Source organism: Aulonocara sp. 'chitande type north' Nkhata Bay, linkage group LG8 (assembly GCF_057382095.1).
Source record: "Aulonocara sp. 'chitande type north' Nkhata Bay isolate Kocher_YH1m ecotype deep benthic linkage group LG8, A_spYH_male_GT1.1, whole genome shotgun sequence".
NCBI lineage: Eukaryota > Metazoa > Chordata > Actinopteri > Cichliformes > Cichlidae > Aulonocara > Aulonocara sp. 'chitande type north' Nkhata Bay.
Genome location: NC_141351.1, coordinates 2428622 through 2713312, shown reverse-complemented (window position 1 = coordinate 2713312; position 284691 = coordinate 2428622). Strand labels below are relative to the sequence as shown.

General features: G+C 40.1%; 17 protein-coding genes, 2 long non-coding RNA genes and 3 other non-coding genes across 37 annotated transcripts; 10 read left to right on the top strand and 12 right to left on the bottom strand.

Moving 5' to 3' along the window:
* Positions 1-17253: 17253 nt before the first annotated feature.
* On the bottom strand, positions 17254-26935 carry LOC147322843 (uncharacterized). The gene is made up of 3 exons (XM_086302803.1): positions 20088-26935; positions 19767-19903; positions 17254-19680 (listed from the first exon to the last, which is right to left on the bottom strand). Exon 1 carries the CDS (start codon positions 26905-26907, stop codon positions 21331-21333), a length of 5577 nt encoding a protein of 1858 aa, XP_086158929.1. The 5' UTR covers positions 26908-26935; the 3' UTR covers positions 17254-19680; positions 19767-19903; positions 20088-21330.
* Positions 26936-29201: 2266 nt separating this feature from the next.
* Positions 29202-36331, bottom strand: LOC147322842 (uncharacterized). Its single transcript, XR_015130684.1, has 5 exons — positions 36292-36331; positions 34646-34677; positions 33656-33687; positions 32569-32595; positions 29202-29989 (listed from the first exon to the last, which is right to left on the bottom strand). It is a non-coding gene; the product is annotated as an uncharacterized LOC147322842 (long non-coding RNA).
* Positions 36332-70583: 34252 nt separating this feature from the next.
* On the bottom strand, positions 70584-72693 carry LOC147322841 (uncharacterized). The gene is made up of 4 exons (XM_086304711.1): positions 72546-72693; positions 72284-72334; positions 71704-71781; positions 70584-71407 (listed from the first exon to the last, which is right to left on the bottom strand). The coding sequence occupies exons 1-4, from the start codon at positions 72679-72681 to the stop codon at positions 70626-70628; spliced, it is 1047 nt and encodes a 348-aa protein (XP_086160837.1). The 5' UTR covers positions 72682-72693; the 3' UTR covers positions 70584-70625.
* A 5971-nt stretch (positions 72694-78664) lies between these two features.
* mrpl38 (mitochondrial ribosomal protein L38) lies at positions 78665-83637 on the bottom strand. Its single transcript, XM_086304710.1, has 9 exons — positions 83532-83637; positions 82247-82435; positions 82010-82141; positions 81724-81926; positions 81562-81634; positions 81373-81418; positions 79984-80142; positions 79045-79181; positions 78665-78897 (listed from the first exon to the last, which is right to left on the bottom strand). Exons 1-9 carry the CDS (start codon positions 83614-83616, stop codon positions 78761-78763), a joined length of 1161 nt encoding a protein of 386 aa, XP_086160836.1. The 5' UTR covers positions 83617-83637; the 3' UTR covers positions 78665-78760.
* A 329-nt stretch (positions 83638-83966) lies between these two features.
* trim65 (tripartite motif containing 65) lies at positions 83967-89527 on the top strand. 2 transcript variants are annotated; one of them, XM_086302801.1, is made up of 8 exons: positions 83967-84078; positions 84459-84910; positions 85038-85133; positions 85261-85491; positions 86420-86588; positions 86680-86769; positions 86870-87087; positions 87468-89527. In XM_086302801.1, exons 2-8 carry the CDS (start codon positions 84461-84463, stop codon positions 87774-87776), a joined length of 1563 nt encoding a protein of 520 aa, XP_086158927.1. In that variant the 5' UTR covers positions 83967-84078; positions 84459-84460; the 3' UTR covers positions 87777-89527. The 2 variants fall into 2 exon arrangements, with proteins under 2 accessions (XP_086158927.1, XP_086158926.1); XM_086302800.1 differs by having other exon boundaries at positions 84039-84112.
* Positions 89528-90398: 871 nt separating this feature from the next.
* wbp2 (WW domain binding protein 2) lies at positions 90399-97230 on the bottom strand. Its single transcript, XM_086302802.1, has 8 exons — positions 96968-97230; positions 95797-95905; positions 95446-95581; positions 95269-95361; positions 95035-95181; positions 94828-94950; positions 93689-93765; positions 90399-90846 (listed from the first exon to the last, which is right to left on the bottom strand). The coding sequence occupies exons 1-8, from the start codon at positions 97024-97026 to the stop codon at positions 90799-90801; spliced, it is 792 nt and encodes a 263-aa protein (XP_086158928.1). The 5' UTR covers positions 97027-97230; the 3' UTR covers positions 90399-90798.
* Positions 97231-98935: 1705 nt separating this feature from the next.
* Positions 98936-117067, top strand: unc13d (unc-13 homolog D (C. elegans)). The gene is made up of 35 exons (XM_086302792.1): positions 98936-99019; positions 100035-100225; positions 101073-101099; positions 103240-103293; positions 103407-103463; positions 103552-103659; positions 103753-103812; positions 104025-104091; positions 105354-105534; positions 105615-105659; positions 106153-106224; positions 106305-106374; positions 106463-106567; positions 106834-106926; positions 108193-108293; positions 108712-108829; positions 109110-109231; positions 109321-109411; positions 109501-109557; positions 109646-109743; positions 109840-109891; positions 109989-110119; positions 110541-110658; positions 110748-110900; positions 110989-111084; positions 111166-111372; positions 111455-111529; positions 111812-111891; positions 112009-112123; positions 112837-112908; positions 112997-113080; positions 113161-113281; positions 113370-113493; positions 113585-113805; positions 115090-117067. The coding sequence occupies exons 2-35, from the start codon at positions 100166-100168 to the stop codon at positions 115200-115202; spliced, it is 3348 nt and encodes a 1115-aa protein (XP_086158918.1). The 5' UTR covers positions 98936-99019; positions 100035-100165; the 3' UTR covers positions 115203-117067.
* On the bottom strand, positions 115224-125872 carry unk (unk zinc finger). Its single transcript, XM_086302793.1, has 15 exons — positions 125422-125872; positions 124701-124910; positions 123062-123238; positions 122835-122965; positions 121472-121607; positions 121242-121359; positions 121063-121147; positions 120675-120970; positions 120471-120536; positions 120188-120371; positions 120000-120101; positions 119704-119889; positions 119443-119624; positions 119047-119307; positions 115224-116723 (listed from the first exon to the last, which is right to left on the bottom strand). Exons 1-15 carry the CDS (start codon positions 125568-125570, stop codon positions 116568-116570), a joined length of 2439 nt encoding a protein of 812 aa, XP_086158919.1. The 5' UTR covers positions 125571-125872; the 3' UTR covers positions 115224-116567.
* Positions 125873-125931: 59 nt separating this feature from the next.
* Positions 125932-128372, top strand: LOC147322835 (histone H3.3A). Its single transcript, XM_086302799.1, has 4 exons — positions 125932-126071; positions 126806-126943; positions 127027-127180; positions 127269-128372. Exons 2-4 carry the CDS (start codon positions 126816-126818, stop codon positions 127395-127397), a joined length of 411 nt encoding a protein of 136 aa, XP_086158925.1. The 5' UTR covers positions 125932-126071; positions 126806-126815; the 3' UTR covers positions 127398-128372.
* On the bottom strand, positions 127497-133963 carry LOC147322834 (uncharacterized). Of its 2 annotated transcripts, none has more exons than XM_086302798.1 (16): positions 131926-133963; positions 131516-131623; positions 131354-131429; positions 131084-131240; positions 130916-130961; positions 130774-130832; positions 130662-130697; positions 130483-130535; positions 130267-130399; positions 129511-129725; positions 129370-129415; positions 129223-129288; positions 129091-129150; positions 128930-129012; positions 128600-128694; positions 127497-128512 (listed from the first exon to the last, which is right to left on the bottom strand). In XM_086302798.1, the coding sequence occupies exons 1-16, from the start codon at positions 131960-131962 to the stop codon at positions 128478-128480; spliced, it is 1305 nt and encodes a 434-aa protein (XP_086158924.1). In that variant the 5' UTR covers positions 131963-133963; the 3' UTR covers positions 127497-128477. The 2 variants fall into 2 exon arrangements, with proteins under 2 accessions (XP_086158924.1, XP_086158923.1); XM_086302797.1 differs by having other exon boundaries at positions 128930-129015; positions 131926-133961.
* Positions 132844-140575, top strand: LOC147322833 (butyrophilin subfamily 1 member A1). 2 transcript variants are annotated; one of them, XM_086302796.1, is made up of 10 exons: positions 132844-133002; positions 134479-134570; positions 134667-134765; positions 134847-134954; positions 135032-135190; positions 135365-135505; positions 135786-135837; positions 137947-137973; positions 139260-139286; positions 139366-140575. In XM_086302796.1, exons 2-10 carry the CDS (start codon positions 134508-134510, stop codon positions 139923-139925), a joined length of 1236 nt encoding a protein of 411 aa, XP_086158922.1. In that variant the 5' UTR covers positions 132844-133002; positions 134479-134507; the 3' UTR covers positions 139926-140575. The 2 variants fall into 2 exon arrangements, with proteins under 2 accessions (XP_086158922.1, XP_086158920.1); XM_086302794.1 differs by lacking the exon at positions 132844-133002 and having other exon boundaries at positions 134075-134570.
* A 400-nt stretch (positions 140576-140975) lies between these two features.
* Positions 140976-165445, bottom strand: itgb4 (integrin, beta 4). 4 transcript variants are annotated; one of them, XM_086302788.1, is made up of 43 exons: positions 165085-165445; positions 163171-163253; positions 162627-162709; positions 161997-162098; positions 161679-161883; positions 161508-161604; positions 161239-161410; positions 159744-160007; positions 159548-159637; positions 159339-159461; positions 158319-158486; positions 158157-158233; positions 157829-158037; positions 157256-157359; positions 157068-157163; positions 156838-156970; positions 156617-156742; positions 154220-154338; positions 154096-154129; positions 153810-154004; positions 153603-153706; positions 153468-153526; positions 153330-153353; positions 153075-153223; positions 152788-152967; positions 152541-152689; positions 151632-151839; positions 151211-151528; positions 150886-151058; positions 150354-150534; positions 149996-150133; positions 149728-149910; positions 149516-149644; positions 148697-148852; positions 146858-147022; positions 146614-146760; positions 146093-146227; positions 144885-145034; positions 144568-144756; positions 144302-144457; positions 144044-144208; positions 142307-142426; positions 140976-142217 (listed from the first exon to the last, which is right to left on the bottom strand). In XM_086302788.1, exons 2-43 carry the CDS (start codon positions 163244-163246, stop codon positions 142087-142089), a joined length of 5982 nt encoding a protein of 1993 aa, XP_086158914.1. In that variant the 5' UTR covers positions 163247-163253; positions 165085-165445; the 3' UTR covers positions 140976-142086. The 4 variants fall into 4 exon arrangements, with proteins under 4 accessions (XP_086158914.1, XP_086158915.1, XP_086158916.1 ...); XM_086302789.1 differs by lacking the exon at positions 146093-146227; XM_086302790.1 differs by lacking the exon at positions 148697-148852.
* Positions 165446-172832: 7387 nt separating this feature from the next.
* On the bottom strand, positions 172833-192190 carry sap30bp (SAP30 binding protein). Of its 2 annotated transcripts, none has more exons than XM_086302786.1 (10): positions 191967-192190; positions 190587-190696; positions 187597-187641; positions 183003-183042; positions 177681-177769; positions 175088-175179; positions 174860-174972; positions 174675-174784; positions 173964-174051; positions 172833-173570 (listed from the first exon to the last, which is right to left on the bottom strand). In XM_086302786.1, the coding sequence occupies exons 1-10, from the start codon at positions 192106-192108 to the stop codon at positions 173392-173394; spliced, it is 1008 nt and encodes a 335-aa protein (XP_086158912.1). In that variant the 5' UTR covers positions 192109-192190; the 3' UTR covers positions 172833-173391. The 2 variants fall into 2 exon arrangements, with proteins under 2 accessions (XP_086158912.1, XP_086158913.1); XM_086302787.1 differs by having other exon boundaries at positions 174726-174784; positions 191967-192183.
* Positions 192191-193096: 906 nt separating this feature from the next.
* LOC147322830 (uncharacterized) lies at positions 193097-199825 on the bottom strand. Of its 3 annotated transcripts, XR_015130682.1 has the most exons (5): positions 199401-199825; positions 199066-199145; positions 196819-197003; positions 193959-195105; positions 193097-193707 (listed from the first exon to the last, which is right to left on the bottom strand). It is a non-coding gene; the product is annotated as an uncharacterized LOC147322830 (long non-coding RNA). The 3 variants fall into 3 exon arrangements; XR_015130681.1 differs by lacking the exon at positions 199066-199145 and having other exon boundaries at positions 199401-199823; XR_015130683.1 differs by lacking the exon at positions 199066-199145 and having other exon boundaries at positions 196819-196938; positions 199401-199823.
* A 5908-nt stretch (positions 199826-205733) lies between these two features.
* On the top strand, positions 205734-220169 carry LOC147322829 (cerebellar degeneration-related protein 2-like). The gene is made up of 6 exons (XM_086302781.1): positions 205734-205976; positions 212836-212948; positions 214473-214621; positions 214708-214872; positions 214994-215201; positions 216085-220169. The coding sequence occupies exons 1-6, from the start codon at positions 205898-205900 to the stop codon at positions 216850-216852; spliced, it is 1482 nt and encodes a 493-aa protein (XP_086158907.1). The 5' UTR covers positions 205734-205897; the 3' UTR covers positions 216853-220169.
* A 1009-nt stretch (positions 220170-221178) lies between these two features.
* trnar-ucg (transfer RNA arginine (anticodon UCG)) lies at positions 221179-221251 on the top strand. Its single transcript has one exon. It is a non-coding gene; the product is annotated as a tRNA-Arg (tRNA).
* Positions 221252-221619: 368 nt separating this feature from the next.
* On the top strand, positions 221620-221691 carry trnam-cau (transfer RNA methionine (anticodon CAU)). Its single transcript has one exon. It is a non-coding gene; the product is annotated as a tRNA-Met (tRNA).
* A 37-nt stretch (positions 221692-221728) lies between these two features.
* On the bottom strand, positions 221729-223849 carry mrpl58 (mitochondrial ribosomal protein L58). Of its 2 annotated transcripts, none has more exons than XM_086302783.1 (6): positions 223088-223466; positions 222867-222891; positions 222710-222769; positions 222523-222605; positions 222184-222353; positions 221729-222105 (listed from the first exon to the last, which is right to left on the bottom strand). In XM_086302783.1, exons 1-6 carry the CDS (start codon positions 223247-223249, stop codon positions 222021-222023), a joined length of 585 nt encoding a protein of 194 aa, XP_086158909.1. In that variant the 5' UTR covers positions 223250-223466; the 3' UTR covers positions 221729-222020. The 2 variants fall into 2 exon arrangements, with proteins under 2 accessions (XP_086158909.1, XP_086158911.1); XM_086302785.1 differs by lacking the exon at positions 223088-223466 and adding an exon at positions 223633-223849 and having other exon boundaries at positions 221730-222105.
* trnaq-cug (transfer RNA glutamine (anticodon CUG)) lies at positions 223463-223534 on the bottom strand. The gene has a single exon. It is a non-coding gene; the product is annotated as a tRNA-Gln (tRNA).
* LOC147322824 (uncharacterized) lies at positions 223633-226069 on the top strand. The gene is made up of 3 exons (XM_086302782.1): positions 223633-223962; positions 225025-225113; positions 225212-226069. The coding sequence occupies exons 1-3, from the start codon at positions 223954-223956 to the stop codon at positions 225942-225944; spliced, it is 831 nt and encodes a 276-aa protein (XP_086158908.1). The 5' UTR covers positions 223633-223953; the 3' UTR covers positions 225945-226069.
* A 1272-nt stretch (positions 226070-227341) lies between these two features.
* Positions 227342-238346, top strand: daglb (diacylglycerol lipase, beta). Its single transcript, XM_086302780.1, has 15 exons — positions 227342-228037; positions 228139-228290; positions 229446-229620; positions 229726-229993; positions 230125-230247; positions 230334-230461; positions 230543-230669; positions 230768-230851; positions 231752-231829; positions 231915-231995; positions 233596-233723; positions 233962-234030; positions 236043-236115; positions 236210-236463; positions 237184-238346. The coding sequence occupies exons 1-15, from the start codon at positions 227943-227945 to the stop codon at positions 237377-237379; spliced, it is 2031 nt and encodes a 676-aa protein (XP_086158906.1). The 5' UTR covers positions 227342-227942; the 3' UTR covers positions 237380-238346.
* A 1769-nt stretch (positions 238347-240115) lies between these two features.
* On the top strand, positions 240116-278253 carry spag9b (sperm associated antigen 9b). 6 transcript variants are annotated; one of them, XM_086302778.1, is made up of 30 exons: positions 240116-240870; positions 251577-251697; positions 254043-254113; positions 255042-255139; positions 260481-260628; positions 263878-264316; positions 264425-264518; positions 264800-264924; positions 265300-265314; positions 265460-265517; positions 266719-266871; positions 266979-267036; positions 267168-267298; positions 267416-267472; positions 268908-269087; positions 270247-270376; positions 270470-270559; positions 270686-270847; positions 271054-271225; positions 271376-271576; positions 271669-271825; positions 272640-272768; positions 272876-272956; positions 273047-273114; positions 273198-273346; positions 273434-273605; positions 273685-273798; positions 273977-274153; positions 275230-275361; positions 275449-278253. In XM_086302778.1, the coding sequence occupies exons 1-30, from the start codon at positions 240571-240573 to the stop codon at positions 275550-275552; spliced, it is 4086 nt and encodes a 1361-aa protein (XP_086158904.1). In that variant the 5' UTR covers positions 240116-240570; the 3' UTR covers positions 275553-278253. The 6 variants fall into 6 exon arrangements, with proteins under 6 accessions (XP_086158904.1, XP_086158899.1, XP_086158898.1 ...); XM_086302773.1 differs by having other exon boundaries at positions 240117-240870; positions 267416-267469; positions 273974-274153; XM_086302772.1 differs by having other exon boundaries at positions 240117-240870; positions 273974-274153.
* Positions 278254-284691: the final 6438 nt, after the last annotated feature.

Sequence of the window (284691 nt, the reverse complement as noted above, 5' to 3'; positions counted from 1 at the left end):
CTCACAGAGGATTGGCTGCCTGGGGACCTGGCAGAAATATATAGAAATACTATGATTAAGCATAAATACTACATTTAGTAGAAATACTATGTTTTAGCACAAATACTATAAAAAGCAGAAATACTATAATTTAGCAGAAATACTATATTAAGCACAAATCCTATAAAAAGCAGAAATACTATATTAGGTACAAATCCTATAAAAAGCAGAAATACTATATTAGGCACAAATCCTATAAAAAGCAGAAATACTATATTAGGCACAAATAGTATAAAAAGCAGAAATACTATAATTTAGCAGAAATACTATGTTTGGCACAAATCCTATAAAAATAATAAATACTATAATTTAGCAGAAATACTATATTAGGCACAAATCTTATGAAAAGCAGAAATAGTATCATTTAGCAGAATAGTAATAACTTACAAAATTACAAATATGGAGGCATATTGAAACACAAATGCACAGAGGGACACACAAACACAGGCTCTAATCCAGTCAACCAGTCTAACTATATTCAATTTAAATCCTACAATGACATGCTGCCAAATAAGGGCAGGGTCCTCTCTCTCCCACTAAACACACACACACACACACACACACACACACACACAGACACACACACACACACACAGAGGGAGAGAGCTGCCGAATTTAAATCCACCAATCAGAGTGGCTGTTTACGTTTTCCCGCCAAAACAGGTGCATCTTTTTACACACGCAGGACAGAGAGGCACAGGATTATTGCAGCCTATTTCTCATAGTGAGGACTCCCCTCAAACAAATGACCATAATTTCCTAACCGTAGGGGCTAGAGCGGTCATTCTTACACCGTTTTGTTCAGAAGAGATGGGGGAATCTTCCAGTGTTAACAATTTATCATTAAAATATGAATTATTAAAGATATTAGACTTCTAATGCACCATAACTGAGCAGAGCGAAGCAAAAACTGCCTTGACTTGCCCTCAAACAACGCTTTCTAACTCTAAATCTATTTGGAGTATCGATATCATTCTTTCACCGTAAGAGACAGCAGGCTTTGGTGAACAGTCAGAGAAATTTTCAGGTCTCTGTGGAAATCCAACAAAAAGTTATGACGAGAGAAAAAAGTGGTTCATTTCCACAGTTTGAAATCTGAAGAAATCTGAGCGAAGGACAAATTTCCTACCCTCAAACAAGTCCAACTCATTTCAGAACGGTAATAGGTGAGAAAGAAATTCTTGAATTGTGAGCGTCAGGGGTGTCTGAAGATATTCGGGGACAAGCCTCATGTCTTAACTTTGCTTTGTTAAGGAGATATGACGATTCGAATATGCCTCTCATTACAGAAATCCAGCGGTGATTTTGAACAAGCTCTCCATTCACTTTATATGGAGAGTTTTCTGACATTGTGTTGGTCTGAGGAGATTTGCGAAAATTCTATAAATCCCACAACAATGATAGTGACATTTCCTGAAAGCCAGCAAAAATACCTACGTTTTGATGTATAATTTGTGGAAGTTGAGTGAAAATTGAGCAAGTAGCAAACAGTTGTTCGGACATGAAGAGAAGACTGCAAAACCTTCAGTGACACACTGGAAGCCAAGAGCATAGCAACCATAACAACGCATGTATTTTGTGAAAAATCACAATTTTGCAACTCAAAACTTTAAGAGGCATAAAAGTAAAACAGTAGAAGATTTGAAAAAGCTGAATCATACCTGAATAGCCCAATAATTTGTGAACATTTTAAAATTTGAATGGTTGTTCTAGGTGAAAATATGAGGAAGTAGTTAAGTTTCAAAAACAAGCAAAATTTAGCAGAATTGCAGAAGTTTCCCATTCATTTCAATGGGACAAATTAAAGGAAAAAAGCTTAATATTTTAAAAAGTATAATAGTTAAAAATAGCAAAAATCGTAGCAGGAATTAGCAAAAATAGCAGAATAGTTTAAAATTTGAACGGTGAAAATCGGCTGAAAATTGTGGAAGTAGTTTAACGGCGAAAAGTGTACGGAAGCAACTAGAACTAGAAAAATTTGCATTTCCTGCGAAAATGCAGTGTGGATGCTTTAAAGCTGAAGCTGTATGCAAAAAGTAGCTGAAAAAGCTGAAAAGTTGCAGAAATTGTAAAAACTTTGCAGAAGCAAAAGAAGTTTGCTAAAATGGAATAACTTAGCAGAACTGCAATATCTTAGAGGAAACATAATACTTGGCAGAGATACAATAGCATAGCAGAATTTAGCAGAAATATTGTAACTTACCAGAAACATGATAACTTCTCAAAAATACAAGAATTTAGGAGAAATAGTATAAGATAACAGAAAGAATATATTTAGCCAAAAATACTTAAACATTACAGAAACACTATGATTTAGAAAAATAGTACAACAGAGCAGAAATATTGTGATTTACCAGAGACACTGTGATGAACTATGAATATTGTAATTTTAAATTGAGACTATGTTTTAGCACAAATATTATAATTTGGCAGAAATACTATAATTTAGCAGAAATACTATATTAAGCACAAATCCTATAAAAAGCAGAAATGGTATGATTAAGCACAAATACTACATTTAGTAGAAATACTTTGTTTTAGCACAAATCCCATAAAAAGCAGAAATACTGCACTATGATTTAGTAGAAAAACTATAATTAATCAGAAATACTAAATTTAGCAGAAATACTATATTAAGCACAAATACTATGAAAAGCAGAAATAGTATGATTAAGCATAAATACTACATTTAGCAGAAATACTATATTAAGCACAAATCCTATAAAAGCAGAAATACTATATTAAGCACAAATCCTATAAAAAGCAGAAATGGTATGATTAAGCACAAATACTACATTTAGTAGAAATACTTTGTTTTAGCACAAATCCCATAAAAAGCAGAAATACTGCACTATGATTTAGTAGAAAAACTATAATTAATCAGAAATACTAAATTTAGCAGAAATACTATATTAAGCATAAATACTACATTTAGCAGAAATACTATATTAAGCACAAATCTTATAAAAGCAGAAATAGTATATTAAGCACAAATCTTATAAAATAGCAGAAATTGTATGATTTAGCACAATAGTAATAAGTTAAACAGAAAAATTGGAAAAGCAAAATGGACAGCTGAAAAAATGCTGAACTTGCTGAGGGTCCCTCAAATATACTTGTTAAATGACAAAAATCTGCAAAAAAATTTATTACAGCCACACAATCACAAATATGTACACATGAGGAAACACACATGCACAGAGAGACCCACACACAAGATCCAATTCAGTCAACCAGTCTAAATATATTGAATTTAAATCTTAGAATGAGATCATCCCATTAAAAGCCTTTCTCTCTCTCTCTCTCTCTCTCTCTGTCACACACACACACACACACACACACACACACACACACAGGGAGAGAGAAGTAAGTTTCTAGGTCAGCCTGGGAGCTGCTGAATTTGAATCCACCAATCAGAGAGCCTGTGTACTTTTTCCCGCCAAAACATGTGCCTCTTTTTACACACGCAGCACAGAGAGGCACAGGATTATTGCAGCCTATTTCTCATAGTGAGGACTCCCCTCAAACAAATGACCATAATTTCCAAACCGTAGGGGCTAGAGCGGTCATTCTTACACCGTTTTGTTCAGAAGAGATGGGGGAATCTTCCAGTGTTTACAATTTATCATTAAAATATGAATTATTAAAGATATTTGACTTCTAATGCACCATAACTGAGTAGAGCGAAGCAAAAACTGCCTTGACTTGCCCTCAAACAACGCTTTCTAACTCGAAATCTATTTGGAGTATCGATATCATTCTTTCACCGTAAGAGACAGCAGGCTTTGGTGAACAATCATGGAAATTTTCAGGTCTCTGTGGAAATCCAACAAAAAGTTATGACGAGAGAAAAAAGTGGTTCATTTCCACAGTTTGAAATCTGAAGAAATCTGAGCGAAGGACGAATTTCCTACCCTCAAACAAGTCCAACTCATTTCAGAACGGTAATAGGTGAGAAAGAAATTCTTGAATTGTGAGCGTCAGGGGTGTCTGAAGATATTCGGGGACAAGCCTCATGTCTTAACTTTGCTTCGTTAAGGAGATATGACGATTCGAATATGCCTCTCATTACAGAAATCCAGCGGTGATTTTGAACAAGCTCTCCATTCACTTTATATGGAGAGTTTTCTGACCTTGTGTTAGTCTGAGGAGATTTGCAAAAATTCTATAAATCCCACAACAATGATGGTGACATTTCCTGAAAGCCAGCAAAAATACCTACGTTTTGATGTATAATTTGTGGAAGTTGAGTGAAAATTGAGCAAGTAGCAGGAAGTTGTTCGGACATGAAGTGAAAATTGCAAAACCTTCAGTGGCACACTGGAAGCCAAGAGCATAGCAACCATAACAACACATGTATTTTGTGAAAAATCACAATTTTGCAACTCAAAACTTTAAGAGGCATAAAAGTAAAACAGTAAAAGATTTGAAAAAGCTGAATCATACCTGAATAGCCCAATAATTTGTGAACATTTTAAAGTTTGAATGGTTGTTCTAGGTGAAAATATGAGGAAGTAGTTAAGTTTCAAAAACAAGCAAATTTTAGCAGAATTGCTGAAGTTTCCCATTCATTTCAATGGGACAAATTAAAGGAAAAAAGTGGAATATTTTAAAAAGTATAATAGTTAAAAATAGCAAAAATCATAGCAGGAATTAGCAAAAATAGCTGAATAGTTTAAAATTTGAACGGTGAAAATCGGCTGAAAATTGTGGAAGTAGTTTAACGGCGAAAAGTGTACGGAAGCAACTAGAATAATAATAATAACTAGAAAAATTTGCATTTCCTGCGAAAATGCAGTGTGGATGCTTAAAGCTGAAGCTGTATGCAAAAAGTAGCTGAAAAAGGTGAAAAGTTGCAGAAATTGTAAAAACTTTGCAGAAGCAAAAGAAGTTTGCTAAAATGGAATAACTTAGCAGAACTGCAATATCTTAGAGGAAACATAATACTTGGCAGAAATACAATAGCATAGCAGAATTTAGCAGAAATATTGTAACTTACCAGAAACATGATAACTTCTCAAAAATACAAGAATTTAGGAGAAATAGTATAAGATAACAGAAAGAATATATTTAGCCAAAAATACTTAAACATTACAGAAACACTATGATTTAGAAAAATAGTACAACAGAGCAGAAATATTGTGATTTACCAGAGACACTGTGATGAACTATGAATATTGTAATTTTAAATTAAGACTATGTTTTAGCACAAATATTATAATTTGGCAGAAATACTATAATTTAGCAGAAATACTATATTAAGCACAAATCCTATAAAAAGCAGAAATGGTATGATTAAGCATAAATACTACATTTAGTAGAAATACTTTGTTTTAGCACAAATCCCATAAAAAGCAGAAATACTGTACTATGATTTAGTAGAAAGACTATAATTAATCAGAAATACTAAATTTAGCAGAAATACTATATTAAGCACAAATCCTATGAAAAGCAGAAATAGTATGATTAAGCATAAATACTACATTTAGCAGAAATACTATATTAAGCACAAATCTTATAAAAAGCAGAAATACTATATTAAGCACAAATCCTATAAAAGCAGAAATAGTATATTAAGCACAAATCTTATAAAATAGCAGAAATAGTGTGATTTAGCACAATAGTAATAACTTAAACAGAAAAATTGGAAAAGCAAAATGGACAGCTGAAAAAATGCTGAACATGCTGAGGTTCCCTCAAATATACTTGTTAAATGACAAAAATCAGCAAAAAAATTTATGACTGCCACACAATTACAAATATGTACACATGAGGAAACACACATGCACAGAGAGACACACACACAAGATCCAATTCAGTCAACCAGTCTAAATATATTGAATTTGAATCTTACAATGGGATCATCCCATTAAAAGGCTTTCTCTCTCTCTCTCTCTCTGTCACACACACACACAAACACACACACACAAACACACACACACACACACACACACACACACACACACACACAGGGAGAGAGAAGTAAGTTTCTAGGTCAGCCTGGGAGCTGGTGAATTTGAATCCACCAATCAGAGAGGCTGTGCACTTTTCCCCACCAAAACAGGTGCATCCGTTTACACACGCAGCAGCACAGAGAGACACAGGATTTTTGCAGTCTATTTCTCATAGTGACGACTCCCCTCAAACAAATGACCGTAATTTCCTAACCGTAGGGGCTAGAACGGTCATTCTTACACCGTTTTGTTCAGAAGAGATGGGGGAATCTTCAAGTGTTGACAATTTAATATTAAAATATGAATTTTTAGAGATATATGACATGGATGACTTGTTGACTTAGAAGCCACGAATTCCCCAATATGCAAATTTGAATGCCTGAGACCACATATGTGATTGGCTGGCTGGGAAGCCGTGCAGGCCCTGATTTGTGGATTTGAATTCCTCAGCCCTCAGATATGATTGGCTGGCTTAGAAGCCACGAAGGCCCCAATATGCAAATTTGAATGCCTCAGGACACTTATTTGATTGGCTGGGAAACTGTGCAGGCCCTGATTTGAAAATTTGAATGTCTCAGTCCTCACAGAGGATTGGCTGCCTGGGGACCTGGCAGAAATATATAGAAATACTATTATTAAGCATAAATACTACATTTAGTAGAAATACTATGTTTTAGCACAAATACTATAAAAAGAAGAAAAACTATAATTTAGCAGAAATACTATATTAAGCACAAATCCTATAAAAAGCAGAAATACTATAATTTAGAACAAATAGTATAAAAAGCAGAAATACTATAATTTAGCAGAAATACTATGTTAGGCACAAATCCTATAAAAAGCAGAAATACTATAATTTAGCAGAAATACTATATTAGGCATAAATCCTATGAAAAGCAGAAATAGTATGATTTAGCAGAAATACTGTATTTAGCACAAGTACCGAAAAGTACCAGAAATACTATGATTTAGCAGAATAGTAATAACTTATTGAAACACAAATGCACAGAGGGACACACAAACACAGGCTCTAATCCAGTCAACCAGTCTAACTATGTTCAATTTAAATCCTACAATGACATGCTGCCAAATAAGGGCAGGGTCCTCTCTCTCCCACTAAACACACACACACACACACACACACACACACACACACACACACACACACACACACACACACACACAGGGAGAGAGGACTAAGTTTCTAGGTCAGCCTGGGAGCTGCTGAATTTGAATCCACCAATCAGAGAGGCTGTTTACGTTTTCCCGCCAAAACAGGTGCATCTTTTTACACACGCAGCACAGAGACATAGACCTGCTTCTTTCAGTTTATTTCACATAGTGAGGATTCCCCTCAAACAAATGACCATAATTTCCTAACCGTAGGGGCTAGAGCGGTCATTCTTACACCGTTTTGTTCAGAAGAGATGGGGGAATCTTCAAGTGTTGACAATTTATCATTAAAATATGAATTTTTAGAGATATATGACATGGATGACTTGTTGACTTAGAAGCCACGAATTCCCCAATATGCAAATTTGAATACCTGGAGCCCACATACATGATTGGCTGGCTGGGAAGCTGTGCAGGCCCTGATTTGTGGATTTGAATTCCTCAGCCCTCAGATATGATTGGCTGGCTTAGAAGCCATGAAGGCCCCAAAATGCAAATTTGAATGCCTCAGGACACATATATGATTGGCTGGGAAGCCGTGCAGGCCCTGATTTGAAAATTTGAATTTCTCAGTCCTCACAGAGGATTGGCTGCCTGGGGACCTGGCAGAAATATATAGAAATACTATGATTAAGCATAAATACTACATTTAGTAGAAATACTATGTTTTAGCACAAATACTATAAAAAGCAGAAATACTATATTAGGCACAAATCCCATAAAAAGCAGAAATAGTATGATTAAGCATAAATACTACATTTAGTAGAAATACTATGTTTTAGCACAAATAGTATAAAAAGCAGAAATATTGTAATTTAGCAGAAATACTATATTAGGCACAAATCTTATAAAATAGCAGAAATAGTATTATTTAGCACAATAGTAATAAGTTAAACAGAAAAATTGGAAAAGCAAAATGGACAGCTGAAAAAATGCTGAACATGCTGAGGGTCCCTCAAATATACTTGTTAAATGAAAAAATCAGCAAAAAAATGCACAGGGAGAGAGAAGTAAGTTTCTAGGTCAGCCTGGGAGCTGCTGAATTTGAATCCACCAATCAGAGAGCCTGTGTACTTTTTCCCGCCAAAACATGTGCCTCTTTTTACACACGCAGCACAGAGAGGCACAGGATTATTGCAGCCTATTTCTCATAGTGAGGACTCCCCTCAAACAAATGACCATAATTTCCTAACCGTAGGGGCTAGAGCGGTCATTCTTACACCGTTTTGTTCAGAAGAGATGGGGGAATCTTCCAGTGTTTACAATTTATCATTAAAATATGAATTATTAAAGATATTTGACTTCTAATGCACCATAACTGAGTAGAGCGAAGCAAAAACTGCCTTGACTTGCCCTCAAACAACGCTTTCTAACTCTAAATCTATTTGGAGTATCGATATCATTCTTTCACCGTAAGAGACAGCAGGGTTTGGTGAACAATCATGGAAATTTTCAGGTCTCTGTGGAAATCCAACAAAAAGTTATGACGAGAGAAAAAAGTGGTTCATTTCCACAGTTTGAAATCTGAAGAAATCTGAGCGAAGGACAAATTTCCTACCCTCAAACAAGTCCAACTCATTTCAGAACGGTAATAGGTGAGAAAATAATTCTTGAATTGTGAGCGTCACGAGTGTCTGAAGATATACCGGGACAAGCCTCATGTCTTAACTTTGCTTCGTTAAGGAGATATGACGATTCGAATATGCCTCTCATTACAGAAATGCAGCGGTGATTTTGAACAAACTCTCCATTGACTTTATATGGAGAGTTTTCTGACCTTGTGTTAGTCTGAGGAGATTTGCCAAAATTCTATAAATCCCACAACAATGATGGTGACATTTTCTGAAAGCCAGCAAAAATACCTACGTTTTGATGTATAATTTGTGGAAGTTGAGTGAAAATTGAGCAAGTAGCAGGAAGTTGTTCGGACATGAAGTGAAAATTGCAAAACCTTCAGTGGCACACTGGAAGCCAAGAGCATAGCAACCATAACAACACATGTATTTTGTGAAAAATCACAATTTTGCAACTCAAAACTTTAAGAGGCATAAAAGTAAAACAGTAAAAGATTTGAAAAAGCTGAATCATACCTGAATAGCCCAATAATTTGTGAACATTTTAAAATTTGAATGGTTGTTCTAGGTGAAAGTATGAGGAAGTAGTTAAGTTTCAAAAACAAGCAAATTTTAGCAGAATTGCTGAAGTTTCCCATTCATTTCAATGGGACAAATTAAAGGAAAAAAGTGGAATATTTTAAAAAGTATAATAGTTAAAAATAGCAAAAGTCATAGCCGGAAAGAGCAAAAATAGCTGAATAGTTTAAAATTTGAACGGTGAAAATCGGCTGAAAATTGTGGAAGTAGTTCTACGGCGAAAAGTGTACGGAAGTCCTAAGAATAATAATAATAACTAGAAAAATTTGCATTTCCTGCGAAAATGCAGTGTGGATGCTTAAAGCTGAAGCTGTATGCAAAAAGTAGCTGAAAAAGCTGAAAAGTTGCAGAAATTGTAAAAACTTTGCAGAAGCAAAAGAAGTTTGCTAAAATGGAATAACTTAGCAGAACTGCAATATCTTAGAGGAAACATAATACTTGGCAGAAATACAATAGCATAGCAGAATTACCTTTATATTTAGCCAAAAATACTTAAACATTACAGAAACACTATGATTTAGAAAAATAGTACAACAGAGCAGAAATATTGTGATTTACCAGAGACACTGTGATGAACTATGAATATTGTAATTTTAAATTGAGACTATGTTTTAGCACAAATATTATAATTTGGCAGAAATACTATAATTTAGCAGAAATACCATATTAAGCACAAATCCTATAAAAAGCAGAAATGGTATGATTAAGCACAAATACTACATTTAGTAGAAATACTTTGTTTTAGCACAAATCCCATAAAAAGCAGAAATACTGTACTATGATTTAGTAGAAAAACTATAATTAATCAGAAATACTAAATTTAGCAGAAATACTATATTAAGCACAAATACTATGAAAAGCAGAAATAGTATGATTTAGCACAATAGTAATAAGTTAAACAGAAAAATTGGAAAAGCAAAATGGACAGCTGAAAAAATGCTGAACATGCTGAGGGTCCCTCAAATATACTTGTTAAATGAAAAAATCAGCAAAAAAATGCACAGGGAGAGAGAAGTAAGTTTCTAGGTCAGCCTGGGAGCTGCTGAATTTGAATCCACCAATCAGAGAGCCTGTGTACTTTTTCCCGCCAAAACAGGTGCATCTTTTTACACACGCAGCAGAGAGAGGCACAGGATTATTGCAGCCTATTTCTCATAGTGAGGACTCCCCTCAAACAAATGACCATAATTTCCAAACCGTAGGGGCTAGAGCGGTCATTCTTACACCGTTTTGTTCAGAAGAGATGGGGGAATCTTCCAGTGTTAACAATTTATCATTAAAATGTGAATTTTTAGAGATATACGACATGGATGACTTGTTGACTTAGAAGCCACGAATTCCCCCAATATGCAAATTTGAATGCCTGAGGCCACATATATGATTGGCTGCCTGGGAAGCCGTGCAGGCCCTGATTTGTGGATTTGAATTCCTCAGCCCTCAGATATGATTGGCTGGCTTAGAAGCCATGAAGGCCCCAATATGCAAATTTGAATGCCTCAGGACACATATATGATTGGCTGGGAAACCGTGCAGGCCCTGATTTGAAAATTTGAATGTCTAAGTCCTCACAGAGGATTGGCTGCCTGGGGACCTGGCAGAAATATATAGAAATACTATGATTAAGCATAAATACTACATTTAGTAGAAATACTATGTTTTAGCACAAATACTATAAAAAGCACAAATCCTATAAAAAGCAGAAATACTATATTAGGCACAAATCCTATAAAAAGCAGAAATAGTATGATTAAGCATAAATACTACATTTAGTAGAAATACTATGTTTTAGCACAAATAGTATAAAAAGCAGAAATATTATAATTTAGCACAAATAGTATAAAAAGCAGAAATATTATAATTTAGCACAAATAGTATAAAAAGCAGAAATATTATAATTTAGCACAAATAGTATAAAAAGCAGAAATACTACATTTAGTAGAAATACTATGTTTTAGCACAAATAGTATAAAAAGCAGAAATATTATAATTTAGCACAAATAGTATAAAAAGCAGAAATATTATAATTTAGCACAAATAGTATAAAAAGCAGAAATATTATAATTTAGCACAAATAGTATAAAAAGCAGAAATATTATAATTTAGCACAAATAGTATAAAAAGCAGAAATACTACATTTAGTAGAAATACTATGTTTTAGCACAAATAGTATAATAAAGCAGAAATACTATAATTTAGCAGAAATATTGTATTTAGCACAAGTACCAAAAAGTACCAGAAATACTATGATTTAGCAGAATAGCAATAACTTACAAAATTACAAATATGGAGGCATATTGAAACAGAAATGCAGAGAGGGACACACAAACACAGGCTCTAATCCAGTCAATCAGTCTAACTATATTCAATTTAAATCCTACAATGACATGCTGCCAAATAAGGGCAGGGTCCTCTCTCTCCCACTAAACACACACACACACACACACACACACACACACACACACACACACACACACACAGACAGACACAGAGGGAGAGAGCTGCCGAATTTAAATCCACCAATCAGAGTGGCTGTTTACGTTTTCCCGCCAAAAAAGGTGCATCTTTTTACACACGCAGCAGAGAGAGGCACAGGATTATTGCAGTCTATTTCTCATAGTGACGACTCCCCTCAAACAAATGACCATAATTTCCTAACCGTAGGGGCTAGAACGGTCATTCTTACACCGTTTTGTTCAGAAGACATGGGGGAATCTTCCAGTGTTTACAATTTATCATTAAAATATGAATTATTAAAGATATTTGACTTCTAATGCACCATAACTGAGTAGAGCGAAGCAAAAACTGCCTTGACTTGCCCTCAAACAACGCTTTGTAACTTGAAATCTATTTGGAGTATCGATATCATTCTTTCACCGTAAGAGACAGCAGGCTTTGGTGAACAGTCATGGAAATTTTCAGGTCTCTGTGGAAATCCAACAAAAAGTTATGACGAGAGAAAAAAGTGGTTCATTTCCAGACTTTGAAATCTGAAGAAATCTGAGCGAAGGACGAATTTCCTACCCTCAAACAAGTCCAACTCATTTCAGAACGGTAATAGTTGAGAAAGAAATTCTTGAATTGTGAGCGTCAGGAGTGTCTGAAGATATGCCGGGACAAGCCTCATGTCTTAACTTTGCTTCGTTAAGGAGATATGACGATTCGAATATGCCTCTCATTCCAGAAATGCAGCGGTGATTTTGAACAAACTCTCCATTGACTTTATATGGAGAGTTTTCTGACCTTGTGTTAGTCTGAGGAGATTTGCGAAAGTTCTATGAATACCACAACAATGATAGTGACATTTTCTGAAAGCCAGAAAAAATACCTACGTTTTGATGTATAATTTGTGGAAGTTGAGTGAATATTGAGCAAGTAGCAAACAGTTGTTCGGACATGAAGAGAAGACTGCAAAAGCTTCAGTGGCACACTGGAAGCCAAGAGCATAGCAACCATAACAACGCATGTATTTTGTGAAAAATCACAATTTTGCAACTCAAAACTTTAAGAGGCATAAAAGTAAAACAGTAAAAGATTTGAAAAAGCTGAATCATACCTGAATAGCCCAATAATTTGTGAACATTTTAAAATTTGAATGGTTGTTCTAGGTGAAAGTATGAGGAAGTAGTTAAGTTTCAAAAACAAGCAAATTTTAGCAGAATTGCTGAAGTTTCCCATTCATTTCAATGGGACAAATTAAAGGAAAAAAGTGGAATATTTTAAAAAGTATAATAGTTAAAAATAGCAAAAGTCATAGCCGGAAAGAGCAAAAATAGCTGAATAGTTTAAAATTTGAACGGTGAAAATCGGCTGAAAATTGTGGAAGTAGTTTAACGGCGAAAAGTGTACGGAAGTCCTAAGAATAATAATAATAATAATAATAATAAAGAATAAAGAGAAACAGGAACTCAATAGTGTGGATGCTTAAAGCATCCACACAATAATAAAGAATAAAGAGAAACAGGAACTCAATAGTGTGGATGCTTAAAGCATCCACACAACTAGAAAAATTTGCATTTCCTGCGAAAATGCAGTGTGGATGCTTAAAGCTGAAGCTGTATGCAAAAAGTAGCTGAAAAAGCTGAAAAGTTGCAGAAATTGTAAAAACTTTGCAGAAGCAAAAGAAGTTTGCTAAAATGGAATAACTTAGCAGAACTGCAATATCTTAGAGGAAACATAATACTTGGCAGAAATACAATAGCATAGCAGAATTTAGCAGAAATATTGTAACTTACCAGAAACATGATAACTTCTCAAAAATACAAGAATTTAGGAGAAATAGTATAAGATAACAGAAAGAATATATTTAGCCAAAAATACTTAAACATTACAGAAACACTATGATTTAGAAAAATAGTACAACAGAGCAGAAATATTGTGATTTACCAGAGACACTGTGATGAACTATGAATATTGTAATTTTAAATTGAGACTATGTTTTAGCACAAATATTATAATTTGGCAGAAATACTATAATTTAGCAGAAATACTATATTAAGCACAAATCCTATAAAAAGCAGAAATGGTATGATTAAGCACAAATACTACATTTAGTAGAAATACTTTGTTTTAGCACAAATCCCATAAAAAGCAGAAATACTGTACTATGATTTAGTAGAAAAACTATAATTAATCAGAAATACTAAATTTAGCAGAAATACTATATTAAGCACAAATACTATGAAAAGCAGAAATAGTATGATTAAGCATAAATACTACATTTAGCAGAAATACTATATTAAGCACAAATCCTATAAAAGCAGAAATAGTATATTAAGCACAAATCTTATAAAATAGCAGAAATAGTATGATTTAGCACAATAGTAATAAGTTAAACAGAAAAATTGGAAAAGCAAAATGGACAGCTGAAAAAATGCTGAACATGCTGAGGGTCCCTCAAATATACTTGTTAAATGACAAAAATCTGCAAAAAAATTTATTACAGCCACACAATCACAAATATGTACACATGAGGAAACACACATGCACAGAGAGACCCACACACAAGATCCAATTCAGTCAACCAGTCTAAATATATTGAATTTAAATCTTAGAATGAGATCATCCCATTAAAAGCCTTTCTCTCTCTCTCTCTCTCTCTCTCGCTCTCTCTCTGTCACACACACACACACACACACACACACACACACACACACACACACAGGGAGAGAGAAGTAAGTTTCTAGGTCAGCCTGGGAGCTGGTGAATTTGAATCCACCAATCAGAGAGGCTGTGCACTTTTCCCCACCAAAACAGGTGCATCTGTTTACACACGCAGCAGCACAGAGAGACACAGGATTTTTGCAGTCTATTTCTCATAGTGACGACTCCCCTCAAACAAATGACCGTAATTTCCTAACCGTAGGGGCTAGAACGGTCATTCTTACACCGTTTTGTTCAGAAGAGATGGGGGAATCTTCAAGTGTTGACAATTTAATATTAAAATATGAATTTTTAGAGATATATGACATGGATGACTTGTTGACTTAGAAGCCACGAATTCCCCAATATGCAAATTTGAATGCCTGAGACCACATATGTGATTGGCTGGCTGGGAAGCCGTGCAGGCCCTGATTTGTGGATTTGAATTCCTCAGCCCTCAGATATGATTGGCTGGCTTAGAAGCCACGAAGGCCCCAATATGCAAATTTGAATGCCTCAGGACACTTATTTGATTGGCTGGGAAACTGTGCAGGCCCTGATTTGAAAATTTGAATGTCTCAGTCCTCACAGAGGATTGGCTGCCTGGGGACCTGGCAGAAATATATAGAAATACTATGATTAAGCATAAATACTACATTTAGTAGAAATACTATGTTTTAGCACAAATACTATAAAAAGCAGAAATACTATAATTTAGCAGAAATACTATATTAAGCACAAATCCTATAAAAAGCAGAAATAGGATGATTAAGCATAAACACTACATTTAGTAGAAATACTATGTTTGAGCAAAAATCCTATAAAAAGCAGAAATACTATATTAGGCACAAATCCCATAAAAAGCAGAAATAGTATGATTAAGCATAAATACTACATTTAGTAGAAATACTATGTTTTAGCACAAATAGTATAAAAAGCAGAAATATTGTAATTTAGCAGAAATACTATATTAGGCACAAATCTTATAAAATAGCAGAAATAGTATTATTTAGCACAATAGTAATAAGTTAAACAGAAAAATTGGAAAAGCAAAATGGACAGCTGAAAAAATGCTGAACATGCTGAGGGTCCCTCAAATATACTTGTTAAATGAAAAAATCAGCAAAAAAATGCACAGGGAGAGAGAAGTAAGTTTCTAGGTCAGCCTGGGAGCTGCTGAATTTGAATCCACCAATCAGAGAGCCTGTGTACTTTTTCCCGCCAAAACATGTGCCTCTTTTTACACACGCAGCACAGAGAGGCACAGGATTATTGCAGCCTATTTCTCATAGTGAGGACTCCCCTCAAACAAATGACCATAATTTCCAAACCGTAGGGGCTAGAGCGGTCATTCTTACACCGTTTTGTTCAGAAGAGATGGGGGAATCTTCCAGTGTTTACAATTTATCATTAAAATATGAATTATTAAAGATATTTGACTTCTAATGCACCATAACTGAGTAGAGCGAAGCAAAAACTGCCTTGACTTGCCCTCAAACAACGCTTTCTAACTCGAAATCTATTTGGAGTATCGATATCATTCTTTCACCGTAAGAGACAGCAGGCTTTGGTGAACAATCATGGAAATTTTCAGGTCTCTGTGGAAATCCAACAAAAAGTTATGACGAGAGAAAAAAGTGGTTCATTTCCACAGTTTGAAATCTGAAGAAATCTGAGCGAAGGACGAATTTCCTACCCTCAAACAAGTCCAACTCATTTCAGAACGGTAATAGGTGAGAAAGAAATTCTTGAATTGTGAGCGTCAGGGGTGTCTGAAGATATTCGGGGACAAGCCTCATGTCTTAACTTTGCTTCGTTAAGGAGATATGACGATTCGAATATGCCTCTCATTACAGAAATCCAGCGGTGATTTTGAACAAGCTCTCCATTCACTTTATATGGAGAGTTTTCTGACCTTGTGTTAGTCTGAGGAGATTTGCAAAAATTCTATAAATCCCACAACAATGATGGTGACATTTTCTGAAAGCCAGCAAAAATACCTACGTTTTGATGTATAATTTGTGGAAGTTGAGTGAAAATTGAGCAAGTAGCAGGAAGTTGTTCGGACATGAAGTGAAAATTGCAAAACCTTCAGTGGCACACTGGAAGCCAAGAGCATAGCAACCATAACAACACATGTATTTTGTGAAAAATCACAATTTTGCAACTCAAAACTTTAAGAGGCATAAAAGTAAAACAGTAAAAGATTTGAAAAAGCTGAATCATACCTGAATAGCCCAATAATTTGTGAACATTTTAAAATTTGAATGGTTGTTCTAGGTGAAAATATGAGGAAGTAGTTAAGTTTCAAAAACAAGCAAATTTTAGCAGAATTGCTGAAGTTTCCCATTCATTTCAATGGGACAAATTAAAGGAAAAAAGCTTAATATTTTAAAAAGTATAATAGTTAAAAATAGCAAAAATCGTAGCAGGAATTAGCAAAAATAGCTGAATAGTTTAAAATTTGAACGGTGAAAATCGGCTGAAAATTGTGGAAGTAGTTTAACGGCGAAAAGTGTACGGAAGCAACTAGAATAATAATAATAATAACTAGAAAAATTTGCATTTCCTGCGAAAATGCAGTGTGGATGCTTAAAGCTGAAGCTGTATGCAAAAAGTAGCTGAAAAAGCTGAAAAGTTGCAGAAATTGTAAAAACTTTGCAGAAGCAAAGGAACTTTGCTAAAATGGAATAACTTAGCAGAACTGCAATCACTTAGAGGAAACTGTAAAGCTGAAGCTGTCTGCTGAAAATAGTTGAAAATAGCTGAAGAAGCTGAAGAAATCAAAGTCAGTGTTTAAAAAGTTGTTGAAATTTTAATAACTTTGCAGAAGAACATCAAGTTAGCAAAAATGTAATAACTTAGCAGAAATGCAATAACTTAGAAGAAACATAACAATTCAGCAGAAATGTTGTAGTTTACCAGAAGCTACAACTTAGCAGAAATGTAATAATTTATTAAAAAATTAATAACTTGGCAGAAATATTACAACTTACCAGAACTGCTATAATTTTGCAGAAATGTAATTATTAGGAAAAAAATGTATACAGATAACAGCTGAAAACGATGACGTAACCTCAAAGTTACTTGTTTAACTGTGAAAAATGACCAGAAACATTAGAAAAGAAAGAAAACCAATTCAATTCAATTTATATAGCAACAAATCACAACAAAAGTCGCCTTAAGGCGCTTCATAGATACAGAGAAAAACCCAACAATCATATGACATATGACCCCCTATGAGCAAGCACTTTGGCGACAGTGGGAAGGAAAAACTCCCTTTTAACAGGAAGAAACCTCCAGCAGAACCAGGCTCAGGGAGGGGCGGCCATCTGCTGCGACCGGTTGGGGTGAGAGAAGGAAGACAGGAATACCAGCCAGCAGATAAACTGATGTGAAACAAAACCAAGGTAAAATTGCAGAATTTACACAGTTGGTGAAAGGTAAAAATGGCAACAAAAAACCCCCAAACAAACAAACAAAAAAAACAAACAAACAACATTTAGTTAATAAGTGCACAAGATGATTCGATGATAAATATGGACAAAATACTGTCAAAATGAAGTCCACATTGTGATATATTTCAGGTGTGGAGAGTCACAGAGCTAAACAATCGATGTGCATATTTAAAGAATCAAATAAAGAACATTGTTGTGGAATAAATTACAGTGAATAATAATCACTGCCCTGCGTTAGAGAGTGACTTATGATGATGTATTAATTGGCTTAACTTTACCTCTAACAGCTTTTCACATAGTGCTGTGACCAGGGTGAAATCCATCATAAAGTAACTGTAAACAGTAGAACCATTAGCATGAATGTTATGGTTCTACTCTGATCAAAACTCAAGTCAGCTGTGTGACCTGATATAAAATGATAAAGAGGAACACATATAAATGACCTTTATGAACTTTTCAAAATGACTTTATATGTCTGACCCATTATCTATATATATTAGAGCAGATGTGGAAAACCACTGTTAGACCTACTCTATACTAACACAAACACAGTCAAAAATTCATTGCTAGTGTGACATGTGGTCCTTTTTGCCTTTGACCAATGATATGCTGGTTACTTGGACCAGTTTAGTATTTGCTGTCACAGAGGAATGTTAACCATAAATCCAAAAGACAAAACTGAAAAAATATGTTAATTGCAAACATGTTTTTGCTTAGTAAGAGGATTGAAATTACATGGAAACTGTCACCTTAAAGCCTCATTGTAAATATCATCACAAACAGATGTTTTCCACACGGTTAACAAAGCTCCACCACATCCAATCACTGCATATAAATCTAAAAGAAAACAACAACAAATAAAATGTAATTAACACAAGTGAAGTCTAAGGAGCTTGGAAAGAAAAGCGTCTGGACTTCTTTGAGTTCCTTGAAGACGTTTCACCTCTCATCCGAGAAGCTTCTTCAGTTCTAAGGGTCAATGGTGGAGAGTCCCAGATTTAAACCCAGTGGGAGTTTCCCCCCAAAGAGGGACAAAGAACCCCCTGATGATCCTCTACCTAATCACATGAGCCAAGGTGTGAAAGTGGGTGTGGGTCCCAATCAGCCAGGGTTTCGGGTGAGCTCATTGTGAAACCTGGCCCCACCCTATCATGTGATTTCCCGAGGTCAGGAAATCACCCACGCCCACTCCCAGGATGTGAGTGGACGTTACGGTGTCTGGGGAGGGAACTCAAAACTGGATTATAGATGGCAGACAGTTGGTGTCGTAAACCACCGCCTCTGTTTAAAGATGGTCGCTCACAGTGGACGTAAATGGCTTCTTTCACTCCTCCATCTGTCCAAAATGTGAACATTGGCATCCTCAAAGACTGACCTTTGTCCTTTAGATGCAGATGAACTGCTGAGTCTTGTCCCGTGGAGGTGGCTCTTCTATGTTGTGCCATGTGCTTGTGAAGTGGCTGTTTGGTCTCTCCGATGTAGAAGTCTGGGCATTCCTCGCTGCACTGTACAGCGTACACCACATTGTTAAGTTTGTGTTTAGGAGTTTTGTCTTTCAGGTGAACCAGTTTCTGTCTGAGTGTGTTACTGGGTCTGAAGTACACTGGGATGTCGTATTTGGAGAAAACTCTCCTGAGTTTTTCTGATACACCGGCTACATAGGGGATGACAATGTTGTTGTGTCTGTCTTTCTTATCCTCCCTCGCTGGTGTCTGATGTTCTTTTCTGTGAAGCTGGAATGCAGGCACACTGGACGAGCTTATTCTAAAAAATACAGAAAAAGGAACATTTTAGTTGTGTTAAGGCCTAAAAACTACAAATAAGTTATACAATGAACAATATTGAAATACCTTATAGGTGCTGCAGGCCATATAACCAGAATCCAGAGCAATCTCACACTCACATGATGGTGAGGAAAGACATGAGCTCTGCAGTGAGGTTTGAATGTCTCAGTTGGAACACTGAAGAACTCAGAAGACAGCAATACCTGCACAGAGAGACAGAGTAGAAAAAGCATAGATTTGTAATCCATAATGTGAATTAAAACTCAAAAAGTGTCAACAAGTATAATCATTTGAGTGTGGAATTATTTATGCAATAAACAGGATTTAAATTAATTAATTGAATTAAAAACACTGACATTTTTTTTTATCAAAGATAAAGAATCATACCGCTCTCTGCTCTGAGGATCACTGAGCATCTCTGACAGGAAATACAGTTTCCTCAGTATGAGTCATCATTGATGGTCTCAGAGGTGTGTAGTGTGGCAGCATGATGATGGTCTCCAGATCAGGCAGGAGGTCAGGTGATGGGTGTGTCATCTTCTCCATTGAAGACACACTGGTATGGCACTTCATAACACAGCAGTCTCCTTGTGGCATGTAGTTATCTGTGCAGTCCAGCACTGATGGATCAGGTTTGGCTCAGCAGTTCATGAAGATGGTGTCTGAAAAAATATATCTAACAAAACACGTGCTTATAACACCACCCACCCAGCTCAGCCCCCAAGTGTCTATATAATGCTGGTATGGGGTGTCGGTTACTAAGTCTAATTAGTGCATCAGAAAGCGGGGGCTACACCTAAAGCCCACACTTTTTGATGTCTTTGTTTATTAGCAGCTTTTTCCAGCTGCTCAGAGAATTCTGACTTGGCCTTTATCCACCCAAACCCAAACCCACCCGGATAAAGGCCAAGTCAAACTCACACACCATACCAGCATTACATAGACACTTGGGGGCTGATCTGGGTGGGTGGTGTTAAACTGTAGTCGGGAACTTTCAGAAAACTATCCATTTACTTCTAAATCAGTTTTTATACATATTCTGTAAGCTGTACTAATGTTTTTCTCTACATAATGTATCATTATAGACATCTCTGGTAGCCTAAAGATAGTTTATAACTTTTGACATTTTTTACCTGTAAAACATGATAAGCAAAAACTCATTCATCACAAAAACTTTTGATTCTACAAAAGCTACTATAATCAAGAAAATATAATTGTCTGTATTTATTCATGTGACCCATAATAAATACCTGCATTTATGTGGGATTTATTTATTTACTATTTCATATTTTCAAGCCCTTGGAGGGGAAGATCTCGTTTGTTGAGCTACATACGTCACAGTAAAAAGATTTAGTCATTTAAAACATGAGAATAAAAGAAATGATGTTGGTTTAATAAATGTTGCAGCACATTTCAGATCAGAGGTGCATGATAGCAGATGTTCTCTGCTCTGCATGAAGTTCAGCAATGATTTGGTGAAATGATTAATAACATTGCAATAAGAAAGGGTCTTCTTACAGACAGAGTAGGGAAGACAATTTTTTCAATGAAAAATATTTTTCATGCTCTACAATCAGTAAACTCTGTAACAAACATGATCTGTAATTGTTTCAAAACTCACCAGACGACTTCATGATTGGCTCGAGGACAGGACACAAAACACAGGGTTGTGGTAACTGTAATATGATCTCAGAACACCTGAATATAGACATTTCTGTGGCTGAGAAATAAAAATGAGGTCAAGCAGGGTGTTCTTGTCTGTAGTGCCAGAAGTGATCAGCTGTGAATACCCTCTCGACTGAAACTGCTCCAGAATCTGTTTTCTTCCACTCTGCAACTGGTTCTCATTAAAATCTCCACACACAATTATTGGGTGACAGTCCATTATTTCAAGTGAATCTAAAAGACTTACCAGGTTTTGCATGAATGGTGTCAAACTGTAGTCAGGGGGTCTGTACACAACAGCAATGAGTGCAGGGAATGGAGCCTGAACCTTCAACACTAAAAACTCAAGATCAGTGACATTATGCAGATACTGTTTTACCTGAACCTGAAAATGATTCCTCAAATACACAACAACTCCCCCACCACTTCTGCTGGCCATGTGAGGAAAGTTTGTGTAGGACACATGTCTGTTGCGTTTGAACATGGTGTAGCCATCCAAATGAAGACTGTCTGCAACAAAGGAGCCTTGAAGGTGAGACTCAGTGAGACACAAAACATCTGCTAAACACATTTCATGATGACTCTTGATGTCACTGATGTGAGATGGCAAACCCTCCGTATTGTGATGGATCAGTGTAAGAGTGTCAAGTCTGCTGGCTGTTTCTCTGACCTGAAGAAGAGGCATCATTTCCTCAACACTGGCTTGTCTCATGGTTTGGAGCGCTGCAGTTACCTCGGGATTGGCATAAATCTTTTTCTCATCCAAGTCCTGCAAATAGAGTCCACTGAGAGATGTCACCCTGCTGAGAGCAACGTAAGCCATACCTGGTTCAAAAATGTTCTTCATTGAAACTACAGCTGTCTGTGTTGTAAGACCCTGAGTTTTGTGAATTGTGCAAGCGAATGCTAGCTTTACAGGAAACTGTCTGCGTACTGCTCCTTTAAACTTCAGACTCTCCTCTGCTCTCTCAATGTAAACCAGATCATCAGAAGCTGCATTAGCACTGCGGTTGTGTCTCATAGGCTGCCGGTTGTCCATCCTGAGCCCCAGTTTAATTATGTGTCCATCATTTTCAGATCTCACCACCTTTACCAGTATACCAAAAGCACCGTTGACTAAACCGTTTAGTGTGTCCAAGTTTCTGGTCAGCATGACTCGAGCTCCTTCAGCAACATTCAGAGTGTCAGGTAAATCATTTCTCCCACCTGTAAATGGTTTGTCTCTTCGTTCCATTCTGCCTGTACATTTATCCTTCTGGAAATCGTCTGCATTGATGATTATGATGTTTGAATGAAGCTTCTTCAGGGTATCTGTGTTGTGGGATTCCACATTCTTGTTGGTGGCATAAATGTGTAAGACCTCAGTTGGACATTCTTCTGGTGCAGTCACAGCCTGTGACAACAAATCTCTGTCGCACTGAGAAAGCTCATCTGTCTTTTCTTTGACTCTAATCCTGTTCAGCATCTCTGCAAAGGCCACATCATCTTTCTGACGCATGATCTCGGTTAGAGTGATCATCTGAAAATGTTCCTGCCATAGGTCAATCTGTTCTGGATCGTAAACACAGAGAGGTTTAGACTGTCGCACTGGTGGCAGCTGGTAAAAATCTCCAACAGCTAAAACTGACATTCCACCAAAAGGTCTCTGAGTGCCTTTGATTTGTTTCAGTCTTGCATCCACATAAGCAAAAAGGGGTTTTGAAACCATTGAAATCTCATCAATAACAATAATTTCAGCATTCATCAGCTCAGATCTGACTTCATCCAGTTGGTTACCAAGTCCTTGAATGGGTGGTTTCAGACTCCTGGGTAGTTTCAGTAGAGAATGTAATGTAGAGCCATTGATAGAAAAAGCTGCTGTACCGGTAAATGAAGTCAGTAAAACAGTTGGATTTGATATGTCAGCTTCTTCTGCATTAGCAGGCAGTCTGCTCAGGATCTTTGATGCTTCAGAATGAATACACTTAATCAGATGTGACTTTCCAGTTCCTGCACCACCGTTGATATAGAAGAAAAATGGATCTGGGTTCAAACCACAAACTCGCTGAATACACCAGTCTCTTATGGCATAGAACACGCAGGCCTGCTTCTGGTTCAGATTCTGATACATTACACGTACCACGGCTGGATCTACTGCAGGTTGTTCTCTGATGGCTCTGATCTCTGTTACAGCATCAGACTGACGACTGTAGTCGGGGACATTCTCCTGTTCGTTCTCATCATCAGAATGTCTCTCAGGAAGATTCTCATCACATTGCAGCCTCACAACTTCAGATTCAGGAGCAAGATTACACCATTCATCAATCACAACATCCCTATTTTGTTCAAACTCTTCCAGTGCACTCTCAATATCCTCAGAGTTCTTCTCATACTTGTCTTTATTTCTTTTCACAACCCTTTTCACAGACTCACTGTGGTCTGAACATGGAAGTCGTACAAAACCTGAGTTGTAGAAGGACTGATAGGTTTGGAACCCTTGTGGTTTCAGTTCCTGCTCTGATCTGTGTGGAAGGTAAAGTCTCAACAGTCGACCATAATATTGCTCAGGATCTTTTTCCTGTGAACAGTGGTAATATCTGATTATAGCTGGTTTATCATTCTTTCGCCTTTGTACAAATCCAAGCTGGTTTAGAAGAGGAAGCACATCTTTTCCTTCATTTGGACCACTCACCAACCTGCACAAGGCAGCAAAATCAGCCAGCGACATTTCCTCATATTCTGGGGTCTCAGGTCTGCATTTGTATTTATCACTCAAACTTGTCATCCAAATATTACAACTGTCGTGTGTTGTGCTTTCCAGGAAGCTCATGGGCCGACTCATTTTTACTGGGTTATCATCCGTTGGTACAAATACAACACTGCGGGAACATTTTTTCATTTTTAGGCCACAGACTCGAGTCACACACTCCTGTGCGCTGATTTCTCTCTTTTTTGAGTAAGCCTGCATCACAGCTCTCATTTCATCACACTCATTGACGGTGTTCTTATCAGAGTTGTCAATAACTGTCTTCAGGTATTCAGAGAGGCCAGATTCTTTCTTTGTTATATATTTACAGAGGTATTCTATACATGAATAGGCATTCAAAATGAATGAGACATCTAAATTAGAGTTCCAGGCTTCAAGCAGGTCTGGGTTGTAATTGTTGATCCAACACTCATTTGGGTCACGTTTCAGAATCAGAGCTGTTTTCTTGTTTATGTCTTGGAGGCATTGTTCATACTCATTCATTGTCAAGTTGCATCGTGACAGAATCTGCTCTATGGTGAGGGAAGCAGCTTCAGGTTCCTTCAGTAGGTTCAACAAAGGTCTGAGTTTGGCTTTTGCAGCTTCAGTGTCTGAATCCTCATCCTGTCTCACAATCATTGTTCTTGTGGCTGGTGGTTTGGGAAACCCAAATCTACAACCAGAGTTCACACTCTTAAAGCATGTCTTTGTGTGGTTTTTGCTGTGCTTTTGTAGCTCAGTGACTTTTTTGTGCAGTTCAGGTTGTTTTTCTGGATCAGGGAGTTGAGCTGAGATGTATCTGTCAACAAAGTCACAGACAGTTTGGTCGTCATCCACATCTGCTTCTACCTTTTCTCGAATCCACAGCAACATGTGTATATGTGGACTACCTCTGTGCTGGAACTCAACTCTGTAAAAGTAATCAATGATCTCACCAAGGGGCTGTGCAGGAGAAAAAAGCAAATCTCTGAACAAAGCCTCAACACGTTTATCAAACATTCGCATGGTGGTTACTGGATTTGATCTTAGAATTTCACACTTTTCTGACCAGTCCAGGGCTTCAAAATCAACCTCTTCACCTTGCTGTCTCTTTATTGCTTGAATCACTTCAGGCCATCTCATCTCAGCAGCAGAGAAAGTGACAAAGAACTGAGGTGTTCCTATTTGGCGAACCATGCTGAATAGATCTCTGGTAGTTTTCTGCCAGTAAGCTGGAGTTCCTCTGAGTGGCTGCATAAATCTGATTGCATCTTTATTTCTTACCAGCTTCTCTACTTCTGTCTTACTTTGTAACATTCCTGATGTGATTTTGCGTCCATCTTTGGTCATAGTTTTACCTTTCCTTAGCTGTATTGTCATGCTGGAATTAGCCAAGTGTATTTCAGTGACAAACTGTGAGAAAAACAGGTAATTTGTGTCTTTAGCAAATCTTGCATCAATGTTGAAAAGCCTTGACTTGAAGTAAGCACTTGGTGTGAGTTTAAGACGTCTCTTTTCATCCAGTGTATTCTGACCAGTAGGAAACTGCACAGGAAATGCCATGGCTTCCAAATGAGGAGTTCTGAAGAAGCTAACAGGATTGTTTCTTTCTGCAGGAGCCACACAATATGTGTTATCAGTGAAACAGAGAATCTCTTCTGAAATGTCTACAGGCTGCAGACAACTTTCTAGAGCAAAACCTCCATTGTTCAAATCACTTTCTGGTTCATCTGGATTTTGTTCCTCTGGTTGTTCATCACAGGATTGCATATTAATATCTTGGTCACTTTGAGACTCACTTTCACACAAAAGGGCATCTTTTTCATAGTTGTCAATTTCCATTAAATCTGCTTCATTATAATCATCACTTGCCATGCTGGCTTCATCACTGCTGTCATCATCAGGTAACGTTGGATCACAAAGCAATGCATCATCTCTGATAATAATATCTGTGTACTGTGGATGAATTTGTTTCAGTTTACGCAGAGCTTGAATGAGTTTAGACCAGGTGACAGTCTGGAACAGCTGATGGCCTTTGTAGCACAGTCGTCTTTTCAGCTTTATCCTCATGATCTGTGATTGGCTTCTGATCCTCGGTAAAGAGTCAACTGTTTGTTGGACCTCAGATGGTACACACACCACATTACCACGTATGAGTCTCTGTCTCCCCTTTGGAAGAGGAATAATCTTAGCAAATGGTATGCATTTGGCAATCAGATGTCTCTCCAGAATGTTGAGATCACAAAGTTCATCTGGAATATCCTGCAGTTCTAAACCATTAACAGCAGCAAGCCTGGGCATGCATCCACTTTTGAGGGAACTGTGACATGTGTGACAGATATACTCTTTTTTTCTCTCAACAGGAAAGCTGCAGTGATCATGACATGCTTCATCACACACATGAACAAATTTACCAGTTAGGCACTGATGAGCTACAGTCTGGTGTTTTGAGTAATTTTCTCTTTTGCAGATTTTCACCTGATTAGGAAAAGAAGCTTTTAGACAAACAGTACAAACATAAGATGGTGCTGACTTAATGTTTGATCTGAAACGAGATATGGCCTCATTCATTAAAGTGTTCTCTGGATGACACTGTAAACTCTCAGCTGGTCGATGCATCTGGCGATATTTCCGTTTTATGTTCATTGCACATCTGATATTATGCATCTGTCTGAAAGAAAAACTGTTCCAATATTTTACTCTCATTCGTTCTCTCATATTGCCCTTGTGTTGTTGCTGAAATTGTTTTTCTTCTCCATACCGCTTTGTCATATAAGATCGTTTTTTCTGTTTAAAATCTTCGCTTTTTTTATATAGGTTATATACATATGACCTCATGTAAGCTTTATGTTTCTCTCTGAATACAGCACAAGTTCTGTATATTCTTCTTATACGCTCTTTCTGCTTATCTCTGAATATGGGAGACTCTCTATATGTTCTTGTTACACGTTCCTTCTGCTTTTCTCTGAATAGGGGATTGTCTTTATATGTCCTTATGACACATTCTCTTTTTCTCTCTCTAATTTTAGCACTTTCTCTATACATCTTTCTAAAATGTTCTCTCTGTTTCTCCTTATAGGTAGCATTTAATTTATACAGTTCATTTTTGTACATGCTCTTTTTCTGTCTGTGATCAGGATCATTACACTTCTTAGTTGAGTTTTTTTTCTTTGTCTTGAAGCTTTCATCAAACCTGTACATCTGCCTTTCTTTCGTCTTCTGATTTTCCTTTCTCTGTGGTAGCTTTTGTTGGGTCAATAATCTTCTCCTCATTTTTTGCCTTTCATGTTTACTATATTTCAGCAGTTTATCTGAGAGTTCCTGTGTTATCTTAGTTGAACTGGAGGCACTGTTTGAATCATTCTGAGGAACAGAATCTGATGTTACCTGAGTGTCTCTTACAGAAGATGCAGAGGTTTCTATTTCGAAATAATCAGAAGGACGATTGTTCAGCTCAGCAGCTGGCTCATTTGAATAATCCACTCTGGATGACATCACTTCAGTAGCTAAAGTGTCGGCCACAGTGTTCGGTGTCTGCTCAGTGGACTTTGGAGTTTCAAATTCAGGTTCATTTAAAGCTGGTGCTGGAACAGTTGTAGCTGTTTGTCTGTTTTCATCAGCATCTCTTTGGTCAGCAGCGTTTTCACTGTGAAACTCGATGGGCTGTAGCTCATAAGTGCAGCTTGGTGCGATGCTAAACATTCTGTACAAACGTTTGATCCTGTCAATCATGTCATTAAGACGTGTGAACTTCAACATAACTGCAGTTCCACCACTTACACTTAGCGACAATGGCATACCAGTAGACTTACGTGGGTGAGGGTCAAAATATGCATATTCACCTGAAGTCAGCCTGCTAACAGCGATGACTGTTCCTCCCATGACTAGCAAAGCATAGCGAAACTCTGAAGCCAAACGCTGTAGTCCCTGTTCAAGGCTCGGAAAGTGATCTGTACCATCAAATGTGCCGTAATGAGCAAACTGAGACATGTCGACTTGATACTCGTGTCTGCGGCTGGTAACAACTGAAGGAAGTTCATCGCAGGCTAGAAACACACTGTTCACAAACCTCAGTCTGGCATCTGAATAGACGGCATGGCCTTTGTCCAACACACGGTTTAGATCTGCTCTGGTAATAAATTCATCCTCGTGTAAGAATGACAGGAAAACCAAGCTGTTAGCCATGCATTGCTGATTCCGGTACTTTCCATACCTAGGAGAAGCCTGGCTTCGGGAAGCACAGACGCTACTCACTCGTGGACTTTCACTGTTTGTAACCTGTACATGAGACTGTACTGGAGCTTGTCCATCATGCTGTGTTTGTACAGTTAGCTGGGGTTCAGTCTGGATTACCTGCATAACTTCAGGCTCTGGGACAGACACTGAGGGAACACTTCTTTTTACCACATCTGCATAAGACACTGTGGCTGTCTCTCCATCATGCTGTGTTTGTACAGTTAGCTGGGGTTTAGTCTGGATTACCTGCATAACTTCAGGCTCTGGGACAGACACTGAGGGAACACTTCTCTTTACCACATCTGCATAAGACACTGTGGCTGTCTGAACACTGCTCTGCACTTCTGTGCTGGGAAAAGCTGAAACACACACCTTTACCTGCTCACTGCTCTGAGAAACATTCACCTGTTCTTTCTGCTTTTGCCATCTAAGCTTCAAGGACTGCGACCTTTGACTTTTTCTTGGCATTTTGCTGAAGTACAATCTGGAGCTTATATGTGGCTATACACAAATATAAACAAAACTGAACCTTGAAACACAGAAAAACTTATAACTCCTCAAGTTACTGTTAAATCTTAGAAATGTACTATTATACTATAAAATGTTTTTATGAATATATGAATAGATGTTAAAAAGCTGATTTGTACTCCAAACTCAAAATAAAGGAAATTCAAAGTTCTCTGGAAACAATTTGGTCCGTTTTATTGTACCTCTTTTAGAAACGGGGTTTCTTCAGCTGGATGTTCTGCAGCAGTCAGGAAACAGGAAGTCTGGGTCCTCAGGCACTTCTCGATGACAATACTGACTGAATACTTACACTGAGTGACAAAATGGGTTAGTCCTTAAATAATAATACTATAAACTTGCAGTCAAATGTTATAGCCAATGAAACAGACTAACAGACTGGATCTGATTTATTATTTATCTGAATGTATGTATTACAAAATAACCAGATTATCTTATTACAAATAAACTTATAAAAAGGTGATATTTTATACAATTGATCAAAGTAAGCCAAACTAGCAGTCCAAACTAAAGTCTAATGCGAAATTAAAATGACAAATGTAGGGCTGTGTAAGTAGTTTCTACTATAAGTTCTACTGTACTGTAATTCTACTACTGTATATTCAACTTGTAATTTAAAGCAAAATGACTGAATGTGAGAGAGCTTAATGACAGGAAAGAAAGAGCAGTGAGAGCAGAGATCTCTCAGAATTCTGTAACAGATAGATCAAGTTCTGGTAACTTGGATTTCTGAAAATTGGATTCTGAAAGGATTCTCAAAACTTGGATTCTCAAATTAGATAGAGCAGTAGAGATAGAGGGATACAAGATGGAATGGCTTTCAAATTAGATAGAGCGGTAGGGATAGAGGGATACAAGATAGAATGGCTTTCAAATTAGATAGAGCAGTAGGGATAGAGGGATACAAGATAGAATGGCTTTCAAATTAGATAGAGCAGTAGGGATAGAGGGATACAAGATAGAATGGCTTTCAAATTAGATAGAGCAGTAGGGATAGAGGGATACAAGATAGAATGGCTTTCAAATTAGATAGAGCAGTAGGGATAGAGGGATACAAGATAGAATGGCTTTCAAATTAGATAGAGTTGGGAGAGTGATAGGATAGACAGAATTGCTTATAATGATAGAGAGAGAGAGAGGATCTTCTGCAGCAGGTCACCTGTAAGACACAAAAGGCATGGAATTAGTCATATTTCCAACATGCTTGGATTTACCCTATTCTTCAGACTATATGGCACACCTAAAATCCTGTCATTATCTCAAAAACATACAATGTGCCTAGCGTATCGATTCTGGTTATGCTTACTGACCTCAAACGGGATTTCTGTGGTACACAGCGCTCAAAATTCTGTCAAATATTTTAGTAAGACTTCGTAAGCTACAAAGCTGCGCTGCTTGATGTATTGTCAGAGCATTATGGCTACCATAGTCAGGACCCTCGCAGAGTAATTCGTACGGTGCTTCAACATAACATTATGGTGTGTGTGTACAAGGACCTGGCACGTGCTAAGAGACATGCTTAAGAAGCAGATTTCAAACTGATCAACCCATGAAGAGTTTGATGGATTTGTGGATGAGGAATGAACTGAAAAAGTGAGTGTATTGTTCTGTATTTTATGTGTTACAACTGAACAGTGTTGAGAGTTGTTTGTGAATGACTTGAATAAAGTTTGACTTATCTGACTGTTTGTTTGGCTTAATCTGCCTTAAAAACAGGCTTGTTTATTGACATTATGCCTTATAATCTCAAAAATACAATACATGTAGGGCTTTAAATACTAAAGACTTCTACAGTAAATTATTGGACTGAACAGAATGACAATGTTTAACAAATGATGGTGGAACTGTTATAAGGACATTTTTACGTTCTATTAAAACAATAAACTAAGTCTATAAACTCAAACTAAGACGTGCTGCTACAGTAACTTACTGTAAATATTAAATGGTCCAACAAAACCAACACACTGAGGTTACAGCACAGTTTCAGGTCACTCTGTATGAATTTTGGCAAAATGAGAAATTTGGAGACAGCTAGTTTCTACACAGCAGTTTCTACATATTTCAGTCACATTTGGGGCATGTTTGATGCACAGCAATAAGCACTACACTAAATCTATAATAAACTTATCATAGCTGATATAAAGGCCTAATTAGCAAAATTTAGTATGATGATCATTTCTTTGTAGATCATTTCATGATAAAAAGAACAGAAGTGAGTGTTGTATCTGAGCTGTTGCATGTAAGATCTTTGCTGGACATTCCCACATTTCTTAAACAAACAAACATGACTTTCAGACAGTTCATCTTTTGTAAATTAGGCCAGGATTATTTTCAAAAAACAGCCTTGATAAAAATATCAGGCCACTATAAAATGTCTTATGTTTATGTTTTCATCCCACCTATACTTTGCAAGTCATTATGACAAATTACAAAAAGCAGTTTTTAGGCAGTGATTTAAGGGAAGAAGCTTTTGAAATCCACAATGCCCTACCACCAGTGGTCTCAAACTCTGGTCCTTAAGGCCTGGTGTCCAGAAACTTTTCTATGTGTCCCTGTTGCAACACACCTGAATAACATTAGTAGGTCATTAGCAAAACTCTACAGAACCTGACTGCATGCTGAGGTGGTAATTCAGGAATTTGATTCATGTTATAGCAGCTCATGAGTGAATGAACATGATGCAATGAAAGTACTTTTAGAAGTACATTTTTCCAAACACTTAAATTACTTACATTTGAGTAGTCTTAGGGGATGCCACTTCAGCACACAGTCAAATTCTATACTCTCACTAATGACCTACAAATGTTATTCAGGTGTTTTGTAACAGGGACACGTGGAAAAGCTTCAGGACACCAGCACTTGAAGAGTGGAGTTTGAGACCCCTGTCCTATGTGAATATTTAATTGTCCCTAAACTGCTAGTTGTGAGCTGCTCTAATGTGAAACAAACACATATAGTTCTGTAAAGGTTTACAAAGAGACTACTAAGGATCTGGAGACCTCAGAAAACAGAAACCCTCCCAGATGTTGTAGCTGAACATGCAAAAACAAGTTGCCTAATAATATCTCGATGATAACCAAGAGCTGTGCTGACTAACTGCACTAAACTGAATCATCTATAGTGAGAGAAAAACACCAGCATTAAAGTCAAACATGGTGCTGTTACTGTGATGTCCCAGAGTTCCTTTACTACTTCAGGACCTACATCAACTCATCAGGTCCTGGGCTTAAGTTTAATCACACTTAGGATCTGAAGCACACAAGCAAGTCCAATTGAATGAATGAAACAAAACACATGGTGTAAACTAATCAGTCTGGACTTTAATGAAATTAAGATACGTGGTATGACTTGAAAACCCTATATTGGGCCTTAATTAAGACTTTTTTCTTTTCTTTTTTTGCCTGTCCTGTTTGGATCTAATTATGACAATTCTGAAATTATAGTGGACCAAAATCAACCAGTGATGTAAACCAGTCATTACCAGTTACTGTAAATGCTTGATGGTAATTGTTGCTATCAGGGCATCCACAGCTGGGTATTAGAGACCAACATGTTTTTACATTAGACCAGGTTGTTCTGGTTCAAAAATGAAATCATCACTTTAAAACTGCTTTTTGTATTTATCCAGGTCATCCTTGTTAGATGATTTGAAACATGTGAAAAAAGCATAAACAAAATAAATCTGCAAGGAAGAAAGACCTTTCTCAGCACTGTACCGCAGACAAAACCTTTACTTACCAGACTTGCGACGATCAGATCAGTATCCTAGAGAAAGGAAACAACACATCAGATCACTGTTTAATGACTTACACTGTTGAACCTCTTCGCACACAATCCAATTTACTGTGACATGAAATAACTAGTAAAATCCTCAATTTCTTCAAGCCTTTATGAACTCACTGTAGTCTAAAGAGGACAAACTTCAGTTACAGAGTCTCACATGGTGATAACATGTGTAATAAAGGCATGCATACTACAGAAGTGCAAAAAAGAGGCACCAATATTTGTTGGTACAGATTATGGCTTTTTAGCTCCATCATTTTCTATCACAAGTCAGTGCTTAATAAAGTGTGAAAAAACCACAACTGTTAGAATCAACGGAAAACCTCATTAGGTTTTAGTTCTGATCTGAATATGTAAATCCTAAAATACATGTAAATTCTGACATGTTATAGTAACAACAGTGGCACACCATTTTTGCAATTACAAAAATTATAATAAAGAGTCCTTCCATTGTACCTGTTGGCAGGAATCTTTTTGTATTTTTCAATATTTCCCTTTTATATAAAATTTTAAACACATTGTATCAAGCAAATTATTAAGAAACTGATTTAAACTTATTGTATATAAATTACACACAGGCTTTAACATACACAACATTGCCTACTCACAACTCTGGTCCTCTGAGTTTTTTATTATTGCTTAAATGTTTAACCTACCACTTCTGTTCACTCAGGCAAAAATACTTCTATAGTGGTCTGACTTTAATGTAATACATAAGCAGAATATGAGTGAAGATATAAATCAACAACTGTGGTGCTCTGCTACGTAAATCCACAAACAAACGGAGAACACAAACAACTGTATAAAAACAGTTGTTTGTGTTCAAACATAAAAATCAGACACAAATGGCCTGTTAAACTTCAGGGACAGTCAGAGGTCATGTGTGGGGCCTTTGCTGCTACAAGGTATAAATTCTGACCATTTGATTTTGCCCATCAATAAATGGTAATGTCACAAAAACCAAACTACGTTAGGTAAGTTGCTAAACATGTTACACAGTGACAATGTCATATTACTGCAGTTACAATTGCTGCTTACTTACCAGCAAACGCAAAACCAAAGTTCTGTTTCACTCTGTAACAAAAGAACAAAAATACAGAATCAGACAACTAAAATCAGCATCAGAGTCAATACTGCATCACAATCTGTAGTGAAAAAAAAAATCTGTTAAATTCTTTGTTTACAACAGCTTTACTATAAACACCCCATCTTCTCTTTCTGCACCTTATTAAAGATTTCTGTCTTTATTAAGGTGATGTGTCGTTTTATCAATCTGCAATAAGCCACAGAAATTCCTCATTAACGTAAAGCTCTAATACTTTGGTGCTATTACATAACACATCAGATACCACAAGCAAGGATTTGCTCGCACTGCACACTTGATCAAATGATAACATCACAGTTTCAAAGCATGCAACAATCACAAATAATACTTGATACTATAAATGCTTGATGGTAGTTCTTCGTATCAGGGCTTCCACAGCTGGGTATTAGAGACCAGCATGTTCTCACATTAGAACAGATAGCTTTGGTTTGGTTTTCTCTGCTTCATACGTGAAATCATCACTTTAAAATGCTTTTTTGTATTTATTCATATCATCCCTGTTAGATGATTTGAAACATGTGACAAAAAAGCATGAACAAAATAAATCTGCAAGGAAAAAAAAAGACTTTTCCCAGCACTTTACCTCAGACAAAATGAACTCACTTTAGTCTAAAGAGGGCAACATTTAATTGCAGAGTCTCAAATGGCCTTAACATGTGTAATAAAAACAATAATTACTACAGAAATGCTTTGATAAGCCTTTAAAATTAAAATTAGACATAAATGGCCTATTAAACTTCAGGGACATTTTTAGGGACACTCAGAGATCTATTGGGGGGGCTTTACTGCTTATAAATCCTAAATGTGTTTTTGCCCATGAGCAAATGGCAAGATATCACAGAAAGCCAAACTATGGTATATAAATTGCTAAACATGTTACACAATCCCAATTTCATATTGCTTCAGTTACAATCACTGTTTACTTACCAGCAAAGGCAAAACCAAGCTTCTAGTTCACTCTGTGTAACAAAAGACAAAGAGCAAAAATACAGGATCAGAAAACTCAAATCAGCATCAATACTGCATCACTCTCTGTTGTCAAAAAGATTCACTAAACTTCTTTGTTTACTACAGCTGGAATACAAACAACAACTCTCCTCTGTTTTCTTTGGTCTACCTCTCATTTAAGATTGCAAAACACTCATACATGAAAAACTGCACGATGTATATTTTTAAGGCTTTAATATTTGAGGTGGTCTGCATTCAAATTCTACTTCCTAAAATATTATCAACTGCACATAGTATCATTAAATATGCTGTAGTTTTTAAATAAATATCTATGTACCATACTAATAATAATATACTGCCATATTTTATTTATGTGAAGGTGGGCTGTTGTTTATTTCATTAATTTTCCACAAAGTCAGAATTTAAACTGTGCTGCAGATTTAGGTTGGCACAAACAAGCCTTGTTAAACAGTTCTTAAAAATTAAAGTCTACAAATTAGGAGTTCTTATTATTCTTGGGCTATGTCCACATGTACACAGGTACTTTTGAAAATGGAGATTTTTCTATCCGTTTGCACCTTTCGTCCACACTTAAACGGCGTTTTCGGTCACTGAAAAACTAAAAACGCTTGCCAGGATATTTTTGAAAACTTTGTTTTTGCATTTATGTGTGGACAGGGAAACTGAGAAAACGCAGCGCCTTTTTTGACGTCACACTGTGCGCCACGTTATTGTTTCAGTGAAATGCATTTCTACAATACGGTTACTGTTAATTGTTCTCTCTGCAGTGTTTAAATGCTTACATATACACACACAGTTACTGTCCCCCGACACATATGACTCGGTTCTGCTTTTATGCCCCATCTTTGTTTGCTATTTCCCACCGAGGCTTCTAGACTTTTCTGATTGGCCAACATTTCTACACGGTTAGGAATATATCGCCACCTGTTGCTTTGGTATGTTCCTAGCAGAGTTTTCCTTCATTTCTGCATTTACGTGTGGACGGGATTGTTTTTTAAAACGAAAACGTAAAGTCCCAGTTTTCAAAAATACCCGTGTATGTGGGGACATAGCCTATGTTTAATCCCCAGTTTCTCCCCCCCTCCTTTCTCTTAATTAATCCACAAGACCTGCACACACGTGACTCTTTTTCTCCCGTGTTCGGTCAGAGGCGGTAAAATGGCTCCTTTGATCTTGCCGACAGCTGACACTGAATCTAAGATGGCGGTTTGTTTAAAACTTTACAGCATAAAGAATGAGGCTGTTTTAACCAACTGATTTGTGAAGAGAACTAACTGCACCTTATTTAACAGACTGAGAAACACGAACACACCAAATGTAATTAATAAAACAACACAATAACCGTGGTTTACCGTCAAATCTTCATTTCACACTGGGCTCATAAGAAGGCTAGTCGTTAGCATTGGGTTGTTAGCTTTAGCTCATCAAACACTGCTTTTACATACAAAAATGACAACTTTTCACTAAAAAGCAACCATTGTGTTACTTTAACATGAGTTATACCTCGGCTGGCTTTATAAATCACTAACAAGAACTTGTTAAATCGCGCAAACAGAGTATAGACATTTAGGAGAGGAGAGGAGAAGCAGAGGCGCAGCACTCACCCAGAGCGGACTCAACGAAGTGTTCAGAAAGGCGGATGTCCGGCAGTCAGGTAAAAGATGAGGCGTTCACGGGTCGTAGGAAATTCCAGTATTACACACAATGGGCATTGTAAACATAAAAAATGTAGGTAATTTTAAATATTTTATACAATATCTATTTGCTACAGAAAAAAACTAGCAGAACTTTAATTCTATAAGTTAAATAAATATTATTAGAAGGCTCTTCTCCTGAACACCAACACCAAATAGCTGGTGATAGAGTTCACCAGACCTAAAAAAAAACAAACAAAAAAGACAACCAGTCCAGGACAGTCTGCAAAGATGTTTTAAAGACAATATATTTATATATATATATATATAAACCTTATCCAGTAAGGATTCCCCTCAAACAAATGACCATAATTTCCTAACCGTAAGGGCTTGAACAGTCATTCTTAATTCTTACACCGTTTTGTTCAGAAGAGAAGAAATGTATAGAAATAGTATGATTAAGCATAAATACTACATTTAGCAGAAATACTATATTAAGCAGAAATCCTATAAAAAGCAGAAATACTATATTAAGCACAAATCTTATAAAATAGCAGAAATAGTATGATTTAGCACAATAGTAATAACTTAAACAGACAAAATGGAAAAGCAAAATGGACAGCTAAAAAATGCTGAACATGCTGAGGGTCCGTCAAATATACTTGTTAAATGAAAAAAATCAGCAAAAAAAAATATAATAGCCACACAATCACAAATATGTACACATAAGGAAACACACATGCACAGAGAGACACACACACAAGATCAAATTCAGTCAACCAGTCTAAATATATTGAATATGAATCTTACAATGAGATCATCCCATTAAAAGGCTTTCTCTCTCTCTCTGTCACACACACACACACACACACACACACACACACACACACACACGGAGAGAGAAGCAAGTTTTCAGTCAAGCAGCCTGTGAGCTGCTGAATTTGAATCCACCAATCAGAGAGGCTGTGTACTTTTTCCCAGCAAAACTGGTGCCTGCAGCACAGACACAGAGAGGCACAGGATCTTTGCAGTCTATTTCTCATAATGAGGACTCCCCTCAAACAAATGACCATAGTTTCCTAACCGTAAGGGCTAGAGCGGTCATTCTTACACCGTTTTGTTCAGAAAAGATGGGGGAATCTTCCAGTGTTGACAATTTATCATTAAAATAGGAATTATTGAAGATATTTGACTTGTAATAGACCATAACTGAATAGAAGTGAAGCAAAAACTGCTTTGACTTGTCCTCAGCTGGCTGGGAAGCCATGGAGGCCTCAATATGCAATTTGTATGTCTCTGATATGTAAATTTGAATATTACAGTTCTCACAGAGGATTGACTCCCTGGGGACCTGCCACAAATATATAGAAATACTATGATTACCCAGAAATACTACATTTAGATGAAATACTATGTTTTAGCACAAATACTCTGGTTTTGCACAAATATTATAACATAGCAGAAATACAATTCTATAGCAGAAATGCTATATTTATAAAGAAAAATATAATATAGTAGAAATAGTATGATTTAGCAGAAATACTACAATATGGCATAATAAAAATGATTTAGAACAAATACTATGATTGAGCAGAACTACTAAGATGTAGTAAAAGTACTTTGATTTAACAGAAATACAATTATGGAGGAGTAATACTTTAAAATGGGAGAAATATTGATACACACACACACACACACACACACACACACACACACACACACACACACACACACACACACACAGAGCTTAAAGGGAAGAGTATTTGTGCCATGGAGTGTTAACAAGAATGTGAGGTCCATATTAGAAAAGCTGGTAAAATCATAAAAGTTTGCAGAATTGTAATAAATGATGAATATGAATTACTGGTCTGTGACAGTGTATTAATTTGTAGGGAAAAAAAACATGTTGACCAAGGTGGAATCGAACCCACGATCTTTGACTTGCAGACCCGTGTCATTACCAACTGCGCCACTGGGAAAGGGAGGAGCCGATTTGAAAAACAGGCTCATAAGGAGTCAGAATTAGATCACGGTGAGAGGCGAAAAATGCCGTTTTTTGGAGTTACAAAACGTTGTGTAACTCAAAAACTAGGTGGACTAGAAGCATAATTCTTCTACTGGCTGAATCAGCGGACTTTGGTGTACTTTGACTGCTATTTACATTGCTCTATGTACATCTGTCACTGAGATATGACGAGAGAGGAAACGGAAGACCTCAGATATGATTGGCTGGCTGGGAGGCCATGCAGGCCCTGATCTGTGTATTTGAATGTCTGAGTCCTCACAGAGGATTGGCTGCCTGGGGACCTGGCAGAAATATATAGAAATACTATGATTAAGCATAAATACTACATTTAGTAGAAATACTATGTTTTAGCACAAATCCTATAAAAAGCAGAATTACTATAATTTAGCAGAAATACTATATTAAGCACAAATCCCATAAAAAGCAGAAATACTATATTAGGTACAAATCCTATAAAAAGCAGAAATACTATATTAGGTACAAATCCTATAAAAAGCAGAAATACTATATTAGGTACAAATCCTATAAAAAGCAGAAATACTATATTAGGTACAAATCCTATAAAAAGCAGAAATACTATGTTAGGCACAAATCCTATAAAAAGCAGAAATACTATATTAGGCACAAATAGTATAAAAAGCAGAAATACTATAATTTAGGAGAAATACTATGTTAGGCACAAATCCTATAAAAAGAATAAATACTATAATTTAGCAGAAATACTATATTAGGCACAAATCTTATGAAAAGCAGAAATAGTATGATTTAGCAGAAATACTGTATTTAGCACAAGTACCGAAAAGTACCAGAAATACTATGATTTAGCAGAATAGTAATAACTTAAACAGAAAAATTGGAAAAGCAAAATGGATAGCTGAAACAATGCTGAACATGCTGAAGGTCCCTCAACTATACTTGTTAAATGAAAAAAATCAGCAAAAAAATATATAACAGCCACACAATCACAAATATGTACACATAAGGAAACACACATGCACAGAGAGACACACACACAAGATCAAATTCAGTCACCCAGTCTAAATATATTGAATTTGAATCTTAGAATGAGATCATCCCATTAAAAGGCTCTCTCTCTCTCTCTCTCTCTCTCTCTCTCTCTCTCTCTCTCTCTCTCTCTCTGTCACACACACACACAGACACACAGGGAGAGAGAAGTAAGTTTCTAGGTCAGCCTGGGAGCTGCTGAATTTGAATCCACCAATCAGAGAGCCTGTGCACTTTTTCCCTCCAAAACAGGTGCTTCTATTTACACACGCAGCACAGAGAGACACAGGATTATTGCAGCCTATTTCTCATAGTGAGGACTCCCCACAATCAAATGACCATAATTTCCTAACCGTAGGGGCTAGAACGGTCATTCTTACACCGTTTTGTTCAGAAGAGATGGGGGAATCTTCCAGTGTTGACAATTTATCATTAAAATGTGAATTTTTAGAGATATACGACATGGATGACTTGTTGACTTAGAAGCCACGAATTCCCCCAATATGCAAATTTGAATGGCTGAGGCCACATATATGATTGGCTGCCTGGGAAGCCGTGCAGGCCCTGATTTGTGGATTTGAATTCCTCAGCCCTCAGATATGATTGGCTGGCTTAGAAGCCATGAAGGCCCCAATATGCAAATTTGAATGCCTCAGGACACATATATTATTGGCTGGGAAACCGTGCAGGCCCTGATTTGAAAATTTGAATGTCTAAGTCCTCACAGAGGATTGGCTGCCTGGGGACCTGGCAGAAATATATAGAAATACTATGATTAAGCATAAATACTACATTTAGTAGAAATACTATGTTTTAGCACAAATACTATAAAAAGCACAAATACTATAATTTAGTAGAAATACTATATTAAGCACAAATCCTATAAAAAGCAGAAATACTATATTAGGCACAAATCCTATAAAAAGCAGAAATAGTATGATTAAGCATAAATACTACATTTAGTAGAAATACTATGTTTTAGCACAAATAGTATAAAAAGCAGAAATATTATAATTTAGCACAAATAGTATAAAAAGCAGAAATGGTATGATTTAGCACAAATAGTATAAAAAGCAGAAATACTACATTTAGTAGAAATACTACGTTTTAGCACAAATAGTATAATAAAGCAGAAATAGTATAATTTAGCAGAAATACTGTATTTACCAGAAGTACCGAAAAGTACCAGAAATACTATGATTTAGCAGAATAGCAATAACTTACAAAATTACAAATATGGAGGCATATTGAAACAGAAATTCAGAGAGGGACACACAAACACAGGCTCTAATCCAGTCAACCAGTCTAACTATATTCAATTTAAATCCTACAATGACATGCTGCCAAATAAGGATAGGGTTCTCTCTCTCCCACTACACACACACACACACACACACACACACACACACACACACACACACACACACACACACACAGGGAGAGAGAAGTAAGTTTCTAGGTCAGCCTAGGAGGAGCTGAATTTGAATCCACCAATCAGAGAGCCTGTGCACTCTTTCCCGACAAAACAGGTGCATCTTTTTACACACGCAGCACAGAGAGGCACAGGATTTTTGCAGTCTATTTCTCATAGTGACGACTCCCCTCAAACAAATGACCATAATTTCCTAACCGTAGGGGCTAGAAGGGTCATTCTTACACCGTTTTGTTCAGAAGAGATGGGGGAATCTTCAAGTGTTGACAATTTATCATTAAAATATGAATTTTTAGAGATATATGACATGGATGACTTGTTGACTTAGAAGCCACGAATTCCCCAATATGCAAATTTGAATACCTGGAGCCCACATACATGATTGGCTGGCTGGGAAGCTGTGCAGGCCCTGATTTGTGGATTTGAATTCCTCAGCCCTCAGATATGATTGGCTGGCTTAGAAGCCATGAAGGCCCCAGTATGCAAATTTGAAAGCCTCAGAACACATATATGATTGGCTGGGAAACCGTGCAGGCCCTGATTTGAAAATTTGAATGTCTCAGTCCTCACAGAGGATTGGCTGCCTGGGGACCTGGCAGAAATATATAGAAATACTATGATTAAGCATAAATACTACATTTAGTAGAAATACTATGTTTTAGTACAAATACTATAAAAAGCAGAAATACTATAATTTAGCAGAAATACTATATTAAGCACAAATCCTATAAAAAGCAGAAATACTATATTAAGCACAAATCCTATAAAAAGCAGAAATACTATATTAGGCACAAATAGTATAAAAAGCAGAAATACTATAATTTAGCAGAAATACTATGTTAGGCACAAATCCTATAAAAAGAATAAATATTATAATTTAGCAGAAATACTATATTAGGCACAAATCTTATGAAAAGCAGAAATAGTATGATTTAGCAGAAATACTGTATTTAGCACAAGTACCGAAAAGTACCAGAAATACTATGATTTAGCAGAATAGTAATAACTTACAAAATTACAAATATGGAGGCATATTTAAACACAAATGCACAGAGGGACACACAAACACAGGCTCTAATCCAGTCAACCAGTCTAACTATATTCAATTTAAATCCTACAATGACATGCTGCCAAATAAGGGCAGGGTCCTCTCTCTCCCACTAAACACACACACACACACACACAGAGGGAGAGAGCTGCCGAATTTAAATCCACCAATCAGAGTGGCTGTTTACGTTTTCCCGCCAAAACAGGTGCATCTTTTTACACACGCAGGACAGAGAGGCACAGGATTATTGCAGCCTATTTCTCATAGTGAGGACTCCCCTCAAACAAATGACCATAATTTCCTAACCGTAGGGGCTAGAGCGGTCATTCTTACACTGTTTTGTTCAGAAGAGATGGGGGAATCTTCCAGTGTTAACAATTTATCATTAAAATGTGAATTTTTAGAGATATATGACATGGATGACTTGTTGACTTAGAAGCCACGAATTCCCCAATATGCAAATATGAATGCCTGAGACCACATATATGATTGGCTGGCTGGGAAGCCGTGCAGGCCCTGATTTGTGGATTTGAATTCCTCAGCCCTCAGATATGATTGGCTGGCTTAGAAGCCATGAAGGCCCCAATATGCAAATTTGAATGCCTCAGGACACATATATGATTGGCTGGGAAGCCGTGCAGGCCCTGATTTGAAAATTTGAATTTCTCAGTCCTCACAGAGGATTGGCTGCCTGGGGACCTGGCAGAAATATATAGAAATATTATCATTAAGCATAAATACTACATTTAGTAGAAATACTATGTTTTAGCACAAATACTATAAAAAGCAGAAATACTATAATTTAGCAGAAACACTATATTAAGCACAAATCCTATAAAAAGCAGAAATAGGATGATTAAGCATAAACACTACATTTAGTAGAAATACTATGTTTGAGCAAAAATCCTATAAAAAGCAGAAATACTATATTAGGCACAAATCCCATATAAAGCAGAAATAGTATGATTAAGCATAAATACTACATTTAGTAGAAATACTATGTTTTAGCACAAATAGTATAAAAAGCAGAAATATTGTAATTTAGCAGAAATACTATATTAGGCACAAATCTTATAAAATAGCAGAAATAGTATTATTTAGCACAATAGTAATAAGTTAAACAGAAAAATTGGAAAAGCAAAATGGACAGCTGAAAAAATGCTGAACATGCTGAGGGTCCCTCAAATATACTTGTTAAATGAAAAAATCAGCAAAAAAATGCACAGGGAGAGAGAAGTAAGTTTCTAGGTCAGCCTGGGAGCTGCTGAATTTGAATCCACCAATCAGAGAGGCTGTGTACTTTTTCCCGCCAAAACATGTGCCTCTTTTTACACACGCAGCACAGAGAGGCACAGGATTATTGCAGCCTATTTCTCATAGTGAGGACTCCCCTCAAACAAATGACCATAATTTCCAAACCGTAGGGGCTAGAGCGGTCATTCTTACACCGTTTTGTTCAGAAGAGATGGGGGAATCTTCCAGTGTTTACAATTTATCATTAAAATATGAATTATTAAAGATATTTGACTTGTAATGCACCATAACTGAGTAGAGCGAAGCAAAAACTGCCTTGACTTGCCCTCAAACAACGCTTTGTAACTCGAAATCTATTTGGAGTATCGATATCATTCTTTCACCGTAAGAGACAGCAGGCTTTGGTGAACAATCATGGAAATTTTCAGGTCTCTGTGGAAATCCAACAAAAAGTTATGACGAGAGAAAAAAGTGGTTCATTTCCACAGTTTGAAATCTGAAGAAATCTGAGCGAAGGACGAATTTCCTACCCTCAAACAAGTCCAACTCATTTCAGAACGGTAATAGGTGAGAAAGAAATTCTTGAATTGTGAGCGTCAGGGGTGTCTGAAGATATTCGGGGACAAGCCTCATGTCTTAACTTTGCTTCGTTAAGGAGATATGACGATTCGAATATGCCTCTCATTACAGAAATCCAGCGGTGATTTTGAACAAGCTCTCCATTCACTTTATATGGAGAGTTTTCTGACCTTGTGTTAGTCTGAGGAGATTTGCAAAAATTCTATAAATCCCACAACAATGATGGTGACATTTTCTGAAAGCCAGCAAAAATACCTACGTTTTGATGTATAATTTGTGGAAGTTGAGTGAAAATTGAGCAAGTAGCAGGAAGTTGTTCGGACATGAAGTGAAAATTGCAAAACCTTCAGTGGCACACTGGAAGCCAAGAGCATAGCAACCATAACAACACATGTATTTTGTGAAAAATCACAATTTTGCAACTCAAAACTTTAAGAGGCATAAAAGTAAAACAGTAGAAGATTTGAAAAAGCTGAATCATACCTGAATAGCCAAATAATTTGTGAACATTTTAAAATTTGAATGGTTGTTCTAGGTGAAAATATGAGGAAGTAGTTAAGTTTCAAAAACAGGCAAAATTTAGCAGAATTGCAGAAGTTTCCCATTCATTTCAATGGGACAAATTAAAGGAAAAAAGCTTAATATTTTAAAAAGTATAATAGTTAAAAATAGCAAAAATCGTAGCAGGAATTAGCAAAAATAGCTGAATAGTTTAAAGTTTGAACGGTGAAAATAGCACAAAAATTGTGGAAGTAGTTAAACGGCGAAAAGTGTACGGAAGCAACTAGAATAATAACTAGAAAAATTTGCATTTCCTGCGAAAATGCAGTGTGGATGCTTAAAGCTGAAGCTGTATGCAAAAAGTAGCTGAAAAAGCTGAAAAGTTGCAGAAATTGTAAAAACTTTGCAGAAGCAAAAGAAGTTTGCTAAAATGGAATAACTTAGCAGAACTGCAATATCTTAGAGGAAACATAATACTTGGCAGAAATACAATAGCATAGCAGAATTTAGCAGAAATATTGTAACTTACCAGAAACATGATAACTTCTCAAAAATACAAGAATTTAGGAGAAATAGTATAAGATAACAGAAAGAATATATTTAGCCAAAAATACTTAAACATTACAGAAACACTATGATTTAGAAAAATAGTACAACAGAGCAGAAATATTGTGATTTACCAGAGACACTGTGATGAACTATGAATATTGTAATTTTAAATTGAGACTATGTTTTAGCACAAATATTATAATTTGGCAGAAATACTATAATTTAGCAGAAATACTATATTAAGCACAAATCCTATAAAAAGCAGAAATACTGTACTATGATTTAGTAGAAAAACTATAATTAATCAGAAATACTAAATTTAGCAGAAATACTATATTAAGCACAAATCCTATAAAAGCAGAAATAGCATATTAAGCACAAATCTTATAAAATAGCAGAAATAGTATGATTTAGCACAATAGTAATAAGTTAAACAGAAAAATTGGAAAAGCAAAATGGACAGCTGAAAAAATGCTGAACATGCTGAGGGTCCCTCAAATATACTTGTTAAATGACAAAAATCTGCAAAGAAATTTATTACAGCCACACAATCACAAATATGTACACATGAGGAAACACACATGCACAGAGAGACCCACACACAAGATCCAATTCAGTCAACCAGTCTAAATATATTGAATTTAAATCTTAGAATGAGATCATCCCATTAAAAGCCTTTCTCTCTCTCTCTCTCTCTCTCTCTCTCTCTCTCTCTCTCTCTCTGTCACACACACACACACACACACACACACACACACACACACACACACACACACAGGGAGAGAGAAGTAAGTTTCTAGGTCAGCCTGGGAGCTGCTGAATTTGAATCCACCAATCAGAGAGCCTGTGTACTTTTTCCCGCCAAAACATGTGCCTCTTTTTACACACGCAGCACAGAGAGGCACAGGATTATTGCAGCCTATTTCTCATAGTGAGGACTCCCCTCAAACAAATGACCATAATTTCCAAACCGTAGGGGCTAGAACGGTCATTCTTACACCGTTTTGTTCAGAAGAGATGGGGGAATCTTCCAGTGTTAACAATTTATCATTAAAATGTGAATTTTTAGAGATATACGACATGGATGACTTGTTGACTTAGAAGCCACGAATTCCCCAATATGCAAATTTGAATGCCTGAGACCACATATGTGATTGGCTGGCTGGGAAGCCGTGCAGGCCCTGATTTGTGGGTTTGAATTCCTCAGCCCTCAGATATGATTGGCTGGCTTAGAAGCCACGAAGGCCCCAATATGCAAATTTGAATGCCTCAGGACACTTATTTGATTGGCTGGGAAACTGTGCAGGCCCTGATTTGAAAATTTGAATGTCTCAGTCCTCACAGAGGATTGGCTGCCTGGGGACCTGGCAGAAATATATAGAAATACTATTATTAAGCATAAATACTACATTTAGTAGAAATACTATGTTTTAGCACAAATATTATAAAAAGAAGAAAAACTATAATTTAGCAGAAATACTATATTAAGCACAAATCCTATAAAAAGCAGAAATACTATAATTTAGAACAAATAGTATAAAAAGCAGAAATACTATAATTTAGCAGAAATACTATGTTAAGCACAAATCCTATAAAAAGCAGAAATACTATAATTTAGCAGAAATACTATGTTAGGCACAAATCCTATAAAAAGCAGAAATACTATAATTTAGCAGAAATACTATATTAGGCATAAATCCTATGAAAAGCAGAAATACTATGATTTAGCAGAATAGTAATAACTTATTGAAACACAAATGCACAGAGGGACACACAAACACAGGCTCTAATCCAGTCAACCAGTCTAACTATGTTCAATTTAAATCCTACAATGACATGCTGTCAAATAAGGGCAGGGTCCTCTCTCTCCCACTAAACACACACACACACACACACACACACACACACACACACACACACACACACACACACACACACACACACAGGGAGAGAGGACTAAGTTTCTAGGTCAGCCTGGGAGCTGCTGAATTTGAATCCACCAATCAGAGAGGCTGTTTACGTTTTCCCGCCAAAAAAGGTGGATCTTTTTACACACGCAGCACAGAGACATAGACCTGCTTCTTTCAGTTTATTTCACATAGTGAGGATTCCCCTCAAACAAATGACCATAATTTCCTAACCATAGGGGCTAGAGCGGTCATTCTTACACCGTTTTGTTCAGAAGAGATGGGGGAATCTTCAAGTGTTGACAATTTATCATTAAAATATGAATTTTTAGAGATATATGACATGGATGACTTGTTGACTTAGAAGCCACGAATTCCCCAATATGCAAATTTAAATACCTGGAGCCCACATACATGATTGGCTGGCTGGGAAGCTGTGCAGGCCCTGATTTGTGGATTTGAATTCCTCAGCCCTCAGATATGATTGGCTGGCTTAGAAGCCATGAAGGCCCCAATATGCAAATTTGAATGCCTCAGGACACATATATGATTGGCTGGGAAGCCGTGCAGGCCCTGATTTGAAAATTTGAATTTCTCAGTCCTCACAGAGGATTGGCTGCCTGGGGACCTGGCAGATATATATAGAAATACTATGATTAAGCATAAATACTACATTTAGTAGAAATACTATGTTTTAGCACAAATACTATAAAAAGCAGAAATATTATAATTTAGCACAAATAGTATAAAAAGCAGAAATATTATAATTTAGCACAAATAGTATAAAAAGCAGAAATATTATAATTTAGCACAAATAGTATAAAAAGCAGAAATACTACATTTAGTAGAAATACTATGTTTTAGCACAAATAGTATAAAAAGCAGAAATATTATAATTTAGCACAAATAGTATAAAAAGCAGAAATATTATAATTTAGCACAAATAGTATAAAAAGCAGAAATACTACATTTAGTAGAAATACTATGTTTTAGCACAAATAGTATAAAAAGCAGAAATATTATAATTTAGCACAAATAGTATAAAAAGCAGAAATATTATAATTTAGCACAAATAGTATAAAAAGCAGAAATATTATAATTTAGCACAAATAGTATAAAAAGCAGAAATATTATAATTTAGCACAAATAGTATAAAAAGCAGAAATACTACATTTAGTAGAAATACTATGTTTTAGCACAAATAGTATAAAAAGCAGAAATATTATAATTTAGCACAAATAGTATAAAAAGCAGAAATATTATAATTTAGCACAAATAGTATAAAAAGCAGAAATACTACATTTAGTAGAAATACTATGTTTTAGCACAAATAGTATAATAAAGCAGAAATACTATAATTTAGCAGAAATACTGTATTTAGCACAAGTACCAAAAAGTACCAGAAATACTATGATTTAGCAGAATAGCAATAACTTACAAAATTACAAATATGGAGGCATATTGAAACAGAAATGCAGAGAGGGACACACAAACACAGGCTCTAATCCAGTCAATCAGTCTAACTATATTCAATTTAAATCCTACAATGACATGCTGCCAAATAAGGGCAGGGTCCTCTCTCTCCCACTAAACACACACACACACACACACACACACACACACACACACACACACACACAGACAGACACAGAGGGAGAGAGCTGCCGAATTTAAATCCACCAATCAGAGTGGCTGTTTACGTTTTCCCGCCAAAACAGGTGCATCTTTTTACACACGCAGCAGCACAGAGAGGCACAGGATTATTGCAGCCTATTTCTCATAGTGAGGACTCCCCTCAAACAAATGACCATAATTTCCTAACCGTAGGGGCTAGAGCGGTCATTCTTACACTGTTTGGTTCAGAAGAGATGGGGGAATCTTCCAGTGTTAACAATTTATCATTAAAATGTGAATTTTTAGAGATATATGACATGGATGACTTGTTGACTTAGAAGCCACGAATTCCCCAATATGCAAATATGAATGCCTGAGACCACATATATGATTGGCTGGCTGGGAAGCCGTGCAGGCCCTGATTTGTGGATTTGAATTCCTCAGCCCTCAGATATGATTGGCTGGCTTAGAAGCCATGAAGGCCCCAATATGCAAATTTGAATGCCTCAGGACACATATATGATTGGCTGGGAAGCCGTGCAGGCCCTGATTTGAAAATTTGAATTTCTCAGTCCTCACAGAGGATTGGCTGCCTGGGGACCTGGCAGAAATATATAGAAATACTATGATTAAGCATAAATACTACATTTAGTAGAAATACTATGTTTTAGCACAAATACTATAAAAAGCAGAAATACTATAATTTAGCAGAAATACTATATTAAGCACAAATCCTATAAAAAGCAGAAATAGGATGATTAAGCATAAACACTACATTTAGTAGAAATACTATGTTTGAGCAAAAATCCTATAAAAAGCAGAAATACTATATTAGGCACAAATCCCATAAAAAGCAGAAATAGTATGATTAAGCATAAATACTACATTTAGTAGAAATACTATGTTTTAGCACAAATAGTATAAAAAGCAGAAATATTGTAATTTAGCAGAAATACTATATTAGGCACAAATCTTATAAAATAGCAGAAATAGTATTATTTAGCACAATAGTAATAAGTTAAACAGAAAAATTGGAAAAGCAAAATGGACAGCTGAAAAAATGCTGAACATGCTGAGGGTCCCTCAAATATACTTGTTAAATGAAAAAATCAGCAAAAAAATGCACAGGGAGAGAGAAGTAAGTTTCTAGGTCAGCCTGGGAGCTGCTGAATTTGAATCCACCAATCAGAGAGCCTGTGTACTTTTTCCCGCCAAAACATGTGCCTCTTTTTACACACGCAGCACAGAGAGGCACAGGATTATTGCAGCCTATTTCTCATAGTGAGGACTCCCCTCAAACAAATGACCATAATTTCCAAACCGTAGGGGCTAGAACGGTCATTCTTACACCGTTTTGTTCAGAAGAGATGGGGGAATCTTCCAGTGTTAACAATTTATCATTAAAATGTGAATTTTTAGAGATATACGACATGGATGACTTGTTGACTTAGAAGCCACGAATTCCCCAATATGCAAATTTGAATGCCTGAGACCACATATGTGATTGGCTGGCTGGGAAGCCGTGCAGGCCCTGATTTGTGGGTTTGAATTCCTCAGCCCTCAGATATGATTGGCTGGCTTAGAAGCCACGAAGGCCCCAATATGCAAATTTGAATGCCTCAGGACACTTATTTGATTGGCTGGGAAACTGTGCAGGCCCTGATTTGAAAATTTGAATGTCTCAGTCCTCACAGAGGATTGGCTGCCTGGGGACCTGGCAGAAATATATAGAAATACTATGATTAAGCATAAATACTACATTTAGTAGAAATACTATGTTTTAGCACAAATACTATAAAAAGCAGAAATACTATAATTTAGCAGAAATACTATATTAAGCACAAATCCTATAAAAAGCAGAAATAGGATGATTAAGCATAAACACTACATTTAGTAGAAATACTATGTTTGAGCAAAAATCCTATAAAAAGCAGAAATACTATATTAGGCACAAATCCCATAAAAAGCAGAAATAGTATGATTAAGCATAAATACTACATTTAGTAGAAATACTATGTTTTAGCACAAATAGTATAAAAAGCAGAAATATTGTAATTTAGCAGAAATACTATATTAGGCACAAATCTTATAAAATAGCAGAAATAGTATTATTTAGCACAATAGTAATAAGTTAAACAGAAAAATTGGAAAAGCAAAATGGACAGCTGAAAAAATGCTGAACATGCTGAGGGTCCCTCAAATATACTTGTTAAATGAAAAAATCAGCAAAAAAATGCACAGGGAGAGAGAAGTAAGTTTCTAGGTCAGCCTGGGAGCTGCTGAATTTGAATCCACCAATCAGAGAGCCTGTGTACTTTTTCCCGCCAAAACATGTGCCTCTTTTTACACACGCAGCACAGAGAGGCACAGGATTATTGCAGCCTATTTCTCATAGTGAGGACTCCCCTCAAACAAATGACCATAATTTCCAAACCGTAGGGGCTAGAGCGGTCATTCTTACACCGTTTTGTTCAGAAGAGATGGGGGAATCTTCCAGTGTTTACAATTTATCATTAAAATATGAATTATTAAAGATATTTGACTTGTAATGCACCATAACTGAGTAGAGCGAAGCAAAAACTGCCTTGACTTGCCCTCAAACAACGCTTTCTAACTCGAAATCTATTTGGAGTATCGATATCATTCTTTCACCGTAAGAGACAGCAGGCTTTGGTGAACAATCATGGAAATTTTCAGGTCTCTGTGGAAATCCAACAAAAAGTTATGACGAGAGAAAAAAGTGGTTCATTTCCACAGTTTGAAATCTGAAGAAATCTGAGCGAAGGACGAATTTCCTACCCTCAAACAAGTCCAACTCATTTCAGAACGGTAATAGGTGAGAAAGAAATTCTTGAATTGTGAGCGTCAGGGGTGTCTGAAGATATTCGGGGACAAGCCTCATGTCTTAACTTTGCTTCGTTAAGGAGATATGACGATTCGAATATGCCTCTCATTACAGAAATCCAGCGGTGATTTTGAACAAGCTCTCCATTCACTTTATATGGAGAGTTTTCTGACCTTGTGTTAGTCTGAGGAGATTTGCAAAAATTCTATAAATCCCACAACAATGATGGTGACATTTTCTGAAAGCCAGCAAAAATACCTACGTTTTGATGTATAATTTGTGGAAGTTGAGTGAAAATTGAGCAAGTAGCAGGAAGTTGTTCGGACATGAAGTGAAAATTGCAAAACCTTCAGTGGCACACTGGAAGCCAAGAGCATAGCAACCATAACAACACATGTATTTTGTGAAAAATCACAATTTTGCAACTCAAAACTTTAAGAGGCATAAAAGTAAAACAGTAGAAGATTTGAAAAAGCTGAATCATACCTGAATAGCCAAATAATTTGTGAACATTTTAAAATTTGAATGGTTGTTCTAGGTGAAAATATGAGGAAGTAGTTAAGTTTCAAAAACAGGCAAAATTTAGCAGAATTGCAGAAGTTTCCCATTCATTTCAATGGGACAAATTAAAGGAAAAAAGCTTAATATTTTAAAAAGTATAATAGTTAAAAATAGCAAAAATCGTAGCAGGAATTAGCAAAAATAGCTGAATAGTTTAAAGTTTGAACGGTGAAAATAGCACAAAAATTGTGGAAGTAGTTAAACGGCGAAAAGTGTACGGAAACACCCGGAATAATAATAATAATAAAGAATAAAGAGAAACAGGAACTCAATAGTGTGGATGCTTAAAGCATCCACACAATAAAGAATAAAGAGAAACAGGAACTCAATAGTGTGGATGCTTAAAGCATCCACACAACTAGAAAAATTTGCATTTCCTGCGAAAATGCAGTGTGGATGCTTAAAGCTGAAGCTGTATGCAAAAAGTAGCTGAAAAAGCTGAAAAGTTGCAGAAATTGTAAAAACTTTGCAGAAGCAAAAGAAGTTTGCTAAAATGGAATAACTTAGCAGAACTGCAATATCTTAGAGGAAACATAATACTTGGCAGAAATACAATAGCATAGCAGAATTTAGCAGAAATATTGTAACTTACCAGAAACATGATAACTTCTCAAAAATACAAGAATTTAGGAGAAATAGTATAAGATAACAGAAAGATTATATTTAGCCAAAAATACTTAAACATTACAGAAACACTATGATTTAGAAAAATAGTACAACAGAGCAGAAATATTGTGATTTACCAGAGACACTGTGATGAACTATGAATATTGTAATTTTAAATTGAGACTATGTTTTAGCACAAATATTATAATTTGGCAGAAATACTATAATTTAGCAGAAATACTATATTAAGCACAAATCCTATAAAAAGCAGAAATGGTATGATTAAGCACAAATACTACATTTAGTAGAAATACTTTGTTTTAGCACAAATCCCATAAAAAGCAGAAATACTGTACTATGATTTAGTAGAAAAACTATAATTAATCAGAAATACTAAATTTAGCAGAAATACTATATTAAGCACAAATACTATAAAAAGCAGAAATAGTATGATTAAGCATAAATACTACATTTAGCAGAAATACTATATTAAGCACAAATCCTATAAAAGCAGAAATAGTATATTAAGCACAAATCTTATAAAATAGCAGAAATAGTATGATTTAGCACAATAGTAATAAGTTAAACAGAAAAATTGGAAAAGCAAAATGGACAGCTGAAAAAATGCTGAACATGCTGAGGGTCCCTCAAATAGACTTGTTAAATGACAAAAATCTGCAAAAAAATTTATTACAGCCACACAATCACAAATATGTACACATGAGGAAACACACATGCACAGAGAGACCCACACACAAGATCCAATTCAGTCAACCAGTCTAAATATATTGAATTTAAATCTTAGAATGAGATCATCCCATTAAAAGCCTTTCTCTCTCTCTCTCTCTCTCTCTCTCTCTGTCACACACACACACACACACACACACACACACACACACACACAGGGAGAGAGAAGTAAGTTTCTAGGTCAGCCTGGGAGCTGGTGAATTTGAATCCACCAAAACAGGTGCATCTGTTTACACACGCAGCAGCACAGAGAGACACAGGATTTTTGCAGTCTATTTCTCATAGTGACGACTCCCCTCAAACAAATGACCGTAATTTCCTAACCGTAGGGGCTAGAACGGTCATTCTTACACCGTTTTGTTCAGAAGAGATGGGGGAATCTTCAAGTGTTGACAATTTAATATTAAAATATGAATTTTTAGAGATATATGACATGGATGACTTGTTGACTTAGAAGCCACGAATTCCCCAATATGCAAATTTGAATGCCTGAGACCACATATGTGATTGGCTGGCTGGGAAGCCGTGCAGGCCCTGATTTGTGGATTTGAATTCCTCAGCCCTCAGATATGATTGGCTGGCTTAGAAGCCACGAAGGCCCCAATATGCAAATTTGAATGCCTCAGGACACTTATTTGATTGGCTGGGAAACTGTGCAGGCCCTGATTTGAAAATTTGAATGTCTCAGTCCTCACAGAGGATTGGCTGCCTGGGGACCTGGCAGAAATATATAGAAATACTATGATTAAGCATAAATACTACATTTAGTAGAAATACTATGTTTTAGCACAAATATTATAAAAAGAAGAAAAACTATAATTTAGTAGAAATACTATATTAAGCACAAATCCTATAAAAAGCAGAAATACTATAATTTAGAACAAATAGTATAAAAAGCAGAAATACTATAATTTAGCAGAAATACTATGTTAAGCACAAATCCTATAAAAAGCAGAAATACTATAATTTAGCAGAAATACTATGTTAGGCACAAATCCTATAAAAAGCAGAAATACTATAATTTAGCAGAAATACTATATTAGGCATAAATCCTATGAAAAGCAGAAATAGTATGATTTAGCAGAAATACTGTATTTAGCACAAGTACCGAAAAGTACCAGAAATACTATGATTTAGCAGAATAGTAATAACTTATTGAAACACAAATGCACAGAGGGACACACAAACACAGGCTCTAATCCAGTCAACCAGTCTACCTATATTCAATTTAAATCCTACAATGACATGCTGCCAAATAAGGGCAGGGTCCTCTCTCTCCCACTAAACACACACACACACACACACACACACACACACACACAGAGGGAGAGAGCTGCCGAATTTAAATCCACCAATCAGAGTGGCTGTTTACGTTTTCCCGCCAAAACAGGTGCATCTTTTTACACACGCAGCAGCACAGAGAGGCACAGGATTATTGCAGCCTATTTCTCATAGTGAGGACTCCCCTCAAACAAATGACCATAATTTCCTAACCGTAGGGGCTAGAGCGGTCATTCTTACACTGTTTTGTTCAGAAGAGATGGGGGAATCTTCCAGTGTTAACAATTTATCATTAAAATGTGAATTTTTAGAGATATATGACATGGATGACTTGTTGACTTAGAAGCAACGAATTCCCCAATATGCAAATATGAATGCCTGAGACCACATATATGATTGGCTGGCTGGGAAGCCGTGCAGGCCCTGATTTGTGGATTTGAATTCCTCAGCACTCAGATATGATTGGCCGGCTTAGAAGCCATGAAGGCCCCAATATGCAAATTTGAATGCCTCAGGACACATATATGATTGGCTGGGAAGCCGTGCAGGCCCTGATTTGAAAATTTTAATTTCTCAGTCCTCACAGAGGATTGGCTGCCTGGGGACCTGGCAGAAATATATAGAAATACTATGATTAAGCATAAATACTACATTTAGTAGAAATACTATGTTTTAGCACAAATACTATAAAAAGCAGAAATACTATAATTTAGCAGAAATACTATATTAAGCACAAATCCTATAAAAAGCAGAAATAGGATGATTAAGCATAAACACTACATTTAGTAGAAATACTATGTTTGAGCAAAAATCCTATAAAAAGCAGAAATACTATATTAGGCACAAATCCCATAAAAAGCAGAAATAGTATGATTAAGCATAAATACTACATTTAGTAGAAATACTATGTTTTAGCACAAATAGTATAGAAAGCAGAAATATTGTAATTTAGCAGAAATACTATATTAGGCACAAATCTTATAAAATAGCAGAAATAGTATTATTTAGCACAATAGTAATAAGTTAAACAGAAAAATTGGAAAAGCAAAATGGACAGCTGAAAAAATGCTGAACATGCTGAGGGTCCCTCAAATATACTTGTTAAATGAAAAAATCAGCAAAAAAATGCACAGGGAGAGAGAAGTAAGTTTCTAGGTCAGCCTGGGAGCTGCTGAATTTGAATCCACCAATCAGAGAGCCTGTGTACTTTTTCCCGCCAAAACATGTGCCTCTTTTTACACACGCAGCACAGAGAGGCACAGGATTATTGCAGCCTATTTCTCATAGTGAGGACTCCCCTCAAACAAATGACCATAATTTCCAAACCGTAGGGGCTAGAGCGGTCATTCTTACACCGTTTTGTTCAGAAGAGATGGGGGAATCTTCCAGTGTTTACAATTTATCATTAAAATATGAATTATTAAAGATATTTGACTTGTAATGCACCATAACTGAGTAGAGCGAAGCAAAAACTGCCTTGACTTGCCCTCAAACAACGCTTTCTAACTCGAAATCTATTTGGAGTATCGATATCATTCTTTCACCGTAAGAGACAGCAGGCTTTGGTGAACAATCATGGAAATTTTCAGGTCTCTGTGGAAATCCAACAAAAAGTTATGACGAGAGAAAAAAGTGGTTCATTTCCACAGTTTGAAATCTGAAGAAATCTGAGCGAAGGACGAATTTCCTACCCTCAAACAAGTCCAACTCATTTCAGAACGGTAATAGGTGAGAAAGAAATTCTTGAATTGTGAGCGTCAGGGGTGTCTGAAGATATTCGGGGACAAGCCTCATGTCTTAACTTTGCTTCGTTAAGGAGATATGACGATTCGAATATGCCTCTCATTACAGAAATCCAGCGGTGATTTTGAACAAGCTCTCCATTCACTTTATATGGAGAGTTTTCTGACCTTGTGTTAGTCTGAGGAGATTTGCAAAACTTCTATAAATCCCACAACAATGATGGTGACATTTTCTGAAAGCCAGCAAAAATACCTACGTTTTGATGTATAATTTGTGGAAGTTGAGTGAAAATTGAGCAAGTAGCAGGAAGTTGTTCGGACATGAAGTGAAAATTGCAAAACCTTCAGTGGCACACTGGAAGCCAAGAGCATAGCAACCATAACAACACATGTATTTTGTGAAAAATCACAATTTTGCAACTCAAAACTTTAAGAGGCATAAAAGTAAAACAGTAAAAGATTTGAAAAAGCTGAATCATACCTGAATAGCCCAATAATTTGTGAACATTTTAAAGTTTGAATGGTTGTTCTAGGTGAAAATATGAGGAAGTAGTTAAGTTTCAAAAACAAGCAAATTTTAGCAGAATTGCTGAAGTTTCCCATTCATTTCAATGGGACAAATTAAAGGAAAAAAGTGGAATATTTTAAAAAGTATAATAGTTAAAAATAGCAAAAATCATAGCAGGAATTAGCAAAAATAGCTGAATAGTTTAAAATTTGAACGGTGAAAATCGGCTGAAAATTGTGGAAGTAGTTTAACGGCGAAAAGTGTACGGAAGCAACTAGAATAATAATAATAACTAGAAAAATTTGCATTTCCTGCGAAAATGCAGTGTGGATGCTTAAAGCTGAAGCTGTATGCAAAAACTAGCTGAAAAAGCTGAAAAGTTGCAGAAATTGTAAAAACTTTGCAGAAGCAAAAGAAGTTTGCTAAAATGGAATAACTTAGCAGAACTGCAATATCTTAGAGGAAACATAATACTTGGCAGAAATACAATAGCATAGCAGAATTTAGCAGAAATATTGTAACTTACCAGAAACATGATAACTTCTCAAAAATACAAGAATTTAGGAGAAATAGTATAAGATAACAGAAAGAATATATTTAGCCAAAAATACTTAAACATTACAGAAACACTATGATTTAGAAAAATAGTACAACAGAGCAGAAATATTGTGATTTACCAGAGACACTGTGATGAACTATGAATATTGTAATTTTAAATTGAGACTATGTTTTAGCACAAATATTATAATTTGGCAGAAATACTATAATTTAGCAGAAATACTATATTAAGCACAAATCCTATAAAAAGCAGAAATGGTATGATTAAGCACAAATACTACATTTAGTAGAAATACTTTGTTTAAGCACAAATCCCATAAAAAGCAGAAATACTGTACTATGATTTAGTAGAAAAACTATAATTAATCAGAAATACTAAATTTAGCAGAAATACTATATTAAGCACAAATACTATGGAAAGCAGAAATAGTATGATTAAGCATAAATACTACATTTAGCAGAAATACTATATTAAGCACAAATCCTATAAAAGCAGAAATAGTATATTAAGCACAAATCTTATAAAATAGCAGAAATAGTATGATTTAGCACAATAGTAATAAGTTAAACAGAAAAATTGGAAAAGCAAAATGGACAGCTGAAGAAATGCTGAACATGCTGAGGGTCCCTCAAATATACTTGTTAAATGACAAAAATCTGCAAAAAATATTTATTACAGCCACACAATCACAAATATGTACACATGAGGAAACACACATGCACAGAGAGACCCACACACAAGATCCAATTCAGTCAACCAGTCTAAATATATTGAATTTAAATCTTAGAATGAGATCATCCCATTAAAAGCCTTTCTCTCTCTCTCTCTCTCTCTCTCTCTCTCTCTCTCTCTGTCACACACACACACACACACACACACACACACACACACACACACACACACACACACACACACACAGGGAGAGAGAAGTAAGCTTCTAGGTCAGCCTGGGAGCTGGTGAATTTGAATCCACCAATCAGAGAGGCTGTGCACTTTTCCCCACCAAAACAGGTGCATCTGTTTACACACGCAGCAGCACAGAGAGACACAGGATTTTTGCAGTCTATTTCTCATAGTGACGACTCCCCTCAAACAAATGACCATAATTTCCTAACCATAGGGGCTAGAACGGTCATTCTTACACCGTTTTGTTCAGAAGAGATGGGGGAATCTTCAAGTGTTGACAATTTATCATTAAAATATGAATTTTTAGAGATATATGACATGGATGACTTGTTGACTTAGAAGCCACGAATTCCCCAATATGCAAATTTGAATGCCTGAGACCACATATGTGATTGGCTGGCTGGGAAGCCGTGCAGGCCCTGATTTGTGGATTTGAATTCCTCAGCCCTCAGATATGATTGGCTGGCTTAGAAGCCACGAAGGCCCCAATATGCAAATTTGAATGCCTCAGGACACTTATTTGATTGGCTGGGAAACTGTGCAGGCCCTGATTTGAAAATTTGAATGTCTCAGTCCTCACAGAGGATTGGCTGCCTGGGGACCTGGCAGAAATATATAGAAATACTATTATTAAGCATAAATACTACATTTAGTAGAAATACTATGTTTTAGCACAAATATTATAAAAAGAAGAAAAACTATAATTTAGCAGAAATACTATATTAAGCACAAATCCTATGAAAAGCAGAAATAGTATGATTAAGCATAAATACTACATTTAGCACAAGTACCGAAAAGTACCAGAAATACTATGATTTAGCAGAATAGTAATAACTTATTGAAACACAAATGCACAGAGGGACACACAAACACAGGCTCTAATCCAGTCAACCAGTCTAACTATGTTCAATTTAAATCCTACAATGACATGCTGTCAAATAAGGGCAGGGTCCTCTCTCTCCCACTAAACACACACACACACACACACACACACACACACACACACACACACACACACACACACACAGGGAGAGAGGACTAAGTTTCTAGGTCAGCCTGGGAGCTGCTGAATTTGAATCCACCAATCAGAGAGGCTGTTTACGTTTTCCCGCCAAAACAGGTGCATCTTTTTACACACGCAGCACAGAGACATAGACCTGCTTCTTTCAGTTTATTTCACATAGTGAGGATTCCCCTCAAACAAATGACCATAATTTCCTAACCATAGGGGCTAGAGCGGTCATTCTTACACCGTTTTGTTCAGAAGAGATGGGGGAATCTTCAAGTGTTGACAATTTCTCATTAAAATATGAATTTTTAGAGATATATGACATGGATGACTTGTTGACTTAGAAGCCACGAATTCCCCAATATGCAAATTTGAATACCTGGAGCCCACATACATGATTGGCTGGCTGGGAAGCTGTGCAGGCCCTGATTTGTGGATTTGAATTCCTCAGCCCTCAGATATGATTGGCTGGCTTAGAAGCCATGAAGGCCCCAATATGCAAATTTGAATGCCTCAGGACACATATATGATTGGCTGGGAAGCCGTGCAGGCCCTGATTTGAAAATTTGAATTTCTCAGTCCTCACAGAGGATTGGCTGCCTGGGGACCTGGCAGAAATATATAGAAATACTATGATTAAGCATAAATACTACATTTAGTAGAAATACTATGTTTTAGCACAAATACTATAAAAAGCAGAAATACTATAATTTAGCAGAAAGACTATATTAAGCACAAATCCTATAAAAAGCAGAAATAGGATGATTAAGCATAAACACTACATTTAGTAGAAATACTATGTTTGAGCAAAAATCCTATAAAAAGCAGAAATACTATATTAGGCACAAATCCCATAAAAAGCAGAAATAGTATGATTAAGCATAAATACTACATTTAGTAGAAATACTATGTTTTAGCACAAATAGTATAAAAAGCAGAAATATTGTAATTTAGCAGAAATACTATATTAGGCACAAATCTTATAAAATAGCAGAAATAGTATTATTTAGCACAATAGTAATAAGTTAAACAGAAAAATTGGAAAAGCAAAATGGACAGCTGAAAAAATGCTGAACATGCTGAGGGTCCCTCAAATATACTTGTTAAATGAAAAAATCAGCAAAAAAAATGCACAGGGAGAGAGAAGTAAGTTTCTAGGTCAGCCTGGGAGCTGCTGAATTTGAATCCACCAATCAGAGAGCCTGTGTACTTTTTCCCGCCAAAACATGTGCCTCTTTTTACACACGCAGCACAGAGAGGCACAGGATTATTGCAGCCTATTTCTCATAGTGAGGACTCCCCTCAAACAAATGACCATAATTTCCAAACCGTAGGGGCTAGAGCGGTCATTCTTACACCGTTTTGTTCAGAAGAGATGGGGGAATCTTCCAGTGTTTACAATTTATCATTAAAATATGAATTATTAAAGATATTTGACTTGTAATGCACCATAACTGAGTAGAGCAAAGCAAAAACTGCCTTGACTTGCCCTCAAACAACGCTTTGTCACTCGAAATCTATTTGGAGTATCGATATCATTCTTTCACCGTAAGAGACAGCAGGCTTTGGTGAACAATCATGGAAATTTTCAGGTCTCTGTGGAAATCCAACAAAAAGTTATGACGAGAGAAAAAAGTGGTTCATTTCCACAGTTTGAAATCTGAAGAAATCTGAGCGAAGGACGAATTTCCTACCCTCAAACAAGTCCAACTCATTTCAGAACGGTAATAGGTGAGAAAGAAATTCTTGAATTGTGAGCGTCAGGGGTGTCTGAAGATATTCGGGGACAAGCCTCATGTCTTAACTTTGCTTCGTTAAGGAGATATGACGATTCGAATATGCCTCTCATTACAGAAATCCAGCGGTGATTTTGAACAAGCTCTCCATTCACTTTATATGGAGAGTTTTCTGACCTTGTGTTAGTCTGAGGAGATTTGCAAAAATTCTATAAATCCCACAACAATGATGGTGACATTTTCTGAAAGCCAGCAAAAATACCTACGTTTTGATGTATAATTTGTGGAAGTTGAGTGAAAATTGAGCAAGTAGCAGGAAGTTGTTCGGACATGAAGTGAAAATTGCAAAACCTTCAGTGGCACACTGGAAGCCAAGAGCATAGCAACCATAACAACACATGTATTTTGTGAAAAATCACAATTTTGCAGCTCAAAACTTTAAGAGGCATAAAAGTAAAACAGTAAAAGATTTGAAAAAGCTGAATCATACCTGAATAGCCCAATAATTTGTGAACATTTTAAAGTTTGAATGGTTGTTCTAGGTGAAAATATGAGGAAGTAGTTAAGTTTCAAAAACAAGCAAATTTTAGCAGAATTGCTGAAGTTTCCCATTCATTTCAATGGGACAAATTAAAGGAAAAAAGTGGAATATTTTAAAAAGTATAATAGTTAAAAATACCAAAAGATATAGCAGGAATTAGCAAAAATAGCTGAATAGTTTAAAGTTTGAACGGTGAAAATAGCACAAAAATTGTGGAAGTAGTTAAACGGCGAAAAGTGTACGGAAGTCCTAAGAATAATAATAATAAAGAATAAAGAGAAACAGGAACTCAATAGTGTGGATGCTTAAGCATCCACACAACTAGAAAAATTTGCATTTCCTGCGAAAATGCAGTGTGGATGCTTAAAGCTGAAGCTGTATGCAAAAAGTAGCTGAAAAAGCTGAAAAGTTGCAGAAATTGTAAAAACTTTGCAGAAGCAAAAGAAGTTTGCTAAAATGGAATAACTTAGCAGAACTGCAATATCTTAGAGGAAACATAATACTTGGCAGAAATACAATAGCATAGCAGAATTTAGCAGAAATATTGTAACTTACCAGAAACATGATAACTTCTCAAAAATACAAGAATTTAGGAGAAATAGTATAAGATAACAGAAAGAATATATTTAGCCAAAAATACTTAAACATTACAGAAACACTATGATTTAGAAAAATAGTACAACAGAGCAGAAATATTGTGATTTACCAGAGACACTGTGATGAACTATGAATATTGTAATTTTAAATTGAGACTATGTTTTAGCACAAATATTATAATTTGGCAGAAATACTATAATTTAGCAGAAATACTATATTAAGCACAAATCCTATAAAAAGCAGAAATACTGTACTATGATTTAGTAGAAAAACTATAATTAATCAGAAATACTAAATTTAGCAGAAATACTATATTAAGCACAAATCCTATAAAAGCAGAAATAGCATATTAAGCACAAATCTTATAAAATAGCAGAAATAGTATGATTTAGCACAATAGTAATAAGTTAAACAGAAAAATTGGAAAAGCAAAATGGACAGCTGAAAAAATGCTGAACATGCTGAGGGTCCCTCAAATATACTTGTTAAATGACAAAAATCTGCAAAGAAATTTATTACAGCCACACAATCACAAATATGTACACATGAGGAAACACACATGCACAGAGAGACCCACACACAAGATCCAATTCAGTCAACCAGTCTAAATATATTGAATTTAAATCTTAGAATGAGATCATCCCATTAAAAGCCTTTCTCTCTCTCTCTCTCTCTCTCTCTCTCTCTCTCTCTCTGTCACACACACACACACACACACACACACACACACACACACACACACACACACACACACACACAGGGAGAGAGAAGTAAGTTTCTAGGTCAGCCTGGGAGCTGCTGAATTTGAATCCACCAATCAGAGAGCCTGTGTACTTTTTCCCGCCAAAACATGTGCCTCTTTTTACACACGCAGCACAGAGAGGCACAGGATTATTGCAGCCTATTTCTCATAGTGAGGACTCCCCTCAAACAAATGACCATAATTTCCAAACCGTAGGGGCTAGAACGGTCATTCTTACACCGTTTTGTTCAGAAGAGATGGGGGAATCTTCCAGTGTTAACAATTTATCATTAAAATGTGAATTTTTAGAGATATACGACATGGATGACTTGTTGACTTAGAAGCCACGAATTCCCCAATATGCAAATTTGAATGCCTGAGACCACATATGTGATTGGCTGGCTGGGAAGCCGTGCAGGCCCTGATTTGTGGGTTTGAATTCCTCAGCCCTCAGATATGATTGGCTGGCTTAGAAGCCACGAAGGCCCCAATATGCAAATTTGAATGCCTCAGGACACTTATTTGATTGGCTGGGAAACTGTGCAGGCCCTGATTTGAAAATTTGAATGTCTCAGTCCTCACAGAGGATTGGCTGCCTGGGGACCTGGCAGAAATATATAGAAATACTATTATTAAGCATAAATACTACATTTAGTAGAAATACTATGTTTTAGCACAAATATTATAAAAAGAAGAAAAACTATAATTTAGCAGAAATACTATATTAAGCACAAATCCTATAAAAAGCAGAAATACTATAATTTAGAACAAATAGTATAAAAAGCAGAAATACTATAATTTAGCAGAAATACTATGTTAAGCACAAATCCTATAAAAAGCAGAAATACTATAATTTAGCAGAAATACTATGTTAGGCACAAATCCTATAAAAAGCAGAAATACTATAATTTAGCAGAAATACTATATTAGGCATAAATCCTATGAAAAGCAGAAATACTATGATTTAGCAGAATAGTAATAACTTATTGAAACACAAATGCACAGAGGGACACACAAACACAGGCTCTAATCCAGTCAACCAGTCTAACTATGTTCAATTTAAATCCTACAATGACATGCTGTCAAATAAGGGCAGGGTCCTCTCTCTCCCACTAAACACACACACACACACACACACACACACACACACACACACACACACACACACACACACACACACACACACACACAGGGAGAGAGGACTAAGTTTCTAGGTCAGCCTGGGAGCTGCTGAATTTGAATCCACCAATCAGAGAGGCTGTTTACGTTTTCCCGCCAAAAAAGGTGGATCTTTTTACACACGCAGCACAGAGACATAGACCTGCTTCTTTCAGTTTATTTCACATAGTGAGGATTCCCCTCAAACAAATGACCATAATTTCCTAACCATAGGGGCTAGAGCGGTCATTCTTACACCGTTTTGTTCAGAAGAGATGGGGGAATCTTCAAGTGTTGACAATTTATCATTAAAATATGAATTTTTAGAGATATATGACATGGATGACTTGTTGACTTAGAAGCCACGAATTCCCCAATATGCAAATTTAAATACCTGGAGCCCACATACATGATTGGCTGGCTGGGAAGCTGTGCAGGCCCTGATTTGTGGATTTGAATTCCTCAGCCCTCAGATATGATTGGCTGGCTTAGAAGCCATGAAGGCCCCAATATGCAAATTTGAATGCCTCAGGACACATATATGATTGGCTGGGAAGCCGTGCAGGCCCTGATTTGAAAATTTGAATTTCTCAGTCCTCACAGAGGATTGGCTGCCTGGGGACCTGGCAGATATATATAGAAATACTATGATTAAGCATAAATACTACATTTAGTAGAAATACTATGTTTTAGCACAAATACTATAAAAAGCAGAAATATTATAATTTAGCACAAATAGTATAAAAAGCAGAAATATTATAATTTAGCACAAATAGTATAAAAAGCAGAAATATTATAATTTAGCACAAATAGTATAAAAAGCAGAAATACTACATTTAGTAGAAATACTATGTTTTAGCACAAATAGTATAAAAAGCAGAAATATTATAATTTAGCACAAATAGTATAAAAAGCAGAAATATTATAATTTAGCACAAATAGTATAAAAAGCAGAAATACTACATTTAGTAGAAATACTATGTTTTAGCACAAATAGTATAAAAAGCAGAAATATTATAATTTAGCACAAATAGTATAAAAAGCAGAAATATTATAATTTAGCACAAATAGTATAAAAAGCAGAAATATTATAATTTAGCACAAATAGTATAAAAAGCAGAAATATTATAATTTAGCACAAATAGTATAAAAAGCAGAAATACTACATTTAGTAGAAATACTATGTTTTAGCACAAATAGTATAATAAAGCAGAAATACTATAATTTAGCAGAAATACTGTATTTAGCACAAGTACCAAAAAGTACCAGAAATACTATGATTTAGCAGAATAGCAATAACTTACAAAATTACAAATATGGAGGCATATTGAAACAGAAATGCAGAGAGGGACACACAAACACAGGCTCTAATCCAGTCAATCAGTCTAACTATATTCAATTTAAATCCTACAATGACATGCTGCCAAATAAGGGCAGGGTCCTCTCTCTCCCACTAAACACACACACACACACACACACACACACACACACACACACACACACACACACAGAGGGAGAGAGCTGCCGAATTTAAATCCACCAATCAGAGTGGCTGTTTACGTTTTCCCGCCAAAACAGGTGCATCTTTTTACACACGCAGCAGCACAGAGAGGCACAGGATTATTGCAGCCTATTTCTCATAGTGAGGACTCCCCTCAAACAAATGACCATAATTTCCTAACCGTAGGGGCTAGAGCGGTCATTCTTACACTGTTTGGTTCAGAAGAGATGGGGGAATCTTCCAGTGTTAACAATTTATCATTAAAATGTGAATTTTTAGAGATATATGACATGGATGACTTGTTGACTTAGAAGCCACGAATTCCCCAATATGCAAATATGAATGCCTGAGACCACATATATGATTGGCTGGCTGGGAAGCCGTGCAGGCCCTGATTTGTGGATTTGAATTCCTCAGCCCTCAGATATGATTGGCTGGCTTAGAAGCCATGAAGGCCCCAATATGCAAATTTGAATGCCTCAGGACACATATATGATTGGCTGGGAAGCCGTGCAGGCCCTGATTTGAAAATTTGAATTTCTCAGTCCTCACAGAGGATTGGCTGCCTGGGGACCTGGCAGAAATATATAGAAATACTATGATTAAGCATAAATACTACATTTAGTAGAAATACTATGTTTTAGCACAAATACTATAAAAAGCAGAAATACTATAATTTAGCAGAAATACTATATTAAGCACAAATCCTATAAAAAGCAGAAATAGGATGATTAAGCATAAACACTACATTTAGTAGAAATACTATGTTTGAGCAAAAATCCTATAAAAAGCAGAAATACTATATTAGGCACAAATCCCATAAAAAGCAGAAATAGTATGATTAAGCATAAATACTACATTTAGTAGAAATACTATGTTTTAGCACAAATAGTATAAAAAGCAGAAATATTGTAATTTAGCAGAAATACTATATTAGGCACAAATCTTATAAAATAGCAGAAATAGTATTATTTAGCACAATAGTAATAAGTTAAACAGAAAAATTGGAAAAGCAAAATGGACAGCTGAAAAAATGCTGAACATGCTGAGGGTCCCTCAAATATACTTGTTAAATGAAAAAATCAGCAAAAAAATGCACAGGGAGAGAGAAGTAAGTTTCTAGGTCAGCCTGGGAGCTGCTGAATTTGAATCCACCAATCAGAGAGCCTGTGTACTTTTTCCCGCCAAAACATGTGCCTCTTTTTACACACGCAGCACAGAGAGGCACAGGATTATTGCAGCCTATTTCTCATAGTGAGGACTCCCCTCAAACAAATGACCATAATTTCCAAACCGTAGGGGCTAGAACGGTCATTCTTACACCGTTTTGTTCAGAAGAGATGGGGGAATCTTCCAGTGTTAACAATTTATCATTAAAATGTGAATTTTTAGAGATATACGACATGGATGACTTGTTGACTTAGAAGCCACGAATTCCCCAATATGCAAATTTGAATGCCTGAGACCACATATGTGATTGGCTGGCTGGGAAGCCGTGCAGGCCCTGATTTGTGGGTTTGAATTCCTCAGCCCTCAGATATGATTGGCTGGCTTAGAAGCCACGAAGGCCCCAATATGCAAATTTGAATGCCTCAGGACACTTATTTGATTGGCTGGGAAACTGTGCAGGCCCTGATTTGAAAATTTGAATGTCTCAGTCCTCACAGAGGATTGGCTGCCTGGGGACCTGGCAGAAATATATAGAAATACTATGATTAAGCATAAATACTACATTTAGTAGAAATACTATGTTTTAGCACAAATACTATAAAAAGCAGAAATACTATAATTTAGCAGAAATACTATATTAAGCACAAATCCTATAAAAAGCAGAAATAGGATGATTAAGCATAAACACTACATTTAGTAGAAATACTATGTTTGAGCAAAAATCCTATAAAAAGCAGAAATACTATATTAGGCACAAATCCCATAAAAAGCAGAAATAGTATGATTAAGCATAAATACTACATTTAGTAGAAATACTATGTTTTAGCACAAATAGTATAAAAAGCAGAAATATTGTAATTTAGCAGAAATACTATATTAGGCACAAATCTTATAAAATAGCAGAAATAGTATTATTTAGCACAATAGTAATAAGTTAAACAGAAAAATTGGAAAAGCAAAATGGACAGCTGAAAAAATGCTGAACATGCTGAGGGTCCCTCAAATATACTTGTTAAATGAAAAAATCAGCAAAAAAATGCACAGGGAGAGAGAAGTAAGTTTCTAGGTCAGCCTGGGAGCTGCTGAATTTGAATCCACCAATCAGAGAGCCTGTGTACTTTTTCCCGCCAAAACATGTGCCTCTTTTTACACACGCAGCACAGAGAGGCACAGGATTATTGCAGCCTATTTCTCATAGTGAGGACTCCCCTCAAACAAATGACCATAATTTCCAAACCGTAGGGGCTAGAGCGGTCATTCTTACACCGTTTTGTTCAGAAGAGATGGGGGAATCTTCCAGTGTTTACAATTTATCATTAAAATATGAATTATTAAAGATATTTGACTTGTAATGCACCATAACTGAGTAGAGCGAAGCAAAAACTGCCTTGACTTGCCCTCAAACAACGCTTTCTAACTCGAAATCTATTTGGAGTATCGATATCATTCTTTCACCGTAAGAGACAGCAGGCTTTGGTGAACAATCATGGAAATTTTCAGGTCTCTGTGGAAATCCAACAAAAAGTTATGACGAGAGAAAAAAGTGGTTCATTTCCACAGTTTGAAATCTGAAGAAATCTGAGCGAAGGACGAATTTCCTACCCTCAAACAAGTCCAACTCATTTCAGAACGGTAATAGGTGAGAAAGAAATTCTTGAATTGTGAGCGTCAGGGGTGTCTGAAGATATTCGGGGACAAGCCTCATGTCTTAACTTTGCTTCGTTAAGGAGATATGACGATTCGAATATGCCTCTCATTACAGAAATCCAGCGGTGATTTTGAACAAGCTCTCCATTCACTTTATATGGAGAGTTTTCTGACCTTGTGTTAGTCTGAGGAGATTTGCAAAAATTCTATAAATCCCACAACAATGATGGTGACATTTTCTGAAAGCCAGCAAAAATACCTACGTTTTGATGTATAATTTGTGGAAGTTGAGTGAAAATTGAGCAAGTAGCAGGAAGTTGTTCGGACATGAAGTGAAAATTGCAAAACCTTCAGTGGCACACTGGAAGCCAAGAGCATAGCAACCATAACAACACATGTATTTTGTGAAAAATCACAATTTTGCAACTCAAAACTTTAAGAGGCATAAAAGTAAAACAGTAGAAGATTTGAAAAAGCTGAATCATACCTGAATAGCCAAATAATTTGTGAACATTTTAAAATTTGAATGGTTGTTCTAGGTGAAAATATGAGGAAGTAGTTAAGTTTCAAAAACAGGCAAAATTTAGCAGAATTGCAGAAGTTTCCCATTCATTTCAATGGGACAAATTAAAGGAAAAAAGCTTAATATTTTAAAAAGTATAATAGTTAAAAATAGCAAAAATCGTAGCAGGAATTAGCAAAAATAGCTGAATAGTTTAAAGTTTGAACGGTGAAAATAGCACAAAAATTGTGGAAGTAGTTAAACGGCGAAAAGTGTACGGAAACACCCGGAATAATAATAATAATAAAGAATAAAGAGAAACAGGAACTCAATAGTGTGGATGCTTAAAGCATCCACACAATAATAAAGAATAAAGAGAAACAGGAACTCAATAGTGTGGATGCTTAAGCATCCACACAATAATAATAAAGAATAAAGAGAAAATAGCTGAATAGTTTAAAATTTGAACGGTGAAAATCGGCTGAAAATTGTGGAAGTAGTTTAACGGCGAAAAGTGTACGGAAGCAACTAGAATAATAATAATAATAATAATAAAGAATAAAGAGAAACAGGAACTCAATAGTGTGGATGCTTAAGCATCCACACAATAAAGTATAAAGAATAAAGAGAAACAGGAACTCAATAGTGTGGATGCTTAAAGCATCCACACAATAATAAGAGTAATATTAAAACTAACTAGCTGCCGCCATTGTTGGAAACTGAGCTGGGCCGCGCTATGAATTCTGGGACACAGCTGCTTCTTCTTCTTCGGGGTTTAACGGCAGCTGGCATCCTTGTACATGCAGTGCTGCCATCTTCTGTTTCAGTCCGTTATTACACTCTTAAATCCTGCTACTTATTCCTGCGTCTTTTGGGATCTTACAAAGCTTCAAACGACGCGTCGACTATTAAATCAGTCGTCGACGATTTTGATAGTCGACGTAATCGTGACTAGTCGACAAATCGTGGCAGCCCTAGATGAGATCTTATGAAGTTTACTGGTTCTTTCATTTTGTGAAACTGTAACAATAAAGCATATGTGGAAATGTATATTACTCATCTGTACTGTTAACAACAACATGTGCCAATGACCTAACAATGCATTTGAGAAGCTAGCATGATGATTAGCACTGCTAATTAGCATATGAACTGGCGATCTCATTTACATATGAATAGCACATAGAAAACTTGTTAACTGTAGTCCATCACACATAAAGACAACACTTTGAGTGTCTCATTGCCTTTTACCATTAAATACTTAGACAATGCTTTAACAAACACCCAAAGAAGGACATGAATGTGGAGCAGCCATCTTGAACAGCATAGCAAGAAAACATGAACTTCATGTCCAACTCTTCTTCTACTGTCCCAAAATATCGACTTAAAGGGGCCACAGGGTGGCGCATTTACTAACATTTAAAACGTGAAATTAACTAAGCAGTAACATAACACTCCCCGCCTGGGATTATAACAATCCCACATTAAACTGTCAGTCACTAAACTTTTCGGGGGACAGCAGCAAAACCACTTCTGTTACAGGACGAGAGAAAGTCTTCTTATTGCCTGAGTGCGAAGTATTGGGGGAGGCAATTATTGAAGTTAACTCCGAAAGATCTATTGGTGAAAAAGAGTCTAACATCAATGGTACTAAAGTAGCTGTAGATAATATTACATCTGTGGGATGATTATTGGTAATTTTTTCTTTAATGATAAAAATGTTATTTGTGAAGTTCATGAAGTCATTACTGGTTAACGTTAAATGGATGGTTTGCTCAAAAGAGCTCTGACTTTCCCTCTGTTCTTGGCATTTTGGTAAACTAGCTTTTTGTTGGGCTTTTTTTTTTAAATTAAAAAAAATATAAAACCACCCAGAGCTTACCACCTACGCAAATTATACCAATAATTTAGTTGTCTAGGATTACTATGGAAATGACTAAAATGTTAGAAATAGGTAAAGTACCTTGATCAGTGGACAAATAAACACATAACTTGAAGTTAAGAGTTTTATTCAAGAGCAAAGCAGTTTTCTTGCTATTGTGTCAGGACTGTGGAATCAGTGTAAGATTCCAAAGCCAAAGTCAAGTCTTCCAGCACCAACTTCAGCTGCTTCACATTTAGTGAACTGGAGTCAGTCGGCAGGCCGCCCGCCGTGGCGTTGGAGTCAGTCGGCAGGCCGCCCGCCGTGGCGTTGGAGTCAGTCGGCAGGCCGCCCGCCGTGGCGTTGGAGTCAGTCGGCAGGCCGCCCGCCGTGGCGTTGGAGTCAGTCGGCAGGCCGCCCGCCGTGGCGTTGGAGTCAGTCGGCAGGCCGCCCGCCGTGGCGTTGGAGTCAGTCGGCAGGCCGCCCGCCGTGGCGTTGGAGTCAGTCGGCAGGCCGCCCGCCGTGGCGTTGGAGTCAGTCGGCAGGCCGCCCGCCGTGGCGTTGGAGTCAGTCGGCAGGCCGCCCGCCGTGGCGTTGGAGTCAGTCGGCAGGCCGCCCGCCGTGGCGTTGGAGTCAGTCGGCAGGCCGCCCGCCGTGGCGTTGGAGTCAGTCGGCAGGCCGCCCGCCGTGGCGTTGGAGTCAGTCGGCAGGCCGCCCGCCGTGGCGTTGGAGTCAGTCGGCAGGCCGCCCGCCGTGGCGTTGGAGTCAGTCGGCAGGCCGCCCGCCGTGGCGTTGGAGTCAGTCGGTTTGGAGAAACCTCCCTGGAAACCAACATTCTGACTGACTGCAGTTTTTCCCTTCACGGTTTTAACGTTGTTTGGCTTTTTCAAAGGCAATCCAGATTTCAAGTTTCCAACTGATGCTTCAGTATCCACTTCATTAGTTTCCTGTTGTACTGGAACAAAAATAAAAACAAAATTTAAACAAAACCACAGACACGATTAAGATTTAGTCAAATCCACACCGAGCAACTGGTCCCAGACTTTGTGCCCTACATGACTTTTTGGTCATATGCAAGGATACTGTTGCATAAATATCTACATCATGTCCATGAACAATGAAGAGATGAATATTTTTAAGTCAATTACAACACCACTGACCAAAGCCCTCATGCATGTGCCCCACACAAGTGTGCTGTCACATGCTTGTCAACTACTGGCAACAAACTACATAAAACTGGATCTTGCTTACCTTCATCAACATTTTGAGTCAATATTGACTGGAGCAGGGCAAGCGCTCTCTGTATTGAACCATCATTGGCTCCAAGACCTGTAAACACAACCTTCTTATTATACCAGAGGTTTTCACATTGAGGGAAAGTTTATACTACAACCTTCAGCTGGTTTCCAAAGTTAACAAATATCTTCCTCCGAGTCCACACATACAGACAGTAACAGGTACTTACATAAGTGTCTATTTGAATTATGACCCTGTGTTTTATACTTTTAATTTGAAAACATTACACATAATATAACCATTAAACTCAACTGCTGGCAACAACCCAGTTCTTGACAATTTAAGCATCCCCCCCCCTTCATTTTTCTTATTTAATAACTTCAAATCACATTGAGTAGTCTTGTCACAGGATACAAGACAAAAAAGAAAATGAATACACTTAGTACAACATGCCCTGATAAGCTTTTGAAAATTTTGTGTTCTATACATTTTTCACTCTTTCAGATGAATGACAGGCATTTTAATCACCAACCATCTTGAAATGAATTTTGTAACCGTGTGCCCTCAAGCATAAATTAGAAGCCAGGGACCTTACCTGTCTTTTCCCTCTGCAGCACTTTATTCTGTCTGTGATTCAATCCACTGACTGCAAAACAGGAGGAACATGATTTACAATTAGCACGTTTCTGTTCATTCTTTATGCCGTTTGATGCCAAAAGAGAACTTGCAATAGCTAAGTGATATTTCCGAATCTTTACACCAGAACCTTCTAGCAGTTCCAAGATCTTATCTTACAAAAATCTACTCCTAAGTTAATTAACATAAGTGTCAAACGAAGCAGAAAGAAGCTACAAAACCTCCAGCAAGCCAAACAGTCAGCAGACAAACGAGAATGGTCCGAACAGCTCCCATTGTTCCAGCAACCAAGCACAGATGGAAGTCACCTGTGAGGTTTAAAAAGGCCACTGTGCAGGCGTCACACCTGCAGCTCATCAGCTCCAATTATCTTGCTTTGGAAGAAAAAGAGGAGCAAAGACGCACTCCACACCAGTTGCTGGCAGTAATGCACCATTTTGCTGTTTGCAACTGCCAAGAAATATTTTTAAAGAAGAAGAGCCGATAAGAAAAGGCAAGAAACTTTGCAGTCTTTCAGCTCATGATAGATCGTACAGGGTTCAGTTTAACTATAAAGATTAATACAGAGCAATGTGGAAATGCCAAGATAAGGAAACTAGTGATGGTGAGATGAAGCCTCATGATGAACTGAAGCTTTCCATCCAATTGGTCGACTCATGGTTCGAAGCATTGTGATGATTCATTTGCTCTACTGCGCCATCAAGTGGACAATTCAAGTGAAGCGGGCTCTTTGATTATAATGATGTGTAAACCTTATGTACATCTGGATAATGACACAAACTAGTGTTTGGTGCTTCACTTTTTAATAAACTAAAAGACAGAAATCAGATTATAGGATGTGTAGTGTTGTTTATTTATATTTTGGTGTTTATCATTTGTGATATTTATTACTGTGTGCATACTTTATTAGGAGAGACAAAATTAAAAAAAAAACAAAACATCTCTTCCTTGCTGGTTCCATCGAAGAAGAAATGCACAAGTAACTATGTAGCACGTACGTAATCCAATTCCACAACACGGTGTGATGGGGAATCAGCTGTTTTCCTGCCCATGTTATTTCGAATCTGGCGCGAACCGGTGAACCAGTCCCTGAATCAGTCACGTGGTACGGACTGCCCGCGAGGCCTCGAACGTCACTGCCTACGTAATCAAAGCAAGCCTCGATACGCGCTTCAGAAAAACGCCCCCGCGATTACCCGACGCACGATTCGAAGCTTCGACACACAGGACACATCACTAAAGGAAACATCGGAACATCAATTATTGAAATTTATCTGAAGGGGATTAAAAATATGAAAACCACAAACTTTTGCAAATTTTCAAACATATGAGGGCATGTTGTACTTAAATATTTGTATTTTTTGTTCTGTTCTGATCAGACAGGCACGCAGAAGTTTTTAAACTGTAAGTGCAATCCATCTAAACTGGCAGTAAAGAGACATTTCACATAAGCAAACATGGGCAGCTATAATTGATAAGCATATGCAGGCAAATATGAGTCATAGCTATAATCAGATTCTACAAGCTTTTGTGCCCCACGCTCCCTCCCTTTTTTCCAATTCATTAAATATTCATTAGTACGTGAGGATCTGCCTAGCCCAGGAGCCATCGTCAATCTCCCATTGTTTGCTAGAAATGCTTAAAATGAAGATGTGGAGCTATGTGACATATTATATATGGTCTTTAACAAAGCAAACTATAAAGCAACACCAGTGCTGCTGAAATTTGCTTTATTTTTACAATCATGACATAAATATGACAAACATTGTCCACATAGTTGTTGACGTTTTCTCAAATATGCATGTGTTGCATAACCAGTACATTCCATAGTTGTGCTCTTTTCCATCTCTGTATCTTTCCAGGTAGCGTAGGGGCTGCCGGTATTTGACACGTTTCCTCATGTCTGCAGGGAGAAGATGCAGGAAAGCAAACCGTTAAACTCACATTTCCAGCTGTCACAAAAATCCTGGCCCAACTTAGATGAACGCGTTAGAGAGACGTGCAGGTTCCAGCATGTATTGTGTTGTTATGTGATGTGTCTTGTGTTGTGCACGGTATCTGTCACATACTGATCACACTGGCATTGGAAGAAGGCCAGACCCACAGGAGTCATGTTGTCCTGGTACTTTCCGTAGAAATCCACCGTCTTAAACGTGCGCTGCACCAGTGAATGGCTGTGTGGAGAGACGATACATGCTCAGTGCGTTTTTAGTTATCACACAGATTAACAGTTATGTGCCCACTCAATGCACGCTTTAATCCGGGAGGTGTTTAGAGTATTTGTGGTAAATCGACTTAAAGTCAACATGTCAAGACAATTGATTTTATTTGTTTAGTAATATTCACAGAAGAGAGAGGTTATATTTAGAGGTAAGGACTACTCTGCAAGATTTAATAAACTGAAAATGAAAAGCCGATCTGTAAAGTCCTTATTCGTAAATCAGATATTGGATCTGTATGATTCAAGGTTCACTTTGACAGCAAATTTTCATTTAATTATATTGATAGTCTACTATGACATTTAGTCATAATTTAGGTATCTCGATTCTTTTAGTTTAGTGTAGTTTTAGTGGACCAATTCACACTGATGTGAAGGTTTTTTTCATATTGTGAAATGTCCTGAAAAACAGGTTTCATGAATCTACTTGGCAATTTAATATAGGATAAACAGGTTAGCTTGCCCTGAAGTTACAGTAATGTATTTTGCTGGACGGGTACGATATACACATTTTAGAAGCCATCTGAAGTCTTGCATGGGTCCTCAAAATTGTTCCCAACTTTTCCTGTTGCTGTGTCAGGGCTGTGGATACAGTGGAGTTTCAAGTGCAAGTTGGCGCATTAAGCAACGTGTCAGTTTAATAATCTGAGGTTGATGCTCACCCAAGGCATGTTTCATTTAGTTTATAGATGCTTCCCTTAGGTTGTATCATTATATGATGACCCACATTAATGAGTTAAACTGGAGAAATCTCTTAAAGACATAAATGATCAGGTGATCTCTAATTTCCTGCTTCTTACTGAATGTATTACTCGGCCCTAAAAATATAACCTGATACTTAAACTGGATTGCATCGCCTTGGCCTTCAGCAGCACTATGAAGCCACGGAAAGTCTTGTTTTTTACCAGCATTTCCTAAAAATACAGGGAGTGCAGAATTATTAGACAAGTTGTATTTTTGAGGAATAATGTTATTATTGAACAACAACCATGTTCTCAATGAACCCAAAAAACTCATTAATATCAAAGCTGAATGTTTTTGGAAGTAGTTTTTAGTTTGTTTTTAGTTTTAGCTATTTTAGGGGGATATCTGTGTGTGCAGGTGACTATTACTGTGCATAATTATTAGGCAACTTAACAAAAAACAAATATATACCCATTTCAATGATTTATTTTTACCAGTGAAACCAATATAACATCTCCACATTCACAAATATACATTTCTGACATTCAAAAACAAAACAAAAACAAATCAGCGACCAATATAGCCACCTTTCTTTGCAAGGACACTCAAAAGCCTGCCATCCATGGATTCTGTCAGTGTTTTGATCTGTTCACCATCAACATTGCATGCAGCAGCAACCACAGCCTCCCAGACACTGTTCAGAGAGGTGTACTGTTTTCCCTCCTTGTAAATCTCACATTTGATGATGGACCACAGGTTCTCAATGGGGTTCAGATCAGGTGAACAAGGAGGCCATGTCATTAGTTTTTCTTCTTTTATACCCTTTCTTGCAGCCACGCTGTGGAGTACTTGGACGCGTGTGATGGAGCATTGTCCTGCATGAAAATCATGTTTTTCTTGAAGGATGCAGACTTCTTCCTGTACCACTGCTTGAAGAAGGTGTCTTCCAGAAACTGGCAGTAGGACTGGGAGTTGAGCTTGACTCCATCCTCAACCCGAAAAGGCCCCACAAGCTCATCTTTGATGATACCAGCCCAAACCAGTACTCCACCTCCACCTTGCTGGCGTCTGAGTCGGACTGGAGCTCTCTGCCCTTTACCAATCCAGCCACGGGCCCATCCATCTGGCCCATCAAGACTCACTCTCATTTCATCAGTCCATAAAACCTTAGAAAAACCAGTCTTGAGATATTTCTTGGCCCAGTCTTGACGTTTCAGCTTGTGTGTCTTGTTCAGTGGTGGTCGTCTTTCAGCCTTTCTTACCTTGGCCATGTCTCTGAGTATTGCACACCTTGTGCTTTTGGGCACTCCAGTGATGTTGCAGCTCTGAAATATGGCCAAACTGGTGGCAAGTGGCATCTTGGCAGCTGCACGCTTGACTTTTCTCAGTTCATGGGCAGTTATTTTGCGCCTTGGTTTTTCCACATGCTTCTTGCGACCCTGTTGACTATTTTGAATGAAACGCTTGATTGTTCGATGATCACGCTTCAGAAGCTTTGCAATTTTGAGACTGCTGCATCCCTCTGCAAGATATCTCACTATTTTTGACTTTTCTGAGCCCGTCAAGTCCTTCTTTTGACCCATTTTGCCAAAGGAAAGGACGTTGCCTAATAATTATGCACACCTGATATAGGGTGTTGATGTCATTAGACCACACCCCTTCTCATTACAGAGATGCACATCACCTAATATGCTTAATTGGTAGTAGGCTTTCGAGCCTATACAGCTTGGAGTAGGACAACATGCATGAAGAGGATGATGTGGACAAAATACTCATTTGCCTAATAATTCTGCACTCCCTGTATGTAGGACTGCTTTATACCTCATAGTACTGTATGAGGTAATAGAGCACTTTGCTCTCTGACTGCAGGTTTACTGATGTTTCCTGGGATAGTTAAAAATAGAATGGGAGGCAGAGCCCTCAGATTTCCCACCCCTCTTCTGTGGAATTATTTCCCAGTTTGGATTTGGGAGACAGACATTTTCTTTTATGATTAGGCTGAAGACTTTCCCTTTTGAAAAAGGTTACATTTAGGACTGACCAGGTGACCCTGAATCCTCCCCTAGTTACACTGCAGTAGGTGCTCAGAGTGTTTATTCTTAACTCAGCTCTTTTAACTTGCGTGTGTTTACTCCACTCTGCATTTGATGATTAGTTATTAATCTCTGTCTCTCTTCCACAGCATGTCTGTTGTCCTGTCTTCCTTCTCTCTCCCCAACCGGTCACAGCAGATGGCCCCGCCCCTCCCTGAGCCTGGTTCTGCTGGAGGTTCCTGTTAAAAGGGAGTTTTTCCTTCCCACTGTCACCAAAGTGCTTGCTCATAGGGGGTCATATGATTGTTGGGTTTTTCTCTGTATGTATTATTGTAGGGTCTACCTTACAATATAAAGCACCTTGAGGTGACTGTTGTTGTGATTTGACGCTGTATAAATAAAATTGAATTGAACTGAACTGAGTTAAACTCCATCCGGTCACAGCACTGCCACCACCAGCTCCTCTTTTTGTTTTCTCTTGCCTACCTTGACTTAGACATTATCATATTATACCACATATAATGTAATATCTGAAATAGCACAAAAAGAAATGAATAAATAAACAAATAAAAGATTCACATGAATAAGAGGAGCCTATAGAGATTCTATATAGCTGTTTGTGCAAAAGCAAAATGTCTTCAGCACCACCATGCATTCAGATCACAATTCTGATTGCAAAAGCTGCCAGAAAGGACCACATTTAAAAAAAAAGAAAGAAAAATAGATGTCTGGTTCTGCCCTCTGTCTATTATTGTAGAGTTTTTAAAGCATCTTGAGGCATCTGTTGTTGTCATCTGTTGCTATGTAAATAAAAATGGAATGAAATTAATGTGCAATCAATCAAAACTGGCATAAAACAGACACATGAGCAAAGATCCGCAGCTATTATTGCTAAGAATTTACAATCAAATATGAGTCATAGTTAAAATAAGGTTCCTGAAAAGTTCTGACTCATCAGTGTGGTCTCTGGGGATTTTAACTCAGCAGTGCCATCTGCTGACATTTCTTTGAATGCTTCAGTATACACAAAATTAGGGATAATTACTCAACATTAGAGCAACTGCAGCAATAAAAGTTTATAGTATCAAGTATGAATAAATGTATCTTTTTCTAGACGGGCTTTTAGACAAATTTTTGGTCTTTGACATGAATGTCTCGTGGGCTTAAAACTATAAAAATAAATAAATAAATAGTTGAGGCATAAAAATGTTACTTCTATCACATTTTGACTCCACATGTACCTGCTTCTTATTGAGCTGTTAAATGTTGCTGACTTATATTTGGTGTTGCTGGCTGGAAAAATCCCTGCCAGATTATCATTAATAAAATGCTGATAATTGATGTTTAGTGAGTATAAAATGTTTGTTTTTTGGCAAAGGTAAATAAAATGCAGCCCCAGTGCAGCTGAAAATTGCTTTATTTTTACAATCATGACATAAATATGGCAAACACAATTCCACATTGTTGTTGCTGTTTCCTCAAATGTGCATGTGTCTGATAATCAGTATATCCCATAGGTGTGCTCTTTCCCGTCTCTGTATCTGTCCAGGTAGCGTAGGGGCTGCCGGTGAGGGTATTTGACCTGTGGGGGGTGGTACACTGGAGGCCTGATGAACTCAAACACGGGCTCCCTCATGTCTGCAGGAGAAGATGCAGGAAAGCAGACTGTTAAACTCACATTACCAGCTGCCACACAAATCCTGGCCCAATTTAGATGAACACGTTAGAGGTGGGAAACAAGTTCCAGCATGTATTGTGTTGTCTTTTTCCCACACCGTGACTCACTTAGGGTGTTGTGAAAGGTATCTGTCACAGATTGATCCCACTGGCATTGGAAGAAGGCCAGACCCACAGGAGTCATGTTGTCCTGGTACTTTCTGTAGAAATCCACCGTTTTAAACATGCGCTGCACCAGTGATTGGCTGTGTGGAGAGACGATACATGCTCAGTGCGTTTTTAGGTATCACACAGGATTAACAGTTATGTCCCCACTCAATACATTTTTTAATCCAGGAGGTGTTTAGAGTATTTGTGCTAAATTGAGCTAAAGTCAACATGTCAAGACAATTGATTTTATTTATTAAGGTTTGTGGTATACTAGGAGCATCAGCCACTTGTCTGAAGCATATTTAATATGGCAGAGTTTTTTTTTCCAGCATTTGTGGTCTGCAATAACACGTCATAATTCAGGTCCTATATAGTGATTGTGCGATGCTAGTATTTTACAGAGAGATCTGTATCTCTATCTATCCATTCATCCACATGGTGGTTGCCCCACAGAAACACAAGTTTTGCTTTTAAATTTCCGTCCTCTGCTATGTGTCTGAGATCACCATGTTATCTATATGGTATCTCAACACTTAATGACATTTTAGAGTCAAGAGTAGAAAAACTCAATGTAGCAGAGTGTTTATAGCAACCAGCCTGAGAGTTTGGCTCACATGGGTTACTCGCGCATAAAATGACCTCTAAATTTGAATTGTGTTTAGTATATGTTGTAGTATATCCATCACTACAACCGCACATATATGCCAGGTTTGGGTGGTTCGGGAGGCAGTTGCTAATGCTACACTGAGATTAGTGTTATTCCTACCTACTGAGCACAGCACATTTCCTAGTCACAGGTATCTTGCTGTAACTTGCTGTTGGGATGGACTTTGTTATTGTTGTAACTCCATCCAAAAAGAATACATCATCCACCACTCTGATTAGTGTACTACTCACCATGGCGAGGGCCTGATGTTTTCCTGGAAGTTGATGGGCCCATCCTGCTTGAAGAGCACGTAAATATAGCGATGGAAGCCTGTTCCTCTGGCAGGGAAGGGTGGCAGGTAGTGACACAGCTCCTCACCAGCCTGGACTGCTGCGCCCGGTATGTTCCCCCTGCAGAGACATGGATCATTCGAGGAATCCATGAATAACTCGAAACGAGGTTTATTTAGCTTAGATTTAAACTTGAAGTGAGAAATCAATGACAGTAAGCCAACCAGCATAAAGTGAATGGACTGTAAGTTTTTTAGTGCTCATCCAGATGATCTGACCAATCAAAACATCTTACACTTCAAGTTAAGAGCAGAGAACAAAGCTCTGTTTTATTCCATTTCCTTTTTAGGGTTCGCCTTGCTGGGGAGCAAACAAATGCCCTATTTATTAGTTTGTCACCAGCTCCACCTTATGAGCCTCAGTCTGAGCACCACCTGTGTGTGACCTTTGGCACAGATTTTTTTTTTTTTTAAATCTCTGAAAGTCTACCGCAGCGATGGAACACAATTCTTTCAAAAGTCACTCCATCATTTGGTGTTTGGTTTCTGTTGGTAGAAAGCAGTTTCAAAATCTCTCACAGGTGTCACACCTTATTATTGAGTGTTCCTCAGTCCTGACAGAGACCACTCAAGTAAACACAGAAAGGTTTATTTGCAGGATAAAACTGATTACGCAGAACAAACACGTACCAATTTGACTGTGTCCTCAAGCAGACCAATACATGTGGAAAATACTAGTGTAAGAGGATGAAAACCCTGCTCCCACAGCAGAACACAGCCACCAGATTCTCTTGCTGAAGGGGTTGTGCAGGAGTTGTATCCTCAGTTGGCCACAAGATGTCTCTTTTTACACAGAAACTGTACTTACTACACTGATCAGAATCAGAATCATTTAATAATCAATATGGAAATTATGTACTTTGATTATAAACTAGTTTTGACATCTAAATCTTACTCCTGTGAGACAAAGCTCTGTAAATGCAGCAGTCTGCACCATGAAGCTCACACAGTTAAACAGTGCGCCCCAGGGTGGCTGTGGCTACAATGTAGCTGCCATCACCAGTGTGTGAATGTGTGTGTGAATGGGTGGATGACTGGATATGTAAAGCTCTTTGGGGTACATGGGGACTAGTAAAGCGCTATATAAATACAGGCCATTTACCATTTACCATATGTTTTGTGAAACTGGATGCTCAGATTTAGTGGGAAACCTTATACTTTGGAAAATTAGATCAGTAAATTGATCTTGTTGACTTAGGAATTATCTGATTGCACTTTTGAACCTCAGCATAAACACAACATGGTCAGCATATAGTTTTAAAGCTTATTTGACTGGTATGAGACTACTCACACAAGCCAGTGGATGTATTCTGCCTCGTTATCTTGAAGATGCTCATCTGAGGGGGGGAAAAAATTGTACTTAATTTGGACAGTCTGCAAAAGTAAAGAATCCTTCAGTTACTTGTGTGGATTCACTTTTAAACGTATTAAAAGACAGCCAGTCATTCTTAGGACTGTCCACTGATCATTTTGTATGTACCTGGACAGGTAAGCAGGAGGGTCCACAGGGAGCCCTCCTCTGCATTGAAGCTGATCTGTGGTGCCGTCGCTGCCTGGAGGACCACAAAGAACAGAAAGAACATGATGCAAGAAGATTTATAAAAGGTGTGGGGGGACATAGAATCAAAATCTCTTAACGTACCTCAGTGGGTGTCAGTTGATTCCCATAGTGCACATGAGTGCCGTTATCCTGGCTGTAGCAGACCTTGAGTGTAACCTGAGGTAGAAAATAAGCCATGGGGAAGAGATCTCTGAAGACCCCATAGTGGTCCGCAAGTCTTTTAACATGAAACGGCCCGGTTGTCTTCTCCCAAGTTTCCTGCACTTGATCCAGAGGGATCTTAACTGGTGGACAACAAGGAACCTGTTACCACAAGGTACCAAAACAGAGCGACAGGAGAATTCGTTAGAAACTGATGTAAGCTTACACGTGCGCAGACGAGACGCCCGCTCCAGCTCGACGTTCTTCTTGTTCTCCTTCATCACCTGCCTCTTCTTCTTTACTTCTTTGGTCCTGCAGGGTTGATAGTAGGGCAGTCCGATGTCCACTCGCTCTGCGCCTTCAAACACAACAGAATTCTTTCGTGCTATCTGGAGTTTTTACCATTAAAAAAATGACATTTACAAGACATCACATTGCCCCGATGTTCACTCCATCATCTCACCGTGCTCAGGGTCAGCGTTTTCCACGTAGCTCCTGTAAGTCTTCCACCATACGTCCTTGTTCCTCGCCTCCGCCGCTTGCCTGAAGTAACGATTGTAGCTGCGATACTTCTCTACCGACGCCAGGTTTTTAACATCAATCTCTTCATTTGGCATCGGGCCCAAAGGAGGAACCCGTTTGCAGAGGAATGCTGGAAACATCCCAAACAGTTAGACACATCGCTTTTGAAAATGCTACATCTTTAAATGGTAAAGTGATAGTGTACAATAGTGATCATAGATGGTGATTCACATTTACTTTTCCAGCTGCTGCGCTGTTCTATTTCACCTAATTTGTATTCATTCTGCACCAAAGTATGTTTCTGTGCCTTTTGATTGTCAAAGCTACTGATTTCCCAAATCTGAGTGGGGAGGTGGAAGAATCCATTACATTTTGATACCACGCGGATGACTTTGCCTACATCTGTGAAGTACACAGATGTAGGCATTGCATCCTCAGCGCCTTTCTACTTTGTAAGCAAGGCTACGTAAAAATTATGGGCCAAATGTGAGGAAATGTGGTGGAGAGAAAGAACAAGAGCATGCATTCAAATCCCCTTCTTTAAAATTGAAAACAATGCCTTTAGGGTCTTGGCAGAGGATCAGACAAATGTCATGAAAAGTGAGGATCAAGTTAATTAACTGGGCAGTGTAGTGCCTGTGGGCGAGTCAGACTTTGGAGGAAGAGCACCCCTCATTTCTCTTTGTGTTATTTATCAGCTTGTTGCTGGTTTTATAGCATGACTGAAAACTGCAAAACAAATGGAAATGTGCAGAGGACATTTTGCACTCCGAGTCAACTGTCAGCGAGTGATGAGTTCACTGTCTCGTACTTTACCTGTTTATTCTAAGGCAGATATCTTTGCACCTTTATAACTATGGCTGTGAGTATTTACTGATAACTATATTAGTCACTGGATAATGGCACAGCATACACTTTGCAGTTCAAAATTAAGAAGAAGAAAAAAACAGTAGCAGCTAATTTCCAGAAAATAATGTAACTGATGTATGAGCCGTTTAGCATTAAATGTGTTGACACTCTTACAACACCTCAGTTGTTTTCCTGATCAATGTTTAGCTTGACCAAATTTATTCGTCACATTTGTTTATGAGATTTCTACCATGTCTGTAAGGGGACAGCGTGCATCAGGGCTCTGCTGCAACTAATATAACCTACCGAAATATTTTCTATATTCAAGACGTTCAGGAAGTATTTTAAAAATTGCCAAATACAGATGGACTCCATACCTGTCGTGACAAATGCCCTCGCATTATTGACCCCTAAATCTGTCCCGGTCCGTAAAGCAGCAGCACATACTGTGCGCAGCGCCATCTTGGAATGACTTTCCCCGCCCCTACTTTTTTTTCTTTTTTTTAAACAGAATACGGTGGCCGAGAGGGAAAAAAGAAAAGAAGACACTTAAAACTGAATTATGCAGTCATATACATTATAACATTAAAATTTAATACATAAAAAAATTATGTATATTATGTAAAAAATTATGTAAGGATTTTTGAGGCGAATGTTTCAGTAAATATCTATTCTACATTAATTAAAGCAAAATAAAGCAAACGATTGACATAAATTAAGTAGTATTGCCCTCGCAACTTCACAGCGGAACAGTGTTACAGTTTGTCTCATAGCATACAAAATACAAAATATATGGGTCTTTTTTTAATTTCATTGGTTTCTCGAAAGCACGTGAAGGCGTCCCTTTTTGCGTCATACGTCATCCGGAACGCTTCATCTAGCGATATTCATACAGTGTTCTGCATGAATCTATCTGTTTACGTGGTAAGAATTATTTTTTTGGTACAGCATCTTGCTGGTGAGTGTGTAATGGTGCTCTGTTTTAAGATATCTTTTGACCATTTTAATATGTTGACGAGTATTTGTTTGTAACAGTCCGCGCTAACGTTGAATGACTTGAAAGCATGCTAACGCTGGCTAACATTAGCTTTTCCGTTCACTTGTGTGGTAGCTGACATTAGAATCTGGGACTGCTGCCTTCCTGCTCGCCTGTTATTTTTCCCTATAAATGTTAAGCCAGTTCATAAAGAATATTTTCCTGCCCAAAAATAAAATTGTTTTCTTTAAAAAAACGAAATGAAGTTGTTTGTCTCGAAAGGTGTCATATTATGGTTAACCTCAGCCTTTTTTGTTTCCCTCTACAGAGATGTCTGCCATGTCTTCAGAGATGGAGTCTCAGAATGCAAACCTAAACTGTTCCATTTGCCTGGAGTTCTTCCGGTATCCTGTAACCATCCCCTGCGGTCACACCTTCTGTAAAAGCTGCATCAGCAAGCACTGGGACATTAAGAGCCAGTCTGACATTGGCCCTCAGTGCCCCATCTGCAATGAGGAGTTCAAAATTAGACCTGTCTTGAGGCGTAATGTGTCCTTGTCGGTCCTGGCAGAGACTGCAAACAGCGCTGGCCCCTCATGTAGGGATGCTCTGGTGAGAGGAGGTGAAGGGGCCAGAGCCATGCTGCTGTGCGAGCGCCATAAAAAGCCTTTGGTTTATTACTGCAGGCAGGACAAAAGGTCTGTGTGCAACGAATGTGAAAAGTCAGAGTGCATGAACCACGAAAGGGTCATATTGGAGGAAGAAAGGGAAACTCAAGAGGTATACAAACACAAAGCCTCTGCAGATTTAAAACTGGGAGTGGATTATAGATGATGATTATCACATATTTGTATGACTGTGAAAGAATAAATGATTTTTTTCTTGACTTGATATGTTTTCATTACAGCTGCTGCTGGAAAGGAAGAATACAGACGTGGGGAAACTGCTTGAAGAGACGCAGAAAAGTATAAATGACTTGACTGAGAATATCAATCAAGCTAAGGTAAACTCTCACTTTAAGCCTTTGTAAATGCTTCGCAAAAGGAGGCTTTTAAGTATAAAAGAAATCGAAAGCGTGTGCCCAAATGAACCCAAGCAACTATTTTACACAGCATATTTTAAATTAACAGGTAACTCTTGAGCAGACGTCAGCCTGGGTGAACGCCAAGTTTTCTAACCTGATGAAAATCCTGTCCGAGAAGCAGGAGGCAACAGTGCTTTTTATTGAGGTGGAAAAGCAGGCAGCCCTCGTGGAGGCAGAGGCGCGGCTAACCGAACTCAGCGAGCAATCCCGCCTGCTCAGAGAGCGCCAAGACCAAATTGCGGCACTACATGACCTCCCTGATACTGACCTCATCAGGGTTTGTATCCCTTGCCTTTACACATTTGGGAAGGGGAGGATCTGGTTTTTTATTTTGGTTCATTTTATAGTCCCAGTAGTTTACAAAGGTAAGTATGTGCAGGTTGCTGTTTCATGTAACATGCACAAGTGGATGCGTAGAGCTTTCAGCAAGCTTCCTACTGCTGGATGGCTGCACAAGCATTTTTTTTAAATAACGAAATGTGGGCTTAATTAAACAACACGAGGCTGGTATCTGCTCAATCACAGAAAACCTCAGTGTTTCGCTTCTTTCGACTACAAAGTTTATCAGAGTTGCGGCTCAGGCCTTGTCACGCCTTTCCTATGAGCCACGTAAAAAGAACATTGAGTGTCACAAGAGACATCTTGGAAAATTAATGTTTACTTTATTTGTTATCTCATTAAGAACTTTCCACATAAGTTTATTTTGTCAGATTTTAGTTCCAGGCCAGTGAATGCAGCATGATACTTATTTTGTAAGTTATAGTCTCCCCTTTGCGCTCGATCTGTCTGGTTTGAAAGGCACTGAGAAAATATTCCAACTCTCAGCTTCACAGCAATGCTTTCCTGACCAGTGGGAAACATCACAATGGCGTCTTTTACATATCGACAGTGTGTGGGCCAGACAAGTAGAGGCATTATTTGAGCCAGCTAGGGCAATAATTACACCGTTTAACAGAAACGATGCCTGAAACCTATTAACCACAAATTCTAGGAGCACACTGTAGAGGATCCAGACACATGTCATAATGTAATGAATGGCAGGTGATTTTGAATTGTCATTAGAATTGAGTTTTTATTTCATTTAACAATTGCAGAAGCAGCTTAAACTCACTGTTTCAGCTGTAAGGTCAAACCAAAGTAATTAATCAGACATTGAAACTTTTGCCTATTCGTTAAAGCACTGCCTGAAACCCGCTTCTTCACAGGAATCATCGCACGTAGAAGTCCCGCGCTTCAAGGATATTTCCACAGATGTGACTTCGACCCTGCAGGATCGATTAAACGGCGTCACCGACATCCTCTCCCGAGTGTCTAAGCTGGTGTCTGAGGACCTGGAGAAAGCTGTGACCACCGCTGTGGGTCATGACAGAGAAGGTGACCTGTCACTAGGAAAGATGAAGCATGTTAGCTCGATCCGCCTTCAGACGGTCCTCATGTGTTCTCATGCATTGTCTTTGGTTTCCAGGTTCTCCTCAGGACAAGAGGCCAGTACTCGCTGTGGTTCCCAGCCCCGCTGCTCCGTGCCACCCTGTTGGGAAGGAGGGCCTCAGTGCTTGTGAGTTCTAAGAGACATTTTATAACTAAGGACCTCTAAAACTTTTCTAGATCACTGTTCCAGCTTTAATCTGCCTGATTCATTTTCTTCCTTCTTACAGACCGATGCTCTCTGACTTTTGACCCACGGACAGCCAATGGGCATCTAGTTCTTTCCCAGGAGAACCGCAGGGCTGAGCACTTGACATCAGGGCCACGCGCTGTCCCCGCTCATGAAGCCCGCTTTGATCACACCTGGCAGGTGCTGTGCTTTCAGGGATTCAAACACGGACAGCACTACTGGGAACTGGAGGTGTCCAAGCCTTGGGCCTACCTCGGGGTAAGGATATCATAATGCTGTGTAGGCTGTGGCTTTGTGACACATTGCTTTGTAGAGGGTCGCTAACGGGAACATTCTAGGTCCTGCCGAATAAATCGTTGATATGTATGTAGAGGTCATCAGAACTAATGATTCCATGCAGATTGTAGCTGCACGTATTCAGTCCACAACAGGTGGAAATCGGCATGTAACAAGCTCAGGAACCTAACTTGTGACCCACACATGTTACATGAACCTGCTCAATAGTAGATCCACTCTGTCTGATCAGTCGAGAATGTTTCAACAGATTTTCCTTATGTGTTATACAGGGATTCATTGTTCCCAGAGAAATGACCACAGGATGCTAATGTTTCACTTGTTCTGCGCATCTTCCTCCCCAGGTAACCTACGAGAGCATCCCCAGGAAGGAAAAGGGCAAGAGATGCATGGTGGGAATGAATGAACTGTCCTGGAGCCTGCAACTGGACGAGCACCAGCTCAGCGCCTGGCACAACGGCCGGCGGGAGACCATCCCCGGCAACTCCCATCACAGCCGCATCGGCATGCTGCTGGACTACGAGGCGGGTACGCTTACCTACTACGGAGCCGGCCAGACAAGGCTGCACGCCTTCCACTGTGCCTTCACCCAGGAGCTGTTTCCCGCCTGCTGGATAGGAGAGGGGGTCAGCATCACCCTCTGCTCTTCATGAGCGGACTTGTAGAAGAGGGGAACAAGTGGAATTCTAGGAATACTATGAATCATGGCCACAATCTGACTTGACATAAAGAACCCCCTCCCCCCCGCCTCCAAACAATCTAGGAGCTTCTTTTAAATTCACTTTTCTCTTCTGGGACGACTGCCTTCCTGCATTGTTTTTAGTAGAAGAACTGACTTACTGGGATTTTCTTTCCTCTAACATGTTTGCCATTTTGTTTTGCATTGTCACTTACCACAATGTTGCTAAGGAAACCGTTTATATGCATACGTAAGGGGCTTTTAAAACGATTTGCAGTTTTAGTTCACACTAATTCATTTTTTTTAACATGTGATAAATAATGTTCATGTGTCCTATTTCAGGTAGGAAAAAAACAGTTACATTTCAGTGGGTCACACTTTTGAGCTTTCATTACCTAAAGCTTAGAAACAAGTGTCTCCTCATGAGACACTGAACTCTGCATACATGCTGGATTATGTCTTTAATTAGGGCACACACCCTTGTTGAAACAAATGTTCTTTTTTCCAAAATAGCATTACAATATATGCTGTGTGATTAGTGAAAAGATACCTACTGAGGTGGAGGTGAATGCATCAGTAATACTGTGTTGTTTCTGTGCCAGCACAGGAGGACAACTTGAACACACGGTCTTACACATGTCAGATTTGAGTATTTTTGATTCTGCCCTAAAGAAATGCACTTCAGGCTACATGAGAAGTTTCCTATAGGTTGGCGAGGACCTGTTACACTCATTCCATTTGAAAAACATGAATTGACTCTAAGGGAAATTTATGATTCTTTTTAGCAAAGGTGAAATTCGATATTGTCCTGACTTTATTTTTAAAGTTCAATTAAAGCATCATATTAGTAGATTCACCTATTGTATCAATTTGAATATCTTCAGTGACTTCACTCGGAAGTTATCTCATTCATATTTTCAGGAAACTTGAGGTCGGGGTTACCAAGACACAAACCGACAGAAAAGCATAATGGGCCCACTTTTGTAGCTTTATGTTCATCACACAGAGTGAATTGTATCAGATGGAAACTGATGAATATCCGCCTGTGCCAGAGCATATGTCCACATACAAATGAAAACAGCAAATGTAAAGGGATGCTTGGGAAAAAAATTTCGAGGCTCAGATGTTTAGGGTAAATATTGTACTCATACATGTCCAAACCTCATTGTGTTTTCTGATAATATTCACATGTATGCTGAGCTCATTCTACGGAAGTATGTGAGCTACTGTAGGTGAAAGAAAAATGTTGCAGGCTGTAGCGCTACTACTGAGAACACAACTGAAAATCGAAGGCTGCGTTATCACGTTGCGATCTGATCTTGACTGCGCAAACAAATGGTGCCGACGGTTGACGGTGCTGAGCCGGAATCTGATGTATTGTGCTGGTGTGTGCATATTTTGGGGCAGATGATTTTTAGATTATGAGGGTTTACAAATCTTAGCTTAGCTGAGAACTTTTAGCACATTTAAAGTGGGTTACTGCTGTGGATTTGCACAAGTTTCCTGAAGACAAGGAACAGCTGAGGAAAAGCACATTTGGCTGTTTTGGCCTAATGATTGGGGGAAAACTTTCTGTCACTCTTCCTGCTGACTGTTGCATATGTTTGTCAGAACTGCTAATGCACTATACTGTGGACTATTAAAACTTATGATAGCAATACTCTGCTGAAATAAAGACAGACACTCTGAATTCTTTATTAAAATCCAGTCCAATGCATACATGCATCAGTTGAGCTCATGCCTTGTTTTCTTACTCGAGTTGTTAATTATTCAATAAATTAGTTTGAATTAAATACAGAGCTTTATTTTTATTTTACACACAGCCATGACGGAGCATACAGGAACCCGATGCATAGCATTCTAAAAGTGCAAAGAATCAGCCGCAGATGTGCCACAGATACAGTATATAGATTGGAGACCGCAGAGGAAGGAAGAATAGAAGATGAGATACTCAGATTGGACCTCAAACTGAAGAGTAATAATCACGACCACAGAAACAAGAGTTCACTGATGGTTCTGTTTGTGTATACAATGTTAAAAATGCAGTGAAGATGAAAGCAGGCTGATGGTGAGTCTGACCGTGCGTCTTCTCTAACGTCTGGAAGCGTAATAAAATAGGGAGTGACATCATTGGGTGACTGCTTTGCTCTTGCAACATTATAAAGATAATCCCTCCTGGCAGTCGGTCCCTCCAAAAGCCCAGCCGTCCTCTCCCCTGCTCTAATCCAGGATCAGGGATTGGCTGCTGTGGCTCAACGCCGCTCTAATCTTTGTGGTCCGCTCGTCGGCCAAAACGCGTCAAAGCAGGTAGGGCCACCCTGCGACCCGCTCGTTAAAAAAGCTAGTTCTTCTTTAGGTTAGTGTTCTTGATAAAATAATGTTATTTTTAAGTCTACATATTAAAAGCCTGTACACACAAATAATAGAAAAATAAAATACTGCGTTCATTTCGCCTCTGGACAGGTTAGCAAAGTATTTACTATCATTTATCTGAGTCTAGTTTTATAGACAGTCACAGGACATCATGAGCACAGCTGAAGTTAAGGTTGCTGCACGATTCTGGGGAGGCTTCCAAGGCAAGAAATACTAAAATAGCTCATCAGGTTACAAGGTTTTAATCAAAAAGCCCTCAAAACCACTCCAAACACTTTGGCCTGAACAATCTGTTCTTCCTCAGAAATTGCTACCAACACTTCTTCTTTGCTACTTTACATCACGTAAAGGTGCATTTGAAGAGAATGAAGCTGATTACAATATATGAGTCGTTACAAGGAATGCAGGCTGAGGCGGGAAAGCAATTGGATGACTTTAAGGTTAGATCAAAATGGAGATGAGCTGGAAGGAGATTAGGATGAAAAAAATTGATTATCTTGGGGGGGGGGGGGGGGAAAGAACATACTGGCCCTCCTACTGTCCGGTTAATGTAAGAGAAATAATGAGATCCAGCAGGATGGAAGATAGAGGACAAAGAGGAATGAGGGAGACATTAAGCAGGTCTATTGGTTCTTCTTGTCTTCTGGAGGAGAGTAGGGAGGAGGCTTGTCCTGGAAAGAGAGGAGAGTTTTGTTTTGAGCATGTGAAAGATGGTGCCATGTAAACAGAAGAGTAGGAACACACAGTGGTCTTGGATTACTGCCATTCACAGACTGAAGCTGTGGCAAACAACTGGCTTTTAACCCCATAAAACGTGGTTTTATCAGTGACTTCCACTTGCTGTAACACCTTAACCAGGTCATCCACTGATGTGGTTTCTGCATAGCTGCTAGCATCAGTGACTGTCTCACAGCAAAGTAGAGACAAAATAAATACAGGGAGTGCAGAATTATTAGGCAAGTTGTATTTTTGAGGAATAATTTTATTATTGAACAACAACCATGTTCTCAATGAACCCAAAAAACTCATTAATATCAAAGCTGAATGTTTTTGGAAGTAGTTTTTAGTTTTAGCTATTTTAGGGGGATATCTGTGTGTGCAGGTGACTATTACTGTGCATAATTATTAGGCAACTTAACAAAAAACAAATATATACCCATTTCAATTATTTATTTTTACCAGTGAAACCAATATAACATCTCCACATTCACAAATATACATTTCTGACATTCAAAAACAAAACAAAAACAAATCAGCGACCAATATAGCCACCTTTCTTTGCAAGGACACTCAAAAGCCTGCCATCCATGGATTCTGTCAGTGTTTTGATCTGTTCACCATCAACATTGCGTGCAGCAGCAACCACAGCCTCCCAGACACTGTTCAGAGAGGTGTACTGTTTTCCCTCCTTGTAAATCTCACATTTGATGATGGACCACAGGTTCTCAATGGGGTTCAGATCAGGTGAACAAGGTGGCCATGTCATTAGTTTTTCTTCTTTTATACCCTTTCTTGCCAGCCACGCTGTGGAGTACTTGGACGCGTGTGATGGAGCATTGTCCTGCATGAAAATCATGTTTTTCTTGAAGGATGCAGACTTCTTCCTGTACCACTGCTTGAAGAAGGTGTCTTCCAGAAACTGGCAGTAGGACTGGGAGTTGAGCTTGACTCCATCCTCCACCCGAAAAGGCCCCACAAGCTCATCTTTGATGATACCAGTCCAAACCAGTACTCCACCTCCACCTTGCTGGCGTCTGAGTCGGACTGGAGCTCTCTGCCCTTTACCAATCCAGCCACGGGCCCATCCATCTGGCCCATCAAGACTCACTCTCATTTCATCAGTCCATAAAACCTTAGAAAAACCAGTCTTGAGATATTTCTTGGCCCAGTCTTGACGTTTCAGCTTGTGTGTCTTGTTCAGTGGTGGTCGTCTTTCAGCCTTTCTTACCTTGGCCATGTCTCTGAGTATTGCACACCTTGTGCTCTTGGGCACTCCAGTGATGTTGCAGCTCTGAAATATGGCCAAACTGGTGGCAAGTGGCATCTTGGCAGCTGCATGCTTGACTTTTCTCAGTTCATGGGCAGTTATTTTGCGCCTTGGTTTTTCCACACGCTTCTTGCGACCCTGTTGACTATTTTGAATGAAACGCTTGATTGTTCGATGATCACGCTTCAGAAGCTTTGCAATTTTGAGACTGCTGCATCCCTCTGCAAGATATCTCACTATTTTTGACTTTTCTGAGCCTGTCAAGTCCTTCTTTTGACCCATTTTGCCAAAGGAAAGGACGTTGCCTAATAATTATGCACACCTGATATAGGGTGTTGATGTCATTAGACCACACCCCTTCTCATTACAGAGATGCACATCACCTAATATGCTTAATTGGTAGTAGGCTTTCGAGCCTATACAGCTTGGAGTAAGACAACATGCATGAAGAGGATGATGTGGACAAAATACTCATTTGCCTAATAATTCTGCACTCCCTGTAAAGACTGGCTGACCTTCTGCAGAATGATGCAGGTAGGGATGTTTCTGATGTTAATGGCTGATGGCCAATGCCTGTGCTGATTATTTTGCTTTTATTATGGTTTTTGTGTCAGGGGATAACACGAAATGTTACCCATGGAAAATATCTGACCTGATTTCTTTCCCACTGAAAAAAAATTTGATGTGATAATATATTGGTTATTCATCGTTAAATGGCATTTTAAGGCTGATATCTGTCAACTACATTGCTACATTTCAGTGTTGTACATTAACCGTAGCGCTGAAACAAATTACACATTTCTCCAAAGTGGTGAAGACGGCTGCATGAAGGGCATCTCCTCTCTGGAGCTGTTGTCCAGACAGTAGATTGCCCTTCTTGTTGCACGTTGAAGCTCTACTTGGAACCTTGTTAAGATCCAACCATGCAAAATATGATTTTCCAAGTGGTCTTAAACTTTGATCAGGACTGTAGCATCACACAGTTGGTGGAGATCTGCTGTCTGCGCATTAATGATATGAATCTCACATTCCACCACATCCCAAAACAAGGAATTTTCACCCACAGAACTGCTCACTGGATATTTTCTCTTTTTTGCTTCTTTCTCTGTAAACCTTAGAAATGGTTGTAAAGGAAAATCACAAATTCCCAACACCAAAATAAAATAAAATGACTTTTTTTCTACACTGGTAAATTAATCTGACTTGATGCCCCAGCTTAAATTTAGCAATACGTTTAAAAATCATGCAAATACACTGCGCTAAAATACACTCCTCTGTATACAAAAAGGCCAGCACTTTTCAAATTATACACCAAATGAGTTTATTTTGGATCTGCAGTCACTGTTAGTATAGCAATACTAGCAATGACTACAAACAGATGACAAATGGAAAGGAAATACAGCTCAATTCAAAGAGACATGGAAATTCAAACACTGTCTCACAGCCACTGAAAGAAAATCTTCGACAAGATTTACATTCTCATTTTAAAAAAAACTTGTAAAGCAGAAACATGAAGGGCAGCTCACCTGCGGCAGGTACACATGTGTAGGGGGCAGTGTGGCACAGCTGGCACTCGCTGCTGCTTCAGCGGCTTTGGCCTCCGCTGGGAAAGCGAGTGAGACAAAGGAGGGGTTCATTAATTAAACATGGGTCTTACTAATAACCCCCGGGACATATGAGATGAGAGGTGCTAAACGCGCTGCAGGTACGACGGCCTTTGCATTGAGAGAGAAAAAAAAAACGGCAGTTTAAAATCTCCATGACTTGCAGATAGCATTTTTCCAGCGCAAAGTGTTTTAAATATTTTGGAGATCTGACATTAGCTTATCTTTAACCTTAAATTCCTTAGTACAACATCTCTGTGATGCTGAATTAAGCTCATGTGATATCAGTGCAGTGCATTCATTGTTAGAAAGCAGGCAACATGTTGCCCTTCCTACTGCTTTATGTATCCAGGCCCAAACAACACAAAGTACTTCCAATAATGTACTGTATGCATCGCTTCAAATATCTTGAGAAAAAAAAAAACTATCCACACTTTCCAAACAAATTACTTTTCTTAGTTTTCAATTTAAAATTTACCTGTAATCATTCAATAAAGGAGAATATTTTTTAAAACAATCAAGGTCCACAATCTATATACCACTAAATATATACTAAAGACAAATGATTTTTTTACAGCAGATATTTCACTTGGTGTGGCAGGAAAAAGCAAAAATATAATGAAAGACATTTCATTAACATTATACTGGGTCTTGGTAAAGCTCTCCTTTTGTATATGTTCTGTACTCACATCTTGTTGCATGCTCAATCATCCAGGTAAGTAAATCTCCAAAAGTTGATTCTGTTCATCTGGACGTTGCGTTTTTCAGTAGGAGAAACATTTCTCCCACTGAAAAACGCAACGTCCAGATGAACAGAAACAATTTTTGAAGATTCTGTACTCACATATAATGTTTGTACATTTATGAAATGACAAAGGCATTCTATTCTTTTCTAACAAGACCTGTGTGAGCAGATCTGTTCCAACATGATATGTAAATGTTAAAGTATAAAATAGAGTGATGAACGCGTGCAGAAACTCAACATCCCTTTTTTCCTAATAGCATGATGTTTTTATTTAGGCTGTAGCTGAAGTCAGAGCTTCTCTACCGGAGATTTTCACCTGCTGCCGAGGAGGGGAGGTCTGGATCATGTGGTGGCTGCTGACCCAGAGGAGCAGAATAAGGAGGTGGAGGTATGTATGCTGCAGAGGCATCAAATGCTGGAGGAGTGGCGTAGAATCCATCTGGAGTCCGAGAACAGAGAGTTGCAGTTTAGTTTTCACTTTCACAAGATGTGGATCTAAGCTGACGACAATTCTGAAAAGCACCTGGAGGAGGAGGGTTAGGGTAGGAGTAGCCGGGTGGAGGTCCTGCTGGGTACATTCCATTAGCAGGTGGAGGTGGGTAAGCGTAGGCCCCATTAGCCATGTAGGGGCATCCACCAAAGCCAGCAGTTACAGGCTGACCTCTGGATGCTGAAAATGTGAGGCAATAAATCGATTAATAAGTCCATGAAATATCAGGAACTGTACTATTTCATGTGTTCTGCTTTGTTAACATACCCTGAGCTGCAACCTGCAACATGTACTGGCCAAACTCTATGGCTCCTCCAACAGCAAAGATGAGCTTGAAAGTAGCACTGCCCTCCCAACCGCCTCCAAGAGAGATTCAAGAGAGGGCTTAGAGACACAAGATGCTGCGTGTTCCATTACAGCATAACGGGGAAAAAGTACACCTACCTCCAGGCTCTGCATTGACTGTGCCCTTGATGTAATTGGCTCCCAGGACAGGCTGTTTGATCTCACAGCCCTTCATCAGGTAGAAAGGCATCATAAAAGACTGCAGCGCATCCCGCCCTTTAGCCAGGAAGATCACCTGGGATTAAAAGAAGAAACAGCATCATATTAGCAGCTAATATGATGCTGTTTCTAATAATTAGCTACTCCCAAACTAACCTTAAATGATAGTAATTAGAATGATGGAGTTCTGCTCTTCTGCTCTGCTAGTACGTGATGTGAATTGTGGCACCATTATGCCAGCACAAGGCTTCGGCTAAACAAAGAGGAAGACTTGGTGGTGTTGTCACTCACCCTGTATGGAGTCAGGTAGATGCTGCCCTTCTTGCTCTTTCTGAAGGCTTCGGGCAGCCTTTCCGTGTCACAAAAAACAAGCTCCACATTGTCATGGTTCATCAGCACACTAGATCCAAAAAGAGAAAGGAGACGCTGGAACCAGCTGATTGTAGGAACCAGAATTCTTTCCAACATTTTTTGTGTGCATCAAAAAGAAAATCTGTAATGTTTGTATAAGCATTTGACCTACTTTCATCTTAAAAGCTTAAAATGAGATCATTGGGTTATTGTGCAACCGTCCATTGCCTTTAGTACAAAGTACTATAGGCAGAGGATTAACATGCCATCTAGTGACAGAGCTTACTACAGGTTCCGGGTTAGCTCTAATGGGTTTATCATTACACTGCAGCATGTTCTAGAAGAAGCTGGCCATTATTTTTGACTCATGCTAATAAACAAAACAAATACTTTAGCACAGAGGCCAGGCCAGAGCGCAGACTGAAGGCTATGCAGCTATTGCATTGCAATATATGCTCAGCTATTACTGCAATGAGGCGAAATAACGTTTTATCCTCGATACATTAGACTTATTACAACATTTAAAAACCACTAAACATTTATGTAATCCTAGTCTGCGGTGATGATATAACAGACTGAAGGGCCATATTTCGGCTAAGAGTCCGGGACCCGGTTCTGTAAGATGCGACGCGAATATTAGATTAGAAAAAATGACGTTGAAATAATTAACATAGCCATGCTAGTCGTGAAGCATTCAGAGGTTTATTTTGCATCGATTAGGAGCAACTCTTCAATTCGCACTATATCATATAAAAGGCTCTTTGTAAAAAGAAAAAAAATGATACTGTAGTTAAAAATGAAAGCAAAATTATTATTTCACGGTGTTCGACAAAAGCTTTTACACATATGTTTGTTTAAAAAAAATAAGCTACCAAATGCTAAAAGTTAGAAATTCAGTGCAGCGTTTACTGTGTGGCAGGTGTGTCTGTGTATTAACCGAATAATAATGTTGCATTTGCAGTGCTACTGATATGTAAACTATCTCCATGACATGTCAGAGCCACATTATTTTTGAATGAGTCTGGTGTGACGCTCGTCCCAAAGAGCGGGTATAACTTATCCGTGGCTGGTTAACTGTAACGGCTAGCTAACAGCTGCTAACTGACGTTACCTTTCACTGTTGTTGATGATGACACCACCGGACTCCGAGTGATTCTGATTCAGAGTCATGTCGACGGCCCTCCAGATTGTCTGGAAAAGATTAGATACTGTTTTATTCAGTCAGAAAAACGTATCCAAAGGCCTCTCTGGATCCTCGGTGACTTCCCTCCGCGCGGATAACGGTTGTTGTGATACAGAGCCAGCTGAGGTTGCCGCACCTGCCCTTCCGCCATACGTGTGAAACGCCCACCGCGTGACGTCACGCCCCTTTAAAAAGTCGGTTTGCCCTAAGCCTTTCAAAACATTCAGTCTGATTTTAAATATTTCTTTAATAAATTTACGATCAAATGTCTATGACTGAATGACGTTTAAATGACCGACACGAGCTCTACAAGGTTCTACCAATTGCAATATAGCTTCTAATAATAGTAATAATGCTAGAAAATCATCATATACGTAAGACTTTTAATGTGGCTAACTACGCCTCTATAGTTAGTAGTACAGTTAGATGTAAATAATAATAATATCAATTAATTAAAAAAGAATGAAAGACTTCTTTACATCATGAGTCTGGCTGATGTACCAGTTAGCCTAAATAGAAATGTATTCTTACTTAATTAGTATTATTACCGTCAAGGCAGGGTCAGCCTTACCTATTTAAGGGACAGACAATTTATTTCAAGTGAGTCACAGGCATTGACAAACAGAAGTAAGTCAAAAATTCTATTTGTAGTACAAATATGGCACGATGATTTATATATCAAGTATTGAAATGCCTCTTACATTATGTAACAGAATGAGTCAGGAGAAGGTGAGTGGTCAGGTTAGTCAGAAGCACCCACATCCTTGTAAAAGATGCAACAAGTGGTGTGTGTTGGCTAACAATAGTTGACATCTATGTCTGACCCTCTAAATTCCATGCACAAAGCTATTATATGAGCCAGAAAAACAAGGAACAGATAATAGATTATACAAAGTTGTTAAATGAAACAGATGGGTCAAATGTCACTTTTCACTCCAATGTGCTAATACACGGGAGGTGATGTAACTACCCTTACTGTCAAAGTTTACTGCTATCACATGAAGCTCTAGGATGCCATCATGGAACATGTCATACCTGGATTGCAGCTCATATCACTTCAGTGCTACCATAGAGGTAAACTCTCAATGCCTACACAAGCAGCTGTGTGGAAACACCTGGCTGATGATTGAAATTTACTCTAAAATGATTGTATAAGAATTCTGAATAATTATAAGAACTCCATCACCTCAACATCAACATAAATTATTTGTTTAATTCAAATAATTTTCAACTAAAATTCCCAAATATTCATTAGCTGTGTTTTTTAATATGCTGCACACATGCTAATAGATTTGTATATTGCTTCTATATTATTAGTCTAATAAAAGCAAAAGTCCTTAAGAATTTTATTTGATTGAACATTTTATAAACCAAAGATTTTGAGATTTCATTGAAAAAAAGTCATCAGATGCACTGTAAAACTTGATATACTGTCACCTTAACCGGTGTGTAGAATGCAAAATTTAGCTAGTTAGCTATAAGCTAAACTTGCTTTTTTAATCTAGCTAATTTAAAAACGATGTAGCCAGTTGAAAATAGAGAATATATAATATAGTGAAAGCAATTACTGAAACAGTTTAAGAAAGGGTACCTTAAAGTAAAGACTGAGATATGGTTTTGTATAGAATGTGATGTCTTTGTGATTGATAGTGTTAGAAATAAGGTTTCTTTTTAACATTAGTTGCAATTGTACGCTCATAATAGAGTTGATACACTCTTCATTAGAATTATACAAGCTTTACTAATCTCAAGCTGTGAAGGGTTAACAAAGAGGCATGGAAGGAGTTGAGTGTTGAAAGTAAATTGCTTCACCTTTACACAACACAGTTTCAGATAGGACAGGCTGCTTGGCTTTGGGTGTCTGACAACAGGTGGTTCTAGTGGACAAGACATGGAGACTTTATTGTGACAGGACAAGATCCCTGAGTGGAGGACAATGACCGCTGCCATCCAGAAGGACTTCGAGAAGAACAAATCAGGGTATGTTGAGTCTAAACCGTGGCATCTCTCCATCAATAGCCAATCACAAATATTTCTTGTTTCCATGTGTCTAAGTATATACTTTGAATTAGGAATTGTGCTTCACTTCTCCGTGTGCAGACTGCCCGAATAGAGGTCCACAGCTATGCAAGCCAAATCTTTAACTGCCTGATAATAAAATACTGCAAATAGTGTCTCCTGAACTTCTCTCAATTAAAAAAAAAAACACCAACTCATTAGCCAGTCTAGCATTGCGTGCTATATAGACGTGTCTGGACAGGCACCACTCTGTATTTCTTAGGCAAATGCCATTTGAGCTGTAAATGCTAGTCTGTGAACACAGATCCCACTAAATGATCTCAGGACCTTGCCCCTTACTCAAGGAGTCTGATCAGAAATATGTAGACCAGACAGTGTCCAGCTCTCGCTATTTAATTTTCTGGTACCTCCTCAACATTCTTCAGATTGCATTAAATGTGCCCTCCTGGAGAAACTAGATTACCTGTGCAACCAAAATAGCCTGCAGATACTGTCTTATGCTACAAGTAGTGACAAGGACACTAGCAAGAAGCAAAACAAGAGAATAATATCACAGGTTTAGTCGGCTGTACCGTTTTTTGGAGCAGCGTATATGAACTCATAGTGGAGTAGTATAATGGAGTAAGTCAACATTCTAAATAAACACAGGTAAAACTAACCACACTCCACAGACAGGCTGCACTGTCTCATGTTACACGCAGTTTCATTATTTAATTCATCATCTGTCAAGTTATGGAAAATTTGCTCCCAGGACATAAATTTTATTTCATAACGCGAACAGTGAATGTAACCTTTAAAGCTTGATTTACAACAAATCTCATGTCCTGAGATGTAAAACACTGTGTGTGTGTGTTGATGTTTGTATATGCAAAGGTAACAGGGAGCCAGACCAGTATTTTGTATTCAAACAAAATGTAGGGCACTAGATGAAGAAAAAGTCATAAGTCACAGTCATTGACATTACCACCTTCTACAGGAAGTGATGACTTCCGGCTGCTGTGTGACAGTTCATCGAAACACACCAAAGCACTCAGCTTCCCTATATCGCGCACACTAGACTCAGCAGCTCACGAGGCAGGAGTCTGATGATCTTAGATTCGCATCAATATGTCAAGTCAAAGTGAGCCCACGAACAAAGGAGACAATCTACTGCAAACACCTGAACAGGTAAGGACTACAGTGCATTTCAATATGTTGGCATGATTGTAGGCTACACAATATTTATTTAAATTTGATTCTCCTTAAGTTATTAACTACTTATGTTACACGGTGATCGGGCCACAAGCAAACTGATGATCCCTTCAAATATTTCTGCTCTGGGTTTGAAAGATTTTCCTGGTTTGGTTTTCAGTGGCTTGTTATACTAGCAAAGCTTTTTTGCATTTTAGGGTAATTATATAAAAATTAAAAGAAAAAAAAAAACATAAAATGGCAGCTACAACAGTGTTGTTGCATCCGAAGTTGAGTCACTGTCTCCAAATGGCTATTTTGAGATGCTGTGACTATGATTCATTATTATTTTAGGGGGGGAAAACATCAGATCATGAAGAATTAAACATATTTTTCACAAAAGTGTTTTGCAATCATTTACTTTTGAAGGGTTTGCTACATTGGTACATAATGAAAATGCTGTACTCGTGTGCATGTGCGTTTGTTGAGGTTGGGTACGTGTGTATCTGCATAATTATTTTCAGACTATGTTTATAACGATTCCCTTTCAAGTGAATTTCCTGGATTGTTGGTTTGCTTTTGCTTCCAAGTCAGTTTCATTATCAGTGACAGAGGAAGTCTCTTGCATAGGCAGGCCTTATCAGAAACTTTAAAGAAGCACTCGCATTTCTTCAGACCAGCATTGATGTACTTTTTGCACAGGAAGAACTTGTAGCGAAGGCTGTAGTGACTTGAGATCACATTTAAATTCCTGTTAGTTTCAGTTTGATTCAACTGAAGTAGTTGCTTTTTTTTACATCCATTTAAATGTGCAACATAAGCACCTTTCCCTTGTTTTTTCCAGGAGCATGGCTTACCAAGACTCAAACAGGTAAAAAAAACACAAACAATTGGCTTGGCTGTGATGAACTAAACCAGTGTGTGTTTTTGTGTGTGTTCGGGGGGGGGGGGAATTTAACTAAACCAAACTAGCCAAACTGAAAGACCAGAGCCTAAAGACTCTGTATCACTGTTCTCAGCATGTTGACACTGTCATATTTATAGATAGTTAGATGTGTAATGGTTAGCAGGTTTATTGCTAATTACCACTCAAGGCTAAATAATGGAATGGATTTATATAGTTCCTTTCTAGTCTGACCACTGAAAGTGCTTAGACTACATTAAGTATACACTGCAACTACACAATTTACCTTTCTGTTATACATGATCACCATTTTTAGAAGTCATGTGATGCAAGATCTATTGATCAGTAAAAAGAACAATAACTTGTTGAGTTACTATTGAGATGTCTCTCTCGCTTTCTCAAAGCTTAGCTGCTGCTTTTGTTCCAAGAGGAAAAATAATCCCATCGCAAGTCATTATGCTACACTTGGTACAAAATGTACCCAAGTTTTTTACTAGTGGAGATTTCATCCTCTTGTGACAAAAACTGTTGTACTAAATTTTAAGTTAATCCCTCCGATAGCGGTCAAGAAATTTTATTGCAGATCAGCTTGGTTGCACTGGCTGAGAAAAAGTCAGATATCCCCCCCAGAATCATTACGATAAATCCTTTAAGAATAGCCATTTCGTTCTGCTTATCCAATGCGGGAAGGGTTGGAGCATATCCCAACTCCAAGAAGGAAAAGTCAAGGAACACATGGGACAGGTTGCAAGTTTATTGCAAACTTACAAACCAGAATTGCCAAAGAGAAATTAACCCACATATGTTTGGACTGGTGGAGGAAGCTCGAGTAGAGGCAACGTGAAGAATATGCACTTTTCACTTAACATCTGCAGACCTTGTGCAAGTCTGTCCTGTAGATATTGGGAGAAATTGCTAAATTACATTATGGTGATACTAGAGAATAAATCTGTAAAATTCATCTTTTGAGGACCATGAACATCTGTGCACAATTTCATTTCAATCCTTCCAGTCTTTGTCAGGACAGCACCTTCAAAAGTCCTCAAAGTCATTAGCAAATGTCCTCTGTGGACAATGTCAAAATGTACAAAATCTCAGGAATTTTTATAGGGAATTTGCTCAAAGAGCTGCCAATGTGACAAGTAGATATTGGACTATTTTACTGAATATGTTAAAGCCAGGAGGTCTCGTTATTAGAAGACTTTGAATGTGTGGACAATCCTTCCCATAGTTATTGTACTGGCTTTGGTACAGGAAAGTCCCCTCATGAACAGGGGAACAGTTACTAGGACATATCCTCTTCGAACAATGAATGTCACAAATGGTAAATGGCCTGCATTTGTATAGCGCTTTTCTAGTCCCTAAGGACCCCAAAGCGCTTCACACTACATTCAGTCATTCACCCATTCACCCTGGCGATGGCAAGCTACATTGTAGCCACAGCTGCCCTGGGGCGCACTGACAGAGGCGAGGCTGCCGGACACTGGACATCTTGTATAAGTCTGTGAATAGATGTTGGATTATTTTACTAAATAGGTTAACGCTTTGACACTGTGGTGGCACAATCGGTGTTACCCTCTGTACACAATGAATGTCTGTATAAAATTTAATCTAAATCTTTCCAACAGTTGTTGAGAACTGTGTTTCAGAATTCAACCTGGAGGTATTGCTAAAGAAAAAATCAAGTTGCAGACAAACCAGAACACGTCCTATAAGAAAAGTGAATGTCAAAATATGCAGAATCTTTGTGGTAATTAGTTAGTAGATACATTTGTATCTACATAGGATACTAAGAACTAAGGTATCTACATGAGGCAAAAAACAAAATAGAAATTTGGAAGCTTTGATATGTTGATTCTAAAGTAATATAGAGAAAGTTGCATTGTATGAGGATAATGAATGGATTTTATATGTGTGCATAATTTCATGTCAAGTCCTTCAAGTTGAATCTATATTTTTCACTGTACAGAAATGATGACGTTTTAGATCGTAGATACGATACCTTCACAAACTTGAAACTCACTGTGATCCATTGTAATCCATTGTATAGTTTTAAAATGTTCCTTTCATGTCTGCTTTTTGACGTTTTCTGTGTTTCCCTTTCCAGTTTTCACCTGTGCATACACGTAAACTGGGGTTGACAAGGAAATTGAGAGGGAGGGTAAGTCACCCTGCATGTGTTTTAAATGCTTAAATTTCAGGTTAAAATTATGCATGATTCCCATATTTATCAAACAGAATCATGGAAACATAGTTTTCCCGTGTCTCCTTTAGGATTTTAAAGAAGATGAAAATCCAGAAGAGAAAGCAAGGAGACACAAGGAGATGGAGGTATAATCACTTCCAGTGTATGACTATGTTCAGCACATAAAATGGCATTTTCAAACAACGTTCTCAATCTGATTATGTCTGTTAAAAGCTCAAGCCTCTGTATAAGGAGCTACTGTACACCATCGCACACAAAATGGGGAAACCGTCTTCAAATGAGATTTTCACAGATGACCAGCTTCGACGGTACATCCGAGAGGTAAAAACGTACACGCGTGTATAACGGCACTCATAACTTTCCAACTGCGTTGGTGTGCAACTAGATGATTGTTCAATCCATCCTATCTACCAGGCTTTCACTATGACAGAATCAGAGCACGACAGTCTGCTGGAGAAAGTACAGAGCACAGAGGTGAGAAAAGGAAGTCTGCATACTTGTTCCAATAAATGCGATGCTGAAGACCACCAACATCTATTAATAGTAGTCATAAGAATTCTATTTTCCACTGTCTTTACTGTGGCAGAAATGATGTCATCAGTATGTTTAATGCTGCAAACAATATTACATTAAACAGTTAATGCTGTTTAATGTTGTTTTATTATCTAACCCTCTTATCCATCCAGCCCCCAGTATATTGTCTGATGGCCACTGTCAAGGAAGCCAAGGGAATTCTGGGAAAAGACATCAGTGGTGAGTTCTTGCCTTTCCCGTACAGAGAGGGGGTTATCACTTTTCAGTGATGTGATGATTGAGACTCCTTTTAATGTGTTTCTTTTTTAGCCAGAGATTCTATATCGATGTTGATTTCAGCTAGGCTAGACTTGACCAGACTGCACATCATCTTACTATTTTTTGTTTGGGGGTTTTCTTTCTTTCTTTTCTTTCTTTATTTTTTTAAAACAAAGAAATAGAAATTATACTATGAAAGTTATTAATCAATCAAATTTACTGTGTGTGATCACCTAAAAAAGTCAAACACCGAAAGTGCCTAAAAAACACGATCATATACATTTAATGCAAAAGCAGACATAGCTTCCAAATGGTAATGGATGGATTGACATTAAAAAGTGCAACTTTGGGTATTTCAGATTTTCCCTTTTGAGCTGGAATGTTTTAGAAAAGCTGAACATTGTGCCTCTTTGCTGCCATCTTTCCAGTACTGTGGATTATAACTAAAAGCCCCAAAACTCATGATATAAAATGATGATTGATGTCTAAAAATGTGATTAAATACTAGCAACTTAATGCTGAAGAATTGTCGTGTTTCCATTGTCATTGTTACCTTTTTAGCATGTTAAATTAGCATTTAGCTTGTAAGCTACAATTGAAGTTTCTTACATGATGGTGGGGGGGATTGTTGTCTGCCATGTTCTTGATACAACCATGCTAGAGAAAAATGTGTATGACCTGATTGGTTAGCGGTAGTTCCTGGAGAATTCTGGTTAATTTCGTAAATAGACTGCTATTTATATAGTATCTTTTTCCTCAGTTAAGTCTCATCCAATGGGGTTCTGCATCTTACCCAAGGAAAACTTTGGGATGTGGACTGGAAGAATCAGGGATCGATTTGATTTATTTTGTAGACAACCCTAAACTGCCAGATGGTTATGCAGCAGTCTCCAGCCCTGTGTGACTGGGGTCTGATTCATTGTCGCCATGATTGTCACAAATCCGAAATGCCAGACTAGTTAATGTCGTATGGTTAGTGTTCCTCTGTTTGCAAATCCTGATAAGGTTAATAGTCTATAGTTTATAATGTGCATATTTTCTCAAAATGATTATCCTCAGAAAAAAAGAAGTGAAGATCTTGTGCCTTCCTTCTAAGAATCTTTAGTCATTCTCCTCTACCAAACGTGATTCATATTTGAATTTACTGAGTTTACATTTTTATGATTGGTTAATCTCTTTTTGGAGGTGACTTGAGTTAATCAAAAACTGTTTGTTTTGAACAGGTTTCAGTGATCCATACTGTTTGCTCACTATAATGGAGGATGAGGAGGAGAGTCGGACTCGCCAGTCCAGAGCCAAACCCCTTAAATCTGTCGTAAAGGATGCAGTATCACATGATAAAATCTACCAAACAGACATTAAAAAGCAAACTCTTAACCCCATCTGGAACCAAACGTTCATACTGTGAGTCACAATTCTTGATCATTTCTGCTGAAGTAGATTGAAACGCCCACATTACCTTCTACTGTTTCTCTTCCTTTCAGAGAATTTGGACATTTTGCAGGTGCCAGCTTCCACCTTGAGATGTGGTGAGAAAAACAGAAACCTTCACTTTGTTTGTTTTAAAGTTAATTAATTATGCTTTTCCTTATCTTCTGTCAAATATATGGAGTTACAATAATTAAATTAAATGTGGTCAAAGTCTCAAATGATGGGTGAACAAGAGATTGTGCTACAAGTGAGCCCAAAGCTCGGGCTTGAGACTACTGTCCTCTCATGCATACAGAGCTCTAGCTGTGAGAACAGATGCCCCACCCACCTGCTGTTCCTAACATTTGTTTGTGAGAGGCAGCCAATCAGAACAAAGTGTGCTTGAAGGGGGCAAGAATGAGCTAAAACTGTTTATTTCACAAAGACGGCTAGCTGAAAGGATTAATAAGGATTAGCTTGAACTGCCCATCATGCAAAGCTGCTCTAGTAGGGTGCAAAAACAATAATATGGCATTTGAGATGAGCATATTAGATTCCCTATAAAATGGTCTTTTCACTGCATTCCTTTGTGCTGTGCCTTTTCTGCTACAGGGACAAAGATGAAGAGGTGTCACTCACACAGAAACTAGAGGAGTTCACAACCAACCTAAATAATTTAAGAAGGTATTCTACTTTCTCTGTGACTTACACATAAAAAGTTGATTATGCAAAACAGCTAAGTGTTTCTACTCGTACCTGTTTAGGATGATCAAGGAGGCCAAAAAAGAAAAAGGAACAGACGACTTTTTGGGAAAAGTCGTTATAAAACTGAAGGTATTAAATGATCTTATTTTTGTATCGTCTGTTTTTGCTCAGCGCTCTCTTTCCAGTCTAGTAACCATTTTCTATCCTCACACTACAGGAGCTCCACTGTACTGAAGACAACTGGTACACTCTGGAGCCCAGAACAGAGACTTACCCTAATCGTGGCCAGTGCCACCTTAACCTCAAGTTCATCCACAAAGGGGTAAAAAGATGCCCTCTTTGCAGTGTCCGTGTAGTTTTACAGAGCGTAGTTTTACAGAGCGTCTCTGTTAGAATAAATGAAGAAATGTGCACTCATGAAACCTCTTTGATGTCTAAACTTACTCAAGAAAGAGGAAGTGGATTCAATAACAGTGAAGTTAATGACACAATACTCTAATAGGAGAGACTTGCGCTTCTTGCACAACAGAGAACATAGCATTTATATGTCTAACAGAAAATACTTTCTATGTGTTGTGTGACTGACAGAGAGATGGGACCCTGAGCGCCGGCCGAAGCGCTTACGTCAACTACTGTGGCATTCTGCAGCAGTTTGTCCAGGCTTACATCTCAAAGCAACAGGTTAGGCAAACATCCTCTCAGCTCTTCTCAAAATCCTTCATCAGTCTCTCATTTCTCTCTCTTCGTGCTGTCTTTTTCTTCTTTAAAGGGACAGTTCACCAGAAAATAAACGTAAAGATGTGTACTTTTGCTTAATTACGTAGTTAACCCTAACCACTTCCCCTCTAATGCTCAAAGCACGAAAAGTTAATTTGAAAAACTCAATAAGTTTCTTTTTCTGTCCATGAAGCATAATAGATAATAGAAACAAAGTTCACTCGAAAAGTTCACAAACCTTCTTATGACCGTTTCATGTAGGAACTTTTTCCTTTACACCCAACTGCATCGAGTGTGGAGCTAGCTAACATTACCCATCAGCCAAGGGGGGCACCATCAGTGCTCGCATCTTGTCACAAGAGCAAGCCTCAAATTCTTTTGTAAAGTATTACGGTTGGTGGTTGTTGGGAAGAAAATAGTGCTTGCATGAAACTTCTCACTATTTGTTTCTGGATTTCTGGAAAGACAGTGATGGTGACCTTTTTATTTATTTTGTTTTATTGGATTGGATTTAGCCATTCTGTTCAGAAGAAGACAACTAATTTTACAGCTGGGATCTCCAAAAGTCAGCAACTCACAACAAAGACTATTTAGAGGAATAAAGCTTACTGTAGTACCGGAAATGTCTGTCTGTCTGTCTGCAAACTACACATTCAAGAGTTGCTCAACCAAACTTGGCACCCTTCATCTAAGTCCACTTAGAGATATCAGATATGTTGATGCCATCATGATGTTATTATCCTTTCTGATGATGTCAATGAGCCTTTATCCACCAGCAACACCTTATAAAAGCGTTTTATCATTTTAAGAACATGACAAAAACGTCTGATTTACATCTGAAAAAAGCTGAATTACACATGTCATATCATGATGCTATCCCATTACTCGGAAACCACTTATCAGCAGAGTATTTATGCACCTATCACGCCTTAATAAAAGCGTCATATCATTTTAATTTGACAGGATCTCATTTATATCTACAAAAGTTGAATTATGCAGGATATGTCAGGATGCCATCACATTGCCTTTACAACCACCTTTTTAGCCCTTATGCACCTGCAACACCTTATAAAAGAATCATGACATTCATCTTTATATTTAAACAATTGCACGGATGGACAATCGAAACAATACTGCAGCACAGGCCTGTAGTAGTACTAAAAAATGTCTGGATTAGATTTTAGGGTGAACTCTCCCTTTAACCTTCTGATCTTGTTTTGTGTCTCTCAGAGTTCTGCCCCGTGGAAAGGGGAGTTGTGCGGCGAGGCCCAGACTCTGCTCGAACTGTACGCTACGCAGAACGACCTCTCACCTTTTCTTCAGGACCTGGCGTAAGCACCATATTTAACATGTTGTAAATTTCATATGAGAAGAAGATAAAACAAGCCCTGCGTTAGCTGAAGAGAATCATAAACTCTAGATCTATCAATCTATTGCTATATTTTTATCATTTATCAGCTTCCAGTGATATTGCATCAGAGGTATGATGGACATATTGTAAGTCAGTGTGATCCAAGTCAAAGAATCCCCACAAAATGTAACTGAAACCTAATTACATTCGTCATTTTGGGATTTTACCAATACACATCAGTTAAAGACAAAATTAGAAGACTGTGTGTCAAAAACAAATTCACTTTAAAAATGGTCTTTCGAGTACATTAGTGCGGCTGTTAACCTTAGTTACTGTTACTGCTGTGCCAGCTTTCAGTTGTGCTTCTGAATAAATGTGGATGTGTGTGCCCCTGACAGGAAATGGGTGGCGTACAGTAAGTTGTACCAGAGCTTAGAAGTGGACTCGTCTGTGCTGTTACAGCAGCTCACGAGTATAGAATACCACTGGCACCAGCAGGAGCTGCCCTACCAACAGGTATAAGTGCTCAACTCACTGTCACACAGCTGCATAATTCAGAAGCAAATGTGCTTTACTGTGAGAATTTCTGAAAAGAGGTGAAGAGCTTTAACAGCGCAGGGACCTGCATACTTTCACTGCTAATGCAACCTAACTATGTCACCTACTTTTACTCGTCATCTCGCTTTAATGATGATTTTTCTGTCCTGTGATAGTCATTAATAAAAAAGTTAAAAGAAGCCAGGAGCTGACTTTCAATGCCAGAAGTGTTGAGGAAGGTGTTGCACTCTGTTATCAGAAACAGGAACTTGGGGACTCTCTTCACGGCTTCCTACAGTACGGCCTGTGTCTGGTGGCCAAATACAGAGACATCTTCCCTCCAACACCCAGCGCTACTCCGAAACTACACAGACTGCTCAGGTACACGTGGTTATAAGTGTTTACAGACTCGGCGGCAGAGCTGTTGTAGCTGAGGATTTTGATTATGAAGTACTTGTGCTTTTTTTTAGGATATTAGTCCAGATCTGTAAGACACAGGCTTTTCAGAAATTAAATCCAGCTCAGTTTGACCTGCATGATGAGGTCACCGATGCTATGCAGGTCAGTCATCATACTTGGGAGATTATTGCCATCTTAATGTTTAGTACATCATATAACTGTAAGTACTCATCACATTACTTTTATATCAGAAAGGTACAGAGGACTGGTTCGTGATCAAAAAGGGTTTGCATCAGCCGATGACTAAGGTAAAGTCAAGCACATCATGAAAATCTTACCTGGCATCTCCATTTTATTGCACTACACTTACTATTTTTGCACTATGCTGTCACACAGGACCTCTCAGAGATTGGGAGCGCCCTCTCTAGGTTGATTGGGGAGGTGCAGGAAGACATAAAACACAACAAAGACGTTTGGAACAGAGTATTTGTGAGGTAAGAAGGCAATTAAATGTTATTTTTTACTTGGCTTACAGTAGCTTGAAATGAATGAAAACCTTCCCTGTTCTCATGATGTTTTTATCACAACAGTGCTGTGCAAGTTGATGTGTTCACTGTCACCTATAAGAGGTTTGACTCCCTGGTAAGTAGAAATGGAACAGTCCCTTCAAGCCCCGTCAACCTTCTTCTTAATGAATCTGGTCATTTCTCGCCACATTGTTCTCTCCTTTCCTCCACAGATTGCAAAAGAAATGAGGGAAACCTTGTCGTTAATGGAGGATCAGATGGAGCAGAAACTAGCCAACAGCCTGTTCCCAGTTTATCTGAGCTTGCAGGCCATCTACAAAGACAAAGCTTTCTTACAGAAAAGGTCAGAAATCATCACACTCAGTGATCTATCTTATATGGCAGCCCTTCACTTGTCCCATCGCTCCACATGTACCACCCTGTTTCTAAAACAGCTGCTGGAAAACCTCACAATTAGTCATATAAACTGTTTCCTTATCAAAAACCCTAAAGATTTTGTCAATTACATTGTGTTGGATACAAATTATTCCAATCACTGCCTTTTAATTGTATTAACATTACACGTGTGGGCCCAAATTTGCACAGAAACCGGGTTGTATTCATGTTTTTTAAAGTGGTGCTGACACTTCAGTTAAGCGTTCGATCCATTTTTTAATCTATTTATTTTTTGTTTGTTCAGCTGAAGTTTAAATTCCTTCTGTCAGTACTTTGGAGTTTAATGCAAGTAATGTAATAGGAGCTCAAGAGCTTGTTTGCCTTTTCAGGGGAGTGCTAGAGCTGTCAAACTTTCATGAGGGTTTCCGAGAGGCTCTGCCTTACTGGCTGAACCAGGCATTCAGCACCACTCAGGACAGGGTGGAGAGGGCTGTCCAGGTGGACCAGGTAAATGACAGAAGACTCTTATTGTAATGTAAATTTCTTCCACAAAGAAAAATGTCAATATATATTTTTAAACCCTTTCTTCTTCTCAGCTCCAACCACTGCAAACTGGTGTTGTACCAATAAAACACAGCTCCTCAGCAGTGGACCTGGTGGCGTGCATCCAGCCCATCTGCCAGCTGTGGGAACAGCTGTCCTGGCCTGACCCCGAGGAGGCTTTCATGCTCATGGTCAAAATCACCGAGGTGCATATATCAGATTATAAACTGGTTACATTACGTGATTGTTGGAAAGATTGTTGGTTGTATATCCCGGCTTTCTGTGTGTTTTCAGGATGTTTGTAAGATTGTGGTGAACTATTGTAAAATCCTAAAGGAGAGAGTCAGGGTGCTGTCTAAGAACTCTGACCACGGCTCTGCTATTAACATGGTAAGAAGAAGAAAACAACAAAAATAATCTATAGGAACAAATTAATGCTACAACCAGATTGTCCTCCTCCTCTCTGTGCAGTTGTGCGTGGTTGTGAATGACCTGGAGCACTTGCGGACTGTGTTGACCCGACTTCCCACGCAGCTGAACTGGGCAGGGCTTCGAGACAGGACTCACGATGTGATAGGAGAAAGCCAGTTCAAAAACACGCTGCCCTCACAGCTCCAGCAGGCCCAGAGCATCTTGGGCCGAGAGATCCGATCAGCTTTAGACACTCTTGGGAAGAAGGTATCGAAGACTAGAATGGAAAACTGGACAGTTTTTTAAAAAACGCTATATTTCACACATTTAAAATGAAATATCTCTTCAGTTAAACACAGACATTGAAACACACGTCAGAAACATGTCGACCAGACGGAGGATTCCTTCCAAATCCACAGAGGATGTGAGTCATGCCTGCTCTCTTCCAGTGTTTTGTCCAGTTTTCTCACCTCATCCCCAGTTGGTCACAGCAGACGGCTGCTCCTCCTCTGCCTAAGGTTTCTTCCTGTTAAAAGGGAGTTTTTCCTTCCCACAGTCACCAAGTGCTTGCTGATAGTGGGTCTGATTGTTTGGCTTTTCTCTTTAACTCACAACATAAATCACCTTGAGGGGACTGAATTGAATCAAGTCTATGTGAACTGAATTTCTGTGTTTGCCTAACATTTAGCCTCTTTTCTGTTCTTAGGCTGCAGCCCCTCTTATGCGCTACATAGAGCAGGAGCTGCAGTACATGAATGAAAACTTAGTTCAAGAGAACTTCAACAGGTACTGAGCCTAATGTCTGATAGCTCTGCTTGTGTTGTGTATTTTCCAGTAGTTTGTTTTCAGTGTCTCAAGAAAGTTTTCTAAAGAGTGTCAACTTATTTTATCTTCTATATCCAGTCTCCTGACTCCTCTGTGGAATAACTCAGTGAAAATCATCCACCAGGTGGCTAATCAGCATCAACTGCAAGAGGGGCTAATGGTGTTCTCCCAGAGGTTGCTATATACACTGCAGGTTGGTCCACAGCCACAGAAAACTGTCTGGCTGTCTTGTTATTTCTTTAAGCACTCTTCAGGAAAAGTTCTCCAATCTTCTTAACATTCCAAGCTCCTCTTTGAATGTTGGCTCCGTTCTTCTGTGATGTTGAGACTGTTATATCTCTCATGACCTCCTCTGTATATACTGATGAGAATTTATACCAAAAATATCGAATATCGATCCATCACTCAATAAGGCCTGTTGTCACTGATTTTCAGGAAGGTTCTTATGTAGTTTGGCATACCTCAGCATTTTTTCCTACCTTGAATATGGCATCTTAACAGCTACCCTTCCACTAAGAACATTTCTCATGAGGTTTTGGTGACGTGTATATTAACCAAGGCCTTCTAAAATGATCTCTCAGCTCCTGTAAGATCTTTGCTGGATTTTGTCCTCTTTCTTAAGGACGTGGCTTTGAGTACTGTTCATCTGCTATTCTTTATCATCCTTTTTGACTTAAATGGGGACCACTATTTACCAAATGAACATCATGTTGTTTCAGTTAGACTTTAAATTAGTAATTGAAACTCATCAGTAAGGTTACTGCAGTGTACCCAGGTTACAGATCAATGAAGCAGACGAGCTGTGACCGCTGGTCATTAGAACGACCATTTTGAGCGGACGTCATCAAAATAAAAAAACCCGTAAAAAGCGTAATAATTTATTTTTGCATTTCTTGAAAATGTCAGTGCCTTGAGCAGTGCTTCCACGCGGAGGGAAACGGACTTCCTCTGAATAAACTTCACTCTGATGAGTACAAGGTGAGTCTCTGCAGAAGAAGAAACTATTCATTTCACCGAAGAGTTTAAAACGATTTGACTTTATTATTTCACTCTTGTGTCTGTCGAGGCCCTCAAAAGCCACCTCACTCACCACTCCCTGAATAGCCAGCAGCTTGTGGAAAAGTACCTTGAAGGGAAAGTGTTTGAGCAGGTGAGTTTTGCAATAAACACTTATCACACAAATTTCTTTTGCAGCTCTTTTAGACTGTCACTGTCTCTGCTGATTTACAGAAAGCATACAGTGGGGAGAAATACGGCGCTGTCACCCTCCTAGCATCCTACAGAACATCAGACCAAAGACTCAGAATTGACGTGCTGAATGCAGTCAACCTCCTACCAATGGATTCTAATGGTGAGAACAGTTACAAACACATCCTGTTGATACAAACAGGCGCTCTAGATCCATGATAAGTATACAGTGACGTGTGCATTGACGGCAGGTCTCAGTGATCCATTCGTGCATCTGTGTCTGGAGCCTTACCACATCTTTCCCGAGGTAGAACCTCGCTGCACTCAGATCAAAAACTGCGATCTCAATCCCCTTTTTGACGAGGCATTTGAATTGTAAGTAGTTCACTCTCATACGTGAGCCTGTGTGGCTGTCTTCTTTCTACGTGTTTCATCTCATGTATCTGCCTCCCCTCCTCTGTCGTAGTCTGGTTTCACTGGAACAGTGTCAGGCCCACAGCGCTTGCCTGGTGATCACAGTCCTGGACCACGACACCTTGAGGTCAGACGACTTTGAAGGCGAGGCCTTTCTGTCCCTCAGATCAATACCGGGAGTCGCTAAAGAATCCAAAGGAGATGAACTCAGCTTACAGCCAAATAACGTTCCTGCTCAAATCCGCCTGCCTCTGATGCATCCTAAGCCTAACAGTACGTCAGTATGTTAAACTTACATCACAACAACAGATGCCTCAAGGCGCTTCATATTGTAAGTACTTGCCTATGCCAGAAGGTTTGGCATAGGCAGTCTCAAAAGCATGAACATGCCGTAGAACAGCCGTCCCAGCCTGTTTTGCACCACAGACCGACCTTTAAGGTGTCGCAGGTAAATACAACAAAATAAAACCAGTACTGGTACCAAAAAAAGAAGATTTGTTTCCTAACACGTGGGAAAAGACCAAGGGAAACCTAACAATAAAAACGATTAAAAAATAACGCTAAAAAACGATTAAAAACCCTGAAAACCGTAAATTTGACACTCTCGCGGCCCGGTACCAAACGACTCACGGACCTGGGCACCGCTGCCATAGAAGGTCTTTAACCTATCAGCAGGGACAGTATCTGCTCCTTCATGGAAGGAGGAACAGGATGAGCACTGCCAGAGCTACAAAATGATCTCCAGCAGGCCACTGGTGTGAATGTTGATGACAAACAGACTTATTGAGGTTGGCATGAAGTCACCACTGGCTTTTCATAGATGAGAGCAGGTTAACCCTGAGCACATGTGACGTCCGGAGATGTCGTGGAGAATGTCTAACATTGTTAAAGGTGACCAGTTTGGTGGTGAGTCAGTGATGGTTTGGGAAGGCATAGCCGTGGGTAGATACATAGACAAAGCAACAGCAACCCGCCTGCCATTAGGTATCAGGATGAAATCCTTGGCTCCATTATTAGACCCTACGCTGGTGCAGTAGGTCCTACGTTCCTCTTTGTGCACGGCTTCACAAGATAAGAGCATGCAGGCAGTTCCTCAAGGATGATGAAATTAATTGCACTGATTGGCCCGCACACTTGCCTGATCTAAGTCCAACACAGCACCCCTGGGACGTTATGCCGCCAGGTTGCGCCTCAAACTGTCGAGGAGCTCATTGATGCTCTGGTCCAGATCTGGGAGGAGATACCTCAGGACACCATCTGTCAGCTCATTAGGAGCATGCCCTAACTTCCGAGTATCATTTTAACTTGCTGCAATGAAATTTATACTAGCCTGCTATATCACTGTTTCACTTTGAAATCAGCCCTCTGTAGGTTTATAAGTTTCATTTCAATCTCACAATGTGGCATCCCTTTCCTCCCTAACCCATTAACCATATCACTATAGACATCACCATCACTTTTTTTCCATTGAGATCTGATGTGTTTTTAAAGTGTTCCTTAAATTGTAAATCATCAGTGGCACTCAAGCCTAACCCATGTTTGTGTGCATTTCTGTAGACAACAACATCCTGCAGTTACTGGAGTCCAGGAAAGGAGACCGGGAGGCGCAGGCTTTTGCAAAGAAGCGAAGACAGAGAGAGAAACAGTCACAGGAGGCCATTCAGTCATAATGAACACACAGAAACAAGCTGTTCCTCCAAAAATATACAATTTGTTTTAATGATCTGTACCAAAAACAATGAAAAAAATCCACTCAGAAGGAAACACTGGTGTTGCATGAGTTGTGTGTGGACCTTATGCTGAGCATGAGTTTACTGAAGACCATCACAGTGATCATGAACACTTTGAGCCTCACACAGCTTTACATACCTGTATGCTTCCTGATGCTTTGTCTAATCAGTGCAAGAGATAAGTATGACATCACTTAACTGTGTGTGTGTGTGTGTGTGTGTGTGTGTGTGTGTGTGTGTGTGTGTGTGTGTGTGTGTGTGTGTGTGTGTGTATATATATATTATATTATATAAGACTACATTTGACGCTGAAATGTCAAAGATTACTACAAATGCTAAAATATTGGCAGATAAACCTGTTGCGCGTTGATTTAAACACAGCAATGGGGCCGGTTTTAATAAAAATACTTATGTCTGAGTTAACATGAAAAAGTAAAAATTAAAAATATGTCTTTTCAAAGAGTACACAAGTTGACTATGTTTGCCTCGATTGTGTTAACATGCTTATTCTTCCAGTTTATGTAGAAGAATATTAGACCTGAGTGCTTTAAACAGAGGCCATCTGTTGTAAATTCAAACAAATATTCCTACTATTGTTTTTATATTTCTGTTAACAATGACCAGCAAATAATTTTAGCTAAAGACAGGGAGAAAAAAATGCAGTAAAATCTATAAATGTGATATCAGTAGACTGGGATATCTTCTTTTTGACTGTAACAATATAGACTCATTGCTAGATGAAACTAACCATGCCCTTTAAGTGTTTTCATTCAGACCTCTTGATTTTTGTTAGGATGGCTCAAAAATATTAAACAATAAATAAAAAAATAAAGTCAAATAAACTGCTGACCTGTTGCACATGGATGGAAAACACTCTGTTTAGAGTAAAAAAAAAACATAATTGAGAACTATTTGTGTAAATGTTTCATAGCTAGGGTTACACAAGAAATGACAGCAGGTCTTAAAGTGATTTTCACAACTCAGGGGCAGGTGGAAAGAACAGTGTTGCTGGTCAAAAGCATCATCTAGTTTAAAAAAAAAAGAAAGAAAAGAAATTGTTCCACTGGAAACATCATTCAAAGTTCCACATTAAGAGCTTTTACTTAGTGACTACAGCTCACCAAGCTGGCAATTTGTGAGTAAATCTCATCTTAGAAGTACACAACTAGGTCAGTGCTTGATTTGTTACCAAATAACAAAATGACCTCTGGGTAATTCTGAACTGTTGACACAATTCGAGGCTGGTGTCTGTGGAATCAGGACTGACTGGTCTGGAATCTGTGGTGGTCCCACTGAATTGTGAGGTCAAGAGAGCTGCTGTTCCAGGCTCTGTTCAGGGCACAGTGGGCAATCTGTAGAGGTGGAGCAGCCCTCACACTGTAGTCCATGGCCACAGGGCAGCGACACCGAGCCCTGCTCTCCACACGTCACGCAGCACTGTCTCTGTTTCCTGTACACCACCTTAATAAACACAAGAGGGACATGTTAACATCTCTTAAACTGGACAAAGACATTAATACATGGTTATGTTCATATACAGTGTTAGTGAATCATCAGGTTACTGGGTGTTTGTCAGTATTAGTCATACATACATGTAAGTTACTGTCACACGTGTCAGCCACTGCAGTACCTTACAGATATGTCGTTTTACAAGTCTTGTTGTAGTAAAATGCCTTTTATCTATAGTAATTTGTATCAGTATGAATAAAGTTAAAGACAATCTATCGTTCTTTCCTTTATTTTCTGCCATATATGGATGGCTACAATAGTGGAAACTCAGGTTAAATACAGGTAAAGGTTCAAATAATGAAGCCAGCACATATAAAACAAGTTCTATAAACAAAAGCTCATGTTTAAAACCTAAATCTCTGTATCAGACACTTATTTTTTGCTCTTGGCTCTGTAGGATGTCACACAGAGACAAGATCTCTCTAATATGGTCATGTCCAGAATTGTTTCTGAGGAGCAGCCAATCAGAAAAAAGTGGGCTTAAAGGGAAGCAAATCGAGGTTGAGCCTTACTTTCAACTATGATCATACAGTTTACTCTCACAGAGCCTAAAAACACAGAGCTGAAAGTTAGTATAATAGACCAAAAACATTTTTTTTGTCTAATTTTGAAGTTGTGGGATTTGGTTTCTCCATTGCCATACAGGACACCGGCCTGTGATGGGAACATCAGGGCATGCTCCAATCTGTTTTAGAGTGCTCTGACTTTCCAGAGGGCTTTATTTCTCCCCCCCTTATAAGTGAGATCAACATAATTACTTTGATGGGCTGCCTAATCTTGAAGAATCTGTCTCAACTTATTGAATTGGCCATAACTAGGAATGAGTCAATTCAGATCTTAGGTTATTTACGTCACCACAGCCACACCCTATTGCTGAAAGTATTCACTCACTCATTCAAATAACTGAATTCAGGTGTTAAAATCCCTTTCATGGCCACAGGTGTATAAAATCAAGCACCTGGGCATGCAGACGGCTTCTATAAACATTTGTGAATGAATCAATTCAGAAGCGGCTCAGCCACAAAGTAGCAGTCCACATAAAATCACAGAGTGGGGTCAGCTGAGGTGCATAGTGCACATTGGTGTAAAGCACCTCAGCATCCACCACTGGACTCTAGAGCAGTGAGGGCGTGCTCTCTGGAGTGATTAATCGTGCTTCTCTATCTGGTAATCTAATGGGTGAGTATCCAAGGAGAACAGTACTTGTCTGACTGCACTGTGCCAAGTGTAAAGTTTGGTGGAGGGGGGATTATGGGTAATGTTTCAGGAGTTGGACTCAGCCAGTGAAAGGAACTCTTAAAGCTTAGTATACCAAGACTTTCATGGTCCTAACTTTGTGGGAACAGTTTGGGGATGGCCCCTTCCTGTTCCAACACGACTGCTCCAGTTCATAAAACAAAGCCCCCAAAGACATGGATGAGAGAGTTTGGTGTGGAAGAACTAGACTAGTCCTGACCTCAACCTTTGACCTTTGGGATTAATTATACTGGAGACTGGAGCTGTTATAGCTGCAAAGAGTGGGACAATATAACATATGGTGAAGAATGTTTGAGTTCCAGAACGTTTTCAGTTTTGATGCTACCTTCAAAAAAAAAATGAACATTTCCCTCTTGTTTGTGTGACTTTTTTTTTCTAAAACCCGGTTGCTCGTTTTCTGGTTGTGGGTGGCACTGTCCCGTTTTCATGTTTCATGCTAAAAAAAACAATTTCAACACAATTTCAGAATTATATTAACGCTGCTTTCCTCGTGTAGCCAAGATTTCTAATTAAAGTCTAAGTGTGTGATGGAAGTTGATAGAAAATTAGGTTAATAAAAAACATGAGATCACTAATTAAACTACTGCACTTCTGTTGCTAAGAAGACAAACTGGAGGAATGTGGTGTGACTGTAACCCTCACTGTGCTTCGTACCATTTCAGATACTAAACAATGACCCTTCATCTACCATCTTTGAGATAGGCTGGCCAGCTTTGTGTGTTAGCCTTCTTACATGTGCTATCAGATATGAAATATCACATAACTGGGACATTTTATTTTTTTCTTTTAAGCCAGTATCAGTATCAAAACATTGATACTACTTTTTTTGACTGGTAAGATAATTTCTGAGGATTTCTGAGTAAGCTACTGCCTACTTACTTAATTAACTAAACATCTAAACTCCTTAATGTTCTATGTGGCCAAAAAGTGTTGGTTAGCTAGAACACTAGAGTGGATGCTATTCGACTTCAAAACAAGCAGTGTGAGGCTAACAGGTCGTGGAGGTTGTGGGTATTACCTGTTCCACAGCATGTAAGCAGGTACAAAGCTGAGCCTGTAAACTGAGGACCGACTCCAACGGCAGCCGGTGTAGTAGCTGGAGTTGGTGCAGTGACAGATGAGGATTATCTCCGCTCCTTAAGCTCTCCAGCGCCTCCTGCAGGAGAGTAGCTTGTCTCTGCGCCTCCTCCTCAGCCTGCCTGGCTCTTTCTGCTTCCATGGCTAACCGCGTTGCATGGGCACGTGACTCCTCTGCATCCGCTTTCAGTGCTGCAAACGACTGCGAGAGAAAGCAGGCGGAACAAATGACGTGCGGTCCAGATTGGGATTTGTTTCTTCTATTTCTGCAGGTCACGGCACACAAACTGCTGCTTCAGGGACACGCTTGCATTTGCATGCCCCACTACCTACCTACCTGAGCTGTGTGCCTCCAGCTGTGACCCCACTGCTTCAGTGTCCTGTGAGCTTCCTCCAGCTCCTGTTTGAGCCTGGAGGTCTCTGCACAAGGAGCAGAGGGCAGTAGGGTAGGAGGTGTACCAGGAGACCCCTGGCCTGATGGGAAGTGCTCCCAGATATTAGTACTCATACCATTCAGACCTACAAAGAAACAATTAAATATAAGCAAAATCATGTTCTGTATGAGACTATTTGATCATTTAAACAAAAATCTACAGACCTAAAGAGCTATGAGATGGTCCCAGGAAGCTGCTCTCTGATTGGCCAGGTTGGGACAGATGAGTAGAGAAGAATGGTGAAGCATGCGGCCTGACTGGGGGAGATGGTGAAGGTGAGCTAAAAGCAGCGGAGCTGCTAAAAGAGCCTGGGATGTTCACTGGGGCAGAACTCTGAAGCTGGCTACCTCCTGTAGGCCAAGAGAAAAAGAAATGATTTTTACATACATGTACATAATGTTTGATGTCAGACAGATATTTGCATGTCGATAATTCTGTGTGTGTTCATGCTTTCAAATACCGAGCATGACTCCCACACTGGGCAGAGCAGAGCTGCTCTCCAAGCTTCTCTCCAACGCCGACACACCAAAGTCATTCAGGTCGAGATCATCCAGGGCTGATTCTGTAACACATAAAACACCACAACTTACATATCTACTGTCACAACTGCGAGATATGTGGATTTTCTTTTTTTTCACTTTTACTTACCAACAACTGATTCCACCGTTTCACTAGTCGGGTAAAAGGGCAAGGCATTAGCATTCATTCCAGAGGATATGCTGGATCCTGGGGGTCCAAGCGGAGCAGGGCTAGGTGGTGTGGCTGCCAGACTAGAGGGGATACTGGAGGACAGACTCAAAGGGCTGCCAACTGGCAAAAACACCTGAAGGTCCTTGTGAAGAAAGAAAAAGAAAAGGTTTTGTTACTTTAACAAATAAATAAGCAAGAAATACATTTCAAAATGTTTGATCGTATTAGAAAACAAGAAAACCTGTTTGTTCTGAGTTGATGCTAGTTCTCTGTGCCGCTGCTCTAGAGCAAAACCCCTTTGTTTGGCCTGAAAAATAGTGACCTTAAATAAGCAGGACAAATATTTTGCAGTAATGTCGTCATTCTAGAGATTATATTTCTTCAGTATATCTTAATAGGAACTCATACGACCACGTTCCCTTTTTCTTATGCGTGTCCTTCTTACCTGATCTTCCCTCTCAAAGCCAGGTGCCCTGCCGTACCCTCCCTCTCCCGCCCACGGAGACTGAGGTTCTGCAGATCCACTCAAGTCCTCACACAGAGACAAAACGCTACCAAGAAAGCCCCGCTCTGCTACACATGAGCCTGCAGAAGGAGAGAAGGGGTCCGACATAGAGCAAGACCCCATGCTGTGACAACCGGGACTGGCAGAAACCTCCTGGACAGGAATAGGGTCTGGAGGCCTAGGGGGTGGAGGGGAGCTGGGGTTGGGGAATGATGGTTCCTCTGGAACAAAGGGCTCTGGAGGAGGAAGAAAAACAAAAATTACAAGTTGACTCATCAGGCGCCTTGGGTTTCTGAGACATGATCACAGGTGTTTTGTGGGGATTTACTTTCAACATGAGCAAAGGCACAGAAGGGCCCTCTGGGACAGCTGCCACACTGCTGCATGTCATTGCACTTGGTGGATTTATAGATCTGTAACCAAAAAAAGAAAAAAAAAAAGACACTGCTTCACATCTTGGGTGATTTCCAGTCAAGTTCTATAAAATTTCCTCTAAAGGAGACAAACCTCTGGGTGGAACTGTTGTTCTGTTCTCGTGTGGCAGTACTGACATGACTCAGCTCCCTCACATTTACTGGGATCTCCCCACTCTTCACTTTGCTTCACCGCAGGACATGGCAACGCTCTGCGGTGGTAAGAAACAAACAATTTGCTTTAACAACTGAGCCCCAATTGAGCAACAACAATAGCCTCATGTTTTAAATGCCTTCTTTCTTTAGCACAATGAAACACAGCACCTGTATTTGTGCTTGTGTGGGCTGCGTCTCCTGTCTTTGCTGTTGTGATAATACGGACAGGCATAACCTTGACGACACAGGCGAGGTGGTTTCTTACAGAGCTCCGTCTTGTAATGGGACAGCACGTAGTCATTATCTGAGGAGACACAGAGGAGAGAGGAAAGACACAGTGAGGCAGGCAGACTGTAAGGGCAGATCAAGGGAAATTAGGTAAAAATATTTGACCTTACAGCAACTGGAAATCTATATAAACAGACAATCTCAAAATACAGCCCAATATGGATGGTGATTGGACCTGAAAAGATTCAAGACTTGTTCAAACTTGTACATTATCACAACCTTTGAAAAACTGATATATACATTTAATTAAAGCAAAAAACATGTTTTTAAATAACATTTAAGAGGTTTTGTAAAAACACAACCTAATTTACTTCACACCTGTAAGCACTGTTTAACAAACGGCATCATATCAGATTTCTAAAAGGATACAACAGAGTTTTGGAAACTGAAATCTCTGCAGAGGATTAGAAATCAGTTTGTGCTGTAACTCAGACTAACACATTAGAATAGGTTCATGCAAACATGCATAACTCCAACCAAGTTGAATTGTTGCAAAAACGCTATAGCAAACATATGTTAATAAATGTACGCAAGCTAAGGTAATCCTGTATTACTGTGTTTGTCAGTGTAGGAAGACTAACAATTTTTCATGTTCTTATTAGAAAAGAAATGTAGAGATCCAGCTCCTAGTAGTCCAGTTATTTGTAACTGTTAGTCTGTCTGCTTATCAATCTTGCTTATCGGTTCCACTTGCACTGATGCTACAATCAGCTGATTTCAGTTCATGTGTTGGAGGAAAATAGTGGCAGTCTACAGCATGGATATTTGCATTATGCTGCTAACACAACTTCAGCTCTTTGCAACCATCTGCACAGACAGCATGCTAACGCTAAGCTAGCTAAGAACCCACAGTGACGTTAAAGCAGAGTGAGTGCTGACCCCAGCCCACCAGCCAGACCCTAAGCTTCAACAAGTAAACTGATGAGCAGTCAGGCTACAGCCTCTGTTTCTACGTCTTCATGTTTCTAGAATCACTGTGGTGATCGCTTTAAGACTCCATGTCCTGGTTTTCATCTTTGCTTTGTGTTCTATTAAGAGAGTTTTTGTGTACTACTAAGAAACGATCTACAGCTACTAGCTACATCCCCACACACCAACGCAATCCATATCCTAATGACTACACACATATGATCTTTCTCTTAGTACTTAGGTAGGAACACAAAGCCGATAGTACATAGCAAAGATTGAGCAGTGAGCTGTTTTTCTGCCTGAATTCCTCCTGAAGTGGTGTTCCAGATGTTACCTTGCCAGCGTGGCTCCTCACTCAAGATCTTCTCTATGAGGGCTGTACTCGCTGCCTGTCCCGACTGCCCATCTCCTCCACCTCCGTCTGTGGTCCCTGAGCCTCCTTGAGACTCCATCACCTGCATTTCCCTGTGTAGCACGTAATGAGAAAAAAAACTTTGTCAACACACAGCCACACACATAGAAACTACTTCAAAGATCGCTTCCATGTTTTATTTGGTGTACCTGATGTCATAAACGGGGCTGCGTAGGTCATGTGATCCGTGAGCAAATGCACAGTGGGAGCCGTTCTTGCTGCAGTGGCCTTTTGCATCAGTTTCATGGATACACGATCCAGTTTTATAGTAGCGGAGATGGTACCTGCGCTCTGTGTCACCTGCTGTTCGATGCAGAAATGGGCACCTGGAATGTAGAAAAATAAAATTCAAAAATGTTAAATTATTTATTTAAAGGCATGCAAATCATGCATACATTTCAATGTTTTTTTTTAAATTATGAACTGTTTTGTATGGATAGTATTTAAAAAAAAAAAGGTAAAGAAAAACACACTTCATAATTCTTTGTTTGTGGCAACTGCTGATGTAAATAGGACTGTGAGATGTTTTAAGCACACAACATTTAAAGGACACTTTTGTATTCTGATTTGAAGCTCAAATCACAAAATATATACCCTTTGCACCTTTATCCATAGGTGCCAACCAGGACTGTACTGGTAATCAGACATGACATGTAAATATAATTTTTTATGTTTTTTGTGTCCATATGCACACAGCATACAGGTCAGCTTGATGGGCCGCTGTGCACTCTAACACTACCCTACAAGCACTGACAGCAGCCCATTGGTTCATTTGTATTAGAATTTGGATTGCCCCATCACTGGCTCGCCCCTACCTTCCCTGTGCAGTCATGCACCTTGTAGAATAGAGTTTAGTGTGGAAGAAGTGGTTGATAAAGATGGCTAAACAAAAGGTAAAGCATGGAACTGAAAAGCTGAGAGAGAAAAAGAAAGAGAAACAAGAAATAAATGCAACAAAATGTGCCAAAGTAAGCAATATGTTAGCAGCTGCACCGTCAGTAGTACCAGCAAAAACTAGTAAGAAGTCGCAGTCACAAACAGTTGCTGCTGCAAGCTTTGGAGAAGTGCAGGAGGAGGGACATCAGTCCCAAAAAGAGACTTATGAAGAGACAGAAGAAGGGGTCCGTGGTAGGAAAATAGATGGAGGGACATAATTAATTAAATAAATGGGCTACTTTGACCATAACTAACCACAACTAAGATGCCATTATATGGTGGGCTGCCTGAACCAAAAATGTCACAGAACAGGAATCATGTTGCATCCTTTAGATCTCCATTTTCTTTGTTAATATTAAAATAGGTCATTGTGAGGATTGTACAGCACATTTCACTGGAGGGAGACCCTCAGAGTGACAGTACAGGTGCTAAAGCATCTACTAGACATACATCCATACAGTTTTGGCCCATTTGTGTTCCGAATTACCACTTTGATGCTTTTAATGGAGATAATAAAGGTCTATTGACATTCAGAGACCTACACAATTGCACAATACGCTTCATAAAGAACTTGAATTTGACATTCTCCTGCCAGATTAAACTTGAAAGGGCTGCTAAAACAACAACAAACCTGAAAATGTGGACATTTAGTTAAATACTATGTCTTTCTGTTTAAATTAACCTTACAGAGACTATACATACCACTAATATAGACCTTCCCAGACATGGTGTGGCCAGTTATGCCATTCAAAAACAAAACTTCCCCCTTACACAAATCCCTATTTTTGTTTCTGTTGTAAGTATAATCAAGGCAAGTATCTTGTGCTAAACTGAAGCCTTTGTTACACTCACTCATCTCCGTCGGGGCAGGTGCCTGTTCCCTCATCATATTTGGTACAGTAAACATCTGGGCTGTAGTTGAAGGTTCCGTCCCGTCTGCGTATTGGCCTGCGGCGTCGCTGGTTCAGGAAGTGCCAGTGGAAACAGGAAAAAGGACGGTGCTGTGTACATTTATGTTGCACGAACAGGGGACACTGCTCCGTTCTAAACTCCTTCAGATATCTGGGAAAGAGGTGAGCAGCCAAAGAGACTGAAATATGTTGTTGTACGGTGTCACCATATTTTGAAGTGGCCTACACAAATAGGAATATATTGATATCATTGAGTTTTTCACGAAGATAATCTCATAAAAATAATTACTGTTTTAGCGCAACACAGTCTCGGCAGCAGTGAGCAAAATTCCTCACGGAGATTTTTTTTTTTAATATATATATATACTTTCACAACACAAAGACTTAATGAATGCTGCCGTGACACACACACAACAAAGCACTTAAACGATGCTCCACCGCACAGCCTGTAAGAAATGGCTACTGTTAATGTCCAACGTTAGGCCTCTTTATGGAGACCTACAGCGCTAAATAAGCACATTATTTGCTTTGTCCATTTTACGCAGGTTTACTATTCATGGAGTTTCCTTAAATACATTTTAACAGTTGTTTTCTGTGTTTAAGTGCACGTGAGGTTGTGTACACTTGTGTACACAAGCTAATCCCGCTAACTAGCTACGTACGTGTAATGTTGAGGTTTCTCGGGCTGCACGTTCAACACGGTTGCAGGAGATGTTGACCCCCCTGCAGGCGAAGACGAAGAGGACGAAGAGTGTCCTCCGGCACTCGTCGCTACCGAAGATGACGGGGGCTGTGGATACGTTTTAGACATTGTACCCTTCTAAACCCTAACAACAAGAAGCTTGTTTTTAGCTTACTGGCTAGCTATTCTCATTAGCTTCGAAATCCGCATTCTGTGGCGATGTGAGCCTGCGCAGGGCAAGAGGAAGTAATAGCAAAGGGACAACTAATAACACGGAACTATGGGATTTGAAGTTCAGTTATAACGTGACTAAAGCTGTGATTCAAAACTAAAGTGAAAGTCATAAAACACTCAAGATATTAACTGTCACATTGTCACAGAGTTATGGCATTTGCACAAATGTGAAACTGAAGAAAATAAGGAATCGAGGTCACGTTTATTTTTTTATTTGCTTGCTTCCATTGGCTGTACCTTATATCCATTGACCCAATCAGTGTGTAGCGTTTTACAAGTATGACGTCACGACAAAGTATTAATAGTCGGCCTCGTTGCCCTCTATCATAGAAAACGCTTTCGGAGGTTCCGGTGTTGTCTTCGTGATTAGTTTCACGCTCAACTAAAGTCGAAAAGGTAACGTGAGTATTTCTTCTTGCTAATAATACGTCTAATGATTGTATTGTCTTTGCTGTGACATGTGTTGTGATTTTTGTTTTAGGGTTTAAGTGTCGGCTTGCTAACGATAGCCTTAGCTAAAAACAGAACAATGGAGTGTCTTGCGGTTCGTCGTTTAATATCACCATTGACTCGATAAAGTGAAGTTACAACTCACAAACGATGCTAAAATTGTTTAAATGTTACGTGAAATTTGAGCGTGATATCTTTACGAAATGGCTAACAGCTTATATAACCGTTTGTGCTAACATTTGTAGAGTTGAGTTAAAGCAATGTTGTTTGAGGTACAACGAGAAACTGAAAATGGCGAAGTCGAAAACCAGAAACTGGCTGGGCTGTTTTGGGCTCCCACTGTTTTGACGCCATTGTTTGCGGCTACCTTGGGCCGTTAAAAGATTTTTAATCGTTCATGTCAGTATGTTAATAAACGCGTTAAGCGAAACGTGTTAAAGGACATAATCACTAGTTCGCTTTAGTGGAAACTGTTACATAAGCTGCGGTGGCGTATAAAAGTAGCGCTGCTTATGTTGGTGTTGGCCGCCTTGGGGGGGAGGGGGAACCGACGGTGCTAGCCATGTAGGCTAGGCTAACACGCTAGCTTGACTAATTGGTGTCGTACCCGTTTCTGCCGAGCTGCGTTATTGATGTAGCAGTTTCTGACCTGGACTTTTGTTTTTCGTTTATCCTAAAAGCTAGTACAACATGGCCCGTACCAAGCAGACTGCTCGTAAATCTACTGGAGGAAAAGCGCCAAGGAAGCAGCTTGCGACCAAGGCCGCCAGGAAGAGTGCGCCATCCACGGGAGGCGTGAAGAAACCCCATCGTTACAGGTGTGTGGCACTCTGGTTGCCCCTAACAGAAATAAAGATTTCCTGGCCTACAGTGTTGAATATCTGCTCGATTCATCCGCTAGGCCCGGAACTGTGGCTCTGAGGGAGATCCGTCGCTACCAGAAGTCCACTGAGTTGTTGATCCGCAAACTTCCCTTTCAGCGCCTGGTGAGGGAAATTGCTCAGGATTTCAAGACTGACCTGCGCTTCCAGAGTGCTGCTATTGGCGCTCTTCAGGTAAGTGAAACATTTACATTTGACCTGCAGAGTAATAGCACTGTAACGAGAAGCTTATTTAAATTTCTTTTTCTCTCTCCTTAAACAGGAGGCCAGTGAGGCCTACCTTGTGGGTCTGTTTGAGGACACAAACCTGTGCGCAATCCATGCCAAGCGTGTCACCATCATGCCCAAAGACATCCAGCTGGCACGTAGGATAAGGGGAGAGAGGGCCTAAGTGGCTAATGACTCCATTGTCATGACAAATGATCCTATTTATCATACTTAACCATTTTGTGGACTTTTATTTTCTTGGCTTTTTTTTTTTTTTAAACAGTTGTTTTTTTTTACTTGACACAAATCAATCATTCCGCAAGTGCGAGCCCCTTGCAGACATACAATTGTCTATCATTAGATATGGGCTAGGTTTGCTCTAATGTCTAAGCTTCATTAATGCAAGCAATGGTTGAGAGCAAGCTATCATGCATATAATTGTCCTCTGAGCAAAAGGGTTGTTGCCACAAATGCAGTATGAACTATCAGCATTGACAAAAGTGTAGCTACTGTTTGAAACAATAAGTTCTCCATTGTCACAAAGGGGCGAAGCCCAACTATATCCTCCTATAGCCAATTGCTCTGCATCCTACTTCTATTCAGTTGGAGCGCATCACTAGGAATTCTCATTGTACCTTGCTGTGGTGAGATTGGGTCGCGGCATTCTTCTCGGCAGCTGAGCAAATCACAAAGATGCACAAGCAGTTGTACTCTTGTGCGCCCATCTGATCACAAAGTTCACTTTGAGAATGAGACTTACATGTCACTACACAAACTTGTGCTCACTCAAAGTACCATCAATGGAGACAGAGTTTGTCTGAAGGGGGCTTCAGATTATCCATTGTGGGTCATATCATAAGATGTAACATCACTTGACTTTAAACTTGTGGGTGCCGGGGTCCATCTTCCATGGGGGGCAGGATTTTTAATCCATTTACCACAAAATGCCAGCGTGTCATGCTCAGTAAGGCCTAGTGTCGGGGTGTTGGCTACCTCAGTTGATTCTCTATACTTGGTAACAAAGAGCATGGCAAACCCCTGCATATATCGATGGCTTTTTAACATGTTTTTTCCAACATAAAATCTTGGCAGCTACATTTAATACTATTTATGAAATGTTGTCACATGTCTTTCTATTAAAGGTCTTTATGAGTAGTAAGAGGTGTCCTTTTGTTTTGTTTTTTTACTATACAGACAGTGAAGAGGTCTATATGGTCAATACACATCTTTTATTTACAACACAAAGTTGGTCACAGCTGGTTTGTCATACAAACCATTCCGTATGCTTGAACCCAGTGGCTGTAGGTGGGGGAAAATACAAGTGTTTAGTGTTTGAGTGACACGCCTGTAAGCACATGACTGCGTCTGAGAGCCGTGATGCCTCACCAATCCTGCAGACGATGTCTTCGCACTCCTTGATGCTGCTGGCTCGTAGTACCACACAGCAAAAGCCTGTGGACTGAGGGGTTTCTGGGGAGTCTCTGTGAACACAGCCAATCATGTGCTTAGATGACATGGGGGCCCAGCCAATGACTAGGCTTGTATATTGCATCATGACATCCTGTCGTAGGAGGAGTGCGATCTAAACTACAAGCAGCCTAGTTTAACAGGAATGTGTGGAAAAGCCTTTAATAATAAAATAGCTTAGATTATGGTATTTTGCCAGGATGTACTGCAATATCAGTGAAGGGCTTTCATATAAAATGTGATACTTACGCCACACAGAAGGCAAATGCTGTGTAGTCTGGCTGTGCATATCTCCCTACACATGAAATCTCGGGATAATGGTGCTCAAACAACTCCTGATGAGAGAAATGAAGACAAAACTTTAGGAGAATTAAAGTACAGGCAAATCTTTGTGAGAGAGATCTACTTACCAATTTACTGTTTCTGTCTGTGCACGTCAAATGTGTTTCCTTCAAATCTAAAAGCACTTCCTGCAGGGAAAATTAAATGGGTTATGCATATATAAGTGCTTTGCAGAAAATTGGGGAAACAGCTTTCATTACCTTGCTAGGTAGGTTTTTCTGCAACACCTGTGGGATTGCATGCTGGAGCACCTCCTTTCCTCCAAACTGAGAGAGGCAGACAAATGACAGTTACAGGAGGTGTGTGCAGAATGTTTGAAAATGCTGTAAAAACAAATTGTCATTTACCATTCCAATGTTTGCCTTTCCCAAGAATTGCACTATGTAAACAATCCTGTGGAACAGAGGTTGTTCAGAATGTATTTCTCAAATGTCACATCATGACGGCAGCTTGAATACAGATCGCAGCGATGGCGTGTTAACACTTGCCTTCCCTCTTTGAGACACTGTGATGGAGGAGGCTTCTGGTCTCTGCTTGCTGTCTCCTGGGAGGGAGCAGGACCCAGCTGCAGGGTGGGGTTCTCTGTCCTCAGGGCCCGCAGGAATTTGATAAGGGGTCTATACACTGTTCCGTCGTGGGCCCTCCATCTTATAACACGGATGGACAAAGGGCAGCCTTTAAACCGAGACAGAACTGCACCGGCCTGGGAGTGCAAGTAAAAAAGGTCTGGTAAAGAAGTGTATATATATGCAGCACCTTTGCATCCCGCCTGGCAGCTCAAGCTTAAATATCTACATCTATCTATATTTATCTATCAATACTCTCTTGCTGCTATCCTGTCAAAAATCCCTCCCCGACATTCATCTCTACCCACTCCACCCTGCCTGCACTGTCTTCTTCACCTCCCTTGTGCACTATTTTTCCATCTGTCTCCCTCTCATCACATGTATGTATTCCATTTTGCTCCCACCAACTTTCATTCCTTTATAGTGCGTACCTCCATCTTTCCAGACTCTCACTATAGGTCACAATGTCATCATCTGCAAAACATAATTCACGGAGACTGCCCCACCTGGATCTAAGGCATTTATCAAAATATAGATGATCCACAAACACGAAATATCCACGGATATTGCATGATATATTTAACATGAATTCGTTTTGCTGGATAATTGTGTCATGAAAATGCAATATCACAACAGCCCTAATGCAGTACGGCACTGTATATCTGAGGGATTTCTCACATGTCCACTTTTAGAATTCCTCAGCGAGGTCCCATTGATCTCATCGAGGATGTCACCAGCACCGATGAACTTGTCGACGTCAGCCTGACTGCCGGGAATCAGGTCAAGAACAAAGACGCGCCCGCTGAGATACCTAAGAAGCAGATCCATAGATGTTTTTTTACTAGCCCACGTGCTCAGTGTAATGGAAATATTTGTAGACTGGAACATACTAACCTCAGAACCAACCCTACCTCCCGGCAGGGCACAACTTCGTATATCTCACACACCTAAAAACAAACAGCCAGCAGTCAGTCTTTCACCTCCTTAAGATTGTAGTTTTTTTTTCCTTCTATGGATTTATATAATATCCAAAGACAAATAACATAATAACAGTGTTACTGTGATGCTCTTACCGGCAGGAGCCAGCTCTCATCCAGAAAACTGCAATTCTGTATACAAGAAAAGAAAATTCTTATTAGATTGGAGTTCAAAGTGATTGGAAAAAATCACAGTAGCAGCTCTGACCTCCATGTCCAGTTTGAAGTCCATGTGTGAGAGCACCAGCAGCAGCGACATGAAAGGTTCTGGAAGAGGAAGAACAGCAGCTCTTAAGATTTTGTTGTTGACAAGAACTTCCTCAGTTTTGTTCAAGCTGCTGTAACCTCACCCACAAATTCCTCATTCCTGAGAATTGATAAATCTGGGCTGTACCACTGAAGGAAAGAGAAACAATGTTAATCACAACTATGCAAGTCTGTTAGAGAAACACACTTTCTAAAATCCCATTTTTGTGTGCTCAACACTGGGGAACAATGCATCTGTCCATGTATCAGACCTCCAGGAGTCTGGCAGTGTGCAGCAGGTGTGTGAAGAACTGCGGCAGGACCTTGCGGCTGAGGGCCAGCCTGAGCAGGTAGCGCCCTCGGCCCTGAGCTGAGAGCAGCTTCCTGCAAACTCTGGTCTGCTCAACTGCCAAGGACAGAGCAGACAGACTGCACGGGAGAAGACAGACAGAGAGGTGACGGGCATTAATGAGTGAAGCTGTCACTAAAAAAAACAACAAAAAAAACTTCCCCATCTGCTAAACTAAGCAGGATGTAGTTACCTGCCACAGGCATCTTGATGGGGTAGCTGTTCGAAGCAGTGCCAGTAATCTCTGTGCACCAGACTAAGAACGGGCTCTGGAGAGAAATGAAACACACCCTGAGTGAATACTGCAGAAGTCTCCTTCAAAATGAATTCAGCTACACAAAATAATGATACTGACGCTGGAGTCCCTTCCTGAGGACCAGCTCCAGCAGCTCACAGCAGGAGGCGAGGTGAGGGTTGGAATCTGTCACCGTCTCTCCATCTGACTGCAGGTTCAGGACACACACTGAGTGGGAAGGGGAAAAAACACGCAACACACATTGAATCTGTTGTCATCAGCATGACATAACTGCATTTTTGCAAGCCATGTGATCATCGCCATTTCACTCATCAACACTAAAACAGAGACTGTGTTGATGATAAAAAACGTAGCGGAAGCTTTTTTGGCGTAAAAATAGCGCGCTGCAGGGTCAGAAATTAAACCCAATTCTAGTTGTACGTTTTATTATGAGTACGTCACGATCAGCTGCTTACTGAAATTGTGATCCAATGGCATCGTACCATCACTCATCTATTATTGATGCTTACCTTTGAGGGAGCCAAGGAGAGGGTCTTTGGGTGCCATGTTGATCGTCCAGCTGTGATCAGAGCCTGTCCTTGATAAGAGACGCGCCGCTTCTATCCTCCTGTCATTTAAGCACGCTCTGGGGACGCGCGCTGTGTACACACTTCCGTGAAGCTAACATATCGAGAAACACCTTCCAGTTCCACTGTACCTGCCCGAGACCGTGAGCGAGGACGGGCGATGTGTTGCTGTCATTAAGTTATTATTTTAAATAAATAGCGAAGGAATATTGAACCTGCAAACACAAGCGCCTGAAATAATAACCACGTACACCTGCGCACTGACTGACAGTAAACCTGTCGTGCTGCCTTCAGAGACCCCGCCTTGTTGACCAAACAAACTGTAGGTTCGTGTTTACAACCATTCACTTCAGTAGCTAATATTTATATTTTCAAACGTGACAGAAGCTATACAGGCTACGGGAATATAAAGGAAGAAAAGAAAACAGACAAACGGAATCTTAGTCGTTAATTTAAGATTTTTATGGACACGATAATAAAGACCCAGCGAGTTTATATAGTCAAGGTCCTTCTAGAAGCGAAGCTCACCATTTGGCAGATAAGTATTAGTTATTTGGTCGGTGATCTTGCAGCCTTAGTACTTTGCGTCTCTCGCCTATAATATCTCCGTTGGTAAACAAAGGCGTGTGTTCGAGTCCACCTCAGGCTGTTTGCTGTCGCAGTGCTCTTTCTAGACTATTTAACGCTGACTTACTTAAATTGGAATAAATAAATAAAATGTATTTTCGGGCTAAAAAAAAAGTAAATTAATCTTTAAATAGAAAAAACTCTGCGACGCTTCCGTTTCTGTAAAGCTAGTTGGCGGCCTCTAGCGGCCCGCCTTTGGAACTGCCGCTCAGTGGAGGCGGTGGTTGATAAGAGCACGCGCGCTGTCTCTCGTGCCGCAGTTGTGGATGGGTGAAGGAAGCGGTGAGGCTGTGGAGGATGGCGGAGCACTAAAAAATTAAACCGAGTTTCGCGAAAGCATCACAGAAAAGCCGCGTAGAGTTTTCTTCCTGAAGGGAATTTATCCGTTACAAGGTGAGGTGTTATTTATTTCCCTCTAGAGCGAGGTGATAAAAAAAACAACTGGTAAACTGGTTGCATTTTGCCAGTGCACAGGGCCTAATTACATGGAATAATGTGTGCGCTTGCTTTGATTATGTCCTTTTTTGTAAACATCGCTTCATGTGCAAGAGGCCTCATTTTTTAACCTTACAACACTGGCATTTTGAAATTCTGTTCTATTTATTATTAAGAATAATATTTTACAAATTGGGAACAAATAATTAAATTCGGTGTGTATGGATACACTGTTGTACGGTAACGTGAGCCTGTTGTTGTGCAGTGTATTTGTTCTGATGCCAACTTGCATGCAGTGATTTGTCACTCACTCCCAATATAGAAAGTCACTACCTGCGTTTGTACAGCACCGATAATCCCGGATTTCCTCTAATCCTGCAGCTCCTCTGTCACCTACACGCTCAGCCTCCGCTGCCAGAAATAAACCCACCATCCAAACATGAGTCAGTTACAGACAAGCAACGCTTTGACATCTGCTGCCCTCATATATAGTGAAAGAGAGATTAATAAATACTACAAATCAAGATGCATTAGTGTGGTTGGTGTTGGTATCAGACATGCGCAAACTCATGATGGTGTAAATAAATGTTTAAAAATTATAGAAGGGAGTTGATTGGAAGTTATAGTTGAATAACACTGTATAACTGATTCCAACCCCCTTTCCATAAAACCGTTTCTAACAGTTCAGGGATGCGGGTGGAAGAAATTCATATGCATACTCAATAGGCAGAAAGCAGGCATACCTATGAATGTCAGAATTTACTCTCTAAAAGGTCAACTCAGTCCTGAGTTTGTGCTCCTCAGTGTTTGTTGCCTCCTTTTTTCTTTTCTTTTTCTTTTTTTTTGTAGCTCTCCTGCTGCCTCTACATCACAGCAAGAACAGCAAATCCCCTCTGCTTGTCAGACTGACTGCTGATTCAACAGCAAACTGGTCCAAGGACCCCCCACCCCTCCTCCTCCTCCACCCCCACCATGGCTCCACAGTGTTTTTATTAAAAGCGCTCTGCTGTGCTCACGTCTCCATGGGAATAAATTCCCACTTTCAGGATGCATCGATCCACACGCATGCAGGAAATCCTGTTACTGTGCAATATTTTTTTTAATGTTGCTACATCTCTGTTTTCCACCCACTGTGTGGTCTCATGGATATATATATATCTATGCGGAGTGAGTGGGCTGAGCGAGTGGGCTCAACACCTAATGATAGCTCGGTGGGGATCTTAATGAGCTCTCTGTGGACTCTGAGTGCAGAGCTGTGATAAAAGTTCTGCAGTGAGTGCTCCTCTCTCCGCCACCTCACCTTTTTGCCACCTTCTCGCGCGTTAGCCATTTCTGCACCCTCATCGATTTGTGTGGGCGACGGAGTGCAGTCAGCTCCAGCTCTTGACAGAATGAGTGCCAGCGTGCTAAAGCTTTTTTATTATCATACCACAGGGCATCGGCCCCGCACTCCAGCTGCCAGCATGATGAAAGAGTGCCTGCAGTTCCTCATCGAGCCAGCCAAAAAGCTCAAGATCCGACTCAAGGTATACAAATCCTCCCACAGTAATTGCTGCGGGGGCTAAATGTTCTGGAAGTCATGATGTTCTTTTCCCTTTTAATTTTCTGTTTCTTTGCTCCAGGAGTCTCGCAAAAAAGTGAAGCTTGAGAAGAAGGAGCCTCTGGTGGAAAGTCAGTTGTTTATTATGGAGCTGGCCCGGGAACTCAACAGAATCTGCCAGGTAAGCTCTTCTCCTCTCTCCCTTTTTGCTCTTTATTACTTAGAGTCTTCTGCATTTATTCGCATTGCCTTTGTACCTCAGAGATCAAATATCCTGTGTCACATCTGGACCGGAGAGGACATCTGGACAGCCAGCGTGTGCCGGGAGTTCATCGTGGAATGGGCTGCTGTGCTGGAGAAAAGAGTGCAGGTACGAGATAGCAGCCATTTACAGAAATAAATTGTGTTTTTTATGGATGTTCTTAAAAGTCTCTATTCTTTATTCAGCCAAGGACAATCACATCAGACTACCAGTATGAGAAGTCTGAGAAGAAGGACTGGAAGGGACACCTTCTTTGCATGCTTGAGGGAGGCGGCGAGTACGACATGGGCCCCCATAAACGGGTCATCATGGATTGGACCCGGAATATTAAAGGCAGACCTCAGGTGACTTTCTTACGGGACATGGATGGTTATTAAAGTCTGACCCAGTTCCGTCGTTGCATCTGATAAAGATGATTAGGCTTAATCGTGCCCTTGACAATGATCTCATGATAATCGGACTGTGCTTGAGCTCTGGCCATAAATTCGAAGCAACTGTTTCTAAACCTCTTTTTTCAGCCCACTGTGTGGCCAGGTGAGCCTGTGCTCATGATGCTGGATGACCTGGAGTTCCAGTGGAAGAGGGGCCGTCTGCCCAACCTGTTCCCGGCCATGGAGCTCGTCATGCTGGCCGTGCTGAACGCCGACAGCCCCATAAAGGTCTTGATATCTGTCGCTAAGTGATCGTCATTAAATGTTTTTGTACTCTGTGGTGTAATTTATGGGATAAGAAGCATGCTAACTTAGGTGATTCGAAACATGAACGACACTTGCATGACATTCTCACATTCGATATCTGGGCTAAGTGTGTCAAGCATGCTGCATATAGGCTGCACGACAATCATGCTAATCTGTTTATCTCTTTGTTCAGCTCACCTTGTCCTGAATGTGTCCACTGTCTACCTTGACATACTCTGTATGTGTGTGCGTGTCTTTGTAGGTGGATGTGACAAAGCAGTGGCTGGTGAAGAAGCAGAAAAGTCAGAACATTGGTGAGTGGATCTCATCCAGTTTAACAATATGAAACAAAACATCCTGATCTTGCAAAGTGGTCATGAGTCAGAAACCAACATTTGTACAATACCTGTTGCTGCTTCGACCAAAAACTTGTTCTGCACATGTGAAAAAAGGGATTCTCCCCATCCTTGCCAATGAAAATAAAGTAGGGAATAAAATGACAATACATTTGGTTTAATTAATTAAATTATGAAGAATGGGGTCTTTATCTTTTTTATATGTTATTCTGGTGGTATTGTAAAAGTATACCACTACTGAGTCAAGCAGAAAGTGAACAAGTAGATAAATATGCTTGACAAATGTTAGATAAATCTGTTTTTGTTTTGTTCGTCTGAAAGAAAAAAAATATTGGGATATTTTTAGCCTCGTGCACTAGCTCAGGCTCAACCCTCTCATCCCAGTGGATGAGAGGGTTACTTCCTCCTGTCCTTGGGCCAGTAAACAGGTCCTGGTTGCCTTTTGCCCTTATTTACTCAGTGACATTTCAGAGTACCTAGTCTTCTTAGTGTGTCTGAGTGCCCCACCTGGAATCTCCGTTGTGCTACTAATGTTCACATGGGCATGGACAGTGAGACTTGGAGGAGCATGACTGGGAGGAACCGCCTGTTCTCTGTTATGTTCTCTGGACAAATCACAGTTTGTCCATAACAAACACCGTGTTCACAAGTGCAGGTGACACTCAAACAAACCTGGTCGCAGGTCAGTGATTGATGCTTGGTTCTCCTGCGGGACTCCAGAGGCAGCTGTCATGTAGTGGCACGCCAAGCAGAGTGTGGCTCTGGCAGCAGTTCGAGCAAACTCTCAGGTGTGGGAGGAGTCCGGCGAGGCCATGGAACAAGATTTTTGGTTGGCCTTGAAGCGATTCCGCTCTGCTCACACCGCTGCAGTTGAGGAATACTTTGAGGGTCTCCTCAGTCACACTGACATGCCTTCTGTAGAAGAAGCAGAGTCTGGGTAGGACTCAGCGTTATAGCCTCAAAGCTATATCACAAAGTTTCCAGAACATTTGTGATACCGACATTTCTGACAATACAGAAAAAATACTGAATGTTTCTTTGATGCTTGCAGCTTTGCGGCATTTATAAATATTAATAACTGAAGAACAGTTTCCAATGAGCTACTGTCACTTATGACACACTACCTAATTAGAAGTGTGAGTCTGCTGAAACACGGTGCAGCAGCAGCAGCATTGTATCCAGTTTCCTCAGTTTATCCAGTTTTTGTCTGAAGCGGTGAAAGAAGTCATCGGAGGCTGACAGATATTATCAGTGTCTATATTATATATCACAGCCCAAGACCTCAGTAATTATTTTCCTAATAAATTTATGGGCTTAGTCACTTACTTCACATTTTAAAACAAGAAGTTCATCAAATAAATAAAGAATATTCTAGCTTTGCAGTAATTCTACCATTAGTCTAATGGTCAGTTTAAAGCTTAGACCAGTGTGAAGGTGTTCAGACCTGTTTATCACTAGTACACATTTATTATCATGGTGAGACATAAATCCTTGAGAGGTTCCAACAGGAAAGGGCCACCTGCCGTGTGACCCCATGTGAATAAAGGAGCAGCTGAAAGTGGCTTTTGTTAAATTACATATTAGCTCATAGGATTAGCATTTTTCCATGATGAGGCAGTCTTACTTTTCATAGGCTCAGTTGCCCGGGTTACAACCAGCTAAAACTGATGACCTTTTTATCTTTCTCTATGTAATTAAAATAATGCGAAAATAACATTTGATGATCATAGTTTGACTAACCCTGACTTCAGAGCTAAGGCCAAAATAAAACGTAGCCGACTAGGCTGAAGTGAGGCGCAGCTATAAAGCCTCACAGACGACTGAGTGGGTGACATACAAAATGTTGGTGTCAGCACAAAAACCACTTGGCAAAATCAGGATGTGAAACGAGTCACTCGGTGATGTGGCTGTTGTGTGTGGTAACAGAATACACTCCACTGAATATTTAATTAGAATTAATCTATAAAAATGTGATTGGAAGCATGTTAGGAAACAAGCTGGTAGGAGGGTTTGAGTTGTGAGTGGAACACTTGTCTGTCTTTAATCAGTCTTTGTTTGTTCTTTCAGACGCTGTGCGCTACATTCCACACGGCGGTAAGTCCAGAAGCTCACTGTAATGAATAAATGAATGACCCCTTTAATGTCTCTGTATAGGATTATATGATCTGAAATCTATAGTATGTAACGATAAACTTTAAACTCGATTATTAGCAAATGCAGTCTTTTTTTAATGGTTCGCCACTGGATTATGCACTTTTACTATATGTCAGTACAGTCTGACTGTTGGCTGGTGACTGTGGAGGCCTTTGAGTACAGTGAAGCTATGCTCAAGACACAGATTTGAGATGATTTGAGCGTTTTGACATGGAGGCAGTCGTCTGAAGATGGGTATAGGGTAGTCATAGAGGAAGCCACCCATCCTCAGGTTGACAGGCTGCTTAGTTGGCACAAAGTGGCCCAAAGCGTGACAAGAAAACATTACACCACCAGTAACAACCTGAACTGTTGATACAAGGCAGGATTGATCCATCCTTTATGTTGCTTAACTCAAATTTGGAGACTTATCAGACCAGGCAACATTTTCCCTTTCTTCTATTTTACAATTTTGAGCAGTCTGTGTGAACTGTAGCCTCAGCTCTTTCTGAAATCCTCAGACACATAACATTAACTGAAAAAATGTTTATGCCAAATGTCATAAATTAGATCCAAAACTCTAGCTTATGTTCAGCAGGATTTTTTTCCTACAACCACCTTGGAGCACCTGTATCATAGAATATATATTAGTTTAAAAACTGCACCATTTTAATGTAAATATGGCACAGAATAACAGAAACAAATAATGAGAATAATAATGGTAAACCTAACAAAGTGCTGTGACAAGAAAGAGTTTTCCTTTTACCTCCATGTTGATATTGGGCTCATTTTGTAGCTGTTATTCTTCTTTTTGTCAAAAGAAATTGCACATATAGTCATATTTGAACACTCATGCATACATTGGACTTTTCATGCTCTGTATAATAGTTCACACTGAACAACTTTAAGCCGTGGACTAGTTTTCAAAATGTTTCCAGTGGGCACACAGAAGGCTGTGGATCACAGCGGCTGTGAGGGGAGTGGGCGTAAAATTCATTTGGTTGCATTTTTTTTGTACAAAGCATTAATGTGTTTTTCAGCTCTTGAAATTACATGTAGTTATATTTATACTTATAAAGTAATACTTCACAAGTACTTCAGCCCCCTTTGTACTTCAGGGCTTTGAGTACAGTGGGGTGGATGTAAGTTGCTTGTGTGTTATCGTGTGAAGGTAAATTTTGCATGCCTTCTTTAAACTACTGTACAAAACAATGAGCTAACGGAGTTTCTCTTCTTTTTCTTTGCAGTGTGGAACTGGATTTGTGATGCAGCAGGTATGAAAATCTCTTTTCTGTTTTTCACCTTACTGTGACATCATTTTGCAGTTTGTAATCCCGCCCTTTTATTCCACAGAGGACGTCACCCTGGACTCCGAATCGGCCCACTCAGGCCTGCTCATCTCAGATGATGAAAAACGAATGCGGTGCGGCCTGGAGCGCCGCGACATCCCACGATGCCCCCGACGCTTCGATGGCTGGTGGTGTGCTGTGGGCCAGGAGGGCTACGCCTCTGGACGCCACTACTGGGAGGTGGAGGTGGGCGAGCGGGACTGGCGGCTGGGAGTGGCCAAAGCCTCGGCCGTGAGGCAGGGCTTCCGCTCGCTGAACACAGATACGGGATACCTGACCCTCCGTCTGGAGAGAGGCACAGATTTGAAAGCCCTGACGGTGCCCGCTACACCTTTACCTCAAAGCCTGGTGCCCAGGAAAGTCGGCATTTATCTGGACTATGAGCAGGGCCAGCTGTCCTTCTACGACGTGGAGAAGCGCTCCCACCTGTACACCTATACCGAGAAGTTCACAGAGGAACTGTACCCTGTTTTTGGGACTGTGGAGGTGGTCAAAGACCTGGTGATCAGGCCTGCTGATGCAAAACAGCGGTGCCTGTGCCCGGGGCCCTGCCTCTGGAACTGAAACGGATCAGTCCTAATCCTCGGCAGCTCACAGAGCTCACGCTTTTATTCTACTGATTTAGAATCGCGTGGCTGTTTCTGGACTAAAAGTCTTTCTGTGAGGTGCTTCGTCAAATCCCAAACAGGAACTGCTCTTCTTTCGACATGTCCATCTGCTAAACACTTTCCTGTTACTCTGCCTTCATAGAAACATACAGTATCTGATTCTTTATATTTTAAAAATGAGCATTTAAAGAATGAACAACGTTTTTCCCCATGGGTTTAAACTCCTCTCAAACTTCATTGGATAAAGTTGGGGATCAGTTTAAACCTGTAATGTTACATCCATTCTTTTTTTTTTTTACATTTTTTTTAATTGTTGATGACAAATAAACATTAAAAAGTTACAGCATGAGCGCACTGTGAATGATGATACTTTTAGCTTCAGTGCAGTGAAACAGTGCCGCTGACGAGGCAGATATTTGCAGAGCGGGCTGACGCATGCCTCTAGTTGAATTATAGATTATTTGATTCTTTGTCTCAAGCTTCCTGCAAACATTTTTCAGGCATGAGCTTCTTTTTGCAGCTGTGTTTTTGTTTATTTGTGCTATATAAGACATGGCAATGCTTTCCTCTCTCTAGCTCAATAAATCTTACTATTAATTCCAGAAATCTCTGAAAGTCTGTTGTCTCTTCTTTGCTCGTGCGAACAGCAGTGGATCTGATCTGCTTCAGACTTGGTGGGTGTGCTGCTATGAATGCAAGCAAGTCTAGTGCTGATTTTGACCTAATTTGGATGAAGGGTTCTCAAATTTTGACTATAAGTTCTTCCCTGTTACCCACTGTTTCCTCTAGAGCAGGGATGGGGGTACTCAAGGCGTTCAAGGGCCAGTGTCCTGCAGATTTTAGACACGTCACCTCGTCTTGAAGTTCTCCAGAGGCCTGGTAATGAATTAAGCATTTGATTCAGGTTGACCCAGGGTGAGATCTAAACCTGCAGGAGTTGCATTTGTATTATTTTTGGTTCACTTATTTTTGCACAAGTTTGCACAAACCATCAGCCAGCACAAAATCCTTTCAAATCTTTATTATGTGCAATAAAATAGTTGAAAAATAAAATAATAAAAGTTCAACTGTTAAAAAGTAAGAGATACATAATTGATCGAAAGAACAGGAAAACTACTGAAAATGTTTTTTGGTGAGACGTTTATCCACTTATCCATTTTCCTACCAAGGAGCTTCCCTCAAAAATGTTTCACAAAAGCATTTTCAAAGAAAATATAAAGCCAAACATAGTAGCACTTGCAGTAGAAGCAAATACAATCTTTCTGTCTTTACACACATTTGTACGGGGGCCTGAAGATGCAAAATACAAAATAAAGCAAAAAACAACAGGCAACAGGCAGTATGGATAGTTAAAAATCCTTATCACTCTTAAATGCAACAAATACTATTTTACTGTTTATAGGGAGCACCTTGCTTTCTTACAAATGCAGATTTCCTCATGCCTCTATGCTCAGGCCTAATTCTTGATTTCAGGGTTTGAATGGTAAATATCCTTTGTGAAAATATTCCCTAATAACTGCAATATCTTCCGCTGTTTCAAGGGCTAGGACTCCTTCCATTTAAAAAATGGTGTCCCAAAATTTTTAGGCAAAGTGAAATGGTTTTATTTTCTTGTTATTTTTTTGTGTGTGCATCTGTTTTGTAACTCAGGACGACCGTACACATATCTTACTGTCAAAAACTTCTTAAAATGCTAAACACACGGGGAGAAGAAAAACTTTAAGCATGAAAAATACCAACTTAATTCAAATGTATGAGATACAAAAACATGTTACATCCTGTATATTTTTGATCATGTGCCTGCAGTAGAGAATCAGGCTTTTTCCTCGTTAGCAGGAAATGTGCAACACAAAGTGAGTTCATAGACCTAGCTTGATATTTGATACGTATGGATATGTTAAAACAAACTGAACTTATAGAAGAAAATGACGGCAGATTGTAACATACACGAGTTCTTATGTGGAATGTAATTTTGGTTGCAAAGTGAAAGCTACACCCCCTCGCACATATACAAAAACACTCTCAGCACTGTGAAGTCGACTCTTTTTAAAAGAGATTCTCAAATATGATTTCTCATTATGTCGAACACTTGGATGCCAGTTTGTCAAACGCGCCCTTTAAGATTCATAAAACATCTTCTTTGTGACAGTAGTTGCTCCCATGACGCCCCTCTGAACCACCTCCTTGGTGATCTGACGAGTCACCATGCCGCTAGTCTCTGTGTGCTGCGTAGTCATCATCATCCCATCTGTTGGACAGACAGTGGTACATAACAGTCAGTGAACACATCCTATTTTAAAAAGAAGAGAAATGAAGCTTAGTTTATTATTTTTGTACCTGAGAAGAAGGGGTCGTCGAGCACGGTGTGGGAGATGTTAGTTCGTGTGCTGACTTCCGTTGGCATGTGGAAAACCTCCCGCCGTGTCATCGACTGGCTGCTGTGCTGGGACAAAGCACCTACAGGCAAGGAAGGACAAAAACAGATGGATGAGAAGTCTGTTATCTCCAAGAAGGAGTGACAGAAATGCGTTGAGCAATACATTATCATATAAGCTTAAGCTAATTTGCAATGCTTCATCCTACATTACTTTTAAAGGTATTTTAACCAAACCTTCACCACCAGGGGGCAGCATTCTACAAGTGGTGTTGAAATGTAGCTGAAATGTGCGCTGTTGTTTAATTTCTGAAATATTAGGAGGTGTTATGCTTTGGCTGGCTGCCTTTATGAACAAAAATGTTATCTTAATGGCTTGCCTGGTTAAATAAAGGTTATAATAATTAACAGCACCATCTTGTGGTATAAAGTGATATTACACAAAAGCAAAGCCCAACTCTAGGATCAACCTAGCTGATATCTCCTCAACATAAGACATATAACTTTTTTTGAAATACAGGTATTTACACTGTGTAAAAATTCATAAAACCCAGGAGCACACGCAAACCTCAAACCCCAGAAAATGTAGACAAAAAAATGTAAATGGCGCCCAAACAGTAGTACAAAGAAGAGCATGTCTCACGCCTCTTTAAAAACTGTTTCAGCTTATATTTTAAAATAACCCAAATCAGGATCTACTTTTAGTTCCTCAAATAAGGACATCCACATGTTGATCGCCAAACAGGAAATGCTGATCAAATCTGACAGTTACCGCTGCTCTGCTCTGAAGAGACCGTCAGTGACTTTGAACAGCTACCAAAATAACGCTGCAACTTCAAGGTGAGCGACTAAAGCCAAAAAGAATGAACACCTCAGAAAGTTATCTAGGCAATCTGACTCTACAATGTCCTCTAGCTAACCATCGAGCACAACAAGATGTGCAACTAGCCAACTGCTTCCTGTGTGGACGCCCTGTAACTCATTCCCCCATAAAGACGACATTTGGTGACCTCAACGGTACCTTTAATGATGGGAGTTTTTTTTGTAAAGCCTTCCAGTGGGCTGGATCGCGTTCCTCTTTTGGGTGTCATGTAAGGTTCCCTATCTGTAAGCGGAACCCTGAGGTCAACAAGCACCTGTCAATCTTCAGATTTAACTCAATAACTTCTATTGTGCAAAGCAGCACAACAAAAGCTTGCATTCTTAATGTTGAATCTAAGTTTTTAACATTTAAAAATGCATATTAACTCATGGAAATGATAATTTCTGTCAATTTATGCTAAAAGTAAGAATCGCTGGACAAATTTCTATTAATTCTTGATGGATTACAGAGACCTCTGCACCTTTGCTGCGCCACAGTCATGCCAATATTTCTCCTTGACTGAGAGGATCATAAATTACCCCAGAGGTTCCCAGAAGATGGATCTTTTTTGGTACCAGCTTTAAAATTCATCGAGCATATTCCTGTTACATAACTCCAAAATGTTTGCTCTTGCATAGCCTCAGTCTAAAATGTCAACTCTGGACAGAAGCTGCCCTGCACTCCAATACAGACAAAGAGACTGACATTTACGCTCATCCCTCCGAGGGGATCAGCTTTTTGTCTATTTCAGCTTCTAGCAACAACCGCTGGGAGTTTTTTTGTTGTATTTTTAAAATTAATATCAGACGCCAATCTGTCAGTACGGGCTTTATCTTACTTCCATCCTGAGATTCAATGGTGATGATGCCCTCCCTCTCCGGACCGAAGCCCTGTGTGGTTCGAGCCTGGACCTTAAACTTGTAGGGCACGTTCTCAGTCAGGTTGGGAACGGTCAGACTGGTTTCAGCGCCATCGCTGTTCACCTGGAAGGAACGCATATCACCTGCAGGAAACAGGAAACAGAGGTCAAACCAAATTCGCACAATTTAAAATGTAACAGCTTTACTGCAAGTGACCTTTGTGCAGAAAGCCTCACCTCCGCCATGCAGCTGTTCGCAGGTGACTACATATCCCAGGATCTCTCCGTTGGGCTTGCGTGGTTTCTCCCAGCTGAGCTGCAGCGAATCAGGACTCAGAGCTGTGAACACCAGAGGTCCTGGAGCGCTGGGAGTGCTAAGAGTGAAAGGCGAACCTGGAGGAAGAAGTGACAAGCGACAGCATGAGGAAGGAGAAATATTAGATCGAGTGCCTTTGTTAAGATAAGCAGACGTTGTTTTTGTGGACTGATAAGTGAATGAGCACCTGGCACAGGGCTGAGGGGGCTCTTGGGGTCGACAGCAGACTCGATGGTGATGACGCCCTCTCTTTCCGGACCCCAGCCCTCCTGGCTCTGAGCCTTCACCTTAAACAGGTAGGAGTGATTTGGCAGCAGGTCCTGGATGATCACCGAGTTCTCTGCCGGGTTTGTCACGTTGATACGCTTCATCTCACCTACAGGGAGCAGAGCGTGGTCAGCATCACCATCGGAGAAGATGTCAACTGCCTCCATAAACAGGAAGTGAATACACGCACATCCTGTTCTCGCTCTTCCACATTAACGTTGTGCTCCTTGCACTTACCTCCGTTGAGGAGCTGGTAGAGGACGCAGTATGCGAGGATGTCTTTCTCACAGTGGGGCTCCTGCCAGCTGACTTTGAGGGCCGTTGGTCCCAGTGCAGAAAACACCAGTCTGCTCGGGGTGTCTGGAATGCCGGGGGCGAGTCGTGCATCTGAGAGATAACACACAAAAACATGAGCATCCTAACAGATGTGTGGTGCGTCTTCAGATCAGAGAGGGGACAGATTAGATTTAAATGACTTTTCTAATTTCACAAAGCCGTTTATCTCCATTACTCTGAGTGCTTTGCAGCGATGGAACTGATTTTAAGACTGTCACAGATTATATATTGCATTATACATTACAGCTCTTGCGTAGTCCTAATAGCACTGCGATTAAAGGCAGCAGGATAAACTGTATTTAACATCAAATTCCCTCACAGACCTTTTATGACATACGAGTTTTGGTGGTTTTGGCTACAAGAAAAATATAATAAACCCAATATTCATCTCCACCAACTCCTGAAACTAATTCAAGCACCAAATCACAACAACAGTCGCCTCAATGTGCTTTATATTGTAAGGTAGACCCTATAATAATACATACAGAGAAAAACCCAACAGTCATATGACCCCTTATGAGCAAGCACTTTGGCAAAAGTGGGAAGGAAAAACTCCCTTTTAACAGGAAGAAACATCCAGCAGAACCAGGCTCAGGGAGGGGCGGGGCCATCTGCTGTGACAGGTTGGGGTGGGAGAAAGTCTAGCTGTTAAGCAAATGAATAAATTCAATAAAAAGCAAAACTGTAATGTGTTTGACTATTAGCATCCCTGCTAGGTCTGAAAAAAGTGATGCCAAGGCACAATTCTTTCTAACGGCCAGCAGGAGGCGACTACTCTGATTGCAACAAGGAGTCAGTTTGTATGAAAATCTAAGGTCTCGATTCCCTTTGTCGGTGAGGCTGGTGATTGAATTTATGATATCAATTGCTAGCATCAAGTCTGTTTTATGAGTGTGTTCCCCTTGAAATAATGATGTGATGTGTATACATGAATGAAATATTGTGTTAATCTAAAACAAAAGGGATTTCTAGTTGTTAGAACATCGGATCTCAGAGCGAGGCAAAGTTCCACACGTTTAAAGAAGCAGCGAAGACTGCAGAGGGGTGCTTTATGCATCACACCCAGCAAACCCTTCCAGTGCTTCCATGCTTGTATGCTGCAGACTTACCATGGAGAACCCTGTCCAGACTATACAAGGCTTCATTGACGTCTGAAGACTGATTCCTGGCCCTCGAGCCCTGAGACAGGCTGTAGCTGAAGTGACTCTGAGAGCTGCTCTGCATCCCAGTGTAGCCGAACCCACCTGATGGCGCATTGAGCAGGGGAAAGGAGGGAGGGGTAGAGGGGAGCAGGACACCAGGAGGTAAAGAAAATGATGGAAGCAAAACAGAAGGGGGAGGAAAAGCGCATAAGGAGGGAAGAAAAAAGAAGTAGAATAGAAACGAGGGGAGGGAGGGAGAAACAGCGATAGTCAGCTTAGCTCCTGCAAAGTCTGCTGTGCAGCCAACAGCCCCAACCCTGCTAACAGATGTCCAAACCAATGGGCTCATGCTCTTGCATAGTTTACCTGCCACGGCATCTTTACTGTTGCACTCCAAAAAAATAGAAAAGCGTCTCTCGTGGCCAGAAGAACAGAAATAATTCATTCTCAATTTCTCTAAATTAATTCAAACCTCTGTGAAAACTTACCAAGATCTGGGAATTTGCTTGACAGGTCCCCCATGACGATAGAATCACGGATATTTTCTTCCATGTAGCCTCGGTTCTCCGAACGCTTCCTCAGGATAACGTCAGAGGTGTGGACACCTCCGATCAAATCCTGTCTGCGAGAGCCTCCTGCATGGAAGGAGAGACAGATGAAGGATAAAGACATGCGGCGTTATGAAGTTTTACTTTACTTTTTCTCAGCGCTGCTCCCACCCTCCCATCATACCTGGCCCAGACAAGTAGGTGGTGGTTGTTTCCGTGGTATAGGAGCCGCCCGCCCCTCTGTAGTTTGAGCTCAGAGTGGACATGGGGGAGGACGATGCTGACAGGTTACGTGTTCCTGACCCTCCGGGGAAAAGGAAATTCTGTTCCCACTTCCCGTTCATATAATCTGTGATGCACGACAGCGAGAGCCGGGGTTGTTAATAACACAGTACACAATCTGCAACATTTAAAGCGTTCATTCACTCTCAGTGCCACTGATGGGAAGCAGCCTCAGCCAGAACGCAGAGAGTAAAGCAGCAACAGTTTCAGTCCCGCTTATGTGCAATAGGGCAGTGAACACTACAACCGCACTTTTTCATTCAATCAAGCTGAAATCACTTCTTTTTTATTGCTAGAAGACTGTATTTTTCTCCAAGTAAATCACATGTTATGCTTACTTGTATTGCAGCAGGTCATAGAGTCATATTTTAAAGGACGCTCACCTTAAACATGGCCAAAGTAACAAATAATGTCACAGTATGTACAAATAATCGATGTGAGCCAAACTCGGAGACGGCGCAGATTTCCTTATATGGTCATTGTATTGCAACACCAGCGAGTATCCAGGTGTACAACAACTTGGGGAAGCCAGGTAAGGAAGGGCCAGTCAGAAAATTTTTTTTACAGCATAGAAATTTTACTGATTTTGTTTAAGCTGGTTAGTAAAAATAAAAACATAAAAATCACAGAAATAAAACAGCAAAATAGAACTCGGGTTAAAGGCTAGGAAGCTAACACACACTACCAAACACAGTTATTATATAATCTCGGCATGTTGGTACACATAACTTCTTAGTGTTACAACACTCCCCTTAGGCTTGGGGTGATCGTGGCTCAAGAGTTGGGAGTTCGCCTTGTAATCGGAAGGTTGCCGGTTCGAGCCCCGGCTCGGACAGTCTCGGTCGTTGTGTCCTTGGGCAAGACACTTCACCCGTTGCCTACTGGGGGTGGTCAGAGGGCCCGGTGGCGCCAGTGTCCGGCAGCCTCGCCTCTGTCAGTGCGCCCCAGGGTGGCTGTGGCTACAATGTAGCTGCCATCACCAGTGTGTGAATGTGTGTGTGAATGGGTGGATGACTGGATATGTAAAGCGCTTTGGGGTCCTTAGGGACTAGTAAAGCGCTATATAAATACAGGCCATTTACCATTTAGGCTGATAAGAAATATTATTAGTCTTAAAGTTTAGCCATTCCAAATTAATGTAGTTAATATTGAGATATTTCATTGACCTGTGAAACTAAAGTACTTTCTCTATAAGCAAGTAGAGAAGTGAGCATGTCTTCATCTACAGAAGCAAAACTGTAAATGCTGTTGCTTAATGTGCAGAAAACATATCAAATACTGGCAGCCTCCCCAATGTGAATAACCGAGCCGCGTATGTAAAAGCACATTCGAAAATAAAAGGAAAAAGAGCTGCGAGAAAAGTGCTCTGCAGAGATGAAACTGTATTTTAATTAATAAACCCCCCAAAAAGCCTGTTTATTCTGTGCTTCTGCACACTAACTAAGCTTGTAATACAGCTTTATACCACAGGCAAGCTGCCTCCAGATCACAACCTCCCCAGTGGGACACAAAGAGAATAGACCCGATCATCAACTGGAGGTGCAGCAGTTGATGCCAGTGCTCGTCTCTGGGCAGGATAGATGGGGCAGGTGCCGACTAAGGACAAGTGGTAACATTTGAGTATGAGTTAAACCACGAAAGCAGAGAGAAACGTTGTTGCCTTGCTGGGAGCATGACTGGCCGTGCGTAACAGCTGGCATGCCGGCTGCCTATCTGCGGGGTCGGATGGAGTGTTCTTCACCTGGCAGGGGTGTTTTGGTGTAGCTGGGGTTGGGGGTCTCATCTGAGCTCGTCTCTGTGTCTGTGCTGAGCCGACTGGGGATGACATCCACTCGCCTTTTCCACGACACCTTACGGAGATCCAGGTTGGACCCCACCAACTTGACATATTTCCAGCCTTGATTTGGTGGTTACAGTGGAGAAGCAAGCAGGCCAAGGGTGGGTTTGTTTGTTTTGCTATAGAGTACTTTACAAGACAAACTGCATGCATGTACTGTAGATGTGATTATATATCGCTTAAGTGCAAACTGTCTTGGAAGTGAGTAGCAACTTTAGCACTACTGGAGAAAAATGAGAGCAACACAATGGCTGCAAAAAGCAGGAGAGTGACAGCAGACTGAAGACATTTTGGTTTGTGATCACAGAGACATCTACTGCATATTTCTGCGGATGCAGTGGAAGCAGACTTTTGCTGCTGCTTGACTGGGGCGCTGCCTGTAGGAAAAGGCCGCCAGATGGAAGTGGTATCAAAAAAGCATGACAGAGCCTTGAGAATAACACAGAGTCTCAGAGCTCTGGTGGGTCTTTTTTATGTTTTCAGACGTTTTATACTAAAAACCTGAAAAAATTAGAAAGAACCCAAAAAAGGAAAAGTATGTATGTTCCTTCTCTTTCAGAAGGGCCAGCATATTTTGCATAAAGAACACGTTGCCTAACACACGATGCCTCGGAGCATCAAGAGTATGAATTGAAATCACTGGATCCACGTTACAGTCACAGCTCGTTCTCTGACACTATCAGCTCTCAAGAGGAGGTTGTGCTTTTGGCTCTGGATACCCACCGTCACCAGACACACTGGGTGTCTTGGAGCCTACAGGTGACTTCAGCACCTCGTTGCTGTACATCAGGTAGCCGTCATACTCATCTCCCGCCTCGGCATCCACAATGGGGACATCTGGAATGATGGGAACTGGGGGCAGAAAGAAAAAGAAAGGGGTAAATGATTTTTCATGGAGGCTGAGCGCTCTGGGGAGGTCTTTGTCACCGACTTACTGGACAGCGGTCTGGCTGGCTGCGATGCCAAGTTGATGGTTGCATCTCTGAAGGGACCCCAGCCCACGCTGTTCTTGGCACGGACCTTGTACTGATAGGTTTGTGCGTTCTGGAGGTTCTCGATCAACAGCATTCGCTTTTTAGGATTGTCGATCTTCACTTTCTTAGCTGGTCCTACTGGCTCTGCGAGAAGCAACAGGATAGAATCAAACTTTGGCGCTCCCAGCGCATGTGGAGAACTTTTGTGTTTTACGAGCGGGTCTCTTACTCATATCGTCATCGATGGGCGTGTAGATGACCTCGTAAGCCGTAATGTTGCCGTTGGTCTCTGCAGGCTCTGCCCAGCTGAGCTGAGTGACAGTTGGACTGATGACATTGAAGGCCAAACGACCAGGTTCTCCGGGCACTACGGGAAAATGCCACAGCAGCCACTTGTGAGTTTAAATTTAGCCTTGAGACAGGTTGTTCCAAACAAACTAGCTCTAACGTGGGGGGTAAATTGTATCGTAACATGATTGCATTGAACCACGGCATCCTTATTAGCTATAAGCTGGAGGAATCTGGGCTTTAATGTTAAAAAAAAGAAGTTGCATTTAACAGAAATTGACTGGGTTTACAGTAATTACCATCCTCCAGTGTTTGACAGGTGACGACGTCAGTATCGTAGCCATCTCCCACTGAATTGTAGGCACACACTCGCATCTCATAGTCACAGTAGGGATACAGGTTGGTCAAGTCAGCATGTGGAGTCTTCACATCTAAGACCTGGGCATCTTTCTCTGGATCACCATAGATCCAATACTTGACCTAAAAGAAAACACTGACTTGATAAATATTCCAAAAATCTTCTTGATGGGATTCAGCTCTTAAACTAAAGCCCTCTACACACCAAGCGCGTTGCGAAAAAATGAAATAAAATCCTGAATTTTTTTGAACTTGACTGAAAGTCGTGCGTGATTTGCAGAAAATCTGTCCTAAAAAAAAGCTGCCAAATGCAGTGATGTGGTTGGTGAGACCTGTTTTTTTCGTGCATAACAATCAGAAAAATCAAGCGTGATTTAAAGAAATTTGTTCGCTTCTGCAGTGTGAATGGCCGATTAGGAGTCAGTGAGTTTGATAAATATTGTTTCAAGGCCTTATCAGCGATATTTCGCGTACCTTGTACCCCATGGGGTTACCAGGTGGAGGTTCCCAGTTGAGGCGGATGCTTCTGGGTCCAGTTGCTACAGCCTTAGGGTTTTCTGGGGAGAGGAGGTGACCACCAGGTGAGGCAGCTTTCCTGTTTATGAAGCCCTTCTGTGCCATCTGTGCTATTTCAGGAGATCTTGGAACTGTGGGGATTGGAAGGAATTACCAGATAAACAAACTTGCAGTAATTTTGTTTCACAATGATTGAAACTTCTCAAATGCCATTTCAGTAAATCTTTGGATGAATGTGTTTGTGGAACTAACAGTTCACTCAACATCACCTCAACACACTTACCTCCATCTGTGACATTGACAACGGTGGTCTTCTTGTCTCCAATAGAAGCGTTGGTACTTGGGTCAAATAGCTCAAGCTGGAAGGTCTCAGGCTGGATGGGTCCGGGGTAGGCTTTTGGATCAATCACAATGTTCTTTTCTGTCTCTCCGGGAGAAAACTTCAGAGGGCCAGATAACTCAAAGCGCTGGGCCTTCTTGGTGCGCCATTTCACTGTGGCAGGGGTCTCGGGGCTGCGAGTGCGGACCACTGGAATGGTGTAGGTTGGATCTGTTGTGGTGAAGTTCTGGGTGGCCTTCTTGAACGCCATCACACTGGGTTCTGTGTGATAAAGAGCGATAATGTGGGAAAGAGGAGCAACTTTAGTGATCAATTCTTCTCTTAGAATCAAGGCTGTGATCAGAACACTTGTGCATCCATTTACCTGGCAGGTCTGCGATGGTAACAGTGGTTCTCGGGTAGCGTCCCAGCTTGGCACCCTGCCTTGGATTACTGAGGTCCATGACAAACTGTTTGACCTGTTTGTCTTCTAGTAGACCATCTTTCTCACTCAGCTCCAGGAGACGAACAGGAACTATCTTCTGAGTCTCACCTGGACCATAGGTCAGGTCTCCTTCTACAGTCAAGTAGTCCTGAAATACATTATGGAGGAACCGTTTGGTAATGTGGAAAACCCACTGACCTATACCACACACGCTGACTGTGATTAGAAGTTGGCACAAGCCTGTAAAGGCTCTAAAGTAGGGGTCTCCAACTCTAGTCCTCGAGAGCTGCTGTCCTGCAGCTTTTAGTGTCAGCTACTCCAGCAAGCTGAATCAAATGCGCGAATTACCTCAAGTGTGGCAAAGCCGTTCATTTGATTCAGGTGTGTTGGAACAAGGATGCATCTAAAAGCTGCAGGACAGTAGCTCTCGAGGGCTGGAGTTGGAGACCCCTGCTTTCTAAATCTGGCTGAAAATAATACATTTAGTGTTTTGGTCACGTCCTTGGATTTTTAGAGGTAATCGTGACCATATTTGGATGATGGTTAACAAGCTGCATCCACCTTTGGTATATAAATAAAAATAAAATAAAATCTTTTTGAATTTAAAGTCCCAACAGCATCCAAATGGATGAGTTATAAAACACTCACCCAGTGTACAATTGTTATTAACAAGTTGTAGAGATGATACAGTTTTCGGACTGTAAACGTGTTAATGTCTTAACATGGACGTCTGTGAGTGCTTACTCACTTTTCGGAGACACCTTAATGTGGCCATGTTGGCTTCATTTTTCAGTCCCATCCATATCATACATAAAAAGCCGCACATGCTACCAGTACGCAGCAGCTCACCTTCTTATCCTTGGCAGTGAGGTCTCGTGAGCGGTATGCGACTTGTGTGCGTCCGTCCTCAATGATCTCTCTGCTGACTGGGATGTTGGCCACTCCATCCTTCCTGCTGTAGGTGTAAGACGGCTGGAGGAATGAAAAGACACTGGTGGCTGGTGGAGGAACAGAGGAAAGAATCAGTTTATACGATCAAACATCATACACTGTTCAAACCACAGGGCCTCTCGAACTTTAACTCAACATTCCTCACCGTGCTCTTTGATGATGGTGATGTTAACCAAACGTTTTCCAATCTCTGCAATCCCCAAAGGCACATCTACAGCCTCCACCAGCAGTTGTTTCTTGTCATCGTCTTCATCTTTGACAAAGAGCGGCACATGGACGTCTACTGATTCCACACCTTCTTGGAACTCTATGGCTCCAGCAGCCTCTGCAGAAGAAGAGCAGATTTATGGCAGGCAGTAATAAGAGTATAGCTTGGCTTTGCTGCAAACAAAAGATCCATTTTAACCATTTGGGCATGCAAATAACACACACCTCTATCTGTAGCTACTGTGTAGTAGCCCGGCACCACTTTCAGGTCGTGGAAGTTTCCAGACTGGACGTTCTTTTCAGTAAGTTTGACGATATCTGGGTAGCTGCTGCGAGGAGCAGACAAGACGGTGTCCATGATGGTGTAGTCCTGCCTAAAGAGCACAGCAGGGCCAGAGAAGTTAGACATGAATCACCTTAGGTTCCCTAAGAAGACAAAACCTGTACCGTTTTCTTGCATTATTACAATATTAATGATACCTTTTTCCAGCATTTCTCTGTGTTCTGCAAGGGCAAAGAAAAAGCAACAATTACTGAGAAAATCAACCATTTGTTTCTAGCTTTGATGACAAAAAAGCACACATATTTTGGTGTTACTGGACATTTAGTCCATCTTACCTGAAGGAGGTCTTCTGCACCTTCTGCGCCCCAGGAATTTGCTTGTACAACTCATTTAGCTAAATGGAAAAACAAACAGCTAAGTGAAACTGTTCCTACACTGATACATGCCCACAAACAATCCAAAAGACTCACATTATCTGCAACTTCCTTGCGGAGCTGGTCACCCTCTCTGGAATCGGGGTGTGTCAGGCTCTCAGAGAAGAGCCTGTTCAGTCGAAGTGAGATCGGGAATGGGACTACAAAAGTTGAAAAGAAAGAAAAAATGTGTGTAAAAGTTTTTTTTACTCCAAAACTCCATTTGACTTTTTCTTCAATTTTTCTGCTTTTGAAAGAACTCACTGGTCTCTTTAGGGTTTGGCTTTATTAGAGCCTGGGGGTGATTGGGTCCACGGTGGACATTGTCTGTAACCTTCCAGCGAACCACATCAGTACCTTTGGGTGGACCGGTCCTCACCATCGGTGTGTCAAGATGATCTGAGGTAAGCAGAGACTGACGGAGCAAATATTCATCTTCTTTGAATCCAACTATGCGGCCTGAAAATAGAATTCAACATGAGGTCGCTCACCTTCAACACAAACCCCTGCTGGAAATGATGAATAATATACAACATGATAAACATCTTACCTCTCCTACAGCAAGGCAGCAGAGCCAGACAGCTCTGTGTTGAGAAAAGACAGAAACCATTACCTCCCCTGTGACTTATATAAAAAATTAATTATTTACAGTTCCAAATGTGAGTGTTTATTACCTGAAAGCAGGCCTTGCAGCAGGCGCAATACTTCCAGCAGCAAAGCAGCAGAAGAGCCAACAGCAACAAGAGGAACAGGATGAGGGGAAGCAACCACAAGAGGCTCCCAGGGGGGCAGTCTGAAGAGTCGTCAGGAGAAATTGATAAAGTTAGAAACAAAATCACAGAAAGCACAGCTGCTAGAGCTGCAGCTTTGTTGTTCTAAAGTCTGTGTGATATCATTAAATCTTTTGTTGAAAACAGTTATGGATATCGGTTTATGAGCAGTCACAGAATACTGCTGAAAATCTTTATTTCTTAACATCAAGACTGGATTACAAAGTGTGGAGTGAAGCCATCTACTCCAGGGCTCAGAGCTCATTCGCCGTAACATACTGGAGGAAGTTCTATCCAACTGCTAACTGTGATTAACCCTCTTTTTTTTAAGAAAGGACCTTATCTGGCTCGCTGCATTGGTGGGGCCATAGTGACTGCAATCCAGGAGAGGTAAAACAGGAGTTGCTTCCTCTGAAGGTTGTACATGGTTTTCACTTTGAGACAGGGTTAAGAGCTTGGGCAATTGGGACACGCTCAGTGCCAAAGCCACTACTTCGCTACATCAAAAGGTGCTAGTTGTCATTCAGGTAACTCACTAGCTTGCCTACTGGGGGTTTCAGGAAGGAGGCCTTTGGGGCAGATCCGGGACACTCTGGAGTTTGCGTCCCGGAGCCTCGGTGTTTTACCAGAAGAGCTGGCGGTGTGTATGAGGTTCATTTTTTCAAGCCTGATAAGATTCACTGCACTTCTTAGTGTCGTTAAATACGTTTGCCTAAATAAAGAGCGCATAAAGTTAAAGAACAATTAATCCTAAGGTTATTATTAGGTTGAAGTTATTAGGCGACCGTGGCTCAGGGGGTTGGGAATCGCATCTGTAACTGGAAGGGCACCGGTTCGATTCCTGGGCTCTCTGTCCTGGTCGTTGTGTCCCTGGGCAAGACACTTTACCCTACTTGCCTACTGGTGTTGGCCAGAGGGGCCGATGGCGCGATATGGCAGCCTCGCTTCTGTCAGTCTGCCCCAGGGCAGCTGTGGCTACAACTGTAGCTGCCTCCACCAGTGTGTGAATGTGACAGTGAATGAATAGTGGCATTGTAAAGCGCTTTGGGTGCCTTGAAAAGTGCTATATAAATCCAATCCATTATTATTTACTATTAATAAGATTACAACACACGACCAGTGTTGGTCAAGTTACTTGAAAAAAGTAATCAGTTACTAATTACTGATTACTTTCCCAAAAAAGTAATCCCGTTACTTTACTGATTACTTATTTTCAAAAGTAATTAATTACTTAGTTACTTAGTTACTTTTTAAAAACACAATTTACAACCTGAAGAGGTGATAAAGCGATAGATCTTTCAGCCCAATTCTACTTTTTCTACATAATCCATCATACAAAATGTAATCAAATGGAAAAGTCTCTTTTTAAAATTTGTTTTATCAGTTTTAATCTTTTAATTTTATGCATCAAGTAAAAATTTAATTATATGCACCATTCTCTGACTTGAATAAATTCGTTTAACATTTAAACCTATTTTCTGCACATTCCAGCTCATAAAATAAAATATTTTTTGTGTTTACACTCACTCTTTCAAATAGATGAAAGTAAAACACAGCAGAAAATAAATAAAGTCAAAGACTCAGCGGTCCTGTTGCTCTATTTTCACCTAAAAAGCAGGCGTAGGGTAGGCGGAGGGTTACCCTGGTGCAGGTGTGCCGCGGTCAGTGGAAGAATCCGCGAGTTTCTCTGTGAGGTTCCCATTACGTCGTAGCTACTCGGTGCTTGCTCGGAAGTTTAGGGTTTTTTTCTCTGTAAAAAGAAGTTTTCTTCCCACGCGAGGGGAAACTAATGTTTTTGTCACTTTTTATGGAATCAAACTCAAAGTAAGGTCAGTACTTCCACGCTTTAAACGCTGCACGCTCATACTCTCTCCCACAATCGATATATGATCCATTGTTGATCTGCACACAGCTGTTGTCGCTAACGGCGCACTCGCTTACGTCACTGTCGTGAGACATTCTCGCAAAAAAATCACGGTTTTAGTAACGCAGTAACGCAGCGTTCCTACGGGAAAGTAACGGTAATCTAATTACCGTTTTTGCAATAGTAATCCCTTACTTTACTCGTTACTTGAAAAAAGTAATCCGATTACAGTACAGTACACACCATCTCTGCACACGACACACTACACCTGCAGTTAATTTTCTCCAAGCTACTCTTATCACACTCATGACAAGAACTTTGAAATTAAAGAAATTTGTGTGATCATGTAGGATTCCTCCACATTCAGCAATCACATATTATAACACATAAGCTGTTGTCACAAGAGCACAGAGCAGATGTAAAATACAAACACTCACCCTTCTTCTTGAGCACCTGAACCTCCAAATCTGTCTTTTCTGAATCTTTCGCGTTGTCAACGGTGTAGTGGTACGTGCAGTCATCGTCCTCATCACGGAAACTGCATGACTCATACACTTCCTCCTCTGAAAACGCAAATCATGATCATTAAGCGTGTGTTATTACTGCTAAAAGTGTCCTAGCTGATAATCATTGTTTAAGTTAATTTGTAGGTTTTTACTTTTTTTCAGTTCGTCCACCATGATGACTTTGAACAGACACTTGTCACACTTCTCTGTTTCCTTCATCTCTCCCGTCTTCCAGGCCTGACACTGGACACAACTCCTCGTGCCCTCACACACACCTAGCTGAGCCTAGAAAAGTTACGAACACACGAAGAGAAACTCAAGCAAGACCACTCAGATGTTAACTGAGCCTAAAAAGTATTTACATATCTACTTATCCACCCACCTGGAAATTTGGCTCACAGGTTGAAGTCAACTCCATCCCAGAGTCTGAACATTCACACCGGCCGCATACACATTTACCTCGACCACCGCAGATAACCTGGCACACACAAGGACACAGTCATGCGCTTCTTATATTTAAAGATACATGATAATTCAATTTAATTAACAAATATAAATGGCTCTGCTCACCCCTTTGCTGTCCAGACAGGTCTGGCTGCTCGTGGGACACTCGCAAGCATTTCCTGTCCAGCCCTCAGTGCACGCACACTGACCCTTAACGCAAGAGCCACGGTCTGATGAGAGAGGAAAGAATGAGATGTAACATTTTTGTACATTTAGAGAGTTTTGGAAGTAACACTGCTGGAAAATAAGATCGCTATTATCAATATTATCAAGGTGACAAAGCTAACAAACCCAGCAAACAAACACAATTACAATTTACTTGAGTCTTTATCTGCTAAATGTCCCTTTGACTTCTGACTGAAAAAATAAGCTAACATGAAAGTGTCAAAAATCTGCAGTTCCCCTAGTGGCCACTTGAGGCTGTCTAAAAATGTTCAAGAAGTCTGTGTTTCAGCATTAATGAGTGAATTTCCAGTATTTTATTAGCCTGCTGCCTAGCACTAATTAGTAGCGCCAAGCCGATAATTTCTAGGGTAAAATACACAAAATGACAAAGTCATATGGTGACATCACCGTGACTACATCCATTATTCTTAGTTTGCAGTGGCAAGAGTCACAAAACATCACAGTCTGGCGTACCATTGCAGAGGAAACCTGCATGCCTTTGGCACTGGGTCTTGTCATACTCGCAGTAGGGTCCTTCAAACTGATTTGGGTTGTAGCATATGCAGGTTCCACACTCCTGACATTCTCCGCGTCCGGAACAAGGTTCATCTGTTTCCTTTGCTTTGCACTGGTTGATGTCTGCAGCTGAACCACTCCCTGAACAATTACAGAAAGGACCCACCCTGGAGAGGAGACGTGACAGCAAACTATATTAAACCAAAAAGTCTGAAATCATTTTCATATGTGCCATCCTGGTAAGTTTTTTTAAATTATTTCTATAGAATGAATAATTAAGTCTCACCAGCCACCATGGCATCGACATTTCCCACACACCAGGTCTCCTTTTCCATTGCATCGAGGTGCATTACGAATGGGTGACTGGAGGAGAGTTAAAGATAGTCTTTTAAAGATGATCTGCCATAAAGAAATGTGACTTTAACTAGGCTTTTTGTGTGCTTCTAACCTTCTCACAGTCACAGGTTGGACACAAAATTGTGGCATCAACCATGACCCCGGTGCTAAAGGTGGTCGGTTTGACTCTCATTACTCCCTTGTTTTCATTCGGGTCCATTTTGCAGACGTGGTTTTCATCAATCATCCGTTGAGCTTTGAGCTGCATCACGAATTTGCCCTAGAAATCACACAAACACACACACACAAAATCATGTCACCAAATCCATTTAGGTAGTTCCTCCTGTTCCTGCTTCCTGTGGTTGGCTAAAAAAGTAAATCAATCCCCACAGACTGTCATGTGAAAATATCAGACTTTACAGTATTAAAATGCATTTTTTACAAGCTGATTCAAAACTGTTTTGGCCTGGTTTCCTTTTATAACTCTGATTTGGATCTGGTTACATCAGTTTCATCATTCATTACTTATTAGGTTAATTGGTGACTGGCCGTGGCATGAACATGAGCATGTTTGGTTGTCTCTCTCTTGCTTTCCTGTTAAAGACTGGTGATGTATAGCTAAGTTGGATAAGCAGGAAAATAGATCTATGGATGTTTAACAGGGCAAAAATGTGTACAAAACAGTAGTTTTCTGCCAGGGCAAGCAAAACCTAACGATTTGTAAATGATTTGTACAGTGTATCCTTTTCCACTGTAACACAAATTTTCTCTTAGTAACCACTTTGGCCAAAATGTCTGGGGCTCATTGTCTCTGCTTGCCTTTCTGTAAAAGTCACCACATGCCACTAGTGAAAAATAATTATTTACCATTTGGCAACAGAGTAAAATGGTTATTACGTTTGATAGAATAGCCTCACGTTGATTTTATGACTCTTTTGTTGTTTGCTTTATCATGCAGTTAACTGTAGTGAGTCTTAATTATGTAGATCAGTTTTTTTTACAGTAAAATAGGGAGTGCGGTGTTACATCATTTAAATTCTGAAAATCCCAGTTGTTGCCAACAAAAATAATAATCTATTACACAAATACATTTATTAGTAAAATAATTGTTTATATCTTTTTTGGCACATACAATTTTTCCTGGCTGGAAATTAAATTCCCCGTATTTTGCAATCTGTCCACTTTCTTTCAAGAACTTCGCCTCGAAAGCCTTGGGCCTGTCCTCTGCACGGATGCTCATCTTAGCTCGGATATTCTGAAAAGACACACAGTATAAAAACCTATCAGCATGCAGAGATTGACTGAACAGAGTACAAAGTGCTAGCAACCGTGAGCTGTTACCGTAAAGGCAGTCTCCATGACTTCAAGGATATTGGATGAGTCTTCTTGCAGCAGACCAACCTCAGCAATGGGAAAATACTCTTCGAGTTTCTGCACACAATACAAAAAAATGTCATGGCATAAAAAAGGAGTTATCTATTTATCACAGACTTTCGGTATGACTTAAGTGAAATATGAAGATCTAAAGCCCACCAACCTGGTAGTGCGTGTAGGAGTGGTCAGTGACAGCAAAGATTGGGATAATGTTGTTTTTTCCCAGGAGACGGACCAGCGTTGGTATTGATGGGTAATCCTGTTTTGTAGCCTCTGTGTAAGAACCCTGCTCATTGAGATGGCATTGCTCATCATTGCGTGGCAAGACGCCTGCTAGCACATTAGCGCCATCAGCTTCATAGTGGAAGGCTGACTCCGTGGAAAAGACCAGGAGATGTGTGCTGCCTTGTCGCCAGCCAATTTTATCCTAGAATAACAAAATACAATGTAGCGCAAAAGATATGTGGTAAATAAATTACAAGGGCATTTAGGGAAAACGTGCATGTTCAACCTTTGCTGGTCAGAAGCCTTTCTTTCCAAATATTCCTCAAACAGTAACTCCTCATTTTCTGCCCACTTGGAAACAGAAGAAACTAAACTGTAATGGAAATAGCATCTATTTGACAGGAAAGAGATATTGTGTTTATAAGCTACTTGGTAAAATTACCACCAGGGTTTTCAAAATATGGCCTGAAGGACCTAAATAACCTTTTGTACATGAAAAACTAGTGTTCGTTTCATTACGTCACACTTCGGTTCATATTATGATAAAGGAATGGAGCATTGTAGACATTGTTTTTCTTTTTTTAACTGCTGGGAAAAATATGTTTACAAAAAATTATAAACTGGCACAAAAGTATAGTTATATGTGAGAATACTGAGAGTTAGTGTGAATGACACAGTGATGTGGTTCTCTTAGTTTCATCAGGTGGTGATCTCCAGCACTGGAACAGTTGAGAGCTGAGCTGGAATGAGAATGAACACCTTCATGTCTGAGGCTATAGTTCTGAGCAGGAAGAGGGTGAAGTGCCCGCTCCAGGTTGCTGCCCCAAGCGGAGGAGTTTCAGTATCTCAGGGTCTTGCTCACAAACGAGGAGAGAGGGAAAAGAGAGGGATTGACAGACCAACTTGTATCACATCTGCAGTGATGTGATGTACAGGTCCGTCGTAGTGAAGAGAGCAGAGAGTCAAAGTGAAGCTGTCAGTCTATGAACCTACCCTCAGCTGTGATTACAAGCCCTGGGAAGTAACTAGAAGAATACAATTGTGGATACAAACAGTAGAAATTAGCTTTCTCTGACAGGTGGCTTTGCCTCTTCCTGAGGAAGAAAGGAGCTAGTTGGGCATCTGACAAAGATGCCTCCTGTTTGAGGTGTTCTGGGCATTTCCTACCAGGAGAGGTAGAACAGGAGTAGGTCCTGGGGTAGATCCAGCACACAGTGGAGAGATTACATCTCTCTGCTGTCCTGGGAATGCCTGTGTTTCGGTTGATGAGCTGGAGGAGGTGATTGTTCAACGGACTGGGCTTTTCTACTTAAGCTGCTGCCCCTGCGACCTGGCCCAGACAAGCGGCAGAAAACGGACCCGGTGACAGTCTTAGACCTGTGAATTTAACACAAATGTAGGCGTAGCAACACTGGTTTAGTATTTTTATTTACCCCGCACACTGCAGCCTGCAATATGGCATCGAAGCCTCCCTCTGGGGCATCCAGGTTGCCAGAAATTCTCTCCTTCTGAAGTTTCTCGGTGAATTCACTTACGTTGCTTGTCAATTTAATGACATTTTTGAAAGCAAACGGAGGGTCGCTGTTGGGCCATGGCTGTTTAAGTCTGACAAAGAGGATGGAAAAAAGACAAAGAGGAAATTATGTTTTGACTATGTTAATGCACGTACAGACTGTGCTCAACTTTCTTCATTTTTTCTTACTTGATGGGCCTCATGTCAGTCTGGGGCTCTATCACTTTGTCCACAAACTCTCCAAATCCAATAGTGTAGTCACTCGACAGCTTCCCCACCAGCAAAGCTACAGGAAATACATTCCCAGTCAGTATAACATCGACACTCATCAGGACACATCGCCTTTGCAAGGATGCTCACCCAACTGATTCCCCATTTTTTTCAAGTTGTCCAAATCGTCCGCCATGGAATTTGAAAAGTCCATAAGAATATAAAGATCCAGGGGGCCTTTCTCTGGGGCAAACACCTGCACCGTCATGTTTTTCTCCTCCCCTGGCAGGAAGGTCATCATGGTACTCTGTGGTGACACCTGAGACTTCTCAAGATTGACGTTGATTGATTCGTTCTGCGCAGAAGGAGAGATAGAAGAAGAACATGTGAAAGTTGAAATCTAGAAATTCTTTTGACTGAAAACAATTAATCTGAGGCCAAACTGGTGGAAGAGTGATCAGGACTTACCTTTAGTATCTCCTGGCTGCTTTTAACTGTAATGATGCTTGCAGCCTGGCAGCCATGGACAATTATGTTCTTATGCAGGTCACAGCGAGGGCCATTATAGGTCTGAGTGAGAAGGAAGATTGATTTGTGAAGACTGCTTTCCTGCAGAATCTTCATTTGACCACTTAGGTAAGATGATTGGAAAGGGAATACATTCAGTCTATAGACCAGGGACGTGACACTCATTATACAGAACATACACAACAGACTTAAGTGGGTCGGACCAGTGAAACTACATGATAAATGTGTAAAATCACAGAAAAGGTTTTTGCAGTTCATTGCCCAAACTGTCCTGTAATTATAAAACATAAAGTTTTCATTAATTCACAGAAAATATCCTTTGTTCTGTGAATTTACTTCAAGAAAAAAAAAAACCAGACACTTCTTTAGTGTATAGTTGAAAAACAGGAATTTTTCTGTCATTAAAATGTCATTGTTTATGTATTAGTTGTTGACTACAACCTAATAGATAAACTTCACTACTTCACATAAGGCAACAGTGTCACCTGAAATTCAAAATGCTAAGAATGAGAACATTGAGAATGAATCGTCTTTCTGCTCTTTCGTATTTCTGCAGTTTTTTACTCTCACCTCTTCAGAGCAGTAAGCGCAGCCGACCCCGGCTTGCAGACATTCTGAGCAGGAGCTGGCCCTGGAGGCAAAGCAGTAGTTCTCTGTTGGAGCAGAAAGAAAATGAAACGCTCTCAGAAGGAATCACAGAGAGGAAACGCAGTGAGAACCGAACCTGTGAACAGCAGCTCAACTGACACCAAGCACATCTTCAAATCTCTCATTTTGGTCCTGTATTCCATAAAAGTTGGCTAAACCAGCAGGTTTAATAGAGCTTTTATAAAATTAAGGTCAAATCCAACTTCTTCATTCGTAAAAAAAAAAAAATAATACGGCAGTTATAGCTTTCAGTAATCAATTTGTAATTTAGTCGACATAATGAAATGAGTACAAATCTGGTGAAAAATCTGCAAATGAGCACAAGACAGTTTGCAGATAGCACAGGTTCTGTCAATCTACACCTCAGTAGCTTCAAACAAACAGCACTGAGAAATATTTCACAATAAATGTTCTCAATAAATAAATGTGTGTCTAGTTGAGGTAACATGTATCTGGTCTTTCTCACCTTCAGCATAGGAGCAGGTCAACAGGACCGCTACAAGCGCGATCCCTACCGAGAGATGTAACGTCCATCTCCCCATCTCCTTCCTGCAAGAGAAACAGAACAAATTTGAAAAAAATCAAATGTAGAAGAATTCTCAAATCCACTTTTAGGGAAAGAAAAGAAAAAAAGAAGGTCAGAGAATCTACTTCCCTCTGGTGTAATTTGAACCACCTGCACTCTCGGGGCCAGACAGAGAGACCAGGCCCAGACGCTCCCCTTACCTTCACTTCAGTTTGGGAAAACAGCAGCTTCCAAAGACAAACACTAGACCCTATTAAAATACATTCACTGATTTCTACTCTTTAAAACACTGGACACTTTTTAGGAGTGTTAGCAAAGAGAGAATATGTTAGTACAGCCATTTACAATAAATAAATCGTCATCTCTAATTCAAACTGTTAACTGACTTCTCTAGAAGAAACTTCAGCAGAAGAAAAAGCTGCTTCTGAGGTCGATCGTGGCCAATACTGGGGACCGTACATCTTGCACTACACACATTCAATACAGCTCCACTGTAACGGTGTAGGTGGAAATCTCAGATACAGATCAATAAAGAAAAAAAGGTTCCCAGCAAACTTTATCTTTGCAGCAGAGTGATGGATCGAATCCTGACATGAAAGGGCGGATGCAGGGTGGGACCTGGAAATATTCGCAGCAGCACGCTGTGCAGACTCTTCACAACAAAACCACTTTATAATTTCATTCTGGAATCTTGGATGGAAGCTGCAAAAAACACTCCACCGAACATGGCACTGAACAAAGGGCGCTGTGTGGCATGAAAGGTCTCTGTAATTGCTGCAGTGGGCATATGCGATTTGAGTGCACACGCAGAAAAAAAAGGAAGAAAAGAAGGAGATTCGCGCCACGAAGATTTACAACCCTGAAAAGGAATTTCTCCTTCGGGCGAGAGAATGACCTGTGCGAGTTAAAAACACAGCCTGAAAAACACATGGGAAAGCCAACCTGGCAACTCGGTGTGAACTTGAGCTGGCTGCAGGTGTGTGCGTGAGCAATAAAGAGCTGGGCCTGAAACACAGAACAAACCAGCTCTTATCCCCAAACTTAATCATGAGTCGTCGAATATGAGCTAAAAAAAGTGCAACTTTGCATTTTGCTCCCGCTCAGGCGAAATCAAAGGCACGCAGGCATTTATGACACTGACACTGACACAAATTACAGCTTTGAGGGGACAGAAAACAGAGCAGAGTCATTCGTGCTGTTTTTTGTTTTTTTCTTTGCTCAGAAGGAGTCTGTGGGGCATTAAGCTGGGCTTGTTTCTGCACAGACAACAACATGCCCGCCAGGTGAACATACCACCGCTGGGTGCGGGTCCGACCTCGTCTTGACATCATCAGTGAAAGGGCAGGAGGGTCTTTTGTAACGTGTTTGAAGGGTGACACCTGAAACCCGCCCTGCTATCTGCAAATTCCTCCCATAAAACCACAAACAGCACAACACAAGCAGCAACACAACAGGCAGCAAAAGAAGAAGGATTACTCTCCCCATAGCTGATCCACTTCACCTGTGCTACACTGCAGTCTGGGTTTTGATGTGAGCAATCATGCAGAACGAGAAGCCAAATTCACAAACACACACAAAGAAAAAAGAAAATAACAAGTAAACTTAAAGCAACTTTGTTTAAACCTCAGTCATCGGTCTTGCATGCAATTCTAAAACCATGTGGCCTGATATAAAGTTATATAACGCACGTTTCACAGCCAGACACTTCGCTCAAAAGTCATGCAAACACCAACAGGTAGAGTAGCCAGTCGATTTCTCGAAGCTCTGCGATTATCGTTTAAAGAGGACGCTGAAAACAATGGAGCCATCAGGCAATTTACAACCGCACACAAAGAGATTACTGATCAAACAAACCTGTTACTGTGTTCTCGCCCAGTCCAGGTCCAAAGGTGCAGCAATAAATAAGAAAACTATTTCCCCGTTTTTTTTCTCTGCTTTGTTTGACCCAGGAGTTTGGTGAAGAGTTTTTGTATCCACCTGTTAGCAGAAAAAGGAAAAAAAAAACCCAAAAACTTCAAATCCTTGTGACCAAGTTGAAAGTTCCCCTTACAAACAGAAACGGACGCACTTCCAGCTTCTACTCTCTTCTGTTTCTTTGTTCCTGTACAGTCCGCTCTGGTCAAATATTGACTTATTTGCCCTCAAACTGCGCTCACTCAAGTGAGTGTGTGTGTGTCTCAGAGTGTATGTGGGAGAGATATGAGACTCAGTGAGAGCAGCTGACTGAATATACTGCGAGGGCTGTGACTTGATCCCTCCTTTTGCTCCTGCATGCTCACACACACACACACACACACACACACACACACACACACACACACACACACACACACACACACACACTCTTTCCTATCCAGGTGAGTAGTTCTAACAGATAGAGTTAACTCCCTTCCGCCGCCTCCATCTTCCCCACCCTGTTAAGTTAAAAGGTCCACACCTCTGTGCGTCAGCCCCCCCTCCCGCCCGTTGCATTCCACCCCAGCGGGAGTTCACCTGTGTGGGCTTGACACTCTGCAGTCAGTCCCCTCCTTCAGCAGCCTCCTCCCATGCTCTTGGGAGTGGCACACAGAGCAGCTCTGCCTGCAGGCTACGGGAAACAGTTCTGTGATTTGTGTTTACACAACCGTGTACTCATACTTGCAGGGCACATTTTCTTCTTGTACTTACATCTTCCAGTGTTTCATATTAATGTACTGATTGCCACACTTCACAGTCCTCACTGTGTTTCCTTTTTTTGGTGTAGGTACATTTTAAACTGAAGGTAAAGAAAATTTCACAGTTTCAATGTTTAAATATATTCAAGTGTCATTCTCACAATTTGTTGGAACATCTTTCCAACCGAACAGCAAGAAGAAGTATATTAATGCCTGATGGGGCGGCTCGTAAGAGCTCCGTGTTCCAACTCTGCACGACATCGCATTTTGTTCAAACTCATGTATGGAGGTTCTAAAGTGCGAAACAAAACATTTTTTTAAAAAAGGGAACATTTTCAGTTTGATCTGTTTTCTTTTTTTCTTTTCTCTTTTAGGGGGTCACGCTTTTGAATTTTATTTATTTTTTTCATGTTTGGATTTTGCAGCTCAGGACTCCTGCAGTGACATTTGCCCAGCACGACAATGGTCAGTAAAAGAAGCATATATTTATTAGGGGTGCAACAATACTCGTATCGATATTGAACCGTTCGATACAGTGCTTTCGGTTCGGTACGCATATGTATCGAACAAAACAAAAAAATTTATTTATTTTATCAACTTTTCTTCTGACGATGCTGTCTGTGTTGAGCGCTCAGTGGATCTGCGTTCGACTACTCCGCCTAGGCTGCACTGTCGAGTGCAGATCCACTGAGCGCAGCACAAGCTAGCAAGACAGAAGCTAAGCTCGTTGCAACATGGCAACTGCCTCAACGCTACCCGAAATTGAACCTCCCCCACCCTCATTCAGATCTGGCCTTTGGAACTATCTTGTTTTTCATGTGAAGCATGACCCTGATGGTAAGCGCGTCATGGACAAAAGTAAAACAGTGTGATGGATGTGCCACGCAATGCTCAATTGATGGGAACTAGTGCGTTAGCGCAGTTAGCTTGTTAAGGTGTTGGCGCCGTCCAGCCCCACGCACGGGGCGATCCGCGGTAACTTGTTAACGGAGATTTGCCGCGTTATGATGTTAACGTCATTTTAACAAGATTAACGCTGACAGCACTAGTGGGAACACAATGAATATGACTGCACATTTACATCATCCTAGTGCAAAGACAAGTGGAAGCAGACAAAAACAACAAGCACGCATGCTACAAACTTTACCCGAGTCATTTAGACAGCCGTTAGCACATGATTCTCCTTATGGGGACCTGATATGTTTAATATGCTGCTGAGAATATAGCCCAGAAGAAGCGGATAGTATAGCTTTTATTTTGGAAAGAGCCATTTCTCTGTAATAAACTCTCTTTTCCAAAGATGAGTGATTCCTCGATCAGATAGATTTATTTTTATTATTTTGTTGTTTCAACAACATTAAATTTAAAAACTGTACTTTTGAGTTAAAATATATATTTATAATTTTAATAAATGACAAATTAAAAAGGCATGAACATTTTTTTGTATCGAAAAAATATCGAATCGTGACACCAAAGTATCGAACCGAACCGAACCGTGAATTTTGTGTATCGTTGCACCCCTAATATTTATTATTGGTTGGGTTAGCAACATCAGGACCAGTTGGCCAAAGTCCCAAATTGAAATTGTGTTTCTTTTGACTTGATGGCTGTGAAGGCCATCCAAGCACACAACTCATTCTCATGTTGAAGAAACCAGTTTGAGATGAGTTCAAAATTCAATTTTATTTATACAGCGCCAAATCACAATAACAGCCGCCTCAATGCACTTTATATTGTAAGGTAGAGCCTACAATAATACACACAGAGAAAAACCCAGCAATCATATGACCCCCTATGAGCAAGCACTTTGGCGACAGTGGGAAGGAAAAACTCCCTTTTAACAGGAAGAAACATCTGGCAGAACCAGGCTCAGGGAGGGGCGGGGCCATCTGGCTGGTTCCTTTGGTTACTCTCACTTTCATATCAACTTCAAGATGTCTCCACTGACCTCCGGCATCAACAAGGCATTTTTTGACCTAACAGCTATGCCACGTTCAAAGTCACTCGGGTTCTATAGCGTAGGGGGCGGCCCAAAAGCAATTCGCCTGCCACCAGGCCTTGTGATGTTTATCCAGCCCTGCCTATGAGTGAGAATCATTTCCATTTTAACACTATATTGCTGCAGTGTTGAGTGATCTTCACAGGAAAGCACTTGTGCTGCTGTGTGCTCGCTTGTGTTCCGGTTGAGTTCTATGAGAACCCACATATTAGATGTCTGTTTTGGACTTTAAAACACTTCAACTATTATCTTTTACTTGCCTACATTCCTTCAAAACCCATGCCCCTCAGGCTTTTTTGTTTAGATGTCAGGATTCTCATTAATCATTGGACTGTTTTGTTGTTAAACGTTCTCAGTAAACCCCCGCTCTGCCCTTTTACTGTAACTAACCCTTTAATCTTTGCTTCAGTCTAAGTTTTTGCTCTTTAATAAATTTCTTGCATTGCATGAAGTTTGCAAAAGGAAGTAGCAGAAATTCCAGTAAGGGGCAGAGTCCAATTGAGCAATTTTATGTGTATTTATCTGGAAAGCCTTTTCCTCTGCTGTCCAGCAGACCACACATCAGGTGTTAAAGGTTATTCACAATCACTTACTGTCTCCGCATCACATCTTATCCAACGCGTGGACCAGATCTGGGATTTAAGGACTCAAACTTAAATGTGAAAACATCTCTTTTCCCTTTCACAACATGAGCAGCCTGAATGGGGACATACACTCCTAGCAACCAGATCTGGTTTGAGACAATGGCTGACTCTCCAGGGGAACAAAACTTGTTAGAAACAACTCTTCTTATTCAACACTTTTTGTATTTTGGCTAATGCTGAAGGAGAGATGCCAATCTAAACAGCCCTTTCAGATGTTGAACGAGTTAAGGGGAAGGTGTGGCACACCTGCTGTATCGTTTGTACAATCAAGCAAGGGATCATGTGAAAGAAGCTTTGTGCTAATTATACATGTACATACATGGTTATACATATACCAGTCAGTTACCATGATTCACCCTCAGTGGGAACTAAAGGTAAAATTGATAATAAACCGTTCAAGGACCACAAATACACTGCTGGTTCCTGCATATGCAGACATGCTGATTATGAGTTTAGACATTACTTACTGTTTACACGATGCTCCTGTCGTGAATCGGACTCATCTGCAGAATTGATGGAGCTGGTTTTCTCCCTACCGCAGGCAGCTGGAAAGAAAGGGGTAAAGTTTTGGATTCAGACAAGAAGCCCAACAAGAATGTCCCCATTTCCCAGCTCCCCTCTCCACGTTTCAGTCTGAGTCACTGGCCCACTCTTTGCCAATTTACATGACAAAAACTGCGCTTGTTGGATCACTGAGTTCATTCACCACTTATAATGGCGTCTCCCCGTTCTTCTTCTTCCCACTAATAAATCTGCTACTACGCACACATTTCACACACAGCTTTGCAACCATGTATGCTACAAAACAATCATGCTACCAATTAATAACTTTGGTAAAACTGTGCGTTGAAGTGTAGCAACAAAAATTTCCTCATGTCAAATATCTCTATAAAAGCACAAATAACTACCCTTTACATTGTAATAGAAAGCTGTGTTAATGAGGTTGACATGTAGTAACGCAGACTATGTGAATAATTACCTCAATAAAAACACAGCTACTCTGTCATTTTAGGGGTAAAATGCTATATGCTAACAGAAAAAGTAACACTTGTTTTAATTAGGTTTAGCTAGTATTAGGGAGTATTAGGACCACATTAAGAAAATAAACTGTAATGTTCACATTTTGACTTTTTTTTTTCTCAAAATAATATTAATACTTTTTTACTTTATTGCCAAAATGGTAGATATTTTTTTCTTAATGTAGCCGTGTACTCCTTTGTAGCTAGCTGTTAATTAGGGTTAGGGGGAAAAATGGAGTTTTATTAAATAGTGGCTCAGGGGGGTTTTTTTTAAATCAGGTTTAGCTACATTAACACAAGTTTTAAAATGTATTAACATAAGGGTTTTTGTGTACACATTTTTGAGTCATATCGTGATGACAGTGGATAAATGGGGTAAAGTTGTAACCTGCTCAGCACAAGCTGTACATTGGGTGTGTCTGGCGGGCTCACCTCCAAAGTGTGCCCTCTCTTGTTCCTTTTGAATTATAACCCAAGGGGAAAAGGTTTAAAAAGAAAAAACAAAATAGAAATGAATAATCAACCTTACTAAGGTTTTAATTGTGTATGAAGGTTTATAAAAACACCTAAACATAAAAACAAATATACTGCTACAGTGGGGCAAAAAAGTATTTAGTCAGCCACCGATTGTGCAAGTTCCTCCACTTAAAATGATGACAGAGGTCAGTAATGTGCACCAGAGGTACACTTCAACTGTGAGAGACAGAATGTGAAAAAAAAAAATCCATGAATCCACATGGTAGGATTTGTAAATTAGTAAAATTAGTAAAATAAAAATAAGTATTTGGTCAATAACAAAAATACAACTCAATACTTTGGCTCAAAATCTCACGATACATGGCCCCATTCATTCTGTCCTTAACACGGATCAGTCGTCCTGTCCCCTTGGCAGAAAAACAGCCCCATAGCATGATGTTTCCACCCCCATGCTTCACAGTAGGTATGGTGTTCTTGGGATGCAACTCAGTATTCTTCTTCCTCCAAACACGACGAGTTGAGTTTATACCAAAAAGTTCTACTTTGGTTTCATCTGACCACATGACATTCTCCCAATCCTCTGCTGTATCATCCATGTGCTCTCTGGCAAACTTCAGACGGGCCTGGACATGCACTGGCTTCAGCAGCGGAACACGTCTGGCACTGCGGGATTTGATTCCCTGCCGTTGTAGTGTGTTACTGATGGTGACCTTTGTTACTTTGGTCCCAGCTCTCTGCAGGTCATTCACCAGGTCCCCCCGTGTGGTTCTGGGATCTTTGCTCACCGTTCTCATGATCATTTTGACCCCACGGGATGAGATCTTGCGTGGAGCCCCAGATCGAGGGAGATTATCAGTGGTCTTGTATGTCTTCCATTTTCTGATGATTGCTCCCACAGTTGATTTTTTCACACCAAGCTGCTTGCCTATTGTAGATTCACTCTTCCCAGTCTGGTGCAGGTCTGCAATACTTTTCCTGGTGTCCTTCGAAAGCTCTTTGGTCTTGGCCATGGCGGAGTTTGGAGTCTGACTGTTTGAGGCTGTGGACAGGTGTCTTTTATACAGATGATGAGTTCAAACAGGTGCCATTCATACAGGTAACGAGTGGGGGACAGAAAAGCGTCTTACAGAAGATGTTACAGGTCTGTGAGAGCCAGAGATTTTCCTTGTTTGAGGTGACCAAATACTTATTTTCCACCCTAATTTACGAATAAATTCTTTACAAATCCTACCATGTGGATTCATGGATTTCTTTTTCACATTCTGTCTCTCACAGTTGACGTGTACCTCTGGTGCAAATTACTGACCTCTGTCATCATTTTAGGTGGGGGAACTAAATACTTTTTTGCCCCACTGTATATACATGCCCATTTTCATATGTATATTTTAACTTCTAGATGGCTGAATTAATGTGACAGTTTTCAGGAAAAAGGGGCCTTTAACTTTTCACTGTCCAAATTCTACCAGTGTTATCAGGGTTTGAGCAGTTGGATGACTGTTTGAATATTAAATGTATCAAGAGTCTGGTGGTGTAAACTGTAAAAGCTGAAGTAAAGCCCATGAAGCAAATAGCATAACGCTGAGTCAATGGAGAGATCTAAGACTGCAACTTCCAGCTATTAAATGCTCAGGGAGGACTTGCCAGGTGCTCCCAGGAACCTGCAAGGCATGACTATGGGACAAACAGAGCACTACAGGGCAGGCCCCGCCAAAGCACAGGGCTCAAGTTATAAGCTTTCAAGTCAGATAACATCAGCCAAATGTGATAAAACAACTATCCAATCAGCTCCAGTCTGGCTCTAATTGTATTTCCTCTATCCTAAATCACTGAAGCTTGGAGAAATCACAGTTGTGCCACCAGCAGTCTTCAGCCATTCATTTGCATTCCAGGCTCTGCAAAAACATGTTGAGATGCAATAAGAACACGAACATGCAACTCTACCAAATGCATGACTTCTATAGAGGCTTGTGGCCAAATGTGGGTATGATTCAACTGAATGTCATAAATGAGTCAGTGCTAAACCATAATCTGCACCTTAAACCTCCCTCAGGAGTCGCACCGACAGCTCAGATTCAGAACGCAGAGTCTTCTCCAGCCTCTAATACCAAAGGTTTAATGAGTGAGAGCCAATTTAGGAAGTCAGCTTGTGATTGAGGACAAAGTATAAAGTTAATCGCAAAGCTGTGCACGGTATATTTACATCAGTCTAATTGCAGGCCATCATGGATGATTATACGACAACATCATGACTGGGATCGCAGGGTGAGGTTCTGATAAACAACCGGAAAACAAGGAAGACATTTACTTTTGCATATTTCAGATATTTAGTTAGGCAAGTTAAAGGACTGCACCCACCTTCCAAGTATGAAAGGTTATGAAAAACTATGTGCAGCTTTTAAAAATAACTCAATGGGACGTGCTGCTGCTTTAAAATTCAGAGCCTGCTGATTCTTGCCAGCTTTAACCCACTACAGTACCTCATAATCACATAAATGTCTTGACACTCCCCTTTCTAGAGAAGTCAGATGAGGAGTGTGAGGTTAGAGTGAGCATAACCTCACCTGGAACGCAGATGCTTCGCCCTGAAAGATAGAAACTGTTTGAATGTGTTGGCGGCATCTGCACGAAAGCCAGAGAGAGTCTTCAGTCCAGATTCAGGCCAATGTGTGCAGTCAATAAGAGCTTGTTCCTGGATAACCACGGAGCGTCCTTTCAAAGCACAAAGACGTAACGCTCTCCTAGAAGCAGCCATATGTGAAATGACAGAGGACTGAGTGATCACAGTTTGCGCAAATGACGAGAAACCAAGTGAAAAGGCAACATCTCATCCATTTATTCACCTTCTTATCAATACATACGTACAAGAGTAAAAAACAAAACAAAAAAACAAACATCTCAGCTCAGAGTCATTCACTGTGCTACAGAAGAACGATTACAATCGAGTGCTACAGCAGGCATGAAAATACTGTACCACAACTATGTATAGAAAAATAAACTTCAGACATTTTAACTACATCTGTTCTGTGAGGGACCCTTTTACAGTTTCAACAATTTCCTGTCTTAAATAAACAAATGTTGCCATCAAATAAAGAAAAAGAAAAAAGCACAATGACATAGTCGCTTGTTTAGAAAGATCTGCATGCATCAGATTTACAGAGGAGTATTGTCCCCGCGGTCAGTTTGGCTTTGTGATGCCATAACTGCAGATACAATCCCAGAGATAGAAGGCAGTTTTTAGTCTTTGTGAGTCCACGAGGAGCAGAAAGAATTTGTGGGCTGGTTCTGAAAATGTGTCCATCACTTTTCACACATATAACGGCTGCAGCACAATACAGGCCGTCGGTCACGCTGCAGCCCGTTCATCATCCTCACTGCTTTGCTTTCTTTAAGATGGTACCCACTGCGGAGATGACGGTGGTCTTGGTACCGCTTGCTGTTGTTGTCACAGAGACGACGGCGGGCAGCGTGGCTGTGGTTGTGATGAGGGTGGGCTGGGCCAGGGTCACAGGGAGTGCAGAGTCCCACTTACTTTTCCTCTTCTGGGCATCTGTGACATAGTAAACACAGGGGAGGAGTCAGTAAGAGCAGGTCTGTGTTTTCTGGATTAACCGATTGGCAGGATGCATCATTCATCTCATTTTTGTGACCGCCTGCTAGCAACAAAGCGTTTAAAAATGATATTAATTTTAAAATTGTTTATTTGCTACTGTGTCTGTTATCTGTAACAATGGCTTACCAAACAAAAAAAGCCTGAAAAAGCACAAAGAAAAAGAAGAGCCAGCTTCTTGGAAGCAAAATAGAAACAAATAAGAAGTGGCTTAAGATTTTTGGACTGTACCTCACTAACCCAATAGCCTCATTTGTTCGTGTACACCTGAGGTCCAATCTGATCACACTACTACTGGAGCAGCTGAAGCTAGCAGATGTTGCAGTGCTTTACCTGTGGATGTAGTTGTGGTGTTGCTGGTGGTGGAGGCTGCTGTGCTGGAGGGGTTGGTGCCCTTCTTAGTCCCCGTGACAAACTCAATCTGGAAAAAAACAACAACACACACACACACATATATTAAAACACTGGTTTAAATTGTTTGATTTATTATTGTTTAAAAAAACAACTTGACCGCAGTCACTGAAAAGCTCAACTTAAGAATCTACAGCAGAGGTTACAATAATATGTAAGCGAAGCATTTTGCACAACTACAAATACTGTGAACAGCTCTGATGTCTCTTAGCTTGAATACTGTAGCTACATAACAGTGAGTTCATTTCACATCAGGCAGAATAGCTGCTGTGCTCTACATGTTCATTCAAGTCCAGCTCAGTGCAACAGCAGGAATGATGCTGCTGATGGCAGCAGGTATCACTATGTTTTTAAACAACATTGTCCTTGGAAACTCCCATCACCCCCAGCATTTAGCTGTCTGAAATGATGCCCAGCATAAAGTCAAAAGAATTCATAGCAAAGAAAGACATACTGGGGGGGTGGGGGGAGCAGTTGGTTTTTATGTAGCAACCCAGAATGGGTGAAGCCGACAAGTACATCTGCCCTGGGCTGGGCCCGAGCTGCTGTTACGAGAGCTCAACTTGGCAACATTGATTTCTGTGTGTCAGATGGAGGTAAAGTAGAAATGAAGTACAGCTGGTGGAGACTTGCCCCTGATGCAGACTGACAGAGTAATCCACTCTTCTTTGTCGTTAGGCTCACCTTGGTCCGTTCCTTCTTGGCTTTCTCCAGTTTGTCCATCTCCACCTTCTGAGCTTTGGCTGGAGGATTAAAAGCAATTATGAGCGCTGATATGAAATCACAAAGAACAAGTAAGCGAAAATAAAAAGACTTACCGAGAGCTTCATAGTAAGAGTCTTCCGACCAGGCATGAGGATCGAACATATCTTTTGGGTAGTTGGTTCCCAGTTCATCTATGGCGCAGAACTGAATGAGCTTCTCGTAAATACTGAAAACAAAGAGGAGCTTCATAAGAGTCAAACAGTACATCTGCTGTCACGTGTAGCTGACAGCCCATGTGTGCGTTTGACGGTGTGGGTGCATTCTCCAGCTGAGCTGCATACCTTGGGTTTCTAAATTCCTTCTTTTGCTGGATATGGGCGTTTGTGTCAAAATCTCCATGGAGCTTCCTCTCATACAGCTTGTGAATCTTCTCCTGTTACAAAACAAACAAACTGGTGAAGGAAGAGAACACACACACACACGCCGCTGTTACAATTCACTTCACTTGTGTCACAATGCAGTGTCACTTAGGAAATAAACAACATGTTTATACCAGGAATGGAGTTACTGTAGATGAGTTTCCTGAATTTGCGGAGAAATATTTCACATCCACGTTCAACTAAACCACATAGAGCTGGCACATGTACCCAGATCCACAGTGATGCATGAGGTCTTAATATAGAAAAAGAAGAAATAAGAGGATAGTGCTCTTGTTCATCCATAGAGGTATCTCTATCATCACTACATGTCTAGGTCCACTGTTACTGTGTTAACAGCAACAAAACGAATTCCTGTGCTTCTAATATTAGTGTTTTCTAAAAAGCCATCCCTATTGGCTGGATAATTTGATGTAAACAACTACAAAAAATTATTTTTGAAGACGCACTTTCTGACCTTCCTCAAGTAAACTCTTTAAATGTGCACAATAAATCCCCGACTTAATTAAAATATCTTGTGTGGATTCTTGAGATTAACAAGCACACTAATATTAAACATATCTGGACTATAATGAATTATATTTACTTTCAAGGTTCAATAAGCATCCCTCTGCCACATGTAAAACCACAAATAGGATGTCAATAAACAGTGAAATAAACAAGGTTAATGGCTGAAGGCAAGCAGCGAGCATGTCGCGAATAGATCAGCACCAAAATATGCAGTTTGTTCCAGGATGAGTCCATCCCTATAAACTCCCACAGAAAATGCAAAAACAAACATGCTCACAGCATTGTCACTATGAACACTCTGCACCCTTAAAGTAACTGTATGCCCCACTTAAATTGTAATTACAAGTTATGCATTTGTTAGAGAGCAACCCTTAGGTGTTGTACCACTTTGGTTGGACAAATGACATTAGAAGCTTCATTTATACTTCTGCACTGATGCATGTAGATCCTATGAGATAACCTATACAAGTATAGCTGACAACTGTCAGCATTTAAGCACTCACTGGCAGTGATGTTATTTCTCTTTTTATTAAAGAAGTAGCCAAAAATGCACAAGAGGAAACTGTGAGTGACACTTGCTGCAGACTGTCTACACCATGTTGTCACATTTTAACTTTTAAACTACAAAAGAAAACACATCTTTACAAGTCTTCCAATTTGACACACTCTCTATAACAGGTACAATAGTCAAATATCTACTTTACACTGATGTAAAGCCCCAACAAACCTACTGGTGACTGATAAAACTATTGGAGCTGTTGCAAGTGTTTTTTTGTTGTTGTTTTTTTATTAGGCTAACACATGATAGTGATTCTGCTGCTCTGCTTTGGACCAGTCTGGACACTTCCTGCCTCTCCCTCAGAAGGTTTCACTTGAATTTCCAGCAGCAAAATTTTGTCAAATGCAGACTTATAAAAAATAAAAACAGATATTGTGGTCAGCTTTTCCTAAAACACAAATCTTTTCCAGAGATATCCGAGTTTCAGACTGAGCTCAGTGAGTTGGCAGCCAGTGGATCGCTCTAATCTGCTCTAATCTCAAGGTCGCGGTATGATTGCAAAAGGCATTTGGAAACAGTTCACAAAGTGGCTACATTCCAGCGCTGGTGAATTGACAGGAAAAACAGAATATTTGCAAAATCCAATTAAGCCATACTGTGAGAGTACATGTGCTGCAGCTCCTCTGAGCCCAGAGGGCAGGGATATCCAGGCTGTTATGGTGAAGGTGAATCATTAGTTGTTCGTCTGATAGGTGGGGGAGTGTCAGCCCAGAGGGGATACTGCTGAGCTGTTCACTTACTAAGTCAGCTGTATGTCCTGACCTGCCTTTGCTCCTCAGAAGACAAACCTAACTGACTGAAGCTGGAAGCGCCGAAAATGCAAAGCAACGAAAAGAAATCAGCGGCGGTGATGCTGAGCAGACTGAGGATGACACTGTGTGCCGGTTTAATTACAGGGGTGCGCCTCAGGATTTATGTCGCCACCAGAATGTATTTCTAACCCGAGAGGGAACAAGTGAAAGCTAAATGAGTCGCTTGGCGTCAACAGGAGGTTATTTTCAGTGCATAAATATCCCATATGTTTCGTGTGTGGATGAGGCAGCTTCGAACCTTTAGCGTTTCAAGTCTTGGTTTCTAAATCTGATCTTATGCCAAGGCTGTGAGCGCAGACTGTTTTCTCTCCCCATGGAACCAATTTCTTCTTTTTTAAGCTAATGACAAGTTCTTTTAGGAGGATGAATTTACTACCTGGAAAGTAGTTATCCAGCACATAAACAAGTCTACAAAACCCCAGATTATTCAATCAAGCCCTTATAAAACCCCAAACCCCAGCTTTAACCACACCCTCCCCCCCCAATCTGATTAGCAGGCATAACTGTGGCCTAAGTGGTGTTACTCAAGCTGCTTGCATGATACAACAGCATTAAAGCGTGTGCTGCAAGTGAAATGTATGTGGTTAAGAGAACGTTTAGCAGTGGTGTTGGGTACCTGTAGATGGCTGGAGCAGCGTCCGGGGGGTTCGGAGGGGATCTTGATCTCGTCAGGTGACATGTTTCTCACCTTTTCTGAAAACAGAGCTGGAAGGAAAGAAAAATAAACATAAGCCTAATGTGCTTTCACCTCTGTGGCTTTTCCCTGCGTGTCTTTACATGCAGGATTAGCTACGTTAGACGGCTAAAATGTAGAAGTACATCCACCAAATGAGAAATTGGAGAGGTGGTGGTGGAATACGGACATGAATTGGAGAAGAAACTCGATTAATGTGCGTCAAAGTATTACTGGAGAATTCCTGAGCACCCTTGTGTTCATCTTACTCCTAAGTGTGTGCCAGTAAGTTTTACAGGGCAGTGTGGTATGAAGAGAGCATGTCCCAGGCAGGGAGTGGCTGCTGTTGGGGCTTGTATAGAGAAGGCAGACTCCTTTCGTCTCCTTTGTTTTGCTCGACTTGTCTCCCTCTGCTCTCTCTGACTGCAGGCCAGGCATTCTTCTGTGTCACTAACTCTTAATCACACAGACACAGTCATTTAGAGCTGTCAGTACTTCGGTGAGTAGATGCTGCAAGTGTGCATGTATGTGCAGATGGAGGAACTCGTGTCTGCTGAAGCTCTATGAAGAACACTGACAAGTAAGAACCTGACTGGACATGAAAAGACCAAAAAGAACGTGCTTACTGTGTCTTGTTTCACACTTTAGCTTACAGAGCAGAGCAAAATCCCATCATCACATACGCACAACCCAATTACTTTTATTCTTATATTTAATGTTTTTATTCAATTCAAAAGAAAACATCCCACCCAGCTTTCAATCAGGGAACATAAGGGAAAAAAATCCCGTTAGACCCAAAGTCATTTATCAGAGTATATATTCAAATTCCTGACACAAGACCAAAAACCAAACCTGAGCTCCCCTTCAGGTGTTACAGGATTAAAAATAGACAATTCTCTTAGCAAGCCATCATTTAAAATGGACTTAGGCAAAGTGGAAAACCTGTGTTTGGAAATAATGGAGACTGCATCATCTTGGCTCTATGTGAGCAGAAACATTACTGCAACACAGTTAAGCAACATGTGCCAGAGCTGAACTCTGCTCGTGTGCAGACACGATGCTAATCATTTTCTATCTTCATCAGCCTGCTGATCATGATCATATGGGTCCACAGAGGCGCACATGTCTATACTGTTTTGGTGCACCGATTGCCCGCATGTCAGAAGACTAAGAGGCGGAGCACCTCTCTTTCCCTTTTGTTGGATAACTGATATGGTTATAGTTAACCTCCCCCGTTGGAGTAAAGGAGGGGCAGGGCGTTCCCTCTGTTGGCTAGACACAAAAGTAAAGCTGAGCATGCATGTGCATAGGTTCATACGCATGCCTAAGATGTGAACTAGTTTAGAGATATATAGAGATATACAGAGATATTCAGTTACGTGAACATGAACTGGTCTTGTGTAAATAGTCTGTGGCACTAAACCTCAGTTATTAGAGACAGAAAACTTCTGTAGCACCAAACAATAAAAACCTGACAAGGCAAGTCCGATGACTCAGAGGCATTAGGTGGTAGCTTGGTATTTTATAAAACTCTCTCTACACAAAGACTTGCAAACACTGTCTAACAGTGCTGCTGCAACAAGGTTTAACAGTGTGGAAGCCTGCTAATCCACTTAAAACAACCTGAGATTTACTTCACAATTTTGTGCCCTTGTACAAACTCTAAACACTAAAGTGCGTCGGATGGTAGTAGCAGTGTGAGTGCGAATAAATCACAGCCTGTGTAATAAATACAAAAATAAATAAATCCCTGCTAATTATTCAGCTCAGCATGGGAAGGAATATTCTCAAACAACAGGAAGAATCTGAGAGTAATAAACAGACAGAGAAAAGATTATATTCTGTTTCTAAATCACCATCTGTCTTCCTAAAAACAGACAGAAAGTCAAAGTCTGTGCCCTGGGGTTTTTTTCTGGGAAAGGCAGACAATGTCCGTCCCTTCAGTAAACAGACAAAGAGCCATCTTCAGCTTGCTGACAGAAGGCTTTTAGCCAGATGCTCTGTGACATTTACTGACAGACAAGACGGAGGAGCCGAGCTCCACTGCAGGAATGCCAAGGGTCCGGGCTCAGGCTATGAGTCACACTGACACTACAGTACACTCGTGGCAATAGCAACTGCTTTGAAAGCTTTAAAATCGCGCTAGTGCATCTCCTTTTCCTCTGGGACTTGTTTTTATGCCTGAGCCAGGCTAGAAGTTTGGAAGAGGTGACGGTAGCGGGAAATTATTTGTGAGCAGAGGCCATTCCTCTCGTGGAGAGTGATGGCAGATATTACACAGTGAGATGTGCTGACACCTTTTAAAATGATTTTCATCCATTTTATAAACAAATATGTTACACAACTCTTCTCACACTCGTTTTCTGCGAGACATTCTTTCAAAATAAAACATTTAATCCATGAGAAATCACATAATTTTAATTGTAATTATGAGTTGTCTACCCTCGTGGCAATGCATTACCACATGTCGAATGGGTGTCGCACTGCCTAATCTGTGCCATCATCCGCATCCAGCTGGGGGCTGCATTAACCAACAGCAGAGAGAGACGGTCAGTGCCAGAGGTTTACAGTCTAAGAGGTTGGTGTATAAAACGCCACTCCCTGTATCACTCATATCCTGCCTGATTTGATGTTTCCTTACACACCTGTACAGATCAGTCATTACTCACTAACCACTGCCAGGTCCTTGTTAGTCCTTCATTTATTAGTCAGTGGACAAAGAGGCTTGAATAAGTCAACTAGGTCTAGGTAGTGATTCATACACCTACTGTACCAACACCCAGCTGGCATTGCTAAAAAATCTGATTCTTTCACATATTTTTGAAAGAAATTCAACAAATGTATTATTATCCTTTTAAGCAAATAATTACAGCCATGTCTGAGGCACTCAGCTTTGAGTGCTATTAGGTTCTACAAAGGATAAGTCAGAATATATACTGTACTTTTTCCAAAAGGTGTAATTTTCTACAACAATTGTTTTGTTTTTTTTTTTAAATATATTTTTTACACCTGACTAAAAAAGGCAAACTGTGGATTTCCCGGGGATTACATTCAGCTAAAGAATCACAGGTTTTCTGCAAAGATATCAAGCTCTAACGTAAATCGAATGCAATTTAGACCTCCTGGATGATCGTAGCAGCCATCTATATATCATCACATCTTTTTAAATTCATTTCAGGTGGGCTTCATTAAGGATAAAACTAAACTATTAAAGATTACAACTTTAACCAGGCAATAACCATCTCAGCTCTATGTGGCTAACCAGCAAAGCAACAAGGCTGTTGTTGGAAAACCATCTTTATAATCACTCAGTCACTGGATATTGGACAGTTTTAACATAAACTGTATATGAAATACAGTTCATGTTAAAACTGTATTTCTCTACAAAGTTTGGCTAATGTACTGGAGTATAATTATAGCCATCCACATTTCACTGCAATGAATGCCTCCTGGTCTTGTCTGCATCTTTACATTCATTCATTCATCTTTACAGTCAGTTACATAGTTACGAGTTCAAAGGTGGCCGCTGATGTCGCTGCAAAGTCTCAGAGCCATCTTGGATACAACTTTTGTTTTTTTCAATAGGAAGAGGGCCATGTGACACATCAAACTTATTGGTACTGTCACAAGAAAAACAATGGTGTGCTTGGTTTCAATGTAACTTTATTCTTTCATGAGTTATTTACAAGTTTCTCTTTGTTCACAGCCATTAACATGTCGAACCCATCACTTTTGTTGTTCCAACAGTCTTGGAGGGATCCATCCAATGTGGGTTAGTGTCAGACCAATAGTGGTGGTTTTGTTTGTTAACTTCACCATTCACATAAAAGTTTGCCTCATCACTGAACAAGATCTTCTGCATGAACTGAGGGTCCTGTTCCAATTTTTGTTTTGCCCATTCTGCAAATTCTGTGCGCCGATCTGGGTCATCCTCGTTGAGATGCTGCAGTAGCTGGAGTTTCTAAGGGTGCCATTTGTGAGTAGCTAATATCCGCCGAAGGGATGTTCGACTAATGCCAGTCTCCAGTGACATGTGGCGAGTGCTACGCTGTGGGCTCTTGCTGAATGAAGCTAGGACAGCCACTGATGTTTCTTCATTAGTGACAGTTTTCTTGCGTCCACATTTTGGCAAATCCAACACTGAACCAGTTTCACGAAACTTAGCGAGCAGTTTGCTAACTGTAGCATGGGAGATGGGTGGTCTCGTAGGGTGTCTTGCATTGAAATCTGCTGCAATGACCCGGTTACTGCGTTCACCAGATATCAACACAATTTCGATCCGCTCCTCACGTGTTAACCTCTTCGACATGTTAATGGCTGTGAACAAAGAGAAACTTGTAAATAACTCATGAAAGAATAAAGTTACGTTGAAACCAAGCACACCATTGTTTTTTCTTGTGACAGTACCAATAAGTTAGATGTGTCACATGGCCCTCTTCCTATTGAAAAAACAAAAGTTGTATCCAAGATGGCCAACTTCTAAATGGCCACCATGGTCACCACCCATCTTGAGGAGCTTTCCCCCTCACATATACTAATGTGCCACAAACAGGACTTTAATATCACCAACCATTCCCATGTTATTACGGTGTATCCATATAAATGGCCCACCCTGTATATACAGTGGAACCCTGACTTACGAATACCCCGTTTCACGAAAAATTCAAGTTACGAAGGCACTGAACGGCAATATTTCTGCCCGTGTTACGGCAAAATGCCCGAGTAACGAAACCGCTGGCTCTGATTGGCTCAGCCAAGCCTACAATGCCCACAATGCCTTCCGAATCATGTGACAACCCCTTGGCTTCCGTACTTGCGCTTCGCTGTTCCACTTGAACGACGCATTGTGGTTCTAGTTAGCAATTAGCCTATCAATCAGCATCGCCTCACTCAAAACGTGCAATGGGTGCTTCGACTTACGAAAATTTGCGACTTACGAAAGACCCTTGGGAAGAAATTAATTTTTAAGTCGGGTTCCACTAAAATTAAAAAAAAAAAAAAAAAAAAAAAAAAAAAAAAAAATATATATATATATATATATATATATATATATAAATTTTTTTTTTTTTTTTTTAAATATTAAATCAAGTCCATTTTAAGAGCTTGTGGACAACAGTGGGGAATATATCACAGGCTTGGGCTAATACTTCTGTGTAGGGTCAGTTTATTGTTCAAAGTTAAAGATTGAGCACAAGGATTACTTTAATCCTTTAATTGCCGCTCTATATTCTGCGTGAGCACGTGCGAGTTCATGCGTATACTCACCAACTAGCTCCTTGGGGTCCTTTTTTTCTGCTTCTGAGATCTAGAAATCACAAGAAAAGGGGTGAGAGTGGGAGGGCAGAAAAATGAAAAAACAGGGGACATTTAGGCCTCTTTTTATCATTAGTGCTCGATGGTGGGAAATAAACGCAGCATCAGTCATAGATATTATGAGACCATGATTCCTGCTAGGGTTTAGTTGGTGAGATGAATGATCTAATCAAAGGTGTTAGATAATTAGATAACTCTTTATTGTCATTGCACAGTCATACATAGTACAATGGTACAATGAAATTGGAAAACTGTACAGGTGAAAAAGAGAGAGCTAAAGACAAAAGCTCATTCTCTGTATACCTGAAACCTAAAAATCACAGAACCCAGAAGCAGACTTCACACACTACAGAGCAGTTTCTTAGCAGTAACAGAAGCCTGAACTGTAAATCTTAGAGAAGATTCCAGAGAACGACTTGGCTCAGCAGGAGGAGGAGTCTTGTACAGCCCTTAAAATATGCCGCCTATTGTGCCAGCATTCTGGGCATAACACAGGTTCAGCACAAAAGAACAGCGCTGTTATTCACAGGAATCATGCCGTCACCTAGCAACTGCACGGGCACATCAAAGAACTGTCCTGAAGTGGGCCAAATCACAAGGTGGTGGTGGAGGAGGGAGGACGGCAGAAAGACATGTAAATACAGCAAAGAACCCCAGCAAAAAAAAATTAGACTATTTGATACAGAGCTTAAAATTAAACGAATTAATTTAAAAAACAAACAAACAAACAAACAAAAAAAACACTCATCACTTCACTGATCCTCCAGTTGGCACGGCTTCCCCTTTTAGCTCGCCCTCACAGTAAGGTCACAGTAAGCAGCTTTTGAGGACTTTTGTACAGAGAATATAAATTTAGCCGTCTCACAAGGCCACACCAAAAATATTACCACCCTTTCAGATCAACAACAGGCCCTTCTAATTTCAGCTAACTGTGCACATCGTCAAGCCATCTGTCTAGCATGAGTAAACACGGACTTGTAACCACACATATACCAAAAGATTATTCACTGGAGGGACGCTGATCACGTATCTACTCATTTAAGTTTTAATTACTGGAAACAGTGTAATAAAGGCCAATGCTACATTATTATAATAACAGAATATGGTGTTGAATACACCATAAGGGGGTTACTTCTAACTCTACATTTTCTTCTTTCTTGATGGGATTTCTGTGAGACAGCTGTATGAAATATCAGCTGTTAGCGTTTTGTATACATCCAGCAAACTGGGAAAAAACGATTTAAGACTGACCGGATTGCTTTAATTGTATCAGCTGTATAAACAAAGCGATATGCTTCCTCGTTAAAAGGAGCACTCCACTGAACATGAGGTTCAGTCTGTTTCTCACCAGGAACAGTTCTGTGTGTGGAAGATCCACAGAAAATGGTATCCAAGTGGATTTGAACTCAGGCCTCTGCAGCAGCAGCATTTTAGCATGTGGGCTGCCCTCTTATAACAGACTCATTCAGCACTGCTACAATAGCAGGAATATTATTACTATTATTATTATTATTACTACTATTTTGTTTCCCCTCTCCTTTGGGCTGCTCCCTTGAGAAGATGAAACAGTGGATCATCTGCCTCCATCTCATCCTATTACCAGCATCCTTTTTGTGTCACATAACTTTCTTTCACTACATTCATGAATGATCTCTGTGGTTCTTTTTTCAGCGTCACTGTGTCCAAACCACACAGCTCACCATCTCAAACCTTCCCCTTTACTCTTGCTGTTATTCTTCTGTCCAAAATATTCCTCTTCTCTTGAGAGTGTACCTCCAGCTCTCTTAAACCTGCTCATCTGTCATCTTTCTTGCTCATACATGTCGTGCACCACCCTCACTTCCCTTCCACTTTTACATGCAGTATCACAGTTTCTCTCTTCAAACACCACCATTTAGACCTACAAAGACAGTGAGGCTCCTTCTGATCTGTACTCTTAACACTCTCAGAAGGAAACATTGCATCTGCAGTGCAAAAAAGCCATAATGCTGCTGACTGATTGTCACGTCTCTCCTTAATCTAGCTTCAACAACTCCTGGTATGGTTCATTATCTTCAGAGCGTTTTTCTGGGCCAACCTCTTTTCGACCCTTCGTATCTGGCCTCACCTCCTCCTTGCTAATCCTCTGCACACCTTGATTCACTAACTGTCCTCCATCTGCTCTCTCATTTTTTTCATTCATGAGATCCTCAAAGTACTCTTTTCACCTTCTCAATACACTCTCTTCTTTTGTTTATGACATTTCCATCGGTATCCTTGATCACCCTAACCTGCTGCACATCCTTTCCAGCCAAGTGCTTTTCTCCTTCCTTAGTGTTCAAGCTCCAGGATCATTAGCCTCGAAGGAACACTTAACACCTTAGTGCTACTTGTTAGCATGTTAAACTGGGAAAAACGAAACACTGGAGAGAATTGCCTGGATTTATAAAACCACATAGATTTTGGGTAACAGAATGAGAATTATAGTCGAGATAGTGGTTAAAAAATGTGTAAATGAAATAAATTGGTCACACCACATAAAAACAAAACTGACTTTTTCACCAGATGGTACTAGAAGGTGAGGATCCCAAAATTCAGAGCACTACTCTCAGATATGTTGGACAATAATATCTCTAAATATTTCAGAGCTCTGTCACTTATGACATTTAGTTTGTCTAATTTTTTTTTTTAAATTAACATATCCTCCAGCAAGCTTAAAAATTATGAGCAAGATTATAGAACAATCCATTTTACTGAAAATTAAAACTTCCAGGCAATTATTAAATAAGCATTACTGGAAACATAACAGATCCCCTCTTCTCAATATCTCAGTTGGTCACCAACTAACAGAAACAGTGCTTTGAAATTAAGCGATAGGGACTCTGATGCACGCTCTTCAAGGAAACGATCTCCTGTAGTAGGGGGCTCTGCTGCACAGCTATCACAGATCTAAAAAGAACTATCAACTTTATCGACAATACAAAGGCTTCACACTACAGATTATCCCCTTTATCTCCATTCCAGCAGACAGTTCCCCATGCCCGAATGTGTAAACTCAATGTTTTCTTAAGATCTCAGACTAGATCACAGTACAATCTAAAACATTAAAGGAGAACTTGGATATATCCAACCACAGTTCTTATCGAGCACAACAGTCTTTGTGGTTAAATGAGGCACTGCGCACTCTCAATTAAGACACGTATCACACCAACACCTAACAGCTGCCATTCACAGATAAGCCAACTGCAAACGACAATAAGTTTGAGGACAAAGTGAAAGCTAATATAAACATTCACTCTCTTTTTGGGTTTCTAAATCTAAACCCAAATATTAGCCTGTTGACCTAACATCTGCTTATGCAAACTACACTGCTGCTAGATTTCACCGCAGAATTTCTAGCAAAACCAAAATGAGTAGTATCCTATTGCTTTATAACAATATCTTAGTGATGGTAACAAAAGCAAGAAAACACATCGAGGCTTTAAACTCTCTCTCCCAACGTAGCCAAAATTACACGACAACCTCTGTTTTTAATGCAACTGCTCACAAAAGGTATTTGCAGCAGGTTTAAATAACACTACTAAACACATGGGCACGTTTCCAAAGTAGTTGGGATGCTTTGTAAAATAAAAACTGTCCTTTGCACACAGACATTCTCCAGATTATAGGAATATACTTTAAATGATCAGATATTCATTGTAATCTCTCTGAAGGTTTATTCCATTTAAATCAAACTGGTTTTCTTCTGCCTTACCTCAGTTCACTTGTGCAGATGTGAACATGGTAATCACGCTAGTAAAACAAATCGACTGCACTGAGACCCTTTGGAGGAGGTGGTCTCAGTCTTCATTTATGGTGTGAATAGGATTCTTATGTTCTATAGTGAATAAAATACGGGTTAACGAGAGCTGCAAATTGTTTTTTTAATTTTCATTTTGCACCACATCCCAACAGAAGAAAGTGAAGTATTTCCCTACAAAGTACACAGAATATGTTTCATTAACTTTCCTGGAAATGTTTCTCTTCCATGGCAATAAAGCTCTACATGTTGATACACGCAGCACTGAGAAACCACATCATGAACCACAGTTATCATTACCATACTGCAATGTCCTTTCATTGCCATCACTTCATGATGTGGCATAACCAACAGGCAAAACTCACAAAATCCCCTCAGACAGCCATCACAGAAATGTTGTAAATCAAAGCCTCAGTCAAGCTATACATCCTCTGCCAAACAGTGCAGCAGGAAGCTGGCACACCGTCTGGCTCATACAGTTTGAAAACACATACAAAGGGTGTGGTTAGTATGGTGTGAAGGTCCAAGTAGTGTGCTTTACAGAATCAACACGGCTGGTTCGCCTCTTCACTTTAAGCCACACATGAAGATGCATCAGTGACTCATAGCGTACTTCAAATCCATGAACCCACAGCACCATCTAGTGAATATGCTCTATCGCTGCATGTTGTGGCCGCCATCGCTGTGCTTCAGGTTAGTCACAAAACAGAATGACAAACTAATCAGGCTTAATCACTAAATCTAATCAATCCCACAGTGTTCAAATACCTCAAAGTCATCTGCGTCCCTCCCCTCGTCAGATTCGTCCACTTCCTATAAAAACAAAAATGCAGAAGGTTAACACTGTAAGGGGCAAAAAGGAAAAGAGACCATAATGGGGAGCCGAGCAGCAGGACCAACAGCCAGCACTGGGCTGAAAACCTATTAGTCAACTATTTCATCTACAAGTGGGCCTTAAATAAAGCATTTCTGGGAGGTTGTAAGGCTGACTGTGATTTCTAGCAACTTAAGCAAGGCTCGCAAAATTTCAAAATCTCTGGTAGCTCTTTGAGCCGGCACTCTTCAGTTTTTGGTAGCCCAAAATAAATTTAGGTAGCCCGAATAAAAAAAAGAGAGCAATTTTTTATGTTTTGTTTCCGTTACAATATTATACATTAAAGTATAATATTGTAACAGAAACAAAAATTAATCAAAAAATTGTTAAAATACAAATCACAACATTGTATAAAAATTACAATCATCAACTCAAATACTTGGTTCTCATTGAACAGAAATTTCTATGAACTTGTAAGAACTGTGTAGGACATGAATCAGTCTGTGTCAGATCCTGAATATGACATTTCCACTGGAGTCACAGGTCAGAGGTAAGTGGAACCAAGATCGAGGCCATTTGCTTTTTGAAGTTTGCAAAGACTGCTAAATTTTGCCAGTGGTAGTTCACTCTTTGCAACATAGCACGCTGTTCTAAACAGATTTTTCAGGACTTCTTCTTGTGCTTGGTTTATTTTTAGTATGTTTTTGCAATTGGTGTTTGTTCCGGGAAAGATACTGCAGACTGAGCAATAATGCATTTCTTGCATTTCTCATGGGTTCTGATGGGGTCTTTCTTAAAATTACTGGTCCCAGTAACAAAGGCGCTTGTCGACTCAGAAATCGAATGAAACTCACAACACACCTGGCAGAACATCATGTTATTTAGCTCGTCATATTCCAACAGAAATTCTTTTGTCCATGAAACCAAAAAAGCTGCGCTTTTTTTGTCTCATTGTCTGATTTGTCATAACTTTTCCGTTTTGTGGTCGGCTTTTCTTTGGCTGTCCCTTCTTCACCCTGACCTGTCTTATTTGGCTGAGCAGAACTAAAACACCAGCGTAAATCCTGCTGCTTTTACACACGTACTTACATAACGGTCAGCGATTCTCTGCGCAATCAACCTCTCACATGTTTAAGCTTGCTGCGAGAGATTTCACTTGTCATGTCTGAATAGTAAGCTAATCACCGATAAGACGACGTCAGAGGAATTGGTGCGCAATTAATCGTCACTCACCAATCAGTGCTGAAGCTCTCTATACACCATTCACGCGGTCGCAAAGTGAAAGCAAAAAACAAGCGCAAATTCAAACGCGACTTCAATGTGTCACATATTGACAGTGGCTCACCGTTGCCAATGACATAATTGCTCAGCTACATTTTCGAAAGAATGCAAAAGCATCGACATATATTTTTCCTTCCTATGATAGCCCGACAGGCAGGGCAGAGATAGATTTTGGTAGCCTGACTGGAAAAATTTTGCAAGCCCTGTTAAGAGTGTGATACATGTGTGCCCAAAGAACACTTCAAAAATTTACAGTTTCATTTAAAGTTTGATGCAAATTAAAACATTTGCAAAGGTGGCTACAGCAATAGTATGGAGGGGAAAAAAAGTAAAGCACTAATACCCGCTCTCATAATAATGCTTGTATACATGCTTGGCTCTGTATGGCTGCTCTGCACCCGCTCTCAGCCTAACAACATTGTCTATATTGTGACTTTGGTGAGCTAATGTAATCTGCACAAAGATGCCAGAGAAAACAAACAGCATTGTAATGGAGCACTTTAAGAATAAGCTCTAAAACTAACAAGTAACTAAAGCATAATTTATTGTCCCAAAAATGTGCCAGTCTGCGTTCTGGTTTGCTTTTGGACAGAGCACAGACGGAAGTTTTCACCCATCACAAACTTGCCACCGCAAAATCCCAAATACACGTCACTGGATGTGAATGTTGATTGGTTGACAAGTGAATAGGGAGGGGTGTGACAGCAGAGATTACCGGGAATAGGAGAAGCGTGGAAAAATCTAAGATTGTAAAAACAGTAAAAGTACAGACAGCGCCTGCAGTGGACACTTCATTGATTTTAAACACTGTTAATCTTCAGCTCTTTGTACATTAAAAGTTCGGTCTTTTCTGAAGCTTGCTGACAGACCAACAACAGGACAAGATAGCTCAAAGATCAGTTGTATTACAAGTTTCTTTTTTTAACCCTGGCTCCATCTGACCACAAACATTCTCTGCAGGCAGACAGGCTGTCAGTGACCACCCACAGATTGGATTCGTGCAATCCCAGGTCAAGCATAAAGCAAGCATGGATAAGACTACATATGTGGCATTCAACATCAAACAAAGGAGGAACCATGGTTTGTCTTAACCAACCGTTAGCCTTTTGATGTTGAAGATTTTGTCATTGATTAGTGGTCTTTGATCAATGGTCATGAGAATTTGCATCTTAATGATCAATGAACTGATCTCCCAGTCCACTGCTCCTTCGGGCGTGCTAGTTTCAGTCATTATGCAAATGTACTGAAACCTGCAGTCAGCCAAGACTGAAGAAGTCACTTGGATAAGTGACGAAACGTTTCTCCCACTGAAAACGCTACATCCAGATAAACAGAATCAACTTTTGGGGGATGTTGAAGATTGCACTTATGCTTATAAGAAATCAAATAATGTGAACGTAAAACTAAAGAAAAGAGGGAAAAAAAGTACTTTGGTGATGCTGATTTTGTAGTGGGGAGATCCTGATTATGATGCAGATCCAACCAAGCAATCAGCCTTCCAAACCCCTCTGTACTCAGTGAAGATTCAATGTCTCAAAACACACCACATACTCCGAGAGCACACAACACGTGAACTATTTTTCTGTCAGCTAAAGACATCAGTGGAATGGAACTGATTGATGAGTAAAAATAAAATCTAGAAAGCTCAGAATTCAAAACTGACCGAGTTGTTTTCTCTGCTGTCTTCATCTGCAGACTCTTTTTCTTCTGGGCCCACAGTTTGGTTCAGGTCATCCTCATCATAGCGATATACAAGGCTTCCTACACGCCCCCCTATTGATGCGAGATGGGGGGGGGGGGGGTGTCACAAAGACACAGAAGTAAAAGAAATCAATTAGGCAGCAAAATCATTCTTTTATTTCACACATAACTAATTTTGAGTGATATCATTCTAACTATTGAAACCTCAAAGTAAGCCAACCTATGAGACAACAGGAAATAGAAAGAAAGAGTTCGTCCTCAGTTTTAAATTGTCTGTTCTAGCCCTCATTGCCTAGACTAAAGCTTAGCAACACTGGGACCTCACTAATGGTCACTATACTCTGAAAACTTTACCGACTCCCTAAATTGGCACTTACTCATGAATCCCTGCTCTGAAAGCTTCTGTGCCAACTAACAACCACATGTCATATTTCTCTCGCTCTCAAGAAATTTACTTTAAGCTTTAAAATTAGAAGAGCTCAGTGGACAAAAAGGTCCCCTTATACTGATGTATATTTTATCAATGGGTTATTAATGTAAAGCGGTTTTACTACTGGTGTAGTTGCTTCCAGTGGAGTACATTACGCACATCCATCTGTAGCTAATGACTACTTAATTTGAGATTAATCTGATAATTATTCTGTCCATTAACAAATTGAAATATGGGTTAGTAAAATTAGGATTACAATGATCTTATGTCACAAGTCATAATCCAGCAATCCAATAAAAAAAAAATCAAATGATCAATTTTGATGTTTGAAGAGCGTAGATCGATTGTTTGTTTACATCATTCAACACAAGCAGAACTGTATTACTGCATGCAGAAGACACATCGTCCACATTCAGAAGCACATCTCTGTGTAGTGACAGTTCTTATGATTTAAACAGGCAAAGGGACGGCAGTAAAAACTCCGGACCTGTGACAGCATCAAGTACGCTGGTGTTCCAATTGTACAAATCGCGAATCCGTGTTCGTGCTCTCGGCAAGTCCGGACTCGCGTACTTGAGAATTGAGTAAGGGCCTATCTCACCAGTGAACAAGGTTATCTCGGAGTCAAGAACACAACCCGGTATCCTGACACAAAACGCACCCTCCTCCGTTAACTAAAGACGCATGTTAATTTCCGTTTGGCAACAGTTTCTCTCAATAAAAAAACACCATCCAGCGAAATATGCGCATATTATGTTTTACGAACAAAACAACATGAACATGAAGATCGTCTAACTAGCTACATGCTAACGTTAGCTCCTACATGAAGTTCCGCAGTAAGGCTGGCGGACCTACAGCAAAGTATTTCATAGTCGTTAAACGTATGAAAGGAAGTTAAATACTTTTATATACCTGATTCTTCTTGTTCAGGGTCAGAGTCGGGCTCCGAATCATCTCCATAGACCGCTAAAGACGACAGCAGCGTACTCTTTTTACCGCTCGCCATTTCTGTGTAGTATCGCATAAACGGTGGGTCGCAGAATATTGACGTCATCAAAACGGTAACACACCGAAGGAACTGGTCTGCCACTGGGAAATGTAGTCATTTTGTTGGCCAGCGTTCATTCTTCTTCTTCTTCTTCAGTCAAGTTTAACGGCAGCTTGCATCCAAAACTGTTGCATTACTGCCATCTCCTGGCTGTTAACCGTCCGTCACTCCTGAATCCTCAGATCCTCTTGATGAGACCAGTACTTCTCAAAAAACCACCACTTTCCCTTCACCATGACTTAACTTATTAACCACTTGTTCAAATGTAAGTTCCCTTCCACCACTCATTTCACCCCACATCACCCTCCTGTGACTTACATACTTCCTACAACTAAGGAGTACATGCTCAACCGTCTCCATATCAGTGCACCCATCACACAACCCAGTCGGATGTTTCCCTATCCGAAAAAGAGTACCATTTAAAAAGCAGTGGCCCGTTCGTATTCGACTGATAACAACCTCCTCACGTCTCTGCAATCCGCTACTCCTCTTAGCTTCTATTGTGTTTTGCACCCTATATAAATGTCTCCCTTTTGTTTCATTATCCCATGCCATTTGCCATAAGTTCCGACTTTCTGCCCAAACTACACTTTTCCCTTCAGATTTTCACAATGGTAACTGTACATCTATGTCCAGCGTTCATTCTATTGTTGTACCAGGTATTTCTAGGTATTGTTTCACTTACAGGTATTGATTCTTTAAGTTCACTTTGCATTTTATTTTGAAGGTTAGTTTCTCACAGGGCTGTGTTTTTACTTCCCTCCACTGTTCTTTTACCTTCCTTCCTTAATACCTGGATTGAATTCATGTGTGTCTTATTATCCGTCAACCTGGTTCATGTGTAATCACACTGAAATCACATCGAAACAGTCAGTTTTTACTGTGTGAGCCTAAAAAGTTCACTAGATAAACATATGAATTTACACAAACATTTGTGTATCTTGACAGAATGGTTGTGGATCATTTCAAATCACAAATGCTAGTCAAACTTGGAATAAATTAGAAGAAAAAGTTTAATAGTTATTAGTGTAATAGGGTTATGATATTAGTGGCTATTTTTCTTACAACTGCAATATTTAAATATTTTCTTCTTGTAGTGAAAAGTACTTTGAGCGCTCAGAGTAGAAAATGCAGTCCATTCACCATTTTACAATTCTTACAATCAGCTGCTTGGCAACGACGCGTTACAAAGTGGAACAATGGTTTGGCGTCTGTGATGTGGTCAGGCCATTTTTGCAGATACTGAAAAAATATATGGGCATTTTAATTTCATTCAAATTTTGGTTGAAGAAACCTTTAAAAAAAGAGTCCTATACTATGTAGCAAAGAAATTCAAAAGTGGAAAAGTGTACATTTTCTCTTTTATCTGAACACACTTAAATGACTCTGTCCTTTGAATTCTTCTGCCTTCTCTTTGTCTTCTCGTCTCCTGAGCTGCAGCAGCATCCATACAGCAGAGCAAAGATGACCAGAGAGAGAATTACCAGGACAAACACTCCAATGACGGCAATACCACCCAGTGCCCACGGCTCCTGATGCATACGATGAAGGAACCACTCCACCCAGTCCTCAGGTGACCCTGTGGGTTTCTGCTGGTCTAGTACACTGTATAGAGAATGATCAACCAGATGAAAACCAGGTAAACCTGCCCTGATATTTACCAACTCACACAATCTTATTAATACCATTATTTGGCACTAAGAGCTGAAAGAAGCACATTATCTGCCAACTAAAAAAGCTATTTCACACTCCAAATATCTAAGCAACAGATATGTTATATTTTTATTGGCACGGCCCATTAATCTGCAGGTGTTAAGGCCTTTCGTCACCGAGCATATTCATTTTCAGAAACTCACCTCTCCACCGCCATGTCCTGCCAAGTGAACGGCTCACTGAGTCTTAACAGAACGTGAAAACACAGCAGAGTATGACAACAGAAAACTTCGACTCTTTAGCTGCTTTTCTGATCCACAAGCCGAACTAGAAAGGATTTTTTAAATAGTCCAAAATAACAGTTTACTTTCACTTCGAGTGCAGGAGTGGTGTTCTGAATATGCAAACATAGCACAGTTCCTGTTTGCATTTCCAGGTGACTGCCATTTCAAAGTAAAAGCAACAGCTCATGGTTAATGTTTAAACTCACAATGGCAAAGAGGAATTCTGCTGATAAGGAATGTGCACGATGGAGCAACGAGTCACTGATGACATTTTGATCCTCGCTCTTATAGACTGTGGTGACTACATTAGGTATAAGAACAAAGAAATGTTTATTTAATTAAAGTATTTAACATCTGATACATTTACAAAAGCAAGAAGAAGCAAAAACACATAAAAGTGGCGTCTCAGAAACACTTTCCTGTATGTCACACTACTATTTTACAATATAACGGGAATACATTTAAAACTGTGGCATCAAACAATGAATAGTTCACATTTTCCATTGGCACGATTTGCTTCACTGAGCCAGCAGGGGGCGCTTTGTTTTTGAACAAAGCTATGTTTCTGCTGAACTTCGTGCCCAGAGCACACATACATGTTGGAATGTACACTGTCCGTGTTGTTTCCCACATTCCTCCTGAATGTGAACATCATCGCAAACCACATTTGTAATAACTGAGTCACTGTGACATTTCAGGACATATCAGCTTTGTTGTTGTGTCTCTTTGCCAATGAAACTCTGCCACACAGTGTTACATTGTTCTGGTTTATAATGAATCTTGATGAGTTGTTCCTTTCAGCTGCATTGCAGTGGTGTGGCTCTCTGGATGATAATCGAGTACTGGAAATATCATGGCACCAACTTCCCATCCTTGCCTGTTTTTGATACCCACTTAATTCTTCCAGAGAAGCGCGAAGAAGGATGGAGATGATGTTTCTAGGTGTGTTCTGTCCTGTCTCTTCCTCAGATGTTGTGCAAGGGTTGAACTCTTGAGGGCTGGTGCTTTGGCTTCGTAAAACAACAGCAGTGGATGCACGAGAGTAATATCATGAAGAGAACCGTGGCTGTGAGGAGAAAAACAAGACAGGAGGGAGAAAAACAAAACAAAACAGAGTCACGGGGTGGGGTCAGCACAAGCTGGGAGACAATTTTGAGTCTAGAAATTTTCTACACAATTACTGGGTCCTATACTGTGAAGCAAGAACAGCATACTCAGGCAAGCTCAGTGTACCTGGGCACATGAAGGAGGTTATCAACTCCACAAGTCAACCCACAGTTTATCAATCTAGCTACAAGCATGTTCTTTTAAAGTGGATAAGTCTACTGGCAGCAGAGTGACTGATTTTTACAGAAGAACATAAAACTATATTATTAAATGCAAGCACAAAACACAGCTGCTGCAGGCAAACCAGCGTGGATGTGTGTGTTATTAAAAAAGCACTGTTGTGTGCTTTAAGTGGTCAGTAAGACTTGAAAAGACCTACTGTATGGAATAACTGACTGCTGATTTTACACCTAATGGTTTCTTATCTCCAACCGTGCATATGGCCCACCTTTTATGTAAACTGCCTTCATATTACTGAATAACCCACGATTAACCCTAAAATTATCTGGATAAATCCAAAACCTAGTGATATAGATGTCAGGGTCGTTTTGAGTTTTCTCTAGCTTTGTACTCTTATTTATCTTTATGACTCTGTATTCTTTAGTGTTGACATTTAGCTTCCTATTATTCGTTCCTTTGATTCCTGAGTGCCTTTAGTTCAGTGCTCCTGCTCTGAAGGTTCATTCTGTGTTTGTGCTTTTGTGATGGAACTGTGTGTGAGCTCCATAGCCCTCTGCTTATGGTGTTATCTTTACTCTCCGTGTGCTTACAAGTTTCCTGTTCTTCTTTGCCATTAGTCCCCTGTCTGCTTTAGTTGATGATAGGTTTGTTAATCCCCTTCTGTAATCCCATTTTGCTCCTTCTATCTTGTCCATGTGTTTATCATCTGTCTCTGTGTCAAATTGGTAATCTCCATAATCACGAGGTGTGTTTTTATCGTCTCCTTCTGTTGTTTGTTGCGTTCTCCCCTTGTGGCAGTGTGTTCTCTGCGTGTGTGTTTCCTCCAAGTCAATTCCCTGTTCACCTTACGTGTTGTTTTTTTCCCTGTATGGACACGGTTCAGCATTAAAAGCTGTTTCTGAGTTCAAGTCTCGTCTCCTGAGTCCTGCATTGAGGTCGACTTCAACAGTGCCAAACTGTGACAACAGGCCTCTGGTTTAGATGGCCATGTATGATAAAGTTACATGTAAACTCCCCACCTGCCACATAGAACATTTAAGTACCTTTTATTTTACTGGCTTATTTGTGAGGCCTGCAGCTAGACTGCTTTGGTTTACTTTTACTAGTAATGGCGAAATGTCTAAGCATAGCTACATCGCTGCCAACCCACTGCTGAAATGCTCCTGATGTCATCCATGTTAGCAACAATGAGCTTTCAGCCATGGACCCCTATGATTGGATCGACTTGTCTTGCATTACACCGGCCACTGACTTCACTTCTTTACTTTATATCCACTCCACACTCCAATATCAAGAGGGAGGTGGAAATGAAATAACTACTCAGCATTTATCATACACGGGTGAAGTTCAAACCAGAGGATTTACATAATGAATAAATAAATGATTTTTTGTAATTCCACTTACATATTCAATTCAATTCAATACTTTATTGTCCCACTAATTTCGCCTTGTGTGGCATATTTTGAATGATGGATCAGTGCTTAAAACTCACCAATAAAGAGGAGGAGGACGGCAAAGGCTCCCACTTCCACTGGAGTTGCTTCTGGGAGAGCCTGTAGTTTGGTCCACACCCTGCGAAAAATATCTTGCAGCTGCTGGTCCATGCTGACTTCTGGGTGCAGGAGTTGAAAAAATGATATGAATGATTTTCCAAAAGAAAAAGGCCTCAGTAGAGCTCTAAATGTAGAAATGAAAAAAAAAAAAGAAGAAGTTCAGCTCCACCCTGGACTGCTCCGATTTTACTCTTCCACCCTGCAATTACACCTCAAGCCTGATTTTTTTTTTAATTCTTTCAATCTCTAAATCCTCTATGCTTTCCAAGTACTCACTCATTATATATCAGCACCACTAATTAGTCTACTGTATGTGTAGTGAGATTTGGCAGACCACATGTCTAGGCTATACGTGTTTGTGAACAGACTGTGTGCGAGGCTTGTGTCAGGCCTGGTGCGTTTGTATCCACAGACAGGAGAAACCTTCCTGCGTGTGCAGTTTAATTATAAACAAGGCTAACTATTTCAGGCCTGGCATTTCAAAACTGAGGCCTGTCATCAGCACTGGAGCAGCTGTGTGTGGGAGAAGCTGCAGAGGCGATAAGGGCACAGGAACACGACAGGACACTGAAGACAAATTCTGAATGGACTAAAAAAACCTGCCGACTAACCTGTGTGGAACCAAGTCTGTACTGATTGAGTCCAGTCTCTTTAACACAGTGCCAAAACACGTCACATAGTAATTTCAAAGCCCTGGATTTTCATATAATGTTAAAATAGTTGTTAAATAAATAAATTGTGATAAATCTAGAAACAAAAGGCGTTCTTCCGGCTTTATCCATTTTTGTTGTAAAGCTAGCATTTTTTAATGTAAAAAAGCAAAACAGTTAAAAAAAAAAGATTTACATTTACTTTTTGATTGGCCAAACTCTCTAATTTAGTTGTTTTGATTAAGTTTACGAAATTATTTTTTACTTTTTTTTTTTGTCTTTGTCTTAACCCTCACCCATATTTAAGAGACTTGCATTGAGTAAGTTTAGCTAATGCTAGTTTTTTCGCCTACCAAGCTAATGTAATGCTATATATATATAATGCTAACTAGCAGTTAACTGATCTTGCTGAAGCGCAGCAGGACTGGTGTATAAAACTGACACTGGTTACACTGGGACACTCTCCAAGTAAAAACATTTAAAACACTGTTTTTGATTTAGTTGAACAGTTAATATCCAGCTATTAAATATAACATTAAAAGTACGATACCCAAGACGCCCTGCTGTTTGTTGCTAGGCAACATAGTCACAAAAATGTTTAAAAAAAAGTTTTTCATGGATTACTGGATTTATCAATTTATCTATTTTACCATTTGACTATTTTATGTATGGATGCAATGTTTTGTATATCCGTGTTGTTTCTTTTAGTTTCAACTGTTTGCTCTGATGCTTTTCTGTCTTTGTGTTGTGTATTACACCATATATCTTGGTGTATGTTCATTTCCAAGGATGACTAATTAACTACTGATTTAGAATGGTCTTTCAGTAACTGTACAACCACATAGTGGTGTACACAGTGATTTTAGATATATTTAATATACTAATATCCCCTTTTTTCATTGGCATAAACAAATTCAGTACCTATGCAGATTTAACATGTCATTTTCAACCATTTCATATATTAGACACTGCACTTATATCATTAATATACTAAATAATGAATTTTTGATCCAATGCAGAACCCTGTGGAACACCACATCTACCATCAAAACTGATGACGGTGATCTGCAAACTGTACATATTAAAGCTTAAAGCATATTAAAGCCTTACTTGTTGTTTATTAGTGATGCATACACACATATGCTGTACTGTACTAATCTATTAAATCTGTTTAGTTTAATGTGTGCGTAACTCTAAGTAAAACTATGTGATTATTCAGAATTTCTACCGACTCTTATTCTTTATCAGATCAGGAAGTACTATAGTTTTTTCTTCTTTTTTTTTTTTGTGGTTGTCATACTTGACATGTTCTGTTGCTTTAGTCATGAAACATCAGTCTGCAGTTCATAACGGATTTCCTGTTATATTTGTTTTTGACAGTCAGTTCCACATGACAGAGTGTGCTTTTAACACTTAATACCCCCAAACACTGCATTATTTCATCATAAGTGCCTAAATACAGATACTTTTACCCTGGGCGAATATATGTGTATATTCTTTTTGTTTATAGCAGCTCCTCCAGCTGATTCCAAGCACCTGCTGGAGTGAGGCTGAAGAATGTGAGGCCTCTGCTGCTGACCCTCTTCACACTGCAACCTCTTGTCTTTGTCCTTCCGCTGCGCTCACATTATGTTTGGCAAGGCGCAAACGAGAGTAAAACATGTAACAGAAATCAAAGAAATCACCTTCTTTGGGCTTCATGTAGACAAGTTTGCTTATTTAGTACCTGTTTTCTTTACTTTACAGCACTTAAGCATTTCCATTTGAGAATGACAAGTACAGTAAGTGTGGCCTTCAAATGTTAGTCTGTATAAACTTGGCATAAAGCACAGTAAAAGCTGACATGTGCAAAGACAAGAAAAAGCTCTTACCTCTTTAGCAAATGTGTGCCACTACTTCCACTTGGTAACTCTTCTCTGACAGCAGAGCCAAAGGCAGAAGTAAACAGTCCCCAGAACGTTTCACTGACTTTTACTCCTGCTTGTTTTCTCCCTCCCCCTCTTCTTTCTCTCTTCTCATAAGTTAGTTTGTGGTGCCTGCAGGTCTTCTGCTCTTCATCTAATTAGCCTGCTTCAGTTCAGACTGAGAGAGAGAGAGAGCAGCACTGGATGTTTGGACGTAATATGACTCTTTGAGCAGATCAGCAGCCGTTTCTTTTTTATGACCACAACTGTTCCTCCTGTGAGAGTGTTCACTTTCTCCTGCTTTTCTCAGAGAGTTTGCGTACCTCCTCACTCTTTCCCCTCCCTTCTCCCTCCTCCAACTAGTTTCCAAATCAACTCTTTCCCTGCTTTCGCTGTGTCTCTCTCCCCCTCACCCTCTATCCTGTCTGTACATCTGAACACTCATTCACTGTTTTTTCCTCCTCCTCCTCCCTCTCTGTCTCTCTGTCGCTACAGACCAGCTGTGCCAAGGCCTCTTTTTTGTCTTCAGTCACCCTGGAGACGAGGCTGCTTCTAAAAGAAGCAGGGGGTGGTGTGTGTGTTTGTGTGTGTGGTGTGTGTGTCCATCCTTCTTGTGTCCTGCCATCTTAGCTATTACCAGCGTGTTTTTCTTTGTTTTTTGTTTTGCGTTTGCTGTTGATTCACTTAAGTGAAAAAAAGAGAAAACTCATGACTTGAGGTGCGGCTGATATCCGCCCTGGGAGTTTCTCCCGGATCAGAGGTGGGGTGTTCTTCACTGGAAGGTCTCTCTGAAAGAAGGAACAATCAGGCCATTTCTTCTGTTTTTCTGTTTATTTTCTGACCAGTCCGCCTGGCTAGGATGTGTTCTCTAGTTTGTTTAGAGAAACAAACTGGTTGTGGAGCTTTGGTGAATGTCGTTACAGGGAATTGCATTAGAGGATATGTGGACATTCCAAGTTACGCTTATTCATCCATAAATGACCGTTAGTCATTTCCTAAAAGTTTACCAGAACGCAGCGCAGAGTTCCTGAAACTGAAGACTGTTAATTTGCCTCGAACGTCAAGCCTCAGATAATGCATCTTGATCAGATCGCTGCTTTTGTTTCACAAAGCACAGAGGGATATACTGCATATGAAAAACAGTGCATGAACCACAGATTGCATCTAATGCGTTTTGTATTTTTCATAGAACTTACACTTAGTTAAAGTCGGCCTTGGGGCATTTGCTAATAGGATTTGTTGCAGATTAAAGCCTTTCCATCAAAGTCTTATGGCAGTGCAATTAGAAGGATTATTGTTGTGGTCTTTAGGAATAGTGTGATTGAAGATTTCTCTTAGGACATCAACTATATCCATTAAAATACTTAAATTACCTGGTTTATTTGATATTTTTTAATGATCATTTTGTTTGAATGCCTCGAGTTCATCATTGTAAAGTACTTTAAGGAACAATTTTGACTTCATATTTGAGGTACTTTTTGAAGTATACGCAGTATTGATACCATTTTAATTCCTCCCTTGCCATGAGGGTGCCACATGTTTCATTTGGAGTTTTACACCGGATAAGCTTCTTGATGCAACCCCAAAGGAGATTTGTATCTGCAGCTGGAATTGGACCTACAGCACTGGAGTTTAAATTACTTAAAAATCGGCTTGATGTGATTTTCGCATCAAGCACAGGTGAAGCTGTGTTTCTGGTTTTTCCTTTGGAACAGGAGACTAATGTTGCCTTTCAGCTGTCTTTTGGTAAGGGGTCAGCTACACATTCCACTATGCTCTGAAGCTGCTAACTTTGCATGCTGAAATGCTTAAATTCCAACTGTTTGTTTATCTCTTTCACTGTTACTGTAAATAAGTTACAACAGCTTTAAATGCTGTATGATAAATGTGACACATCTAAATATTTATTTTTTTATTTTTTTATTCAGTATCTCCCTCCTGGCTGTGAGTAACTCATTCAGTTAAAGGACTCTTTAATATAATCATCTCCTTTACAGATACTGTGGAAGATTGATTGTGGGGATGTCATTAATACTGATTTAAAAGGTTAGTGGCTTCGGGTCAGATAGCTCAGTGTGTAACAATAGGGTGATTTTCATTGACCCCTGTGTAGGATGTGGGGAGGTTTGTGAATAAAGGCCTCTGGCTGAATCAGTCTCCTTTCAGGCTTTGTTTTGGTCAAGCACAGCAAGTAATGTGATCGTATTTTAACCTTGTGACCCCGACGCTGTCAGACTCATAGTGTACTCAACACTCTTGCTTCATGAACTTTGGTGTCCTGTATAAGGAAAGAATAGCAGCTCAAATTCTTTTGATTGGATTATAAGATTAGTTAATTGATGAAGGATTAATAGTTGTGAACGTGAGTGCCTTGCCACAGGCTAGCAACCTGTCCAGGGTGCATCCTGCCTCTCACCCTTTGGTCTCACCCCCCACCCTCTAAATTCCTGCTACCTTGATAAAGATAAGCAGAAGAGAATGAATGGATTAAGAATTAATTCTGGATTTCTGCACCACTTCACACTAAACAGTGTTGGAACAGCCTGTCTTAATGTAATCAGTGATTAAAGGCTAAACATTAACATTTGCATTTAGTTTTTAGGCTTGAGTGGTTCTGAGACCTGGCTGGCTCAGCGTTTGTGTCATTTAAACCGAGCCTTTTCTGCATCACTCCTAAACATTGTGCTGACATCATATGTTTAGTACACCAGGGATTCGCTCTTGTTTCCATTAAATCAAACATTCACTGACACAAGGTAGCTTGTTATCCTGTTCCTGGAATCTTTGGGTTTATTAGTTCAAAACTGGACATCACTGTCAGTACTGAACGTCATGCGGTGAAAGGAAACGCATGGATTGGACCGTACAGGTGAGGAAGGCTGGTAAAAATCACCGACTGTGGTCATACTTTTTTAGAATAACAATTTAAAGCACGCATGGAAAAATGCATTCATGCACAGATTTATTTATACGAACATCACTCTTGCCAGTCTAATTCAGAGAACTGCAGGGCGATGTTAAGAAGCACATAAAACCTCAAACTTGTCCTCAATTTCCAACAATTCACTGTTCGAATATAAAACTATCTTTGGTCATCTTGTTTTTTGTTTGCTGCAGTTATTAAACCTACATTTGGTAATGATTAGGCACTAGGTGTTTCTCTTTTTTTGTGCTGTGCTTTGTTCTGCAGGAGATAATTGGAGTGTAATTAGCTGAACGTGCTACCTGGGCTCATTAAAGCTCTCTTCCTCTTCTCGCTCCGTGTCTCCCAGACTCAGACTAGCTCAACAACAGCATGTGTTTTTGGTTTTATCCTGCATTCCTCATACTCTGCCACTCCTCAGTGCATGCTTTACACTGCTGACTGATACACACATATTCCTTTAGTTTATGTTTCGTGTAAATAAATGGTCTTTTTCTAAATTACCACCTCGTCCTGTCTTCGTCTTCTAGTTGGGCTGTGACATCAGGAACAGCATGTATTGAATGTTTCAAAAGAAAGGCAAACTAAAAACTTCCCTGTACTACTGCATATTTCCTCAGCTTTGTTTAGTCTGGGTTTTTTAGTATATAACTACTTGTATTAGTTTTTAGCATGCATAAGACCACACCAGTCATCAGTAGTGCTTCAGAGATTAATGCAATGCAGCTACTTGGGGACAAAAATAGGAAACCAATTGGTAAAAAGCTTTGAAGCCACTTCTATTTCAAATTCATTCAGTTAATTCTGACTGATCTAGTATTGTGGAACCAAGGTATGCATGTGTATGTTGTCAGTTTTAGTCTAAAACCAGCTTTTTCAGTTTAATAGTTTCTGTTTTTTTTATTTTTTTTTATCTCTTGGATTGCATTAACTCCAACTCCTTCCCCTTTTTCTGCTCAAACTTTTGTTATGACTTGCCTAAAGTTTTTTTGCAGTGTGTGTTAGTCGATCGATCATAACACACTAAACATTTTTTAAAGAGACTCGTGTAGAAGGCACAATAGGGCTGTGCTGCAGTTTTTAGTTGTGTGGTTTTGTGCCACACAATAGATTTTTGTGCATGTCTGGTAAAGGAAGAGAAGGCTTGTGGGTGAGAAGAAGTGTGAGATGAGTGAACATGTGAAAATGTTGTGCGACTGAATGGAAAAATAAATCATTTGGTGTGAGCAGCAGAGTTGTGATAGTCTTAATCACTTTATAAATCATGCAAAACCGGCCATGATGCCTTTTTTTGTTGTTCACCAACTGCTCAAAAAGCTTGTCCATTAACTCCATAGTCGGGCTGATAATACATATGTATGTATGGGGGTAAATAACACACTGCTTTCAGCACACAAAACATCTATTTGAATTGCAAAACTGGTTATTTTCCCTCTGTTTTCATCCAACACAAAGCTGCTCAGAATTCAGAGCAGAGGTCTGTTTTAAATCAAAACTGTTGTGTGTAGCCAGAGTTTGGCAGCTCTTCATAAATGTGTGCAATAAAGAGATTCAACTGTGGAGGATGATGACTCCTCTGTGAATGTTACACATTGTCATAGTGCAACAGTCACCAAAGGGGCTAGAGGTCAAATCTAACCCTCGTGTACCCAGAAAATGTCCCATTTTAGTCACCTCAACAACAGCTCGTATAGATAGCCCAAGTATTCGTGTATGCATGAGAACTGCTTGCCCAGCTGAGTTACTTAGTCACATTCCTCAGAGGACCCTCCAGCTCACAGCAGGCTGTCACAGTGTCAGAAAGCGTGAAAATGGCTCCTCTGACTGGGAGACCAGACCCAGTCTGGCGTCCATCTGTAGCTCCAGTGTCACGTCAGGGCTGTAGATGTCACTGTTATACAAATACACACGTGGGTGAGTTATGTCAGTGGATTTGAAGCGCTTGAGTGAATTGACGTCAATGAAAGCGCATGCTATACATTTGACATATCATCATTAAAAATGACCAACATGTAAATCCCAATCCTGTTTCATTAGTGTTACAGCTTTAATCAGTGAAAATGGACAAGCTCAAAGGTGCAGAGGAGTCCATATAGGTCTCTCTTACAAATGAAGGAATCTCTGTATGTCAGACCATGCATTCTTCATTTGTCTTTACAACCATTACACCTGGCCGGCAGGAGAGTCACTGTGGATACAAGAGAGTGAAGTCTCTTGGTGTGTTTGGGGCAATGTTGGTCTAGTTTTGGGGCTCCTCTTCCTGTTTCTCAGTCTCTAATGGCTAAGAAATAAATAATGTGCCATCCATTTTACCGGACATGATCATCAGGCTCTTATCACACCAAATGCAAAGTTGTCCCTCCCTTGAATGGTCCTCAGTAGGTCTTAGTTGGGTAGATTCAACCTCTAATAAACAACAGTGCATGACATGCTATTCCATTATTTATTTAACCAAAGCTGTGTGTGAAAAGGTGAGCACACCTCATGATTCAATAGCTTGAAAATCCATCTTTAGCAGTAATATAAAGGAATCGTTTTCTATATGACTTTTTCAGTCTCTGTCCTGATATACAAAACATTACAAAGTAAACGGTCTTGTGTTGCTGTTTCCCCCCCACAGGACTGTAAGAAAGATCCAGGATGTTGTTATGACAAGCATGAAACACCAGCTCGCCCTCTAGTGGTGCAGATAGCATGCAACATATATAGTGCAACACAGTGAGATGACTTTTAATGATATTGCCTGTGAGATGAGATGAGACACAAAATTCCTCACTTAAGTCAAAATTTCACAGTTTTACATTCTAGATGATTTTTTACAATTTATTTTTATTCCATTTCATTTTACGGCCACAGCAATGCAGAAAAACCAAGACGTACTGCTGAAATAGCACTTTTTTTCATATATTAAGACATCTCAGGGATTAAATGTGTAGTTAAACTTCTTTACACAGAAATTGGGCTGTATGTGGCCCACAATGTAAAATTCCCTTCTCTAAAACGAACAAGTAGACCCAAATCACGTCAACAAATGACTAGGTGTAGGGTAAACATTTTTCCTTTAATTTGTCACCCCGCAGTAGTTGCGCTTGCAGTTAATGAGCTTAAATTATGGACGGCATGTCTTGACCTGTCTTTTGACATCAATGTAGAGGGCGCACTTGAACAAAAGCTGGACGAGTGGAGATAATCGGGTGTTACGAGCGGTACGTGAAGGCGTCGTGAGCATGCTGGCGCTAACAGCGGCAAAGGAAGTGCCGTTATTCTCTGCCACGTCTGTAGGCTCCTGAAGCGGCGCAGCCTGCAGAGGCGGCAGGTCAGAGCACCGGGATGAGCCGGTGCGTGGTGGTGGTGGTGGGGGGGATGAGAGGGGGGCAGTGGGAGTGACCGAGGAAACGCGGAGGAGAGGAAGGAAAGAGGAAACACGTCGAGGCACAACACAGCGCTGAAAAGAGCTCCGGCTTCTAGGAGCCACCGCTGTCTTCTGGAGGATCCTTTCCTGCAGGACGTCTATTGTCCGGACAGAGCCGCGGGGAAACCCATGCTAAGCTCAGGGAGAATGGAGGAATTCATAACCGAAGAGGAAGAGCCATGGTACGACCAGCAGGACCTGGAGCAGGGTAAGACAAGTCACCATCCTATCCTGCCTGCCCGCAGCATCCCTTGTTTCTGTCAGCTTCTGGCACCGGCCGCTCAGCCGGCCTCTTCGAACAAAGACTCTGTTGTCGTGAGATACGACAGAGAAGTCATTTGGAGCCGTTTGCTTGCTCTGCTTCAGCGCGATCAATAAAAACAGCGAAGGAGTTCCCAAGGAGCGCGCTTCTTTGACAACAATGCTTTGAAAGCATGCCAAGCAGGGCCTTTGCATGGCTGGAAGTAGTCAGCATCAATGTGATGCACCCGTGTCAGGGTCCACCATGAAAGTCCTAATCGAACTAAAGCGCATATTTTTAGGCACCGATGTTGCAATTCTGGGTCGATGTGTTTAAAATATTTTTCCACCTGTTTTGTATTGATTTATTAAATGCTTTGTGTGAGGGATCCCCATTCTAAAATATAGCTGAGCCATTCAATTTTTTAACCTCTGCATCACAATTATTTTTATTATATTTTGACATCAGGAATGTCCTCTATGTTGCGGTTATCAGTAGAGTTTGAGAGGAAATATCGATACAGTATAGTTAAAAACAAGGAAAACCAAATATCAATATTTTATTACAGAAATTCAAATACTTTGGGACATGCACCACCACCCTGAGGTAACCCAACACTAGAAACACTTAGCTTGAGAAAATTAGCTCCTAATTTGGAGCAAGTTAATAGATGGCGACTAAATGGCTGCAGAGAGCAGGACCCGTTTGATTGCAAGGTATTTGAAACCTTTCTGCAAACAGTTGCAGTCTGACTCGGACTGACTGCAATCGTTCTCAGTGAGGTTGTCAAAGGCTGATTTCTGTCTAATTAAAAATGCAGACAGATTGCCAACATGTTGCCATCAGTCTGCATGAGTCTTAGTCAATGAGTACAACTCAGCAGGCTGCCAGCTGGTTGTATTCTGTTATATTCCTCAAGAACAGGAAGGTTACTGAGCAGAAATGTAATAGTTAGATTGCTGTTCATGTAGATGGAAACAGCTATGTGATTTTTCAATGATTTACCACTGTTAATGGCTGTATTATCAGCTAGCATGCAATTGCTAACCATTAAACTACAAACTGATGCCAGACTGATAGCAGACTAACTGCATGTTATGGTGACATTTATGGCAGGTTTTTGTGACAGTGTTGAGATGGTTATCTGATGTGAGATAGCTTTATCTTACTGGATAAAAAAATGTATTGACAAAGTTTAATTTTAAGGACAAAAAAATCGAAATATTTTCATATGGCGAATAAGGGGCTATGATAATATCATATCGTGGGATGTCTAGTGATGGCCAGCTCTAGTTACCAGTGACTAGTGATGATAAAATAAGATAAAAAAAAAAAGAGATAAAAAAACATTTTTCTGTAAAATAAATAAATGAAAAAAAAAAAAAAAAAGAATTGCAGTTTGCCAACATTATTCTGATTGAACTAGCTTTTGTGAAGGAAAAATCTCAATAACCTTCCAGTTCAAAGCTTTCTAATTAACTCGTGTCTTTCCATTAACACCATAACCTCCGCCCAGTAACAACACAAGGGACTCGACTGTCAGTGTTGCTATATTTAAAGAACACCTAATGTCCTCATTTCCAGCTCTAAATTTTTATTTTATTCCTTGGTGAAGTCCCTGAAATTATTGTTGCTGTTTAGTTTGGCCAACTCTCTCCTGATTGGCTGCCCATTGTAAACATAAAGTCTGAACTGCTGGTGGGTGGAGCTGTGTGCCTCGGATGACCATATTAGGAATATCCTCTGTTACTGACATCATACAGTGCCAAGAGGAGAAAACACTGGTGCATTTAGCATCCAATCTGAAGCTTGTACATACACTGACTTTATTATTTGAAATATTTGCCATGTTTAATATGAGGATTTCCTATTATAACACTGTATATATGACAAAAAATTAGTAAAGCCCGACGAGCTGAAGATACAATAAACATTTACTAAGCCTTTCAAATCGATTTCAGTGTTCATACAAATTGCAGCTGATGTTGTAGCAGATGGATCCTGTATCAGCTGGTCTACATCTGAATGACGGCAGCTTTTTATATTCCATTTCCAGGGAGCTTTTAAATGTCGGTGACTCAGGAAATTACATTTTGAATGAAGTCACACAGTCTATTTATTGATGAATGGAACATCTGCAGATATTCATGAGCCAGTTTGAAACCAGTCTGAACCTGATCATTCAGGGACTTGTATAATTATGTTTTTAGGACTTATCCACAGCTGTGAGTCTTCACATTCTCTGTACCACTTAGCTCATTTCCTGTCGTGTATAATCTCTCAATCACCTGCTCCCTGCTCATCTAATTATAATGCTAAGCTACATTTCCCCTGCCTAAGGCTAAATGGTGCTGATGCTGTGATTTTACCTGACTAGAAACACCAATGGACGCACAAACAAACACACTTACCATCATGATGTCATCGATTGATAAGCTAACTTGTTTCCTGTGCACCAAGTGTCACACATTAAGGAAACCGAGGGTTAAAACGGGTCTTTAATTGGCTTTATTTTGGGAGATGGTGAGGAAGAAGAGAGTGAAATTAGAAGAAAGACGAGGCAAATCAGAGCGACAGTGTGAGAGCGGAAAGTCAAAATGGCTGGAGCCAGAGAAACGAGCTGTGTCTCAGAGAGATCTGAGTTTGATGGAGCAGAGAGGATGTCAGTCCTCTCTGAACAGTGCTGGGCTACAAAGTGCTGACTGCCCCAGTTCATCTTCAGTCGTGTGGCATTTCTAGGTGCATCGAGTCCTTTGGATAGGCACACCACTCTCATCGTATTACCTTGTTGTCATGCAGGAATCACTGTAAGTTGATGTTCTTTGGGATGATTTTCCCCACAGAAGTGTTGGCTAAAATGTGGATAAATGAGGATTTCTTTCTGCACCAGAGACCTGCCCAGAGTGTACCCCGCTCCTTACCTGGTAGCTGGGTGGGAGAGTGGGTGGATGAAATTAGGATATTTTTCTTTTTAGTAGTTTTTAATAAGAATTGCTAAAAGAGTTTAAAACTGTGTAATAGTAGTCTTTGCCTGTTTTTGCCATTACCGTCTTTGACCAAGGATCACTGTCAGTTCATATGGTAACCTTCTCAGCCACAATGTAGGCCTGCCTTCAAGCCAACCCTGCTTTATCACATTTGTTTACTTTTTTAGCTGAGCTGCAAAAAAGCTTCCTCATCCTTTTAGGGTTTCTCACATGAGCTCACACGCAGATTGCTCAAGAGCTATACTGACCATGATACAGTCATATCATGGAAAAAAATGTATATTTTCAGACTGTTTGGCAGTCGTTCCTGGAGGTTGCTGGCTTGTGTGTGCATGTTTAGACGTCTTTTTCAGGACAGAACATTGCTGTGCTACTATACTTGTGAGGACCAACAGTCCCAAAATGCCTGTTCCCATGATTTTGAAGTCATTTTTGAGCCTAAAAATGTTGTTTTAGTGTCAGGTTTCTTATTAGGTTATGGTTAGGTTTAGGCTGAGGGTTAGGGATTCATTTTTGATGGTTAGGGTAAGTGGCTAAGGAAAGCATTATCTCAGCTAGATGTCCTCACTAAGATATGAAAATGAGTGTGTATGTGTCTATATTGGCGGTGAAGCTAAGAGAAGTGGCTGAACCTGTTTTCATCTTATAATCCGATGTTTATGAGAGGTGCATATTTTAAAATATGATAGTTGCATCATGGGGCTGTATTTGAGCGAGTGGTGTTGGGGATGAAAATCAATGGCATTGTGAAAAAGTACAGTCAGCTTTTGAACCACTATAAAATGGCATCATTTCTCAGCATGACAAAAACTCTAGTAAAAGCATACTTGGATGGAAAAAACACACCTGAGTCTTGCCTGGACCTCAGCATTACTGAAGCGTTGTGGGATTATCTTGACAGAGATTTAATTTCCCCAACTCTTTATCCAACTGGAGAAATAAACATGATTCATATTTAAGTGACTTTCATAATGAGCAGTATATACTGGTTGAATAGATTAAATAGAGAAAAGAACAAAAAGTGCTATATGAGTGAAAAGAACAAAAAAAATGAAGGGTAACATTAAGTGAAAACAAACTGAAAGTCTGAGTGTGTGTTTGGATGTGGCAGGTGTTAAACTAGGCCTGTAACTGTACAAACTACTCATGATGTCACGTCTCAGCTTTCGACTCTTAAAGGAGGAGAAAGCAGGAAGGATGCAGACGTGTAATTGGGATGCTTCTTTGTTGCTTCTTTGTTTGGGTTTATTGTGTGTTAGCCTGAGCCTCTCCTGGCCGATGACCAAGAAACTAATAAGTGGCTCTACCAGCTGAGACTGGGGGGGGGGGCTGTTTGCTTGCATACATCTGATGAGAGAGCTCTCTAAGCACTCCTGTTACATCATAACTGTTTACATCACTCAGGAGTAGAGAGCAATATCCCAGGATGTTTTTATAAATTGCTACTTTGCCATGTAGTATGCATCATTGCAGTCAGTATTACAGCCCGGATAAGCACTATGGTGTAATTCTTCTGTCTGGTGAATGTTTCTAGTGCATTTTCTGTTACAAATTTAGTCTGAAACACTAGAAAAGAGGAACCAGAAGTCTTATTTTCCACATTCCAGTGAGTCGTGGGTGATACACACCTAACCAAAAATCAGCCTGTGGAAGACATCACTACGTGCTGTACTGAATGCATGGATTCGACTGCAGATGCATTCACACACTCTTAAAAATTAACTTTTATTTTTCTCTGAAGTACTGACACTCTGGCAGCTGGCTGCATGGGTTGTCTGGATAGCTTCTTCATGCATGATGTAATTGTGTCGGTGTTCCGGTCTCAGTGATGTCACCTGTGGGTCAATGTCAGGTCTGTCAGAGCAAACAGTTGTCTATGACAGCTATTAACTTGCAAAGTTGTTGTCTTGTGCAGTGAGTTTCATCGATTGGCCCTCTTCCCCACTTCTACTCTTCCTTTGTTTTCCTCCTCATCTTTTTCTCTCCTCCCCCTCTTCCTCTGTTGTTGTGTTGATACTGAGGCTTTAGGCTGTGTAGCGCTAACTCTCCCTCCATCAGCCAAATCCCCTTCGACATCTTGTAGACACAGACTTTTGGGTTGTCTGGTTTTATTTGGGCTGTATTTCACATCATCAAGACAACTTCTGAAAAATGCAGGTTCGTTTTCTTTATATTTATAAGAGAAGCGCTAATTAGGGTAACATTGTGCTAATTTTTATAGCAGTTTCATGGTGATGGAGAGAGACAGAATATAAACCACAAATCAGGAAATAACACTTTGCATGAAAAGTATAAATTGATTTGCATGTCATTGAAATAAGTTTGGTTCCCTATAAACCAGCAGAAATCTGGCTCCCACAGACTGGCTTTGTGCCCACGTGGCACACAGATTACAGTCAGTCACCTTCAGCCCAACCAAAACCAAAATCAAACTCTTTGGCATCAACTCAACACACAGTGTTTGCACGGAGGTGGAAACATTATGCTTTGCGGCTGTTTTCCTGTTAAGGGTACAGGACAACTTCGCTACATTGACGACGGTAGAGGCCATGTATTATAGATACTGGTTGAGAAACTGCTTCCCTCAACTAGAACAATGCAGAACGGTCTTGGGTGGATCTTTATACCCCCACAGCAACACAGGAGTAGCTAAAGAGCCTAGCCAGTTTCCAGACTTTCATTCTATCAAAAATAAAATCTTTAGGTTTCTTTACCAGTTAGTAAGTCGTGTTTTGCTTTCATTTCAATGACATGCAAATCAATTTATGACTTTTATGTCATGTGTTTTGTTTTTTTCTGGATTTGTGGTTCATATTCTCTCTCCCTTAAAATGAAACCACAAACTACTAAACTTTAAATACAATTTAGACTGGTTGTCGACAGTATCCAGATGGAAAGATGTAATAATGTAATGTAGAATTACTGAAAATAAAAAAGCTCAAACTCAAATCAATACATTTAGAAAGTGTGTAAGAAGTAGATGATCATAAAGTATTTTGCACCAGTCATACAAATATGATGAGTATATATCAGATCTAATGGGGGAACAGCTCTGTGTACTCCTGCTTATGTGCTTGCAACTATAGGAAAATGTTGCAGTGATGCAGGTTATCAGTTGCCTGGATGTATTATGGCCTGGCATTGATCCATTTGCTAACTATTCATTACTTAAGCCAGAGGCTGGACTGCATGACAGATGACTTTGTTGGCTGTTTAGTCCTTCACTTTCTGAGAGGCTGCAAGCCACATTTTGCTGACTCAGAGCCAGTAATGTAGGCCATCAGTACTGCTGAGTCAGCGCACGGTTTAAGTGGATGCTGCTCATCTTAATTTGGAGTATTTTAGCAGCCGGGACGTATAAATAAAACACTAAAATGTGCTAAAATCAGAGTAAATGGTCTCTCTAAGAAAAAGACAGCATCCCAGCGAGTGAAATCTCTATTCTCCTCTTAATCTCAGATGTGTCACTCCAAATAATCTGGGTTCCAATCTGTGACCTTTGTATTCAGTCAGTGGAGAGTAGGAGGCTTGGAGGGAGACGTGCTGCAGGGAGGAGCGCTGCCTCGCTGTCTTCCCTCTATAATTGAATTGGTCCAGGGCAGACTAAGGCGATGTGATGGATCATTGTAGTTATAACCTTGCTTAAAATAGAGCTGTGTGCGGCGTTAAATGTGGCAGAAGTCATCTAAATTGTGCAGCTGCATTATGTCTTCTTCTGTGAGATACCCCCCACCCCACTGTCACTGTTCATTTCACACCTCTCCCTTCCTGTTCTCTGCTTTCACTCATTCAATCTGCCTCCTTCTCTTTAAAAATGTTTCATCTGCTTCTTTTTCTAGATCTCCACTTGGCAGCAGAGCTGGGAAAGACTCTGTTGGAGAGGAACAAAGAGCTGGAGGACTCTCTGCAGCAAATGTACATCACCAATGAGGAGCAAGTGCAAGAGATCGAGGTGTGGACCACAGAGCAATGCAAATATTACATTAATTAATATCACAGGACTGCCAGCTCAAGGGCACTTAGTAACAGCAGTGAACAGAATTGTTACAGGAAGTGCAATTGCAAGTGAATTCTTCTGCAATACAAAAAATGTGTTATGGAGTCCCACAGGGCTCTGTACTCAGCAATAGTATTAGGTGACAATGCAGATGACACCCAGCTTTTTTCCTTATGCCACATGAGTCTGCTTAAAGACATTAACGTGCAGATAGCCTGTTGGTTTCTACTCGTGTCCGAAGGGGACACGGTGTCTTGCCAGATACCTTACTCTGGATGGCATTACCTCGGCGTCCAGTACTACTGGGTTGAACTATTTTTGTCCTTTAATTGTACATAAAAAGTTTTTTTTTTTTTAAGACAGTCGTTTTTCATATAAACAGTTATCTACATTAGGAACTTCCTGTCTCAGAGTGATGCTAAAAAACAACTTTGTGCATTTGGTACACATTGGCTAGACTATTGTAATTTCTCATTATCAGAATGTCCTAATGGATCCATTAAAAGGCTTCATTTCCAAACACAAGAGAGATCATGTTTCTCCTTCTGCATTTTCCACAGCCTTCCGCTGTTACATTCCTCTGTGTCGAACCACCAGACAGTATGTTTGGCAGGAGGCCTTCTCTCTGTTTTGAAGGTTAATCTTAAACAGGGCTTATTTTCTTCATTTCTGTGCACATATTCCTGTTCCTAGACTCTAGTAAAGTAGCTCTGCATGGCTAATAACAGAATCTAATCTAATTAAATTACCTTATACTGGACCTTGATGCAAATCCTTGGTTCGGAGTTTGTAACAAACTTTCGTTTTGGTTTTCTTCGAGCCAGCTTGTTATTTATTTGCTGCTCCTTGTACAGAGAGTATTTGAACAGCAGGTGGGTGGAGCCTTTGTGCTCACACTTCTCAGTGACAAAGAGCCAAAAGTATTTAAAACCCAGCCTTAAATGGAGCATTTTAGAACAGAATGACGTTTGAGCTTATGGTGAACAGGGCACCCATAATTTCTGTGTGCATGTACAATGAAAATAACGGGCTATTCTATTATTCTATTATTCTATTATTCTATCAATGGAGCTGGATGAGGTGACCTGTGAACTGTCCCTTTGTTACACTGCTGTAGACTATTTTCTTCTGTGTAACACAATGCTTTAGCACAATTCTTGAATTAAATTAAATTGGGTGGAAACACCCAACGTGCTTATTTATGCGCTTATCTTTAGTAAGGAATTTTCTGCTAACTGGTGAAGTCCATCTGCTGAATGATATCATGCAGTATGGTGTGAAGCTGTACAGCAGGTGTTTAGTGGCTCAGGAGTTAGGTTGCAGTGATAAATCCTACATATGTGCTGTAAAAGTAAATGAAAGCCAAATTTAAGTGACCGTTAAAAGCTTCTAGCTTCAGAGATCTAAGAGATTATTGGAACTTTACCTGAAGTTGTGCATTTTTATTTGCGCTAAATATGTGTATGCGTTTGTTTCCAGTACTTGTCAAAGCAGCTGGAGGTTCTTCGGGACATGAACGAGCAGCATGCCAAAGTGTACGAGCAGCTGGACGGGACCGCCAGAGAGCTGGAACGCACCAACCACACGCTGGTGATGGACAGCAAGTCCTCGCAGCAAAAGATCGAGAGGTGAACGGGACTGGGAGCTTTCCTTTTTCCATGTTTTTGGCCTTCTTTCATTCATTTATAAATCTTTGCCCTCTCTTATGCACCAGGTTAACGGGGACTATTGAGACTTTGCAGAACCAGGTGGAGTCTCTGTCAGGGCAGGTGGAGCAACTTCGCTCCATGGAGCAACTGCGGGTCAGGAGGGAGAAGAGAGAGCGACGCAAGACCATCCACTCATTCCCTTGCCTGAGGGAGCTTTGCACAGCACCCAGGTACCTGTTTTGTCTTCCATAGAATGAGAAAGAAGAGGAAAGTAGTTATAGAAAGTCACGCTTAAACACTGCATGCCAGCATCAAACTGCTAAATATTTGTCTCATCTGTTATTTTGTCAGGTATGAGGATGAGTTTGTAGTGGGCAGGGCTGAAAGTTTTACTATGGAAGCCAAGCGTCAGCCATTTGAAGAAGAGAACCAGCACCTGAGGGAAGCGGTGTCGGCTCTGAGAGCTGCTGTCCGGGCCGAGAGGAGTCGCAGGGAAGGGGTGGAGAGGGAGTGCAACCTCCTGATATCGGAGTTCTCCCGGCTGCAGACACGGGTGCAGGTGGGGTGCAAAAATAATGCACTAAGCATGTTTGGCTGTTAAGATACAGGAAAACATACAAGCAGAAAAGATATCGGCAAGTTGTTTTTTGTTTTTGTGTTTTTTTTCCACCAAAGTGAAACTAACTGCTAGCAGGGACAGTGCTAATTTGTCAGAGTCCATTTGATTTCATTGGTTATGACATTTAATTATGTCTTCAATGCTGATCACCCCTAATGAAAACTACTGACTAATGGAGTGTCGTTTTGAATTATGGCCTTAATCATAATCATATTGTTCTATTCAAATGTGGTCAAAAGTGTGACCATGTGAACAGCGAGGCTTGGTGAGCTAGCTGTATATGTTGTTGAGGTACGTCACAGATGCTGATACCACATAATTGGTGCTCATAAATAGAGTATTAATAAGATGCCACTCAGCTTTTTTTTTTTTTTTTTTTTTTTTTTTTTTAAATAACCAAGTGGTGAGCATGTTTATTTTTCCTGCAAGAAAGGTTTTTTGTTTTTTTTTTTTAAAGTAGAAGTCCATGTGTACATGCTCGCTTGAGCGGCCTCAAGTGGCCATTAGCAAAACTGCAGGTTTCTGCACTTCAGCACACTGGCTTCTTTTTTTCCAGCCACTTCAGCCTAAAGTTTCTGCATCTGTCAGACTAAATAGTCATTGATTATGGAAAGGGGTAAAATGTTCTTTAAATCTGATCTGTGTGCAGTTTAATAAACTACCTTGTAACTTGATCAACTGATCCAAAAATGATGATTTGTTGATTATAAATTAAAGACAATTAAGTGGAGGAGAATTTTCCTATGATGTGCTATTTATGTCTTTATATCGAGTGTGGGTAATGAATTTTATTTGAAATAAAACTAACTGGTTGTGCTCACAGGATGCTGAGAGATGCCAGGCGAGAGTGCGGGAGCTGGAGGTGGAGCTGCAGGAGCTGCAGCAGCTGCGCCGAGCTCGAACTTTCCTCCTGAGCAGTGAGGATGATGGTGTGGCTCTTACCCAGACTGTCCTCAGTATCACCCCGGAGACCGACACCTTTTTGGAAGTGGAGGTCGGGGAGACGGGAGGAGGCGTCAGGGAGGAGACAGCAGGTGGAGGAGGTGTTGGAGGTGAGGCGTTACCTGATTCCAGTCCTGTGAGGAAAAGCTGCAGCGACACGGCGCTCAATGCCATCGTGGCCCGGGATGCGTCCGGCAGAAGGAGAGGCAGCTACGCTCTGCACGCCAATAGCGTGAGGAAAAGAGGGATGTCCATCCTAAGAGAGGTGGATGAGCAGTACCACGCCCTGCTGGAGAAGTACGAGGAGCTGTTGGGGAAGTGTCGACGACACGAAGAGAGCCTGTGTCACGCCGGCGTCCAGACTTCCCGGCCCGTCTCCAGGGACCCGTCTATGAAAGACTGTGCCATGGGCCCCATCGTGGCACCTCCCCCTACTCCCACCCAATCGCCGTCCACCCCTGAAGCCATCGAGAGCATCAGCAAACAGGTGGAGGCGGTGGATAAGCGGCTGGGGCAGAACACTCCAGAGTACAAAGCCCTTTTTAAGGAGATCTTCTCTCGTATCCAGAAGACTAAGATGGACATCAAAGCTACCAAAGCTGCGAAAACTAGCAAACCTGGTAAATCTGGTAAATCTAGTAAACACTAAATTTACACCGACTGGCTCTAGAGACGGTGGCATCATTGCTTGTTCAGTGTTAGGTTGCAAAGGTGCCCGGTGCGAACATTCTTATAGAGGGTGCTACTTTTAAAACCACTAAATTGAATTATGGTTCAGGTTGACTGAGGTCACGTCAGACTCTTGTGATCGAGAGCTGAAACCTTCTGATTTGCATGCGATCAATCTGTAAAAGTTGGAGAACTTAAGCATAAAAACATAAACAATTTAATTTCAGCCTGGTCCAAAGTCTGTTCTGGCTTCACTGCCTTACTAACTATACTTAAAACACTATTACACAGCTTGTGGGCCTGACCAGTACACCAAAAGCTAAAGTTTCACAAAAACTAATAAAACTGCATATCTGAGAGAAACACGAGTACAAATCAATGTCTGTCATGTGTTGCTTTTAACATAGAGAACTAAACTAGCATTTCTGTGATTATAATAAGACAAAGATTGATTCCTCACCTCACAAGCCGAGGATGTCAAGGGTGACCTGGAGGTGCTACTTTGACTATTATCACTAGTCGCGTTAACTCTAGTGAAGCATTTTTGTCTGGACGAGATTCCTCCTTCCTGTGTGTGACCTTACTTTGGCTTAGTGAAAGTTTACGGGGCTTCGCCTTCAATAGTTTGAGATTTTGGGAAAGTGATGAAAAGATCCATACCAGTGCTGTGTTTGTATGTTATTAAGCCACCGCTCATTTAACATAAACACTAACCCGACTCTTGTCATAACAAGTTGTGGGTTTTGGGGAGCAAAAGTGTTGTGAATGAATATAATACAGAGATTACTGACTGATACTGGATTATTGTTGCTAATACTAGGTAGTAAAATGATTATCTTTATACCTGGTTATATTCTTTATCTTTCAGTCTTCTACATTACTGAGTGCACTCAAAACCTATAGCTGGCCAGTTGCCTTGCTAGCAGGTCAAAAGCAGAGATGAGCACTAGTGAAATGACAGTTACGTTGAAAGTGTTTGAAACGTTGGGGTCACTTTTTGTTTTTTTTAAATTAATTATCAAGCAATACATTTCACACTGGCTTTTGTCCAGCTGACACTAACATAGCTGGTAGCTGCCAAAATCCATTTATATAAGATAAGATTAAGTAACCATTTGGACAACATTGCATATATCCACAGTTTGTATGGCATAGATCAGCATATATATAACTAGTACTTGTTTAAGATTTTATTTGAACGTAACACGGTGCAGGTACTGCAGACAGGGTTTCTAGTATGTGATAAAACATTAAAACAAAAAGGGCCAGAAGGGTCCAAAATTGAGGCTGCAAAAGCAAGTCAGTCCCCCTAAACTCTGATGGAAAAATGCCCACCTCTGGAGGAAATGCACGTTTACAATTTGGTACTAAAACCCATTTTGGTCTGCTCTTCGGCCACAGTGGATCATCTGCCTCGATCTCTCACCCTGTCCCTAGCACCCTCTTCTGTCACACTAACCATCTGCATGTCCTCCGTCACTGCGTCCATGAATATTCTCTGTGCTCTTCCTCCTTTCCAACCTGGCAGCTCCATCTTCAGCATCCTTTGTCCACTATTACGCCTTTCTGTCTGTACAAACCTTATCAGCCTTACCTCACTTAAAACCTGAGCTTTTCCTCTAATTCACTCCCTTCTGATCCTGTCCCCTCCTGGTCACCCAAATAAAAGCTCAGTATCTTCAACTCTGCTACCTCCAGCTCCACTGCCTGTCTTTTTGTTATCAGCTTTCACTGTTACTGTTATCTTCCTGTCACAAATCTACTCACTCCACCTTCCCTGCACTCTCTTCTTCTCCTCTCTTGTGCACTCTGTTGCTTTGGATGATTTAAACTCCTCTACGTTCAAAACTCCTTGCATCTTCACCGATTCACCTGTCTCCCTTTCATAAAAAATAGCATGACTTGCTGTTGATTAATTCTACTAACAGCTTGTGCACCTCCTTTGTTGATTGAAGTGCTAGTATTATTAATACTATATATCTAACAAGACAGCAACAGCCAAAATGCTAAAGTCGAGGTTCATAAGGAATATCTGTTCCCAACCAGCTGTTTGCAACAGTGCTTAAAAAGTACGTGCAGGAAAATGAAAGACCTGGCAACCCTGGCTGCAGGCAGTACTGAGAGCTTCTTCAGAGCCCATCGCTACCATTTCCAAATTACCCCAGTAATATTTTTCTACCCATGTTCTGTTTAAAGTTTGCATATTGGCACAAATCTGACAACAAAAATGCTAATACCGACTGATCTGTGATAGGCCCAGTAAATACTACAAAGCTTCTGACTTAGAGATGAGTTGCAAAAGGAGAATCTCTGCAGATAGCTGTTTTCACTGTTTCCTGGGCATTATGAGCTTTCATACAGAATACAGTAAATATAAAGCATGAGGATTTCTGGTTGCTGGGGTGACAACTGAATGAAGACGGCATGAAGGTTTGTGAGGAAGTAGATTTTATATAGTTAGTCATTCACACTTAATAGCTGATGTGTAACCGGTATAAGGCTTCAAACCAGGGCTTTTTCTAACACCTAGCAGTCTTACCAAACTATAAAGCTAACCTGCAACATATTGCACCTTTTTCACAATATACAATAACTATGCCTTTTTTCTTGGTAACCTCCTATATGTAAACCTTTGTTATAATGAATGTTATTACGGTTATATATTTTATACACAGCTCTTCAGCGTCGTGGAGGACAAATGGACACAGCTAACACCGGAGGGATCGTAAACTAGTGTTTGAGGCTCATGTGTGTTTTTAGGAAGAGAAAAAACCCCACTGTGGATAATGGATTTTGTGTGCAACCCAGAAAACAGTTAGTGAACAAACTGTGGTGCGTTTGAGGTCGGCGCTCGTGTCATTTCGAATGATCCAAGCGCAATGAGAGAACACGTGTTAGCAATGCCAAACCAGAGCCTGTTATTATTCTACCAGGTTCATGGGGTTTCTGTACTGTAATGACTTACCTATTGCACTTAAAATGTCTGACGCCTCATCTTTTCATATTTAGGATGGGTAACATTCAAACTGTACCTGTATTTTGATTTTTTTTGTGTGAATTTTTAATTTTTTCTTTTTTCTTTCTTTTTTTAATTTTTAGTGCCGATATGTGAATGTTGATAACATGCTGTCAGAATAAATTTATTTAATTTGCTTTACTTTTATTATCCAGTTGAAACTTGTGCATTATTACTTCATAAGACATTTGCATTAATGTTTAGTCTAATCTGGTATTAGTTCCTATTATTACTGAACTAAGACTTACTTTACCCTGTTAATAAAGCATTTATATAATGCATTCAGTCTCTTTGTATTTGTTGTATAATTAAACTGAGTAAGTAACACTTCCTGACTCTAGAAATAGTTTATGCATGTGCGGATCAGACCCTAAGGTCTCCTCTCACACAAACCTCTCTCCCTGACCCGGTGAGATAATGTCATGTCAGTCACACAAATTAGTTGATCTCCATTCCTTTTTTGGTGGCTGCAAGCTGTTGGTTATGACGGAAATAATAAGACTATGGAAGTGGCCACAAGATAGGAAGAGTTTGGTCATCCAGGAAGCGTTCAGAAGCATAGAAATAAAGTATCGATCCTGTCGCGCTTGTATTGATCCACACCATTGATATTTGGATTTATAGGCCCAACTCTATTGTCTACTGATCGTTCCACCAAGTGAGGTGTTTCAGTCATACAAAACTGGAAGGAGACCCTGGGGAAGCTGGAGAAATTCTATCACAATACTGAGTTGGGAACACTCCAGCACACCATAGGATGAGTTGGAGGTGATGGCTGGTAAGAGGAAGGCTAGGTTATCCCCTGTCCAGAGAATTGACTGCATAAACCAGATATGGGCAGGGATGTTAAACTCATTTTGCATTGTGGGCCATATACAAGTCAGATATATAAAGTGTAGGTATTTGTTTAAAAATATAGGGAGCTAAAGTAAAAGGTTGTCAGAAAAATAACTACTTAAGTAAAGTACAGGTATCTGAAAAGTTAACGAAGAAAGTAAACAGTAACAAAGTATTTGTACTTTGTTGCTTCCCACCTCTGTGCCACTTTTTAAAGTGACTTTAGCTGATGTATTATTGGAGTAGTAAAAAACCACAAGACTTCAGCACATTTTGTGAGTACAGGGAAAGTTTTCTCATCAACAGCTACTGATAAAACGCTGCTGTTCTATAAGGTATAACATAATTTGTGTTGTAATAGAGGTTGAAATAGTGGTAGAAAATAAAGTACCGACGTCGTATAGTTATATATTTAGGTATTTGGATATACTTGGGTTCCTCGTCTATCAATCTGACCGCGTGGCCTAATGGATAAGGCGTCTGACTTCGGATCAGAAGATTGAGGGTTCGAGTCCCTTCGTGGTCGACTTTTGCTTACGTCGCAGCCGCCAAATTCGCTTTCGATTCAGTTGCTCTTAGGCAGCTAACCTTCCACCAAACGACAGCAGTTTTTTGGAATGTTTGTGTCCTTGAGTCAATGTTAAAATTAAAAGCCAAACGAAATGAAGATGTTGTGTATGTGAAACGGAACTCCTACTGAAGCTAATAATGATTGATGGTATCCGTCCAAGCGAACGCTAACGTTATGGTTAGCTTACTAGCGAAAACGATTATTCCTTAAGATTAAGACACTAATGTTACAAAAGCTAGCAATCTTACCAGTCAGTTCTGGCAACAACAAACACGTACAACAGTGAGTTAAATACAGAAATAATCACTCTCTTCACCATCGGCAGCAGAGTGGCGCAGCGGAAGCGTGCTGGGCCCATAACCCAGAGGTCGATGGATCGAAACCATCCTCTGCTAAGCCTTCTTTTTTTTTCATGAAAGAATAACCCTTGGCTCTTCTCTCGTCAACAAAGTGCTGTTTATTATTACTATAAGCGTAATTTTATAAGTGTCGTTAAACCTAGTGTGTTAAAGTAGCATTCTTAGTTAAAAGTAGTCTTCACTTAAAACATTGTTGGTGTTTATTATGAAACGCTTTCAGTGTTTATTTTACAAACAACAACAAAAACAACAACAAAAACCCAATATGTACATCAACCACTTAATAAATAGTATAAGTATAAAATCACAGGATTGATTATTATAGCCACTAAATCGCAGGAGGGAGAAGTATAACAGTCATCCACTTAGTCAAAATCCACACGTCTGTTCTGCTTGGTAGCTGAATGAATCTTCTTCTTTCTGAGGCGCTCCTTGTTCCTCTTTTCCAACCTGCACAACACATTTAAGGTCAAATTTAGCCATTTTTAAAGTAGATCAACAACCAAATAACGCCACTCTAAGCAATACCTTGCTGCCCTGAGAGCGATGTCTTCAGCTGTTGGCTCATGGGGCTTCTCACTGGCTTCTGCTATGATAGCAGAGATCTTCTGTATGCAGTCAGAAAGGTTTCTCTGCTGACTCCTACTCAGCTCTGAGGTCACCAGCAGTTCCCCCGCCTTAGTGATTCGGGTTTTGTTCTGCACAGCAACATCAAAGTGAGGGGTGAAAATTAAAAAGTTAAAAAAAAAATAATCTGCAAAGAGAATAACTGTATTTTCTGTTAACTGTGATGCAAGAGTAGAAATGAATGAAATTGACATCAACAAGTCAGACATATTTCTTAACTCACAGTATGTGAAAACAAACCTTTTCAAGGATTTTTTTCCGAACATCTTCTGGGATCCATTCTGCTGTTTGCACATGGAATCGGACTTCTGCTTTTGTGCTGACTGTGGATTAAAAATGGTAGACCATCTTATTAACATGCACTATGTTATGCACTAATTATGCACCAGAAAGTATTTATTTTCATTTAAAATTAAACTGTGGTAACCTTTGTTGACATGCTGACCCCCAGGACCGCTGCTTCTGCTGTAAGATACCGTCAAACGTTCTAATACATAACACAAGACCATATGGATTAATACACCGTATAAATGACATGACATTTATATGTGATTCCTCTTGAAAATATGTTTGTTTGTCCTTACCTACTGGAATGTGAACTTGGGTTTCCTGAAAAAAGTCAAAATAAAACCTGTTTCTCGATGGCAACAACTTAAACTACTCAAACTAAACACACCCTACGTTCAATACGTCCAATAAGTTTTATTCGGAAACAGTTGGTAAACTAGTCCTTTTTTAAGGGACTTTTCAGAGGCATTCTTCCTACAACAGAAAGACAGAAACTGTTCGCGTTTATTTTACTGACCTGTGTGCCGGCTGCCTCTCGGGTCCCGTAACTAACACTCGACTGAAAAGTGTTGTTAGTGTGCCTCAGTACAACATTCCGTAATGTTACATGCTGCCTAATCACGTTTATTCCTACACAACGACAAAACACATAGGAACGTCGCGCAATGGAGGCCGCCATGTTGGAGTGACGTCTTCACGACGGTCGAAAGAACGTCGTGTAGCTGTTGCTGCGTCTCGTGACGGTAGCACATGTATGTGTGCTGGTGTATTCCACACCAAACGTCGGGGTTTGTTAGTAGTAGTAAAGCTGTGTGTGTGCTAGTGAGATACATGTTAATTTACATTTGGGTTTGGTCCACATGTTTGCAAGCAGAAACATTAAGAAAAAGTTAGGTTCCACCGAGATTTGAACTCGGATCGCTGGATTCAGAGTCCAGAGTGCTAACCATTACACCATGGAACCACACGTGCGAGAGTCAATTTTTTATGTATTCAACCACGAGAAAGAAATGTCACGCTACTACCATTGGCACATAAATTATTAATACAATGTTAACTCACATGATGCAGAGGCCTGAGTTTGTTTAATGGCTCCACTAGCTGGCATTTTACCATGTCACCTGTTGCTACGAACAAATCCTGTTTTTCCCGCTTTAGTCTGAACTAGGTTCTGACATTAGGGTTCCGAGGTATCTGGAAGGCGACCCTGACCTTTTAAATGACGCAAAAAACGGATCTCACTTTCTCACTGACCTTCGTTGTGGAAAGTACTCGGAGGAGACGGCTAGCTGGAAAAAGTGCAGATTGTGCAAAACTGACAGAAGGAGAAATTTACCTTTTGGACAAAGTGCTGAATTGCTCAGATTAAACAGCGGCTCTAAAATGAACAAGGTAGAAGATACACACTTTGATTTATCGCACACATTTGAATCAAAACATAGGGCCACTCATATTTGTCTTTCGATAAAATCCTTTATAAGTGATTATGAGATAAGGAGGGAACTTTTTGGGATATTTAGTATGTTTCCTCTGCTACCTGTAAACTTAAACTTAAATTAATTGTATCTCTAGGTTATTTGTTTAAACTGAATATGAACAACCCATGGTAATGTCAGGGTTGCTAGCTAGCAAACAACTACAGGCATCTTGTTTGTATTAATGGCATTACCATCAAACGGTGACTACATTTAAATTTAAAATGATACCTAAAAATGAAGAAGAACATATGAAGGATTTTGTTTCTCTTCATTTTAACTAATTATTCAAATGTGGTCTTTACACGATCTTTTTGCGTATTTCTGTTATGATCTGTTGTTAAATCTGGTAATATTGCAACTTCTGTTAACATCTGTTGTCTGTATCAATGTAAGACTCATCAAATCATCAATCTGTTTGAGTAAAATGTACTTTTAACTCATTTCAAACAATAGAAACAGTAGAATATTTGCAAAAAAACAAACAAATGCCCCTATAGCAACGAAAGCTTTATTTAAAAGTTTTGGTTCATTATATATATATGTATATATATATATTGTCTATGTGATCTTATTGCATGATTCTGTTAACATGATTTTAGTGTAGTAATATATTTTTATATCTGTTATCTATATTTAGACAAAAAGTGTTCTTGACTTTTTGATGTATGTTCTTGATGTATCATTAATCCATCTCAAAAACATTTGCCCCCATCAAAGAGGCCATAGTAACACTCACTTCTTACATGAAAAAAATGAAAATACAAAATGTAGTCTTTATTTATTTCTGCTATATAATCTTAGCACACGGTGTCACTGGGGTTTATATGTGGTGTTTCAATGCAGCCTGCTCCCAGATTTGGTTCGTGAGCGGCCGCATGAAGCAGCGGCTGATTTTAAAGTGGTGATTTAAAAGTGTAAAACTGAGAGCTTTTCGAGATCTCTTGCTTGCTGAAATGTGGTTGTCTTTCTTTGCTAGATTCCCTCTGATGGAGCTGGAGGACTGGGGCCTGCTCAGTTGGACTGTGAAACAATCGCCACCCCATGCCTGCGAGATGTGTCACATGTGTAAGAAACAAGTCTAAACTCATCAGTACACCCAGAAATTGAAATTATGAGCATATACTTATTTGGTTTTCTTAATCATTTTTAATTGTTTATTCTAGGCTGCAGATGTATTTACCTGGATGTGTCGAGCCAGAATTGGAAGACATCATTTGCCCTCCGTTACAGAGCTCAAACGTCTCAGATCATCCAAATACACTTCCACAACCTTTTAATTGTGGCACGGCTTCTTCAGAGGAGCTGATAGAGGAGGAGAGGTTTTTCCTCAAGTTGTTTATCGAGCAGTTGGTGGCTCACATTGAGATAAAGACCCACACACCAAAAAGCAATGTGGACTTGAGTAAATTAGAGGCACGTGTGAGAGAGAGAACCCCTCTTGACTTACGGTTTACTGACCCTAAAGCCTTTGACAAAATGCTCATCCCCATCTACAAAGACCTTTGCACACAGTTTGGCTCCAAATACCTTCTGCTTGCTGCCCTGGACTCTGGGGATGTTGCCTTTGAAGCAGCTGTTGCAGAAGGACTGAAAACACGGCTAACAGCGTGTGCACGGAAACCTGACAACCTGTTGAAGAGGCTTTTCTCCAAGAGGTCATCCAAGGTTGATCTGTTCAGAGATGTGAAATCACGTCACACTGATGAAAACAGCCATGACGATGGAAAACCGATTCCATCTTTGATGAAAAGAAAGGGTGATGGTGTCCGGAAGAGGCTGTCCTCCATGGCTTCTGCTGTAAAAAAGAGATTTGGTGACAACTTTGTCACCAGCGAATGCCAAAAACGTGATTTCTTTAATGGCAAGCCTCAATTTATGATTGCCCCCCTTCTCTAATATTTATCCTGAGAGATCTGAAGATGAGCTATTAAATTTGTCTTTTTTTAAAGTAATGTTTATCTTGAAGGATTTAAGGAGGATTTGTTATATTTGGACTATTGTAATAAAACATTGAACATGGATCAGAGTAAGCTGTCAAGTTTTTTTGGATCCTCGATGGTTTCATCATATCCTGAAACTAAATGTACATCCAAAGACGTGCGTGCAAATAATATTGTAAACAAACAACAACTGCAGTGAGAGTCATATATGTATGTAAGTATGGTATCTCTTGAGTGACATAAAAATATAGCAACAAAACCATATACTGTGTAATAAAGATGGAAACCGCATTATGCGTTTGAAGCCTCAACTTGTGTATTTTGATTATCACCAGCTCTTTTTTTCCCCCACATTTATTTATTTATCTATTTTAGCTCATTTTAATTGGTGGCTCTGATTTAGGAATGAAGGACACTGCATGCTCATATGTAAGAGTCACAAAACCACAATGCTCTAAAACATGCCCAGTCTTTTTCATAATCAGTTTAACTCTTCATGAGGAACCAAATAAGAACTGTAACTAATGACTAAGACCATAAACTTCACAGGAGAGTGTTTATTGATTGATTTATTGACCCTGTTATTGTAGGGTCTACCTTACAATATAAAGCACCTTGAGACGACTGTTGTTGTGATTTGGCGCTATGTAAATAAAATTGAATTGAATTAAAGCCATACATTACACACACATAATCTTTGTCACCCCCTGTGGTAACGTGGCAAAATAATAATTTACTCATCTAAAATCTGTCAGGCAGTCAGTAATCCAAGAGATGGTGGGATAATGTTTCTGGCATTTCCCGTAGCTTCTCTCTCAGGAGCGGCTATACTGTATACAATGCTCTTGAGAAATCAAAGAAGGAAGCCCATTTGTACCATGCAGCCATTACTAGAAGTGGTATCCAAATATTGGTAGAATCAATACCAACACTGGCATATGTATTGGATCGATACTGTGCGATAGGATCTATACTTAGATACATACAATCATCAGAAAGGAGACATGTCTGTGTAAATACTGGTCCTTTCAATAAGTCACACTTAACAAGTTTTATTTTTGTGATAGCTGTTGCTTTAGAAGACTGATTACCTATTAACTATTCAGGCATTCAAATAATAATGAACAGTCATTAAAAACGTGTTTTGACAGGTTGATGATAATTTAGTTCATAAGTCATGTCATGCTGCTCTTAAGCTGCCTTTAAGTTAAAAGTATCTGTATCGGTATAGGTATCGACAATACTCTCTCCAGTATCTCGTGTTATGAAATCGTGCTTCAGCTGGAAACTCTCAACAGAAGAGAGCTATATTTCTGTCTGTATGGTGACCAAGAAAGCGGAACTCTAGTTTGTCCCTGTTTCACCGGAAAACATATGCGGACGGACACTGCTAATTTTCCTGACAAAACAAACCCAAACCTACTCAAATGTATCAGTTTTTTGTTTCCCTAACATTTATCAGGCGACATGGCGTACTCAGTAATATGCTGACACATTACTAGCTAAGTAGCTAGTCCTTGTCATTGGTATTTGTGTTTAGTTTCTCGGAATAGCTCGATAGTATTTTTAGCTAAGGTTAGATGCTAATCGCGTAACATCCTGCAGGCTGTCCCATTAACAGCATTAGTTGCACGGTCTAATGCTAGCCAAACCAAGTGCCAGCAGGTCGCATACGTCTTAGAACAACAGAGTCACAGGTCGGTCTTGTCGGGTGTAGCTGACACAAGCGCCAGGGTGGAGTTAACGGTGTGGGGTCTAAATCGTATTGGATAATTATGCAACGTTGGAATTTTGATGAGACACCAGTGGGTGAAGATCGTTGCCAGCTGGGTTGGCTGTTGCTTTGTCAGTGAAGTCATGCATGACGTGAACTTTGTGTTGCTCAAGAGAAGCCTTTCCACCGTGTAGCGCCGAAGCCATCCTCAGTGAGAGATCTCCGCTGTTTACCTGCAAAATGCCTGGAATGGTGGTGTTTGGTCGGCGCTGGGGGATAGCCAGCGACGACCTGGTCTTCCCGGGCTCCTTTGAACTGTTCATCCGTATACTTTGGTATGTTGATTACTCTCGTGAATACTGAAACACCTTTGCTAACCTAAGCCTGTCTAACTCGGCGCATTAATATAACTGACTTTGTTGTTGCTTTTCTCCAGGTGGATTGGCACCATGGTGTTATTCATTTATCACAAGGGTCACTTCGAATGTAACGGGAGAGCAGTTCTTCATAGCTACCTGGTTGGACTGCTGGTTGTGCTGGCACTCATCATCCTCTCACTGTGTGCTATTGTCTACATCAGTGCTCAAGGTAAATTAGTTGGGGTTCATTAGAGGTCTGCCTCCTTAGTGCACACACAAGGGCCACAACCTTAACCTGAAAATGACTGAACTGTAACAGAGCAACCTAGGAACCGCAAGTAAGCCTGCAGTCTAAGAGCGAAGAGCTCTAATTGGGTGATGCTGTAGCCAGTACTATAAGGTCATTAAGATAATTTGGGGCCTGATTATTCAAGACCTGAAATGTGAGGAGCAGGATTTTAAATTCAGTTCTGGATTTAACAGGAAGCCAATGAAGAGAAGCCAGTATCGGAGAAATATGCTGTCTCGTTCTAGTCCCTGTCAGTACTCTTGCAGCAGCATTTTAGATCAACTGAAGTGAACCCTAAACTGAACAATGCCATTGAGTCATTTCCCGTTTGCTTCTTTAGCAACATATATTGAGCATCTCCTTTTTATTGTGTAAGAGTTTTCTGATGGGGAAAATTGGCAAATCCTAACCCATGCATTAGACCGTGCTCGAGAAGGAGTGTGTCTTTTCCACACCTGCACTTTTCTAAAAAATGCCCAACAGAGGAGTGTATCACTACAGTCATTCAGATATGAGTAGTCTTTTACTGGCTAGCTCCCTAGTACAGAGTACACATGATGTGGGAATAGAGCAGCTAGCGAGTGGGCATCCTGTAAGCTCCCTGCATGCTCTGTTCTGGCAGCTTCTTGACTTAAATCTAATGGAGAATTTGGGGTAGTGTGGATACTTCTGAAGCGCACATTTTTCATGCTAGGTGCTACATGTGAGAAAGGACAGCTGTGAAGAATATTTTGATTTAATTCTTCTGCCTTTTCCTTCTTCATGTTGGGCAGAGAGCTGACTGAATGCTGGACTAACTTGTTGTCGCATCAAGTTGCGTTTTCTAAAAGATGTTGGCTAAGGGATAGCTGGTTAGAATACTAACTTTAGATGAAAACAGTTAAAACTGTCGCAGACCATAGCATGCATCAGTCCAACACGTGATTGGCTCAAATGTTTTCTGGTTTGGCTGGTGATTGGCTCTTTGCAGAAACAATTTTACTGATTTGAAAGTTTTCAAACTAACACTCTTATATGTTGCACATTTAAAGATCTGCCTGTCTGTTGGAAGTTTCTTTCTGTATCTTTAGTGTAAATTAATTTTTACTCTGTCAGGTACCATTACAAACCCCGGCCCGCGGCGCTCTATGCCTGCGCTGGTGTACCTGCGGGCGATACTGTATGTCCCTGAGCTGGTGTGGGCCTGTCTGGGAGCTGTCTGGGTGTCGGATGATGGCCGTGGCTGTGATCCTGCCACGGTAGGAGCCGTTATCTCGGCAGTTGTCGCCAGGTAGGTTGTTCAGGTGTGAGGATTTTGGTTTATTCAACTAGTTAATTAGTTAACGTTGCTTTGATCAACCTTTTTCCCCCTCGCTTGTTTCTGTTGTGGCAACAGCTGGATCATCCTGCTGTTCACGGCCGTGGGGGTAGTGTTTGTTTTTGACCCACTGGGAAACCCTCGTCCTCAGCCTCCTGCCATGGAGCCACTGGGAGTGCGAGACATGCAGAGCAGCGAGGGCACCCAGTTTCTATCCACGGCTCGCTCACTCGCTGTTAAAGTGTGGGAGAGCAGGCTGCGGCTCCTATGCTGCTGCCTGCCGCAGGACGAGAGCTCCCGGGCAGCGTTTTCCAGCATCTCTCAGCTCTTCAGCAGCTTCTTCTCTGTAAGAGATTTTTGAAACGAAGCAGAATACAGGCTGAAAAAAATAATGTATTTAACATTAAAATAAGCTGCGTCGAATATAATTTCCACTGATGCAAAACCCACTGTGAGATCCTCTCTGTCATGCTGCAGGACACAGATCTGGTTCCAAGTGACATAGCAGCCGGTTTGGCTCTGCTGCACCAGGAGCAGGATAAGATGGAGCGAAGCAGAGATCCTGATGTCGTAGTCCCTCACAGCCCTTCCTCTCCTGTAGTAAGTCATGATTCATGTAGATGAAGTCGAGCTCATGTTGTGAAACCAGCAAAGCAGAATCCTACTTATTTATTTACCATTTCAAGGGAGAGGATCTGGAGGACGAGCTGGAGAAAGCCACCCACTGGATGCAGTTTGCTGCGGCGGCTTACGGCTGGCCTCTGTACATTTACTCCAACCTCTTTACCGGGCCCTGCAAGCTCAGTGGAGACTGGTAAGATGCTGTGCGCGTTGGAATCAGCGGAACCTTTGGTGAGACGAGTAACCCAAATCCTAATGCGTGCACGTGTTTCAGCTGCATGAGTCGCGTAGCCGAGGACGAAATCGTTGGAGGAGATCACCTCGGCTGCCACTTCTCATCCATCCTACAAACCACTGGTTTGCAGTACAGAGACTTTATCCACGTCAGCTTCCACAACCAGGTGGGGGTTTCACTCGCCATTTACGTTACATAAGGTTCAAGTTGAAGGCCACCTCCAGCCTCACGACAGCACATCTAAGCACACGTGGTATGTTGCAGATCTATGAGATCCCCTTCTTCGTGGCTCTGGATCATAAGAGGGAGGCGATTCTGGTGGCTGTCAGAGGAACTCTTTCACTGAAAGTGAGTTGGGACCTATTTTTTTCCCCCCTTTTCCCTTGCCAAAAATAGTATGGGGTATCAGCTGTCTAAGTATGGATTGTTTGTTGTATGTTTGGGTTTTTTTTCTTCCCTTCCCCACAGACAGCCCTCTCATTCTTATTTTGAAAGTTGATGCTAACCAGCTAGACATGAGGTTTCCTGTCTTGTGTTTACTTGCTGGCAGGCTTTGATGTCACTCCACCAATCTGCCTTTGTGTCCTTGCTTTATATCACAGGACACCTTCAGAAGTCTTTTTCTGGCAGCATGAGATATGAAACAATACAATTGGTGGTGATTTTAGAATCATGACTGATCTATGCGTGGTGCTTTCCTCATACACAGACTTTAAGTGGCTAACCCATGTGTATTTTCAACTCATTTTCTTTTTCATCCCTCTGAGAGAACAGAGCTATCCACCATCACATTAATAGTGGACATTCCCTTTGTTCATATTTTGAAAAAAGCAGTTTTTGTACCGGCCTTTTCTGTGTGACAGATACAAAATCCAAAGAATACACTCAGAGCCACATTTGTAATGCTTACTGTCTATTCTTGTCTCTTAATTTTCAGTATCACTTCCCTCTTTTTGTGTTCAACGAAGTGAAAAGTCAGTGAAAGGATAGACTGATAAATATAGGTCTCATGTCCCCATCTGATGCCATGTGACCCTTCAGCACTCACTCAATAGCACTTATACAAAAACAAAGTTGAAGTGAAAGAAGGTGTGTTTGCATCACTGAGTGTCGACACATGTGAGTGATGTAGGTGAAATGGTGATTAGATTTGGAATAATTTAACATTTCTTCTTATGAGTCTGGAGCTTCAGGAAGGAGCTGAATGATTTTTACCCACAAGAGAGTTAAACTTCATGTCTCCTGCAGGATGTCCTCACAGACCTGTCTGCTGAATGTGAGAACCTGCCTGTAGAAGGAGTGTTGGGAGCCTGCTACGCCCACAAGGTGAACATTCATTTAAATACAGCTCTCCAAGGTTGTCATTGTTGAGGTTCCTGCCAGATTCAGCAGATGTCTGTGTCTCCTGCAGGGCATCAGCCAGGCAGCGGGTTACGTCTACAAGAGGCTGGTGAACGATGGCATCCTGAACCAGGCTTTCTCCATTGCACCGGTAAGAAATGTAACTGGGCCAGAGGCTACCTTTCAGTTGCACTTTAGGTTATTTTAGTTTTATCACAACTAGATCATTTCATCAAAGATCAGGTAGTACTTCCCACTAAACCACCTGAGAATCAGTAGTTTTCTTTTGGGGGTTTTGTTTGTGTTTTTTCCTGTTCAAAGGGTTTTTTTTTCCTTCCCACAGTCGCTAAGTGCTTGCTAATAGAGGGTCATTTGATTTTTCTTTTTTTATTCTAATATTTTAGGGTCTTTCCAATATAAAACACCCTGAGGCGACTGTTCTTGTGAACTGACACTTCAGAAAATTCAATTCAGTATTATTTATAAAGTCAGTCTGAGTTACTGGTGCTTGAAGTACACAAGGGTGTGTCCAAATGTGCTTTTTATTTTGCATAATTTTTCCACCATTTGTGATCCTTGATGCTTGGCCACAAGAGAGAGCAACATAACCTTTTCCAGGCTAAAAACCAGGTTTTTTTCCTCATAACCACCTGAACATCAGTGTCACGGGACTTGTATAAAAACTGCACCGATTTAATGTCAAGAAGAACAGAAAACAAACGTTGCTATCCTGGATGTTTGAGCTGTTTTCTGATAATTCATTGAAAAGAAAAAAAAAACCCATTTTGGTTAAACTCTCAGGGGCCAAATCCCAAAGGGGGATTGGTGTTTGGTCAGAACAAGTTATGTGATCTCAAAGGTGTCCTTTTTACCTACATTGTGAAACGAGACTCATCTTCAACACATGATTCCTTAAGAGTCAATGGTATCTTTGAATGTAGTCATATAATAAAGAATTGTTAAATTATCCAATGTGCTCAATCCACTTATACTTAAAGCTTTATAACAGTTCTGCTTTTTAATCTGGTAAAACGTGTGATGCAAGAGCCAAGAGAACAATCACAGGGTTGTGGCTCCAAACCAAGCCCAACATGAAGGAAAAACAACTTTTTTCAACATCAGAAAGTTGTTAGTAGGTTGTTGCACATATTCTTGGTGGAAAAAACATTTTTACTACTCGAAGTATATTCTCCTTTGGATTCATTCTGCGGCACCAGCTAAGCTTCACATGCTCATGATAACCAGTTGGTAAAACCATATATGATACTGCGATTATCAAGAATTTGCACGTGTCTCACAGTGTCACCATAAGTTGTCAGTTAAACTTGCAAACCGCACCTAATTTGCTCTAACTCAGCCTTCTCAGTTTTGCAACCTTGAGTGCAGAGAATTTCAAATGTAACGTTCATTTTTATCCCACGTGGTGATGTCAACACCCTTGAAAATTTACCCAAAAAACACTTTCTGAAGTTTTCACTTGTGAATTCTCAGAAAATGAGCTTAAAGTTTGAAGGGGCTGCAAAGTTGGTTTGATTGCTTAAATGTGTGTTTCAGCTGGAAACTCTATTAAAAAACTCACAAGATTTTATTTGTGAGATAATCGGAAAATATAAAACTGGCCTGCTTTTTTCCCTCCTATATGGAAAAATAACAGCTCTGCTTTCTGTGTGTGTGTGTGCACGCGGGCAGTTGTCTCCCTTCTTCTGTTTGAAGCCACACAGATGACGTGTTTGTGTTCCTGTTTTTCGTAGGAGTATAAATTGGTGATCACCGGTCACAGTTTGGGTGCTGGTGCAGCCTCAGTGCTGGCTATCCTCTTGCGCAATTCCTTCCCCACCCTGCAGTGCTATGCCTTCTCTCCACCAGGGGGCCTCCTAAGGTAAGGCTGACAAAGTCTGAGGTCAGGACCGATTTTAATTGGCAGCTACAGGCAGCTGTCTGTGGACAGATCTGGTGGAAGAGCTGGGTGGCTGAGCAGTAATTAGAAAAACTGCTTTGCCACCCAGCTAATGTGATGTATGTAATGTCATATTTAAATAGTTGATTACGCTTGTAAACTGTCAGGTATGGGACAGTTTTCTTAATGTGTTTTTGTTCTACTTCCTCTCTGTGTGCAGTAAAGCTTTAGCTGATTACTCCAAGGACTTTGTGGTCTCAGTGGTCCTGGGAAAGGATCTGGTTCCCAGGTAACACGGAAAGCTCGTTACTTTATTTACTTCTTAGTAATCAGAATGTATTGAGTAACTAAATTCAGAGCTCATAGTCAGTATGTGATGCTGAATAGATGCTTGTGACACTGATCTTCACTGTTCACAGTGGATCATTAAAGGTCGTGTATATTTGTGTGTTAGCACACAGCAGTGCTGTCTTCAAAAAGCCTGCATGAATGTTCTGTGGTGAAACTATTATAGACTACTGCATGATGGAGATTCTATATTTGGCTCTACCCTGTTATTACTCACATAGGAGAATACAAGTGTAACTGACACACTCCTTTACTTTCTAAGCCTTCGTCAAAATTTTAACTCAAATTTCTATATCTAAGGATGTAAACTTGTGTGAACAGATGGTGACATGTTTTAAAAAACTGAACATTTTCAGACTCTGTAGTATTTCCTCTAAGTTGATTTCTAATAATATATTATCATGTGTTTGTATACATGATGCCATTAAAGTGATCTAAATATTAAGGAATCAAAAATGTGATCAAGTAATATAACAGCCGTGAGTGTTTTTATTTTACGTACTTGAAATATTTAGAATCTAAGAAGTCTGTTCTCTCTGTCCACTTAGTCTCAAGCCAACTTCAAATCAGGACAAAAAAGAAAAAGTGATGTTTGTTTTTGTCCTATAAGTAAGACAACGAGGAAGAGTTAGTTCAGTCACTAGCAATATGTCATTGTTAACTAATGCTAGCTCACCTGCTAACATAGACTAGCTGCTAACAGTGTGAAGTAGCAAATTCCTATCTTAAGTAACATCAGCTAATTTGGCTAATTAATGCAGCTGTTTATTTTCAAGTTATTCTATGAGCTAATTTTGTGAAATAACGATGTCACAGCAGCATTACAGCTGCTGGCTAACCATCGCTCTCTGTTCATATTGCTAGCAGTATATCTGCTGTAACAGATAAGTGGGTACATTACTACATTTATTTCACAAACAGCGCGCACGTCAGTCTGTGATTCATCAGTATTTTCTTCCCTGTACTCTACCAACATTTTTTTTTTGTTTTGTATTATGGTAAGAGTACCTTAGAAAATGATGATGCTGATGATAATAATAATCATTTCTTTAGGAATTAAGTTTCATGTGAAGAATATAACCGGAAGGTTTTTTTAGGCTGCAACTTCCTTTTTTCTTAAAACGTATTCTAATCACAAACTTTTTCCACTTCTGGGTTACCAGTACAAAGATCAAACAGTAAAATAAATTCCAGACTTTTCATAAATAATATTGATGGTAGAGTTTTTTTTATGTGTTTGTTTGTTTGTTAAAAAAAATCCAATCCACACTCATTTGATCTAGGAAAAAAATGTGAGGGGGGGGGAAAAATATTCCCTATTTGTAAAATATATTAACTCAAAAAAAAAAAAAAAATCCTTATAAAAATCTAATAAAATAGTGGACCAGTATAGCAAAAGCCGTAATGGTCCACTTGGGGAAATAAATTTGTTTGGCCTTCAGACAACAATTCTGATCACTACACTGCCGGACAGCACAGGCAAAAACAAAAAAAAACCCAACAAGTCACTCTCAAAAGTGTGTCACTTTTAATTACACACCTATGATTATAAGCTACTCAAGGGAAATGTCAGCTTGTGAATTTAGACATTTTGCTACCACCCAACATGGATCTTTCACTGTTGTCCTCTTTCAAACCAGTTCATCGAGCAATAAAAAGGCTTTATGAGCCACCAGGGAAAGTTCGCTGGAGTTCGATGACATTTGCTGGGAAAATGATTGCTAAAGCCCCAATCACACAGGCCTACTGACTGGTCAGTGACCCCCAGGCAACCACCCGTCACTAGGGGGGAAAAAAGCATGGATGGACCAGAGTACGACACAAAATCTCCAGTTTCTCAAGTTGTTTTAGTGAATGTTTGCAGACAAACGTGATCTTTTGAGTTTTTATGAATGTTGCACAGACAACCTTATAATCAATCAACTGTCTCTGTTTGGTTTTTTTTCCGCTAAGACTGAGCATTCCAAACATGGAGGATCTGAAGAGAAAGCTACTGAAAATAGTTTCAAACTGCAATAAACCCAAAGTAAGAACCCTTCATATAGCCCTACGCCTCTAGACTATCTGGAAATGAAGTTGCACTTGTGAATTTTGGACCCTTTTTCATGTTTGCATTGCAGTACCGCATCCTGCTGCAGGGATGTTGGTATGAGTTGTTTGGCGGAGACCCGGATGACTGCCCCACTGAGATGGATAACAGGAGGGAGCAAGAGCTTAGCCAGCCCCTCCTGGGAGAGGAGTCTCTAATCGTTCGCCACTCATCCTCCTATCAGAGCCTGGGATCAGATGAATCACCCGCCCACACACCTGCACACTTGCCTCTCTTCCTGCCGGGACGCATTCTGCATATCACAGAAGATGGGCCGACACGGAGGTGGGTCTGCAAATGTTTCATGTTCCCAATGAGCAGATTCACAGCAGACTTTCCAAGTGTTGATGACTTTGTGTATCTTGTAATTCTTTTTCAAGAAAGGCAAAAGTTCTTGACACATTCTTGGTTGATCACTGACTGGTTTGCGGTTCAAAAGTACTTCATATCCCCTTCAACAGTAAAGCAATTAGGGAACCCAATGGCAATTTTGCTAGCTTAGCATATGAGGACCAGTTGTGTATTTTTGATCACTATGCTAGTGTTTCAAACTAGATGTGTGGGGGAAGGACCAAGGGTTACTGCATACTGATAGAGTACGACTGCATAGACAATTTGAATTCTTTGGGACACTAATGAGAGAAGTTATGTCCAAAGTCAACATCGTGTTGCATTTAGTAAGACTTGAAACTGGAAACTGAAGACATAAACTCATCAGAAAAATATTTACTGATGGCATGGATCAAACAGCTGAGAGCAGTTTTCCTATGCAGTTCATTTTACAACCAGAGGAGTCGCCCCCTGCTGGACGTTAGAAAAAATACCCCCATTCTTTTAAAGCAAGCTACTTCCATTATGTATCTATAGTCTGTAAACTGTGTTTAGGCTGTCATGTGTTCATGTTCATTATAACCCCTAAGCCTAACTAATAATTTTAGATGCGTATAGTGTTATGAGAGATAAGCACATAAATTATTTGGTCACTCTGTCCTCTACTTTCCTTAGATCCTGCTTTTCCCAGGTCCGGTACCGTGCAGACTGGTCAAATGAAATGGCATTCCGGAGTATTTTGATCAGCCCCAGGATGCTTACGGATCACATGCCCGACATTGTGCTCCGAGCACTCGGCACTCTGACCAAGGACAAGCCCTTTTCCCTGTGCCCTTCATCTTTAAGCGACAGCCAGCACAACGCTATCTGAAATGTACCATAGAGACTGTTTCCTTGTGTCTTCACTCCCAGCCTCCGCAATGTTTAAACCACCTGCCGATCATTTGTTTTCTGTGTGTCGATGCCTGATAAAGGACTGCTTCAGGTAGTTCGCGTGGCCTGTAATCACAACATTTCCTCATATTTTGGCTCCAAGCCTTATGAAATTTCAAAGATTTCAAATATACAAGTATTTGATCAGAGAATACGTGAAAGCGTAGCCTGTTATGATCGCCATGGAGGGAACCTTATTTGTAAAGAAAAACTCTCTGGAGCACAAGTTTCATTTGTTTAATTGCACTTTTAATGATTTATATCAAATAATTGTATGTATTTTGACTTTGAGTTACTCCTTGAGCATCTGAATGCCATGATCTTTGAATGTGCGTTGTGTACAATATTTGACAGTGCTGCAGTTTTTACCGTGATGCCGGTGTTGTTGATTTTTATGTCTGTGTGAGCGGTGTGTGGTTGGAAGAGGCTGCCCCCTCCTTTCTTATCTTCTTTCTCTTCAGAGAGTGAGAGCAGACTGAGTCAGAGTGATAAAGGGGTAGCTTTCGCCACAGAAACCTGTACCGGATTCACACCTTCATTGTGTAGTAGCTGTGGTTAGCTTGTCCTGTGTTTAATGTCTTGAGACATCAGGGTGAACAGTGCCTATGCATTACAGAAACCAAGCTGAGAGACACGGTGATGAGCACAGCTTGTTTACAGTGAGATTTTTTTTTTTTTCTTCAGTGCAGTTTGAATAGTGCATGGTGTTTGACATAAATGTGTTGGTGTAAGAAGTAGAAAGATTGTACTTACACAAAAGGTGGGAACCTGTTTACTTGCCATGGATATTGCTCATTTCAGGTGATATATATATATTATATTATAATATGCCTGCATAACAATCTCAAATCCTCAATAGAAAGCATTGGACTCCTGGATGCAATTAAACTCTTTTGTGAAGCACACCTTTTTTATTCTTTCATTTTTCCCCTCTTCTGAATAAACAATGGGTTTCTCAGTGAGAGGAGCCTGTTGATCTTAGAGCCAGCAAGTTTTATAAAGCTTAACAATGGGATTAATCCACGGACTGAAGCCACAGGAGTCAGTTGGGGGGATGTAATTATGAACAGGCCAGGAGGCATTAGTTCTTACCCTATTTTTAACTTTAAACACAAATTCAAGAAAAAGAAAAAAAAGTATGACTATTGTTATGTAATGTAGACAGCTCATTTGAAAGAGGCAGCGAGATCAATGTAAGCAATAATGAAGAGTTTTTATTTTTATATATATATATATATATATATATATATATATATATATATATATATATATATATATATAAATAAAATTAGTGCAGAGATTCTTTTTAGAACCTCTGCATTAATGCTATACTTGAGGCTATATATTACATGAAGACTGAAAGATACATAAAATGTGTTAAACTTTGATGTTTGGTATAAAAGGTTGCTTTCATGGAAGTGTTTACCATAAATAAAAAAGAAATTAACAACATATTATCCCTAAAAACACTTTTTTCTGTTCCAAATTGGATAAATTTGTCCTGTAAACACATTCAGTTCAGTTGATTTTTGCTTAACCTGTGCCATATAGCAACAACAGTCGCCTCATGGTGCTTTATAATGTGAAGCAAAGAACCCACAGGAATACAGAGGAAACGACAAAGATCAGAAGACCCCCTATAAGTAAGCACTCGGTGACAGTGGGAGGAAAAAAACTCCCTTTTAACAGGAAGAAACCTCCGGCAGAAACCTCATCTACCTTGACCGTTTGGGGAACAGACCCAACGTCAGATTAAAGAACATCTTCACAGGTAGAAACAGCTGTAAATAATCTTAAACCCCACCTCTAGGTAAAAGCATGACCAAATCCACTTAATAATTTAACAAGTATTACATCAAAAGGAGATCACAGTATGGAGAGCTGATAGAATGAGGGTGAAGTTTCTGCTCATTTTGTTGGATGCTTTGTTATTGTGAAAACTGCAGCAATGGTCACTATATGTGCTTGGATGAAAAGATGATGTGATGCAGTGGCAGGAGAGGCTGAAACGCTGACTGCACAACTGACCGCATTAGAAACAACTGCATATTCTCTTGATAGTACTTGAAATCTAAAGGGATGTAAATTTTGAACATGAAAGTAAAATACCGTGTGGATGAAGGAGTTGGTGAGACAGGCACATTCTTTTATCGAACCATCTTTTCATTTTTTTAAAAAGTGTCTTACTTTCAGTTTTTCACACTCTGTCCCCCGCAGAGATGTGACGTCAGCGTCACCAACATGACATCTTCAAGTGATCCCTGTGAGCTCATATTTCCAAACTGACTCGGGAAATGACAGAGCGGTTATTCAATGCGTTACTAACGCTGCCCAAACGACATCATCCCAGGTTTGACTTATGAAGGGAATCAAATGGTACGCCTACATAACTGCTTTGTTTGTGCTGCAGTGCTAGAATTAGAAGTTGGAAGCGTGTACTAACTCGGTCAATTAAATAATTTAAATAATTATCGATATCCTTTAACGGGAAAATTACGGGTAAATTCTGTATTTTATGCATATGCAAGAAGGCGAAGCTACAAGTGTTTTTCTTTAAACCAGTTTTTGATACGATTTTTTCTCCGCCCCTCAAACGTCACTTAAAAGTAACTATATATGAGCAATAGTTAAAATCCCATTATTATTATTTTTTTAGCTTTGTAAGCACAAGCTATATTTGCTAGCATGGGCTATTGGGCTATACTGTCACCTTTTAGTGTTTTGTTTTTCCATAACTGCTAAATAATTTGTTCTGTTATGTTGCGCTTACTACTTTTTTGATTCGTTGAACTTCGCTTGTTCCCATCTTTCCAACAGCGCGTGAACGCAGCAGCAGAAGCCCATCTGTTGGATAGGGAAACTAATCAGGAGCCAAGTAAAGACTTTTCAGTACTGCTAGCTTCTAGGCTAGCAAGGTTTTAAAGTCTGCCGTCCACACGACTAAGGGATAGGACTTTGTTAATGAAGTACAGCGCCTTCGCTGCATGAGAAACAACATTCGAGCGATGTTTTAGGAGCACAGTTTTGTTGTTGCCGCGAAAGTAGAAGGTGGGTAGCCTCTGGTCAGCCGAAGCTTGCGGCTAGCTCATTAACGTTAGCTGGGAAAGAAGTGCAAGTGGAATCGGGAAAATGGAGCTGGACGACGTAGTCCTGTATCAGGACGACTCGGGCAACTCGACCATGATGTCTGAGCGGGTCTCAGGTCTGGCCAGTTCAATATACAGGGAGTTTGAACGGCTCATAGAAAAATACGACGAGGATGTGGTAAAGGAGCTGATGCCGCTGGTCGTCGCAGTGCTGGAGAACTTGGACTCGGTGTTCGCTGTCAACCAGGAGCACGAAGTGGAGCTGGAGCTGCTGAAGGAGGACAACGAGCAGCTCGTTACCCAGTATGAGCGAGAGAAGGCACTGAGAAAAAACACAGAAGAGGTGGGTCTGATTAAAAAAACAAGCAGCAACAGCGCCAAACTAATTTACAAGCGGGATTAAAGATTAAAGGCGTGTATTATGCGCTCGATGAAAGGATTTGAGCCAAAGTCAGTTGGAAAATCTGGCCACTTTACTGTTGCAATGCTTTTCAAGTACACATAAGCGCATTACTTATCCTTTTGTACTTTTTATAAAGTATATAATTATTCGGTACACTTGCATTTCATTTTCTTATAAAGATCGTCCTGTACCCAAGCCATCCCTTATGGTCAACTCTGAGACACTACACTGCTCAAGTTTTGTTGCAACATTAGGGTCTCCTTGGACCAGTAGTTGCATTATATGATGGGTTTATGCACCACCGTGTAGTTTGTTGTACTTCGCATAACCTGGCAGTGTCAGATATATGCAAACCAGTCAGTGATCTATTTGCCAGCTGGCTGCTCTTGCCTCAACCAAAAACAAGTTTGAATCTCAGTGATCAGATTCAGCTTCATGACTCATGGCTGTCTCACTGACCCTGCATTTGATTCCGCCCAAATGACACCCCCGTTGCCATGCTCTTCATGACTACAGGGCGGTTTGTGTTGGAAACACTTGTTTAGGTGCCACAGTCTTGCACACTGGGTCTGAAACCCAGGCTTATGCAGATTTGTACTTATACATTTTTCTCGCATTTGACTGCTAGAGTAGCTTTGCATGAGTTTCACACAATTTGGTTTTTAAGTAATTCATAGTTAGCTTTGCTGCAGCCCTTCAGTTCAACCACTCTTTGAGGTCTGCCCTGCCTTAAAGAGTTATGATTGGCTGCTCTTCAGAAACACAAAGTTTCAACAACAGGTGGACTGTGGACCAGTGCTGCATCCCTGAGATGGCCTTTTAAAGATGGCTCCTCTCTGATATTGTAAAGATCCAATAGTAGAAAAACTGTCTGACACATAGGATTTAAACTGTCTGAGGATTGAGCTTTTAGTTCACATGATAACCTGACCTCATTATTTGAAACTCTGGCTAGATTTGTTACAAGCATCACCACTGTGAAGCACTTAGTGTTAGTGGTTGCTTTTCTTATTTATTGCTGGGAACTTTGGGGCATGTTGCATGGGCGTGTACCTGAACGTCTACAATTACCTCAGATTGAAGTTTGGAGTAAAACTGAAGCAAGTGAAACGATGATCAGTGTTGTATTGTCTTTTACTCAGTTTCCTCATCACGTGGTCTTATTTAAGAGAGTTGGTGTAAAACCTGCAGCTATGTAGTATGCTGTAACCGCTTCAGTGTGGCCCTGGTGCATTGTGGCTTGCACTCCTTATTCTTGCTTTTGTGAGCTGGGTAAATTTGGGGCTGTTTCTTAGCAGCTGCAGGCATGCTCATGAGTTTGATTGGCTGTCTACAGGCACTCTTATCTGTGCTTCTGTGTACATGTGTGCTCCCCTTTGTCTTTCGCTTTCAGTGTCTATTGTTAGCCATAAGTACACATTCTAAAAGTTCACTTTCCTTCAAAGAGCTGAATCAGGACTGTTAAAGTTGTTTTTAGTTTGTGGGCCATATACAATCCAATGTAATCTTAAGTTCAATTCAAATTTATTTATATAGCGCCAAATCACAACAAAAGTCGCCTCAAGGCGCTTTATATTGTACAGTAGATCGCACAATAATAGATACAGAGAAAAACCCAACAATCATATGAGCAAGCACTTTGTCGACAGTGGGAAGGAAAAACTCCCTTTTAACAGGAAGAAACCTCCGGAAGAACCAGGCTCAGGGAGGGGCGGCCATCTGCTGCGACCGGTTGGGGTGAGAGAAGGAAAACAGGATAAAGACATGCTGTGGAAGAGAGACAGAGACTAATAACAGATATGATTCGATGCAGAGAGGTCTATTAACACATATAGTGAGTGAGTAAAGGTGACTGGAAAGGAAAAACTCAATGCATCATGGGAATCCCCCGGCAGCCTACGTCTATTGCAGCATAACTAAGGGAGGATTCAGGGTCACCTGGTCCAGCCCTAACTATATGCTTTAGCAAAAAGGAAAGTTTTAAGCCTAATCTTGAAAGTAGAGATAGTGTCTGTCTCCCGAATCCAAACTGGAAGCTGGTTCCACAGAAGAGGGGCCTGAAAACTGAAGGCCCTCCCTCCCATTCTACTTTTAAATACTCTAGGAACAACAAGTAGGCCTGCAGAGCGAGAGCGAAGTGCTCTAACAGGGTGATCTGGTACTACAAGGTCATTAAGATAAGATGGGGCCTGATTATTTAAGACCTTGTATGTGAGGAGCAGGATTTTGAATTCAATTCTGGATTTAACAGGAAGCCAATGAAGGGAAGCCAAAACAGGAGAAATATGCTCTCTCTTTCTAGTCCCTGTCAGGACTCTTGCTGCAGCATTTTGGATCAGCTGAAGACTTTTCAGCGAGTTTTTAGGACATCATGATAATAATGAATTACAGTCGTCCAGCCTGGAAGTAATAAATGCATGAACTAGTTTTTCAGCGTCACTCTGAGACAGGATATTTCTAATTTTAGAGATGTTGCACAAATGGAGGAAAGCAGTCTTACATATTTGTTTAATATGTGCGTTGAAGGACATGTCCTGGTCAAAAATTACTCCAAGGTTCCTCACAGCGTTACTGGAGGCCAAGGTAATGCCATCCAGAGTAAGAATCTGGTTAGACACCATATTTCTAAGCTTTTCAGGGCCGAGTACAATAACCTCAGTTTTATCTGAATTAAGAAGCAGAAAGTTAGCAGCCATCCAGGTCTTTATGTCTTTAAGACGTTCCTGCAGTTTAACTCATTGGTGTGTGTTATCTGGCTTCATGCACAGGTAGAGCTGGGTGTCATCTGCATAGCAGGGAAAATGTATGCTATGTCTTCTAATGATGCTGCCTAAGGGTATAATGTAAACAGAATTGGTCCTAGCACTGAACCCTGTGGAACTCCATAATTAACCTCAGTGTGTGAAGAGGACTCTCCATTTACATGCACAAATTGGAGTCTATTAGATATGATACAAACCACTGCAGTGCAGTACCTGTAATACCTACAGCATGTTCTAATTGCTCTAATAGGATATTATGGTCAACAGTATCGAATGCTGCACTGAGGTCTAGCAGGACAAGCACAGAGATGAGTCCACTGTCAGAGGCCATAAGAAGATCATTTGTAACCTTCACTAAAGCCGTTTCTGTGCTGTGATGAGCTCTGAAACCTGACTAAAACTCTTCAAATAAGCCATTCCTCTGCAGATGATCTGTTAGCTGTTTGACAACCACTCTTTCAAGGATGTTTGATATGAAAGGAAGGTTGGAGATTGGACTATAATTAGCTAAGACTGCTGGGTCTAGAGATGCTTTTTGAGTAAAGGTTTAACTACAACCAGCTTGAAGGCCTGTGGTACATAGCCGATTATTAGAGATAGGTTGATCATATTTAAGATCAAAGAATTAATTAATGGCAGGACTTCTTTGAGCAGTTTTGTAGGAATGGGGTCTAAAAGACACGTTGATGGTTTGGAGGAAGTAATTATTGAAGTTAACTCAGAAAGATCAATTGGAGAAAAAGAGTCTAACTTAACATCAATGGTACTAAAGTAGCTGTAGATAATATTACATCTGTAAATAAAAACAAATAAAGTTAACTATAACTGAGGAGAATTTTAAAGATAATTTACACCTTCTCAACAGAAGTCATACATTATCCTTGCAAGTCTTACATTGGTTTTTTTTTTTGGTTTTTTTTGTGGTTATAGTTGCATCTTCATTTTTGACCGTTATTCACATGAGCAGTCTCCATGAAATTCAAGAGTTGTGAACTGCTGCAGAGGTTTGCTCATCTGACTTTTTTGCCAGACAGTATGCTAACAATCCAAGCTGAATTACTCACAACCGATAACTGGAATAGACGTTGCAGTAATACTTCCCTGCAAAAATTTGTTACATTATTTTAGATTGCATTAGTAAACCATTGTTCCATGTGTGAATAGGTCCTGTTTTTTTTAATCCCAGTTGTTGACATTTGCCTTGACGGTTAAATGTTGAATGACAAGCGCAACAGGTCACAGAGAAGTGCATTAATAATTGATGTCATGTTGTAACATGTTCCCTCAGCTTTGAGACCTGCAGATGACATTTTCCATCAGTATGCTGAGGGTTTTTTTTCATCCAGCTGTGTGAAATTTCTCACCTCTGCTATACAGTGCCCTCTGTAATGTTTGGACACAGACACACAGACAAACCAATATGTGTGTGAATGACAGATGTTTTTATTCAGTCGCCTAGTTTAACAGGTTCCAAATTAATGGGACAATTATCATGCAGTTTCAGGACCTGCTCTCTTGTTATTTCACAACAAATGGCACACCTTTACAAAATCGCTGTCAAAAATGTCAAATAGACTGTAACAAAGAAACTTGTGTTATTCTCATATTTTCATAAACATAAATACTGACATGCTCAGATGACGGAGAACCATCATAGCAAACATATTACCAGCTGATCCTTAAGCTATGCAGGATGACTGATCCTACTGCATCAGCTGTTTAAATAGCAAGTGATGTTTTTGTGATTGCTTTTGGAAGTCTCCCTTGTTCTTATTCACCACTTATCTCATGCTCTGTTATAGAAGGAGACAGATTTCACAAAGTTTGAGCGACCACGATCACAAGCAGCCCATGTCAGTCTGCACACAGCAACATGATCGTGACTTGAATGTGTGAAAATTGTTGATACTGCACATACAACAAAATAGGGCTGCTCAATTAATCGAATTTTAATCACGATTACGATCTGGGCTTTCAACGATCATTAAAAATGACTGAGCCGATTATTAGCCCCTCCCTCATTTATCCGCGACACCTTAAAGGCCGGTCCGTGAAAATATTGTCGGGCATAAACCGTCCGTGGCGCAAAAAAGGTTGGAGACCGCTGATTAAGAGGACCCGAGGGAAGCTCGGAAAGCTAAGCAGAAGTTATTTGGAGAGGAGAGTGACTGCTGTTGGTTGAAAAGAGAGTTTAAAAAAAAAACTTCAGTGGTGTTGCACACTATTTTATATTATTTTTTTAAAGTCATTGTTAACCCTTTAAAGCCGGTCAGAGCTGCATGCTCCGTTTTGCGTAACTATTTTTAAATCCCTGTAGAACCTGAACCGTGTAAGCTAGCGCAATAATTTGTTTTGCATATGAAACCGGAGGAGTTGTACTTACATCTGATGCCATCAGCTTGTCCTCGGTCACGGTTTCGTTCCACATATAGCTTTGCAAAAATTGCATAAAAAGCGCTTGCAGGAACAAAAACATAATATTCCAGAAACACGCTTTGCCGTTCCTATCAGCTGTTCGTAACACTTCCCACAGTGAAATGATGCACCTGCTGTTTTCTTTGCAAATTTGCATCATAGGATTGTTTTTTGTTTTTCCTGCAGTATATAAAAATTGCTGTATCTCCAAAATAAAACTATGAAGACACTCAAAATAAATTTCCTGTGGTGGGAAACAATTTTTTGCAACTTTATTGTATTTAAAGTTTTGAGGGATAAACCTCTTAAATTTCTCCAAGTAGAAATATATGTAAACAAAACAAAAGCAATTTTCAATTTTTTTTGTAGTTTATTGCACTTTTTTGCAATTTATGTAATTACTATGGACTTAATGCATACATATTATTAAAATATGGGCTATAACAGTTGTATTGATGTATAGCAACTTGAAATGCTCCCACAAATGGCACTACAGCATGTAAAAAAAAAATATATATATATAAGCTCTGGTGGACTTGGTTCTATAGTAGGTCTTAAAGGGTTAAATAAATATCGTCAAATAATCGTGATCTCAATTTCAGTGAAAATAATCGTGATTATCATTTTTGCCATAATCGAGCAGCCCTACAACAAAATGTATTCTTCTGCTGAATGATAGGTGCCGTCACTCAGAAAAACACTCATCAATGCATTAATTTTTTGTAGGGATACACCTGCTCTCTCTGTAGATGGTTCCAGTGCAGATAGCTGTGATTTTCACATTTACACCCACGTGTAGATGCACACAGCCCACACCAAAGCAACTGCCTTCTCTAAGGCTGATGAGCAGTGTGGCACAGATTCATTTATGAAGCTGCTCATTTAAAAAAGTCACTCTTGGAAAAAAGAATCAGATTAATCTCACCAAATCAACGCCGTATAGGCCAAGTCCTGCTTTTCTGTCCTTCAAGCTCAGAGGAATTCCTCTCATTGGCTTGCCTCAGCGAAAGGAGGAAAAGGCAAGGCAGGAAATTCTTTGGGAAAAACGGCACTTCCCTCAGTTCTTTTGTCCGTCCATGGTTATCTGCTGCTGATGTGGGAGAGGTCGCGCACTACTGACGAGTAATGCCAACTGATTGATCACCGTGAATCACTAACATGTACCAGGAGCAACCAATACTGGGTTCAGCATACTGTTGAATGGGTCCGTTTGACTGTGTCTTAAAGAAGAAAAGACTGAATTGTGACAGATGTGTCTGGCCATATTAGTTAAACTGCCGGAAAAGATAAACGTTTCTCAGTTTTCAGGCGAGTGACTGAAGCAACTGTCAATGAGAGTGAATACTGGTCATGGACATATGAGCTGATGCTAAGTACATTAGGAGGTTACATAGGCAAGAGGAACCTGGGCTTTAAAACAGGAGTTCACAAAACCAACTGGTGATGTTGCTGTAGCTATATCAGTCTGTAATACTCTCTGTTTGCGCGACAAGCAAATCAGCTTCCACTATGCATGAAAATTAGCAAAAGTGAGGCGAACAAAAGCATGTTGATTACTGCTGTAACATTAGAAATGTGACATGGTACCTATTTCAGCATTGAAAAATATCAAATATCCCAATACCCAAAGTGAAACCTGAATATCTGCCAAACAAATAGGCCTATAACCAAATCTTAGACATATGTCTGGGATAGAAATGTGTCAATCACTGTTGAACTGATTGTGCACAATTTTAAATTGTCTCAAGTAGATGAATCCTTTCAGACTTGAGTTATATTCCATGTTTTCCTCTAGCTCCATCATGATGGAAATCTGATTCTGGAAATCTGATCCTTTCCAGTGCTGCTAAAAAGTCCAAGTCTTCCCCCATCTAGAGAAATAACACAACATCTGCTGTGTAATTGCCACACAGTTTTGTGCCATTCACAGTCTATGATTATGTCAGGTGATCACCTGAAATTTGGTGCACGCATATTTATCGTTCCCTCAGAATGAGTCGTAAGCACTGCAAAAGTCTGTTATCAGGTCAGGGTGTGTTTGTTTGTGTGTTCATTCGTCATTAACCAAACTACCAAAAGAGCACAACAGCAGTCTGACAATAGGGATGGCATGCTAGTATTAGCTCAAAGCGCTGATTAGTCTGCAGTAAATACAGCCTCTCATACACTGCATGCTACCAGTGATTATTGTAATATTAGTAATAATTCACTGTGATGCATTTCTGGCATCTGAGAAGAAAGTTTTAGTGGTTTTGGTTGAAATTTTGTGTGAAGATTAATTATGAAAGTAGTTGGTGTTTTGTTTGACTAATAAATCGACTCATTGCAGTTCTAAGAAAGATGAGTAGGATCCCACAGTATGTTGTCAAAACAGTGTTATCTACAAGACAAATTATTTTACCATGACCTTTGGAAATCTATTAGACTACTGCAGGAGATCATCTAACCCTTTACTGCATCTGGTGTCCAGGACCTCAAACGCCCCCAGCTGTCCTAAACATCCCAGCAGGAATCTGTAGCCAAAAGCTCTAAAAAGGAGCTGATTTCAGTCTCTGTCAATTGAGTGCCAATACAGTGAAGCCCTGTGTGGGGGTAGGCACACACTTGTTCTGGAAGCACATGTGTTTGTTAGCAGGAGAGTGTGTGTTGGCACCCAGGGACAAAGAGATCATTATCCATGTAGCGTAGGGGGAAGAGTGCATGGTCAAACGCTGGAACACTTATTCTCTGGAGCGCTGTCATATGTGCAAGCCTCCTTCCCAGGTCATATGAGGAGCAGTGTGGTGAGAAAGAGTTTGGGAGTTATGTAGATAAATGTGTTGCTGCAGTGTGTGTTGGGTGGGTGGGGGTCAACATATGTCAGCTGTAGAGTCAGTTAGTCCTTTATGGTGGTAAATGGTGTCTTTTAAAGTTAATTGTTGAAAGTCTTAGGGGGGAACTGGAGAAGGTTTTTAAAACACAGACCCCTGCTGCTTCACCTATTTACCTCGTGTCTTTGTTATGTACATGTGCAGACTGCGGCACCACAGATAGAGACATCTGACCGTGTTATTTTTTTAAAAATAACAAAGTTTCTTGATGAAACACCTTTTTTTTTTTTTTTTTTTTTTTTTTTTTTTTTTTTTTATACTCCTCAGGTCTTAATGGGACATGTTTAAATAAGAGGCTGCTTGTAACAGGCTTCTCAGGTGACCCTCATCTCTCTGCAGATGATACTCACCACCAGCCCGGGGCTCTACTGCAGGGTGTCTAATTCGCATCTGCATCACAAGACTGCATGTTTACAGCATCAGACACCTGATTCAGCTGAAGTATCAGTACAAATGAGACAAAGAGGCCAGCAGTACCCTGTGTATTCCCTTTTACTAGAAGTTTGGCTGTAGCCTTTAACCTTTAGTTATCAAAACAGTTCTAACAGTGATGCTGTCTGTCATGTTTGATGCTGTCTAATGGGACCTACTGTATTTTATTGTTGCAGTTATTCTGACCTGTAGCTATAAGATTCCCCATTCCTTTTAAGTTTTTAAGTTCTCTTGTAACTGTAAATGCAATCTTAACAGTTCCCCACCTCCTTACTTTCCCAAAGATCTGAGTAATGCAGCATTTTATTATTTTAATTATTTGTTCAGTGATCTACTGAAACATTTGATCTCTGCTGTAGACATAGAAAATATTCATGTAAGAAACAATAACCTTTTTTTTTAGCCGCATTAGCAGCAAAGCCTAAACACATGCTGATCCGATGCACTGGATAAGTGCCTATACTTAGTCGCCCGTTTGGCTAATACAAGATGTGCAACCCCTAATTTACCTTATAAATTAGTCTACTGTTGCCAGCTTGAAAAAAGAATACAGAACCAGACAGATTTTCTAACTTCAAACATTTTATATGTTCAGCTTGTACCGTTTCAGTTAAGTCCGTTAATAAAAGAGAGTCGACTAGTTCCTTATTTGTTGTGTATGAACAATGTTAACTCTGTTTTGTTGCTGGTATAAACAGTAAAGTAGGAAGTAAACTTTCTTGTCTCTCTCTTTGTCACCCACTGTGTGTGCAGAAATGCACTTAGGCCAAAACGCTTTGCTGTTCTGTCTGTGAAGGTTCTCAGTCATCCAGGTCATTGTAGTCTAAAGAGCTGGAAAGAAAAGCGTCTGGACTTTAAGTTTCCTTGAAGACGTTTCGCCTCTCATCTGAGAAGCCTCCTCAGTTCTAAGAGCAACTGGTGGAGAGTCTGCAAGAGGGTCATGGACCCCCTATTGATCCTCCACCTAATCACACAAGCCAAGGTGTGAAAATGGGTGTGGGTCACAATCAGCCAAGGCTTTGAGTGAACTCATTGTGAAACCTAGCCCCACCCTATCATGTGAATACTGAGGTTTGCTGTTCTGTTCTTCATTATAACCGCTGTAGCAGACTGATAGTGCTACATGAATCAGCATTACTGATTTCTGTTTTATAATGTAATAAGAGTCTTGCTTTATTGTAACATACTGCTGCACAGTATGTTACACTACAAGAGCAAAATGATGAGTGCTAGACTGAAATAACTGAAGATTTTATGGTCACTCTAGTAATGTAGCTCTACTGGCTTGGTTACTCCATCACCTTGGTAAACAGTCAGTGTCAGCACCTATGGTGATTTCCTGACTTTCGTACTGGTGCCACAAGGTTCGTGCTTGTAGTTAAACAGTATAAGGTAGTTTTGTTTATGTCGTACTGGAGTTCACTCCAAGTTCATAAACCTGTTTTGAGAATTCTTGTGGTCTTTTGAGTCATATTTCGTCGTATTTGCTTCTTTAAAGAATTTCATTTACTTCTTTTTTGTTATTGGATCCTTTAGAAACCCACTTTGCCAGATCTCTTTACAGTTTCATCTTATGTGTTAGATTTAATGTTGACTGATGGGTTTTTGGCTGGAGACAGTTTGAAGAAAGGGGTTGAAAATCAGGAGGTGAGTTTATCATAGTAATGATTTAACATGATTGCATGTCCAGTACTGTTTTAGAGGACTGAGGTTGCTGACAGCTGCTGCTGTGAAGGCTGCAAAACCAATCCTGATACGGATATCAAATAGTACACAGAAAAGCACTCAAGCACAAGCTGTGAGGAAGCTGTTGCTTTGCACCTGTTGTGCTGAGATGTTGGATAACTTTGATAATGAACAGAAGACAGACTCTGTGCTTTGTTTCCTATTTGTATTAATAGTATTAGTATCGCCCAGATTGTTATCAAGTACACACAGATGCAACATTTAGTCCACACAGCTCTATTTCATTCTTCTCTTTCAGGCAATGATTGCTTGACTGGCTAAGGAAGCTGACCGCTCACATGCATGTGTGACATTTTTTCCTCCTGATGCTGTCATAAACAAATCATCAGTGGATGTTCTCGTGCTTACAGTAGCTTACAGTACTCTTGTTAATGTCAGTGCTGTGGTAATAAATATCTGTTTTCACTGTGTCAATCTGCAGAGGTACATCGCCTTGGAAGACTCCCAGGATGGCGAGAAGAAGGATCTCCAGTGTCGACTGGTGACGTTGGAATCTCACACACGGCAGCTAGAGCTAAAAACTAGAAACTATGCAGATCAGAGTAAGTTGAATTTGCGTTTTATCTGTAACGACACACACACACACACACACCCTGTGAACAGCATCCACAGTTTGAAGCTTTTGTGAATGTTTATTTTCCTGATGTGCCACAGGGCAAAAAGACCACCTGAATGAAGCCTATTAGTGACATACTGTGAAGTGCTTAACTTACTAAATGAGCTCCAATAGAGTACGTTTAAAGCCCAGGAAAGTTTTACTGGGCTTTAATCTAAAAAAATAATATATTTTAGATGTGATATAATAAGTTCATTTCTGAAGTAGTACTTAAGAACGATACCATCCCTCACAGTGTGGGAGCCTTTCAAAGGCATGAAAAAAAAAAAAAAAACCCTTCATGATGTGGGCATTACTCCACTGGTGACATAGTGTGTCACTGTCTGTTTGGTCCACCACAGTATCGCAGCACATTCCTCTTCTTCCATGCTCAGGGGAAATTTGCGAATTCTCAGCAAATCTCTTTTTAATTCTTTCGATCTGACGCTTCCTCTTTTTTCTGGTTATGTCATTGTGCCAGTTTCATTTAGTCTGTAATTTATGTTCATGGTCAGAATTGGCAGCAGAGAGAACTGCATCACTGCACTGTGTTCCTGTCAGTGGAAACACGTCTGTGTAAAGCGCACCAAATTTAGCTCCAAGCTCTAATTGGATAATGTGTTTTGACAACAAGACATTTGTTATCAGGAGTTTTCATGTTTATATTATTTCCTGGCACATAACAGGCCTTAATAGGCATGACGACGTTTGACTAAATGACATCTGAATTGGAAAACTGATTTAAAAATCTGACTTTTTATGTAGAAAACTGTGAATTCATGTAGACTATGTGCAAATTCTGACACACAAGTGAGCCAGATTTTAACACAAGTCACGATCAGAACCAGATCAAGTCTTGTTTTATTTGTGAGAGGATTAATTGTTTGCATGTGGGGCTTTCCTTAACAATCACACTGTTTTGTGAACACACCTGTAAATAACACCGCAGTTATTTCTGCTGCACTCTTTCACATCTACTTCCTCTATGAGCCCCCTCAAAAAAACCCAAACTAAATCACAGTTTTCCCCACAATATGCAGCTGCTCTGGTGCTCGTCATTGCTAACGTGCATGTTGATTCTCAAGAATTCTCGAATCAAGCTTTGCTAAACATCTGCGGATTTGAAACTTTGTGCATGTTCAAGGCAGAGGGTGCTGCTAGTACTCAGGCTTCTGCAAACCTTTAGGGCCACCTTTGACGGAGTGCACTTGCATGGCTGGAATCTGAATAACACAGTAATCTACTGCCCGACTGTTTGGCCCTGAATGAGCAGGGCCACCTGAGAGCCACAAACACTGGAATCAGTAAGTTGTCCTCAACTGGCTGGATAGAACTCAGAGCAATGTTTATGTGTTTATTTATTTTTTACTAATTATAAAGATGCATCATTTCCATTCTTATTCCTTGAAGTTCCTTTAGCTTTTGTCAGACATGGATACAGCTACTGCAGACCTCTTTCTGTTAAAATCTGTGTTTAATATGAAGGTGTAAACAGTCATGATGCTAACAGGTTCATCTCCATGACACTGACAGTAGTTGCACTATATTGTCTATGAATGAGGTTTTAGATCTAGCGACATCTGACGCACAACTCGGCCTTCTTAATAAAGGTAATCTATTTTTATAATTAAAGTCAAGTTCTACATTTACTTCGTTAGCACACTGATACACACTTAAGTAGATATATCAAATATTAAATTTAGGCTTATACGTAAAGTTTATTAATTTCTATGAGTTACATTGAAAACTTATTCCAGCTTCTAAACTGTGACTGTGCCTGAAAGCTCAACTCTAAGGATTACAGTGTCATTTGCTGTTAGATCAGCCCTGTAGTAAAAACTCAGAAGAAAGACTCCAAAAAAAAAAAAAGAAATAAAACTACAAACAGCTGGAATCAGCAGCATTTGTCTTTTATCCAACTGAGCTACTCAACATGCAGGAGATACACATTCAGAGTGATGATGATTTTTTTATTTTTATTAATTTCATTATTATTTTTAGTAGTGGAAAAGCAAAAAGGATGCCTTTTGGACTTGATGTTGGGTATTCAGAGCTGTGGGTACATCTGCCCCCAGTTCTTTGGTGGCACTCGGGAGGATTTTGTTGGTGCATGGCAGCCCTCTTCTGGCTCTGAGATATTACTGCAGCAGATAACTGTATCATGCTCAGTGACATAACATGTAAAAACATTGGATTTTCCACTCTCATAGAGTCTAGTCTTTCAGTATTTTCAGTAAAATTGGTTCTAGTCCTGTTCCTGTTTTCATTATATGAACTTTGTTTCTTATCCAGTTAGCAGATTGGAGGAGAGAGAAGCAGAGCTCAAAAAAGAGTACAATGCCCTTCATCAGAGACACACTGAGGTAAGAGTGTGAGGAGATGTTTGTATGGATGCTTTTACAGTAAGCTGTGGGGAAAAAATCTGTAATATTATTATTTTTATAACTTGCACAGCATATAAATAAAGAATAAGTGAAAACGTGCTGGGATAAGCAGCCAAGAAACTCCATATGGTTTCGATATCCTTAAGATTTGATTGGTTGATAGCTGTTTTCTGTATTTTAGTCATTTTTAAGATCAGATTATTTTGCAGTGTAATGATATTAAATATGTCTCATTATCCCAAAAAACATCAAAAGTAACAGGTTATAATCTCAGCATGACAGAATGTTTCACTGAACTAATGTGTATGTCTGTGTGTACATTTAACATATGCTGTTCTTTACCTGCATATTCAAGTTTATAAGGTTATTCATGTGCATTCATGTGTGGGGAGGACTTACCTGTGACCACACAGTGGAGTGTTTTCAAACACCGTGATAAGTAATGGATCATAAGTAACTGCACATCAAAAGTCGAGCCTTTTCTTTTTTTTTTCAGGAGACCATCAAGAATCAGTTTGAGTCTTAAATGGAAAAACAAATGTAACAACAAATTGTTGAGGAAAAGAAGAAAAAGAATGATTTTAAACATGAAGAATCTGACTGTAAATGAGGTTTTTGCTGAGCCTTCAGTCTGTCCCTGTCTGTTGTTCATTATTTATCACTAACTGTTGCCTCTATGTCCAAATAAACCTCTGAGGCCTCAGCAGCCAACTGCTAATCTGAATAATGTTGAACAGGGGAGATGAAAGCCTAATGAAGGCTGTCACCTACACACTGCATCAACATGGTTCTTTGTAAGGCTGACTGTCACAGCTGTGGACCCAAAGCACTTCATATTCATTAGTGCAGTTTGTATCAGTGAGATCACTTCATGTCCTAACGATCGTCTCGCTTGTATATCTTTTAGATGATCCACAGCTACATGGAGCATCTGGAGCGGACTAAACACCAACATGCAGCGATGACAGCAGAGCCCTCAGATACAGGAACATCAGTCAGGACACGGTTAGACAACCGCACTGTTTTTCTTTTTTTTTTTTTTTTCTCCTCTTTTCTTTTCTTGTTTCATATTATAGTTGGAGACAGTTGGGTACCTTCAATATCTGAACCAGCACAGGTACCTGAGAGTCCATATTTCACATTTGAGACTTTTTATTTATTGAAAACTTTTTACCTTCTTCACCACAGGGATGTAATAAAAAGGAAGTTCAAACAGTCAGGCTTAAAAAAAAAAACCCAAAATCCCAGTAGGAGATAATTGGTGTCACGGTGATGATTACCAACTTTCTCTGTTAACCCGGGCTTTCTGCTTTGGGCTCTGCACGTGCTCACCCACAAATGGGCAATGAATGCCTCCTATTACTCTGCAAAATGATCATTAGGAGTGTTGCCTACTCGAGCCACACATGTTGTAACAAGGTGATGCTGATGAAATTGTGATTTTTATTTTTTTTTAACATTTTCTATAAAATCTATTTTAAAAAAATAACCGTATTACGACACAGCAGGACTGTTGCAAAACAGACAAGAAGTCATTGAGATTAGTTAATATTGGTGTTTAGCAGTGAACATGAGCAGTGAAATAGCAGCTTACTATTTTAACGCTGAGTGTGTTCTCGGCGCTGCTGTTTATTTCTCAGGTGAAAGGCGTACATGAGAGTTTAAACTGGATTCATTAAAAACGGTGAAGGTTACAGTCACACAGCCCACTAAAGACGTGGAAATGTAAAATGTATTTTATGTATTGGACAAGTATTGTGTGTGTGTGTGTGTGTGTGCGCGCTGTTATTCCAGTGATGTAAAAGAGACTTAGAACCAAGTACAACAGCATTTATATTTTCTGCATCATCATCTCAAACAGTGGGAGTGCACAGTTTGTGCTGCTGTAACTTTACAGCTTCATGTTAGTAAGGTCCAGCTTAACAATTTGCACATTTAAGATGATTTTTTTTTTACCCAGCAGAGAGTCTTCCTTGCACTTACAACATGCTGTAAACATGGTGAGTCCATGCTGTTAACTGTTAAGTTAAAACATTTACAAGCAGTAAACAGTCCAATTCCTGTGATAACTTATCCCGCTACAGGATTGGAAGCTATCGCTGCCTCTCTAAAAGCTTCATCATCACCATCATCCTCAAATAAGTGCAAAATTTAGCCTTTAGTCCTTCTGTGAATTTGACATTCATGCTGTCAGATGTGGTACATTCAACTTTGACAAGTGTTTGGTTGTCCAGATATTTCCTCAGATTAGACGTGTTTCCATAACCAGCTTTGCATTTTGATCTACAAACATCTGCGTCAAAATTTGAAAAGTGTAGCCATAAAAGTTGAAACACTACTTTCGACCCACCATTGTGGGAGGTGGAGTGCTAAATTATCCGCTAAATTAGTTTTTTTCCCTCTTTTCTTGACTTTGTATGATGTTATTTATAACACAACAGATATTACTGTGCTCATCATTAAGAGTACAGGGGAAGTTGTCAAATGACAGCCTCACTTGTACCCTTAATGATGGTTTTGACACCTCAGTGTATATCAATAAAAACTTTGATGACCATTTGAATAGAATCAAGGGTAGCTGCATAGGCAGAGGCTGCTCATTTCAGAAAAGAGCCTCAAAGGTTACAGCTAGTAGCTTTTCAAGAGATAAAGGGTTAATCTGGGCAGCTCGTGCACACATCTCTGTCCAGAAGCCCCACCCACCTCCTGTTCAAACTTTCTCTTTACAAAGGGCAGCCAATCAGAGAGCAGTTGGCTTAAAGTGAAGGGGCATATATACAATAAGGATTATTATGAAGAGCTAATCACACAAAGCTGCTCTAGCGGAGTCCAGGACTTAAACTATTGAGCTGAAAATGAGCAGAATAAGATGCCTACAACATCAGCATGAAGCATGTTAGCCTTGTGACATTAGCGTTTAGCTCAACCTAACATGGCTGTGCTCAAATAACTGAACATGCAACACGTTCCAGGCACAGATGCATACAGATTGCTATACTGAGCTTACATATATAATCTAAATGTAGTAATCTAATTTTATTATAACTTGGACTTGAACTTTGGACTCAAACCTGGGCTGCTGCTTTGTGGCCACACAGCCTGTAGTCACCTGAACACCCACTGAGCTAAACTGAAGGCCCCCCCCCCCCCCCCCATATTTTTTTTTTCGTCCAGCATTTTTTACTGTTGACAAAATTTAACATTAGATACCTGATGCATTCAGTGAATGCAGTTTCTCACTCACACCCTCGCATGCAGATGCACGCACTCTCTCTCACACACTCACACACACACACACACACGCGCGCGCGCTCGTTTTGATCAGTCTCCTCATTATGCAGCCAGTAAGCTGCAGCCTGAGAAGAGGCATATGGAACGAGCTGCCTCAGCATCCAAAAGGGAGAGGGAGATGGAGAGAGAGACTGAGAGGGAGGGGTGGTAGTGGGTGCTATCGCACGGAGAGAGGGAAAGCGTCAGAGTGTTCTAGACTGCACAGTGGCTGCCGTGTGGCATCTCGGCAGAGGATAGGAAGAGGAAAGGAGCAAGAAAAACAATCACCTTCCAGTGGAGTACAGTGAAACGAGAGCTGAAGCTACCAGTCTCTCTCTGCTCCGGATCATCTGCCGCGCTGCTCTAATCTCTGACTGGTGCTGAAGCCACCAGGATTACTGTTGTTGTGATTGTTGCTGACACATTGCTGCGCTTCTGACCTGCTCCCACTGTCTCTTGGTGCCTCAGCACTGAGCTGCAGAGCCCACAGCTCTGCACTCATTGGGGACTTTGACCTAGGAGGATACAACATCTTTGACTTCTGCCGTAGATGTACCCGCAGTAGTAAAACCGAAAACAGCAGAGTGCGGTTACCTGTCTCCGGCGAGCGGCCATGATTTGGGGGGGGCCATGAGCCCCGGGTGTATGCTGCTGTTTGTTTTTGGCTTTGTAGGGGGAGCGGTGGTCATCAATTCTGCTGTGCTAGTCTCTCTATCAGTGCTGCTGCTGGTTCACTACTCTGTTTCTACCGGAGGCTTACCTGCCCTGCCTTCCTTACCCTCCTTACCCAGACCCAGCAGGTACAAAATATGTTTGTTTGTGTTATGTGAGTTGCGTAGTTATGTGAAATCAGTAATTGCAGTTACAGAGTCTTTGAAACCTTGTAGTGTTGCTGCCATGTGGGTGCGTTTGTCTGACACTATCAGACTGCACTCTAAAAGTAGGTCAAAAGAGAGAGAGGGATGTGAGTGGCATGAGTCATATCTTGACTAAATCATCTTTCCCAATTTCACTTTTGAAATTGGTGGTTTTGGTGGGTGTACCGGTTGATAATAACCATCTTTTGAAAGTAAAACTGAAAACTGGCGCTGGTAAGCTTAACATGTAAAATATATTTTTCCCCCTGTTATGTTTCAAAAAACAAAAACGAGTGCCGCTCACCATCAGTGGGCCTGCGTGTGACTGCTGTGTCTATTGTTTTTTTAGGGCTGCTTTTAATCGCTGCTTGCCGGCTGCTTTATTCCCCATGGCAGCCATTGTTCTCTTCACTCTACAACAGTTGTTTTTTTTGGTCACTGTAGTGTGAAAAGCTGCTTGTGTGTATTAGCTCGATGCAGTGGAGAACGCTGTGTTACAGTTGTTGTCAAAGTTTGTGTGCATCACTTCCAGGCAGCTGAGCTGCCAGAGTTTATTTATTGAAGCTGAAGATGATTTCTTCCTAAGCTGTACATTAATAACACAGATCACAAAATGCACCTTTTCTCTGATAGAGGCTGGTAAAGTTGGTTTTGTGTGACTTGCCTGAGCCTAGTAGTTGGGAGCTAATTGAGTTTATGAGGCAACAAGTTATTTTTCTCCTCCCACCACTTCAGTGCCAAGGGAGTCTTTGCTACAACACCTCTCTGTGAAATCCCCATTCAGTTTTGTCACACACTTTGTGTTGTTTTGTCTAACTGATTACATCATGATGATCTGCTTTCACTGCACTGGAAAATGTCCATTTAATTTAGCAAGATCAAATTAAATGGAAGATTTTTTGGGGGAGTATAACAGTAACTGTTTAACAAAACAGAACAAAAAGGATTAAATTCAGTAAGAACCCATGGTTTGTATAGTATCACATAAACTACACTCATTAATGTACACGTCCTGCATTTTTCTGTGGTTCCTTTTTAATTAAGACCTCTGCTGCAAAATAAATGTAATCTTTAGCTCTGCTAGCAATGTGACTACAATATCTCAGCAACTAATGGATTAAACATTGTAAAATTTGGTATAGATATTCATGGAGCTTATCAAATTCAGTCATGATGAACTTACTAAGCCAATTCAAGGTGGATTTGCACAAAGCGTAAAATCCTCTATCTATCATACAGACCTTGTCAGTCACTTGCCAAGGGAATAATATTCTTGGGATAAGTTGTTAACTTTAGTGATACCTTCACCTTTTTCTTTATGAGCACTATAATCAGGTCAGAATTTTAGTTTTAATTAATTAATGCTGTAGTTTAAGACCAACTACTAAATAATTATTAGCTTACAACTTGTGATTGCCAAGACAAACGTGTGCATGGATAATTCTTTGCTATGGGAATGACCAATGGCCTTTCTGTAGAGCTTGGAAGTATATTTGTAACTGCAGGTGTTGCTGTTGTGGTCAGTAGAAAGAATGCAGGCTTAAAACACTTTACTTTTTAAACTCGGAAGATTTTTTTTTATACAGTCTGTGGGAGTGACCCACAGTACCCATGTGGCAGCTAACGTCAGTGTATGTGGCTTTGTTTTTAAAGCCTCACATGCTGAGCAGCGAGACTAAAACGTAGACCCGGAGTTTTATTGTTCCGATAATGCGGCACTATTGTTTTTGTGCAAAGGTTATGCCTTTGACAATTAAAATGATTAATGTGGACGTAGCTAAAGATTGACCTCAGAGACCAGCTCACATAAGTCTCTGAGGACATATGTAGGTAGGTATGCTGCAGCAGTTAATTTCCAGTAAGAAATAAAGAGCTTTCATTTTCTACTATGAAAGGCTTTGTTTAAATATTTAGTATTTGAACAAATAAAAACAAACTGCTGGTATTTGAAAAATATGTCTCATTCCTTTAATTTTTTTTTTATTCTGAACATCTTTTCTACCTTTTATGTATTGAAGGAAATTATTCATTTACATCTTGTTTCAGTGTTTTAATGAAAGTGTTTGGATGATTTTCACATTTTCAGTTGGGATTTTTAACGTTGGCATGGCTAATTGTAAAACATTAACAGACCAGCCCCTTAGAAAATCGTTCACTCCTTCCTAAGTTGTTCTCATCACGTTTGAGTTATCCCTCTTTCTGCGTCTCTCCGTCTCCAGGAAGGAGCGTCCAGTCTCCATGGGCCTGTTCCAACTTCCTGCAGCTGAAGGCATGACCCCTGACCTCCACAGAGAACCCGTGGACACCCCATCTGAACCATGGAGATTCAACAACCTTAGCCATCCACGGTCTAACACCAGCCTCAAGGTATGACGTAGGCAGGTCACTGTTTGCACTGTTAATTCATTCCAAAGAAAGACTTCTCTTCATATCAACAATTCCAAAGTGTAAAGTTAGCAAGCTTCCCACGGATCAGATCCATGACATCATCTCGTGTTCGCTTAAGAGTTTGTGAAGCTAAATCGAAAGCATCCAGTGCCAGCAGAAACACCAAAGAAAGACTACATTTCCATCTAGAGAGAAAGGGTTGTTCAGTGTGCCCAGAATTTTTAACAGCGCGTGCGAGAGAGAGCGAGATGGGGTGGCGTGGAGCCCAGGAAACAGGGAAAGTGGTACCATTCGGGGGCCTGCCTTTAACCTCAGGGGAGGGTAGAAAGGACAGTGTGTCTTCACATTGTTGCTGTTGGTAACCATGCTTCCAGCAAAGCTCCATCATGAATATTTATGAGCATCTAATAAGTATTCATTTGTAGTTATTACACTAGTACTGGGTCAAGAGGACATTTTAAGAGTGTGAAAGTGAAATAACATTCAGTTATCAAAGTTTTGCAATGCTGGTATATCCCAGTGTATCCTTTTTCCAACTTAGCTTTTACACAATGACACGGTTTTACACTTCACTCTTAGTCCAGCTGCACAGCAGCGCCTTTGTGTTTGGTCCTCTTAGTTGACCTTTTCAGAAGATTTAGTTAATGATCCCATTCTCCCGCCGCGTTCAGCAGCTTGTATGTGTTTGTGTGCAGATGTTTTTTTGGAAGCTTAGGAAAGAGCCACAGGCAACAGTTGAGCACTGTTCTCCCCCAATTGGCTGTACAGTGTAACTATAGCAACAATGGAGTGACGCCATTGTGCAGACAAGTAACCTAAAAGGAAATACTCCCACCGGTGCAGAGGGAGGAGAATAGGTGGACTCGGAGAGGGAAGAGGGATTATGTTAGAGGAAACTGTAGCATGGATATAATTTAATTCTCTAATACTGTCTGCGAACGCCTCTTTATTCCTTTTGTGTTTGTCAAGATGACAGAGGGATCTGGATGATGGCGTTATTGTCCTGATTGATTCTTTTGCATCAGCACTGTCCTATTTATGGGATAGAGGTCTCCGGCATTAGAGGATCAAAACAATTGAGGCTTAGAAAATCGAAATGCCTCTGCTAAGTGCTCGTGAACTTTAGAGGACGAACGTAATACTTGAAAGTTTTGATTTGATTGACTTTTATAGAGAGATTTCGGCAAAGCGGTGACCTTTACTGCCAAAGGAAGCCTTGAACAGGACTCACTGCTATGTTTCATAAGTTCAGGCCTTTCCCACACTTTTCCTGTTGTTGGCTTTTGAGCTTTTCATCTTCCTTAGAGTGGTTTCACATTAGCGTGGCCACTATATAGCAGTAAAACTACATAGTGTGTTTAGTGAATAATTCATTTCCAATGTTTCTCAGCTTGAAGAACTGTTTTCTCCAGTCACAGTGGAAGGTGAAAGTTCACCACAGAATGTTCCCAATGTGGATGTTGATCAGGACCAGGTAGAAACTATAGCCTGTGCATCCACCAGGCTAATGTAGTTCTGTGCCTGCAAACCACCTGTCTTAGGTGGTTTGTAGGTTTTGCACTGTGTGTGTTTGTGTGTTTTAATATTTGCTCATGCTAAAAACTAAAAATACTTTGTCCCAGTGATAATGCACGATGCTTGCCTAGCAACAGAGTGTTTTAGCAGTATCAGAAGGGGAAGTGCCTCTTTGCCTCTTTTATTAAATGAACTAGAAACAATAATTCAGGTTTAATGACATTTTAAAAGATTTGTGAAGTTGAGCTGTTTGGGGCCTGCATCCCAGATTGAGGGAAACTTAAACCTGTTTAAATGTGGAATGATTCTTTGAGGCGGAATGGACTCTGCACCAGACCTGTAACAGTGCACCACTCCTGGCATTGAGGATCCTAGAAAACTGATCAAGAAGCTGGTAATCAAGTGATCCAGTTAATTAGCAGATAACTACATGCGGCATCCACTAAACTTGGATTGATGTCCTTTATAGACTTTTAGTAATTACAGCAGCAAAAAATGCCTTGTAGCGGAATATACAGTGTAAACTGAAGCCTGTCGGAGGTGAGGTCAGATAAGTAACTGAAAATCAGTCAAAAGTGACGTTTCTTATTTCTTATATCGGAATAATCCTGCCCATGTCGGGCACAGTTTCGACTGGAAAGCTCGAGCAGCTTGTGCCAAAATAAAAATGTGTTTTCTGTCATTGAGATACATTTTTGGTTTTTAGTAAAGATGACATCAAACAAGATGATGAAAACTGCAGGATGGAGTAGTTTCAACGACACTTGGAGCACAGTCATAATACAGAGGAAAAAAGTAGTTTGGCGTATTTGCAGTACAAGCCTAGTGAAGTACAGTGGGGGAAATAATTATTTGCTATCCTGCTGAATTTGTAAGTATGTTCACTTAAAGTAATGAACAGTCTGTTTTTCTGTTAATTTCATTTTAATGGAGCGTGAGAAAGAGAGAGAACATGAACCACAAATAAAAAACAAACAAACCCCAAAATCAAATTACACAAGTCATAAAAAGATTTGCATGTCATTAAGTGAAATAAGTATTTAATCCCAAAGCAAAACATGACAGTACTTGGTGGAGAAATCCTGTTTGGCGTGCACTTTGAACAGTAAGACATTTCTTGTAGTTGGTCACCAGGTTTTCGCACATCTCCGTAACGAGTTTGGCCCACTCGTCTTTACAGAAACTCTTTAAATCTGCTGCTTGGCGACTCGAAGCTTCAGCTCCGTCCACAGATTTTTATGGCAGGATTGAGGTCTGGAAACTGGCTCGGCCACTCCATAATCTTACTCTTCTTGTTTTTTAGACACTATTTGATGCCTTGTTCATCTATGGTTTTGTAATATTTTAGCTTTAATTGAATAAAGGGTTTGTTTAGCATGTTGCATTCTGGGTTGGGTTTTTGTGTGTATCCGTGTGTTTAGCTGCATGGTAAAATGTTCCCATTTTAACATGGTTAACACATAATGTTCTGTTTGAATGGAGGAAATGTAGATTCTCCTTACTGATGATGTCCTAGTGGAACTACAATTGAATGACAGTCATTTTTATGTGAACTTTGCTTGGCTTTGTTATGAATGCAGTGAGGTGCACATAACCTACTTTTTACAATTGATAAGGAGTGAATTTTAAAGTTTTAAAGACTTCCTGAGGCTCATAGTTTTATTTTTTGCTACCTCGTATCTTCTGATTGCTGTTTTCCTCCTTCACCTTAAGGATGAACTGTCCCAACTGAACTGTGGGAGTTCCAGGTCCAACACGCAAACCAACCAGGGAAGCGTCTCTAAAAACGGAACACCTGTGTCTTTACAAGATGGAGGGTCCAAATCCACCACTCCCTCGCTGGGGGGTGCCTCTAAATCAAACACCCCCACATCTAACTACAGCAATAATTCTCAGTCCACCACACCACTGTCTCCTTTTGATGGTGGTTCCACTGGCATGAGTCCCATGTCTAGTCTTGGGAGAGGGTCTGCTTCTGATGTTGCCATGGAGTCTGTGGACACCCCCTTAAAGGACCAGGAAACTTCAGATGGCCACAACAAAAACCTGGACCGGAGCAGTGGAAAGCCAGAGAGCAATAAGAACATAGCAGCGGTGCAGGAAGGACAGCAGAAGGGTCCTGAGTCTGATACTACACCTCTTAAAGAGGATGGTCAGTGCTTCTCTTATCACAGCTTCTCTGTTGCGGTAACATGACTGCACTCCCTTGTAATTGTTCTCAGTTAAGACTGTGCCAGTATTAAATCTGTGCTGGTTATAGATGGAGCAGATAGCCTGGAGAAGTCTGAGGTGCAGGCTATCATAGAGTCCACCCCTGAGCTGGACATGGACCTCGCTGGCTGCAGAGGAACAAGGTACAGCAGTAACCTAAGAGCATAAGCAATAATTATGTTTATCAATGAATAATATGAAGTTATATGTATTCATCAGTTTATCTGTGAGCTTTTACATAACTATTAAAATATATATATACAATTACACTCATGTCCATCATATTCATTGTAACCTAATGAGCCTCACCTTATCAGTCCGCTTTATTGCTGATAAAAGTGCTAAAGTATTGCAAAATCACGCATTCTTCTTCATGATAATAATCCTTTTCTCCCTTTCCTCTGTGTCCCACCTGTCCTTTCAGCACACCAACTAAAGGTGGCGTAGAGAATCTAGCATTCAACCGCAACACCGACTCTCTGTTTGAGGAGCTGTCGTCTGCAGGAAATGACCTCATAGGAGATGTGGATGAAGGAGCTGACCTGCTGGGTAAGAAGTCTCACTCTGTCAGGAGTAACGATGTAGCCTCAGTCTTTAATTTTACTACCAATTTTACCCTCCTCTCGTATTCTCTGAATTGTCTTTTCTTTGGCTGTCGGGCATTATCATCTATACAGATGAGTTTTCTGGTGTGTGTCAGTGAATTTCTCTCTCTATTAACTAGCTCATCGATTTCCTCATTTGTGTGTATAATGTGTCCCCTCTGTGACGTTTCTTTCCTGGATAGGCTGAGTAAATTATAGTGCCTCTGCTGTGCTGTGAAGAGCCGTGATGTTATAAATTAGACGTGTTAAAACGAGAGCACTTAACCTACTTGCAGAGTCTCATAAAGCGCTTTCTTATTCCCCTTTGCATGACTCTCAGACTACAACTTTTTAGGTAAGACTGAGAGAGTTAGTGTGTAGGATAGACATACACATGTAAGAACTTAAAAATACTAAACAATATAGAATAAAAAAAAAATAGGTGTCAGTAAGATTTTGATTGATATTTTGATTTAATATCGGTCTCTGATCATTTTCAGGTATGGGGCGAGAAGTTGAACACCTTATCCATGAGAACACCCAGCTGCTAGAGACCAAGTGAGTAATCACTGAAAAGTTTTGGAGGCGAGCTGTTCAAGCTGTGCCAGTTTAGTACACAAGTATTTTATTTCAATGGTAACCAATGCAGACTATTAAGAGCAGCAGAAATAAGTGTATCCCAGAGTGCTGCAAACCTGCCAGCTGCCACAGGGCGAGAGGCGCCTGGACAGGTGAGCCGCTGTGGTTGTCTGCAGACAGACAATCACTCACACTCAAAACCTGCGGTTAATTTAGAAGCACTAATGAGCCTACAACAGTGCAGTTATAATACAGTGTGAGGACTCAGTTACAGCCCACAGTTTGGACCTTTTGTACTCACAGCTTCTGACACCAGTGAGTACAGACATGTCATAAACTGACACTGTGCCTCGCTAGTTAAAGCCAGATAAGTATTTATTTATTTCTAAAGACATAAGAGGGTCTTATTTTGTCACAAGCTGTTAATAAATCTGTGGTCCAATATGTCACTGTGCGTGCACCAGGAGGCACAATGTGGCTGCAGATGAATTTATGGTCATGCAGAGAGTGTGTTCGCTGTCCGCCTGTCTGTCTGCAGTGAGTTATGGTTTGGTTACAGCTGGTCTGTGGGCTTTTCTTGCTCGTGTTATTGTTGGTCCGTGAGCCACCTGCAAAAAAGAGCGGAGTTGTAACATGCAAAGCACTGAAGTGAAACAGCAGCAGAGCAACAGCTGAAAGTGTTAAAAACAATGAAAATCGTCCTCTGCAGCCACTGTCTCTGCTTTTCATGCTTTATTTTTGGATCTTTGAGGTACGTGTTTCTCCCATTCCCGATGAACTGTGCTATTACTCCCTGCTCTACTTTGGCACCAGTTAGCATTTGACAGATGCATACATGATTCATCATCTGCCTTCCAGCGGCAGTCAGGATCTCTCTCCTGCACTCTCTCCAACCGAAAAGAGTATACGGATGGACACGTATGCGGGACCATAAATTCCACTTTACTTCATTTTAAAAATGGCTGATGGGTGGAGTCATGTTTCCACCTTTAAAATAACCAGCTGGGCATTTTTTGACTCTACTTGATAGACTTTTACCACAGAGTTAAAATTGGTCAGTTTATGGATAAATGAATATAGAAATAACCAATATTGAGGAACAGAGTAATGGTGCCCCCTTGTGTTTAAAATTGATATTACAGCAGATTGTGTGTTTTTCTGCATATGTATTACTTTTCAGAAATGCTTTGAATGTGGTGAAGAATGACCTGATATCTCGTGTGGATGAGCTGTCGTGTGAGAAGGAGGTACTGCAAGGAGAGCTGAATGCTGTCACACATGCTAAGACCAAACTGGAGGAAAAAAACAAAGAATTAGAGGAAGAACTTAAAAAGTGAGTCTGCTTCAAAACACAATGTATAAATGAATTGCCCACCAGTCGAGGGTCTGCACTTTTACAGTTCTGACAGACTGAGTGCGTACTTTGTTACTCTGTCGCAGAGTTCGAGCAGAGCTGGACGAAGCCAAACAGAAGGTCAAGAATGACAATGAGGATGATGTGAGTCCTTGGCGCTTGTTATTTCTGCTTGTTGCATTCGTATACAAGTCTGAGCAGCGTAGAATGTCGAGGTATTTGACTTGCTATAAGTATCGGTTATCTTTAAGTAAAGATTGGTCTCCTGCCTGCAGAGTGATGTGCCTACAGCACAGAGGAAGCGCTTCACCAGGGTGGAGATGGCCAGAGTGCTGATGGAGAGGAACCAGTACAAGGAGAGACTCATGGAGCTGCAGGAGGCCGTCAGATGGACGGAGATGATCCGGTAACATGATCATCTGAGTCCATATATAAATGTTCTTCTGCACACAGTAAAATATATGCTAAGACAGAAAGTTTGTTAGAAATTGTTAGAATTTTTTGTTTGTTTTTTTTCTTTCAGGGCTTCAAAGGAGAACCCAACTCTTCCAGAGAAAAAGAAGTCCAGCCTCTGGCAGTTGTAAGCTCAAGTGTTTTTATCTTTTTGGTTTTTTTTAACTTGAGGACTTAAATCACGACTACCATGATTGTTGATATTTATTGCTCTTCTTCTGTATTCCATGTTTGAATGGTTTCTCCAGGATGTAGGTAAATCTGACATGATAAACATAACTGACCATTGAAGCTCTCATCTTATAACAAACCCCTAACAGAGGAGAGGAATCCAGAGAGCAGTGCCTCTGCTTTCAGTTCTCAGACCAGTCGTAGATTCTTGATTACGTTTTAAAACTGGTTGTAAAAATCAACCTCAGAAGCTTCCGAGGCTGCTGTTCTTCTCCTTTGTTAGAGTCCATAAGGATTGAGTTTGGTTTGAGGCTGGGCACTATTTGAAGCAGTTCTTTGGGACTGGAATAACTGCACTTATAAAACCGTATCTGACAAATGTGCATCTCTGCCTTTTTCCTGTGTGTCCCTCTATTCTGCCTGATGTTGTGACGTCTGTGTGCAGGAGGTGTGTTGGGAGGGTTGGTGTAGAGTGGGGAGGGAACTCAGAAATATGGGTGGAGTGTTTTGGTTGAAACAGTTAAAGATATAATAGATTTAATAGAATCTAACACCACATTTAAAAAATAAAAAATTAAAGTAGCTTTGCATGATTTACAGTTTAAAGCGATTCTTATTTATCTGGTACTGTGCCACTGTGTGTAACGAGCACTTTTAGCTCCCTTCTCCATCCATTTAAGCCAGCTTTCTCCTGATTGGCTGTCCCTTACAGACAAAGGATATAAATAGCAGTTGGAGCTGGTGTGCTCACAGTGGGCAGTTTTCCAGAGATGACCATATTAGGGTTTTCCAGTCTCTCTGACAAAAGTCCAAAAGTAGAAAAGAAAACAGTCTGAAAGGAAGAATTTAGAGCAGTGGGAGGCCTCAGCTTCAGCCTCAGAGGATTTGCTTGCACATTCATTAATTATATATATCATATATACACTAAGGAAAAGCATAATTGGTCCACTTTAATTGACAGATATTTTCTTATGTTAATTAGAAAAATGGTAAAAATGTATCACTGCATGTAGATAGCTAAAAAGCTTGTTTGCTTACTGTAGAGGAGTTGTGGGAATGTGAAGTTGTTTTTGGTCAGGCCTGTTCTGCTCTGTGTTGACTAACATCCTAGTCGGTGCTCAGTATTAACCCCGCACTCCCTGCTCTCCAGCATTCTGGATTTACAGGTGCTCTGATGCTTTTCTGTTTAGAAGACGAATTAATTCCCTGGTTTGAATGAAAGCTAGCATGGCGTGTTGGCACTGGGAGAGGAACCTTTTTTATTCTTAAACCCTACCTGTGTTGCTGGAGCTACTGCTTTTGTGTCCGCCCCTCTATATGTTTGTCTGTTTGCTTTGTTTCCCTCCTTCCCCCCTTTTTCCCTTTCCACTTCCCTGCCCTTACACCTCCAGTTTCAGCCGTTTGTTCAGCTCGTCGGGCGGAGGAGCCAAGAAGCCGGCAGCGGAGGCCCCAGTAAACGTCAAGTACAACGCACCCACCTCTCAGATTCAGCCGTCCGTCAAGAAGAAGAGCAGCACCCTGCAGCAGCTGCCCAGTGACAAGAGCAAAGCCTTTGACTTCCTCAATGAGGAGTAAGTCAGAAAACACACACACTGTTAGTCGTGTTTCCTGAGATTACTTTTGGAGCACTGACCAAAGATCACAAACATCCCACTCATATTCATTGTTAATTTTTCCAAATATTTTCTTCAGTGATAAATTCTTTGATCCAAGTGTCCAAAAGTATTCAGCTTGTTTTAGCGTTGCTATTGAACTTTTACACTAGGAAATAAAAATCCCACTTCAAATGTTCCATTCATCCATGGTCTTCCACTTCAGGGTTGCCTATCCCAGCTGTCGTAGGGCGAGAGGCGGGGTAGACCCTGGACAGGTCGCCAGTCTGTCGCAGGGCTAACACATAAAGACAGACGATCATTCACACTCACATTCACACTTATGGTTAATTTAGAATCACCAGTTAACCCAACCCCACTAACTGCATGTCTATGGACTGTGGGAGGAAACCAGAGTACCCGGAAAGAACCCACACGAACATGAGGAGAACATGCAAGAAAGGCTCTGGCCACGTGGTGCTGAACCCAGAACCTTCTTGCTGTGAAGCAGCACTGCTAACCACCGCGTCACCTCGCTGCCCTTCAACACACATTTGATAAATTAAACATTTAGGCTGTCAAGATTTGAGCTCTGGTCAGTGCAGCCACAGAAACACATGTGAGTTGAGGAGAAGTGAGACAAGTTGAGAATGTGCAGGAAGACACAATGGACAACAAATCAGTAATTAAATCAACGAGTAAGTCATCAGTGTTTCAGCAGTTTCCTGTACCTCGCTCAAAATCATAGCAGCCTACCTGCACCTCAGTCTGACTTAGTTTGCATGTTTGTTGTGAGAAGCGGATGCCCTGATCTGTAGTCACCTTTCTTTAGTCAACCATAAACTGTGTAGAGGAGCTGAGGCGGTAGTATAGTGGCTACTGACATGAAAGAAGGCAAATCTTCAGTTGAAGAGGAAAAAAGAAAAATAATCAATGAAAAATGTTCTTTTCTTTTATTTAGCCTTTAGTCATCTATGAGTTCAATAATTTCTCATAACTTTTCTTGTCCGCTGTCTCTGAACTTCATTCAGTGGCTGTGGCCGTATGAAGCAGGGGAAGAGGAGCAAAGTTTAGCGCAGAAGAGAGATGGGGAAATGCAACATGGAGTCGAGTTAATAGCGGCTCTTTTGTCCCGCAGAGCGCCAGCTGATAGTGTGGTATCCAGGCGAGAACAGAAGAGGGCTCAATACCAGCAGGTCAAAGCCCACGTCCAGAAGGAGGATGGCAGACTGCAGGCGTACGGCTGGAGCCTCCCTAAGAAGTACAAAGTAAGGAAAGGAGAATATTAATTGTACCAAAGGGAAGTTCACACTAGAACAAAGCGTTAAATGCAGTGACTGTTTGTGTGTTTGGCTTTTCAGGCTAACGGTGGTCAGGCAGAGAGCAAGATGAAGAGTCTACCTGTTCCTGTCTTCCTCAGACCGCTAGATGAGAAAGATGCTTCTATGAAGGTTTTAAAGATTTGGTTCACAACAGGAAATATGAGCATTTTGAGACTTTTGTCTCAGTAGTGTGGTGTAAATTATTAGCTTATTATTCATATGTCTGACTGCTGTATCTGTGTGTCTGTGCTTCAGCTGTGGTGTGCTACCTGTGTGAATCTTTCTGGAGGTAAAACCAGAGATGGAGGTTCAATAGTCGGGGCCAGTGTGTTTTATAGTGACGTGTCAGGACCAGAGAGCCCGAAAAAGAAGGTTGGATCTCAGAGCAGTCTGGATAAGCTGGATCAAGAACTCAGGGTACATACGCACACACTTTGATGTGATCTTTGACCTAAAATGCTGATTTCCAAATTTGTATTTTTTTTATTCTTTGATTCTATTAAAGTAACTTTGTTCAAATTAATCTTTATTTGAATTCCGATGGGTCTTGCTGTTGTCTTTTGGAAACTAAAGGTTTGTTAATAAGTAATTTATTTTCCGCTTCTCTGTTTTTGTGGATCCAGGACCAGCAGAAAGAGCAGCGGCACCAGGAGGAGTTGTCGTCACTCGTGTGGATTTGCACCACCACCAAGTCTACTACTAAAGCTGTCGTCATTGATGCCAACCAGCCTGGGAACATCCTGGAGGGCTTCTTTGTTTGTAACTCTCACATCCTCTGCATCGCAAGCGTGCCAGGTCAGTTAATCAGTGTATTTGTATCCCACAGTTGGAGACGTTTTTTCTTTTGTCCTTTTTGTGGAGATAACTCACTTGGCATTCACTGGCCTGCAGAAAACGCACATCAGTTATAAAGAACAGCACGATTTCTCTATTAATTTTCTTCAGGTGCGAGAGAGACAGACTACCCAGCTGGAGAAGAAGTGCCTCCAAACTCTGAGGTGGGACCGGTGGGAGATGGCAACTCTTCAGCAACCAGTACCAGCTCAACAGGTGGCGACAGCGTGCTGGGAGGCATCACAGTGGTGGGCTGTGAAGCTGAGGGAGTAACAGCTGTTCCTCAGACAGCAGGAAAAGATGGAGAAGCCGGTAAGAGCTTTCGGGATCACTGCAAAGGAGTCTTCTTCTGATACATTTGCAAAAATAAAACTACTGTGCTTCTGCATGATTGGTTTCCCCAGAATCCAGACCAGCGGAAGAAGCCACAGAGGCGACAGAGACCAGTGCAGAATCTGCTGACCAACGAGAAAGCCTGCGGGAAATCTACACTGAGCACGTCTTCACAGATCCACTGGGAGCACAGCACAAAGTAGAGACGCCAGCCAACTACTCTCAGAGGTAACATCAAGAGGCAAAGTGGTGTTGTGATCCAGTCTTGCTAATAAAAGCTTCACTTTGTTTCAGAGCCATAAACAAACCACAGAGCAGCAACAATAGCTTGCTGTAAACCATTTACTGTATCGTGAGCTGCATGTAAACATTAGTGAACGATTACTGCAGTGCATCAGAGCTTCAGGTCAGGCTCTGTTTCTGCATCACTCATCGACTGTGTGCCTTTTACCTTGAAACGTGATCTATACTGAATTATATACTGTCTGATCTGCATGTTTAATGGCTGCATATCCGGCACGCACTTTATTCCTTTGTTAATCAGCTAATGTGCAAAGAAGAACTTTGAAAGATCTTCAGCAAACTTGGAGAATTATTGCTCCGGACCCTTTGAAATCTGGCTGCTTTTTGAGAGCAAAAGGGAAAGAAATGTGGGACGATTTGAGACTTTTGCTCAGTCCTGTATCTTAATCCCCAGTGCATCGCAGTGAAGCATTTAATCCATTATTCCTTGAAAAGAAAGTTGGTAAAATCAGTCCAAGATTTTTATTTGTCTCCTTTTGATTGAAGCGGCGTGACTAATCCACTCACTTTTTAAGTTTAAGACTCACAGTGACAGACGACAAACAGGACTCATTTAGAAAACTTTGTCCTTTTGGTGATCAAGCATAACGACGATAACTGACTTTTTGCTCTTTTGAAGTACAACAAACACACACAATCAGTCCTTCTTGGACACTCGGGTCCAAACACATAAGATTAAAGTGTCCCAGTGCAGACGTCTGATGTAAACACTGTATTTACTGTGTTCTCTGACGAGCAGGGAGAGCGATCTGCTGAAGGATGGCGTGAGCTTGAACCCCAGCGCAGAGGAGCAGGACCTGATGAGAGAAGAGGCTCAGAAAATGAGCAGTGTTCTTCCCACTATGTGGCTGGGCGCACAGAATGGATAGTGAGATTTTTTTCATTTTTCTTTCACTCAGCACTTTTGTAAGTGACTGAATTTAAAAACAGAAAAAAAACCCTCTGTCTAAATCGATGCACCTGCTGTGATTCCAGTGTGTACGTGCACTCCTCCGTGGCTCAGTGGAAGAAGTGTCTTCACTCTATAAAGCTGAAGGACTCTGTGCTCGGCATAGTGTAAGTGCATTCAGACAGGTGGCAGCTGGAGTTTATTTCCTTCCTATTTGCCTGTTTAAACATGTAATTCTCACACATTTCCTCCCACAGACACGTGAAAGGGCGTGTGCTAGTCGGCCTCTCTGATGGCACGTTAGCCATTTTCCACAGAGGTGTAGGTGAGAGAGTTGAGCTGTTGCCACTTCCTTCTTTAACGTGTGTACACATTATCCAGCTGTCTAACTTGAGTTTATTTTGTAAGATGGACAGTGGGACCTGACAAACTACCATCTGTTAGACTTGGGGAGGCCTCACCACTCCATCCGCTGCATGACAGTAGTGCATGATAAGGTGTGGTGTGGCTTCAGGAACAAGATCTATGTGGTGCAACCTAAAGCCATGAAGATAGAGGTACAGTAACCTCGTGGTAATGATTAGCACTTCAGAAATCTTCCCTTTGCTTCATGTCTAAACTGCTAATGTCTTTGTACACTGCAGAAATCATTTGATGCCCACCCTCGTAAGGACAGTCAGGTACGTCTGCTGGCCTGGGACGGCGACGGTATCTGGGTGTCCATCAGACTCGACTCCACCCTCAGGCTGTTCCACGCTCACACCTACCAGCACCTCCAGGATGTCGACATCGAGCCCTATGTCAGCAAAATGTTGGGTCAGTTCTACAATCGTCCGTCCTGACAACAGCAGCATGTTTTGAAAATGCAGAGATAAAAGTTTTGTCTGTGTTCCAGGCACGGGCAAACTGGGCTTCTCATTTGTCAGAATCACGGCTCTGATGGTGTCGTGTAACCGTCTGTGGATCGGAACTGGCAATGGCGTTATCATCTCCATTCCTCTGACGGAGGGTGAGTCTGAGCTGGATCTGTTTAGTTCTTTTCTAACCTCTTAGTTGAGACTTTGGTTATGCTTATTTGTTCTGTATGTGTTGCTGCCTTTATGTGTGATCTCTGAATGAGCTGTTGCAGTGTAGTAATGACATTATGTTGCTTAATAGTTGATTCACTCCTGCTCGATCATTAGCAGCCAGCAAGGTTACCAAGGCAGCAGGTAACCAACCAGGAAGTGCAGTCCGTGTTTATGGTGACGACAGTGGCGACAAAGTCACAGCAGGGACGTTTGTTCCATACTGCTCCATGGCTCACGCTCAGCTCTCTTTCCATGGTCACCGTGATGCTGTCAAGTTCTTCACAGCTGTTCCAGGTGAGCAAGCAGAAATGGACTAAACAAACTGCAGAAGCCCAAATCCTCTGCTCTAAACCACTCACAACCTGAGGGTTTAGTTTAGTTGAACAATGTGATTAATGGTGTCAAATCGTTGTTAAATAGACATGTGATATTACGGCAGTCTTTATTTACTGCAGAGTTACATTTTCTCCAAAGCTGTTCTTGGTTAGAGGAAAGAGCGGCAAGTCAACTAATCCCCCAAAACTGGAAAATTAATAAGTAAATCTCCACTTCACAGAGTAGGATACACCCAGAACTGACCAAGGAGATAATATATCTCATCTAGCCTGCTAACAACCAGGAGGGACCAGAAACCTGATGGAAAAAGATACAATAAAATAGTTACAGAATATAGAAAAAAGCAAAATATAGGGAGTTTAATCATTAAAATCTAACAAATGAAAGTATTGTGGTATGAGATTGTAAAGATTCAATGAGGAAAAGTGAAAGGACTCTAGATCCCTCCCAAACATAAGGCAGAAGGGCCCTTACCGCGTCGCGGCTGCCAGTGACGACACCTGCGGCTCTTTCTTTGAGGGGCCTCCCTTCAAGTTCAAGTTCACATTACGGACCGCAGCCAGTCTGTCAACAACGTGTTAGCGCGGTTAACTCATTAACGCGTTCGCTCCGTGAAGCCCCACGCACGGGGCGATCCGCGCTAACTTGCTAACGGAGATTTGCCGGGTTAATGCAGTTATGGCGTTAACGTCATTTTAACGAGATTAACGCTGACAGCACTAATTAAATGATGACAAAACAAGTGATGCAAACCTCGGCTTTCGGTCCTTGCTCGTGTTTGTTTCTTAACTCTGCATTAAAACTGAGTAGGCATAAAATCCAATGCTTTAGCACAACAACTCGGTCCTTTATTGACTAGTAATAAAGGGAAGGCAATGCTTCGTTATAGTTCCTGTCATTCTCAAACAGCTGACTAACTAGTGAGCTGAAATCTGACTGGGTGTAATTCTGGTAATTAACAAGGGCTAAATGTGAAAACTAGAAAAAAGTGGCTGAGCAGATGCGATCTGGAGTTTGTCCCTCTGTGCTTTCAGGTCACGCAGCTGCATCTGCATCGTGTGCAGGAGAAGCAGCTGGCGACAAGGCGGCAGATGCCACAACTCAGGAAGGAACTAAGTGTATGCTGGTGATGAGCGGAGGCGAAGGCTACATCGACTTCAGAATGGGTGAGTTTATTGCATGACGTGCTTACAGACCAGGCGGTAACGGCGCAGTGGTTGTAGAGGAGAACATGACGACTTGTGTGTCTGCAGGCGATGAGGACGGAGAGATGGAGGAGGCGGAGGACGCCCCCATCAAACTTCAGCCTAAAGCCGAGCGCAGCCACCTTATCGTTTGGCAGGTGACTCAGGACTGAGCTCTCGAGGCCTGATTTGCCTTTTCTCTCAAACCACGGAGTCGTCGAGGTGGGCGAGGCTTCTCTACGAGTTTAATCAGCACTTTCTTTTCTTCCTCAGTCCTGGACAGAAAGAGTAAAACAAGCAAAAACTGCTCTGAGCTCCTCCTCAACGTTAACCTTGATGCATGTTGTTTTATTATTGTTTTCTTTCTTTTTCTTTTTAATTTCATGGATTTGAAATGTAATCTGTTATAATGCCTCTTTTAATATTATTTAATGTAAAGCGGTTGTTGAGGACAGAAGAATTACTTTTGATTTGTTGTATTTGACATTTCCAGGTTCCCTTCATTCAGTCCAGTTACTGTGTGCCCATGCTGGACTTGGCATATGTAAAATCGGTCAATGAAGACACAACAGAAAGTGGCCACATAATAGTGTAAAATGGAAAGCCTTCATTTGATAACTTTGCTTTTGAAAGTCTTTAGGTCAAATGCAATACACCACATATCAAGCTGGTTTGTGTCTGTTTTGTTTATCTATCCTAATAATCAATTTGCAGTAATGGTAGCCCAGTTTGTGCCTCGTGTGTTGCCGCTACATTCAGGCCACAGATCTGCACCACGCTGCAGAACCGAGCCCTGGAAAAAAAGAGCCCATGTGGAAGCACCAAAGATTGTAGTTCTTCTAATGGCCACTAGAGGTGCCACAGACTTCCATGTTATTATTCCCAACTTCACCCATGAGAATAACTTCGAAGCCTGTACAGCTAATTAGTCCGTTCAACACAAACACATACAATCAGTGTTTCTTTGTTTGTTGTTTTTTTTAAATATGCAACTTATAATTCTGGACTCTGCTGAATGAGGAATGTGAGCAATCAGGCTGCTGAGTTTTACATTCTCAAATTTCGAGTCACTGAAATGAACTTCTGCATCATGTTTGTGCTGTTTGTCCTTCCAATTTTATCAGACAAATAATTTCATGCTGTGAGGTACAGGCTGTTTCTGCTTTGGTTTTGGTGAAATTCTAGCATTTGATTAGTCTTACTGTAGTGTCTGTAGTTACACCTGCACAATTTAGAGATGCAGCAGCAGTTTGCAGCATTTGCAGCAGCAAATGTTGCTCTATAACAACTATAAAATGTCTCGTTTTGCACAGGTATTCATGGTCCTCTTGAAAATGTTTCCTGGCACTTCATGTAGTGCTGCTTCGTCTGTATGAATCTTGGGACATAATTTGATTTTGAGATTTTTTTCCCCCCTCCCAGGACGTGTCTTTAGACTCTGCATGGTTGGGGTTGTTGTGTTTCCTGAAAATCCGATGCTTAGCTCTGTGACTGAACCCAGTGTTAATGAATGAGAGGCACAAACTGCAGCTCTAACGGAGTTGCAGTAGCAGCTACCATTTTAACTCACTCACAGAACATTTGATGACATAACAAGCAGAAGCTGCTGTGTCTGTATAAACCTAAAGAAAGGACTTTCTTTATGTTTACACACCACAGACTTGTACTGAATCCAGGATGAGGTCGAGTCCTTTGGCTCTTTGATATGCGTGAGGACTGATTTAAAGGCTTTGAGTGTAACAGAGTATTAATTTTTTTCTCAAAACAATGCTCTGATTGTTACCAAAGGTTAAAGAATATAAAGTTTTCCACATGCTAAAACAATAGTTGTGTCTGGTTTAAGTGATGGCACCTTTCTGCAGCATGTGAGTCTGCCTCCATGTAGATACTGTGTGAGTTTTTCTAACAGAATTCCTAATGTATAGATGAGATCTATTTTTAGACTTTGATATGTGGGAATATTTTTAGGGTATGGGAAAAGAGAATGTGCTGCTGGACCTAAAACTGAGAGGATAAAAAAGCCACACTGAGGATTATCACCCCGTGTCCCCCCAACCACCCCCCAAAATTCTTCTTTTTAATAGGAGGTCAAAACTGGAACATATGTGTCAATTAGCAATATCGCAGCCTGGCAGCAAAGCCCCGTTTGCCATGTTCCATATGAACGTTTCTTTTTCATGTCTGTCCCCACTGAGTGCAGTGTGTCAGATGTCCACTGGAGACGGTCTCTGGCCTGCGTGTCAGCACGCTGCACTTTTGTTTTGTTCTTTGTATTGAACCACTATAGCGGAGGCCTGTTCTCGTTTTGCGAGGGTGTGTGTGTGTGTTTGTGCGTCTTCTCTCCAGGAGAGAAGAGTAATTATATTGCAATTTAGCCATTTCAGTATTTATTTACAATGATTGAGCCTTTGCAATTCAGATTGTATCTTTGTACATGGAATATGAATATATATGATTATATATATATGTGTGTGAAACATGAATGTGGCTTGGGTTTTTTGTTTATTGTATGACTTTACTCAGCTATGCACCTCTGAAGCGGAGTGAGCGTGGGGTGTTTGAAAGCAGAAGCCCTGCTGCCTGTCAGCAGACGCATCAGTTTCCACCTCCAGCGTGGGAAATGAAGTCAAACTGAAGTCTGGGAGGCACTGATTGGGCGGCTCCATCCCATCACAGCACGACAGAGGAAACTTTGTTGTAGAGCCTTCAGCAGAGCTCCTCCACACAGCTGTGTCATCCCTCCCCTCTGCGACTGCTTTCATTAACTCAGCAGGGGCTCCTCCTCCATGTTTGCAGTACAAATATCTTGTACGTCTGCAGCATCTGTAGCCTTACTTATTTTTAACAATCAATTAAAGCAACTTTTGTGGGCAAGTTTGGTCTGCTGGGTATATTATTATGATTATTATTATTGGTTATTATACACATGGTGGCTCTGCTTGTAAAGTGAAACGAACAGAGCCATCCATCCAGTAACACTTTAGAGTTACACCATCATTAAACTGTAAATCACTAATTGAACTTTTGTTACAAACAGTAAACTATTAATGAAATGTTGCGTGTTTTGTAATCTGTGTAATATTATTTGTATTGCTGCTAAACATTAGAACTAATGTTTGTGATATTTGGATTATTATTCAGTTTCGATGTTATTTGTAGCTCTTTTAGTCGAGTTGTGTCAAGTCGAATAGGTAGTGATGAAAAGGGACATAACAGTTTACAGCAATGACCATCTTAAGATGCTTTCATTTTGTATCCACTGTTGGCCCGATGGTAGCGAAAAATCACAAGACTGAACCTGCAGGCGGCCATTTGTCCCATTTCATTTAGGCACTAAAACAGTTTATATTTAGGGGAAGATTTCGGTTTAGATCCAAATCTGAGCCATTATGAAGGAGACCTCACAATGTCTGTGACAGGAGGCATGAGCTGAAGGATGCCAGTTGCTTTGTAACCTTAACCTAAACTAAATGGCGGTATTTGACATCCTGGGATGGGCTCACTGATCGGCAATGACTCCTTGCTGGTTTAAAACAAACAAAGAAATCTGGTAATTATTAACACTAATTTTATTAGACTTTTAATTTTATTTTGTCCGTCCGTATCTGGAAGTCCCACAGGATCTTAGCTCAGCCATTCTCGACCATTTCTCCCATTTTGATCTTGGGACTTCCAGTCCATACTCGGCACAGATATTCCTGTATACTATGCCGGCCACTTGGTTATGGCGTTCCATGTATGCCCTGTCTGCTAGCATCTTGCACCCTGTTATGTGCTGGATTGTCTCAGGGGCATCTTTACACAGCCTGCACCTGGGGTCTTGCCTGGTGTGATAGACCCCAGACTCTATGGATCTTGTGCTCAGAGCTTGTTCCTGTGCTGTCTAACAGTCCAGCCACTGGCAGGACTTCTAGATGTCAGCCACTTCCTCTATCTGCTGGTGGTACATACCGTGCAGGGGCCTGTCCTTCCATGATAGTTCCTCCTCTTTCTTGGGTTTCTGCTGCCTTTGGTATTCACTGAGCATGCGGTCGGTTCTGGCCATCTTCCTGATGTATTCATGGATGTTTGTTGCCTCAATCGAGACTGTGGTACTGACACTCACTACTCCCCGGCCTCCTACTTTCCACTTAGCATACAGCCTCAGGGTGCTGGACTTGGGGTGAAACCCTCCATGCATGGTCAGAAGCATTCTGATCTTGATATTTCTCTTCCTTTGGCCAGCTTATTATCCCAGCAGGGTACCTGATGACGCCCGGATCTTCTTCTTACCATTCAGCTGACTCCTCAGGACATACCTGAGACAGCACTTGGCGACAGTGGGGAGGAAGATACCTCTGACAAAATGCCTCTTTTATTCTCAGGATTTGAGCCATTTGCATCTAATAACGTTTGATCATTTAACATTCTCCAGTTTGAAGGAAGTAACAAACAGAATGGAATATCTTTAGTCAGTGTTGGTGCTTCTAGTGCAGTCAGGTTTAATTAAGGCTAATAACTTAAAGACATAGCAGAGATAAAGACAGCGCTGCCTCTCAGTCAGTTTGAAGCCCTTTAAACATTTTTACCATATGGAGGCTGTTATGTCACTTTCTACAATCCAGGGAGCAAATTTACTTGGCATCAAACGTAATTAATTGTTAATTTATCGAAATAAACAGTTAAATAAGCTGACTGATGTCCAGCTTAGACGTTTCCTCAGTATGTTCGATGTTGTGCCAAAATACTCTGCTGTTTATGGAGGTGCCTGATTTAGTGGCAGGTCCTGGAATAAGCCCTGTTTTTGTAAAACTTCCCTTAGCCCTTTTGGATTTCCTTTAATAATAATGGATTGGATTTATATAGCGCTTTTCAAGGCACCCAAAGCGCTTTACAATGCCACTATTCATTCACTCTCACATTCACACACTGGTGGAGGCAGCTACAGTTGTAGCCACAGCTGCCCTGGGGCAGACTGACAGAAGCGAGGCTGCCGTATCGCGCCATCGGCCCCTCTGGCCAACACCAGTAGGCGCTAGGGTAAAGTGTCTTGCCCAAGGACACAACGACCAGGACAGAGAGCCCAGGGATCGAACCGGCGACCTTCCGGTTACAGATGCGATTCCCAACCCCCTGAGCCACGGTCGCCCCGTAATCACCTTGTGTTTCTCTGAATGTGCTCATTGTGCGGGCACATTTGGAGTTTGCTTTTACCCATTTGTATCACCTCAGAGAGTTTGATTGTGTTTCTTCACAAACACTAGGTGGAGTGCTCGACCTACAGAGTGTGAATGTTTTCTCAGTGACTTTATTAGAAGGACAGGGGCACCCCTCCCCTGCCTGCGATTGGTCCGTGACTGTTCTATTCAAAGCCTTGGTTTCAGCCCTTTGAATGAGGGGGAACTGGTGCTTAGCAGCATGAGAGACAGACAGAGAGGCTTTAATCTCTTCTCAAGCTCTTTGGAGAATGCCTGGCTGTCATGGATCACAGTCATGATAGCGGAGTAGGAGGTTAAGTGATGCATATACAGCGGATTTCCTTTTTTCCCTCCCTCAACCTTGATTTTGTACTCCCTGTCATGACCTTCAGACAGAGAATATGACAGCTGTTGCACGGAAGATGTAACCTTAAGTTAGATGTTTGACATTTTGGGGGAAAATCAACCCAGCTAAATAGTTATCTGAGAGGACCGATAGCGCTCAAGGAAAAGAGTATATTCGCACTAAATTAAGGCTTCTACACAACAGCATTTAAATCGCATGTAAAGATTTTAGCATTATGTTTTTTTCAAGTAACCTGCCCATCAAAATATATAAATAGGATCCTAGAAACAATAAAAACACACCATATTGTAGAATTTTTAAAAATTCACTTAACCAAGGATTAAAAGTATGTTCCAAACAAGGTTCATATTTGTGGCCTTAACCTTAGTACAGCCTAAACAACAGTCTAGTAAAACCCAGAGATTTTAAAAGGATGTTTATTCTTGCTGAGAGTAGAAAGGTTTGCTGACTCTTTGCTTTTCACACCAGTTTTTTTTTTTTTTTTAAATAATAAAACAGAGTAATACTTAACCTTTAGCAATACAGGACCACTATTGACAAGAAACAAACAAAGAAAAAACAGACTGCAAATAAAAGATGGTCCTAGTCACTGTGACATCATCACTGTTGAGGTTAAACTTTTGAGTCAACATCTTGTTTTTGTGCAACTTAACATGTTTGGATGGAGGGGTAAATAGAGGCATAAACAGACGGATGTAGTTACCCTGATATTTGAAGTCCTGTTCTGTGCATTTCTACTATTGCCATTTAGTAATTTTGAAACTGGATGTGATGAGAAAAGGGTGAGTCTGAGTGTGAAACTGCTTGCTCACTGGCTAACAACATGTCAACTACAACTCTAGCTATGGCTAATATAAAAGATAATCCTCCTTAGTAAAATGCAGTGTAACCAAAATTTACAAAATACATTTAATAATTTATGTAATATGACCCTAAATGAGGGACTGTGTTTTAAAATGTCAAGTTAAAAAGCCATTTTTTCATAAACGTCTATAGGACTTCTTCTATAGTCTTCTTTACAACACTACATACTGTCCCCTGGTGGTCATTAAAAATAATACAGGTTTAGGGCGCTTCTCTGCTGGCTTCACTTTTCAGACTCATAAGCCACATCCATTTTTTATACTGTGTATGGGTTCAGCATGGACGTTACCAGCTAATGCTAGCAATGTCTACTGTGTCTATAAGCATTCACTGCTAACATTTGATGCTAACGTTGGCTAGCAAACCTAAACATTGGATACCTTTAGGTCTTAATACAATATAAATGAGTAAGCTAAATAAAAAGATTACAACTTGTGCAGTTTTAGTGAGCATGGGATTTAGCTAAACAGACTCATTAGCTACATCTGTCCCATACTGTGTATGGGTTCAGCATGGGCGTTACCAGCTAATGCTAGTAATGTCTAATGTGTCTGTAAGGATTCACTGCTAACATTTTATGCTAACTTTGGCTAGCAAACCTAAACAATGTTTAGTTTCAGTGAGCGTGTAATTCAGCCAAAAAGACTAAAACCATTCTCTGTACTAGCATGTACATATTTCATATTTCCAGAGCCAACTACATAGTGGCCTGTGGAGCTCTGTAGGTTTTGAAACCTCTGTTCTAAAGCTTGCCCCTTCATGAAAACTTTATATTGTTCAGTGAACTGGATCAATAATGCCAGTTACACAGCAATAACACTTGCTTACAATAACTAATGAAAGCTGTAACCTGTGAGTGTACTGACATTAACAAATCTATTTTATAGTTAATCTTTCTGTTTCACTTAGGAAAAAATCTTCTTTTCTTCCTTTTTTTTTAAGCCATGTAAGTTGTATAGTTTCACTGTACTCACCAGAATGCAACCTTTAAGACGTGTGGGACCAAGCTGCCCACATGATAAAATTAATAATTTTAATATTCCCTTCAATCATGCGTTTCCTGAAAAGGTCACAAACATTAATATCAGCCTGCAAACGGGAGAGAAATTCTCTTCTGACATTTTGCATAACCAAACTACCATTTTAGAGTCTATTCCACAGTTACGTAAAATAGCCAGATGGTGGGTTATCCAGGTCTCATCACTACCATGACCTCTGGATCCTCTCGTGGTAACTGCTGCCCTGGATGCTCCAGGTCCACTGACCTACTGATACCGCCGCACATGTCTGTTTACAGTAACACAAAATTGCTCTGAGGTGAAATCCAGCCAAGAAAATGCCGTAAAATGAGGTTTTAAACCGCATCTTTGTGTGTGCTTGTGGTCTCACAGGCAATATTTCAAAGAAGGTCAGAGGGGTGTAATGAGGTGGGTGCTGAGTTTGCTGAATGCCACTGTTTTGCCACAAGAAGGCAAATGTGCAAAGTAGAAATTGCTGCTTTCCAAAAATTCCCCTCTCCTCGAGACAGATTTGCTGTTGTGCATCTATTCAGCATGAATCGTGAGTGACTCACAAACACACACAAGCACCCACCTTGCTAGTGTGTGCTTTTAACGCAGTCTGTCGCCTGTGCTGCTTGTCATGGCCCTCATGTGCTATGTCATCTCAGTTGGCTTGACACAGCCTTCCCGGGTGCAGGATAAACACACAGCTGGAGTGCCCCACCATCTATTTCCGTCCTCTCCACGTTTCTCATCGCTCTTTTCACGCTCCACTTTGTTAGTTCACGTCTTTCCTCGTGTTTTTCTTTATATGACGACAGGTCTCCCTTCCCATGATGATCGCATTCATCAGTGGGGCTTTTTCCCTTTGTGTGAGATGACAGTGTGGATGAAGATATCAGGAATAATTAAACCCAAGCCTCACGTCTTTTGTTGCGCCTCCATTGGTTTTTAGAACTACATAAATAAATTTGAAAACACGCTTCGCAAGGTCTGCACACACATTCAGTTCATGCAAATCCACAGACACTCATGTACTCTCGTTTCTCTTTTACCATCCACGAGCCCGAGGCAAAGACAAAGAGAGAGAACCTCTCATGCACTTTGTGTTTCACTTATCAAATCTCTCCTCCAGATATGCTAACTTGCAGCATTTATTTTGCTCAGACTTTGAACTTTGGCTGTCATATACACTACATTGTCTGCCTTCACATGCATGTGAACTTGAGCGACATCCCATTCTTAATCCATAGGGCTTAATATGATGTAGACTCTTCTGGGAAGGCTTTCCACAATGTTTGGGAGTGTTTATGGGAATCTTTTATCATTCTTCCAGAAGCACATTTGTGAAGTCAGACACTGATGTTGGACAAGAAGTCCTGGCTTGCAGGCTCCACCGTGTTGGTATGCTGAAGCATTAAGAAATCCTTTCACTGAAACTAAGGGGCCGAGCCCAACTTCTAAAAGCCCCCCACACCGTAATCTCCCCTCCACCAAACTTTACACTTGGCACAACGTAGTCAGTCAGACAAGTACCGTACTCTTGACAACCACCAAACCCAGACTTGCCCATTAGAAAGGCAATAATAATCTGAAGGGTACACGAAGTTCGTAGTTATAATACCACCTACAGTTGACGGGAGAATATTTAGTAGCGAGGAAATTTCACATTTGGACTCGTTGCACAGGTGGCAACTCACTAGCTTTGCGTTGCACAAATAGAATGAAAGAAATCTTCTATTGAAAACTCCTGGCAAAAAAGTGTCAGTATATTCCTTCAACAGCCCAAAAATGGGATCTAAAATTGTGAAAAACAGGGTAGGATTGATAAAATGTGGAATTTAATTAAAATAAATGAATGAATAACCCATAAAGGCATATTTCTGTTGCATTCTTTGTATTG

Coding starts and splice junctions, on each gene's coding strand:
- LOC147322843 (XM_086302803.1), bottom strand. CDS start 26,907: ATGAGGTCATATGTATATAACCTATATAAAAAAAGCGAAGATTTTAAA.
- LOC147322841 (XM_086304711.1), bottom strand. CDS start 72,681: ATGAGCTGCAGGTGTGACGCCTGCACAGTGGCCTTTTTAAACCTCACA. Junction 72,335..72,545: donor GACTGTTTGGCTTGCTGGAG/GTTTTGTAGCTT, acceptor CCTGTTTTGCAG/TCAGTGGATTGAATCACAGA. Junction 71,782..72,283: donor GCTGCAGAGGGAAAAGACAG/GTAAGGTCCCTG, acceptor TTGTGTTTACAG/GTCTTGGAGCCAATGATGGT.
- mrpl38 (XM_086304710.1), bottom strand. CDS start 83,616: ATGGCGCTGCGCACAGTATGTGCTGCTGCTTTACGGACCGGGACAGAT. Junction 81,927..82,009: donor GGCGTCTCGTCTGCGCACGT/GTAAGCTTACAT, acceptor GTTGTCCACCAG/TTAAGATCCCTCTGGATCAA. Junction 81,635..81,723: donor ATCAACTGACACCCACTGAG/GTACGTTAAGAG, acceptor GTGGTCCTCCAG/GCAGCGACGGCACCACAGAT.
- trim65 (XM_086302800.1), top strand. CDS start 84,058: ATGAATCTATCTGTTTACGTGGTAAGAATTATTTTTTTGGTACAGCAT. Junction 85,134..85,260: donor AGAATATCAATCAAGCTAAG/GTAAACTCTCAC, acceptor TTAAATTAACAG/GTAACTCTTGAGCAGACGTC. Junction 86,770..86,869: donor GAAGGAGGGCCTCAGTGCTT/GTGAGTTCTAAG, acceptor TCCTTCTTACAG/ACCGATGCTCTCTGACTTTT.
- wbp2 (XM_086302802.1), bottom strand. CDS start 97,026: ATGACTCTGAATCAGAATCACTCGGAGTCCGGTGGTGTCATCATCAAC. Junction 94,951..95,034: donor CCCTAACCCTCCTCCTCCAG/GTGCTTTTCAGA, acceptor CTCGGACTCCAG/ATGGATTCTACGCCACTCCT. Junction 93,766..94,827: donor CCTCCCCTCCTCGGCAGCAG/GTGAAAATCTCC, acceptor TCGCTTTCCCAG/CGGAGGCCAAAGCCGCTGAA.
- unc13d (XM_086302792.1), top strand. CDS start 100,166: ATGTCAAGTCAAAGTGAGCCCACGAACAAAGGAGACAATCTACTGCAA. Junction 110,659..110,747: donor GGGCTGTCCAGGTGGACCAG/GTAAATGACAGA, acceptor TCTTCTTCTCAG/CTCCAACCACTGCAAACTGG. Junction 113,282..113,369: donor CCTACCAATGGATTCTAATG/GTGAGAACAGTT, acceptor CATTGACGGCAG/GTCTCAGTGATCCATTCGTG.
- unk (XM_086302793.1), bottom strand. CDS start 125,570: ATGTCTAAAACGTATCCACAGCCCCCGTCATCTTCGGTAGCGACGAGT. Junction 124,911..125,421: donor GAGAAACCTCAACATTACAC/GTACGTAGCTAG, acceptor CCTCTTTCCCAG/ATATCTGAAGGAGTTTAGAA. Junction 121,608..122,834: donor TGAGGAGCCACGCTGGCAAG/GTAACATCTGGA, acceptor GTGTCTCCTCAG/ATAATGACTACGTGCTGTCC.
- LOC147322835 (XM_086302799.1), top strand. CDS start 126,816: ATGGCCCGTACCAAGCAGACTGCTCGTAAATCTACTGGAGGAAAAGCG. Junction 126,944..127,026: donor AAGAAACCCCATCGTTACAG/GTGTGTGGCACT, acceptor TTCATCCGCTAG/GCCCGGAACTGTGGCTCTGA. Junction 127,181..127,268: donor CTGCTATTGGCGCTCTTCAG/GTAAGTGAAACA, acceptor CTCCTTAAACAG/GAGGCCAGTGAGGCCTACCT.
- LOC147322834 (XM_086302797.1), bottom strand. CDS start 131,962: ATGGCACCCAAAGACCCTCTCCTTGGCTCCCTCAAAG. Junction 129,289..129,369: donor GAAAGGCAAACATTGGAATG/GTAAATGACAAT, acceptor TGCCTCTCTCAG/TTTGGAGGAAAGGAGGTGCT. Junction 129,016..129,090: donor CAGACAGAAACAGTAAATTG/GTAAGTAGATCT, acceptor TTCTCTCATCAG/GAGTTGTTTGAGCACCATTA.
- LOC147322833 (XM_086302794.1), top strand. CDS start 134,436: ATGAGTGCCAGCGTGCTAAAGCTTTTTTATTATCATACCACAGGGCAT. Junction 134,571..134,666: donor AGCTCAAGATCCGACTCAAG/GTATACAAATCC, acceptor TCTTTGCTCCAG/GAGTCTCGCAAAAAAGTGAA. Junction 135,838..137,946: donor GCAGAAAAGTCAGAACATTG/GTGAGTGGATCT, acceptor TTGTTCTTTCAG/ACGCTGTGCGCTACATTCCA.
- itgb4 (XM_086302788.1), bottom strand. CDS start 163,246: ATGGGGAGATGGACGTTACATCTCTCGGTAGGGATCGCGCTTGTAGCG. Junction 152,968..153,074: donor CACAGTAGCTACAGATAGAG/GTGTGTGTTATT, acceptor CTTCTTCTGCAG/AGGCTGCTGGAGCCATAGAG. Junction 144,209..144,301: donor CGAACAGCTGCATGGCGGAG/GTGAGGCTTTCT, acceptor TGTTTCCTGCAG/GTGATATGCGTTCCTTCCAG.
- sap30bp (XM_086302786.1), bottom strand. CDS start 192,108: ATGACGTCAATATTCTGCGACCCACCGTTTATGCGATACTACACAGAA. Junction 175,180..177,680: donor GCTGCTCCAGCCATCTACAG/GTACCCAACACC, acceptor GTTTTGTAACAG/GAGAAGATTCACAAGCTGTA. Junction 174,973..175,087: donor AAGGAATTTAGAAACCCAAG/GTATGCAGCTCA, acceptor CTTTGTTTTCAG/TATTTACGAGAAGCTCATTC.
- LOC147322829 (XM_086302781.1), top strand. CDS start 205,898: ATGCTAAGCTCAGGGAGAATGGAGGAATTCATAACCGAAGAGGAAGAG. Junction 205,977..212,835: donor CCAGCAGGACCTGGAGCAGG/GTAAGACAAGTC, acceptor TTCTTTTTCTAG/ATCTCCACTTGGCAGCAGAG. Junction 215,202..216,084: donor GGCTGCAGACACGGGTGCAG/GTGGGGTGCAAA, acceptor TTGTGCTCACAG/GATGCTGAGAGATGCCAGGC.
- mrpl58 (XM_086302783.1), bottom strand. CDS start 223,249: ATGGCGGCCTCCATTGCGCGACGTTCCTATGTGTTTTGTCGTTGTGTA. Junction 222,770..222,866: donor CCAAGTTCACATTCCAGTAG/GTAAGGACAAAC, acceptor GTTATGTATTAG/AACGTTTGACGGTATCTTAC. Junction 222,354..222,522: donor GGAAAAAAATCCTTGAAAAG/GTTTGTTTTCAC, acceptor GTTGCTGTGCAG/AACAAAACCCGAATCACTAA.
- LOC147322824 (XM_086302782.1), top strand. Junction 225,114..225,211: donor CTGCGAGATGTGTCACATGT/GTAAGAAACAAG, acceptor TGTTTATTCTAG/GCTGCAGATGTATTTACCTG.
- daglb (XM_086302780.1), top strand. CDS start 227,943: ATGCCTGGAATGGTGGTGTTTGGTCGGCGCTGGGGGATAGCCAGCGAC. Junction 228,038..228,138: donor CTGTTCATCCGTATACTTTG/GTATGTTGATTA, acceptor GCTTTTCTCCAG/GTGGATTGGCACCATGGTGT. Junction 236,464..237,183: donor GAAGATGGGCCGACACGGAG/GTGGGTCTGCAA, acceptor TACTTTCCTTAG/ATCCTGCTTTTCCCAGGTCC.
- spag9b (XM_086302772.1), top strand. CDS start 240,571: ATGGAGCTGGACGACGTAGTCCTGTATCAGGACGACTCGGGCAACTCG. Junction 264,519..264,799: donor GCTGGCTGCAGAGGAACAAG/GTACAGCAGTAA, acceptor CTGTCCTTTCAG/CACACCAACTAAAGGTGGCG. Junction 270,377..270,469: donor GCCTCCCTAAGAAGTACAAA/GTAAGGAAAGGA, acceptor TTGGCTTTTCAG/GCTAACGGTGGTCAGGCAGA.